The sequence below is a fragment of the Nerophis lumbriciformis genome, linkage group LG10 (assembly GCF_033978685.3).
Source record: "Nerophis lumbriciformis linkage group LG10, RoL_Nlum_v2.1, whole genome shotgun sequence".
NCBI classification, from domain to species: Eukaryota; Metazoa; Chordata; class Actinopteri; order Syngnathiformes; family Syngnathidae; genus Nerophis; species Nerophis lumbriciformis.
The window spans coordinates 26862311-27086924 of record NC_084557.2 but is presented as its reverse complement, the minus strand read 5'-3'; the positions used below and the strand labels follow the sequence as shown (position 1 = coordinate 27086924).

General features: G+C 39.1%; 9 protein-coding genes, 1 long non-coding RNA gene and 2 other non-coding genes across 17 annotated transcripts; 6 read left to right on the top strand and 6 right to left on the bottom strand.

Annotated features, from left to right (window-relative positions):
- Positions 1-8750: 8750 nt before the first annotated feature.
- On the bottom strand, positions 8751-8823 carry trnar-acg (transfer RNA arginine (anticodon ACG)). Its single transcript has one exon. It is a non-coding gene; the product is annotated as a tRNA-Arg (tRNA).
- A 394-nt stretch (positions 8824-9217) lies between these two features.
- On the top strand, positions 9218-32640 carry fanci (FA complementation group I). 4 transcript variants are annotated; one of them, XM_061969947.1, is made up of 38 exons: positions 9218-9268; positions 9351-9441; positions 9552-9621; positions 11084-11214; positions 11775-11928; positions 12931-12988; positions 13161-13202; positions 13286-13409; positions 13505-13590; positions 13678-13810; positions 13904-13981; positions 14065-14201; positions 15864-16044; positions 16121-16208; positions 16359-16489; positions 16566-16636; positions 16737-16851; positions 19742-19864; positions 20050-20118; positions 20271-20372; positions 22308-22499; positions 23870-23991; positions 24065-24226; positions 25989-26168; positions 26232-26398; positions 26491-26561; positions 26624-26740; positions 26814-26865; positions 26934-27061; positions 29230-29295; positions 29382-29478; positions 29592-29779; positions 29863-29919; positions 29991-30050; positions 30157-30228; positions 32114-32209; positions 32295-32396; positions 32494-32640. In XM_061969947.1, exons 2-38 carry the CDS (start codon positions 9361-9363, stop codon positions 32551-32553), a joined length of 3963 nt encoding a protein of 1320 aa, XP_061825931.1. In that variant the 5' UTR covers positions 9218-9268; positions 9351-9360; the 3' UTR covers positions 32554-32640. The 4 variants fall into 4 exon arrangements, with proteins under 4 accessions (XP_061825931.1, XP_061825932.1, XP_061825930.1 ...); XM_061969948.1 differs by having other exon boundaries at positions 9246-9441; positions 29595-29779; XM_061969946.1 differs by having other exon boundaries at positions 9246-9441.
- Positions 32266-49930, bottom strand: polg (polymerase (DNA directed), gamma). Its single transcript, XM_061969950.2, has 23 exons — positions 49624-49930; positions 48806-49408; positions 48166-48361; positions 45284-45451; positions 45067-45213; positions 44089-44168; positions 43807-43989; positions 42175-42317; positions 41979-42102; positions 41673-41894; positions 41494-41608; positions 41288-41353; positions 40674-40799; positions 40440-40600; positions 38957-39010; positions 38765-38882; positions 38554-38686; positions 36829-37075; positions 36633-36755; positions 36370-36538; positions 34319-34527; positions 34084-34244; positions 32266-32710 (listed from the first exon to the last, which is right to left on the bottom strand). The coding sequence occupies exons 2-23, from the start codon at positions 49375-49377 to the stop codon at positions 32622-32624; spliced, it is 3606 nt and encodes a 1201-aa protein (XP_061825934.1). The 5' UTR covers positions 49378-49408; positions 49624-49930; the 3' UTR covers positions 32266-32621.
- A 145-nt stretch (positions 49931-50075) lies between these two features.
- trnar-ucg (transfer RNA arginine (anticodon UCG)) lies at positions 50076-50148 on the top strand. The gene has a single exon. It is a non-coding gene; the product is annotated as a tRNA-Arg (tRNA).
- A 5761-nt stretch (positions 50149-55909) lies between these two features.
- Positions 55910-90887, top strand: LOC133612499 (uncharacterized). 2 transcript variants are annotated; one of them, XR_009816126.2, is made up of 8 exons: positions 55910-56062; positions 56861-57051; positions 58927-59148; positions 65975-66327; positions 87800-87852; positions 87959-88019; positions 90276-90399; positions 90511-90887. It is a non-coding gene; the product is annotated as an uncharacterized lncRNA (long non-coding RNA). The 2 variants fall into 2 exon arrangements; XR_012050638.1 differs by having other exon boundaries at positions 87959-88023; positions 90225-90399.
- rhcgb (Rh family, C glycoprotein b) lies at positions 87123-102730 on the bottom strand. Its single transcript, XM_061969951.2, has 11 exons — positions 102429-102730; positions 97007-97199; positions 96417-96567; positions 95468-95615; positions 95214-95380; positions 94992-95129; positions 90492-90628; positions 90287-90411; positions 90139-90212; positions 90005-90072; positions 87123-87346 (listed from the first exon to the last, which is right to left on the bottom strand). Exons 1-11 carry the CDS (start codon positions 102649-102651, stop codon positions 87313-87315), a joined length of 1458 nt encoding a protein of 485 aa, XP_061825935.1. The 5' UTR covers positions 102652-102730; the 3' UTR covers positions 87123-87312.
- A 1245-nt stretch (positions 102731-103975) lies between these two features.
- On the bottom strand, positions 103976-106637 carry gdpgp1 (GDP-D-glucose phosphorylase 1). The gene has a single exon (XM_061969952.2). It carries the CDS (start codon positions 106324-106326, stop codon positions 105244-105246), a length of 1083 nt encoding a protein of 360 aa, XP_061825936.1. The 5' UTR covers positions 106327-106637; the 3' UTR covers positions 103976-105243.
- Positions 106638-110547: 3910 nt separating this feature from the next.
- LOC133612130 (titin-like) lies at positions 110548-117883 on the top strand. The gene is made up of 4 exons (XM_061969299.1): positions 110548-110646; positions 111001-111100; positions 111225-117485; positions 117619-117883. The coding sequence occupies exons 1-4, from the start codon at positions 110626-110628 to the stop codon at positions 117639-117641; spliced, it is 6405 nt and encodes a 2134-aa protein (XP_061825283.1). The 5' UTR covers positions 110548-110625; the 3' UTR covers positions 117642-117883.
- A 6161-nt stretch (positions 117884-124044) lies between these two features.
- LOC133612502 (calcium and integrin-binding protein 1-like) lies at positions 124045-126163 on the top strand. The gene is made up of 7 exons (XM_061969955.2): positions 124045-124319; positions 124524-124558; positions 124631-124730; positions 124803-124956; positions 125040-125158; positions 125230-125318; positions 125955-126163. Exons 1-7 carry the CDS (start codon positions 124269-124271, stop codon positions 125974-125976), a joined length of 570 nt encoding a protein of 189 aa, XP_061825939.1. The 5' UTR covers positions 124045-124268; the 3' UTR covers positions 125977-126163.
- Positions 125952-137770, bottom strand: LOC133612501 (RCC1 domain-containing protein 1-like). Its single transcript, XM_061969954.1, has 8 exons — positions 137540-137770; positions 137259-137459; positions 134477-134642; positions 134285-134406; positions 134101-134208; positions 129459-129608; positions 126509-126538; positions 125952-126426 (listed from the first exon to the last, which is right to left on the bottom strand). Exons 1-8 carry the CDS (start codon positions 137736-137738, stop codon positions 126275-126277), a joined length of 1128 nt encoding a protein of 375 aa, XP_061825938.1. The 5' UTR covers positions 137739-137770; the 3' UTR covers positions 125952-126274.
- A 46-nt stretch (positions 137771-137816) lies between these two features.
- Positions 137817-148213, bottom strand: unc45a (unc-45 myosin chaperone A). Its single transcript, XM_061969953.2, has 19 exons — positions 148043-148213; positions 147775-147967; positions 145840-146015; positions 145663-145752; positions 145394-145561; positions 144862-145030; positions 144416-144586; positions 144070-144241; positions 142882-143182; positions 142708-142802; positions 142464-142605; positions 142244-142384; positions 141995-142122; positions 141854-141920; positions 141667-141780; positions 141473-141588; positions 139635-139752; positions 139415-139570; positions 137817-139333 (listed from the first exon to the last, which is right to left on the bottom strand). Exons 1-19 carry the CDS (start codon positions 148061-148063, stop codon positions 139067-139069), a joined length of 2805 nt encoding a protein of 934 aa, XP_061825937.1. The 5' UTR covers positions 148064-148213; the 3' UTR covers positions 137817-139066.
- Positions 148214-158937: 10724 nt separating this feature from the next.
- Positions 158938-209852, top strand: man2a2 (mannosidase, alpha, class 2A, member 2). 2 transcript variants are annotated; one of them, XM_061969957.1, is made up of 23 exons: positions 158938-159090; positions 160524-161279; positions 161376-161633; positions 161744-161888; positions 165227-165398; positions 165634-165761; positions 169112-169285; positions 170143-170329; positions 171846-172023; positions 172314-172516; positions 176643-176825; positions 177013-177127; positions 180697-180767; positions 180853-181018; positions 198605-198841; positions 198921-199043; positions 199123-199237; positions 199404-199537; positions 200039-200180; positions 200283-200416; positions 201981-202175; positions 207223-207333; positions 207408-209852. In XM_061969957.1, the coding sequence occupies exons 2-23, from the start codon at positions 161148-161150 to the stop codon at positions 207558-207560; spliced, it is 3456 nt and encodes a 1151-aa protein (XP_061825941.1). In that variant the 5' UTR covers positions 158938-159090; positions 160524-161147; the 3' UTR covers positions 207561-209852. The 2 variants fall into 2 exon arrangements, with proteins under 2 accessions (XP_061825941.1, XP_061825940.1); XM_061969956.1 differs by having other exon boundaries at positions 207220-207333.
- Positions 209853-224614: the final 14762 nt, after the last annotated feature.

Genomic DNA, 224614 nt, shown 5'->3' with positions numbered 1-224614 from the left:
TTTCGGTACTTTTCTAAATAAAGGGGATCACAAAAAATTGCATTGTTGGCTTTATTTTAACAAAAAATCTTACACACATTTTGAACTAAACTTTACATCAAATTATGCCGACAATTTCATTGAATAAAAATTTGTGAGCGAAATGTGTGTGTTTGTACGTTTGTACATTCAGTTTCGTGTTGTCCCGATACCAATGTTAAATTTGTAAATTAGTTTTGCTTACAATTTCATTGTACAATGTACAATGACAATAAAGATATATTCTATTCTATTCTATTCTATTGTGAGCGAAATGTGTGTTTGTAAATTCAGTTTAGTGTTGTCCCGATACCAATATTTCGATACTTTGCGGTACTTTTCCAAATAAAGGAAACCCCAAAAAATTGCATTGTTGGCTTTATTTTAACAAAAAATCTTACACACATTTTGAACTGAACTTTACATCAAATTATGCCGACAATTTCATTGAATAAAAATTTGTGGGCGAAATGTGTGTTTGTAAATTCAGTTTAGGGTTGTCCCGATACCAATGTTTTGGTACCGGTACCAGTACCAAAATTATTTTGATAGTTTTCGGTACTTTTCTAAATAAAGGGGACCACAACATTTTTTATTATTGGCTTTGTTTTAACAAAAAATCTTACACACATTTTGAACTGAACTTTACATCAAATTATGCAGACAATTTCATTGATTAAAAATTTGTGAGCGAAATGTGTGTGTTTGTAAATTTAGTTTAGTGTTGTCCCGATACCAAAATTATTTAGATACTTTTCGGTTATTTTCTAAATAAAAGGGACCACAAAAAATTGCATTATTGGCTTTATTTTAACAAAAAAACATAGGGTACATTAAAAATATGTTTCTTATCGCAAGTTTTTCCTTAAATAAAATAATGAACATACAAGACAATTTGTTTTTTATTAGTAAGTAAGCAAACAAAGGCTCCTAATTTAGCTGCTGACATATGCAGTAACATATTGTGTCATTTTCCATTCTATTATTTTGTCAATATTATTAAGGACAAGTGGTAGAAAATGAATTATTAATCTACTTGTTCATTTACTGTTAATATCTGCTTACTTTCTCTTTTAACATGTTCTATCTACACTTCTGTTAAAATGTAATATTCACTTATTCTTCTGCTGTTTGATACTTTACATTAGTTTTGGATGATACCACAAATTTGGGTATCAATCCGATACCAAGTCGTTACAGGATCATACACTGGTCATATTCAAAGTCCTCATGTGTCCAGGGCCATATTTTCTGAATATAATTTTTTTAAACGAAAGAAGATGTTGTGATGCCAAAAAATATCGATGTAATCATAGTAGTATCGACTAGATACGCAACTATAATTGGTATCATTACAGTAGATGTTAGGTGTAGATCCACCAATGGTGGGTGGGGAAATTTTATATACTGATTTTTTTTTACACTGAATTTTTCTGCACTGAATTTTGTTTACAAAATTTTATTCAATGAAATTGTCAGCATAATGTGATGTAAAAACATTCAATTCACAAAATTCAAACGCAAAAAAAAATCAGTTACCTTAAATTCAGTGTCCAAAAAAGCTTTCATAGTAAAGGCACAAATTAACCTCCATACCTCCATATTGTTGCTCTTGTTGACATTGAGTTTATTTTTAATAGACATAAAGACAAGTCACTTCAGAGGATATTTTCATATAAAATACTTTTTATATAAAAACTGATAACTGTACACAACTTTTACTGATATTCTATTTCAACTATGAGTATGATTATTTCCCTAAATCATGATCACAAGCAAATGAGACTAAGTACTAGTAAGTATACAAGTTGTAATCAAGATGTTATCTTTATAGCCTTCCAATTGTCATGACCTGGCGGCCCTGCTGCCGCCTATCTTCTTTTTGTTGCGGTGCCTGGTTTCTGTGTCACGGGGCGTACCCACCTGCGCACACACCTGATGCTCATCTCCTCCTAACGCCTTAAGCTCTCCAGTCCCTTTACCCTGCGCAAGTAGATTTCCTGATGGTTCACTTTTCCATTTGTGTACATCTCCTCTGCTTTGGCTCTACTCCTGCTGCTTGGTCCCATCGTTGCACTAACTGTTACTTCCCCACACATCTATGTGCTATTTCTGTTATTCACACCTTAAGTGGGCATCCTTTGGTATTTTTCCTCACTCCCTTTTGAGTGCTCTTTTTGTTTTTATTCCTATTTATTTTTGGCCATGCGTAGGGGTCCTACTTGGACAAAGTTGATCGTGTTATTATATGTCTATCAATGGCTGGCATATTCACAGCGCTTCACTTTTTCCACAATTTGTTATGTTACAGCCTTATTACGAAATATAACATCTTTCTTTTTGTCCTCAAAATTTGTTAGAATAATTATGTATAAGTTATCACACAACTCTTATGCTTAAAGGCCGTTGCTATAGTTATTATCAATTGTGCTGAAGTTGTACTTTTCTATCTGTGCAAAGGCACACAACGGGTAATCTTGCTTTGCGAGTTGTCTCGTGTCAGCAGTTTGTTTCCAGACCCTGCCTGCTGACAACCAAGGACGGACATCGAGTACCTCGGCGCGGACAGGACAGAGCCAGGGCGAGATCGCGAGTGTCAGCACATTTCCATTCTGAATAATTATGTATTGTATCTACTGGGGCTGCTTGCAGCCTCAGTGATGTTAACTAGGGACCTCCCGAATAAATAGAGGAGCTCGTGGGACTGTACCTTAGAGCGTAGGGGGAAACTATAACTGAGTGTACAGTCCAATACGTCTCTCCTCATGAGTAAAATTAAACTCTGTCTCTGTTTGATTCCTTCTTCTTGTCTTGTGTAATAGATAGTTCAGTGTTTGAACCTGACAAAATTCCACATGATGTGAAACTTTTTTTTTAACTTGCAAATTTATTACAAAGTAAAAACTAAAAAAATAATATATACATACGTATTCCCAACATTTGCTCAATACTTTGTTGAAGCACCTTTGGCAGCAATAAACATGATGCCATAAGCTTGGCACACCTATGTTTGGACAGTTTAGCCCAGGGGTAGGGAACCTTTTTGACTGAGAGAGCCATGAAAGCCAAATATTTCAAAATGTATTTCCGTAAGAGCCATATAATATTTTTTTAACACTGAATACAACTAAATGCGTGCATTTTTAAGTATGACCAACATTTTTAGAGTATAATAAGTCTATTTTTCTTTTTAATAACATTGTTATTCTGAAGCTAACCAATAATAGATCAAATACTTCTTACCATTAATGGGACTTATTGAAACAGGTGCGGTTTGAAAACGGATGGATGGATTAAAATGCATGAGAATGTTTTATATTTTGAACGTTATTTTTAACACTGTGATTACCAGCGGAATTATTCATTACTTATCGTGTTAAGCAATGTCAGCTAAGATTTATCTGAGAGCCAGATGCAGTCATCAAAAGAGCCACATCTGGCTCGAGAGCCATAGGTTCCCTACCCTTGGTTTAGGCCATTCCATTTTGCAGCAGCTCTCAATCTCCATCAGATTGGATGGGAAGTGTTGGTTTTCATCCAGAATGTGTCTGTACATTGCTGCATTCATCCCCGCTGAAAAACATGCCCACAGCATGATGCTGCCACCACCATGCTTCATTGTAGGGATGGTATTGGCCTGGTGATGAGCCGTGCCTGGTTTGTTCCAAACATGACGCCTGGCATTCACGTTAAAGAGTTCTATCTTCGTCTAATCAGACCAGAGAATTTTGTTTCTGATGGTCTAAGAGTCTCTCGGGTGCATTTTGGCAAAGGTTTTATTCAGAAATTACTTTTGTCTGGCCACTATATCATACAGGTATCACACAGATTGTTGTCCTTTTGTAAGGTTCTCCTCTCTCCAAAGAGGAATGCTGTAGCTCTGACAGAGTGACCATCGAGTTCCTGGTCACCTCTCTTACTAGACTAAGACGAATGCAGCAATGTACAGAGACATCTTGGATGATTCCCATCCAATCTGATGGAGCTTGAGCGCTGCTGCAAAGAAGAATGGACGAAACTGTCCAAACATAGCTTGTGGTATCGTATTCAAAAAGACTTCAGGTTGTAATTGCTGCCAAAGGTGCATCAACTTAGTATTGAGCAAATACTCTGAATGCTTATGTACATGTGTGTTTTTTAGATTTCTTAATTTTTAACACATTTTCAAAATAAAAAAATAAAAAAATGTTCACAGTCCTGGTTCGTCCTGGTCGTGGAACTGTGGACCAGCTCTATACTCTCGGCAGGGTCTTTGAGGGTGCATGGGAGTTTGCCCAACCAGTCTACATGTGCTTTGTGGACTTGGAGAAGGCATTCAATCGTGTCCCTCGGGAAGTCCTGTGGAGAGTGCTCAGAGAGTATGGGGTATCGGACTGTCTGATTGTGGCGGTCCGCTCCCTGTACGATCAGTGTCAGAGCTTGGTCCGCATTGCCGGCAGTAAGTCGGACACGTTTCCAGTGAGGGTTGAACTCCGCCAAGGCTGCCCTTTGTCACCGGTTCTGTTCATAACTTTCATGGACAGAATTTCTAGGCGCAGTCAAGGCGTTGAGGGGATCCAGTTTGGTGGCTGCAGGATTAGGTCTCTGCTTTTTGCAGATGATGTGGCCCTGATGGCTTCATCTGGCCAGGATCTTTAGCTCTCACTGGATCGGTTCGCAGCCGAGTGTGAAGCGACTGGGGTGAGAATCAGCACCTCCAAGTCCGAGTCCATGGTTCTCGCTCGGAAAAGGGTGGAATGCCATCTCCGGGTTGGGGCGGTAACCCTGCCCCAAGTGGAGGAGTTCAAGTACCTAGGAGTCTTGTTCACGAGTGAAGGAAGAGTGGATCGTGAGCTCGACAGGCGGATCGGTGCGGCGTTTTCAGTAATGTGGACGCTGTATCGATCCGTTGTGGTGAAGAAGGAGCTGAGCCGGAAGGCAAAACTCTCAATTTACCGGTCGATCTACGTTCCCATCCTCACCTATGGTCATGAGCTTTGGGTTATGACCGAAAGGACAAGATCACAGGTACAAGCGGCCGAAATGAGTTTCCTGGCGGGGCTCTCCCTTAGAGATAGGGTGAGAAGCTCTGCTATCCGGGAGGAGCTCAAAGTAAAGCCGCTGCTCCTCCACATCAAGAGGAGCCAGATGAGGCGGTTCGGGCATCTGGTCAGGATGCCACCCGAACGCCTCCCTAGGGAGGTGTTTAGGGCACGTCCAACCGGAAGGAGGCCACGGGTAAGACCCAGGACACGTTGGGAAGACTATGTCTCTCGGCTGGCCTGGGAACGCCTCGGGATACCCCGGGAAGAGCTGGACGAAGTGGCTGGGGAGAGGAAAGTCTGGGCTTCCCTGCTTAAGCTGCTGCCTCCGCAACCGACCTCGGATAAGCGGAAGAAGATGGATGGATGGATGGAATGTTCACTGTGTAATTAGGGGTATTTTGTGTAGAATTTTGAGGACGAAAATGAATTTATTCCATTTTGGAATAAGGCTGTAACATAACGAAATGTGGAAAAAGTGAAGCCCTGTGAAAATTTTCCGGATGCACTGTATTTGATTCAGGCTACGTCCATACTGTCTTCAGACAAGTTATTTCAACTTATACATTTATTATCGGGACCAGACTTCTTTTGTTTGAAGGACAAATGCATAAACATACACACATTTGAGCTTCAAAGTTCATATAAGCAAGAAATTGTTGACATTCTAGTATCCAGCAGTTCACTAAACTGTATAGCAACTATGAGGTTTAATTGTATTCCTGTAACCTCCTTGACTTTGTGGATTATGTCCATTCTTATTTTGAGTCATTTTGATTATGTCCTTTGTGCAAGGTGGTGGCTGACGTTATTTACTTGCGACAGGAGAGATCGCAATAGTTAAAATTAATAATTAACTCTGCCTTCTTCAGGTTTTAAGCGCTGAATGACATAAGGTTGTATGTTGTTTACTTATGATGGCAATTTGGCAAAGTCCAGTTACTAACGTTAGCTATCATTGAATGTATAGAGTTAGTATTATCACAATGACATGACTGCAGCTTGTTAGTTGCTTCTCTGGGCTTTTATGTACGTGCACACGGTCCCTTCGTGTAGGTCGGGGGTCAGCAAGCCGTGGCTCTTGAGCCGCATGCGGCTCTTTAGTGCCGCCCTAGTGGCATTTCTAAAAAAGGATTGAAAATGGAAAAAGATAGGGGAAAAATAGATGTTTTGTTTTAGTATGGTTTTTGTTTGAGGACAAACATGACACAAAACTTCCCAAGTGTTAGAAAGTCCACTGTTTAATTGTTTGTGTGTGAGAGTATTTGGTGAACATCGTTTTGTCCTCTTAATTTCGGCAGTTCTTGAACTCACCATAGTGTGGACTTTGATGCAACAGTTTGTTTACATGTAAAATCTTCCACTCCTTCTTTGTCTCATTTTGTCCACCAAAAGTTTCATGCTGTGCGTGAATGCACAAAAGGTGCACTTTGTTGATGTTATTGACTTGTTGGAGTGCTAATCAGGCATATTTGGTCAGTGCATGACTGCAAGCTAATCAATGCTAACATGCTATTTAGGCTAGCTGTACGTACATATTGCATCATTATGCCTCATTTGTAGGTATATTTGAGCTCATTTAATATCCTTTACTTTCATCCTCTTTGTATATAATTTAGTTTTGAATGTCTCATGACACATTATCTGTATGTAATATTGGCTGCATTTCAGATCGTTGTTTGTGTGTCACATTGTTCCAGACCACAGCAAACATTACCTAGCTTGCCATAGATTGGAAAAAATCTATTAGAAGAAGACAGCCTGCCGTTTCCTTTAACTTGGACACACACATCTATACCTTTGGCCATTAAAAGCCAGTAATTTCCAGGAGTTATCTCACCTTCCGAGTAGACTCTGATTTACTAATGGTTTCTAATATTGTAAAATGTGTAGAATAAATATTAAATGTGTAGAATAAATATACAAAATTTCAACATGCCTGTCAACGAAGATTTGCTTCAGCCTGCGACACATATTCATTTTGATAGTAGGCTATTATAGCTAATATAGACACTTGTCATGCGTTGCCTTTATTATAAGACTTATATACAGCTTTTAATTTTTAGCGGCTCCAGACAGATTTGTCTTTTGTATTTTTGGTCTAATATGGCTCTTTCAACGTTTTGGGTTGCCGACCCCTGGTTTAGGTGTACAAGATTGCAATGAGTGAGAAGCCAAAAATGTTATTCAATATAAGTAGTAGTTGGGAAAAATATAGACATTTTAAATATATATATATACATTCCGTTCTCTTTAACCACTACCCAGAATTAAAATCAGTTGGTAACATTAGATAGTTGGTGGTGTTCTTGCTATATCTTTTGTATAAAAAAAGGGATTTATGAGCACCGACCAGAAACTTGAGGGTTCCTGCTTTGAATCCAGTTTTTGCCATCCCAGTCACTGCCGTTGTGTCCTTGGGCAAGACACTTTACCCACTTTGCTCGCAGCTAGTGCCACCCAAACTGGTTTAAATGTAGCGTCAATGTAGATAATGGCCCTGGGTTTCTGAATGTTAACTGCTTTGAGTCACTAGAGCAGGGTTCAGGAACCTTTTTGACTGAGAGAGCCATGAAACCCAAATATTTTAAAATGTCTTTCCGTGGGAGCCATATAATATTTTTTTAAACACTGAATGCAACTAAATGCGTGCATTTTTAAGTAAGACCAACATTTTAGAGTATAATAAGTCTCTTATTACCTACTCAGTGGCCTAGTGGTTAGAGTGTCCGCCCTGAGATCGGTATGTTGTGAGTTCAAACCCCGGCTGAGTCATACCAAAGACTATAAAAAAATGGGACCCATTACCTCCCTGCTTGGCACTCAGCATCAAGGGTTGGAATTGGGGGTTAAATCACCAAAATGATTCCCGGGCGCGGCCACCGCTGCTGCCCACTGCTCCCCTCACCTCCCAGGGGGTGATCAAGGGTGATGGGTCAAATGCAGAGAATAATCTCGCCACACCTAGTGTGTGTGTGACAATCATTGGTACTTTAACTTTAACTTTTTATTATTTTTAATAACATTGTTATTCTGAAGCTAACCAATAATAAATAAAACACTTCTTACCATTAATGCGACTTTTTGAACAGGTGCGGTAGAAAACGGATGGATGGATTAAAATGCATGAGAATGTTTTATATTTTTAACATTATTTTTAACACTGTGATTACCAGCGGAGTTATTCATTACTTATCGTGTTAAGCAATGTCAGCTAAGATTTATCTGAGAGCCAGATGCAGTCATCAAAAGAGCCACATCTGACTCGAGAGCCATAGGTTCCCTACCCCTGCACCGGAGAAAAAGCGCAAAATAATTTACTTCACTTCACTTCAACGCACAGTTCAACGCATTTACCAATACCATCCATTTTCTACCGCTTGTCCCTTTTGGGGTCACGGGGGGTGCTGGAGCCTATCTCAGCTGCATTCGGGCGGAAGGCAGTGTACACCCTGGACAAGTCGCCACCTCATCACAGGGCCAACACAGATAGACAGACAACATTCACACTCACATTCACACACTAGGGCCAATTTAGTGTTGCCAATCAACCTATCCCCAGGTGCATGTATTTACCAATACGTTTGGATAAAATAGTATCTAATCTAAAAGTGAGCCATAGGGCAGTAAAAAACATAGTCAAGGGGCTTTTACACCTAAATATTTTCAGAAGACATTTTTTTGACAAAAAATTTGCTGAAACAAAAATATCGAGCTAGCCAGGAGTCGAACCTAGAATCTTCTGATCCGTAGTCAGACGCGTTATCCATTGCGCCACTAGCCCATGTAAACCACGGCGATTAAAATTGTTAATATACAAAAAAGACCGTTTTATGCGCGTTTTATACGTAAGTTACTATATAATACGCTTGCAGCATCAAGCAACAAGACCAACTCAATTATCAGGAGATGTACACTTTTAAAAGCAAGAGCCGTTCGTCAAACTTACTTGCCAGATTTGGAAAATTACATTTTCGCTTTCTGTGGCAATCATAGATATAAATGATTATTATATTAAATATACCGCCATTGTTTGACATAAAAGTAATTACCGGCATTATGACGATATATGAGCAACAATGAGAGTGTTTTTTTTAAACTCATTGTATTTAACGTGAATATGAAATGTTATCTTCGTAGGACACGATAAACTCAACCTGGCAACCCAAAAAGCACAACAGGAAGTACTCTCTGATGGCGGGAAATACGCTCGCGCTAATTTGCTGCTAGTACGTTGTCGGATGTCGTGCTTCTCTTTCGGGTACACGGTTTGATGTAAATGTGAAAATATATACACTTTCTTTCGATCAGGAAGGCTGAAATGGACAGAATAATTTCCCTGTCGGATGGCGACAGTTCTTTGGAACTTCAAAAATACTTGTCCTCCATTGGTGAAGAGAAGGTAACTGGTGTTGTTGACAGAATATGTCAGAGTATTTGTTTTCAACACTGCCACCAAACTTTGTAAATTATTTCTGAATGGTGTAAAACACTAACTTCTTTGTTTTCTAGTTGATCACGCTAATTACCCAAAGTGCATTGAAGGGCAAGATAGTTGGCGTTATTAAAGCCATATTCAAAGGTAAGGAATTCTTGTCAGTTGTGTATGATAACTATTGTTTATTAGTGGTGGGCGTCACTGCTAATTTTGGTATTTACCTGGTACCAAGTAAATACTGGCCGATACAGATAGTTGTTCATCATGGTTATAATCAGAATACAGCTAAAGGACAGAGATTTTAGGCAAACAAACTAAAATAGTTTTCAATCAACCAATAGCTTTTAAGTTAACCAGGTAAAAAACTCATTGGATTAAAGGTAAGTCTTTATTGTCATTGCACAAGTACAACGAAACATTGTTTTCAGCACAAACCCGTTCAAGATTAGACAAACAAACAGTGTACAGGGTTACAGAACAGGAACGCTGATGGGTCACCACAAGGCGCCCAGCAAAAGATGGGAAAAAGATCAACGCTGGGGGAGGATGAGTTAAAAAATACAGTCTAGGCCCAGTCTGGAGTGGGAAAAAACCTCCATAGCAAAGCACATATACATATTACAACATCTCGAGACTTGCAACAGAGGGGAGGGAGTGGAGGCCAAGGTGGCAGGCTGCAGCTCTTCAGGCGCTGCCCAATCCGTCCATCACCCCTAAGGGATTTGCATCAAGGGCGATGGATGGGGTGGTGGAGTATGTGTTTGTGACGTATATTTTTGTGGATGCATGTGTGTGTGTAAGCCTGCCGCGTGTCTCTATTCTGCGGCCTTGATGTCGTGCAATCGCTAGTCCAAAGTCAACAACAACAGGTGTGTGTCCATGAGAGACAAGATGGGAGTTTGTTGTGTCTTCGCTGCACTGTCCTTCGGGAGAGTCTCGAAGTCAGGGAAACAATCCAAGTTAGGATGTTTTGTATGCGAGTGAAAATAACATTTGCTTTTCACTCTAAATTGTCTTTGACTGATCCTCAAAATTCATCCTGTGGGGCAGACAGACCGATGTTATCCGCTCCGTCACGACAAGCAGGTTCCCACAAACCCAAGAGCTTGTCAATTTTGTTGAGGCCACTTAAATAGTTCCAATGTTTAGATTTGGAGAGCAGTGCAAAAAGAGGCAACAAGAAAGTTAAGTTAAGACAAGACAAGACAAAGAAGCAAGCAGGAGAGATAAGGGAGAAGAAAGGGGAGCGTCCGCCCTCGATGAGTGCCAGTGAGAAAAATCTATTTTCCAATACAATGTAGCAATATGAACAAGACTAAAACACACTTGCGTAAAAAACAAATAATTTTTATTAATACTTAATACATACTGTATAAATGTTTGAATGAATATGCTTACCCCTACATTTATTCTTGTTTTGTAAAAAGATATCATTTTCTGGACGCCAATTTGACCTTAACTAATTTCATTCCGCCCGATTGTAGCTGAGATAGGCTCCAGCGCCCCCCACGACCCCAAAGGGAATAAGCGGTAGAAAATGGATGGATGGATAATTTCAGGCAATGCTCGTTCATACAGTATATCATGGGTTCTTTTTGTACTGTAGGCTCTCCGCCGACTTCTACTGAAGGGTCAGAGCGCAGACTTCTACTTTACCAACATTGTATCCCCCTCTGTGAGTCTGGTGATGTCCACAGTGAAGTGGCAGCCGATGTCATTGGACTGCTCATGCTTGAGGTACAAAGTTTAACATGTATTATTTAGACTCTTATGGGTCTTCAGCAAAATGACAGCAAAACTTCTGATAAATTAAGGTATTTCGTATACCGTATTTTCCATACTATAAGGCGCACAGGATTGTAAGGCGCACCTTCAATGAATTGCCTATTTTAAAACTATGTTCATATATAAGGCGCACCTTCAATGAATGGCCTATTTTAAAACTTTGTTCATATATAAGGCGCACCGCATTATAAGGCGCATAGAATAGACGCTACAGTAGAAGCTGGGGTTGCGGGACCTGTTGTGGCTCAATATTGGTCCATATATAAAGCGCACCGGATTATAAGGCGCACTGTCAGCTTTTGAGAAAATTGGAGGTTTTTAGGTGCGCCTTATAGTGCGGAAAATACGGCAATTAGTCTTGACTATTGTTTCTCTCCAGAGCTTTACACGAGCCCTTTTTACAGTTCCTTTCCTTAAATTTTAACTTAGTCAATTAATGCTGTTTGACTCAGACATTATTTATTGTACAATTTTTTCTCATTACTCTTTGTATTATTTAATCTCATATGCAGACGCACATTCTGACTGGACCCTCTCTTGCAAAATTGGGTGAACTTTTTGTGAAAGAAATCAAAGGGGGAAAAATAACCAATGGGAAGTCCTTGGAACTATTTCCGACTGTGCTGACCGCCATGACGGCCTGTGAAAAATTGTCATATGGCAAAGGTTAGTACAAACAGTTGCTGCCATTAAATTCTAAGTTAATGATTATTTGCAAAAAAATAAAGTTTTTCAGTTCAAACAATAAATATTTTGTCTTTGCAGTGTATTCAATTGAATATAAGTTGAAAAGGATTTGCAAATCATTGAATTCTGTTTTTATTTACGATTTACACAACGTGCCAACTTCACTGGTTTTGGGTTTTGTAATAATGAAATGCTGGATCAGTCATTTATAAAGTATAAAAATGCAACCATTAAGCTTTTATGGTTTATACTCCGTCTGCTAAAACGTTGCAGCAGACGGAAGCCGAGAAAGTGAAGGAGCCAAGCTATGCCGACAGAAATGGAGTGCTTGCCCAAAATCCACTAGAAAAAATGTTTTCCCAGGCATAACTGTCCATCGAGTGAGTCACTATAATATTGATCATGATACATGCAGCACATCGTGCTTGTTAATACAACTATAGTACATATGCTTTCGAGCTAGCTGTGTACAAAGAAAACATGAAATGTCGGCTAATATTTTACAGCTACTGTAATATGAATGTTCATGTTTTTAATCAGTACAGATTGCAGGAAGTATTGCATTGTGTTGTGCGTTACAAACTCAAAAGTCATTCAGCTGTTGACGCAGTAGCTCGCTTACGGCTAATACCGTAAGTATGCCATTGCGAGGCGATGTGTTACAACGCTAGAAAAAGAGTTTCTCAGTGTTCGCTCTAACAGCTTGGTTAGTATACAGGTTACGGAACGTGCAACACAATTTTAAATATTTAAAGTTCCGGTCTGGATTTTATAAATTTTTATTAGTTAAACGATTAATCGAAGCAACAGAATATAAATCAATGCTTTTTCTAATCAATTGGTCGTTGCAGCCCTAAAATTAATACTATTTTGGCTGTATTATTTGTGAAGGCATCATTTTTAGTAAAGCTTTTTTATTTGCTCTGATTTGACAACACAAAGCTTTCCACTTAGAATGTTCTGCCTTTCTTTGAATTTCAGGTGAGCTCAGTGGTGAGGAATTCAAGAAGCAACTGATCAATAGCCTCTGCTCAAGCAGGTAACATAATGCAACACCTTTTGTTCTTGATTATGCTTAAAAAACATAAAACTTTATTTTAGATTCATTGTGCATTATGTTGGTATTGAATAACAAGCAATTTGATTCCCTTTGCTGAAAATTATTGAAGCCCATAGTTTATCAACACTAAGTACCTGTATTCCTGATGCAGATGGGACCCACAATGCGTTATCTACTTGACCACGATGTTCAGGTCACTTTTTTCACATCACTAATGCTGATTCATTTGCTCGAATATTATATTCGGCTGCATTTTGACTGTCTGTGTCAATTCAGGGATGTACCTTTGTCGTCAGATGAGCTGCACTTTCTGGTGGAGAAAGTGCTGCGGATGTTCAGCAAACTTGATCTGCAGGCAATCCCGCCGCTTGTTTATCAACTGCTCTTGTTATCGGCAAAGGTAAAAATTGTGTGACAGCATGTGCACAAGACAGGAAATCTTTCTTTCTTCCCCTGGTAATCTAATGATGGTATTAATCATGTTGCGCCTTGTAGGGTTGCAAAAAACAGGTCCTAGATGGAATCATCAGTTATTTTAAGCAGCAAGACATAAACCAACACGAGGAACAGTCACATGGAGAGTGGGTATTACGAGTGTTGCAAGTGGCACGTTCAATGTTCACTACATGAATTATCAACCCCAACTCCCACACTTTCGTTTTCCTTAGGAGCGTGGATCTAGAGGTTCAGTCCATTCCACAGGACCAATTACGGCATGTGGAGGGTACGGTTATCCTCCATATTGTCTTTGCTGTACGGTTAGACCACGAACTTGGGAGGGAATTCCTCAAAATCATTAAGGTAACAAAGGTTTCATTTGTCACTCACAGAAACTCTTCTAGAATCCGCTTAAACATATATTATTGATTCCACTCATACTTTCCTTTGCACCAGACATCTTATGGGGATCTTTGCCCATTCAGCGTTGCCTTATTGCTCTCCGTTGCACGCATCCAGCGCTACGAGGAACAGGTCACTACGCCGCTCTTTTTTTTTATTGTAACTTGACACTATCCTGCGAATGTATCATCTCCCTCATTCTCTTTATCTGATAGGTGTTTGACCTTTTGAAGGGGAGCATTATCAAGAGCTTCAAAGATGAGCAGATGCTGCAGGGGTCCAAGTTCTTGCAGGACCTCTTGCCTAAGCACTGTAGTGTTTCTCAGATGATTTTGGACACAGTGAAAAACAGGTATGAAAAATTACCTACTGTAAGTTTATCTCATACAGTAGTAGCTCCAGTTATGAGCTTATTGGTTCTATGACCGAGTTCAAAACTCAAAACTCAAATCAGTGTCGCTCATTGAAATTAATTTAATCTATGGGGAGTGGCTCGGGTTGGTGTAGCGGCCGTGCCAGCAACTTGAGGTTTACAGGTTTGATCTCCGCTTCCACCATCCTAGTCACTGCCGTTGTGTCCTTAGCAAGATACTTTACCCACCTGCTCCCAGTGCCACCCACACTGGTTTAAATGTAACTTAGATAATGGGTTTCACTATGTAAAGCGCTTTGTCATTAGTGAAAAGCGCTATATAAATATAATTCTCTTCACTTTTTAAAATGATAAACAAACTTTTAGATTAAAAATATTATATGAAGAACAATTCATTATAATGTACTACAAACTACTGCAGTAGTTTTATCAAGCAATTAAATAATAATGTACAGCATTTACTTTGGAGTGTCACCATGCGGAAATTGGTTTCACATTCATTTATTTGGATCTTTGCTGCTGTAGCTACAGCGGAAGCTAACTCTCAGTTTACAAAATGTAACTTCTAATTGGTCCCTTTTGCACTGCACACCAAATCAGATTTGTTTCCTTTAAGTGACACAGCTCGCATATTTTTTGCCAGTCTAATCGCTCCAAAGTGCTTGAAATCTGAACTTTTTGCGTCAGATTCAGGCCACATGAGGAGGTAGTCCAAATCCCATTGGAATCTGATTTATTCCAAATGAGACTTCAGTATAAAGGGAAATTGGACCTGAATGTGACTCTTTCATCATCTTTGGGAGAGCCACATCTATCGTGTGAGCGGGGGAAAGACGCAGCCCGCCAGCGGAACTACTTACACATCACAACATCCGCTTTCAGTGAGAAAAGTATTTTTTCGGCGGCTAAATTTTCGATGCATCACTAGTCAACAGTACACAAATATTAGGCTCTGTGTAATATATGAAGATATATACTTTGATTCTGAAGAAATAGCGATTGTTGGAAGACTGGAATTGACGTGTACGCTGTCCCGTATTTGCTTTTATGTTGCATACATTGCATACGTTTTTTACATAAGTCACTTGTAAAATAAAGCTAACCTAGATCCACGCTGATGTCTGTGACGCCTGTACTTAAGTCATGAAAAGATTGGAACACTGAGTCTCAAATATATTACACTACACAAATGAAGATAGGAGAACAAACGTTTACAGAGCTGAAAATATATTGTGACGTTCAGGCCACATTGGGGCCTGTACGAGTTTATACTGGAGTCTGATAAAGATCACATGTTACTTGCAGTGTAAAAAGTCAGCTGGAAAATCAGAATTAATCAATGTGACAAATGCAGTATTTGTACTCACTGTATTTATTTTACTATGTGGTGGCTATGGCACAAAGAAAGTGAAGGGATCAAATTTCAAAATATACAGACGTTTTATTTTGAACAAAATCACAATGTAATGCTCAGTTTTTGTAAAGATTTCCAATGAAATGTACCACATTCCAAGCTGCAGGTACTGTTTTGATCCCACCATACTGTGAGCACTCAAAGATGCCTACTGTCATCATATCTTGGCAAGTACTAGTAAAACTGGTATTCATGTTTCATGTTGGTTTGCATTATTTTTTGGGCAGTGTGTTTGGATGGGATCATGTCACCCAAGGTCTGGTGCAGCTGGGCTTCTTCCTGATGGACACATTTGGACCTAAACCCGGACCATTTGGCAAAACCACAGAAGTGTCTGCTACTGTGGCCAGGACCCCCACTCAGCTGGCATGTAAACTGGGAGGTCAGGTGCTCCTGCAGGGCTTTAAGGTAACATTTGGTTACCTGACCAAGACTATATATGTGTATTGTGTTGCTGTATGGTGATGTACATTTGTTCTCTTAGATGCATGAGGCAATCAGAGGCGAGATACTGGAGCAAGTTCTGAATCGACTGGTCACAAAGACTGCATCACCTGTCAATCATTTCTTAGGTATACAACCTCTTACCATCAAAAATCCTAACAGTGACATGACTTAGCATCTTTGTCATTGGATTGTGCTTGAAAATCTAACCTCTGCCGTTTAGTGAAACCTGTTAAGTGTACCTTGACTATAACAGACCTTTGTCTCTGTGTCGTCAGACCTGTTGTGTGACATTGTGACCTCTGCTCCTATGATACTACTGGAGTCATCATCCAAGGTTACAGAGACATTTGACCACCTGTCATACCTGCCCCTGGCCACAGTGCAGGGCTTGCTGAAAGCTGTCCAGGTGTCTAAAATATACCTGCACACAGACTCACAGACATACACACAGCTTTGTAAAATGTGTTCTCTCTGATATACAGCCTCTGCTGAAAGTCAGCATGTCCATGAAAGATGCATTGATTGTAGTTCTCCGAAAGGCCATGTTTTCCAGGTATATACTCTTGAAACATTTTGGGTTTGTAGCATTGCAGCAAGATTTGATGTAACAATACATTATGCTCAGTTTAACATATGTTTTAACTCTTTACCAGCCAATTGGATGGACGAAAGTCTGCTGTGGCTGGTTTCTTGTTGTTATTGAAGAATTTCAAAGTGTTAGGGAGCCTGGCCACCAGCCAGTGCAGCCAGGCGATCTCCTCCAGTCAGGTAAATTTACAGGCGTGCTTTCAACATTAGGGATCATACTGGTGCTTGAAATTCTTGAAATAGTATGGATTTTAATGTTATGTAAAAAGTACTGTACTTAGGGTTATCTTCAAATTGACGAAGATTCAACGATCCAATTGGGAGGAGTCGTATTTAACTATCAACATTAAACGTTGTTGGAGGCAGGCAAGTTAAAACCTGCTGAGGCTCCAGCGTACGGTGTGTTTGTTGGGAGGATAAATTGATTGCGTTCATCATGTTTTTCATAAATATTAGAACAGATCTTTGTGTGGAGACAAATAGTTTTTAGAGAGTAAGAGTAAATCTTACTTTGTTTCGGCTGTAACTTCAGCCTTCCTCAGAGCAGTCACTGCTTCCTGGTGTGACGTTACTCGTCTAAAAAACAGCTGACCCTGTTTTGGCCTCCCACATCTCTTATTACATAAAACAATTTGTTTGCACACAATATTATTTTACTAATAATGTTGGGGGGATATTTCTAAATGGCGGAGGCGATTGAGGTTCGTCGGAATACGCTTCTGACAGACACGGGGCGAGCCAAGCCTCGGGCATCTGGCCAGCTAAACTCCTGTCTTCGGCCTCGGTGGGACATACTGGAAATTAACCACGCTTTGGGCGCCATAACGCACCGCCTTTGCCCCGCGCCTCACCCGAGAGGTGTAGCTCTCCTCTTGAAAAAGGTAATGATCCTTCCGCTGGTTTACATACAGAAAACATTGTTGCAACTTTTACCTCCTTTTCACTAGAGCCCAGGACTTAACAAACTATGGTTAAGCCTTTTTGAAAATAGGCCATATTATGCAAAACCAACTTTTCCTACCTCTTGGTACATGTTTTTGTGTGTTCTGGGTCCCAATAAGTTCCAAAAATTTGAAAACAAACCAGGGAGTCATGGCGAAGATATTTTTCAAAACAATCTTGCCTTCTTCCAATCGAGCTATACGTATTTTGTCATGGTTACATCAGCAGATATCTCCATAAATGGTAGTGCAGTAGCTCTTAAACTACCTCAGAAAAGCCTTGGCTCTCCAAGTACCACCATAATGACCAACATTAAAATACAGTTGTGTAATAGGCCTATGTATTCATTTAAAACAAGGCAGAGGTTTTATTTAACAAGAATGTTTAATATATTTGGCCACTGTAACATTACACACAGTTTGAACAGTAACACTGTTTTTGAATATAGGAAAATACAACACTCTTCTTTAATCAAGTGATTTTTTTGGCGTAACCCTAGATTTGGGGCAGACTGTCTCGTACATGCACATGCATGCTAAAATCCTCAGCTATAGTGTATAGTAGCGTATAGTTCTAACGTATATCTGTCTGTAGACTCGATATGGAAACGCTAAAAACTACAACATGGCTGACGAGGTGGAGACGGAGTCAAAAAAGGGCTTGGCTAGGAGGAGGGCTTCGGCACGTTTTGAAGAGACAGGCAAAAAGCGCCTTGAAGATGATCTGTAACACAAAATGTATGCAAAATTTGGACCAAATCACCAATATTACATGGTACGTAGACCACAAGAAAGTGTTAAATGTAAAAAAGAAAATCATAATTTAAGCCCTTTCATGAAAAACTATTCCTTTCATAAGTAAAATGAATTAACATTGGAATAGTCACGTAGATGTGCTGGTGCACTTCAAAGTGACATTACTGACACTTAGTGAGCAGTCAGTAATACCATACCGTGAGCCTTTCCACAGGGCAGCACGGTGGAAGAGGGGTTAGTGCATCTGCCTCACAATACGAAGGTCCTGAGTAGTCTTGGGTTCAAGCCCGGGCTCGGGATCTTTCTGTGTGGAGTTTGCATGTCCTCCCCGTGACTGCGTGGGTTCCCTCCGGGTACTCCGGCTTCCTCCCACTTCCAAAGACATGCACCTGGGGATAGGTTGATTGGCAACACTAAATTGGCCCTAGTGTGTGAATGTGAGTGTGAATGTTGTCTGTCTATCTGTGTTGGCCCTGTGATGAGATGGCGACTTGTCCAGGGTGTACCCCGCCTTCCGCCCGATTGTAGCTGAGATAGGCTCCAGCGCCTCCCGTGACCCCAAAAGGGAATAAGCGGTAGAAAATGGATGGATGGATGGAGCTTTTCCACAATATCGCAATAAATATCGTATCGTGAAGTCAATTTCAAAATGTTATCATATTGTGAGATTTTGATATTGTTACATCCCTAGTCAGTATACACTACTACATATCACCATCTGTTTATTTTATTTTTTTTTAAACAACATAGATTCGGCTAATATTTGACGATGGGCAAAATCTTACCAATAAGATTCGACTATGAAAATTCTTAGTTGAAGATAGCCCACACTGTACTTAAATTGATCATTTTTGTTTAACAAAAACTATTTTAATTGTACTCCTGTTCTATCTAGATTGATAAATAAAAATACCGTGTATAAAACGCTACCTAATTTTTTATGATGTGATGGAAACTTCTTCTTTTTTTACAATGTTTAGATTTGACTCGATATGTCATTTCCTACTGATAGTGTGCTAGAAGAGCATGAAAACTGACCCTGAAATTGCTCAGTGCTGCGTGTAAATCCAGAGGTTTGTGGGTGTTGCGTTGTGTTTATTTTGGGTTCTCGCCCAAAGGCCTGACAATCCCAAGCCCATGTGAGTTGTGTGTACATACAACACAGGAAGTGAACACATTTATTGGTGATTTATGTGATATGTAGAAGGAGTAGGATTAAATAAGCTTTGCTTTTTCCTATCTTTTTTTCAGACATATTGAATTTTGTAAATGTGAAAGTGAGATTTAAGTCAGTGTAACCTTGTATGGATGTTCAAAATAAACTCCAACGCAACCCTGAACAACCTAACTAACCTTTTTGAATCCCCGACTAGATCCAAGTGGACGTTCATTCTCGTTACAATGCTGCTGCCAATGAAGCGTTCTGTCTGGAGATCTTGAGCAGCCTCCGTCGTTGCCTTGGCCAGCAGGCTGATGTGCGCCTTATGCTCTACGAGGTTTGTGCTCTTTTTTTTTTTTAAAGCCCTGTAATCATTTTCAGTTCCATTTGAATAATTTCTAGAATTCCATATTGCATTATGTTGGAAGTTGACTTTACCGTAGTTTAATATGAAATATGTGAATGAATATGTACATTTAGTTTCATCCATTTACATGAAGTGTTGATTGAGATGTTATGCAGGGCTTCTATGGTGTTGTAAGTCGGAACTCCCAGCTTGCAAGCTCCATCATGCAGACACTTCTATCACAGGTATGAATGTCTTTCCAGAATTAAAATCAATCAATCAAAGTTTATTTATATAGCTCTTAATCACAAGTGTCTAAAACGAAGTGTATATATGTTCATTATGACTTATTTATCATGCTTGAAGCATTTATACACCCGCTCTCTCCTCTCACTAGCTGAGGCGGTACTACGAACCTGAACAAGATCTCCTGCCCCCAGTGAAACTGCAGCCGTGCATCACTGCTCATGGAGAGCAAGTTCACATTCAGGAGCCTTTGGTACTATAAAACTCTAGTGATGCTGCTTTGTTTACATCTACTAAGTACTCATTGAATACACTGAGAGTTGGACTTAGCAGTCTAATTAAATGAAATGTGTTACATGCCAGTCAAGTTCTCTATGCTGTTTCATTGGCAGCTTGGGACAAAATGGATTCAGTAGCCAACACAGTATAGAAAGTCACAGACAGACATCCATCCATTCATTTTCTACAGCTTATCCCTCTTGGGGTCGCTGGGGGTGGGGAGCTTGAGCCTATCCCAGCTGCACTCAGGTGGAAGGCAGGAATCTTATGAAATGATTCCATAAATAGTACTTCAATGATTTTTATGCTCAGTTCTAAAGTTGAACTTCTACCACAGAGGTGTCAAACTTGTTTTCATTGGGGCGGCATGGCGTAGTGGGTAGAGCGGCCGTGCCAGAAACCTGAGGGTTGCAGGTTCGCTCCCCGCCTCTTACCATCCAAATCGCTGCCGTTGTGTCCTTGGGCAGGACACTTCACCCTTTCCCCCGGTGCCGCTCACACCGGTGAATGAATGATGAATGATAGGTGGTGGTCGGAGGGGCCGTAGGCGCAAACTGGCAGCCACGCTTCCGTCAGTCTACCCCAGGGCAGCTGTGGCTACGAAAGTAGCTTACCACCACTAGGTGTGAATGAATAATGGGTTTTCACTTCTCTGTGAAGCGCTTTGAGTGTCTAGAAAAGCGCTATATAAATCTAATCCATTATTATTATTATTATTGAGGGCCACATTGCATTTATGGCTGCCTTCAGAGGGCCGCTTGTAACCGTGAATAATTTATGAATATAAAAGAATGGGGACTCACCTCATGATATTATACAATTATTTGATTGTTATATATTTTTTGCATATACTGTATAAAAATATTTAGATTTCGCAGTAAAAAACTGGCAGCTCAGTTGCCACAACTTTATCGTAAAATGTACGGTGGTTTTTACACCATATTACTATAAATGGAAAAAATGTTACTATAGTTTTTTACGGTAAAATTCTGGCACCTGAGCTGCAAGTTTTTTATCGTAAAAGCTATTGTCATTTTTACAGTGTACAATTTAATGGATGAATTGCTTTGAAATCATAAGTCAAGCAGATATCTATTACCATTATTTTATTTTAACTAACAAAAAGTTTGAAATGTATGATAATATTATATTTGTTGCATTATTAGATCATGTTAAAGTTGAAAAGATATGCAATTACATGTAATACTTTTTTCTGTCAAAATGAGAGAGAAAAAACACATTTTGTAAGAAAAGATAAAGTACTTCATTGACACATATTATTTCAAGTCTCCCGCGGGCCACTTTAGATGATGTGGTGGACCAGACCTGGCTGGGAGTTTGACACCTGTGCTCTGCAATGTCAGACAAAATGGCACGTGTTTGTTACCACAGCACCATCTGCTGGATATGGTGTGAGTTAAAGTTCCCCCTAATGCGTCCATAGACATATGTATGTATTAGTAGATGCGCATTGAGAAATGTATCATATGTCGATGTCGCCGCCATGTTGGATGTGGCAAAAGTGAAGGGAGAAGATGCCTTATGTGCTGCGTAGAAATGCACCTCCAAAATCTCATTAGATTTACAAGTAAAACTAAATGCTTTGGTTTGTATTTGGCCATTATAACACAATTTTACAAACAGAATTTGCTGACTTTGTGCGTAACTAACCTCCAAACAACAAAAAAGGCTTTTTATAAAGCACAGTCCATTTCATTCGGTCCATTAGTTTACGAAGCAGATTTGACACATCCAATATGACGGACACGTTGGCATGTCGCAGCAACGGAACAACTGGTTGAGTGAGGTGTTTATGTGTATAAAGCATCTATGGTAGAGTCAGCAACCTGTTATATTTATCTTTTTGCTTAAGGTATTTCTGCCCCAAAAATGTTTGTTTACACCTCAGGCCCACCTGGTGAGCTGCACTGTACATTGCCTTTTGTGGCTTAAAAATATGCGCCGTTCCACCAACACCGATGATGATGATGATGATGATGATGAGGATGAAGATGAGGAGGGGTACCAGTCAGAGCTTCAGACAATTCTAGAGAGCATGACAAAGCGCATGATCAAAAGTGAAATGGAGGACTTTGAACTGGTAAGTGTGCAAGCATGACATTGTGGTATATTGTACAAACCCCGTTTCCATGAGTTGGGAAATTGTGTTAGATGTAAATATAAACGGAATACAATGATTTGCAAATCCTTTTCAACCCATATTCAGTTGAATGCACTACAAAGACAAGATATTTGATGTTCAAACTCATAAACTTTATTTTTTTTTTGCAAATAATAATTAACTTAGAATTTCATGGCTGCAACACGTGCCAAAGTAGTTGGGAAAGGGCATGTTCACCACTGTGTTACATGGCCTTTTCTTTTAACAACACTCAACAAACGATTGGGAACTGAGGAAACTAATTGTTGAAGCTTTGAAAGTGGAATTCTTTCCCATTCTTGTTTTATGTAGAGCTTCAGTTGTTCAACAGTCCGGGGTCTCCGCTGTCGTATTTTACGCTTCATAATGCGCCACACATTTTCGATGGGAGACAGGTCTGGACTGCAGGCGGGCCAGGAAAGTACCCGCACTCTTTTTTTACGAAGCCACGCTGTTGTAACACGTGCTGAATGTGGCTTGGCATTGTTTTGCTGAAATAAATGAAAAAGACAGCGCTTAGATGGCAGCATATGTTGTTCCAAAACCTGTATGTACCTTTCAGCATTAATGGTGCCTTCACAGATGTGTAAGTTACCAATTCCTTGGGCACTAATGCACCCCCATACCATCACAGATGCTGGCTTTTGAACTTTACGTCGATAACAGTCTGGATGGTTCGCTTCCCCTTTGGTCCGGATGACACGATGTCGAATATTTCCAAAAACAATTTGAATGTGGACTCGTCAGACCACAGAACACTTTTCCACTTTGCATGAGTCCATCTTAGATGAGCTCAGGCCCAGAGAAGCCTGCGACGTTTCTGGATGTTGTTGATAAATGGCTTAGTTTGACTATTTGCTCACGCAGTTGTGGACAAAGGGGTGTACCTCGCCCAATCCTTTCTTGTGAAAGACTTAGCATTTTTTGGGAAGCTGTTTTTAAACCCAATCATGGCACCCACCTGTTCCCAATTAGCCTGCACACCTGCGGGATGTTCCAAATAAGTGTTTGATGAGCATTCCTCAACTTTATCAGTATTTATTGTCACCTTTCCCAACTTCTTTGTCACGTGTTGCTGGCATCAAATTCTAAAGTTAATGATTATTTGCAAAAAAAAAATTTTTTTATCAGTTTGAACATCAAATATGTTGTCTTTGTAGCATATTCAACTGAATATGGGTTGAAAATGATTTGCAAATCATTGTATTCCGTTTATATTTCAATCTAACACAATTTCCCAACTCATATGGAAACGGGGTTTGTACTAGACGGGGGAAATATGATGGTAATACAGTACCCTCTTTTGCCAGGACAAGTCAGCAGAATTTTCCCATGTTTCCAGTGTCGGGGTGAAGAATAATATATTTGCTGTTCTGGTGATGGGATTGTATGAGGTCCTCATAGAGTACAACTTTGTCAATGCTAATTACAGGTAACAGCTCTTTTGTGTGCGCATGTGTGTCATTAACATGTGGGGAATTTAAACTTTTTAATGAAATCTTCAGTAAAATTCACTTTGAGGAGCTGATGGAGCTGTTTAACCGCTACTTCAAGCTGTGGGAGATCCAGAAAGACAAATCTGGAAAGGGCCGGCTCCCTTCTAATAAGACTCCTCGAAGTTTGCTTTCGATGGGCTTTATATCAACTCTCCTCACTGTGCTCTTCAGGTAAGTAAGCCATAGTACTGCTTTAGCCACTCATTGACACACACACAGAGAATAGTGTATTTTCACACAGATGCTGTAATAGATGGTGATTCGTAATGTAACAAATAAATACAGATACATTTGGGTTTTTTTTTGTCTTTTTGATATGCTTTCTGACATCTGACCTTAAGCCACATTCTAATGCCCTTTTCCTAGACAGTTTGGAAATGTCTCACAGTTTCCTAGAATGCAGCATTCTTCTCTAAACATTTCATTCCAATGCTTTTGAATCTAAGAAAATAATGTAATTCGATTTACATAATGTAGGCTGACCGTTTGTTTATTACTCTCTAAACATTGATAAACAAGTTCCTTTTTTAAAAATGTTTTTCTATTTTATAAGGAGTTGATGAAACGTCAACTAAAGTGGACATGCTAACTAATGTATTTTTTTACTTTAGACTTTGTGAACACTATGAAATGTGTTTTTTTCAAACAATGTGTTCATAAGTTTCACGTAAATTCTAAGAACATTAATTATTTGATTTGCATCAAGTATTTCCCAAATCAAAGTCACAACAATACTATAAATTGCTTTTAAAATATACCCAGCGGATGCATGATGTCCAATTTAGTGGACACATGACTAATCACAATTCCCTCAAATCATATTATAATCAATACTAATTAGTTGTTACTTGATATCCTCATGTCATGTTTACCTGCAAATGTTTCCTGGAATACAAGGTATAGATATTGATATTCCTACCCTACTCGGCACTTCCCTTGGCCATCTTGCTTTTGAATAGGGTTTTTTTGCACTTACATTGCCACCCACTGGACAGCCGTTGTATGGCAAGACTCACTAACGTCCACTGTAGTGACTGCACAGTCCATGAAAAGGTTTGCGGCTAAATCTAGATCAGTGGTTCTTAACTTTGTTGGAGGTACCGAACCCCACCAGTTTCATATGCGCATTCACCGAACCCTTCTTTAGTGAAAAATAAAATGTTAGTTTTTTTTTTCAAATTCAAGACAAAGTTATATGTTTTTGGTAACACTTTAGTATGGGGAACATATTCTAAGTAACAAAGACTTAATTTAGAGTTTTTTGGACACTAGGGGAACATATCCTAAGTACCAAAGACTTCATTTACAGTTATTTGGTTAGGGTTAGGGTTAGGGTTAGAGGGTTAGTGTTATAATAAGGCCATGCCGAATAAGGTATTAATAAGTACTTAATAATGACTAGTTAAGAGCCAATATGTTACTAATTTGCATGTTAATAAGCAACTCATTAATGGTGAATATGTTCCCCATACTAAAGTGTTACCATGTTTTTTTACTGGTGCACAAAATGAACCGTGCATGAACATCACCTTGTTCAAAGAACAAAACCAACACAGTGCATAAACTCACAACAAATTACACACCTGCAAATCAGTGTGACTTCTGCTGTTGCCGTATCCGTAATACGCCGATAGAGAGAAGTTTTTATTTACACGATGAGTCGGGTGTGTCTTGACCTCCGCCGAACTCCTGAGCCCGACTCACCGAACCCCTAGGGTTCGATCGAACCCAGGTTAAGAACCACTGATCTAGATCAAGTCCAAATAAGAAGTGTTTTTGACTTTACGCACATGGAATGTTTGAGTTTGAAGTATTTTAGAGGAATACCGATTCATTCTAAAGATCCAAATTGATGTGTTGAACCAGGAAAATTACACACACAAACACATACTGGTGGGAGGTACTTACAGTAGGATAATGTTATTGTTTTCAGAGACAGTTCTCAGAGCAGAGAGGAAGCTCTCTCTGTGCTGCGCTCCAACGGAGAATTTGTGCGTTACTCGCTTTCCATGGCCGTGCAGAAGATCCAGCAGCTGGAGGAAACCGGAGTGGCAGACGGCCCGGACGGGCAAAGATCAGACTTGACTTTCCGCTTCCTTTGTGAAATGACAAGGTTGGTTGATGAGCCGCATTCAGAGAAACATCTGTGTGTAATGTAGTGTACTTGTTCTTACAGTGTGCTGATGTGGCGGTATACCAACGTCCCGAGCGCAGTGGAGGATGCTGGAAAGAAGGATAAGCGGTCCAGTCTGTCCCATCTGTGCCTGGAAGGTCTTCTCAGGATATTCACAACATGCCAGCAGCGCTACCCCGACAAAATGCCCATGCTTCTTACGTCCATCGGTAGACTCACATTTTTAAACAGAAACAAAACACACAAACGAGATGCACTGTGGCACAAGTACGAAATATTTTCCAATTCTGGGCCTTTTCAGGAAACTCGGAAGATGTTGCTGAGCCAGAAGAGGGTGACGGGATGAGTTACTTTTACATCCGTCAATTTCAGGTATATCAGTTTAGTCATGTATAGTGTCACGTTCCCCTAATGATCATTTTCTTTGTCGACAGAGAGCATTATTTGCTCAGTTAAGTAGAGGAGAAGATGACTTTAACAGCAAAGAAGCTCAGCTATTGGTCAGCATTTTGAGTGTGCTTTCACTGCAGCTTAAGCCGTCATCTCAGCAGGTAAAAATGTGATGAATTGCTTGCCAGGCAAACTGATGCTCGGCCCGCTAACACGTCTTCATCAAATTAAAAGTTTGTTCAGATGATCACTTGGACGGTGAAAATCTGCAAGGAGACAAGCTTTGGTAAGTCAGTGCCAGCAAATGTTTTTGTTTTTTTAAAGTTTTTTAATCAAAGGTCTCTTTGTTTGTAGAGGACTCTGCTTTGTCCAAGGGGCTGCTCTCGCTTCTCTTCAGCCTGCATGTTCTCTTTAAGAGCCCCGCCAGCTTGTTGCTCGAACTCTGCCAGGACATCCACAGCCATCTCGGAGACATTGATCAGGTACATACAAGGTCCAAACTTGCTAGCTTTCGAAGCCAACTTGGTTGTCTGATGCAGCAAATTGGAACGACATCATCGCACGGCTGTTTTGACGTAAACCTGGTCCTCAATAATTTGAACATATTGCAAGCTACATAAAGCTACTATACAGGGCCCAGGCTAAATTGAGGCCTTAAGCAGAATTTTACTTTGAGGCCCCGCTGCACAATAAAAAAAATTTGCACATTTTTATTTAAGTCTTTTGTACCTATGCGAATACATGGGAAATAAATTATAGGTTTTTAGTGCAAAAAAACATTGAATGATAAAAAATGTTTGGTCCTAAATTAGGCATTTTCAAGCATAAAAATGGCTAAATAAACTAAAATATCAATACTACAGTAGAATTGGCCACTGGAGGAGACCAAACCAAACTGAGTGTGCTGTTCAGTATTGTGGCCACTGATTGGCCCCGCCTGAGGCAGCATTACTATATTGGAATTAGGGCTGGGCGATATATCGATATACTCGAACCTATTTCCTTATCACATTTATTTCTGTTTCCATAGCAGCGCACTTCTGACTTACAGCAACAAATGTGTGTTCCTACTTCCAGACACAAATGTAAGCATATTCTAATCATGGCAGATTTGGTAATAGACGACAAAGACGACTATTTTTGGACAAATGAGGATTCACCTTAAAATATCACGATATTAAAAAAAGGCCATATCGCCCAGCCCTAGTTGGAATACAAGAGTGAAAAGGTAACTGAAGAGTGTAATTTCATGTCTGGAGGGTTCAGAATGTTGAAAAATATATTTAGTATGTTGTTAACAGTTTTATTATGCTCTAGCTAAGAAAATATTTGATTAATAACTAATAATTCCTACTTCGGAGGAATTCATTAATCGCGGTCTTATCCGAAACCAATTAACAGTGATAAAGGAGGGAAAAGTGTACGTCAAATTACCACTGTGTGCCACGGGAGACAATAAAACTGTGTGGAGAAATCGGCCATTACGCTATCATTGATGGAGCGGGAAAGTGGCTAGAAATACGTTTGCAGTAAAATTTCATATGAAGCGCCCTGTCATTCAGTAATTGACATTTTAATGCGCTGCTCCAAGCAAAATGGGGACCTTACATAATAGTGTGTGTTGTTTGGCCCTGTGTATACAAAATGTACCATAGAAAATATAAAAGGTCCACATTACACTGTAGAGAAATGGCACATGGGCTGAGAAAGAAGCCATTCAACTTTGGCGCATATCTGGATAAAAAGTACTGTTTGCAGAATGTATTTTCACTTTTTAATTGTTAGTCTGCTTACATTCAGGATAGCAGTAAAAACAAAAAAAAAAGATTGCCGTGCATTGCAGTACTAGTACAATAAGCACATATTGGAATTACTGTATGCATTACTGCCACCTACAGGACTGTAATGAAATAGTGTAATATTTGTCAAACAAGGAGTGTTCAGCATTGACTGACGTGTTTGTGTCATTTATGTTGGCACATATTTTTCTTGAATGTTTCCAAGATAAAATGCTTCAGACAGTGACCAATAAGTTTTAAGGAATTGTACACTCAGCCTTCATCTAAATGGTAAATGGGTTATACTTGTATAGCGCTTTTCTACCTTCAAGGTACTCAAAGCGCTTTGACACTATTTCCACATTCACACACTGATGGCAGGAGCTGCCATGCAAGGCCCTAACCACGACCCATCAGGAGCAAGGGTGAAGTGTCTTGCTCAAGGACACAACGGACGTGACGAAGTTGGTAGAAGGTGGAGATTGAACCAGGAACCCTCAGGTTGCTGGCACGGCCACTTTCCCAACTGCGCCGTTTTTTTATGCGAAAACCAGACTATTCTTATTGAAAAATAAGATAATATCCGTCTCATTAAGTGAATCATTTAACTATTTGAGGAGAACTGATGTATTTGGAAGGGGTTGATGTAAATTGTGTACAAATTGAGAACAGGAAGTGAACATGTGTTAGTATTTGCTATGAAGTGGAAAAGGGGTAGGATTAAATAAGCCTTGTTTCTTCCTACTCCTTGTCGAACATGTTCTAAAGAAAAATGAAAATATGTCAAATATGTGATGTATCATAATAATATTGTATACATGTTCCAAAATAAACTTTGACCAATTAACCTCATGTTCTGTTTGTATTTCCAGGATGTGGAGGTAGAAAAACAGTCTCACTTTGCTATTGTCAACATTAAGACCGCAGCAACAGCAGCAGTAAGTGCTTGGGATTTTCCTCCCCAAGTTCTTGATTTGCTTTGTTCAATTTTCAATATACAGTATATATTTTCCTCTTGCTCCAGCTGCTGGTTTTCTCCCAAATTGACAAAGTGCTAGATGAAGTGGACTGGCTGATTGGTAGAAAGAAAAACCAGACAGCCTCTGACAAATCAAGCCCTGGTAAGGAGCCTTTTTTTACACTGATTGCTCACTTGTATGAACTGTGTGGGTTATGTAATCTTGTCCAGTACAGTGCAAATACGTGTTTTACGTTTTGTTATGTCGCTGACAAGTAGAAGAGGCCACACAGGCTGCAGGTCAGCAGGATCCTGTGGAGAAAGCAGTGACGCTACAGCTTGGGACCCTCCTGACAGCACTAAATGAGTTGGTCCAGACCACTCTGCAACTCGGGACTTGCACCATCACTCTGCTGAGAGAGCTGAGTCGCACTTACACCATCCTCACCACGCTGGTTAAATATGTATGGCGTTCTCTACTAATTGTTTTCTAGTTACATTTGAAATACCCACTATGATAAAAATGTATTTTTCAACACATTCACAGTACATCCAAGTATGTGCCACTCAAAGTGGAAAACTACCGGCGCGCTTTGAGAAGCTGGTGAGAACTTTTTTTTGGTCAAAGTCTTCTTCTTCATGCTTATTAAGTATTCCGTATGTGCTACTTTGCAGGTCAAACTGTCTGGTTCCCACCTAACGCCACAATGCTACTCCTTCATCACATACGTCCAGGTCAGAGTTGTCTGAACCAGGCCTTGCACATTCCAGGCTTAATGACAAGTTATCAGTTATTCCAAGTTACTAATGTTTGCAAATGACACATTTTTTTATCGTCCAGGGTGGAGATTTATGTGGAGGTGTGGACGACAAGAAGAAAAAGAAAAGGAATGAAGTGAACACTGTTGCTTCTGTAAGGATGATGACACAAATATGTATTTTATAATGAAGTATATACTAGTGCTGTCAAACAGTTACCATAAATTCCGGGCTGTAGAGCACACTCGATTATAAGCCCCACCCACCTCATTTTTGGACGGATTTTATTTTGTACATATATTGGCCACACACATTCATAATCCGCAAGTGTACACATTGAAACATGGAATATTTACACAGGCGCTTGTTCATTCACAAATGTAATCAAAGAAAGTGCTTGTAACGCGTCATACAGTATACAGTACCTACCGAAAAAGTACCGGTAAGTAAATGCTTTTTTCATCCTTCTCCTCCTGCCGCGTTCCAGCCTGTCGAGGCTCATTAGTGGTAGTCGACTTCCGTTCCGTGCGGCGGCACGTTTCCTTTTTCAAAGCACGGGTTGATCGTGTTCAGCTTTGGGGCTGCAGTGTATGCATTTTGTCGTTTCTTCTCCATGATGAGGGTGAGACCATAACGCGCTAAATGGCTGACTGAATGTTTGTGTGAGTGTGTGAAAAATGTCATTGGTCCACCTTGACCCTTTCGGCAATTTGATTGGTCTGATGTGTCGAGGCTACATTTATTGGTGGTATGTGAAGCTCATGAGGCCCTAAAAAGGAATAAATTAGCAGCCTCGTTGTATAAAGCGCAGGGTTCAAAACATTAACAAAAAAGTAGCAGCTTATAGTCTGAAAATTACGGTAATTTTTTAAATCTGATTATTGATTAATCGCAGTTATTACTTACTTGGATAGTTTGAATTAGCTTTGAAAAATACCTAAATATTATGCCACTAAAGTAATGTCAGTTGTACTTAAATACACACCAATTATTTGCTCAAAACTTGGCAACAGTGTAATATGAAGTGCACATTTTTAACAATTATGCAATAATATTGCAAAAAGGGTGCTTATTAGGCAAAATGTGTATGCGAGCACACCAGTTGGAGTGTCCTCACTCATCCTTGCACTGATGTATGCATTGACCTGATCACTGACCGTATAACATGTGCCACTTTTCAGGTAACCATCCGCGGTTAAAGTAAAGGAGAATGTGCGATCAAAATATATTGTGTGATTAAACTGCGTTTGCACAACATTAATGCAAAACCTATATTTGCAATTAATCCCAGGTGTTACCACTTTAACTTTGACAGCTCTAATATATACGTACATTAGACTTTAAACCTTTTTTCATCAAGTACCACCTCAAAAAACACTTTGATTGATTGAAACTTTTATTAGTAGATTGCACAGTACAGTACATATTCCGTCCAATTGACCCCTAAATGGTAACACCCAAATACGTTTTTCAACTTGTTTAAGTCGGGTCCACGTTAATCAAGTACCACCCTAATGACCAACATTAAAATAATGTAGCATAGTAGGCCTAAATATTCATTAAAAAACAAGACAGGTTTTAATCAGCCGAGTCATACCAAAGACTATAAAAATGGGACACATTACCTCCCTGCTTGACACTCAGCATCAGGGGTTGGAATTGGGGGTTAAATCACCAAAAATTATTCCCGGGCGCGGCCAACGCTGCTCCCCTCACCTCCCAGGGGGTGATCAAGGGTGATGGGTCAAGTGCAGAGAATAATTTCGCCACACCTAGTGTATGTGTGACAATCATTGGTACTTCATCTTCAACTTCATTTAACAAGTATATTTATTATTTTTGGCCACTGCAACATACTTGAATATTTAATTCAGTAATTCTTTGGCGTACCACTAGATGGAGCATTTAAGAATCACTTCATTCCACCATGTGAAATAAATAGCACACTTACATATGTACTGTATTTCCATCCATCCATCCATCCATTATTTTATTGTAAAAATAACATGTTTTTCCTCTTTTTTTTGCTTTCTGGGAAGTCAAAACTTATCCGTGAAACCAAAGCTATTCCCAACTTGATCTTCAGCATTGAACAGTATGAGAAATTCCTCATCACTCTTTCTAAGAAATCAAAGGTAGGCATGATGTGCAATGCAAACCAATTCTGTTTTTTTGGGTTGTTTTTTTAAAAAAAACCTAAAAAGCAAGAATGCCTTCCAGGTAAATCTGATGCAGTACATGAAACTGAGCACATCTCGAGATTTCCGCATCAATGCTGCAACTTTGGACGCAGCCCTGCAAGAGCAAGACGACAGTCAGGAGGTAAGAGTCACAGATTGATGATCAAACTCAATATGAGGGGGAGAAAAAGTGTTGCTTCCCTCTTTCAGTGTTTGCATTTGTCTCTATTCCATCTAAGGCTGTGTCCCAAGATGCCGAAGAGACTCAAGAACCCAAACGGAAGAAGAGGAAACAATGAGCCGAGCTCCTCTCGTTGGTTCGACACATCTCCAGCTTGCATGCTAATGAGCGTCCAGACATTTGTGTTCACTTGTTCTGTGTGTCCTTTACTTGACTTCCTTTATTGAGGGAGCCCTTAGTGATGTCACTGAGTTGGTAGATGTCCAAGGCTTCACCTAAAAGCACACATTGTTCATGTTTCCTGCAATATTTCTTTATTTTAAATGAGAAAAACACTTTACTTTTACACATCTTAATACAAAGTGCCACTTGTACTGGTTCTTCTACAGCTGACATTAAAACTGTAATATATCATAGGTTAAGTGATGAATTTCTTCTTCTAAGTTTTTGATTGGTTGATGCTTTTTGGCAGCTTTTATTGCTAAGAACTAACCTAAAGAGATCCATTACAATAGCTGTAACCAAAATCCTGCTTTTACACATCCAATAAGGCTGCTTTTGATTGCTGATCGATATGTTTATTAGCGTGGTTCTCAGTGGTGTACAACCGCATTGTATCACACTGACTGAATATCAGTCATCTTTTTTAGCTTTCTGACAGACATAATATTAGACATCCACTGTATCCTATGTGTCAAAGCCAGCAGGCCGAATGAATTATCTATGGCCCCCAGGATGATATTTGATTAGTATTAGAACCGTCCCGCAGGCCACAGCCGCCTGCTACTGTCTTGCATGCACCAATACTCCATCAGTGTTGGCGATAGGAATTTTCAAAATGGGGTCCCAGGGACCCCATCAAGTCATAAAAAAGGGGCCCCACAGTAAATTTTTGGGGTCACACTTTTTTGTAACCGTTTTGAAAACAAATGATAAATGTATGCATTATCCTGTTGTATCTCACATTACATATTGTGTTTTGGAAAAAGGTTACCTGATTCATTAAAAAAAAATAATACAAAAGAAAATAATTTTTTATGCAAATGTAAATGTATTCAGTTATAAACATGCATTCATTTTCTTCTTTCCTTCATGGATCTAAACTTTACCGCTGCCGGTATTTTTTTCTATATTTTTATTGTATTATTTTCAGAATGTGTTTGTTCTATTTTTGGCCAAAATAGGACAAAAGAAAACAATCTGAAGTTTTCTTTATTTTTCAGTTTTAATGCCATGATTTTAATAGTCCGGCCTGCGTGTGCAAAGATTTTCCTCCATGGGGCGCCTGAGCTAAAATGAGTTTGACACCCCTGCACTGTAGAGACTCTTATCAATAACGCTACATCTGTCGATTATTTCAGTACTCTATCAATTAGTTTGTTCAAGTAATCGGATAAAACACTTTATCGCCTCAATGCAATTATTGGGGAAACAGTCAAACTAAACAACAATTTTTCAGCACTTTTAACACGTGCACATTAATTTAAATTTGTATTAAAACTTTTTGACGCAACAGAATATGAATCAAACATTTTGTAGAATTCATTGTCACAGCCGTGTTGCAAATTTACACAATTTAGCAATTTTCTCTCTGCGCTCAACACTACACTGACTTTTTGCAAGCAAGTGTGTTTGGTTTTGGGCTCACCAGGGGGAAGTCCGTATCTTCGTTCCACACCTGTGGGGTTGGAGGGAGTCACGCAATCCATGGTGACTTCCTTTCTCAAACACGTGTCGATGTCGACGGCACTGAAGAAAGCGACAGACTGTGGAAGGTCCTGCATGCCTAACGCATGTGCAAACATACTCCTGGGGAGGTAAGGAAGAGCACTCATGACCATTGTTCATTTTGTGTTTTCATCCCAGATAGATTTTAAACAGACCGTGTAAGGAGGTTGGTGATCTGAAGTGCCAGTGCTGCTCGGTATCTGTCTTCGCTGCGGACAATGTACCGCACCTCATCGTGGATGCTAATGCAGAAGCGTCCGTCAATGTCATGTTCCTCAAAGAGCCACTTCATTGCCACCAGCATCAGATGAAGGTAATCCACTGCTGAGCTCTGGACCACCCAGTTCACTCTGCTGGTGATGAACTGACGCAACAGAACCCAGTAAGTTTAACACATAAGATCTCACAAATATGACTTTATTTAGTCCCTCCATTATTTCACTGGCTTTTTTTGTGGTTGTTGCAGCCTGAAATTCCTGAATTTGCGGCTGCGATGTTGGAGCCTAGCCCAGCTGCACTCAGGCGGAAAGCGAGGTACGCCCTGGACAAATCGCCACCTCATCGTAAGACCTCGTTATAACTAATAATAGTCATAATTAATTATAACTATAGAAAGAAACACAACCAATGGCGTTCTCATTGTCCGCTGTCTGCTCTGTGGTCAATAAGTTTAATTTGTGTTTAAAGTGTTTGTCCATCTCAAACATTCATTTATGTTTTAACACATTTACCCCCACGTGTTAGAGCCTTAGTGAACTGTTGAGTGGTCTATAGTGCACATTTTTGTTGGTAAATGAGTAGAGGTGGGAATCTTTTGGCACCTCACGATTTGATTACGATTCGATTAAAAATCGATTATTGATGCATCTTTAATTTATGTATATTGATGCAGTTTTACATTTATTTTCGTTTGACTAAACAAGCGTTTGTCACTTGCGACTTTTAAAAACAGTGTATTTGTAATAAGAAACAGTAAAATTAATTCCCATTACATTTATTAAATTAATGGAAATGTGTGCATAACTGGAACATAAGTGCCCTAAAATAAAGGAGCAGCTCGGATCTCTTGGTAAGGTGGCTCGCAGAAGTCAAATTTTAGAACTGTCTGCATTACTTTATGTACAATAAATATGCGATTTGTCCAGGGTGTACCCCGCCTTCCGCCCGAATGCAGCTGAGATAGGCTCCAGCGCCTCCCCACCGACCCCCACACCCTGCAATCCCGAAAGAGACAAGCGGTAGAAAATGGATGGATGGATATCGATTATAAAGTTAAAGTACCAATGATTGTCACACACACACACGAGGTGTGGTGAAATTTGTCGTCTGCATTTGACCCATCCCCTTGTTCACCCCCTGGGAGGTGAGGGGAGCAGTGAGCAGCAGCGGTGGCCGCGCCCAGGAATCATTTTGGTGATTTAACCCCCAATTCCAACCCTTGATGCTGAGTGCCAAGCAGGGAGGTAATGGATCCCATTTTTATAGTCTTTGGTATGACTTGGCCGGGGTTTGAACTCACAACCTACCGATCTCAGGGCGGACACTCTAACCACTAGGCCACTGAGTAGGTTGTTGACGTTTACTAATCGATTTTATGATCATCCCTGTTCGAATTGCGATGAATCTAAAAATCGATTATTACACCCACCTATATAAATGAGAGCCTATTAGAGATTATCGGTGCGCACCAACATCCGTCATGTAAAATGCTGCCTCTGTCCTACGTCAGCATTGCAAATGACAATCTGTTTGTAATTACTTTTCCCTGGATAAATAAAAATTAAATTATTAAAAGTGAATATTTTTATATTACCCAGAAGACTTGGTGCTGTAGACAGAAACAGGAAATAGGTCTGAGCTACAATTGTGTCGATGATCAATAAAGAGTTGAGATATTGTTACATGTTGCTGCTTTGTCTACACAAGAAACTGAGTTTTGATTGGACAGTTATTTAGACAGCTGATGTGCTTGTTTCAATGCCTCTGTGAGTCAAATTTGATTGGCAAAAATTAAGCTGATTGGGAAAGTGCCGACATTGGACAAAGTTGTTAATAATAATTCACTGGGATTGCTGGGATTTGTGTGAATTAGTGCGGTCGCGAATTCCTGGAGGAAATGTTTGATGCACAGGACTCAGGACCTGGTGATGGCTGGTTCCCCCAATGTTAAAGGTTATTTAAATGTAATAATCCAGTCTTGGCTCACCTCATCCTTTACTGCGAGGGGTTCCAAAGCTCTGCTAATCCTGCAGCCCAGCACAGGCGTCGCAGGGTGGGCTGAATGGGCAATGCACTCCAGTTTGTTAAACATGTCAGACTCTGTGCCTCCAGACCACAAGCGTTTGCCCACCAGGTCCCACCTTTTCCGTCGGGAACTTGCGGGTTTTAATGAGAAAATTGAACAGAGTATACACAAAAGCGGTTTTCATTTTTGTAGGAATTGAGTTATACTACATTTATTTTTCTTACTGCTGTGAAGCCAGTCTATTGATCTTCCGCAACTCCTGCAGGGATACACTTCCATCCTCCTCTCTTTCCACCTCAATTTCCAATTCGTTGACCAGCCACTCAGCTTCCTCTGCTAGTTGGTATCTGACAAAGAAACGCATGCAGCACATTGCTCAAGTTGCACAAACTGTCCAATAATTTAAATAGTTTTGTGTACCTTCGTAAACCCTTTGTTAAAGCATACATCTGTCTGGCCTTACTGGCAGCTTCCGTCTGACTAAGTCGATGGTTGAACTGCATCAGCAGCCTTTCGGCAAAGGGCTGTCCTGCTCCGTAGATGCGGCCATAGTTAAACACTTTGGCGTGCTCTCTGCTGATGCCCACAGTGTCGGCGGTGCGGCTGTGCAGGTCAGTGCCCTGGCTCTTCTTTCCTTGAAGGGTCATCCAGCCAAACGCTGTACACCCTGAACGCCACACACACGTTAGTCAGACTGGAATTGACGTACTTGGAGAGGGAGTGAAGGTTCGCATGTAAGTTTGAATATTGTCTCAGCTGTCTTAGACTTAGACTTCCTTTTTATTGTCATTCAAATTTGAACTTTACAGCACAGATAAGAACAAAATTTCGTTACATAAGCTCATGGTAGTGCAGAATAAAAAAAGCAATATGGTGCATATATAATTAAATAAATATATAAATATATAAATATATATATATAAAATAAATATATATATATATAAATAAATAGATAAATAGATTACCGGTACTGTACAGATAAATATATTGCACTTTTTCACATGCGTCCACGTTTATGGATGCATGTTATATTGTCTTTTTTCTCCGCTTTTATGTTCTCCCTCACCGTCCAAAACATGCATGACGGGTCCACCGGTGTCTTTAAAGTGGTCGTAATAGTTTTCAATATGTGCCCTGGGTGTAGCCCCACATTTCACCCCATCAGTTGGGATCAACGTTCCCTCTAAGGTGCGTGCCTGCGCAATTGCGCACTGCTCAAGCGTCCTCTGCGCACAGCAAATATATGCCGCGCACCAAATCAAATCCCATCTGAATTCTAAACAAAATAAACACATTTATTCTGTATAATTTTGCAATGCAACTCTGAGTGACAGTGACAACAAGCGGCCCTAATGGTGTTTGTCAACACCGTTCAATTGAACACCGTTCAATTATTGTAACGTCTATCGAGATACTTCGAGGACAGGAATTATATCGATCACTTTATTGAGCAAAACTGTTTATATTAGGCCATAACCACACCAAAAACATGAGTAAAAAACTTCTATCTCGAAAAACTAGTCATTTTCTGCCGTACAAACCAGGCCAAAACCAACTTGTCATCTGTCACCAACACTGATGCGTTTATGGCCACACAAAAAGTCGGACAACTCAAACACCACACAAAGTTACACTATGACTCCTTAGACATACGTGTGCTTATTCTACTGTCATTTATTATTAATCTTAATTTATTTATATTAATCATGGAATGCTTTTACTAGAGAAAGTTACAGGAATGCACACTTTATCCTATGCTTACATTTCATTGTGCAACATGAGAATGTTTAAGGGGAACTAAATGTGATCTCTGAAAGGGGTACAAATGATTTCCAAAGCAGGACCCCCACCCAGACATATTGTACAATACTAATCCATAGCTTATGAAAAACAAGATTTCTTTTATTTTCAAGTGGGCCAAATCACTAATATTACAAAATAATCTCATGAAAATGACTTCTCTCATTTGAGTGTTATTATAAAAGATTGGTTTGAGACAGGTGTGCTGCTGGTATTGCCACGTGTGATGTTGCTCACATGTGCTCCACTGAATGCTCAGGGAGTTTTTGTGTTTGCTCAGACACATGAACATTTAGAGGGAACATTGGTTGGGATAGACTCCAGCTTCCCTATGACAAATCTCACCATGCATGCCACTACTGGCCTCTCCGAGCACAGCTGCAATCCACAACTCTTGAGAATCCACGTCTGCTCCAACAAGATGGTAGCCAGGTGGCGTTTGCACCATTGCCTTGAGCTCACTGCCCACTCTGTCCCTCTGAAAACACGGAACATAGTCCGTCTTACAAAACAAAGCTTATGAATTGACTTACATTATGTATTCTGCGTGTCTTACACGTGCATTACTGGCAGTCAGCCACGTCGGCTCCACAGCACGCCTTGTTACCGTTCCAGCGGTGACAACCCGAGGTAATATAGCGCCGTACTGCCCCTCTTCATCAAAATCTTTGTGCCTTGAATATCATAGAAGGCATTTTTTTTCCCATTCACTTTTTCAGTTATTTAAGATCGCATACAGCATACGCACCTGCTCACAAAACGAGGAAGCTCTGCCTTCCGCAGCCACAGCACCATCTGGGAGCTACGACAAAAGTCACACTTCATTGATCTTTTAAACTCTTGCGTGTCGATTTTTTTAAAGCTTTTCCAGCACCATACAGTTCAGGCGAAAGATATTCTCTTAAAAATACAATTAGATTTTCGGATTCAGCAACGCATAAATAAATCAGACTTAACTAGAATTAACAGAAGTTAAACATTTCGTATCTGTCTTTGACCATTTGAAAAGTATCAGACTACTTGATGCGTCAATGAAGATGACAAAAAGACAGCGGGTACCAATGAATGAAAATAAAAAATTTTATGTGCACCTTTATCTGCACGGATAATTCATAGATGACCTTATTATATTAAAATAAAGGGCTTAAAATTCTAACAGTGTTGTATACATTTGAAACACCATTTGAAGGCACCACCCGTTCATAAACACATCATAATAGGACTGTCTGAATGCAGCTTGTCATTACAACTCTTTAATGGGACTGTCTGAATGCAACTTGTCATTGCAACTCTGCTTCTTAGCACACCTCATAAGCTTAGCTTTGTCTAAACAAGACCTGGGTAAATTAAGGCCCGGGGGCTTTTCAATCTCGCCCGCCTGACATTCCCAAATAATTTTTTGCAATATTTAAGATGGAAACTGTAGCTGCCATTATGATGTGCAGTGATGTTTTCAAATTACCGTAAGTCTTGAACTATACAAAGTATTTCAATGGTTGCAATCTGCACTTTTGCATGATATATTAGTTACTATGGTAATCTAAGTCACAGCAGCTCAGACGAGGCACCAAGCAGTGTGGGTGGGGAGCGTTTCCACAGAGTGTTTCCAGAGCGGCCAGCCTGAAATGTGGGTGACAGGGACAGACGCGGAAGGAGATTTTTAGAACAAAGTTCTAAAGCTTAGTGATATATCCGATTGTGGGTGTTTTTTGTTTTGTTTTTTTTACCTTTTAGTGTTCATATTTCGCTGTTTGTTGCATTTTTGTTGCGTTTCGCTTGATTATAAAATATGTCAATCGAGAGGGGGTGTGACGTTCACATGTTGTCAGTATTCCGTGTTTTATCGTTCCTAGTTAATATCGTAAATCCCAAATTCTTTATTTTCATGTACATTCTGGGTGTCTCATTCAGTAAAAACATTTTTTAATTCCATTCCGTTTTTTAAGGCGGTCTGTCTTAACGTTTTTTAGCATTCAATCAGACATTATTGTGAGGTTTTGTATTAATGTTCCTAAAAATCAGATATACCAGCCCCCAGATAAATTTTTTCTCTAAATTTGGCCCCCAAGTCAAAATAATTGCCCAGGCCTGGTCTAAACTGTTCTATATGTAGCAAGCATTAAAAAAGTGACAAATCTAGCGACACTTTTTGGTCTTTTTGGACACTTAACACTTCAACGGGTAGCAGATCCTGAGTCTGATGTGATCATATAGTTAGAAATGATACACACCTTATACGTTTATGAGCATTCCTCCAGAAGGACATCATTTTGTTGATCTCTAAGGCACGTGTGGCGTTGGTTCCTCCCCTCCCTGCCCTCAGAGTACCATCCTCCATCTTAGGCAGGAAGTCTTTGGAAAAAGGACTGCCAACGTTATTTTGATTGCCATCCTGAAAGACGTGCATTTCCCATGAGTGCTTTACGCGATGCTGGTTCTTGGAGTTACTCTCGCTGAAACATTACCTTATGTGGTAATTTGAAAAACCAACACCCGGGTATATCGACATCGTTGTAGGGTCCATTTCCTTGGTGATGAGGGCAGTGACTCCCTTCTGGGACATAACCAGAACGACGGCCACCTTGTTGTTTCTGCAACAAGAAATATAACTTTTTATTGGGTAATGTTTTGTGATGCATCACATGTTTACAGTTGCACAATTCAACATGTCCGAAAAGGAATATGAAAAAGCATAGCTCATTTAGTCCTACCCTTCAGAAACAACTGAGTTTGTTCACTTCCTGGGTTTAAAATATGCTTGGTTGGTAAAGTTAATTAAAATGATCACTTCTGTACATACAGTACATTTAGACAACACATAGGGCCTAATCTACTAAAGGTTTGTGTGTATTAAAACAAGTGCAAACTTGATAGTGCACACAAAGCTGAGCTACTAAGCTCATGCGCAGAGTATTGCGTCTCTTAAATTATAGAAATAGATAGATGGCACATCCCTAGTATTAAACGATACAATTCAAAACATACGCAGAGATGATAGTAACACATATATATATTGTTGTTATTAATAAGAAACATGTATCACAAAAGACACCAAAATAGCATGGAACTTATTGCATGCCTCATATGCCGCTCCATTCGCTCCATGTTCATCTGTCAATCTTTCCAAAGATCCATACTCCTCCACCTGATAATGAGTTAAACAAAAATCTCCATCATTGTGCTTGTATGGTGTGCAACATTGGTAAACACAAACATGTGACTACATATGATGACGTCAGAGTATCATATAGAATAATGTGTTAGTCACATTGCATCAAGTTGTACCTTTTCCCAAACTGTGCTGTCTGTCCACAGGAGATCACCTGATGGTGTGTACTCATATTTAGGCTGTTCCTTGCTGTTCTGCTCGCAGTACTCTCTATAAACACGCTCAATCTCTCTGAGGAGCATTAAATGCTTCAACACAACAAACTAAGCTTCATCAGCTATCAATCAGACTCTACCTGTGAGGGCAAGCTGGTGCTATATTTCCCTCCTGGGGATTCAAGTTATCCCTGCGTCCGGGTACAAGATACCCCCAGCCATGTTTCTCCATGTAATGCAAGGGAAAGCCATCCCATGTCAGACCCATCAGCTTAGGAGTTACTCTCATTTGAAGACTGATAAGACCAGCTCCAGGGGACCAGCCGTCCGCAGACATCTTCTCACACAGCTTACGGTACCACCTGACGGTGCAGCCAAGAGAGGACACGATGAGGAACAGCAGAAAGAACACAGGTTTGGTCTTAAGTGTCGTTTCGAAATCGGACCCAGGATGTCCAGGCAGGTGTTGTTTTCTTTTGGGAAGTCGACTGACTGTTTCCTTCAGTTTTTCAACAGCTGACCTGCTAGGGCAACCTGCTGCCACGTCCTTTTCAGATGGTGGACCTTCATCTTGTAGCAGAAAACATGCCATCTAAAATGAATGCCACTATACATTGGTTGTCCATACTTTTAAGGGTTTACCTTCCATCCAGTCTGGAAGTGGAGTAGCAGTTTGGGATTGTGCTGCTTTAATGGCCTGTTTCTTCTTGCTCGCCGGCGCCTTTTTCAGCTTAAACTCCTGCACGTCCCACTCAAGGTCCCAAAGCCAAGGGTCATCTTTAAATCTAGGGTCAATGACATCAAATACACAACATATGAAGTTGTTCATCTATACAACTGCCCTGACACCTGGAAAGATGTTTGACACAAGTGTGTTTGTAAAGCATTTGTGAGGTTAAATATAAATTATGTTAGACAAGAAGCCTGGCTCGTCTTCTAGTAGTTCCAAAAACTACTAAGGACTAGAAGCATTTAACTCATTCAACTGATCGTCAACCATGAGCAAAATCTTCGACTATGAAAATCTTTAATCGAAGACAGCCCTAATCACAAAATATTAAATGGTGTATAAATGATACAAAACGGGTTATAAAAACTCCCAATTAGGCTGCTAACATTGCCTCATTTCCGGTTTTATTATTTTGTGAAATCTATTATGAATCTACTTGCAAATTGTCTGTAAAACACTGGTTACTTTCTGTTGTAACATGGTATTATTTACACTTTGTAATGAACACATTATCTTCTATTTTTTGACTACATTACATTAATTTGGGGTGATACTACAAATTTGTAGTATGCAAAATTGCTGATACTGATATGTCAAATCTTTAAGATCATTGAATGATTCAATTTTCATTAAGAAAAACACAGGATGGCGTTGTAACAATATCAAAAAATTATTTAATGTATATCCTTGTTCCTTCTTATTGCATTCAATATTTTTTGCAAAATAAATTCAATAGTAAGGACAAAAAATACTATTGGCTCTGATGGTTTTGCCCCTTAAAACCTTCCTGTGACCAGGGACTTATTTTGTTGAGTTTATGAACCATAACAAAAATGATTTTGTGGTAGTAAATAAATATCCATCAAATAACTGTAGTATCGATTATATACTTGGTATCACTACTGCCGATTTTTGTGTCAATCCGCCCAACTCTCTTTGTATTCAAGATCTATTGCTTAGCGGTTAACATTGATTCTTGTATGCTCTTATGAAGTGTATTGTAGCATGTTTAGCTATTCCTTGTCCTCCAGTGATAATGCAACTTGTAAAAAAAATTAATTTATTTGCGGCCATGGAAGCGAGGATCGGTGACTAGCAAGGACTCAACATTGCTTTGCGCGGCTGTCAAATTAGCGTGACACAGCTAGAACAAGATGCATTATCATGATACTGAATGACGGTAGTGATAACATTTCTATCGTCTGCCAAATGTATATCATTTATATCATGTAACCCTAATCACACTATGTTTGAAGCATAGAATTGTCCAAGATGTCTCAGTAACATGAAGAAGGTCTTATACTTGTGTCCAAAGGTGTAGTCACTCATAAGGTATTTTTTGTGTCCCAAGTGCAGTACTGTTCTACCTAATACACCATGTCTTCCTTTAAGGCCTGCAGAAAGCCATTCAAATTAAATACCTTAGCTCATTTTACCTGTATTAATTTGTACCCTTTCTCAGACATCCCCCATTAGCGCAAGTCTACAGCAACCTGTTGTATAAATTTTGATTTTAGGTCCTAATAAAGGCTCTTTTCCCTCACCTCTCTTCCTCCAGGAGCTGGCATGCGTCATCAGCCAGAGTCATGAGTGACTTTTTCATCTCTCTCTGGAGCTCTTCATAAATGTCTTGGGAATCCTCCAGATATCTGCCCCAGTTTTGATTGACAGGAAGGTAGCTCACGCCCATCTCCAGCATGCCAGCGAATGTCACCGGGTGGGGACATCTTGGCAAAGATACATCAGTAAGTCAGCATTATCCTCTAGCGACAGTGACACACTATACTATTTAAATATTTCAAACAATAGTGAGAGAGTGTTCTTACCTTTCAATGAAGAGGGGTAGCTGTTCTATGAAGACTTCATGCGTGGCTTGAACATCCAGGGCGCAGTACTGCATTAGCTCCTGCAGGGGATAGCAGAGACAACGTTATGGTCTATGGTTTTAACTTCCAACAAATGCTGACAAATGGGTGAATAAACCGTTTTGAAATCATGCATCCAATGAAAAACGGTGACAATAAAGCAAATATTCAAGTGTAGTTGTAGAATTTAAAAGGTTTTGGTGACAAAAATATCTAAAATATGCAACTGCAGTTAAAAAAAACTGAACTATATGATTTGCCTGAGAAGCTGGACAGGACAAAACAAAAAAACTGAATGCAGTAAGGAAAATAATAAATTGGTGTGTTCATTTTGTATTTGGACTTCTGTTGGCCACATAAAATTACCTGACAGGCTAAATGTGACCAGCTGGCCAATAGTTAAGGGCTACAACAGTAATTTGATAAATTCAATTAGAAAAAATCTTAAATTAAAGCAACAGAACGTAAATTGATCGTTTAATGCAACCAATACAAATAATATACCGGTAATCCGGTCCACATGGCGTGCACAGGATTTTAAATATGGGGACAGAGTTTCCGCAGAGCCGCTGCAAAAGAGTGCACAGGTGGTGCGTGGGTGACATGATCTGTGTGGCGGCGTACATAATTTTGTGGGATTTTTTTTTTACATTTTTTTATTCATGCACACATGTTAAAAGTATAATTTCAATGTTGATCATGCCCATCTATTAGAAAAAAGAATGAAGGTTAAGAAAAGCAGAAAAATCATTTAAAAATACCTAAAATACGTCGAGGCTGTAAAGTGAATTTTATCAGATTACCGGTAATAGGACAAATTCATTAATAAATTACTCAATTATTAATATAATCAATAACTACAGCCCTACTTGGGTTTGACATCCGTGCTTTAATATAATATGAACTCAGGTGTTCAATGATATATAGTGAACCTCATACCTGGAAGTTGTTCCTGACATCCATCATGGTGCCTTTTACAAAGGTCTCCCTTGCTTCTTTCTGCAGTGGTGGCCCTCCCACATACAGAGCATGGACATCAGCTAAGTTGTTAATACTGCTAATATTCACCCAGTCCCAATAGCCAATCTGTGAACAAAAACACTTGTGAAAACGCTCGTCATTAAGCTAAAAATATCATGACTAAAAATATGCAAACCTTTGGGCCATCTTTTTTCTGTCCCACTTTCTTCAAGTGTTGGCTGACCTCCTGGAGGCCCTTTCTCTTGCCCAGCTTGTTGGCCATCCACAGTGTGCGTTGGAAGCCAGTCAGGCCTGAGATAGCCATGTGCAGACTCATAGTGTCTATGAAGCGCACCTTAGAGCCCTTGAGACAAGAACAAATTTGGATGTGAGTTACAAGTCAAACACAGGTGTGCTGCACTGCAACAGGGAATATCATAAAAACACACAAAACAAAACCTGCAGTGATTGCAATTAGGGATGTCCTTATACCGATAATGGGGCCGGTATTTCCATTTTTTAACTGAGCGTTGATCCACTGATGAGCTGCCGAGCTCATACTATCTTTACCACAGCTGTGTTTACACATGGCTCAAGGTTGTACACATTTCCATATTCCTTGTTACACACATGCAGGAAGTGTAAGAATTGCAGGAGGGTGTGTCTTGCCAGAACACCGGGTCTAGCTGCAGCATCCACAGTGTGAACCCGCTTCAAAGATACCAATTCTCACCACCATGGCGGTAAATAAATTAAGTTTCTGAAAAGTATTATTATCACTGGAGGACTAGAGGAAAAGGAATGGCTAAGCATGCTACACACACACACTACAAGCAGGATGACACAAGAAGCTAACCGCTAAGGCTTCAATGTAAAGTTGGGGTGATCGATCCAGATGCTGATACTATCGATACCTAGGAGTAGGAGTGTTTTCATGCATATTTGTACGTGCTATCGTAATGTAATCAAGCTAGCGTCGTTAGCATTAGCTAATATGCTGACACAATTACGCGTGTCTGTGTTAGTATTATTAACTTACAATGGCATTCTTTTTGTATAGTTCAAATTCCTCAGTAAATTCACCAAAACGTCACCATGGAGTTATTGAGTCTGTTTAGTGGATTGGAGAGCTAGCTTCCGCAGCTCGTGGGTCCATGACGATGACTTTTGTTTTGTTTGATCATCTGTTTTACTGCCGTGTTACAGACACAGTTTGGAAACAATTAAGGTATAAACATTCACAAAATCTTTGTGAAAAAAAAACTCATTTTACAACGAATATATCTGCAGCTTATTGTCCGATGCAGCTTATAGAGAACTATTTTTTTCTCCTAAAATTTAAGCGGGTGCGGCTTATAACCCAGTGCGCTCCATAGTCCGGGAAAATGATAGATCGATATTTTTTTCCCTTATATTTACAAAATCGTTTTTGGGTTTTTCTTGGTATTGTTTACAAAGCCAGGGAGTAAATGTTTTGGTTTCGTTACTGTGCACTAGCCACTTTATTTTGTTAAAGGGGAACATTATCACCAGACCTATGTAAGCGTCAATATATACCTTGATGTTGCAGAAAAAAGACCATATATTTTTTAAACCGATTTCCGAACTCTAAATGGGTGAATTTTGGCGAATTAAACGCCTTTCTAATATTCGCTCTCGGAGCGATGACGTCACAACGGGAAGCAATCCGCCATTTTCTCAAACACCGAGTCAAATCAGCTATGTTATTTTCCGTTTTTTCGACTGTTTTCCGTACCTTGGAGACATCATGCCTCGTCGGTGTGTTGTCGGAGGGTGTAACAACACGAACAGGGACGGATTCAAGTTGCACCAGTGGCCCAAATATGCGAAAGTGGCAAGAAATTGGACGTTTGTTCCGCACACTTTACCGACGAAAGCTATGCTACGACAGAAATGGCAAGAATGTGTGGATATCCTGCGACACTCAAAGCAGATGCATTTCCAACGATAAAGTCAAAGAAATCTGCCGCCAGACCCCCATTGAATCTGCCGGAGTGTGTGAGCAATTCAGGGAGACAAAGGACCTCGGTAGCACGACAAGCAATGGCGGCAGTTTGTTCACTCAGACGAGCGAGCTAAACCCCCTGGATGTCTTGGCTCACACCGTCCCTTATGCCACCGAAGATGATCAAGAGAAGAATATCGACCCTAGCTTCCCTGGCCTGCTGACATCAACTCCAAAACTGGACAGATCAGCTTTCAGGAAAAGAGCGCGGATGAGGGTATGTCTACAGAATATATTAATTGATGAAAATTGGGCTGTCTGCACTCTCAAAGTGCATGTTGTTGCCAAATGTATTGCATATGCTGTAAACCTAGTTCATAGTTGTTAGTTTCCTTTAATGCCAAACAAACACATATCAATTGTTGGTTAGAAGGCGATCGCCGAATTCGTCCTCGCTTTCTCCCGTGTCGCTGACTGTCGTGTCGTTTTCGCTTGCATACGGTTCAAACCGATATGGCTCAATAGCTTCAGTTTCTTCTTCAATTTCGTTTTCGCTACCTGCCTCCACACTACAACCATCCGTTTCAATACATTCGTAATCTGTTGAATCGCTTAAGCCGCTGAAATCCGAGTCTGAATCCGAGCTAATGTCGCTATAGCTTGCTGTTCTATGCGCCATGTTTGTTTGTATTGGCATCACTATGTGACGTCACAGGAAAATGGACGGGTGGTTTAAATCAGGCACTTTGAAGCTTTTTTTAGGGATATTGCGTGATGGGTAAAATTTTGAAAAAAACTTCGAAAAATATAATAAGCCACTGGGAACTGATTTTTAACGGTTTTAACTATTCTGAAATTGTGATAATGTTCCCCTTTAAAATACATTGTTTGTAGCATTCAATACCACAAATGTATTACATCAACTGATTTACAACAATATTAGCAACTTCTAAAAGTAATAAGATAATTTCATAAAAATGTGTTATTGTGTTTTACTTGCTATAAAACATCAGTTCATTTATCTATTGTCAAAGTATCGGATCAGGACTCAGGAGGCCAAAATTGTTGATAGGGACATCCCAAATTGCGATACCACGTCCCCAAACACTCACCTTCAACAAGTATTGCTCCTTTATGTAAGATCGGTCAAAACTGACATTATGTCCCACTATGAGACGCTCCTTCCACTGACCCCCTGGAGGACGGACTGAGTTCATCGGCGTCTCCAATGGGATGAGATCAGCCAGGGTCAGATGGTTTGACCAGGAGTAGCGCTCTTCAATCAGACGTTTGCTGCACCAGGAGTACCTTGCAACGAACACATTATTTTACTACCAATGATGACAACTTATTAACAGTGACACAAACAGTACAGGCCAAAAGTTTGGACAAACCTTCTCATTCAATGCATTTTCTTTATTTCCATGACTATTTACATAGTAGATTGTCACTGAAGGCATCGTGTGGAGTTATGTACTTAACAAAAAAAGGTGAAATAATTGAAAACATGTTTTATATTCTAGTTTCTTCAAAATAGCCACCCTTTGCTCTTATTACTGCTTTGCACACTCTTGGCATTCTCTCAATGAGCTTCAAGAGGTAGTCACCTGAAATGGTTTTACCTTCACAGGTGTCATAGTTTTGATGCCTTCAGTGACAATCTACAATGTAAATAGTCATGAGAAAAAAAAATCGCATTGAAATAAGAAGGTGTGTCCAAACTTTGGGCCTGTACTGTACATCCTTTCTCACCAGTTAGTAGGAGACAAAGCAACCGCTAGTGTGGGACACTGTCCCTCTGTCATGCAGACCTCCACGTCAAACACAAGTGCAGTCTCGTCCGGGAAATCGACCCTGTCACTCTCTCCTTTGGGCCCGTAGCGTGTCCAACCGACCTGAAATGTCCACTCCTGAGGCATGGGAGGAAGCTCTGCTTGCTGCAGCTCGGTGGCGGCTTCGAGGTAGGGAAGCGTTTGCTTCTGGGCCAAAGTGCGAAAATGCTCGTCGATATTGCGGCCGTACATTTTGGAAAGTTTTAGCTCCACGTCCGGTAACAGTGAGGTTTCCTTCCCCCACAGCTGATGCTTCTGCAAGTGCCTCACACTGCGGTCCACAGCCTCCTCCCGATACTCCGGCTGCAGACCCCGAAATATCTGCTCGTGGAGAGTTCTGGACAGCATCTGAATGTTAAGGGGGTTCCGCCGAGTCTCTGTGGCGTCCTCGCCCTGCAGAGAGTGGAGCTTTGTGGAGCAGAAGGTGCGAATCCATTGCCTTTTGATGGAGATGAGAGACCTCGGCAGGGGACAGCGAATCGCCTGCAGCATCACCCCCTTGATGCAATTCTAACTGAAGTCACTGAAAAAAACAACACCGGCACATTAATTCATATCACTTGGGGTCATACAAGTGTGATCATCATTGCAGTAATACTTCATCTAAAAACAAAAAACACACCAAACATATACGTGACATACATAGCCTTATATTATCATGATACATAATAACATTAAACTTAGTTAAATCAGTTAGAGAAAGTATCAGCAGTGTGTTGTGTTTTTTAACCAACTTACCTCAGTCAAATCATGATGGCTTTAGCATTGCTAACTGCTAACTCGGTTGTTGTTTTGACTTCGATAAGAAGGAACTTACTTATTTAAGACAGCTCACTGCTATATTCGCAATATTTTCCGACACAACTATGAGAGAAACATATCAAATTTGTTTAGACATACAGTCGAAAATATTGACCAAAACTCCCAAAACAATGCCTCAGCGTGGTTGTCCGAACAGGTCTTAGCGACAACTAGCGGCCTGGATGACCGCCTAATTTCCACAAAAAGCAGGAAGGAGTGTACAGTATATTGGCGCCTCTTAAAATATGTCCCAGCTATATAGACAGAGACACGGATACTTGTTTGACACTAATAGAGCCGAAGCCGAATGTTTTCACCGTGTAACCTGCATGTACCCGTTGTCTAGAGATTGATAAAAGTAATCTTAATTCCGGCTTCTGGACATCATCGGCCGTGTGGCCTAATGGATAAGGCATCTGACTTCGGATCAGGGGATTGCAGGTTCGAGTCCTGCCACGGTCGCATTTTTGTTTCACACAGACATTGAAATTACAGTATATAATAGTTTCAGGGATAGCGTAGCTCGGTTGGTAGAGTGGCCGTGCCAACAACTTGAGCGTTCCAGGTTAGATTCCCACTTCCACCATCCTAGTCACTGCTGTTGTGTCCTTGGGCAAGATACTTTACCCACCTGCTCCCAGTTCTACCTACGCTGGTTTAAATGTAACTTAAACTATATAGATCAGGGATGTCAAATATACGGCCCGCGGACCGGCTCAGGCCCGCGAACAGGTTTTATACCGCCCGCGGGATGCTTTTGCCAAGTATAAAAAGGAGCCAACATTTTTGAATGAGATAAACTGCTGTTCTAAATGTCTCCACTAGATGTCGCAATAGCATTTATTTTTTTCTTTGTAGATGATGCTACATATGTAAAAAAATAAAATAAACCACATGATGTTAATGCACCAGTCGAGGAAAATGATCAAACTACCTAAAGAACATCATGTAATTTGATTTTGATATTATTTTTTTATCTTGATAGATTGAAAAAAATTTTGCGATGAGCTGGCGACTTGTCCAGGGTGTACCCTGCCTTCCGCCCGAATGCAGCTGAGATAGGCTCCAGCACCCCCCACGACCCCGAAAGGGACAAGCAGTAGAAAATGGATGGATAGATTGAAAATTAACACCAATGAGTTGACTGATGAACATTATCACATTATTTATTCAGAAAGTATAAATAACGACAAATAAAGATAGAATACTATTAACCGCAACATCCATCCATCCATCCATTTTCTACCGCTTATGCCCTTCGGGGTCGCGGGGGACGCTGGAGCCTATCTCAGTTACAATCGGGCGGAAGGCGGGGTACACCCTGGACAAGTCGCCACCTCATCGCAGGGCCAACACAGATAGACAGACAACATTCACACTCACATTCACACACTAGGGCCAATTTATAGTGTAAGTGTAAAAAAAAAACCCAACATCATTATGATTTGTACATTTTCAGATTGTGCTTGTTCGATTTTTTTAACAAAGAAAACAATCTGAAGTTGTCTTTATTTTTAAGTTATCGTGCCGTGATTTTACCGGTGCGGCCCACTTGGAAGTACATTTTTCTCCATCTAAAATGAGTTTAACACCCCTGTTATAGATAATGAGTTTCACTATGTAAAGCGCTTTGAGTCACGAGAGAGAAGGCGCTATATAAATATAATTCACTTCACTTCACTTCAATTTCAAAAACTGCAACATTTATGTGCAATTGCAGTTTCTTGCCGAGAAACACAGATGCATCCTCAGGAAAAATGCCTCTTCTTATGAAGCCTTCAGGAATACCGCATTGTAAAAATTGTCAAAAATGTAAGCGGTTATTGTCATTTTACTGAAAATACTTTTTTTACACAGCAACGCGTCTTGCTTATTAATCTGATTGCATTGTTAGTAAACACATTAGTTGTAAAAAGTTTCATTGTAAACTCACAGATTACTGGTTAATGTATAGCCTGAGTTTATATCCTAAAATCACAAGGCCAAGCAGAATCTCAGGACACAGCGCCACACTAATTGATAATATTTCTACTAATGATTTTGATAACAATACCACAAGTGGCCTGCTAATATCCGACATCAGGGATCTGCCAGTTTTCATAATCTACGACGGAAACTCCAAGAAGACGTACATGGATGACAAAAAGACTTTTCGAAGAATATGTACAGAACAAAGTATGACAGCTCTCAAAAATGATCTGAGAAAACAGAGTTGGGACATGATGTAGATGATGCATATGGTATTTTTTTTAATACCTTTGAGATGCTTTATGACAAACTCTGTCCATTGAAACAACTTAGTAAGAAGCAAAAGAAAAATAATCAACCATGGATGACAAAAGGACTGAAAAATGATTGCAAATAGTAGAATACACTATATAGAACATTTATAACACAGAGATCTACAGAAGCAGAAAACAAGTACAAAACGTATAAGCACAAGCTAACCGGCATACTACGAACTTGTAGAAAATAATATTACAGTTAATTATTGGACCAGAACAAAAACAATATGAGAGCAACATGGGGCATCCTAAATAGCATTATTAAAAATGGTGCTAAAAAGGACTATCCTAAATACTTCTTAGATGGAAATGTAAAAAATGGCAATATGAACAAAGTAGTTGAAAGCTTCAATAAGTACTTTGTGAACATTGGACCAAATCTGGAGGAAAATATTCCAGATCCGAGTCAGTTGAGGATTTGAATGACACCATAGATGGAAACCCCAACTCTATGTTCCTAGAATGAGTGACAAAAGAGGAAATAATCAATATTGTGAAAAAAGGTAAATCCAAGACCTCAACTGATTGCAACGAAAATGATATGAAACGTTAAAAAAGTTATTGACGGGATCTCAGAACCTTTAACATATATCAGCAACCTATCATTTCAAACTCAAACTTCAAATTCCCAGATAAAATGAAAATAGCAAAAATCGTACCGATTTATAAGACTGGAGACGAACACCAGTTTACAAACTATAGGCCTGTTTATCTACTGCCACAATTTTCTAAAAAAGAAAATCTGTTTAACAACAGATTAGACAAATTCATAAATAAAAACAAAACACTCATAGACAACCAATACGAATACAGAGCCAACATCTCAACATCAATGGCATTAATCGAAATAACGGAAGAGATCATTAGATAGCTAAAAATGTGCTGCTGCAGTGTTTATGGATTTAACAAAAGCATTTGACACAATTAATCATGTCTTAATAAACAAATTAGAAAGATATAGCATCAGAGGGTTGGTATTGAACTGGGTGAGAAGCTGCTTAACCAACAGGAAGCAATACGTGAAGATAGGCGAACACACTTCCACAGAGCTGAAAATATCTTGTGGCGTACCTCAGGGATCAATACTTGGACCAAAATTGTTCAATCTCTATATAAACGACATTTGTAAAGTTACAAAGGACCTGATGTTAGTATTATTTGCAGATGATACAACCTTGTTTTGTTCAGGAGATAACACACAAAAGCTAATACAAATAATAACAGAAGAAATGTACAAATTAAAAAGATGGTTTGACAAAAACAGACTATCTTTGAATCTCAGTAAAACTAAAATAATGCTATTTGGTAACAGTAGAAGAGAAAGTCAAACACAATTACAAATAGACCTAGTAGACATTGAAAGGGTAAAATAAAACACATTTTTGGGTGTAATAATGGATGATAACATTAATTGGAAATCTCATGTAAAAAATATGCAACATTAAGTAGCAAGAAACATGTCAATAATAAAGCAAAACATGTTTTAGACCAAAAATCACTTCATATTCTTTACTGCTCACTAGTGTTACCATATCTGAGTTATTGTGTAGAAATATGGGGAACAACTACAATTGTGCCCTTCATTCACTAACTGTGTTACAAAAAAGATCAATTAGAATAATACATAATGTTGGATATGGAGAACATACAAACCTTTTATTTATTAAATCACAATTATTGAAATTCAATGATTTGGTGCATTTACAAACAGCTAAAATGATGTACAAAACTATAACCTGCTACCCAAGAATGTACAACAATTTTTCTCAACAAAAGAGAAGAATGTAATTTAAAACATTTGTATGCACGTACAACACTTAAGACCTTCAGGTAATCAGTATGTGGATTTAATTTATGGATTGGATTAAGCAAATAAGCCAAACATTATGATCCAGTTTAAGAAACTGTTCAAACTCAAAGTGAAGTGAGATGAAGAATCCTCAGAAACATTTTAGACTTTATTGAAAAATTAGATAATCTTATTCATCTCATTGTGTGATTTTCAACTTAATGATTTATTATGAACTTCTTAGTAGATTGGTGTAAATTGTGCATAAATGGAGAACAGGAAGCGAATAAACGTGTTAGTAATTACTTACTCTGAAACGTAAAAGGGGTGGGATTAAATAAATGATGCTTCTTCCTACTCCTTTTTGAACATGTTGTAATGAGAAACTGAACAAATGTGACAAGTAACATGTTTGAAATAAACTTAAACCACAAACCATAATATTAGAACGTAAATAAATACAAGATGGAATCCAAGTATCAATAATTGAGTACATACATGATATCATGTTACATTGTAAAGTAAACTAGTTCCATGATTTTAATCCGCATATCTGTTTTTATAGCTTTTAGTGTTGCACGTGTGTAATTTCCCTGTAAATTGTTGAGTTGAGTTTGAGTTTATTTGGAACATGCATGCATACAACATGATACATCACAATTTCCAGTTTTTCCATTCAACATGTTCGAAAGGGAGTAGGAAGAAGCAGAGCTTATTTAATCCTACCCGTGTTCCTTTACATAGCAGTTACTAAAACTTTTGTTCACTTCCTGTTCTCAATGTATTCATAATATACTCCATAAGTAATAACAATACAAATAAATAAGTAATAATTGGTGAAGTAAGTTGTATTTCATATGGTGAGATGAGTAAGATTATCTTGAAAATGAATGGATGGATGAGATAAATTCATGGTTATTCTTCTTTGTACTTTGTAAAGTTTGAAGAGTTTCTTGAAGTGGATCATATTAGTACATTGTTTGATTTCTTTGCTTAATAATTCCATAATTGAATTCCACATACTGATATACCGAAGGTCTTAAGTGTTGTACGTGCGTACAAATGTTTTAAATTACATTTTTCTTTAAGATTATATTTCTCCTCTTTTGTTGAGAAGAATTGTTGTATATTTTTGGGTAGCAGGCTATAGTTTGCATTGTGTATCATTTTAGCTGTTTGCAAATTCACTATGTCGTGTAATTTCAGTATTTTTGATTCAATAAATAAAGGGTTTGTATTAGGGATGTCCGATAATGGCTTTTTTTTGCCCATATCCGATATTCCGATATTGTCCAACTCTTAACTGCCGATACCGATATCAACCGATACCGATATATACAGTCGCAGAATTAACACATTATTATGCCTAATTTGGACAACCAGGTATGGTGAAGATAAGGTCCTTTTAAAAAAAAATAAAAAAATAAAATAAGATAAATAAAAAAATAAAAAAATTCTTGAATAAAAAATAAAGTAAAACAATATAAAAACAGTTACATAGAAACTAGTAATTAATGAAAATTAGTAAAATTAACTGTTAAAGGTTAGTACTATTAGTGGACCAGCAGCACGCACAATCATGTGTGCTTACGGACTGTATCCCTTGCAGACTGCATTGATATATATTGATATATAATGTAGGAACCAGAATATTAATAACAGAAAGAAACAACCCTTTTGTGTGAATGAGTGTAAATGGGGGAGGGAGGTTTTTTGGGTTGGTGCACTAATTGTAAGTGTATCTTGTGTTTTTTATGTTGATTTAATTAAAAAAAAACCTAAACAAAACAAAAAAACAAAAAAAAAGATACCGATAATAAAAAACAAATACCGATAATTTCCGATATTACATTTTAAAGCATTTATTGGACATCTCTAGTTTGTATGTTCTCTGTAGCCAGCAATATTGTTGTTTGTACATAATTTTAGCTTTTTGGAAATTAGTAAAAAATGAAAGGAAATAATACAAGGGGACAGTTCCGTAGCTGTGTGTTAATAAAAAACAACTAAAATCTCAATTTAGGAGGGAAACATCCTTCCCAGTTCCAACACGCTTTGGAGGCAGCGGAGCCCTCTGATTGGTCCGCTTGGGTAGAGGGTGTGACGTCATCACAGGAGCGGCTTGACTGACAGTTGGAGAAGCGCGTGAGGCTGGAGGAGAAGCAGAAGGTGGAGGAGCGACGGTGAGGATGGAAGTGGACTTCCATGGGAGCAATGACAACCTACAAAAAGGCCTCTCTTTCCTTCTGGGAAATTAAAGTCTCTGTCGATGAAGGACTTTACGGCGCGGACTCTAAAAAGGGTAAGAAAAGCAAGATTTCCCACTTCCGTGACGTTTTACCTGCTTCATACCATGTGGCTTACCGCCGTGGTGCATTCACGGAACACATGAAAAAAAAATCTTTATATAAAAACAATGGCAAAAATCATGCCTTGCTAATTACTATAAAAAGGAATAACTCACAATATTTGGGCTCCTGATGTTATTTTTTAAATCGTGTATATCGTGGAAATGCTATATAGTTAAGCAGAAGTAGGCCAGTGACATAAGTGCGATTAAAAGTATCAATAAAGGCGTCAAATGAAAGCATCTAACATGTTGAAAATGACGTGTTTAAAAAAAAATGTGTCATGTCACGTTCATGGTCATCTGACGTGTGTTCTATTCTTTATAGATGCAAACTGCACAGCGGTTATATTACAATATCATGTTACATACTACATGAAGCCTTAATTCTTATATTTTTGCCACACATTTGTATTTGCTGTTAACAAACAAGGTTATGTATTGTGTATTTTGTAGGTGTCTTTTCAATCCTATACTAATTTATAACAGGGCATGGGCCCATTTTGAGGGTGGGATATTTTCAGGTATGGTTTAAAACTATGTATGCAAACCTTTTAAATAAGAGTAAATTATACACTAATTAATACTGACCTAAATATTACATGATGTATTCTCCTCATGGAGTATATCTCAAATGTATGCCTTTTTTCTCCTTAATTTATCAATGGCCTCTTGTGTTACATGAAATAAACTACTAAATGATGTTTTTCATAATATATATACGCTAACACATGTTTTTTCCCTTCTCTATAGATATTATGTGGCATCATGACAAGTGTTGACGTCAACAGCATGGATAGGTGGTCTGTTCCTGTCTTTGGTTATCTAGCTGTATGAGTATTAAATACCTGTCATAAAGCTAGATAACCGAATGTAGGAATGACTTCCTTTAAAATTGAAGCGGGTGAAAAAAATGCAAAAATAAATGTGCTTTGGTGTCAAGGGTAAGTTTTGCATTACTTACACATGTATAATGCTAAATATTTCATACAGAACAATCTACCCGTATTTTTCGGAGTATAAGTCGCACCGGAGTATAAGTCGCACCTGCCGAAAATGCATAATAAAGAAGGAAAAAAACATGTATAAGTCACATTTTTGGGGGAAATTTATTTGATAAAACTCAACACCAAGAATAGACATTTGAAAGGCAATTTAAAATAAATAAAGAATAGTGAACAACAGGCTGAATAAGTCTACGTTATATGAGGCATAAATAACCAACTGAGAACGTGCCTGGTATGTTAACATAACATATTACAGTAAGAGTCATTCAAATAATTATAACATATAGAACATGCTCCCGATTGTAGCTGAGATAGGCTCCAGCGCCCCCCGCGACCCCAAAGGGAATAAGCGGTAGAAAATGGATGGATGGATGGAAGAACATGCTATACGTTTACCAAACAATCTGTCACTCCTAATCGCTAAATCCCATGAAATCTTATACGTCTAGTCTCTTACGTGAATGAGCTAAATAATATTATTTGATATTTTACGGTAATGTGTTAATTAATTTCACACATAAGTCGCTCCTGAGTATAAGTCGCACCCCCGGCCAAACTATGAAAAAAACTGCGACTTATAGTCCGAAACATACGGTAGTTATTTACAAGCAAATATGTATGCTTTTTTAAGTGAAATATTTTTTATCTGAATTTGTTTTTGCTCCAAAAGACCCAGCTTTCTTAGGTTTTATGCAACAACAAAATAGGGGATGATGCAAATAATATAGATAAGTAAACATACTTATAATATTGTAACCTATAAACTGGCTTTAAATATGTAATGTCAAATAAACAGCATATAATTATACTATTTGCTAGTGAGGTATGATGTGATAAAATCAGTATGATATGTTAATAATTACGGTTAGCGTATACCCTGTGCTTACAATGTGTATATAAAAGCATGCAAATATGACTTTTTGTGATTATGATCACATGTTATTTTGACTACTAATCAAATGAGTTTCAAGAAGGTGTGGGCCTTCTGCATCTTGGTGCATTTATACTGTACAAAAGTAACGTTAAATAACTAATACTGAATAAGTGAATCCACTCCCATCCTGGCCACCAGCATATGGGGTTGAATTAACAGTGAATCTTTTAATTTCCATTTAAATGTAAAACAACCGCGGGACGCTTTGTTAGCAGAATAAAGAAAGGGGAAACAGCTGCTTTGTGCTGGCACTAATGTCTCCAGGACTACTAATAATGCCATGGAGTGGTGTCGGACCCTCGATTTAAAAAAACACTTGGCATCTTGTGTTTAAAAGCTGTAACGAATCTTAAAGAGAGTCTTTGGGATACCTTGTAGCAGGCCTCAATGAGGGGGGGCGGCCTATCCTGTAGACGGGAGCTGAACTTTTCAACTTGCTACTTGAGTGTGATGCAGTCCATATCAGCCCTTAAAGCCTTAAGAGCGGCAGAGTGAGATGAGGTTTTCATTCAGTGCGTTAACTACCTATTGCGGGGGAACTGGCGGTCTAATTGCTTCGTTTCACTGCAGGATATTGGATATGTGGAAAAGGGGGCCGGGGGTCCGAGCCTCTTCCTGTTAGCCTGTGAACATGACGTGCTTCCTTAATGAATGGCCACACAAACACTATGAGTCCTTATTTATGGGATGCTCCAAGGCACCATTGTGTCTATCCTTTGTAGCACATGAAAGATTCCTTGCCTGCACTCCCGCTCTTGGTGATGAGCAGCTGAATCGCAAGCGCGGGTTTTAAGAAACGTTTAATGAACGAGGCCCCGGCGTACAAACACGGATTGTCTTTGTGTAGCTTCTCTCGTAATATTCTCTTCTCGTTCCAGATTTTCAATTAGCGCCATTCTTCCTGTAAAAGACAGAAGCATTGTTCGAGGGGGTAAAAACGAGGACGGGGTCGCCTGCTCTGGGATGCCATCTGCGCCGCCAGCGAGAGACGGCGTGCCCATGCCAGACGGCACACAAAGGCCTTGGCCCGTCGTCACGTTCTGGAGCCATCTTGGGAGATGTTGCTGGGATATCCAAAATGGCTGGTGCTGACATACAAGGTGGGTTGCATCATTTTTGCAGGGTATCAGCGGTTATGATGACTGTGTGTGTGTGTGTGTGTGTGTTCGTGTGTGTGTGCAAGATGGCCATTTCCTCCCCAGTCACATGCAGCCTCTCGCTTTTTTATCTGTCCTCTCCTCCTGCTAATTAGCAGTTAGTGGGTGATGTGAAGGAGGAGGGGGGGGGCGGGAGGTGGGGGGGGGGGGGGGGGGGGGGGGGGTTGATGGGGGGCTGGGTAGCAAACAAAATTAATGAGCTGGCACCGGTTGAAGGAAAGCTGCCACCCTCTCTTGTCACCCTCATGATGCACACATGGTGGACGCCATTGTTGTTGTCGTGCACCTGCAGTGCCGCCTCGAGGCTTTTAGTGTCCCCATTTCGCTCTTTAATATTACTAAGGTTTGATTTTATTCTAGTCAAATTGAGCCAAATGTCACTTATTGAAAATATAACACGTGCATCTAAATAGACTTGAGCGTAGTTGTGTGCCCCTGCCCCCTAGTGGTTGTGGCCATTAACAACAGCGTATAGTGTTTATGCCAGGAGCCGTCCCGGATTGAAAAAGTAACATTTTTTATAATGTACCTTTTTTTCTGTGTTTCTGGCAGTAAAGAGTCCTCGCTTTTTTACTCACAAAAGTAAATGCTTTTCTCTACAGACAATGAAGCCATTTTTTTTGTCATGCTATTTTATTTCAATCATCAGTTTTCTTGAAACATAAAATACTAATCAGCAAAACAAAGCGTTGTTTTATTACAGATAAAAAAAGCCATGTGCGTGTCTTTGTGTAGGTCACCTATAGGGAGTGCACTGAAAAACTAATTCTAAGCATTTCTTGGGTGAAGTAGCCAAGTAACCCAAATTATTGCTGAAACCATCACCTTCAAAATTTGACACACACATGCACACACACACACACACACACACACACACACACACACACACTGGTGATGGTATATTTTTACAATGGTATGTATATGTTTACAATTTCACAATTCAAAATGTCCAAAAAAAAAAGAAGTAGGAAAAAGCAGAGCTTATTTAATCCTCTAACTCTTTTCCATGTCTAAGCAATTACTAATCATTTGTTTCCTGTACCGTATTTTGTTATTTTACAATGTTGTTTCTTTATAAACATTCATTAAATTTTATTTTTCAACAAAAAAACAACAACACAGAAACAATAATTACTTTAGGGGTACTGGAAAATAAGGATAATCCCCTCAATTCCCCCCAAAAACGGATTAACTCGCTGGAATATAAAGACAATATAACATACATCCATAAACGTGGATGTCTATGCAAAAGTGCAATATATTTATCTGTACAGTAATCTATTTATATATGCACCTTATCCTGCAGTACAACGAGCAAATGCAACAAAATGCTGTTCTTATCTGTACTGTAAAGTTCAAATTTGAATGACAATAAAAGGAAGTCTAAGTCTAATCACATTGGAATTTATTATTTAAATAACGATTTAGAATTTTTGAATGTTTCATTTTTTTAGACCACCTTAGCTGCAGATATACGTCATGTCAGCAGCCAAGTGAAAATGAAAATGTTTTATTATAATTTATGTAACCTAAAGAAATATTGCGAGAATTGTGTTCAATGGAGAATTGATTCTGATTCCAATAGTCACCCCAAGAATCGTAATCTAATTGAACCGTGAGTTGTTTGTAAGATTCATATCCCTAATAATAACAAAAAATAATTATATTGTTGTTTTATTGTAAAAGTCGTTTTCTTTGAAGGAATACAATTTTATTTATTTTTATTTATTTTTTGTCCTGTCCAGCTTCTCAGGCAAATCAGATAGTTGATGTAGATGCCCATATCGGTTGTACAAATTTACTTTACAAAAGAGAAGTGTGGGATACTTCTCTTGTTGCCTTATTTGTATTTGACTTTATTAAATGGATTTATATTATTATTTGGTGCAGCCGGGCCGGAGCAGGAGGGAATAGAAAGAGAAAAAAAGGAAGATAGAGGGGGAAATTGTGGGGACAAGAGGGGGATAAGACAGAGAGACAACAACAACAACAGCAAACACAATAATAACAACAACAACAATAGAACAACATCAGCAAATACGATATGTACAAATATGATATGTATTTTGAAGGAAGAATGGACCTCCTGCCGGTTCTTGGTCTTCTTCTGAGGCACATTTTCACAATCTAATGAGATCTATTGCAAAATCTGTATCAATATATAATTGAGGTTAATGATGCTCAGTTGAGTTTATTATTGTGGTCGTTGTTGCCTCGTGAGCAACTATACACTGAAAGGTGTGTGAGTTATCGGCTCTCTCATTGAACCACACAAGTGAGTCCAAATATTCCAAGAAGCTAACAGTAAATGGTAACCATATGCATATCATAAATAGATCAGAGCAATGTTATCTCTGTAAAGGCAGGATTAGATCAAGTGTACCTAAAGCTGCGGTTGTGCCCTGGTGAGCAAGAAACACGTGAGCGTGTGTGTCCTCCGCCAACATGTGCAGCTGCTTTGCTTGCGTGTTAATGAAGAGCGTTGTGTATTTTCACATTATCATTCAAGTCCGCGCTCTCTCGCTCGCTCCCCTCTCAATAGCTGTTTATCCCCCCCCAACCCTACACCTGCCCCTCCCTCAAAAAAAAAAAAAAGGAGCGCTTTCCCACAATTGTGGGAGCTGGTGCTGCGGCGGGCCTTGGCTGGGGGGCAGGGTGGGAAAGGCCCTCCAGACTAGACATGAGCAGATGCCTGAGACATTAGACTGTCGTGCGGAGCACCGAGGTCGACTGAGGCGCTGAGTTTTAATGTGTTTGCAAGTGTATGTGTGCTTGATATGTGTGCGTCGGGAGGGGGCCCTGGAGTGCCACCTGACTGTTCATTAGTCTATTCAGGCCAACTCTGCATGTCTGAGAGGCATGGAGATGTGATGCTGTTTTTCTTTGCCAATTGGGAGGGCTTCACTGGCATTAGGCATGCACCAACCTACACTTTGTCTCACACAGTGCAGGTGGAACACAATTATAACCCACCGGCACCCGCGTTCCCAATCTGATCTTCACGTCGCAGTCAAACCTTTGACTTACAGTATCTCTGCTCAGCTTGACACCAGGATGCAATTATTTTAAGCAACATTGTCAAGCGGCATGGCCATAAGGCGCAAACGCATCAATGCCTGATGACAAGCTGAATGATCCAACTCCTGATTCGCAAGGAGTCTGGCTTTTACTGCGCTGCATACATCTACAGAGATTGTTGTCCTTCATATTTAATACACAGACCAAAATATGTTTGTCTGATAGAAGAGGAAGGTCAAATATGAATCATAAAGATATTGTAGTTGGCAGAAGTCAGCAAAACAAACAAAAGGAGACGTGATGAAAATGCACTTTCACGGTGGTGCAGAGCCACACTATCTTTTATCCAGATCTGCACCAAGCATCCATTTAACAGGCTTGATGGCTTCCATTGCAGAGGGTATGGGTTTGATTCCCGGGCAGTCAAACGTATTCATGCGATTGACTGACAGAAAAGTGCGAGAAAAAAAAAAGTGTTGTTTTGGGCTCATTCCTCCGCTTCTTCTCACATTTTATGGAAATTTGGCGGTTTTGGTGCAATGTTAACTAACAAATACCTCAACCGTGGAAGATGAGCCCTTGGTGTATGTCAGGGGGTGTCCAAAACTTTTTGAGGGATCACTTATTAGAAAAGTGAAGGATGCAGGTGGCATTTTGTAAAAAAAAAAAACATTTTAAAGGCTAAACCCAATACAATTATAGTTTAAAGCCTGCATGTCTGCTTTTTCTTTATAAATGTTGCTCTTTTTCCCCATTTTTGTTGTGTTTGTAATTTAATTTGAACTGCATCTCACGCCATTTCTACTTATGAAATAATGATATGCTGTACAAGTAGGATGAGTATGATTTTCTGTATGTAAATATGGGAGTATTTTTTTGTAGTTATCCCATTATTTATCTTTTATTCTCTACTGATTTTATTGTATAAGACATTCACTTCTTTAAAAAAAAAACAAGCGCTGTCAAAGGACAACATATTGCATTATTTTGTGAAACCATTGCAATAAAGTAAAAAAAAAAAAAAGTAGTGCTGCAAAAAGCCCCCCTCGGCACACTTTGGTAATCCCTGCTAGGTAACAAGAAGTGTGGGTGAGCTGAATGAACTGTGCTTATAGCAGGTCTGTGGTACAATCCTCTTGTAGAAAAGCGAGCGTGGATTGCGACACCCTCTTTCCTCTCTCAGTGGTTTGGTGTTATCCACTTATTTGAGCAGTATGGTGCCCCCCGAGCACATCCCCCCCATTCTTGTGGCGCCCCCAATAAAATGGGCAACTTCCCATGCGGCCCATATCTAAAACTGGCACTGATTTAGCTTATAACGCCATAGAGGAACATTATTTGTGTGCTTTTAGGAGGACATTTTGCAGGCCGTACACATACACTGAATAAACCAGAATCTGATGATTAAACGTCTTAAGCGTCTGTCTAATCTCGATACAAAAGGTGTTTCCAATTAGACGTACAATCATTGGCGTGAGGATTTAGAGCACCAGCGTGTGCATGAATTGTATTATTTAAATTATAGTGTGTACACAATTGTGTGTATGCGTGAGATATAATGTTTAATGTTCTATAGGGACTGTAAAAACTAGCAGAGTCTCTACTATCACCACTTAATTAAATACATAAACATTATAATATGATGAACTAAAAGTGTTTTTTTGGAAATGATTGCACAACTTATTTTTTTTCTTTTGAGTAGTCTTTCAACTCAATTTAGTTTTTGGTTGGACATCATTTTAGGAGTTGTATTTATTTTTTTTTTTATAAAGAGGGAACACTAAAAGACATTAAGGTCAGTTTGCATGTGTCATGTTTCTCCTATAGAGCTGCATAAATGTGTAACATGCTGTAACATCTCATGCTCATGCAAGAGTCCCCCCATGTGTGTCGAGCAAAACCTCATCATGCTCTTTCAATGCAACTTTGACCAAGAGCAATCTAACGCAACGTTAAGTATCTTAAAGTAAAGATAAGAGAGGCGTTATATGAGTGGAGGTCCCGCAGAGGAATTTGCTGAGTATGCTTATTGTTTGTAAGGAGGAGAATTAAGAGAAACTCTGTTTGATTCAGTTTAAGACAAAAAATCTTTGTCAAGTTCAAGTTCATGGCCACACTGGAGGGTACAGAAAAAATGGGGGTGGTATAGCAGGGCGGAGGGATGGTCGGTTGAAGGGAGGTTACATAACCTTTGACCTCTGTTGGGGTTGCTATGGGGAAGAAGCCAGCAGGCACAATCATGTACGAGTGAAAAGGCCAAACCGTCACACACACACACACACACACACACACACACACACACACACACACACACACACACACACACACACACACACACACACACACACACACACACACACACACACACACAAACACACACACATTCACACTAGTTGGAGAATGTTAGTTATAATTAATCAAATTCATGAGAACTCCCATTATTGTTATAGTGTATTATGAGCTTTTAAGATAGCAAATATAAAAAGTATACACTTCTTGTTAGAATTGTCCCAAAACCATCATACATAAAATACAAGTGAGAAATAACCCTTTCAGCGTACAGTAAGGTCCAGAAAGCGTTTTAATGATTTTAATTTGAGGTTTCACATTTACCGTTTAGGTGCCATCTTATGGAAAGTCAAAAGTATTCATTAATATTCATTAGGGCTGCAACAACTAATCGATTAAAATCGATTATAAAAATAGTTGCCGATTAATTTAGTCATCGATTCGTTGGATCTATGCTATGCGCATGTGCAAAGGCTTTTAAAAAAAAAAAAAAGTTTTTTTTTTTTTAAATAAACCTTTATCTATAAACTGCAACATTTACAAACAGCTGAGAAACAATCAAAATAAGTATGGTGCCAGTATGCTGTTTTTTCCCCCAATAAAATACTGGAAAGGATAGAAATGTAGTTTGTCTCTTTTATCCGATTATTAATCGATTAATCGAAGTAACAATCGACAGATGAATCGATTATCAAATTAATCGTTAGTTGCAACCCTAATATTCATTTGTCCTGTGAATCATAGTGTAATTACAATATACTTTCAAGCCTCTGAAAATTGAGGTGTTCCGTTTAAAATCACCAAGCAATATTTTTTGTGAAACCTTTGAATCAATGCTGAAATGCTACCCTTCAATCACATCTTGTTTTTTTTCTTCTTTTTTAAATCCACTGTCCTCTTTTTATGAATTTGACTATTTCTGTGTGCCTCAGTGATTGAAATAAGTGCACGTTTCCATGCCCCCTCTGTAAATATGTGTGCAAGTGTGGCCTCATTTAAGCTTGTATTCATTCAGGGGAGGGGGGCCAGAGAATAAAGCGGTGTGTATTTGCATACGCTGCATGCTGTCTGCAGAAAAAAGGAGCAGGCAAAAAAAGATATCAGGGGTGGACAATGAGAACAAGGACAAATCCTTCATTGTGGGCTTGGTGGGAGAAAAAGCTTGTCTGAATTGGGGAGTGGGTGAAAATTGACAGAGAAAGAGTCGGGGATGGTTCCCCGTGGGGATGAAAGCCTCAAGATCCCTCCATGCAAAGAGCCTGCAAATAGCAGAGAAAAACAACATGTAAAACACAGGCTTATTTTTTATAGGATAGCTACAGCATTGTCTTCATTATTGATTATATTCCCTGCCCCCTTTAGTAAGTTTTAAGATATAATAGTTCAAATATATTAGTGTTTATCTTGTTGTCTTTGTAAAGTTGGTAACTTACGAATACTTATTGTAATTATTTGTCCTCAGGATGGAGATGGCAAGCTGTGAAACTTCAGCCTGCAGACCTTGGACTAAACGCATCAAAAATCATCACACAATTAATTGTCCAATCAATGTCCACATTTTTTATTTTACATTTTAATAAACATGTTCCTTGTTTTTTTCCCTGCCTTTTATTTTGTCAGTTTCTGTTTTTGTTTCTGCTTTTGTTTCCGGTTCCTACTCCTGCTGGTGTTGGGCGGAGTCTCACCTGTTACTATTTGCAATTTGTTTTCAGCCGTGCCGTTTATATTTTTTTATAATTGCCAGCTGATGGAGTATTTCTTCAATTTTCCATTGGATTAATAGTTATTTTTGACTTCTACATTTTCATGCCTTATGTGAGTATTCCTGTTTGTATTATACTTCTATCTAAATTAGTGTTAGTTTTGTTAGTTACCATGGTGCCTTTTTGCAAGGTGTTTTTGTTAGCTTTAGCTTGGGTCATTTTAGCTCGCTACTGCGGACAACATTAGTTTTTCCTCGGCTGAGTAATTTATGTGAATGGACATTTTTCAGTTCTTTAAAGGAACCTGGGCTTTTTACCTCTGCTTTGAAGTCCAAACATACTCGAACGTATCAACTAGTGTATGGACCTGTTTTTCCTTGCGGAGTAATACCAATTACTGTCTGTGTGTGCTCAATGATATACAGAATGTGTGTTCAATATGGCCTCTTGTGTAAGATGTGTTCATTCAAAATATGCAAATAAAAGTCATAAACTTTAGTTTCTCATGGTTTCGTTTAAAAACTTTACATTGGTACTTAATTGCGCTCGAATCTGGGATAGGCTCCAACACTCCCCGCGACCCCTAGAGGGACAAGCGGTAGAAATGGATGGATAGTTTTTTACCATTCACTTATAAACATTCATATTCTAGAAACAAAAAATGAATGCATATTAGGAATACTGTCCTCTTAGAAGTATAAAACAATATTAAGGAATTTTATTTTGGTGGGTGAAGTACGATCCAGCCGTTAACTATTTGACGTTTTGATGTACCCATAAATAATACATTTTATTTTGAAGTAAAAACAAAAGCTCAATGGTATCAGAAATAATTGGGATGCCAGCAATTAATGCAATTCGTTCACTTTTACATTTAACATGGATGTTACATTAAATAGCTACACAAGCTGTCAAAAAATATATTGCATTATTAAATGTATAATTCCTTTATGGAATAATAAAGTATATCTAACTGGCGTGTCTATACTCATATTTATGTCGAATTATGAATACATATGCATACATATAAAATTATAAATATAGAAATGTAAATCAGATGCAAAAGAAACAATAAAATCAATCCATAAATATAGTTTTACGTAAATATATTGTCACAGGACTTTTAACAAGGTGGATCATAACATTAATATAAAGATGAATGTTAATTGGCAATTTTGCAATTTGAACCCAGCAGAAAAAAAAAAAAGTGAAATATTTTTCCAAAATTGCTAAATAGGAGGCACAGTATGCTTGCTAATATGCATCTAAATGCACAGTAGCAGCTCCTCCTTGGTTGGATGCAAATCAATTAGTGGAATCAGCCTCTGCTGCAGTGTTGAAATTAATAAATACTGCTCCACTGGAGTGATGTATAATCATCTAAAAGTTATTGTGTATATATATATATATATGTATGTATATATATATATATATATATATATATATATATATATATATATATATATATATATATATATATATATATATATATATATATGTGTGTGTATATGTATGTATATATGTATATATATATATATATATAGTAATTTTTTTAGGTTAGTTTTTTTTATTTGGCATAGATATGCCAGAGGCCTTCAAACTTTTGCATGAAACAAATTAAAGGTGTGGTTTGCGATTTTAGTTTTTATTGTACTAAACTTAAATGCAACATATAGATATGCTAAGATATCAGCTTTGTGTAATAGGTTACAACGATTAGCGCTATTGTTGTTCAAATGTACCGACCTTTTTTAATCATCTTTCTGAATGTGCCCCGGGCCAATAAGAAACAAGCACAGAGTCGCTGATTTAGGCTAAATAAACTTTTTGACCAGTGTTTTTTTGTCATTGCATGACTTGAAAAGGTCAGAGTTCATGGTCAGTATGATCCCCCTGAGGACAATAAGTACACCGGAGAGATTCTGAGGTCAGGAGCCGGAGTCAAAGGTCAAGAGCTGCTAATTAAGAGGCCATTTCCTTCCACTCCCCAGTGACCAGTGCACTGTTACACGTGTTACACTCCAAACAGGAAGCAAATAAAGAGAGGACTAAGTAGGAATAAATCCTCATCAACACGGTAAAACAGGAGCTTGTTTGTTAAAAGAGAAATTACTGACAAGACAATAAAGGAAGCGTTCAATAATGTGCTTTTCTAACACAACATTTTGGAGGGAAAGTTGCTGAGAAGTGTTGTGAATGAGTCTGGAAGCAAACCTTTAGCATAAGAAAGGAGAAGAGGTCTATGTGAACGCCACCTTCCTCACACTCGTTTCAATAGCAGACTATTCATTCCAACCCCAGCCTTCAGGGCTTTGGCATAAACTCCCAATCAGGCTGATTTAACACATCCAACAAGCCCTCGTTCACGGACTTTTTCCTAAAATAAAGTTTCTGCTCCAAATTTATTCCTGCCGTTTCAAAATATAGTATAATATAATGTATATATTAGCATTAGTAATGTTCATGCAATCTGTCAAAAAAAGAAAGGGGCATTCATTTAACAATATATTTTCATATTATACTTGCCCTATTTTGTATTTAACATATAAGCAAGGCAGCATATTCCAAAGAGCTAAATGTCAATTGGAAATATATTGATAACTTAACACCACTAACATCAATTAAAAGGGATTTTTTTTATAAGTTTCATGCACCGGGTGCTGTCTATACTGTGGCTAAGGGGACATTTCCTGCTGTTTTTCTATACGAAGAAAAACTATAACCTGAACATGCTAAAATAATACAAAGACAGTTTTTTCTTAAATGATATTAAAATGTTTGGCGTATCTTGGATTGTGTTGGTTTTTGTGTGCTTAATAAACAAAAGAAAAATAATATGGATGCCTCCATGCACAACCATCAAATTTTCTCTATTGAAAATGTAGCAGAGTACACTGGACTCAAAACTGTTCAAAAACGTGTCTAACTTGTTTATCTCCAATCAAGTTTGAAAGGTAAAGAAAATGGTTGCCAGCATTTGATTATGTATGTTAGGGGTCTCAAGATGAGGGACAGAGGGCCATTTGTGGCCTACTGCTGAAAGGGGAACTGCACTTTTTTTGGAATTTTGCCTATGGTTCTCAATCATTATGAAAGACATGACAACAGATTTTTTAACGCATTCCAAATATTAAATAAACGTAAATAAAAGTCTGCTTATAGCGGACCCAGTGGGAGCTCCTCTATTCCGCCCATAAAATCCGTTAAATAACCATCCAAAAAGCGTCAACAATACTCCATTTACATTTTGTGACTTGAATATGAACCAAGTATTAGTGATATCGTTATTAAGCGCTAACGCAGACAAACTATTTATTGCGGCACCATAATCACTTCTGGGTGTCCCTATGTTTACATCATCTAGTGGTCTGCTGTTTCCTCACTTCCCTGCTCCCTGTAAATGTATTTTAAATCATAAATCATGCATCTCATCTGGACAGAAGAAGTCGGAGTAAGTATTCCGACAAGTTGGGACACTTTGACTGCCATTTAGGACCCGAAACTGGCGAGGACGACATGAAAAGATGCTATAGGTCGCCCCTATACCCCACCCCGTTTCTTCACAAGGATTATTCTTCATCTAAATGGGAATATCCTATCAGTCGGCATCCTAATGAAAGCAGACCTTATACAGTACGTGATGTTTTATTATGTTTGTTGGCTCTCATGAAGTCTGCAGTGAGTAATAATCAGCGATGAAGAAAAAAAAGCAAACGTGATGCGTTTTTTAAATTAATGCGCCGTGTATGCTTGAAATGATCAAAATACGTAAATATTAAGTGTTATTATAAATGTGCCCGTTACTACATTAAATATATAATTACATCATGTATACAAACCTTAATGAAGGTGTTTGGATGTTTTTTTAAGGGCTTTATAGGCAGAATTGTGCGACTCCTATAGGCTCCATTGTAAGCAGACTTTTGATCACATTCATTTAATAGTTAGAATGCAAAAAATATACATATATATATATATATCCATCCATTGTCATGTCCTTCATAATGATTGTGAATGATAAGCAAAACTCCAAAAAAAGTACAGTTCCCCTTTAACGTCATACAGTTTAGTGTAATTGCGGCCTGTGCCCACTGGGCGTCTATTAGTTAAATACTGTATATTCTGGTCATTTTGTATCCCACTATACATTAACAGTGCAAAGACAAAAATAACAGCACAACAAACACAAAGTGGGCAACACAAAGAGCAAGATCCTGTAAGCAAGCTGAAGACCATCTCAACAATTATTGTAAAATTTTTACATCTATACTGACTTAAGGACAACCAAAGCTTATGCCGCTGGTCAAAATAGTGAACTAATTTAGTCACGTGGGTAAAACGTGATATTGAAATCAATACTTTGTGCGGGCCAGCATCACCCAGACTCTGTCTCTAGCGGCCCCCCAATTAAATTTAATTTGAGATCCCTGATGTATGCGTTATTACAAAGATAAGTGAAATATATATCTTTATCTTATATTTATATTGTGTACAAATTGAGAACAGGAAGGGAACAAATGTATTAGAAGTTGCGATGAAATGGAAAAAGGGTAGGCTTAAATAAGCTCTGCTTCTTCCTTCTCCTTTTCGGACATGACATGAGAAACTGGAAATATGTGATGTATCATGTTGTAACTGTATGCATATTTGAGTTTAGGGGCCGGGCTATATATATATATATATATATATATATATATATATATATATATATATATATATCTTTGCAGATTAGACAAACTGCCTTCTCCTTACACTGAACAAAAAAAAGTAATATGTCCAGTTGTCCACTGACGTTTAAAAACATTTTTTTCCCTCGTGCATTAATTAACTGAAAGAGTGCACACTTGCCCGACACTGCGGTGCAAGCATGATGATGTCACGTTATCGAAGGGAAAATGCATTTTTAAACAATATGATTTGCCTGAGCGGCTTAGAGACCCCAAGAGTAACAAGCAGTAAAACATGGATGATCTAGAAAAGACAGATTAATTAAAAAAAAAAATATATATATTTATATATATATTTTTTTTTACTCTGGATTTTCACGAGCCGGATTTTGGACGCTGGCGGGCCGTATCTGGCGCACGGGCCGTAGTTTGGGGACCACTGCTTTAAACAGTCAATATATTGAATTATTGTATTAAAGTGAACACGTATGGGGGGGAAATTGTTCATCACCAAATACCAACACTGATGATGCCAATGTTCAGGGTAATAGGACTGATTTCTTTTTAGTTTTCGTATATCACTGTTTTTGTTTCTGTGAATATCTGTCCTATTTTTCATTTGTTTACCTTTTTAAATAGTGTCCCGTAAATGTTCCGTATTTTAAGTTTCACTATAAACTTTAAAGGGCAATGAAGGCCAACCTTTTCAGTCCACTTTGCAACATACTGGCTGGCAACATCAGCATAATACATCCTGTAAAGGCCTTCAAAATAAAAGCATGCTAGCAAAATAACACAATGGCATTTTGTTTGCCTAAAATCTGTATGTCATGATCAAAAAATCAAAGCAAAATTAATAAATAATCTTGGAGAATGTCATGTATATGTATCAGTAATACTTGAAATCACTTGTTATCGGATTGACCCCAAAAGGTGCAGTATCGCCCATCCCGAGTTCGCACTAGGGATGGGCGTTTACGTTTCATTTACTGTATTGTTGGCCTGCAGGAAGTGGAAGAACATGAGAGCAGAGCTGATTTCCTTCTAAACCACATATCTGATGAACATGCTTTTATTGTGAAATTAAATGAGCCTTTTGAGACCCACCTTCCGCCCAAATGCAGCAGAGATAGGCTCCAGCACAACCCGTGACCCCGAAAGGGAGAAGCGGTAGAAAATGGATGGATGGATGGATGAGAAAAGTGTGCAAACTTGTTATGGCTTCAGCAGCATTGCAAACGTCTAAAGCTCCCAAATAGCTTAATCAATGCAATGTGTCAACGTGTTCTGTTAAAATCATAACATCAACCAAGGTATCATTTTTACCTTAAAATTTATATTTTTTAACGTGGCCTTTGAAAATGAGCCTCCACAGGAATTCCGAGGCACATTCCAACACGGTGCTTTTGGGTGATTTATCATTCAGCATTTATACGGACACAGGGGATTCGAACCGTGTCTGATGTGTGACTGCTGTGTTAGCCTTTGACCCCAGCCTGTCTGGAGGGGCCATGGTGACAGAGAGTCAAGGTCAAGGGAAAGGGGGCGGGGAGATGGTGATGGGTGCCATCTGACGAGTGGAAGGCTTCCCTGTCTGGGAGTGCAGAAGCCAGACAGTCTCAGGCACCTCTATGCGAGGCCAGGCGGGGTCCTTACGTGGACCCCCTCTTTATATCCCAACGCTGCATTCTGTCTGCTCCTGAGGCCTGCAGAGAGAATTCATGTCTGCTGGCAACACAAAGACTCACTAATCCCGGACATACAAATAAACACACAACTCACCGCTTTTGTGTCTCTCGGCCATGAAAGAAACACAAATACAATATATACACTTGTTAGATTTATTATTAAATACGTAGTTATTTGGCTGAAATTTCAGCTGCAGTTGCATAGATGAAATGTCAAAATGTCGGATAAAAACGCTTCGATGTTTGTATTGACAGTGTGTATTACAGTGTAGTTGGAATGAAGCGGTGTAAAAACAAATGCGTCTCTGAGTATTTCTAATATTTTGGGTATTCACGTATGTGAAATGTTCAAGGAAAAACACATTTATATTCGTATTTAGCACTTATTTTGTGAAATATTTCAAAATATATATCAAAAGTTATTGGTGGTATGTATTTTTCTTTCAAAAATTCTAAATATGTGAACAATAAAAAAAGTAATTTTTCTAAAACAATTATACACACATACATAAATACACATATGTCCATCCATCCACCCATTTTCTACTGCTTGTCCCGTTCGGGGTCGCGGAGGTGCTGGAGCCTATCTCAGCTGCATTCGGGCGGAAGGCGGCGTACACCCTGGACAAGTCGCCCATATGTATATATCTAAAAAAAGATTTTCATATAGCTAATAAATATAGTTTTACATATATCTCAAACAAAATGTAAATTAAATGATGTATAGAAAAAACAGATAAAGTATTTTTCTCAATGCACATGTGAACAATTAAACATTTTTCGAAAAAAATACATACATTTTTTTGTATTTTTTTTTAGAAACTTTTTTCCAAATACCAATAATTTTTATTTTAATGTATATATATATATATATATATATATATATATATATATATATATATTCTAAAATTAAAATAAAAATTATATATGTGTAAAAAATGTTTTTTTAAATCTAGAAAAAGTCTCAGATATTTTTTCCAAATAAACATTTCGAAAAAACTGAACTTTGAATATGTGAAATATATCTTGTTAGTTGAGAAAAATATAATGTCATATTTTTCCAAATATTTCAAATAAAAATGTGTATATATTTATCATTGATTGATTGTATGAAGGCTTTGCATGAGCAAAGTATGACTGTTAAATGTGATTTTAACTGTAAAATTCAATAAAAATATTTGCAAAAAAAAAAAAAAAAAAAAAAAAAAAAATATATATATATATATATATATATATATATATATAAAACTTTTTACAGCAGTTGTAATTACTTGCAGAGTTCCAATTTATCAGCAAACCTCTGCTTGGATAGATATTCATCAAAAAAGTCACAGTGATCATAGCACTTTGACTCAAATGATTGCCAACAGCATATTTGAAACATGTATCAGTATCAATGGTGCTACTTTTATATTTCCATATCTCCATCATATATACCGTTTGCTCACACTGCATAACTCACCGGAACTACACTTACACACACACACACACACACACACACACACACACACACACACACACACACACACACGTCTGAAATATAATGTCACCCCCCTCAGACCTCCCGGGTGATCCGCAGCGGAGCGTGTAGCCACCTGTCAATCACTTCTTCTCAGCCGCCTTAAGAGAGACATTTGGTCTGGGACAACAGCAGCCCGTCCCTCCCCATACATTCTGGCTCCCCTAGCAACCGTGGCTGGATGACTGAGAGGCTTTGTCCCCTCACAACAGGAGCGCACCATTGAACCCAGACGGCCGTAGCAACCAGAAATAGAGGGTGCCAAAAAGGGGTCTTTTCTGTGAAACCGGGGGGTGAAAGCTGTGTTCTTGTCCATACGTCTGAGATTCATATCACAGGTCTGAATGGAACCCCCCTCCCCCCACACATCCCACGCTCCCCTTTTTAAATGCTGGTGTAACGGAGCGTATGAAGGGGCTAGCGGCGATGGAATAGGATCATGCTTAATCTGCTGTTCCTCTCCTCTGTGGTCCGATAGGAGCACTTAAACAGCCTGTGTGTGTCGCTGCTGACAAGGGGAGATACCTGGGGCACGCTCAGGTGGGAGCTTCATTGATGGGGAACATAAGCTGCACATTATGTGTGCATGTCCCCTGTGGTGAGAGCAAAAAGGCCCTAAATAGTTTATGAACACTTTTATGGACTTGTGGATGCTTTCAGTCAGGCCTTTTACTGCTCACTTTATTGAGGTACAACACGGAGCCCTGAATGCATCGCTGCTGTTACTCCGTGTAACTGTAACGCCTATTCAGGGATGTTTCTCAAATCAAACAAAAGGGTTTTGCATGTTAATAAATACAGTGAAAGCTCCAAAGTACAGTGGGGCCTCGGTTTTCCATGAACACTTGCGTGAAAATTTGCCCCGGTTATTGTACGTCCAAACATTGTGCGTAACAAACTGGCCAGTGAGCCCCTGTAGCGATTACCCAACGGCATAATAAGCCTCCTTGGGGTCAAAGAAAGTTGCGAGTTATAGGACAGCGCTGTGGGGTTGCAAAGTCTCTTCTTGGTTATAATACGAGTGCAAGCACTTTGATAAATAAGGTGAGAAACACTGTTGAATTAAAGAAAATAATTGTATAAAAGTATGACGGTGGCTCTTTCTTCACCTCCTCCCTCTCTGCTGTTCAGTAAAGGCAAAAGTGATGTTAGATATTAATTGTACATTATTTCCTCATAAATGTTTTGTGTTCATATTTTTGCGTTTATGGGAAAAAGTACTTTGGATTTCCAACAATTCAGTCTTTGTCTGACCTTTTGGAACGGATTATATTGGAAGAAAACTCGAGGTACTGCTGTAATATCCCCCAATTCACATTTTAATACACATTTTTTTTGACAAAGACATCATTACAGTCACACTAAACTGATGCAACAGCCCAAACAAACATGAGAAGAAAAAGAGACTATTCAGAGGGAGTTATGTTCTATGTTCATATCAGGGCTGTCAAAGTTAACGCACATTTCTTTTAATGACACTATTTTGACCATCGGTCCATAGTGCAGTAGCGTTCCAGCTAATGTTAAGCCATGAACAAGAAGTAGAAATGGAGAAAGAAAAGTGTGCCCACAGATTTCCACTGGATACGAAACGGCCCCCGCACGGCTGCGGACTCTTCCTGTTTTTATTCAAGACAATGTGTCCTTTTCCACCGCCTGCGAAACATCGCCAACATGCCTTTGACGATCTTCATTCCAGCGCTAAATGTACTTAGTGCTTCTATATTTGCCGGACGCCACAACAAATCCATTAAATTTAGCTAAAATCTGCTCATGTTGGACAGAAAGTCATGCACCAACACAAAATAAATTATCCGGTTTACTTTCAAAATAAAATACTCAGTTTTAAAGGCGGATCGTATTTTACACTTTGAAACGTCCTAATGGGTGGCGCCGGACATGAAGTCAACTTGTAAAAAGTAATTTTACCTCGTTGACACAAACGGACGAGGACTTGCTGATTCTAGAGGTCCAAAATTAAAGAATAATCTACAGGCATATCCTGGGGCAGCTATATGGGGAGGTGGGGGCCTGTGTCATACCAGCTGATACGGGGACCAGGAAAGCAGAGGAGCGGTTTGTTGTGACACTCTCGCCAGGGACGATGTTACTGTTGTATTGTTGCTTGCTGCAAAAAAATAAGTTTTTTATCAAGGCAAAACTTTTGTCTGTGTTGTCGTTCAGCACCTGTTAGAAAAGGCAGCACCAAGTTTATTTGCTTCTGCTGCAGCAAGAGTCGTAGTTGGGGCAACATTAATGTTACGGCCGCAGAAGCATTGGTTATTGGTAGCTTGTTGACAATGAGTCAGAACTTCAAATTTTATAAGGCAGTGATCGGACATTACTTTAGTATACCGAAGTACCATAACTTTGGAGGTGGTGACACCCCGGACAAGGACTAGGTCTATCGTATTACCGTTGCGATGCGCGGGTTGATTTATTATTTGTGTAAGACCACAGCTATCAATTATAGTCTGGAGCGCCACGCACGAGGGTCTGACGGGATATTCATATGGATATTAAAATCCAACATTATAATTATATTATCTGCGTGCATCACTGGATCAGCAGCAAACTCTGAAAATTCACTGATAAAGTCCGAATAGGGCCCAGGTGGGGCAATCGATAACAGCCAGATGCAGAGGTAGCGGTGTGACAGACCTCATAGTAAGCACCTCAAATGATTTATATTCATTACTTAGGTTGGAGCTAAAGTTAAGGTTTTCATTGGATATTAGTGCGGCGACTCCACCCCTTTTAATGGGACGGGCAATATGTGCACTCGTAGTTAAGAGGAGATGCCTCTTTAAGTGGGAAAAATGTATCTGGTTTTAGCAAAGTCCCACTGAGACCAATGACGTTAGGATTGTTGTCGCTAATGACATCATTAACTAATAACATTTTGGGAGACAATGATCCGATGTTTAAAAAGCCCATATTATAGGTAGTGGGCTGTTTTGAGGCATTTTTGTTAATGGGATCCGTAGTACTGATATTAATAACGTTACGTCTATTTTGCGCAGTGCGCTTTAAATAATTTCGACCACATCTACAAATTGATATGATGGGGATCTTGATATTATTTGCTGCTTGGTGCTGCGAGAGATTTAACACGTCATAATTTGCCACCTCAGTAGAATGCATGTCCACCTCTGGCACAGTCACTGCAGGAAAAAACATTATGTGAGTTATGTATTATTCTATGATAAATGCTATGTGTGCAGGAATTGTCCAGCCTGGCGCTGGTCAGTTCTAGCTTAACTGACTCCTCACCCGGACTAACAGGCACTGTAATTGCCTTTGTCCGAGCTTGCTCTAGTGTAGTTAGCCAAGTGTGACTCAAATAGTAATCTATAATTTTGGAAAGAGTGATGGCGCCTTCCCGAGGAGGGTGAAGGCCGTCCCTCCTCAGCAAAAATGGTTTGCCCCAGAAAGAGGGCCAATTATCAATAAACCTTAGTCCTTGTTCTCTATTGCCTCTCGCAGGCAGGTTGATATACTGTGTATATATATATATATATATATATATGTATATATATATATATATATATATATGTATATATATATATATATATATATATATATATATATACTGTGTATATATATATATATATATATATGTGTATATATATATATATATATATATATATATATATACTGTATATATATATATACTGTATATATATATATATATATATACATATATATATATATATATATATATATATATATTAATACAGTGGTTCTTAACCATAGGGCATCCAAAAAATATCTATCTCAAATGTGGTGCGTATGGGCCGCAGCGGTACTCTGTTGTAATACACTTTTCCACCACTTGTGGCAGTAATGACAATCTCATACAAACAGAAGAAGTCTGGAACTAAAGTCTCAAGAAGTTTCTTGAGCACAAAAATTATGACTGAAGCGTTGAAGCTGTATTTTCATTTGCACTTAAATTTCCTTGACAGTTTAGTTAAGAAGCATATTCATTATTAATTTAGTTTATTTTAGCACAACGTAATTGTATGTAAATGTATTTTCATCAGTTAGTTATGAGTACCTTCTTATGCAGTATATTTGATTGGGACTTATTTTTCTAATTAGCCTGACCTAAGGCTAAGTTTTTAAAATAAATATTGGTGATTAACACGTTTTCATATCATTTGGCATGGTTGTAAACTGTAGGTAGGTTAGACATAATTATTGTATATGATTAAAATCAAGAGTAAGATGACTAATTCAGTCTCTTTGTAGTGGAAAAGCTTAAGAACCCCTGTATTAATATTAGAGATGTCCGATAATATCGGCCGATAAATGCTTTAAAATGTAATATCGGACATTATCGGTATCGTTTTTTTTATTATCGGTATCGTTTTTTGTTTTTTTTGTTTTTTTTTAATTTAATCAACATAAAAACACAAGATACACTTACAATTAGTGCACCAACCCAAAAAACCTTCCTCCCCCATTTACACTCATCCACACTCATTCACACAAAAGGGTTGTTTCTTTCTGTTATTAATATTCTGGTTCCTACATTATATATCAATATATATCAATACAGTCTGCAAGGGATACAGTCCGTAAGCACACATGATTGTGCGTGCTGCTGGTCCACTGGTACTAACCTTTAACAATTAATTTTACTCATTTTCATTAATTACTAGTTTCTATGTAACTGTTTTTATATTGTTTACTTTCTTTTTTATTCAAGAAAATGTTTTTAATTTATTTATCTTATTTTATTTTATTATTATTTTTAAAAAGGACCTTATCTTCACCATAACTGGTTGTCCAAATTAGGCATAATAATGTGTTAATTCCACGACTGTATATATCTGTTGATATCGGTATCGGTAATTAAGAGTTGGACAATATCGGAATATCGGATATCGGCAAAAAAGCCATTATCGTACATCCCTAATTTATATACTTAATACTTCCAAGTATCGGTGATTATATATTGATTGATTGATTACGAATCAGATGATCTGAGTGATGGGGCAGGACAATACAAGCTTTTGCTTCTTCCTGCTCCTTTTCGGACACACACACAGAGAGGTTGCACGGTGAATGATAGCGAAAGTAAAATTCCAAAGCAGGTGCCCTCCCACGATCCCCCATGTTGTATTTCAGCCTTTCCGTACATTTCATAGGATTAATGTGAACCTGCAGACGTAAACACTGTTCTTTCTCATTAATGAGCTGTGTGGCCCCGGCTCTGGAGTATGTTTTGTGCACTTCTCATTATGGAGTCCTTGTTCTGCACCCTCACCTTATCCAACCCCCCTGTCAATCAAACATCACGACTGAGCCTGCATGACCGCCAGGCAGCAATGAAAGCCAATAGTTCTCAGTGGCCCCTTTGCCTTCCTCACTCTTCTCGTTCTCACCTTCTCAGCTGCCCCAAAGCCACCAAAATCTGCTCAAGTCACATGTGTGCCCGTTTCACTTTCTGTCAATCAGGGCTGGTTTGCACCTGCACCTTTTAAGGAGGACTGCTATCATGCAAACATTGATTTAGTTCCGCATTTGTCCTTTCAGCAGGTGGGGAATAAACATGAGTCACGTTGGAGTGGGAAGTGACTGTCCAACAAGAAGGAGGCAATGTGTGTGGGTGGTATCCACAGCAATGTGGGAGTTGTTTCTCCCAGCAGGGCTGCGTCGCCTTTAATTGAAGTAGTTGTGGCATCATTACCTTATTTACTCAAACGTCCCTGTAGACAAAAAACGCAAGCATCAAGCGGGAAGTTTACTTTTGTTTAGCCGGCAAGTGAACGTGGAGATAAACTCCTCAAGGAAGCACCTGCAACTTGAGCCTTTTTAAAAACAAGCTAAACATTTTGCACGTGCTAGTGTGCCCGTGGCCGTCTAAACACGGAAATGTGCAACTCTTTCCAAACTGGAGGACGTGCAAAGGCATCGGAAAGTTGGGTCCTTTTGCACAATATACAAATGACATTGCATCGCACTTCCAATATTACAGCTTTTATATATTTTTTCTCACTTATTCTACAATTTTTTTTTGTCCAAAATTAAGTATTTTCAGTAAGGATGTAACGATACATTTGAACAATTATTCGATGTCGATACGATCTGAAAACGATTCAGTGAGTTGAAATTGATTCAGTAATTTTTCAACAACAAAATTCAACCGGTGTGACTGTGAAATAAATAGTGGACACTGTATCGTCATATTGGAATAAAGTGCAAACAACACTTTAGTTTGAATTAACGGGACCTAAATCAATAACGGAGCAGCATCTCCTCATCCGGAAACAACCACAAGGCCGGAAATGTGTCCCGTGAAAAAACGTCCGACCGGAACTCTTAATAACTAAAGTTCCTTGGGTGAATAATGTAAACTGAATACACCGATATGTTTTAGCGCTTTAATGGCGAGTTTACAGACAGATATAAGTCAGAACTTTACATACTTTATATTAGAAATGGCAACAGCAGAGGATGAATGTCACATAACAAGAAGATAGAGAAAAAGAAGAAGCTTATCGACTACGTCGTCGGTACGAACTACAAAGGCGGATGCGTGCAATTTTTCAGGATTTATCCAGATCCCAAATACAGATCAGCAAGTACCAGAAGGTAAGAAAAGTTGCTTTTGCATAGTATTGCGAAACAAAACGGCAGATATGTCTTATCTTATAAACACACCATAATAATACTTGTATGTTTAATGCGCCGACAATCCACCAAGCGGAGCGGCTTCATAGCTTACCAAAGTCGTACTAAAACATTTTGAAAGATTTTTGAGCGCCGTGTGTAATGTTCTATATTTTCAATGGAACATATAAAATGTTGGTGTTGTTTACTTGAGTCATATTGCCATCATACCTCTTACCACGTATCTCTTATGTTTGACATCTCCTGGTGGTCACACTTATCATTACACTATGTACCAAATAAAATTGCTTCGAGGTCAGTGAGCAAAACCAGAATTATTCCGTACATTAGGCGCATCTGGCTATAAGGCGCACTGTTGAGTTTTGAGGAAAAAAAAGATTTTAATTGCGCCTTAAAGTTTGAAATATACGGTAACAAGAGGAAACATTTTCTGCTCACATTTTCAACATTCAAGCAATTTGCTATAAAAGTACAGTAACCAACATTTCAAGAGTAAATTTACCTGTTAAGTGAAGTTTCCCGACCCGGTCATACAGTATCTGTTCTCCACTCTGGTGTCACCAATGACTGACAGTGTCCCAGGTGTGCTGAGCCATGTACGTCTCCTTATCCCTGTTGATGGTGTTGGCTCATCGCTTCCTAATTTCCATACCCTCCTTCATCCATCTTCTTTCTCATAAAATTGATTCTCCTTGTGTTCCAGAAGTCAGTATGTCAACGCAACTCGCTCTGCTGTCACTTCTGTTGTGTCGGCCACGTCTTTTGTGGCTTAAAGTTGTGTTGTGGCTTTATATTATGTTATGTTGTTTGTCTTTCTTGTGGCTTTTGAAAACGTGCTGTTGCTGAAAGTTTCTGTGTTTATAATTTATGATTTCGTCTCGTGGCGTTTGCGTTTGTTGTGACCACCGTAACTATCTGCCATTTTTGTTTTGATGACAACACAGGCGGGCAGACAGACTTAACGTTAAACGCCCTTATCATTAAAAGGGCTAAACATAATATAAAGTCTGGCGTTCTTAAATAAAATGTTTGCCTTTTTCTAGTATCGATAAAATCGATATGTTCCCTTTTAAAACGATCTTGGATCAATACCTATCTTCTGGAAGGCAAACTTGCCGAGCACAGATCGATATACTTGACATTTAGGAATATAAACCGATCTATAGCAGTGGTTCTCAAATTTTTTTCACCAAATACCACCTCAGAAAATACTTGACTCTCCAAACACCACCATAATGACAACATTAAAATACAGTAGTGTAATAGGCCTAAGTATTCATTAAAAACAAGTTGTTTTTTTTAACAAGTATATTTAATATTTTTGGCCACTGTGACATTAGACACAGTTGAATATGTGTTTGAATATAGGAAAATAAAACACTGTACTTTAATCAAGTGATTCTTTGGCGCACCAATAGTGGTACACTACCATAGTTTGAGAATCACTGATCTCGTTACACTCCTAAGTTTTCAGGCATAAAAATGGCTAAATAAACTAAAAATATCAATAGTACAGTATGATTAATCACTAGAGCAGGGTTTCTTAATCTTTTTGACGTCGGTGCCCAACTTTTACACTACAGAGGGGTCCGGGGCCTGCTCAAATATTAACACTGAATTAGTAATCTTACTCTTGATTTTATTCATGTTCAATAATAAATGCTAATTATTTATTTATCACTTAAGGTCAGGCTGATTACAAAAATAATAATTACACATAGTAAAAAAAACACGGTCATTTGCCAGTTAGAAACTACGCGACGAGTTGCAAATTAAAGCTTGGTGAGTCACGCCATGAGCTTCACTGACGCTATTATTGCAATTTATAGGAATATTAATCAACATTTAATAAAGTGTAAGCCATTTTTAAAAGTTTATTATTTTGTTAGCACAGTTGAATGTGACGCATAGCGCCATTATTATGAGCCCGGAAAGTATGTGACTGGTGGGAGAAAGGGAGCTCTTGATGGTGGCAGCTGTTTAAATGAGATGAGACTGTTGACTTTAAAAAAGTGCCTCTCGCATTCCTGTCTGCTGTCCTTCCTTCTTGTTACATTTGACCAAACCCTCGGTTTCGGTAAGTTACCTTTTTGAGTGATTTAAAACAGCGGCTCTTAACCTTTTGGGCCTCAAGGCCCAACTTTTCCACACAGCCTGCCCCCCGGCCAAATCCACTTTCCCACTCAAATAATAACCCTGAACTAGTAATTTTACTCTTGATTTTAATTGTATTCAATAATTATCGCTAACCTACATATTTATTTAACACAAACCGTAGGCTTAGGTCAGGCTGATTAGAAAAAGGAGTACAAACCAAATATACTCCATCCATCCATCCATCTTCTTCCGCTTATCCGAGGTCGGGTCGCGGGGGCAGCAGCCTAAGCAGGGAGGCCCAGACTTCCCTCTCCCCAGCCACTTCGTCCAAGCTCTTCCTGTGGGACCCCGAGGCGTTCCCAGGCCAGCCGGGAGACATAGTCTTCCCAACGTGTCCTGGGTCTTCCCCGCGGCCTCCTACCGGTCGGACGTGCCCTAAACACCTCCCTAGGGAGGCGTTCGGGTGGCATCCTGACCAGATGCCCGAACCACCTCATCTGGCTCCTCTCGATGTGGAGGAGCAGCGGCTTTACTTTGAGCTCCTCCCGGATGGCAGAGCTTCTCACCCTATCTCTAAGGGAGAGCCCCGCCACCCGGCGGAGGAAACTCATTTCAGCCGCTTGTACCCGTGATCTTGTCCTTTCGGTCATAACCCAAAGCTCATGACCATAGGTGAGGATGGGAACGTAGATCGACCGGTAAATTGAGAGCTTTGACTTCCGGCTCAGCTCCTTCTTCACCACAACGGATCGATACAGCGTCCGCATTACTGAAGACGCCGCGCCGATCCGTGCTAAAATAAATAAACTAAATGAAAATATAGCTTCACCACCTTAATCATAATTTTGCGCTTAAGAAACTTCTCTCTGACTGGAGATTGTCATTACTACCACAAGTGGTAGAAAAGTGTATTACAACTGAGTACCGCTGCGGCCCATATGGACCACAGCTGAGAAACTGATATTTTTGGCGGCCCTCTAGGGGTTAGGAAACACCCGCTAGAGGATGGATGGATGGATGGATGGATGGATGGATGGATGGAGACCAGACCAATTTGAGCACGTTGTTCAGTAATGTGGCGTGGCCACTGATTGGCTCAACCTCAGGCAGCATTACTATGTTGCAGTGGCCCTCAAACTTTTTTCCACCAAGTACCACCTCAGAAAATACTTGGGTCTCTAAGTACCACCACAATGACAACATTAAAATACAGTAGTGTAGTAAAATAAGGCAGAGGTTTTATTTAACAAGTATATATAATGTTTGGCCGCGTTAACATTACACACAGTTTAAACAGTAATACTGTGTTTGAATATAGGAAAATAAAACACTAATCACTTAATTAAGAGATTCTTTGGCGTACCACTAGTTGACTGCTGTATTGGATTAAAAGAGTTTAAAGCTGACTAATGTCTATAGCAGGGGTCCCCAAACTTTTTGACTCGGGGGCCGCATTGGGTTAAAAAAATTTGGCCGGGGGGCAGGCTGTGTGGGTATATATATATATATATATATGTATATATATATATATATATATATACATTGTCTTTATAATCCGTTTTGTCATTTAACATCAATTAACATTGATGTTCATCAACATTTAACATTGTCACGTTATCGATTGGAAAATTCATTTTTAGACAATATGATTTGCCTGAGTGGCTAGGAGACACCAAGAGTAACAAGCGGTAGAAAATGGATTAGAAAGGAAAGATTATAAAAAAATAAAAAAAACTTTTAACTTTGGACTTCCTGTGGGCTGGATGCAGGCTCATCCACATTTTGAAGTAAAAGTGGGTGTTCCAAAATGTGCTGAAACTTGTTGCAAAACAAGTCTAAAATTATTGCTGTGTCTGTTTGGGGGGATTTTTACCTGTAGACATCATTTTTAGGTCTAAAATGATTACATTACTGACATTTTTATGCAACAAAATAAATGACTCCGGTTGCACAAAATCCTTAAAATTGCCAGAAAAGTGCCAGGACTGAGGCCGATACACATTGGAGCCATTTTTAATTCCGTAAACACATTGCAGCGCATGCTAAGTTGTATTTCGTGCACATGCGGAAGTATTTAGTTATTGTAGGCGTCGCTTTTTTTTCTGGTAAGGTAAACGACATTTGCGAGTGGATTTTAACCACTAATCTGAATTGAGCTTCATACGCTGCAGTGTGAACATGGTCTATAGATAGATCATTTTTGTGTAAACTGATCATTTGCAGGAATGATCACGACTGGTCAATGCAATAAAGTAAAACACAACTTTGACTTTGACCACTTCCACTCACCAATGATGTTCTGACCTGGCGGCACAAAGCATAAGCCAGCGTGTGTTTGCTAACCACAAAGTCTCCTGGGATCAATAAGGGTGTGATGTGACCGTTCTTTACCTTTTGTCTGACCCGTGCAAAAAAAAGCTTGCTGGACGTCTTTTTAATGAGGGAAATATGATTTTTTTTGGTATACAGTGACAATATATATGTATTGTTTCAAGTTACTTCTTTAAGTAAGAATATAATAATGCTGACTTTCGGTTTAAGTTAATCTTGTGGTCAGAGTGCATTATGCATGTTATACAATGTGATACCTTACAAACATTTTATTTTCCAAAAACTATTCCTCTTCTAATTGACTCATGACAGCACACAAAACATATTTAGTCATGTTATCAATCATGCATCCATCAATGCCTTAAGGCGGGGGTCAGCAACCCGCGGCTCTCGAGCCGCATGCAGCTCTTTAGTGCCACCCTAGTGGCTCCCTGGAGCATTTTTAAAAAAGGATTGAAAATGGAAAAAGATGGGGGAAAAATATTTTTTTAGTTTTAGTATGTTTTTTGTTTGAGGACAAACATGACACAAACCTTCCCAATGGTTAGAAAGCCCACTGTTTAATATGTTTGTGTGTATGCTTCACTGATGAGAGTATTTGGTGAACATCGTTTTGTCCTACTAATTTTGGCGGTTCTTGAACTCACCATAGTGTGGACTGTGACGCAACAGTTAGTTTACATGTAAAATCCTCCACTGCTTCTTTGTCTCATTTTGTCCACCAAACGTTTTATACTGTGCATGAATGCACAAAGGTGAGCTTTGTTGACGTTATAGACTTGTTGGAGTGCTAATCAGGCATATTTGGTCAGTGCATGACTGCAAGATAATGATAATGATAAATGGGTTGTACTTGTATAGCGCTTTTCTACCTTCAAGGTACTCAAAGCGCTTTGACACTACTTCCACATTTACCCATTCACACACACATTCACACACTGATGGAGGGAGCTGCCATGCAAGGCGCTACCAGCACCCATCAGGAGCAAGGGTGAAGTGTCTTGCTCAGGACACAACGGACATGACGAGGTTGGTACTAGGTGGGGATTGAACCAGGGACCCTCGGGTCGCGCACGGCCACTCTTCCACTGCGCCACGATAATCAATGCTAACATGCTATTTAGGCTAGCTGTATCTACATATTGCATCATTATGCCTTGTCTGTAGGTATATTTAAGCACCTTTAATTTCCTTTACTTTTATCCTCTTTGTATATAATTTAGTTTTGCATGTATCATGACACATTATATTTATGTAATATTGACTGCATTTCTGATATTTGTGTGCCATGTTGTTCCAGACCACAGCAAAAATTACCTAGTGTGCCAACGAATGTAATAAATCTAACAAAAGAAGACAGCCTTAACTTGGACACAGAGATCTATACCGTTGGCCATTAAAAGCCAGTCATTTCCAGGAGTTATCTCACCTTCTGAGTAGCCTCTGATTTACTAATGGTTTCTAATGTTGTAAAAATGTGTTGAATTAATAATTAATTCCAACATTTCTGTCAACAAAGATATGCTTCAGCCTGTGACACATAGTCATTTTGATTGTAGGCTATTATAGCTAATATAGACACTTACCAAAGACTATAAAAATGGGACCCATTACCTCCCTGCTTGGCACTCAGCATCAAGGGTTGGAATTGGGGGTTGAATCACCAAAAATTATTCCCGGGCGCGGCCACCGCTGCTGCTCACTGCTCCCCTCACCTCCCGGGCGGTGATCAAGGGTGATGGGTCAAATGCAGAGAAACATTGCGACACACCTAGTGTGTGTGTAACACTCATTGGTATCTTAACTTAACTTACGTCATGTGTTGCCTTCATTATAACACTTATATACAGCTTTTCATTTTTTGCGGCTCCAGGCAGATCTGTTTTTTGTATTTTTGGTCCAATATGGATCTTTCAACGTTTTGGGTTGCCGACCCCTGCCTTAAGGAATAAAGTAGTCAATGTTGATTTTCGTACACACACGCATTTTATTAGGCAAATATGGGGAAAAAAATCCTCAAAAAAAGAAACTCTTTTGCTGGACAATAAATATTTGTAGAGGTGGGAAACATGATCGAATGAAATCTGTTTAGGAGGAGAATAAAAGAATACCAGCAGAGGACAGCAACCCTCCAAGTTCCAGATGATGCTGGGTCAGTTCTGCTCCATTGTGAAATTTGACTCTGTCCTGTAATCAAAAACATTTCACATAAAATGACACATTAAGTCTTTCATAAGATAATAAAGCGACCCCAAGAGGGACAAGCGGTAAAAATGGATGGATGGAATAAAGTATGGAAACCATAACTTATGTCTGACAGTGTGGTGACATTTTCAGGATTTAAGGTCACTTTAGAGTACATTATGTAGCTCACCCCCATAAACACATTAAACACATGTACAGTGTTGACATGACATTTTGCTGCCCCAACAGCACGTGTGTGTGTGTGTGTGTGTGTGTGTGTGTGTGTGTGTGTGTGTGTGTGTGTGTGTGTGTGTGTGTGTGTGTGTGTGTGTGTGTGTGTGTGCGTGCGTGTGTATGTGTGTGCATTAAACATCAAGCAGTAACTATTTACAACCCTGTTGGTGATCAGCAGCTTCAGTTTGAAACATTGAAATTCATGATTTTTTATGTGTTTAGTGAACCAGTACTGCCACCAAGAGGACAATAAATGCAACAACAATAGGCAGCAGGTACGTGTTGTCAGGGGAGGCAGACCATCATATTAGACGTCAATATTTTGTATTTTTCCTGTATTATTTCAATTGGTAATGTTTAAAGTATTTTTTTTATTCGCAGAATTTGCACATTTTCTGATCAAATACGTGGCAACACCTGAGATGAGGCTGATTGTAAGTAAGTAAGTAAGTAAATTTGATTTATAAAGCACTTTTCACAGATAAAATCACAAAGCGCTGTACAAAACATAGGTGAAGTAAAACAACAATTAAATTTAAAACAACAGGGGCAACATCATAAAAAGGATACAAAGTGGATTAGTTAAAAGGTGCATTAACTAAACGTTTTACTAAAAAGAAGTTTTCAAATCGTTCACAAATGCATGGCCCGTTTTTGTCAGTATGTCGTTAGTATGTTTGCAGAAACATTTATCATATATTACATACTATAACATATCATGTATTTATTGTAAGTATGACATCATTACTGCAGATACCATTGATTTTTTTTTTTTAAATGGTAAAGACACCTTTTTAATCATGCTTTTTATTGATTATTTTAAACCCTTCAAAAGGTTCTTAGTTGTTGTTCTATTTTATTCATCGTTATTATTACTACTATTATTATCAATAAGTTATGTATTCATTTAATTATTTATTAATTAAATATATATATTTACATATATTTAAAAATAATTGTATATATATTTTTTAGATTCCATACATGTTTAGTTATTCTCCAGTGTTTTTCTCTATCTCAGTGCCATGTCTTACTGTCAATAGTGCTCTGTGTGTGTGTGTGTGTGTGTGTGTGTGTGTGTGTGTGTGTGTGTGTGTGTGTGTGTGTGTGTGTGTGTGTGTGTGTGTGTGTGTGTGTGTGTGTGTGTGTGTGTGCGTGCGCATGTTCGTTTTACTGGTGTAAAGCACTTTGTGTTTCCTTTTGCATAAAAAGTGCTACATAAATCAAGTTTGGTTGATTATTTTTGTTCAATTACACACAGCACAGTAGTCTGGCTCAGTGTGAAAGGTCGTACAGTATGCAAGCTGGTAGGTGCTTATTGCTGCTGTCTTTCTACAGAAAGTCAAAGCGACATGGACTTTTTATAAGTTTTATAGAAAAATAATTTTCACCGACATTGAATGATTCTCTAATTTTCTCTTGTTATCCTTTTAATGAGCAACTTTTAATAACATAAATTAGAGCACAGACAGAAAAAAAAAAAAAAAAATCCAGATTATTAATAATTGAAATGCAATTATTCTAGAATATAAAGTAAAGGAAAAAATATTTGGACACTGACAGAATATTTATTTTGCCTTAATACACCACACTATTTTTAAAAATAAGTAATGTCATTAAAGCAGGTGTGTCAAACTCATTTTCACGGTGGGCAGTAACTTTAAACATAGATTAAGGGCCATCTTGATTAGCAAACATTCTCCATCTGTTCCTACCTTACAATGTAGCCCTATACTTCCTCACACACACCCACACCCACACCCACACCTAGACTCAATCCACAAAGGGTACTTATCTTATTTTTTCTATATACTATGTTTAATTTTGTTTGTTAATTTACTGCTTTAAGTGAGAACCTTGCATAAGACTTTTTGAGTTTCTTTTCTCACCTGCAATTATTTCTTGTTACGTATTTCTCATTACTTGTCTATTTTGTTTTGTTTGTGTTTGTTTTTTTACAATGTTATCTTTTGTACTGTTTATATTGTGTGAATAAATAAATAAATAAAATAAATAAAAAACGCATTGGCAAAAAAAAGGGTGATCAACAACACTGCTCCCACTGAAAGAGAACGTAAGTGTTAACCCTGTAAAAAGAAAGTCTAAGTCTAATACCATTTTTGTGTTTCTTTGAGGTTCTGGTATGATATTGTTGAAAATAGACGTATAGCCATGTTTGGGAAGTCTACTCTTAGTTTCAGCAGATACGATATGCTTTGAAATGCATCATGTATGCAGCCCGTCTGTCAAATTTCACAAGCCTTGTGGTCCTTGAGCCAAAAAGTTCGCCTACCCCTGTCATAAACATACAAAAACAGTATCAGGACTTGTCAATATTTTAATTTGGGTGGGGTGTAAAAATTGTATTTTCCTTTGGGCGGGGCGGAGGGGTACGCCAGCAAATAATTAAAGTAAGTAAAGACTTACACATCTTTGTTCAACATGTGGTTGTTGTACTGCAGTACTGGTGGAACACTTTCCTCATCATCAGGCACCTACAATTTAAATAATATAATGTTTGACTGCATCATAGAGGAAAGTCAGACATTTGGCTCACTAACCTCCCAGTAGACTTCATCGTCAAAGCAATTGTCATCAGCTGGATCGCCCCAGATAGGTAACCTTAAAATAAAACCTGCGCCGACAGCAAAGACATCCTAAACTTGGACCAAAACACCTTTGCCGCATTCGCCATCAGTGTCCACGTACCAACCATGATGCCTCCACCTACACCAAAGCAGACGGCCACACATATGCCCGCGGCCTGGTGACCCCCCTGCCTCGTCGGTGTCATGTCTTCAAAGTCACCATCAAAGTCAAAGGTGTTTTTCAGTCTTCAATGACAAATTCAATAAACACACGGTGACACACATTACTACTGCACTTGTGGACTGCCGTTTTCCTCTTCACTCACCCTTCTTTCCCATAAACAGACTCGGACGCGGCTGCAGCAGTAATGGCTCCCACAATGCCACCGATAAGACCAGGCATGGCGTGAAGGTTGTGGATTCCACACGTGTCCTGGATCTTTAGGTGCTTCTCCATGAAGGGCTACACAAGAAACATTACATCAGGACTAGACTATAAAACATTCCAAACAAGATGTAAAAAAAAAAAATAAAAAGCAGTGGTACTTCAAGTTCACAGGGATGTAACGATAGGAAATAACACAAATTAATAGGCACATTGTTAGAAAACCCACTAGTTTGGATATTTTTTGTTTTTTATGCTTCACTGATCATGTTTAAGTCTTATTATTTAATCAGTTTTTATGTAAAAAGTGAACAACAAATAAAATATATTATTATTATTTCTGGCGAGCATTGTGTCGTACTCTATTCAACAGTCCTTGAACGTAAAAAAACAAAACCTCTTTCTTTTCTTCTGAGTATAGAACGATCATACTAAGAGACACTAAGAGAGCACAGCCTGTAGGTTCAATGTGCACAATTGAATAGATTAGTTGCTCAGACAGCAATGTTTTTACATAAATTTAGATTAGGGTATGTTGTTTCTAAATGGGAAAATATGTTAATATCTCTTGTTTTCATGTTAGCATTTAAGCTAGCGAGCGGGTGCTGGTCAGTCTGTGAGTTTATCAAAGTGCAGTTATCAATCACGGTTTTTCGAGTTTTTCCTGCAATTATCATTAATACCATTAATATTTTGGGGCGGCGTGACTCAGATGGTAGAACAGCCGTACAGCAACTTGAGGGTTCCTAGTTTGAGTCCAGCTTACGCCATCCTAGTCACGGCCCTTGTGTCCTTGGACAAGACACTACACCCGCCTTGCTCCCGGTGCCGCTCACACGTGTATGAATGTGAATGAAGGGGCCAATGGAGGGGCCGTAAGCGCAAATTGGCATCCATGCTTCTGTCAGTCTACACCAGGGCAGCTGTGGCTACAAATGTAGCTTACCACCATCATAGTGTGAATGAATGATGGGTTCTCAGTTCTCTCTGTAAAGCGCTGAATGTCTACAAAATCCATTATTATTAGTAGTAGTACCTCTCTAGTACCTCTGTTAGTAATCTGTTCCAAAATATTAAACATTGTACAAAAACTGAGGATATTTTGCCTTATAGAATTTTTGTAAATCTATTTCTTTTCCAGACATACAATTTTAAATATCAACACAAAACACATTTTATAGAGAACTAAAAAGTACTCGGAGAGTGCAGACCTCCGCCAGGCCCTATATCCTAAAAGTAAAGAAGGCCTGAATTCAGAAAATCGTCACTATTTCTTATCCCATTTCCTGAAAGTTTCATCAAAATGTGTCCAATACTTGTTGAGCTATCTCAAGAGGAATTAAAGACATGGAGTGAACACAGTCATCAACTATCTTTGTCTCTACGGGGTCGTTGGCATACACACATTAAGAAACGTAAACATTAAGGTAACGCAGCAAAAATGGTCTGGATTAGCCCCAAACTCTAATCAGTTATTCTTTATAACACTTTGGACATTTTCTTAAAGTTTCATTAAAATCTGCCAATACCTTTTGGAGGTATTTAACATTACTAACGAACAAACCAAAGGCAATTATTACATAACCTCCTGGCAGACGTAATAATCGTAGTTTTACCTGCAGAAAACTACGTAAAATACACTTTTACCTCGATTGGAGACTCTTTAGATTACCTTTGCACTTTGCTAGGAGTTATTTTCTTGATTTCAATAGTGTTTAGCACCTTTTTTAACACGCACTACTGCCTTTGGCCTCATGATAGCTTATTTTGCATTTATACTCAATAAAAAACAACAGAGACAGAGTCGCCAACACTTGGGGTTCTTTGTTTGGGAACTCGATTCCACGGAATAATACATGGCACACAGACTAGTTTGCTTTGTTTTGTTTGCCCGTATGTTAAACGAGAGTGTGCAAAAACCGGGGCATAATTTTGGCAAAATTGTTTGTCAAAAACCAAATCATACGAAAAGTGGAGCATACAAAAAAACGAAGCGCTACTGTACAAATAGTTATACACTAATGTACAAAACAACATATATATAATGCACAGAGCTCTGACGAATGTACTTGTTTTGACTACTTCCTGGCTATAAAGACCAGTTATTTTGTATAGTGTAGACCAGGGGTGCCCAAACTTTTTGCCTCCAAGGGCCAAAGTGAAAATGTGCCAATCGGCTGCGGGCCAAACACAGCGATTTTAGTCGTGACATATAAACAGTCTAATGTAAATAATTCAGTTATTTTAATTAGTGCAAAAAATGAATGGATGGCAACTAGTTACCCTTGCGGACATGCCACCAATGATTGTGTGAGCTTGAGAGAGGTCAATTTGAACATGTATTACATTTCAGAAGCCAACCTTTTGCCAATGTTGGCTCGCGGGCCCCATTTTGTAACACTAATACTAGATCATTAAGTACATACTCTTGTTCTTGTGGTTCTCATTGGGCTAAATTTGGGACCCCGGGCACTATATTTGGTGTTGCTATTACAATAAGTTCCTTGAATCCTTAGTAAAATTAAGTTTGCATCTAAGTGTATGGTGCCTCTCTAAAACAATAAAAACAGGCACATTTAGACACATCTTCTCATATGTCAGTATCAACATATTTAGTCCTTACTTTTGCTACATCCCTCAGCCTCACATATAAATCCATTTGGTGGACAAAGGGTTGTTTATGCTTTTGTCAAACAACACTAAAGATGCTGTTTGTTGGGAGTCTTTTTTGTCAAGAGTCTTTTAAAGTGCAGAACAGGCAGAGTGTTCTCACACCACAGTTCCATTTTGTTGCAATCTAGCTGTCCGGAAACACAGGATACACATATTTTATCAACATGGTGAATTTGCTTGCAGAAGTAACTCGCTAATAAGTGTGCCTGCAGTTTGTAGGCGCTTGCATGCCGCATACCCACACAGACTAGACTGACACATTTTTCACACCAAAATGCCATGACAATCCGTAACAATTTACAGTACATCAATTGTTTGGATTAATGCAATTTATGATATATTTCCATTATTTTCCTCTGAGAAAATATTACTTCCCATTACTTAAATTGCATTTTAAAATGTCATTACTTTCCAGGTTTTTATGACCTGGAAAAGGAACTCTGTAGTAGGTAACACACCTGACTTTTGGTTTGCTGGTGCGGGATCAATTTAATTCAGTGACTTACCCACCAATTGACAATTTAGAGCAGGGTTCGGCAGCCCAAAATGTTTAAAGAGCCATTTTGGACCAAAAATACAAAACAAAAATCTGTCTGGAGCCGTAAAAAATTAAAAGCCTTACATAAGTGTTATAATAAAGGCAACATGATGTAAGCGTCTATATTAGCCTACTATCAAAGGCTGACGCTAATCTTCGTTGAGACACATTTTTTCAACATTGGAAATAATTAGTAAAATGGAGGTTTCTCACAGGATGAGATAACTTCTGGAAATTACTGGTTTAGAATGGCCAAAGGTATAGATGTGTGTATCCAAGTTTAAGGAAACTGCATGCTGTCTTCTTCTAATGGATTTATTACAATCTTTGCAAGCTGCGTAATGTTTGCTGTGGTCTGGAACAACATAGCACACAAAAAACTATGAGAAATTTAGCCAATATTGCATACAGATAGTGTCATGAGACATGCAAATATAGATTAGATACATACAGGACATAAGTAAAGGAAATTAAATGAGCTCAAATATACCTACAAATGAGGCATTATGATGCAATATGTAAATACAGCTAGCCTAAATAGCATGTTAGCATTAATTAGCTTGCAGTCATGGATTGACCAAATATGCCTGATTAGAACTCCAACAAATCAATAAAATCAACAAAGCTCTCCTTTGTGCATTCACGCACAACGTAAAACGTTTGGTGGACAAAATGAGACAAAGGAGTGGCATAAAACACGTTTTTCTGTGGCAGCGTCGGAAAAAGTTGTACATGTAAACTAACTACGGTGAGTTCAAGAACCGCCAAAATCAGTAGGACAAAACGGCGCTCGCCAAATGCTCTCATCAGTGAAGCATGTTTAGTATAAATAGTGGGATTTCTAACAATTAGGAAGGTTTATGTTATGTTTGTTCTCCTACAGAAAATATATTAAAACAAAAAAAAATGTTTTCTTCATCTTTTTCCATTTTTACACATCTCTGAAAGAGGTCCAGGGAGCCCCTAGGGCGGCGCTAAAGAGCCACATGCAGCTTTAGAGCCGCAGGTTGCTGACCCCCGATTTAGAGACTCCAATTAAACTAACATGTTTTATAACTTTGGAAAACAACACAAGTACCTCATAAAAACCACACAAACACAGGGAGACCATGCAAACTCAACACAGACATGTGAAGTTGAGAGTTTAAATTTGGAACCAAAAACATCCCTGATTAATTACTTTAAGATCTTAAGTCCTAAGACAGTTGATCAAAACAGAGTGAAGAATACCGTGAGGAAGATATATCCCAGCGTGGAGATGACACCACAGCAGAAGCCAACTATTAGAGAGCCGTAAGGCATCAGCATAAACTCTGCTGCAGTTCCAACTGCCACACCTCCAGCCAGAGTGGAGTTCTGGATGTGAACCTGTAAAGCAGAAGAAGAAACTTGCTTCATAAACACTTGATTATGGTACAAAAAATGGTTTTCATTCTTATCAGAGGATGTTACCATGTCCAGTTTGCCATGCTTCTCAAAGAGGCTTGAGATGGCCACAGTGGTGAGCACTGTTGCTGCCAAGGCCAGGTAGGTGTTAATGGCAGCCCTGTGCTGCCCATCCCCATGGTCAGTGATGGCTGAATTGAAACTGGGCCAGAAGATCCACAGAAAGATAGTTCCTACCCATAAGAACAGCGGGGCGGAAAATCACAAAGTCCCTCACAGAAGGAATACAGTAAAGTTGTGCAGCTTCATCTCATACCTACCAATCATAGCGAAGACATCTGAGTGGTAGACCGAGCCCTGCAGACGACTGCTCTGGTCTAAGTTTGGTCGATAGAGCATCCACGAGATGGCAAGGCCGTAATAAGCCCCGAATGTGTGGATCACCATGGAGCCTCCTGCATCACGGGCCTTTAGGGGATACCATGCACTATTTATTGTACATATTTTTAAGGGGTGAGAAATACTGCATGTATAGTAGTACCTCAATTTAAGAGATTGATTGGTACTGTGATAGAGCTCTTAACTCAAAACACTTGGATCTCAAATCAATGTCTACTACTGAAATGAATTTAATTATCATGTTTTAATATGTAACACACCTTTAAAAATAAGACAATATAATCTATTACAAACAACTACAGTAGTCTTATAGAGTAATGCAGTAATATTGTACAGCATTTACTTCAGAGAGTTGACTTCTAAGGTATCTCTTTTCAGTCAAACACACCATCGGCAGCGTTTCCATATTTGAATGGATAATTATTTGCATTAAGATATGATATGTACATTCATGGCTAGCGTTATTGACTCATTCTGCTTCAGTTTAGTGCAGACTAGCAGCAATACGCTTCAAGTGCTATGTCAAGTTGGCAGCATGCTCAATCATGTTTTTGTGTATTTTTTATTTTTTAATTCAAAGAATATAATCTGCTTCTTCTTCTCAGCACGGTCCTTTACACTCACTTTATTCCTTCCCATGGTTGGAAAAAGTTATGTTGATCACTCGCTAAAAGCTAATGCTAGCGAGTAAGACCGATGTTTTGGTCGGATCGTACATCTACGAGATGCTTTTAACAAAAGTGTTTGCTTGCAGAACAATTAACGGAGAGACAGCTCTTACCTCAAAACACTCTTTAATTTGGACACTCTTAAGTTGAGGTAGATCCATGCACAAAAAGAGACACTACTGTAAACATAAGTCCAACTTACATGTATGACACTGAGGATGATATATTCCTCCACGGCAAACAACGTGACGCCAAACAGAGTCAATACCATCAGCTGAACTGGACTGACTTTACCCAGCACGGCTCCATAAGCAATTAAGCAGCCCGCCACACAGAAATCTGCATTAATTAAGCTTTGAGAAGGATAAAAAAATAGAAATAGTTAATCACTGTTCATCTGAAAAGCACAAGCTGAGCATAATGCCACTACATTCCAATAGCATCATCATTTTTCTGAAGTGTGAAGTCTCTGTTTACGTTATCTGACCAGTCAACCGTTAAAAACCGCTATTAGAGCTAACGTATCCCTATGGGAACGTTGGACTGGTTTCTCCAGCATCACTTGTTTTCTTTGTGTGGAAACCATGCAGGTGGAAACATATTCCATCAGAGACTTTTTTGTAATAATACAAAACAACTATGTGTCACTTGACTGTATATTTACAAATAGCTTGACAAGGTTTATTAGTTTTAGACGTGTTTACCAAATTCAACATGTCCGAAAAGGAGTATAATGAAACACATCTTATTTAATCCTACAACGCTGTCTTAGCTGGAGGACGAAACACAGACCTCTCGATTCCTATTTTGATCTTTCCATCGGTCCAGTCCAGGGAGTGGAACCAGCCCTGCATGAGCAGCGCCCATTGGATGCCGAAAGCTGCGATGAGGAAGTTGAAACCCACGGCACCGAAGCTGTAGCGCTTGAGAAAAGTCATCAGGAAGCCAAATCCTACAAAGATCATCACATGGACATCCTGGAAACCTTAACCAGAGATTATGTTTGACGTTGAAGGGACAGAGAATAGCACAAAAAGATAAATTAGTGTGGTTTATTTACAAACAGCAAAGAACCGTATTGACCAGAATATATCACACCTCTTTTTTAATTATGAAATTAAGTAAAGAAGTTATTTATCTCATCATAAGTGACTTGCCTAGTTATGAAGAAAACGGTTGTATTACCACAATACTGATTGTAATGTGTAAAATGTGTAGATACGGAGTACAAGGAGTGAACATATGTGTTTTTAAATTGAAATTGTTATGAAATGGAAAATGGGTAGAATTAAATAAGCATTGCTTCTTCCTACCCTTTTTTGGACATGTTGTAAAGACATTCTAAACATTACAAAATGGATGCATGTGATGCATCATTTTGAAACTATTTTTGTTCAAATATTACTAATCTGAATCTTTTTTCAAGTCCTGTTTATATTATAGGGGGAAAGACTTGTTTAAAATGAAATATAGACAAAAAATGATAGGCCGCAATTGTTCTCACTTTTCACTGACTCTGCTTCATTGATCGCAATCATCTTAAAACGTGCATTATCATGCCTCCTCTGTTTGCTAACACTTTTTCCAGTGTCACGGTTGCATCTATTAGTCTCTACTGTGTGTGAGTGACAGAAAGAAAGGCTGTGCCTCGCTCAGGGGGAAATTGTTTGGCCCCATCGGTTGCAATGCATGTATAAATCTCTAGACTGAATAAAAGACACTGTTTTCTTTTCTACGGAAAACAACTTATATTTGGGTCAATACTGAAGTAGCCCCTTCTGTATCATGACACGGAGTTCTCTATTGTCATCATCCATCCAAATCTCAAGTAAATGAATGATCAAAATAAAGATTCAAAAGTCACATGGATTCAAACCAAATGCAATGAAACTTCAAACAAATGCCTTTAAAGTGGTGCAATTAACAATACAACCCATTTTGCCCCCAAAAGTCTTAACAGCTGGTATTGAGAATATATTGCTGTAATTTGTTAGTCAAAAATAAAAAAACTCACTTGCATTTTCATTTCCTTTGGATTTAATATAGAAGCTTTAATTTAAAAAAGATCCTGCTTACACAAAGAGTTAATAGGTGTACAGACTATATATTTACGGTAGTGTTGTAACGATACCAATATTTTGGTACAGGTACTAACATTTTTTCGGTACTTCTCTAAATAAAGGGGACCACAAAAAAATGGCATTATTGGCTTTATTTTAACAAAAAATCTTAGGGTACATTAAAGATATGTTTCTTATTGCAGTTAAGTCCCTAAATAAATCAGTGAACATACTAGACAACTTGTCTTTTAGTAGTAAGTAAACAAACAAAGGCTCCTAATTAGTCTGCTGACATACTGTATGTAGTAACATATTGTGTTATTTATTATTCGATTATTTTGTCAACATTATTAAGGACAAGTGGTAGAAAATGAATTATTAATCCACTTGTTCATTTACTGTTAATATCTGCTTACTTTCTCTTTTAACATGTTCTATCTACACTTCTGTTAAAATGTAATGATCACTTATTCTTCTGTTGTTTAATACTTTGCATTAGTTTTTGATGATGCCACAAATTTGGGTATCAATCCGATACCAAGTCATTACAGGATCATACATTGGTCATATTCAAAGTCCTCATGTGTCCAGAGACATATTTCCTGAGTTTATAAACATAATATAAATTAAAAAAAAACGAAAGATGTCGTGATGCCAAAAAATATCGACGTAATCATAGTAGTATTGACTCGATACGTGCTTGCACTTGATATCATTACAGTGGATGTTAGGTGTCGATCCACCAATGGCGTTTGTTTACATTGTGACGCCGGTGAGCTACAGTGTGTAGTGAAGCATATTTAGCTATTCCTCGTCCTGCAGGGATGATACTTGTAAGAAACTTACTTTATTTGTCGCCATGGAGACAAGGATTAGTGATTTAGAAATAGCTAAAACACTGCCGACGGCGGATGGACGTTAGCCGCTAGCTAGCTAGCCATGTCTTAAAGCACCTCTTCCTGAGGGCGTTTTAGTGTTATAACTTCACCTTTATCTTTAGTTTTTAAGCCAAAATGCGTCCATTCTCCCTTTTCTGTCTGCACACTGTGTCTGCTTGTAAGTACTCCGTGACTGTGTGCCGCCGAACATGCTCGTCTGCTCGTAAACCAGCAATGACACGACGTGACTTCGACGCAGGCGGTGCGGGACCAGTACTTTTCAGACACGGTATCGTACCGAAAGTGATTCATTAGTATCGTGGTCCTATACTAATACCGGTATACCGTAGAACCCTAATTTACGGTTGTTTATATTTTGAACAAAACACGGCCCTGCGATGAGGTGGCGACTTGTCCAGGGTGTACCCCGCCTTCCGCCCGATTGTAGCTGAGATAGGCTCCAGCGCCCCCCGCGACCCCGAAGGGAATAAGCGGTAGAAAATGGATGGATGGATGGATATATAAACACAGGCCTTGTGAAGCAATGGGAGCTGATAAAGAGTAAAACATCAATACAGTATATGTTTTGAAAACATATACAAAACATATGTGCAATAATAAAAAAAACAGGTTTGCTAATTAATCCACAAAATTAATAAAATCACAAGCTGATGCAATGTTATTGAAAAAAATAAGCTGCAACATTCTAAAAAAACTGCTGTGCATTCTGGCATGGTAGGAATTATTTTGAGTTTGAATAAGGGGCTGATGTATTCGTTAATTTATGGATCATTTTCTGCCGTGCCTTGCCTAGTAACTACAGTAACTCTCTCAGGTGGGCCCTGGTGTTACATAATCAAAGCTTATTGGCTTAATGGCCAGGCAGACCATTCTCTATCAACACAGACATGCTTTCAAAATAAAACACCTGTCTCTGGGTATATTTTCAAATATGGACATGCCGTTATGCACATCAATGGTGGGAGTTGGAACACTATCTGCCTTGTTTGCCAGTCTGAACCCTATTTTTGTCTCAGTCCACCTCATTTATGCAGAGGCAGTTTTTACGATGGGCAATGTGGGTGACCGCCCAGGGTGCAATCTCCCCACTCAAAAAAACTTGCCACTTCTCTTCTAGACTACCACTCTAATGAAACACGGTGCCTAATAAAAGACTGACATGGAGAATATAATTTTTTTCCACGTCAAGTTAGTTCAGTGGGCACTGGGGCATCCCATATCACTATGGTGTTTTTTCTTGTGCCTGAGGACGAGCTCAGAGTTCATAATGGACAAAAGTGTTTTCAGGCTAAAGCATATCAATACGTATAGCTGAGGTCCACTTTGTCACAGGAACGTCTTTCTGGACTTGCCATCATCAGCAACATCATGCGTTTGTACAACAGATTGTGTATGATGATGTAATGATTAGATTTTGCATCAAATAAGCTAGAAAAGTCAGGTTTTAGATTGCACTTTACGCCTGTACTATCTATTTCAAATTATATTTATTTTATTCATCTTTGTGTGACAAAGGTTTTGTACGATTTACATTTCTATTTACGTTGACATACTGTATTTACTTTATCTTTTTGTATTTAAGATTATAGATGATAATATATTGTGTTTGTCCGTTGCTGATTCTGGGTTGGGGGTTAGGGGGGGGCTCAGAGGGGTTCTCTTGCTCAGGGCGCCAAACAGGCTCGGACCGCGTCAGCTTTCATAAACCAATTCTCGAAACTAAACGGATACCAGCATAACCCAGTGTCATTTACAAAACATGTCAACAGCTATCTGAATGGTACAATATGTTTTCACTATAAAATATTTGACGAAATTGTGACAAACAGCAGAGTAAAAACTATTAAAACCCACATTTACAGAAGTCTTTCACTGCCTCACTTAACAAAATGACTCCAACTTGCAACTTGATTTAATAATATTGCTCTCAACACATTATTTATCAAAGGGATATGTTTTATTAATTGTTATAGTGTGGTTTATGTGAAACATGTTGCAACTGGATATTCACAGAAAACAAGCACCAGTGGATGGCACCCACATAGGTCATTATTATATCAATATGTATACACAAGTAGCTTGTTTTTATCTCATCCTGAACTGGTTTTAAATGCAGAAGGTGTGTTTATAAAATTGATACTTAAATAATTTAATCTAGAGCAGTTATTCCTTAACTTTTTCAACCAAGTACCAACTTAGAAAACACTTGGCTCTCCAAGTGCCACCATAGAGACCAACATTAAAATACAGTGGCATATTAGGCCTAAGTAATAATTAAAAACAAAACAGAGGTTTTATTGAATAACTATATTTAATATTTTGACTACTGTAACATTACACACGGTTTGAACAGTAACACTGTGTTTGTTATTAGAAAATAAAACACTGTACATTAATCAAGTGATTCTTTAGCATACCACTAGTGCACAGGTGTCAAACTACAGGCCCGTAGGCCAGATCGGGCCCGCCACATATTTTAATGTGGTCCGCAAAAGCCTAGAAATAATGTGCGTACTTTAATCTTTGTTATTAGTTTTATTCATTGTTTCCACTTTGACAGAAAAAAATGTATGTAATGCATGAAATTGTATATGTTTTAAACGTTTAGTATCTGCTCATAGACCAAATATTTATTATTAGAAGTGAGAATCTTTCTCACGATTTGATCCAATTCCGATTCTTGGGGTGACAATTTGATTCTGAATGAATTCTTGTTTCAAACCGATTGTCGCAATGTATTATTTTGTATAAATATTAATAAAACTTTTACAAAACTGGTTACAATTTTTTTAAATAGATTGTTAAAAAAAACTTTTAAGTAGACTTTTGAAAATTATTATTTAATTTAGAATGGAAATAAATAAGAATTGCGGTTCGAATGTGTATCGATTCTTGAGCACCCCTGATCATTATATACCGTATTTCAATTCCTTAGAAAAAATAAAAACTTAAATATCTGCTTGTCTCACCTTGACATATGATTTCAAAGCAAGCTATCCATCATTTTTTATGTACAAAAAATTAAATAATCAAATGCATAGGAAATTGTGTAATAGTATAATCTATATTGACACATTCACAGGTACAAGCGTCCCTCTGAAGGCAGTCTTAAATGCAACGTGGCTCTCAATGAAAACGAGTTTGACACCCCTGCACTAGTACTACATGTACCAAAGTTTTAAGAATCACTGATCTAGAGAGTGACCCAATCTGACAACCATGACATTGTTTAAAAAGAGCAAAGTCATCACTTACTTGGATATCTGAAGTAGAAGTCATTGTCAATGTCACTGGATATATTATGGGCTTTCTTGTAGTCTATCCAGTGTGGATCCGCCTCCTCGTTATAACGGATAAAAACTCCAAACAAGATGATCATGGCTGTTTGCCACACGATGCACACTGCTGGAAGACTTAAACGGATATTTGTATTTTTGGAGCGGTCACAAAACTCCCTGAAGCTTTGAACGCAGCCCATCTTGGAGGATAGCTTGGTCGTTATTCAGTATGTCCTTTGGAAAAGTACAGTACCTGCCTGAGTGAAAGTCACCAGCATCATCAGCTCGGTTGAGGGTAAGCCAAGATGAGGACACACCCACAGTTACTCCCTCTACTGTAGTTCTGCAAATCTCACGTGTTAATGCAACAGAACACACAAATTGATTATAACACATTCTCAATTTGTTGCTAGAATTCATCACTCACTACTGATGCTGAAATAACATAACTGGAAGTATCACCAAATATATAAAGTGATGAGGAATCTTTACAAGTATGCTCTAACTGGGACAAAAATCTGCAAGTTATAAACATGGAAAGAAGACATACTGTTAGGAAATAGTCTTGCAAACTCCTCGCCGTGCGGCAATGGAGGTTGCATGAGGGGGAGGTAGGGGTTCTCATGAGTTCTGCACGAGTCAGACCCTGTGAAGCATTCACTGTAAATAACATTTTCCACAAGGTATTAGAAAGGTGCTTGACAGGTTTGACTCAGTCATCCATTGCCGCACAGGGTTCAAGGTGAACACGAGTGTCCACTGGCTGGCACTTTTTGTGTGTCAGAGACAAAAGTTATCCCTTTAACCTTTTTTTTAAAATGAGTAAAATATGGAAAAACTAAAATTTAAACATCTGTATGCCTACACGACATTAAAAACTTTTAAGCGATAAGTATGCAGAGTTAAATTATGTAATGAGTAGGGCTGCAACAACTAATCGATTAAATCTATTAAAATCGATTATAAAAAATAGTTGGCAATTAATTTAGTCATCGATTTGTTGGATCTATGCTATGCGCATGCGCAGAGGCTAATTTTTTTTTTTTTTTTTAATTTTTTTTATCAATCAATCAATCAATCAATGTTTATTTATATAGCCCTAAATCACAAGTGTCTCAAAGGGCTGCACAAGCCACAACAACATCCTCGGTACAGAGCCCACATAAGGGCAAGGAAAAACTCACCCCAGTGGGACGTCGATGTGAATGACTATGAGAAACCTTGGAGAGGACCGCAGATGTGGGTGACCCCTCCCCTCTAGGGGAGACCGAATGCAATGGATGTCGAGTGGGTCTGACATAATATTGAGAGAGTTCAGTCCATAGTGGATCCAACATAATAGTGAGAGTCCAGTCCATAGTGGGGCCAGCAGGAACCCATCCCAAGCGTATAAACCTTTATTTATAAACTGCAACATTTACAAACAACTGAGAATCAATAATCAAAATAAGTATCAGAATCAGAAGAGTTTTTATTGCCATTGTTTGAGAACGGGTTCACAAACTAGGAATTTTACTTGGCGCAATCGTGCAACATAAAACACATATAACACAGAATACAATAACATGAGCTGTAACTGAGCTATCAGATCTTGTTATTGCTCATGTGTCTGATGGCCGAGGGGAAAAAACTGTTCAGGTGGCGGGAGGTGTGGGTCTGGATGGACCGTAATCTCCTGCCTGGTGCCAGTATGCTGTTTTTTTTTCTCCAATAAAATACTGGAAAGGATAGAAATGTAGTTTGTCTCTTTTATCCGGTTATTAATCGATTAATCGAAGTAATAATCGACAGATTAATCGATTATCAAATTAGTTGTTAGTTGCAGCCCTAGTAATGAACAAGGCACTCAATCTACTAATAGGAGTATGTTTAAGAAACTTTACAAGGTATATGGAAGAAGAATATAATTTGTCCTGATTTCATTCATTTATCATTATTTATTAAGTTACTGCTGGTGTTAGTCTATATCTTGTATTTACTTTACATTTACACTCTTTTCTGACAGTTTACTCCTGAATGTATTAATTAATTTACCTTTAATGTTTTTATTGTATTGTATATTTTAAATTAAATGTTTGTCCTATACTTTCGTCACTGCCTAAGCTATCTATTGTTACCAATTATCACGTTTACAAAATTCAACATGTCTGAAAACAAGTGGCAAGAAACAGAGCTTATTCAATTCTACCAAGTCTTTAGTCTTAAAATGAACTTATGTTTTTAATGCTACCATTTTCTAATAAGTACAGACAAAAGAGAGACTGTAGAAAAATAGCTAGCAAATATAAACCACACATTGTACATTACAACAAACTCGAGATGCCAAACACAAACTACAATTCCTGGTTTTTCAGCCACATGCCTTTGAATGTTGTTGTCAAGGCAGCACATGGATGCTGAGGTAAAATAAACCCGTCACACATCACTGCGCCGGTTGTGCATTCAACAATGAGGAACCTCATCATGAGTGAGCAAGAAAACATGCTCATCCTTTGAGTTGGCTTTGCTACCTTGGTGACGCCATTTGGGCAAATGATATTTTCCTTGGGGATTAATCAGAATTTTGATAACAATTATTTTACATATTTAATGGGGACTTTTCTTCACCTGATTACTGGCACATTTCGTCAAGTTGCAGGGTCATATTCGACCACAGGGGGATGAACAAGATTTAAAATATTATTGCACATATTTAGGGTTCAAGTACGAGTGAAATCCCTTTAAAAAAGTGTATATTTATTTCATTTATTTATCTTATAGGCACATCAGTTCACAAGGCTTTAATCCTAACACTACGGTGTTACTAGATGCTGAGTAAGCTGCTTTTCTAATTTAAGCATATCCTCATCTGGTAGAAGATATTGTTGAATGTTTTCTATTACATGTGATTCCGTAGAGTGCTCATAGTCCATCTTGTTCTTAAATGGCAGATGTCCAGCAAGCTCACAGAGAGCAATGTTCAATGCAGACTCTTCCTTGGTACCGAAGCAGGCTACTCTGGGCCAAACAGCAATCCGCACACCTTTCCTCAATAAGTTGTCGTCTCTTTCGCTCTGAGTCAGACCACAAGGCGGACAGCCCCTGGTCATGAACAGGTTATGAGCAACATTGGCCTCCACCAGGAAGTCGGTGACACGACAGATGGCGGTTGCGACGTCATCCACGCCCCCTGATTCGGTGTAGAACAAAAAACCTGCAGGAAATCCCATTAAAGTGTAAAATCCGATTTCAGGAAGAATTGGCCTGACTGGCATCGATTCGATATTGAGCTTGTGTTTCAGGTAATATCCATGGAGGTGTAAATGATTGACGGATGCAAAAGCCCCGAGACTGTTGAAGCCCACACGAAAGCCTGGGTCAGAGCTCAGCAGGACAGATTCAACGCCGACTTGAATGGCCGACTTTGTGAGCACCTGAGGATAGCAGCGTGACGGATCAGGGACAAAAAGACAATGTCCAAACTCCAAAGGACTGACATTGACCAACACAACTGTCTTGCGAGGTTGATGATTACTTCCATGTCCTTCTTCAGACGCCTTCATCATCTCAAATATGATCTCATCCTGATTGATCATGTTGAAATTAAACTGTTTGGCGTTGAACTCCTGCTGAATACTGAGTATCTTCTGTGGCTTTCTTCTTTCAGTTCCTCTCTCGACATTCAACTGGGCCACAAAACCACATGAACCAGGCAGGAGACGTGTTTGCAAGTCCCCTAAATGGTAGCGGAACAACCCCCTCGCCATCCTGTCTGCCCAGCCAGCTTGGACAGCTGCATCAAACCTTGATGCCGATACCATGCGGGATGTATTACCAATATTGGCATACACATCTTTAACAAAGTCCTGGTTCCCATAGACAAACTGGATCGGCATGGTTGATTACGGTTGCTAAGTTAAAAAAAACTAAACAAGAGGCGTAACTCTTACGCCATTTGCGTAAATAGAGAGGCTTGCGTAATTTTCACAGTCGTCTGGTGGGATCTCTTTTACTTCGTTCCGGTCGTCACAACAAAACATCAATGTAAACAATATCTTTAAAAAAAACAATATTAAACTAACGTATGAATTACATACCATATAGTTGTGGTCGTAGTCATACGCGTAATGGGAGTAATAATCACTACTATTTCTGTGCGAGTTACTTCCTGAATCATTGCGCCAGTTCTTCTTCGTTGGTAGTTGTATTTCCGGCTTCAGATTACAAAAATAAAATGCAGGCTTTCCGTCAATGTTTTGTTGTATCAGAACTAAACGGAGAAAATAAATGAATAGCATTTTATTATGTACATGGAGGGTACAGTTAAGCAATTTGCTACTGTTTTAGTGGTGTGGTTTGAATTAAGTCGACCCTGACAGGGATAAGCGGTAAAAAAAAATGACGTATGGATGATAGTGCTTATGTCGATCAGGGGTCACCAACGCGGTGCTCCCGGGCACCAGGTAGCCCGTAAGGACCAGATGAGTTGCCCGCTGGCCTGTTCTAAAAGTAGCTCAAATAGCAGCACTTACCAGTGAGCTGCCTCTATTTTTTAAATTTTATTTATTTACTAGCAAGCTGGTCTCGCTTTGCCCGACATTTTTAATTCTAACAGAGACAAAACTCAAATAGAATTTGAAAATCCAAGAAAATATTTTAAAGACTTGGTCTTAACTTGTTTAAATAAATTCATTTATTTTTTACTTTGCTTCTTATAACTTTCAGAAAGATAATTTTAGAGAAAAAAATACAACCTTAAAAATTATTTTAGGATTTTTAAACACATATACCTTTTTACCTTTTAAATTCCTTCCTCTTCTTTCCTGACAATTTAAGTCAATGTTCAAGTAATTTTTTTTTTTTTTGTAAAGAATAATAAATACATTTTAATTTAATTCTTCATTTAAGCTTCTGTTTTTTCGACGAAGAATCCATCCATCCATCCATCCATCTTCTTCCGCTTATCCGAGGTCGGGTCGCGGGGGCAGCAGCCTAAGCAGGGAAGCCCAGACTTCCCTCTCCCCAGCCACTTCGTCCAGCTCTTCCTGTGGGACCCCGAGGCGTTCCCAGGCCAGCCGGGAGACATAGTCTTCCCAACGTGTCCTGGGTCTTCCCCGCGGCCTCCTACCGGTCGGACGTGCCCTAAACACCTCCCTAGGGAGGCGTTCGGGTGGCATCCTGACCAGATGCCCGAGGAGTCTTTTTGTCTTTTTTTAGGATCCATATGCAGGGTTTTACAGGGTCACTAAGTTTTTAAGGTTGCAGACGAAGAATATTTGTGAAATATTTCTTCAAACTTATTATGATTAAAATTCAAAAAAAATATTCTGGCAAATCTAGAAAATCTGTATAATCAAATTTAAATCTTATTTCAAAGTCTTTTGAATTTCTTTTAAAATTTTTGTTCTGGAAAATCTAGAAGATATAATGATTTGTCTTTGTTAGAAATATAGCTTGGTCCAATTTGTTATATATTCTAACAAAGTGCAGATTGGATTTTAACCTATTTAAAACATATCATCAAAATTCTAAAATTAATCTTAATCAGGAAAAATTACTAATGATGTTCCATAAATTCTTTTTTGAATTTTTTCAAAAAGATTCGAATTAGCTAGTTTTTCTCTTCTTTTTTTCGGTTGAATTTTGAATTTTAAAGAGTCGAAATTGAAGATAAACTATGTTTCAAAATGTAATTTTCTTTTTTTTTTTCGTGTTTTCTCTTCTTTTAAACCGTTCAATTAAGTGTTTTTTTCATCATTTATTCTCTACAAAATTTGAAAAATGTGCACTTAGAGAAAATATAAAAATAAAGTGTTGCATATTGATATTTATCTGTTTCTATATATATTTATTGTGAGAAATCATTAAGATGATCAGTGTTTCCACAAAGATAAATATCATTAATTATTAATAATAACATAGAGTTAAAGGTAAATTGAGAAAATTGGCTATTTCTGGCAATTTATTTAAGTGTGTATCAAACTGGTAGCCCTTCGCATTAATCAGTACCCAAGAAGTAGCTCTTGGTTTCAAAAAGGTTGGTGACCCCTGATGTAGATTAAAATAATCAGTTTTCATTCATGTTGCCAGCAACTTGAGAGTTCTAGGTTCGATTACCGCTTTCGCCATGTAGTCTATAAAGAAAAAGTGCTATTTAAATGTACTTCACTATACTAAACCAAGATTACATCTGGTACGATGTGCTAATTATGTTGTATAATTTTTTTGTTATCTAAGGAAGGGATTCTCAATCCGTGGTACCCATCACCATCTAGTGGTGCACCAAAGAATCACTTAAAAAAAACGTGTCGTCTTTCAAAATGACTGTGAACTATAGGCAACATTTAAAAAGTGCAGTTCCTCTTTAAATTCACTTTTAAAAGTCCTTGATATTTTGACACAAATGCCATTTTATTTTCAGAATGTCATGTATTTATTTTTTATTTTTTAAATTTTATAAACCTTTATTTATAATATGAACATTTACATACAATCAAGACGGGACAAGCGGTAGAACATGGATGGATGGAAGAAATAATAAACAAAACAAGTACAGAAACAGTGCAAAACAGCGCCAGGGGGTTGTAAACTCAATAAAACAACTAAAATAGAATGCAATATATATATATATATATATATATATATATATATATATATATATATATATATATATATATATATATATATATATATATATATATATATACACGCCCCGCGACCCCAAAAGGGACAAGCGGTAGAAAATGGATGGATGGATGGATGGATGTAACAAAATGTCATGTATTTGTTTTACACCAGACAGAGTATGCAGATGACATAAGCATTGATCTGCTTGTATATTAACCTGCTGCACCTTTCAGGTAACCATGCGCGGTTAATGTAAAGGAGCGTGTGCAGGCAAAATAAATAGCACGATTAATCTGTGTTCATACATGACTGATGCCATAATGTTTTGTGATTAATCGTACGGGTTAAAGAATCAGGGCGTCAGGGGTCGGCAACTCAAAATGTTGAAAGAGCCACATTGGACCAAAAAAACAAACTAATTTGTCTCGAGTCGCAAAAAATTAAAAGCCTTATATAAGCCTTATAATGAAGGCAACACATGCTATAAGTGTCTATTTTAGCTATATTAGCCTACTATCAAAATTACTAAGTAGGCTACAAATACATATTGAGCATTCATGATTACATATTTATTTTCCCTGCGGCGCATCCTGGAGAGAATGACGCACCACGTGACTACTCTGCTGTACGACAGTGCTTTAAGTTCAACTTCCATTACCAAAAAATGGTAATGGCAAGTATCACAAAAATGATTCCCGAGCGCGGCCACCGCTGCTGCTCACTGCTCACCTCACCTCCCAGGGGGAACAAGGGGATGGGTCAAATGCAGAGGGTAATTTCACCACACCTAGTGTGTGTGCGACTATCAGTGGTACTTTAACTTTAATATTAATCTATTATGTTTCGTTGCATTGATGATTGATGATGTGTTACCGGGGCCCCCGGTAATACATTTATAACAAAATATATAAAGCTGTGCTTGGATGAGTTTGGTGTGGAAAACCCTTCCCAAAAACCTTTGGGAAGAACAAGAACAGGGACTGTGAGACAGAACCCCTATCAGGTACGATAGGGGGTCAAAAATATAAACAGTTAAATAAAACCTCTACCTTGTTTTTAATGAATATTTAGGCCTACTACACTGCAGTATTTTATTGGTGTTCATTGTGGTGGTACTTGGAGTACTTTTACTACAGGAGTTATCTTTTTAAACAATTTACTCTTGTACAATATTTGTATTCTATTTCTGGACTAGCATATTTAATTGGACTTTGCCTTAATATTGCCATAACAACACTTAACAATCCTGTTATCCTCTAAAAACAGGTGTCATCCATTTGAAACATTAAAAATATATTTACTCTATATGCAAGCAATTATTGTTATTTTGTATAGTTACATCTACTACTGTTTTGAAACACATGCAGGCTGAACTAACTTTAGAAGATGCAGCAGCTGGCCAGTCAGTCATGTGGTTATTTTAGTAGCTGCATACCTTCAGAGATAAAGCAGGCTGGACTGCTGGGGTTGTGTGTGTTTGGATACTTACGAGCACAGCTTCATCTTGTTATATCTCAAACTTCATTCAGTTAAAGTTCAGTTTTTCTTGGAATAATAACGCATTGACGATGGAAGCAAGCAGCAAAGAAGTGAGTACTTTTTTAAAACTACGACAGCAAGGTATACTAAGTACAATTATGTGTGTATTTTAATTTAGCCAACGATATATCTATTTTGTGAAACACTAATTTTGTGTATCTCTGATATTCAAATGTTTAATCTATTTTTGTCCTTGGGCGCTACTTTATACTGTATATATATTTAGTTTGAAAACCAGCATGACTATAACCAGTATATTGCACTCACTAGATAACATACAGTACGTTGCTCTGTTATCAAGGACTTTTGTCATACTTTCTCATAAACATTATCCCGTTTATTTGTTTTAGTATTTCCTGCTTTTAATACAATATACTGACAGGACAACTATAACTTATTTGTAGGCGGGAAGTAAAATGAAGGATCAATCTCAGCCAGTAAATCTGACACAAGATACTGATCTCACAGCAAGGAATATCCAGTCATCCACCTCTGCTGCTGAAGGTATGAAAAGCATTTATCTAGTCATAATGTAAACATAACCTTAAAATACATTTCTATTACAATGTGAAATTAACCAACTCACGTCCCTGCAATATTATATTTATTTGGTGTCATCTTTCTACAGCACAGTCCAGCACATCTGTTGGGAAGAGCAAACAGAATGCTAAAGACAAGTCTACTACTGATCCAGCAAAGGAAAAGGCTTTAAAACCAAAACTCCAGCTTAATTTTACCACATTCACGGTCAAAAACGGTGAAGAGTTGAAAGTAGAGATACCCGTGGTTGCAAATCCAGTTCCCAAGGTAGAATGGAAAATAGATGGACAAGCCATCAAAGAAACATCCAGGCTTGAGATCGCAACCACATCATCATTGACAGTCCTTCATATCAGACATGCTGCCAGAGAGCATGCTGGTCAGTACTCTATCACAGCGAGAAATAATGCTGGAGACGATACTAGGGAACTCACAGTAGTGGTTCTTGAAAAGCCCGACCCACCCTCAGGACCTGTGAAGGTTGATGAGGTCAGTTCTGACTATGTTTCTATCTCCTGGGAGCCCCCAGAATACACTGGAGGCTGTCAACTTGACAACTATATTGTGGAGAAACGTGAAATTACTAACATGGAGTGGCAAACTGTATCAGCCACAACAGTACGAACCACAATCAAAGTCACAAAGCTAAAGACAGGAAGTGAATATCAATTCCGTGTGTTTGCTGAAAATAGGTATGGCAAGAGTACATCGATAATATCTCCAATTGTAATTGCGCAGTATCCATTTAGTGCGCCTATGGCTCCTGGAACACCTTTTGTGTCCGTCGTGACAAAGTACAGTATGTTGGTTGAATGGACACCTCCAGTCAAGGATGGAGGTAGCTCTGTCACCGGCTATCACCTGGAACGTAAGGAGAAAAATAGCATTTTATGGACCAAGATGAACAAACTTGCCATACTTGACCCTCGCTTCAAAACAACAGGCCTGGAGGAAGGTATTGAGTATGAATTCAGAGTATTTGCTGAGAATATCGCTGGAATCAGTCCACCCAGCAAGATATCTGACTGCTATGTGGCAAGAGATCAATGTGAGCCACCTGGTAAACCCGACGCTGTTGTTATTACAAAGGAGAATATCACCCTCCAGTGGGCCAAACCAGAGTATGACGGTGGGAGCTCCATTACAGGATATGTTGTTGAAAAAAAAGAGCTTCCAGATGGTCGATGGATGAAAGCAAACTTCACAAATGTTATTGAAAATCAGTTCACAATTACAGGCCTGACAGGTGGACAAAGTTATGAGTTTAGAGTAACTGCCAAGAATGGTGCGGGTGTCTGGAGCAAACCCTCCGAAAGTATAACTATCTTTGCTGAGGATGTTATTGAAGGGCCTTCTGTATACATGGACCCCAAGTTTAAGAGTACAATTGTCATTCAGGCTGGCGACACATTCACAATTGAGGCTGATTACTTTGGAAAGCCCTTGCCTGATGTAAGGTGGCTAAAAGATGGTGAGGAAATCAACAAAGCTACACCAAGAATAGATGTTAAAAACACCCTCACTCACACCACATTGACAGTCCGGGACTGTATACGAGGAGATGCGGGACATTTTATCTTAAGTCTCACAAACATTGATGGAACAAAATCTATCCAAGTTAATGTAAAGATACTAGATAGACCTAGTCCCCCACAGGGACCTTTAAGGGTGAAAGTTGTCAGTGCGGAAAAAATCAATCTTTACTGGAACCCTCCTTCAAATGATGGCGGCGCCATTGTTTCCCATTACATTGTCGAGAAGAGAGAGACAAGCCGTGTCACATGGACAGGGGTTGATCCCAACGTGGAAGCCGTTGCTTACAAAGTGACAAAGTTAACACCAGGGAGAGAATACATATTCAGAGTTTGTGCTGTGAATAAATTTGGTGTTGGAGAATTTCTGGAATCAGACCCTATCATGGCAGAAAATCCTTTTAAAACACCGAGTGCACCTTCTACCCCAACAGCTAGTGCTGTGACTGGAGACTCTGTACTGTTGACATGGGAAAGACCTGAGGCCGATGGGGGCTCCGAGATTGATGGTTACATCTTGGAAAAACACGACAAAGACGGTGTCAGGTGGACTAAGTGCAACAAGAGAAGATTGAATGACCTACGCTTCCGATGCACAGGACTGACTGAGGGACATTATTATCAGTTTAGAGTATCGGCAGAGAATGCTGCTGGTGTTGGTTCAGCCAGTGAGCCAAGTGATTATATTAAAGTGTGCGAAGCGTCATATCCTCCAGGTCCTCCTAACAACCTCAAAATGACAGACTATTCCTTCAGCACTGTGTCTCTATCCTGGTCCAAGCCTATCTACGATGGCGGAACTGCCATTACTGAATTTGTTGTTGAGATGAAAGAAGCAGCAGATGATGAATGGATCACATGCATTCCAAACACAAAAGATACAAAGTACACCATAAAAGGGCTAAGACAAAACGCACAGTACAACTTCCGGGTGCGTGCAACGAATGCCAATGGAGTTGGAGAGCCTTTTGTCTTACCTGCGTCTGTGGTAGCAGCTGAAAAACTGGAGCTACCTGAAATTGAGTTGGACGCAGCTTTGCGAAAGACAGTTAGTGTTCGAGCCTGTTCAACATTACGTCTCCATGTCCCCATAAGAGGAAGCCCAGAACCTGAGGTCAAATGGTCAAAAGAAGGTGGTCCTCTCAGTGAGCGTGCACAAATAGAGGTAACAGGCTCGTACACAGTTTTGCTGATTGAAAATGTGAATAGAACTGACACTGGAAAGTATGAACTGAATGCTAAAAACTGCGAGGGCTCCAAATCAGCATTTATCAACGTCAGAGTGTTGGATACTCCCTCTGCACCAACAAACCTGCAAGTGAAAGATGTACAAAGAGATTATGTGACCATCTCCTGGGAGGCTCCGCTTATTGATGGGGGAGCAAACATTTTACACTACGTTGTGGAAAAGAGAGAGGAAGCCAGAAATGCATTCACAAGTGTTTGTAGCACATGTACGCGGAACTCGTTAAAGATTGACAACCTGCAGGAGGGATGTTTTTATTATTTCCGTGTCTTGGCTGTGAACGAGTATGGAACTGGATTAGCAGTGGAAACACAGGAGCGTGTTAAAGTGTCTGAAGCTCCTCTACCTCCTGGAAAAATCTCACTGAGGGATTTGACCCAAGAGAGTGTAAAACTTGCATGGGAAAAGCCAGATCATGACGGAGGGAGCAAAATTACATGTTACGTTATAGAAATGCAGGCTCAGGGATATGACACATGGATAGTCTGTTCCGAGAGTAAAGCTTTGGAAGCAGTCATCAGTGGACTGACAAAAGGAATGGAATATTTATTTAGAGTTAGGGCTGTAAATGAAAAAGGAAAGAGTGAACCAAAGCTCCTATTGACACCTGTTGCTTTAAAAGACACACGTGCTGAGCCTGTTATTAATTTGCTCTCCAGCACATTCAGTGTGAAGGCAGGGAATGATTTAAAGATTGAAGTGCCATTCAAGGGTGTACCACAGCCAATAGCTGCCTGGAAGAAGGATGGTAACACTATCAAGGAAACAAGCAGGGTAAATGTTAGCACATTCGATACATTATCTCAAATCGTTATTAAAGATGCAACTAAGCTAGACGTCGGCTTGTACGAGGTAACTGTGACCAATTCCGCTGGTGCTGCCTCTGCTGAAATTTATGTTAATGTTTTTGAAAGACCTGGACCACCATGCGACATTAGTGTGCAAGACGTGAGCGCTGACTATGTGTCTTTAATATGGCAACCCCCCCAATATAGTGGGGGATGTCAAATTTCGAATTATGTTGTTGAGAAGAGAGATACAGGCAGTACAATATGGCAGACTGTGTCAGCCACAGTTGCCAGGACCTCTATCAAAATAACCCGTCTGACACAGGGCACAGAGTATCAGTTTCGTGTTGCTGCAGAGAATCGCTATGGCAAGAGCTCTTTTGTTGAGTCTGAAACTATTGTTGCCCAATACCCCTTCAAAGTCCCTAGTCCACCACTCAATATTGCTGTTGTGAGTTCCTCAAAGTCTACCATGCTTATTAAATGGAGTCCACCAAGTAGTGACGGTGGCAGCCCAATTGTGGGCTATCATATTGAATGCAAGGATCAAAGTAGTATTCTGTGGACAAAGCTTAACAGGGGTCCAGTGATGGAGAGCAGATTCAAGGTTACAAGTATTGAAGAAGGCCTCATATATGAGTTTCGGGTTTATGCAGAGAATATTGCGGGTGTTGGACTTTGCAGTAAAGCATCTGAGCCTGTGGCAGCAAGAGACCATTGTGATCCCCCACACAATCTCACAGTCACTAACATAACCAACACTTCAGTATCCCTCTCATGGGACAAACCGCAATATGATGGTGGGGCTAAAATAACCAGTTACATTGTTGAGCGAAAAGAGCTTCCTGATAATTGCTGGTTGAAGTGTAACTTCACCAGCTTGCTTGACACCTTTTTGGAGGTGACTGGCCTCACAGAGGGTGAACAGTATGACTTCCGGGTCATTGCAAAGAATGCAGCAGAGCTCTTCAGTGCACCCTCTGAAACCACAGGACCTGTTACTGTGCAGCATGATGTGGAGCCACCTAAAATGATCTTAGAGGACAAATTTAGACAGGGTTTGGTTGTCAAAGTTGGCGACCTTCTAAGAATAGATGCTGACATCTCTGGCCGCCCCAGCCCTCAAGTGTTTTGGTCAAAGAATAGTTTAACTATTGGTACAAAGGGTAGGGTTGAGATTACCACAACAAAGACACATACTACTCTAATCATCAGGGAAAGTGTAAGGAAAGACTCCGGCCAATACATTCTGACCCTGCAGAATATTTGTGGTACAACATCTAACACTATTACATGCAAAGTCTTAGACAGGCCAGGCCCTCCAGCTGGCCCACTGGTAGTGTCTGGACTTTCAGCAGAGAAATGCACCTTGTCATGGGGACATCCTCAGGAGACAGGTGGTGCAGAGATAATGCATTACATTGTTGAGAAGTGTGAAACCAGCCGTGTAGCCTGGACACGTGTATATGATGAGTTAATAGCAACTACCTGCAAGATACCCAAGCTGCTCAGAGGCAATGAATACCTGTTTAGAGTGAGGGGTGTGAACAAATACGGAGAAGGGGAAACTTTGGAAAGTGATCCGATCAAGGCAGCTGATCCCTTCACCATCCCGTGTGCTCCAACGGATGTTCAGGTCACAAGTGCAACAAGTGACGCTATGACAATTTGCTGGAAGAGACCCATATCTGATGGCGGTAGTCGAATCAGTGGGTACATCGTGGAGAAGCGAGAGAAGCAGGGCGTTCGTTGGTTACGTGTCAATAAGAAAACTGTGTATGACCTGCGGTTTAAAGCCTCTGGCCTACACGAAGGATGTGAATATGAATTCAGGGTTTTTGCCGAGAATGCTGCAGGAATAAGTGAACCCAGTCTACCATGTCCACTCACCATGGCAGAAGATCCAAAGTTTCTGCCTTCCCCTCCTGCAAAGCCGATAATCATTGATTCTTCCAAGTCTTCAATCACCCTGTCATGGAACAAGCCACTGTTTGATGGTGGAGCACCAATCATTGGCTACAAAGTTGAATTCAGAAAATCCGGAGAAGAAAACTGGGTTGTTGCCGTTCAAAACACAGAAAAGACAGAGTTCAAAGTGGCGGGGCTTACCTCAGAAACAGAATATGTATTTGTTGTTAAATCTATGAATAAGGTAGGCATCAGTGAGCCAAGTCCTGAAACAGACCCTCAAATTGCTATTGAGAGAGAAGAGGGACCCAAGTTTGACATTAGCACTGAGATGAAGAAGACACTTCTCGTAAAAGAGGGCAGCTCCTTCACTTTCACTGTGCCGTTCACTGGCAAACCTGTACCCAGTGTGACATGGGAAAAGGCAGATGTGGATTTAAGAATGAGAGGACTTGTAAACACCACCAGCTCTGTCACATCCATCACGCTGGAAAAAGTGACTCGCGATGACTCTGGTAAATACATAGTCAAACTTCAAAATACTGTCGGGAACACCTCTTTGACTCTGAGTGTGAGGGTTCTGGATTCCCCTGGCCCCCCAACACATTTAGCTGTTAGAGACGTGACCATGAACTCTGCCACTATTACCTGGGACATTCCTGAGAATGAGGGAGGAGCACCTGTAAACAATTACCTTGTTGACATACTGGACATCAGCAGAAAAGGCTGGACAAGACTCACTGACAGATGCCACAGATTGTCCTACAAGGTGTCGGACTTAGAGGAGGGCGGGATCTACTACTTCAGAGTCACTGGCGAAAATGAGTTTGGCATCGGTGTTTCGGCTGAGACGAGGGAAGGAACGAAAATAACAGGTACAATGTACAGTAAACAAATGAACATTGTTGTGTTTTGTATTAGTCCAGTCAAATGACAAAACAATTATGTAATGTGTTTGAACCGTTTAATCATTTTGACCCACATTCTAATTCTCTATCTTTATTTTAGATCCAACAGACTGGGAAACCTAACCTGGAGCTTAATTTATCTCTCCAGAGTTGAACTCTCACTTGCAGGACATTCTTCTTGATAAACAGATTGCTGATTTATTAAAAAATAAATGTTTTTTGAATTCATATAATATTTTATTGTAGTCATGCAATATGTTTTGTGTGTATGGTTATGTGTGTATAGCAATGTGCATAGCATTCCTATAAAACAAAATAAAAATTGCTTTAATTTATAACATATTTTTTTTGTAGAAAGTACCAAGTGTGTGGGTAAACTGCAATAAAGCAAAGTGCAGTACTTCTATTTTTAAGAGTTGTCATTTAAAAAGACCACATTACATTAAAACAGAACCCGCTCAGGGGCACAAGCACAGCTCAGCCCTGCATACTCTCACTAACCATGTGTGCATGGACAAAATGTATTGAATCTGATCATCATTCGGATTAGAATGTTACTGTGTACATGGACCCTGGAAAAATGTATCTGCTTATGACGTGCATTTTCATGCATCACACCTTATATCGGAATACTTTAAGACGCGGAGGAGAAAAAGATTTGAAGTTGATTTCATTTTCCCAAAACAGCATCCTGCTGTAACTGAGAATTAAAGACGTGAGGAAACATGCAGCAGGTGATGTGTCAGGAACGTTGCCACAAATTGTTTATAAAGTCTTTAGTTTGTTTACTGGGATGGTCACTTGTACTTTAATAAACTGCTAACTTTGTTATTGTTCCAATAACATCAATACAAGCTGTGATTCTGTTGTCATCTCATCGAATTGAAGGCAGGCTGTGAAGTATCAATACGCTGAGGTACGAAGATTTTGCATTAGATGCAGGAGGTATCACTCCTGTTTAGATTTGTTGACCAATCTGTTGCACTGAACAACATGGTGTAGTTGGAGAAGAACAAAGCTTTTTATTAGACTTTATCTTCAATAGCTGTTGTGCCCGTTTGATTGTGGACTATTACTGACACCTTGTGGCGATGGGAAATGTTGCGCGTCATTAGTTTGGTCACTTCCGGTTCACGATGTTAGCCCAGTTCATAAAACAATGAGAAGTAGACGAGTTGTGTTAACTCTTACAAGCCTTGGAAAAGATAAGTCTGTAAGTAAACTGTTTAACTTGTTTATGTGGCTCAATATGAAGGCGGAAAGTGGCTAAATTTGATAGTAAGATGTGTATTGAAAAAACTATTTTTGTGCACTAATTTAATGGATGTTTGAGGACTTAAAATGGCTGCCAGTCGCATATTTCCACCATCGAAGTAGTTTCAACGCTCAGCAGTATTTGTTTGGTGATAATGCTGTATATTTGTGTAAAGCTAATGTTTACATATTGTGTATTACATTTCAGTATGTTGGTTGAATCATATAGCTTATACATTGTCATTGTGTGTATTTCAGTTTTACAAAAATAATAATAAAATAAAAGTCCAGTACAAGACAAAGCAAGATCAACAACAATAAAGAGCCTAAATGGATTCATCTGCTTTGGAACTTTATTAGAATGTCCTGGATTGGTTGTTAGCTGTCTGCCAAGCTGTACAACCTCAACACATATAGTGAGGGCAGAACAATAGCTAAACTGCATTGTGCTTTATATTGATATCAAAAAGTAAACACCATGTTTTTTCTACATTCCTTGTAGGTTTTTTTTTTCCATTTCACAATGTTATTACTTTAAAACCCATTAATGTGACATATTATTTTGTTTTTGTTAAGGTTTTATGGCCTATAGTGTATATCTGTTCTGATACAGCATGTACATGTACATACATTAGGAGATGTAAATTTACAGAACCTAAAAAAATATTTCTATCAAAATGTAAAAAAAAAAAAAAAAAAAAAATATAGAGAGAGAGAGAGAGAGAGAGAGAGAGAGAGAGAGAGACTTTTTAATTATATATTACAAATTACATGATGGTGTCACATTGACACCCCACTCCAACACTGTTTTCCCCAACATAATGAATAATTGTGATTAATAATTGTGATTTCAATATTGATTTAAAAAAATCTTAGTTATTATTTTAGCCATAATTGTATGTCTAAGACTAGATCTCATATATATGAACACTATTTACATCTATATGGACATACATTCTTACATTTGTTTGTATGTTTATCTCTTGAGAGAGAGAGAGAGAGAGAGAGAGAGAGAGAGAGAGAGAGAGAGAGAGAGAGAGAGAGAGAGAGAGAGAGAGAGAGAGAGAGAGAGAGAGAGACTTTTTAATTATATATTACAAATTACATGATGGTGTCACATTGACACCCCACTCCAACACTGTTTTCCCCAACATAATGAATAATTGTGATTAATAATTGTGATTTCAATATTGATTTAAAAAAATCTTAGTTATTATTTTAGCCATAATTGTATGTCTAAGACTAGATCTCATATATATGAACACTATTTACATCTATATGGACATACATTCTTACATTTGTTTGTATGTTTATCTCTTGAGAGAGAGAGAGAGAGAGAGAGAGAGAGAGAGAGAGAGAGAGAGAGAGAGAGAGAGAGAGAGAGAGAGAGAGAGAGAGAGAGAGAGAGAGACTTTTTAATTATATATTACAAATTACATGATGGTGTCACATTGACACCCCACTCCAACACTGTTTTCCCCAACATAATGAATAATTGTGATTAATAATTGTGATTTCAATATTGATTTAAAAAAATCTTAGTTATTATTTTAGCCATAATTGTATGTCTAAGACTAGATCTCATATATATGAACACTATTTACATCTATATGGACATACATTCTTACATTTGTTTGTATGTTTATCTCTTGAGAGAGAGAGAGAGAGAGAGAGAGAGAGAGAGAGAGAGAGAGAGAGAGAGAGAGAGAGAGAGAGAGAGAGAGAGAGAGAGAGAGAGAGAGAGAGAGAGAGAGAGAGAGAGAGAGAGAGACTTTTTAATTATATATTACAAATTACATGATGGTGTCACATTGACACCCCACTCCAACACTGTTTTCCCCAACATAATGAATAATTGTGATTAATAATTGTGATTTCAATATTGATTTAAAAAAATCTTAGTTATTATTTTAGCCATAATTGTATGTCTAAGACTAGATCTCATATATATGAACACTATTTACATCTATATGGACATACATTCTTACATTTGTTTGTATGTTTATCTCTTGAGAGAGAGAGAGAGAGAGAGAGAGAGAGAGAGAGAGAGAGAGAGAGAGAGAGAGAGAGAGAGAGAGAGAGAGAGAGAGACTTTTTAATTATATATTACAAATTACATGATGGTGTCACATTGACACCCCACTCCAACACTGTTTTCCCCAACATAATGAATAATTGTGATTAATAATTGTGATTTCAATATTGATTTAAAAAAATCTTAGTTATTATTTTAGCCATAATTGTATGTCTAAGACTAGATCTCATATATATGAACACTATTTACATCTATATGGACATACATTCTTACATTTGTTTGTATGTTTATCTCTTATGAGAGAGAGAGAGAGAGAGAGAGAGAGAGAGAGAGAGAGAGACTTTTTAATTATATATTACAAATTACATGATGGTGTCACATTGACACCCCACTCCAACACTGTTTTCCCCAACATAATGAATAATTGTGATTAATAATTGTGATTTCAATATTGATTTAAACAAATCTTAGTTATTATTTTAGCCATAATTGTATGTCTAAGACTAGATCTCATATATATGAACACTATTTACATCTATATGGACATACATTCTTACATTTGTTTGTATGTTTATCTCTTATGTCCATAAGGTGCCATCTTGCACAATTTTCACATTTATGTTTTTCATTTTGTTTCTACCATATTACTTTGTTTATAATGCTTGTGTTGTTTTCATATGCACATTCAATTTCTATTTGAGGTCCATGAAACACAGTGTTCTTATCGACAATAATGTTTTTTTTCTACGAAGGAAATCATGTTGAATTTGTTGTTGTTTTTCCAAAAAAAAACTTGGTTAAAAGATTATAGTATAAGTACTTTTTGAAAATACCGCAATAATGAGGTGCTGTGTCACCACATGATCCTTGACAGAATCGGGTCAGGGTCCAGTCAATCAATCAATGTTTATTTATATAGCCCTAAATCACAAGTGTCTCAAAGGGCTGCACAAGCCACAATGACATCCTCGGTTCAGAGCCCACATAAGGGCAAGGAAAAACTCACAACCCAGTGGGATGTCAATGTGAATGACTATGAGAAACCTTGGAGAGGACCGCAGATGTGGGTGACCCCTCCCCTCTAGGGGAGACCGGATGCAATGGATGTCGAGTGGGTCTGGCATAATATTGTGAAAGTCCAGTCCATAGTGGATCTAACATAATAGTCCAGTCCATAGTGGGGCCAGCAGGAGACCATCCCGAGCGTAGACGGGTCAGCAGAGCAGATATGTCCCCAACCGATACACAGGCGAGCGGTCCACCCCGGGTCCCGACTCTGGACAGCCAGCACTTCATCCATGGCCACCGGACCTGTGCCCCCCCCAACCCTCCACAAGGGAGAGGGGGGCAGAGGAGAAAATAAAATAAACGGCAGATCAATTGTCCAGTGGCATGGTGTCCAAGACGACTGGGGACCCTTTTCTGCTGCAGCCTTCTTCCACCATCGCAGCCGTTGTGGTAGTTCTTACATCTACCATCTTCCGCCTGCTCCGCCGTTGAGGTCTTCACCGTATCCCTGGCTAGGGGGCTGTCAGGTACTAGGCCTTTGCCAAGGGCCACCTGGGGTAACAGTAGTAAAGGGGTTAACATCCTAGTGCAGGGGTAGGGAACCTATGGCTCTGGAGCCAGATGTGGCTCTTTTGATGACTGCATCTGGCTCAGATAAATCTTAGCTGACATTACTTAACAGGATAAGTACTGAATAATTCCGTTGGTAATCACACTGTTAAAAATAATGTTCAAAATATAAAACATTTTCATGCATTTTAATCCATCCATCCGTTTTCTACCGCACCGGTTCAAGATGTTGCATTAACGGTAAGAAGTATTTTATTAATTATTGGTTAGCTTCAGAATAACAATGTTATTAAAAAGAATAAGAGACTTATTATACTCTAAAAATGTTGGTCTTACTTAAAAATGCACGCATTTAGTTGTATTCAGTGTTAAAAAAAATATTATATGGCTCTCACGGAAATACATTTTAAAATATTTGGCTTTCATGGCTCTCTCAGCCAAAAAGGTTCCCGACCCCTGTCCTAGTGCCTCAAGACCCCATAGAGGAGCTTCCACTGCCGGATGCACTACATCACATACTTGCCAACCTTGAGACCTCCGATTTCGGGAGGTTGGGGGGTGGGGGCGTGGTCGGGGGTGGGGCAGGTCGTGGTTGGGGGTGTGGTTAAGAGGGGAGGAGTATATTGACAGCTGGAATTCACCAAGTCTAGTATTTCATACATATATATATATATATATCTACATCCTGAAAATATGCAAACAAAACTGTGTTTAGATAATTGATACTTCAAACTTGCATAAATAAATATTAAGGAATATAACATAACTTGGCTTCTGAGAGCTTCAAAATGTAATGAATAAAATGCTAACGTTGTTGATAAACAAGCAATTATTTTTATAATTAAATATGGTCATTTTAAATGAATTATTATGACAATTTAAAATAAATTATTTCAAATATGTTTATTTTAATGTATAATTCTATGGCTGGATGTAATAAGGAGTCAGAAAAAATAAAAATAAAAATACAATTAATCTTGATGTTTTTAGCAAAATTTAGTAAAAATGTATTTAGTGTTTTTAAAAAAAATTAATAAATATATTTATTTTTAGGTAAGATAAACATAATAATACAATGTGTCTCTAGTCTGGATGATTTAGTTCTTGTCACCCTGTTGTCCTCCGTCGTGAAAAGAGGCTGTCCTCACTCAGGTCCGCATGGAGCTGGAGGGGGCGTGGCCTCCAGCTCCGGCTGAAAATCGGGAGATTTTCGGGAGAATATTTGTCCCGGGAGGGTTTCGGGAGAGGCGCTGAATTTCGGGAGTCTCCCGAAAATTCGGGAGGGTTGGCAAGTATGCTACATCATGATCATGCCCAGGACATAATAATGAGGATAAGCGTGATCATTTTGGTCACAAGGAGATGTTTTCATGAACAAAATTATTTTTTAAATGGTTGATATTTTTGTATTGTTGTTCTGTTGAGTGAAATCATGTTTTTTTTTTTTTTCTAACTGTGGGTGTAGGGGTTTTGAGATTGATGGGGAGTGGGTTGTTGAGCTTTTGGGGGCAAAAACCCCTCAGCCACAGCCCCCCTCATACCAATTCGGCCCTGCGTCTGGTACGATAATGTGTAATTTCACATCTGGCAACGCCAGTCACACATTCTACAGACCGTGACTGACATCGCCAGGTAAGTAAAGTTACGTACCTGGTAACATTTTACTGACTCGCTATGATATCACACCAGAATACTCCCCATCTTCTGTCACAGCATATTCATGTTAAGGTCACACTTTATTACCCTGCAACAAGATATTCACTGATAAATAAACTGCGTGTGTAGAAGCACGAACGGGTTAACGACATACCGGAAGTGGGACACCAGTTGACTATTTCGGAAAACTACAGGCGTTTTTAAAGTTATTCGTCGGACACGACAAGATGGGAACAACGGCGAGTCAACTTGGGAAAGATTTGCTCTCAGAATATCAAGTAAGTGACCAAATTGAAAGAAAAATAACTATAACGCTAAATGCCCCCCACGGCTGTGCTAGCTATGTTGGCTTAGCTGCTAACGAGAGCATTGTCAACAACATTGCCTGTCATGTTAAACTTAAGTTTAAACGCTATTAGAACGTTTGCAAATATCAAGCAGTCCGTGTTTCTCCATGGTGACCGTTATACTTCTGCTTCTAGGAGCTGACATTTTTAACAAAACAAGAAATTCTTCTGTAAGTAAACGTTCATACTAAGGTTCCTTTGGCTGTGTTTATGTAACACAAGATGTGATGGCTTTGTTATAGGGCGCATAAACGCTTCACTGAGCTGCTCAAGAAAGAAGAGCAAGATGTTCCAAACGCTAGAGTGCCCATGGAGAAGATTCTCACCCTTCCAGAACTAAAGGTGATAAGGACTCCTCCATATAGTGCCTTGGGTATTGATAAACAGCACTGACCTTTCTACCTCTTGTCCCAGTCCAACCCTTTCGGAACGAGAATCTGCCATGTCTTCTCCACATCAGAACTGAAAGATGGAAGCCTTTCCTTTGAGGATTTTTTAGATCTTTTGAGTGCCTTTAGCGACTCTGCTACACTGGAAATTAAGTCTCATTACGCATTCCGTATATTTGGTAAGCAATGTTAAACAACACGCACACCCATCTATTACAGTCAAAGTAAAAGTTATATATTCCTGCAACGTTCCTATCTTTAGATTTTGATGATGACGGAACTCTTGATTGTGGGGATCTGGAAAAACTGGTTAACTGCTTGACGGGAGAGACGGATGACACAAGATTAACCTCGGAGGAGATGAGGCAGCTCATCACCAATGTGAGTGAGCTTTGCACTGCAACACAGTGAATCACGATCCTCAAATCCTGTTCTTTCTTCTGTATGTTAAGATTCTTGACGAGTCCGACATCGACAAGGATGGAACCGTGAACCTTTCAGAGTTTCAGCATGTTATTTCCAGGTCCCCGGATTTTGTCAGGTGAGCATAAAGCTAATGAAAAGTAGGGATGGGTATCAATTACATTTTAACTGATAATTGAATCAAAGTTCAAGTTAAAGTACCACTAATAGTCACACACAGACTAGGTGTGGTGAAATGAACCTCTGCATTTGACCCATTCCCTTGTTCCACCCCCTGGGAGGCAAGGGGAGCAGTGAGCAGCAGCCGCGCTCGGGAATCATTTTGGTGATTCAACCCCCAATTCCAACCCTTGATGCTGAGTGCCAAGCAGGGAGGTAATGAGTCCCATTTTTATAGTCTTTGGTATGACGGGGGTTTGAACTCACAACCTACCGATCTCAATTGGTTCTATCAAAACAGTACATAAGAAGAGGAAGCTATCCATTTTTTGGTTAAAAAAAAGCCTTATGTTTATGACATTAAAGTTGGTTCAGTAATTGAAATGCCTAAATAAAAAATTAAATGACAATACATTAATGTAAGAAAAATCCACAACAAATTGCCATAATTGCAGCAAAACGGACCATAGGGAATGCGGAGAAAAGGACTTACTTGTGTGTTTGATGCTCATAACCGTGTTTCGATACCCATCCCTAATCAAGTATGTTTTATTAAACACGATTTTAGAATTTATTTCAACCCATTTCTCCACAGTTCCTTCAAAATTGTGCTGTGAAGACCTTCAGTCGACAACTGAAAAGGATCATCCACTTATTCCATTGTTTAATTAGTCATATAAACCTGATATTTGCCTTAAATTATATATGTATTTTATTGACTTCTCTGCTGTTAAATGTTAATCACCAGGCCAGTGATTTTTGAAAAAACTGTTCTTTATATTTCCATAAAAAAGTTGAACAAAATACACGATTTTCACTGTTTTTTGTACCAAGTAAATTACAAAATGCTGAGTTTGACTCTTAAAAGATTTGAACCATGAGCTCAAAAAGCAAAGTCCATGTTTATTAACTGTATCAGTCATCCACTTCCTCCTTGACGATAGCAGCAAAAGTGTTCCACCCTCCGCACGTCACGTCAACAACACGCATCTGTTTGTCCCTGAAGTAGTCCACACGCCGCGGCTCATCTGAACAGGACGTCTCATATCCGAGCTGACCATATTCGCCTAAGAAAAACAAGAAAGTTGTGCTTTGTTAAGTTAAAGTACATTTTTCTGTCACTATGTTCAGAGTCAAAGTCAAACTCACCCCAGCCCCATGTGTAGAGGTCACCAGTGGCTAAAAAAAATGAGGAAAAAAAACAAAGGTAATAAAAGCTTCACAGTTATGTTGACCAAGAAAACTTTTAAAACCCAAATCTTAGTAGTGATATAACAGAACAAAAACGTTGGTTTTTAAAGGTGTTTATTACTGTGTTGGTCTGCAATTTGTTTTCAGACTTGGTCTTACCCATCTCTAGCTATTCAACAAGGTTTGATCTGGAAGTAATCCATATTGCACTTTTGCCAGCAATTAAAATCAAACAAGATAATCCCATTTAAAGGGTCATATGATTTGCTTTCTACATTTAAAACACTACCTTGCGGTCTACATAAAACTAAAATGTTTGCATCGATTTTGTTTTACAGACTATCTTCAAGCCGCTTTCTGACAGTCTCTTCTCAATGCGCTGTTTTGTGAGCAATCTGTACGTACCGAAGCCCTGCAGGCCAAGCCCCCTTCAACTGCGTCAGTCATGTTGTCGTTTTTAGCACTTTCATATCGAGTCTACTTAGATAAATAAATTATACGTCATATATGTTACTTTTTATTAGAAATGGCAACAGCGTAGGATTTTAGCTTGCGTGTGCATGTACGTGACAGTCTGCTCCACAAGAGGATAGAGGAAAAATGTCAAACTTCAACTCGGGATTACAACCGAATCAGGGTTTACGCGGGTCATTAAAAAGCATTATGTCATTAAATGGAATTTGCGGTAATGAAGGCTTAAATAGCATTAAAAAAATCATTAAATATAATGTCCAGAAGTATTAAAAAATGTCATACAATTGTTGGCCTGGGCTTGGATTTACATGACGTCACGTCCGGCTCATCAAATATGTGTGGTGGTCAAGCCAGCGTCTGTTTCAATGAGTAGTAAGTGATTTAGCTTTTCTTGAAGAAAATTGCTCTTTGCTTGTGTTGTTTTGGGCTGTACGAACTGTTCAAATCGCTAAAAGGATAAACAATTCTTCAGAGTTCCTCGAGAGGTAATCAAGGAGGGCAGAAGAGTGCAAGATTTTAGGAAACGACGACGAGAAAAACGGCACGCACTCCACTCCAAGGGAGCAGAGTCAAAGAATGCACGAGTTTGCAGCGATCACTTTGTTAAAGGTTTGTTTGATATACTTTTAACGTTTAGTATTTCCCCATTTAAGTATTTATCTTGATAATATTTGTATTTCTTAAAACAGATTTTAGCTACAGGTGTTTTGTAAAGCACCAACTCAGAAAGTCTAAATAAAAGAGCAAATGTGAGCACAACCTAAAATAGTTAAGCTTTTACCAAAGGCAGCAATTATAAATGAAGCTTTCAGCACATACAAAATGTTCATTATATTTTGATAATGGAGAAAAACACGCATACTGGTAAACGGCACGTGCAACAGCACCAAAAAAAAACATAACTTTAGACACAGAGTTAAATCATGAAATGCAACCTTTACCCAAGCAAAAACGATGCTATCTATTAGATTATATATTCAATCTTATGATATCACCGCATTGGTGCTTAATGCCTGTGTGTGTGTGTGTGTGTGTGTGTGCTAATCGCGTTTATTGTGCCTTTTTTTATTGCATTGCAACTTGACCCTGCTTTAAAAAGTGCTTGAATTGATGGAGATAAAGTTTAGCTGGCTGACTTTGGCTAAAATGATAGTTATTTTTCACACAACTTTGTCTCACACTTGTTAGCTAGATAGCAAGGTACAAGCTCATACTCTTACCGAGGTTGAGACCTCATCCTCCCTCCAGACGTCTGACATCATGTCTCCGCTTTAAATGCTCGCGTATCACAGATGTACTGCCATAAAAAAAACAAGGTCCTCTTTGCAAAACGAGCAAGGTATTCAAGCAAATGTTCTCATACTTTTAAATGTTTTCACTGGCGATGTTTTTGCGAGTGGCGGTGCTGACTCGCGTCCTCCGGAAAAACACGAGTGCCACGACTTGTTAGCCACAAATTTTATTGTTGACAATGTCAACTAATCGTTGCACCCCTAAAATTCACAGGGCGAATGCAAACTTTTTTTGTCCAGCCTACACCCGTGACCTCCAGAGAGATACTGTACTTCTTTATTTGAAAGGTAAGAACATTTGTTTTTCGCCATATTTGGGGGCAACCCAATTGTTATTCTCCATAATTGTCTGGCCTCAGTTACACAATTGATGAAAAATACGTTGTTCATAATTTATTTTGATGAAATAAACATTTAATATTTTTGATTGGAAGGACAGAGTGATGATTTGACAGGGGGGAACCCTTTAATTGGCTATTGTCAACGGCCGATGCACAAAGTCAGAACACTAAATGCAACATCTTGTAAACGTGCTTTGGCGAAAGCGCGACAAGGAATACATGTCCGAAAACTACACATTTCAGCAGAAGTGGCTGGCTGAGGAAGTTTCAAAACATTAAAGCCCATCGAGAAACCTGCAGAGGCGTTTGACACTAAAGTCTCAAATTCCGAACAGCTTGTTTGGAGCAAGTTTAGAAGAATGAAATATTTATAAAACAAATGTTCTAACATTCTCCGCCATGCCTCCATGGTTTTATTTCAAATTTTCGGTACTGAGTGGTAGGAAAAGTTGATTTTTGCATTGTAGGACCCCTTTAATATATGTTTAGACACTCAAACAGATATCTGCCAAATCAGATCACTGTTAAAGCATGTAGCAACATGTGAATCTTATGGAACTTTTGGAAATAGAAAAATAAAAACGGTAAGTAGAATTTTACATATTTTAAAACCTTGGGAGTGACCTGTGCTCTTAAGTAATTTGGTTTGCCAATACTAAATGAACATTGACATTTCAATTAGACTATCACCAGCGTGAAGAACATTCACTAAGAATAGCTACATTTTCTTGCTAAAAAGAAAGTGGACAAGTTTGAGAAAAATCAACATTTTAATAATTAGAACAAGTGTAGCTGTCTTACATGTTACTGCTGCCGTGTGCCGGGAGCCACAGTCAACAGACGTCACCTCACAGGATGGAGTAATGTCCAAAAGAGCTGGGAATGCCTGGATGGATATAAACACTTCTTTGTCATTCTCTTCAGTCGGCAGCTCTTGACATGAAGGAGTTCCTGTAAGTTAAAACACATACATAGACTGATGTCAAACCCAGGGCCGGCCCGTGGCATAGGCCGTATAGGCAAATGCTAAGGGCGCCGTCCATCAGGGGGCGCCACGCCAGTGCCACAAATGGAGAGAAAAAAAGAAAAGAAAAAAAAGTTGGTACTATTATTTCTAAATACAAAAAATAATCCCACGTTAATTAAAATGCAAAGTAAAGCCTATTTAATAGAAATATTATTTGTTACAACATTACGCCCCCTCACCCGCTCCCTCTCCCTCCTCACGGTGCGCCCCCTCCCTTCCCGTATCATGACTCTTTTTGGACGTCACCACATCAAAAAATCAACACAAGATGTCAAAACGGCCAAAATTGTCAGGTGCCCAGGGAAGAAAAAAGAGAAAAGAAGAGGAGGAGAAACGAGAAAAGACAGAGGTAGCAGGTAGGTGAGCCGAACATGAAATTATTTGTCTGTTACAGAATGTGATAGTAACCCGGCTTTTTAGCATTAAGCTAATGTCACATGATTCGGCAATTGCTAATCAATAAATAGCTAGTTCTGTTTTAACGTCGGGTTAATATTGTGGAGGGGGCTAAATTGTTATGGAAAATAATAATGTAACGTTAGGTAATTACAGTACTCCCACCTTACATTTTTCAGGGACATTTGTATTAGATCTTTTAAGCAGCTGTTTTTTGTTTACATTGTTATTGCCTTCTGGTTAGCTATATTTGCCCTGCAGGTAATAGTCACTTTTCCACCCCTTTATATATTAGGTATAGTTGTTAGTAAAAAAAAAAAGGTCAAAGACAAAGCTATTCGGTTTCTTGTGAGTATATACACTTCACTGCCGATGTGGGGGGGCGCCACCTAAAATCTTGCCTAGGGCGCCAGATTGGTTAGGGCCGGGCCTGGTCAAACCTCATGACATTTGGATACTTTGGTTAAAGTTTCTTACTGTATTGTAACCGGTGTTTTACAGTAATCCATTAAGGCCAATGACAAGTGTGTAATGCTCAGTGCTATTTTTAGCTACCACTGTATCCTATACCATTCTATTGTAAAAATCATATAGGTTTGAAGTACAGTAACATTCTTCATGCGACCAAGATTGTAAGTACAAAAAACAAATCACAGCAAATCTAGAACCAGGAGCTAATGTTTATTGGGACTATATTTCTGAGATTTTTGAGAGTGGAGTAAATGCTTCTGTGTGATTTATTTTATTTTCCTATTTCAAGGTTTGAATAGTTTGCTTTTAAATGGAATACATATTAAGCTGCTTACTTTGTACTATTTTCACACTTAAATATGTACACTGTGTACTTAATTCTTAAGAGCACAAATTTTGACAATGTAGTGTCGTTCCAAAATAGGACTGCAGCTATCAAATATTTTAATAATCAAGTATTCTACTGTACATTCCCACATTTTTGCTTGGTTAAAGGAAAATTATAAATACAAAAGAGACAATCCATTATATTTATGGGGGCTGTTTGCAACTTGATCAAAGTTACATTTGTTATTTAATTTTTTTTTTAAACAAGAACACTATTAGCTGAAAACAGTTTCACAATATACTTGTTTTACTTTGGTTGATACAGATAATTATAGATATGTTTATGACCTATCAAAAATAACGACTGGGAGAAAAATATATTAAATATAAACATTTTTATTTAAAATATAACCTTCCTCTGATTATAATCCTCTCAGCTATCAAGGCGGAAAGGTAATGTCAACACAACCAATGTAAACAACATTTTAAAATTACGTTGAACGCTTCACAATAACCTCTTAAAATTAAGGTGAAAAAAAAAGGAATATGTAAGAAATTAATAAAGTGTAACAAAATGGTGCAAAGTGTGAAAATGTAAACCGAGAAACCTAAAAGGTATTATTTCAAGGGTGAGCACGGCTAAGGTTGTGTGCTATTACTGATTATGAGCGCCTTGGTCTGACTATGGTCCGTTTTTAAAAAAAATCCTAGAAACTGCCATACTGTCGAGATGACTACCGTATTTTTCGGACTATAAGTCGCAGTTTTTTTCATAGTTTGGCCGGGGGTGCGACTTATACTCAGGAGCGACTTATGTGTGAAATTATTAACACATTACCGTAAAATATCAAATAATATTATTTAGCTCATTCACGTAAGAGACTAGACGTATACGATTTCATGGGATTTAGCGATTAGGAGTGACAGATTGTTTGGTAAACGTATAGCATGTTCTATATGTTATAGTTATTTGAATGACTCTTACCATAATATGTTACGTTAACATACCAGGCACATTCTCAGTTGGTTATTTATGAGTCATATAACGCAGTATTCCCCAACCACCGGGCCGCGGCCCGGTTCCGGTCCATGGATCGATTGGTACCGGGCCGCACAAGAAATAAAAAAAATAAAAATAATTTTTTATTTTTTTATTAAATCAACATAAAAAACACAAGATACACTTACAATTAGTGCACCAACCCAAAAAACCTCCCTCCTCCATTTACCCTCATTCGCACAAAAGGGTTGTTTCTTTCTGTTATTAATATTCTGGTTCCTACATTATACATCAATATAGATCAATACAGTCTGCAGGGATACAGTCTGTAAGCACACAGGATTGTATTTTTTTATGACAAAAAAAAAAAAAATTTAATAAAAATTAAAATTAAATATTTCAGTATGTTCATGGCTGTGGTGTATTTATAAACCCTGAACTTAGACCTGACCGGCTGACTGAATTAGACAAATATTCTTTATTAGAGTTTACATTTTATTTCGTAGTGGAGCACACAAGACACAATTGATACTTGATATTTTATCACTTAACCAAAAGAGTGAGACACACAATTTCTTGTTCCATGTGCCCTCTCGTAGTTTTTATTTTATCCTTGCATTGAACAAAGAAAGCACAGTCTTCTATGTCAAATTCCTTGTGTGTCAAACATACTTGGCCAATTAAAATTATTCTTATTACACATAATTGTTTACTAGAAATCACAAGCTATGATAAGTGAGCTAAAATGTTTTTATTTTCTATTTCTTTAACTTCCAGCGCTGTCATGACGTCATGTAATTTGTAATTAAATAAACTAATAAAAAAGATAAATGGTATATATTTTAAGACAAATCTTTGGACATTTCATCTGTTTTTCCCCATTATATTATGCCTTTTTAATCTGTTTGTCCATTTTTGCTGGGTATTTATTTTATTTGTACAATGTGTCAGGAACACATAAAAAAAAGCCACATTCCAAAAATGGTCCCTGAGCCACATGTTGAACACCAAGAAGATAACGTGTTGGCAAACGACGCACGAGTGTATCAGAGCAAGGTTGTACTATGAAACTTATACGCTTCTTGAGGTTTTGTACACACATGCATGGTAGTAATGCACACTTCCTGGTCCTTTGGAGGCAGATCTCCTCTCTCGCGGCAAACCCTTCGCCTTTAGTGACCGCTTGTATTTAATTACAGAATGAATGCATGACATTACCCACTCCCCTCTTTCACTATTAATGTGTTCCTCAACTCACTAAATATAGAGACAAAGTCGAAAAAATGGAAGAACATATCCCATCTGATATGTCTCTGGCAAAGTTACGATGCATACTGCCACACTTCCAGTATAATTTGTCCATGAGCGAGAGCCAACCGGAGGTATTTGCGGCAGTAGAAATTTAATTTGTTTATAAATTTCCCCCTTAAATATGAGTAAATGGGAAACAATGCATCTGCTCCCTTTTTCCCTAAGGATTGGTAACATAAGCGCGTTGGACCACAATAAAAGTTGTCATGCTTTTAGCTTTACCATTATATTAGCCTTGAGGCAGAGGAAGTTCCTCGATCATTTTTTGTAATCAAGGTACCGGTACTCAAATTACTTGAGTAATTGTTTCACCTCACCACAATTACAATACGTATCTCTATATTCTTCTTTCCTTTTTAATTGTCAATAGCAACCACTAAACTGTGTTCTTCCCATTCTGCTAAGTCGCTAAAATGGCAATGATTAAGGGTGGTTATGGTCAATCACTGCCCACTTGCCACTTACTTATGCACTCAAAATCCATCCATCTATCCATTTTCTACTGCTTGTCCCTTTTGGGGTGCCAGGGGGTGCTGGAGCCTATCTCAGCTGCATTCGGGCAGAAGGCGGTGTACACCCTGGACAAGTCGCCACCTCATCACAGGGTCAACACAGATAGACAGACAACATTCACACACACTAAGGCAAATTTAGTGTTACCAATCAGCCTATCTCCAGGTGCAAAATCTAAAAGACTAAATTGAATGCACTACTTGACTGCAACAGAGGCACTTCTGATTCGGTCTCAATGAAGAAGAGCGTGCTTGAATTCTCCATGAAAACATGTATGATTTACCATATAATATGTGTAAGCACTAGCACTACATTGTGATGTGTTAGAGTAGATCTCACATCCTCAAATAAAATTACTAAAATACGAGTAAAAACCCAGTTTAAAAAGAAAGCTCAACCTGCTGCCTGTTGACTATTCAGATGCTGCCGAGTCTGCCTCACAGATTGCGAGGGTAGTCCAAGCTGGCCACTCTCATTCCAGCCCCACACATACAGGTCACCCCCATCTGTTAAACACATATATTTCAAACCATTTATGAAGAGTAACCTGAGCTGACATTGTTAATTAAGTGTTTCTGTTACCACTGATGCAAACAGTGTGCCAGCCTCCTGTGGCCACACAGCTCATAGTCATGCCCCAAAGGGCCTCCACTACCCTGGGTTCTTCTTCAGACGAGAGGCCCCCATGCCCAAGCTGGCCATGACTGTTAAGTAGCACAGAAAATGATTAAGGTCTTTTCCAGATTACTCATCATTGAAACATGTGGGATCTACCTGCCCAATCCCCAGGTGTACACCGCTCCAGCGGCGCTGAGCAGGATGGTGTGCTCTGCACCCAGTGCCAGCCTGGTGGCCTTCAGGAGAGGTGATAAAGGGTGGTAGAAAGGAGGTTTGGTGGCAATGTAACCATCATGGGTCAATGGCAGATTCAGTGACATACCTGGAAATTAGGAAAGTGATAGAGAAGATGGTGGTGCTGCTTGTTTTTCTTCTTTACATGATCATATTATTGCAACAATGTAATTTTTTTTAAATAGGTTAATATAAGATGTGAACAAATTGACATGAAGATGGGTTAAAAATTCATCCTCTTTCTACTCCTTTTCAGATGTGTTAAATTGTGCAAGTGTAAACTTATGATGTACTATACTTCAATGTATTCTCTTTAAGCATGTTAAAAATAAGCTCAGTATAGTAATAGTAATATTGTGTGTGTTTGTGTCATACTGCTAGCTAACTGATGAGGTTGGCAAAAAAAAAAAAAAAAACGGAAACAGTTTTTCCTCACTCTCTTTGGTTTTGTATATTATATATATATTTTTCCTTTTCCAAAAACACAATTGTGTTTTTTTATTGTTCTTAAAGGGGACCTACTATGCAAAACCTATCTATGGGTACCTGTTTTTGTGTATTTGGGATCTGCATAAGTCGCAAAAATGTGAAATCAAACAATGGAGACATGGCAGAAATATTTATAAAAAATGTTTTAAAAAAAAATACTTGCTCACACTTGCTCCAAACAAGCTGTTTGGAATGTGCCTCATTTGCAGTGTCAGTCATCTCACCTTAAAGTAATTGGTTATAGTTACTAATTACCACTCCCAAAAAGTAATTGAGTTAGTTACCTCATTGTAAGAGTAACTAGTTACTTAGCAAAGTAACTGAGGCGTTATTTTTCATTTTCTTATTTTATACACGTTATTTATATATATACATGTTTGATACCTTTAATGTCAAATACATTTATATTAACTGAACAAACAACACAAACACTGAATACAGTATTTTAGAACATTTGGCATTTATCTGAATCTGAATAGATTGTATGATATGCATGTGAATAAAATGTATTAAAACATATTCCGTATATTAACATTTAGTATTAAAAATACAAAACCCATACGGTACCAAAAATGTAAAATTGGGTAAAAGGACACAAAGGAGCCTATCCCAGCTGCATTCGGGCGGAAGGCGGGGTATTCAGTGAGGTAAGATGAATTAAATGCGCTGACAGTTCATTGCTCCTGCCAAATGAATTGCACTGAGTAGAGCGGATCACCACTCCAAGATGGCGGCCACGTGTCTCGTCAGCGCCAAGAGGCAGTAGCGGTTGATGCTACGTGTACTTATAAGATGTAGACGCAGCATCATTGACATCCTATACCAGAGACATCTTATAAGTAGACGCAGCATCGACCGCTACTGCCTACTGGCGCTGACGAGACGCGGGCCACCATCTTGGAGTGGTGATCCGGTCCACTCAGTGCAAGTCATTTGGCAGGAGCAATGAACTGTCAGCGCATTTAATTCATCTTACCTCACTGAATACCACTGATTTTCACAGTTTTTTGTCATACGTGTGGCTATGATAAAGGACACGTTTTGGCTTGTTTTATTATTCATAGTTTGCTTTACAGTAATAGAATATTCTTATATACTATAAGTGACCAGACGTACGAGATCAAAACTGGGAATATAATCCCAGAGAAGGGGGAAAAAAACTGTCAGCTATTTTTAAGTTCAAGAAACAATATGATTAGGTTATATATACACATGCGTATATCCTACATAAACAATGTATGAATACATTAGATATCTATATATCTTAGGAACCTATAGACTGTATCTCTGTTGCTGCAGCAGCAGAGTTTATTCTGTCTTGACACTTTGTATTACATTCTTCCCTTAATGATCATGTTTACAGTGATTGTTTTATATGTATTTTTTATGTATGTCGCTTTGGATAAAAGCGTCTGCCAAATACTTAAACAAACATATATAAAACACCTGAAAGTCTTTATATCAGCTAAAACCACCAATCTGTTTCACTGGATTCAGAATAAAACCAAATTCTGTTTTACCCAACAATGTTAGTATTTGAATATTGTTACTTGAAGACTTATTCCTGGTTACAATTATACTGTTAAGAAAGTATTGTTTTATATTTTGCCTAAAATGAGAATGCATCATTATCAGTGGCGGCTGGTGAATTTTGTTTTAGGTGGGGCTGAAAGTTTGTAAACCAAACCCCTGTGGGGGGAGGGGGGGGTCATCCTCCCCCAGAAGATTTCTTTGTGATTTTCACATAGAAATGAAGCATTCCGACAAAATAGAACATTTCATAGGTTTCTTTTCACAAAATACAACCAATAGTACGTTAATGTTAAATCTTACTTGTGAAAAGTAATTCGCCGATTCCTATTTTCAACAGTCCGCTCATTTGAGCAGGAAAACGCTGAACACCAGCCCGGCATCTTTGTTTTCTACCCGTCAACTGTCAGTTTAGGCTGCTGCTCGCCGGCTCCTCATCACCACTTCAAGATGGCGGCCGAATTTCTCACGTCACAGCAGCCAATGCTGCGTGTACTTATAAGATGTCTATGGGTAGCACCATAGACATCTTATGCTAGCACATGTTCGCTTAAAACACCGGAAGTGTTTTTTGTTGGCAGTCTGATTTCAATGGCTGTCGTCTTTATGTTAAGCTTTCAGTTTTATAAATATTTTAAGTTACAATTGTGATAGTCACTAGAATAGAAGTTGTGTAGAACATTACCAGCGTCCACAGGTGACGTTTTTGATTTCATGCTCCATGTTGGCGTCTCCTGGTTGTTATTCAAGTCCCATGACTCAATTCTGTCAGGAAAAGCGAGGATCAAAAAAGACTCTCCGATGGCGGCGTCCTCGCACCCGCGGCTCCGCGCCAAAAAAGTATCACCCGCCGCATTAAACCCTGCCAGGCACAAGCCTCCGTCACCTGACAAAAACGTAGATACATGACTCAGCTACAGGGTTGTTATATTTAAACAAGTGACGAATCGCATCTGTTCGACTCACCATCTAAGTGCAGGGATGCTAATCCACTCCAGCTTGCTCGGACTCTACTTATTTGTCTGCCGCAGCTTCCGTCCAAATGACATTTCAGCTCTGCTGGATTGATCACTTTGACTTCCTTTACAATGTTGCCGTTACTGACACTTTCACGCACATGATGCAGCTGTCCGAAGGCGTTAAAGCCGAATCCGAACCAGCGCATGGCACCGGAGTAACACTTGCATTACTGCGCATGCGTAGAATAACAACAAACTGCACTTTGGTGCACTTCACTCTTTAATAGTGTACTCCAAACACACAAAGTGGCAATGAAGAGGAGCAATAAAGGGGTAAGCACGCAGTTCAGCATTTATATAAAATATTTTGTGACAAAATGCATTAACAAAAAATGTTGTCCAATAAAAAGGGGAATGTGATTACTTGTGCATTTATATACATTACACACACATATATATATTATTCAGATACAGTAATTGTGATAAATACATTCATTAGAAAATCTAAATGAGGCAGGTATAAAAGTTTTAAACGAAAAACATGGTTTCGTTTCTATATACAGTCGTCCCTCACCACACTGCGTTTTTTTTGGGAATTGCAGTTTTTTAAAGCACATTCTACAAAATGTTTGGCCTGAATTAAGCATTTCCAAGCATAACAATGGCTAAGTGAACTAAAAATATCAATGTTATAATAGGAGATAAGACCAAACCAATCAGTATTGTGTCCACTGATTGACTGACTCATTATATTGGATTAAAAAAATTTAAGTGTTATTTCATGTCTTGTAGGGCTCTCATAATGTTGATAAACGTTATTTGAGGTTTCAAACTACTATGAAAATATTAGATTTACAATTAATGATTCCTAAGTGGAAATTTGCGGTCATGTTTGGAACTGTGGCCCAGCTCTATGCTCTCGGCAGGATGCTTGAAGGTGCACAGGAGTTTGCCCAAACAATTTTGGAGAAGGCATTCGACCGTGTCTACTGGGAGGTCCTCTGGGGAGTGCTCAGAGAGTATGGGGTTTCGGACCACCTGATTGTGGCGGTCTGCTCCATGTGTGATCATTGTCAGAGCTTGGTCCGCATTGCTGGCAGTAAGTTGTGCCCTAAACCCTCCGAGCAGTAGGAAGCCACGGAGAAGACCCAGAACATGTTGGGGGGACTATGTCTCCCAGCTGGCCAGGGAACACCTCAGAATCCCCCAGCACGAGCTGGACGATCGAAGTCTGGGCTTCTCTGCTTATGCTGCCCCCACCCCCACCACCCATGACTCGACCTTGGATAAACTGAAGAAGATTGATCGATGTTCGGAACCAATTTAAAAGCAATTAACGAGGAACGACTGTAATCACTTTTTGCTAATTATCTCATTTCCGCCATTTTTGGATGTAATCCATAAATACATTTCAAGATGAATTTCAGATTTAAAAAAAGTTGAAATGGTTTAAGTGTTCAGGTACGCTGCAAAGATTAAAAAAAATGTACACACCGTATGTGTTTCAAGATTTAACAATTTAAGTTCCCTCTGGCTATTCCTTTCCGACTCTGCTCATGATGATGCCATACTCCATCGCTTTATCAAGGCAGCTTTGAGCTATCTTGGAGACCGGCTGTGGTGTGCCCTCTCCTCCTTTTGCCAAAACGGAAAGAATTTCCAAGACTTCACTCTCAATGAGCGTCTCTGTCAGAACCTTATCGGCCTGCATCATGTTATAGACGATGACCACTGCGCGATGTCGCAAGTCGGTTATTTCACTGAGCAGGAGTGCCTGCAGTATCTCCAGCCAATGGGTTGTCTGTGGAAAAGAGAGGACCTTTGTAGTGAGGTTGTGTGCAACATGATGGAAGGGTTGAGGGACGTGGCCATCACAGCTCACCATTTCTGGGATGCGAGAACAAACACTAGGCTGCTCAGCAGTCAGCATGGCCAGTGTTCCCGCAGCGGCTTTTCTCAGCCTTTCGTCTTCCTCGCCACAGTAAAGCACAAGCAGTTTGAGGCGATCATTGCCAGTGGCGAGGTACAGCTTCTGCACCTAACAGCAATTCAACTTTACAGCACAATCTGTGTCACACAATTACTGCTATTGAACATCTAACCTCTGTGCTCAGGATGAGGTTGCACATGCACTCCGTGGCAGATGCTCGGACCAGGTCGTGCTCCTCAAACATGTAGCCTTCAATTTTTGGAACAGCCTTTTCTTTTATGATTTTTTGTCTGTCAAAGCAAAACATAAATAAACATCAACTCTTAAATCCTTAACTAATAAGTAAAAATGTCCCAATCAACATTTTTTTCCTTAAGATACCGATCCGATTTTTTGGCCTCAGACCTGATCTGATTTCAAGTCCCAATCTGATGCTTTGACGATAGATTGTAAAACTGAAAATGTTTTATAGTATGCAACCAAAGTAATGACAATAAACATTTTTATGAAGCATATCTTATTAAATTAAACATTTGCTAGTATTGTTGTATACCAGATGATGTATTAAATGTGTGCTATTGAATGTTTCAGACAATGTTTTAACAAAATAAAATGGCTAGTACACAATAACTAAACAAAAGCAAAAAACTCTATTGACTGCCATTTAAACATTTTGGGTTTTGCCTTCAAGTCTTCCTGTACCCTGAGAATTACTCCCTGACTTTGTAAACAATAAAAAACTTAAAAAAAAAAAAAGAAGTGTAATAATAAGAACAATAAAAAGAAAAATATCAATCTAATCACTTTAGAATCGTTTATATAATGATACAATACTAAGTATCAATATTATTGACTTCTGAGTCGGCCACCAGTTAGCGGTTAACTTATTGTGTCGTGTGTGTAGCATGCTTAGTCATTTTGTTTCCTGTAGTCCTCCAGTGATAATGCTACTTGGAAGAAACATAGGTATCTTAGAAGCAACTTTGCACTGTGGATAGATGACGTGTTCATTATAGCTTGTGCTCAAATTGGAGACAGCGTTTAGCAAGACATCTTGAAATTCATGCAACTCCTGCATGTGTTTAACAAGGAATCTGAAAGTGTAACTATGTCTCCCTGAGCGTGCATCCTTTTTGAAGGAATCTTTAATGTGAGTACAATCTTTAGCCAAGTAAATACAGACACAGCTGCGGTAAAGATCAGTATAAAAAAGGCAAATATTGGCCACGATCTGATACCATAACCGAGATCGGGGACATCTCTACTAATAAGTGTTGGCGTGATGTACACTATTCTTACAGAAAAAAAGGCAATTCAATTTAAATCATTAGAAGAAGACGAGTCTAAAATAGTAAATTACTTTAAAGAAGGCTTCCAAATACTGACAATCCCAGAGCTTCTTTTGCAAAATGAAAGTAGCTAAGAGGTGTGAATGTAAGCATGAATGGTTGGTTATTTATATGTGCCCTGTGATTGATTGGTGAGAAGTCCAGGGTGTACAGTCATCCTTCGCTACATGGCGCTTCAAATGTCGGTATTCACCACAATGTACATATTTTACAACATTCTTTACCTAAACTAAGCATTATCAAGCATAGAAGTGGCTAAATGAACTGAAACTATCACTATATAGTAGTATCGGCTACTAAAAGAGACTAAACCAATCCGAGCGTGCTGTTTAGTATCGTGGACTCTAATTGGCTCAGTTTCAGGCAGCATTACTACATTGGATTAAAAGAGTGTAAGTGATTAAAATGTGTTTTTTTCAATGTCCTTGGGGCACTCTAATGTTGAAAAACATATTTCAAAGGTTGTTTCATTGTTTTTTATGCTCTGATTATGAAACCAATTAATAATTGTACATCCTTAATTTATCGCTGTTACCTGCCTTTTGTCAACTGGGACAAGCTAAAATATGAATTGGCCCTTTTTAGTGAGCTACTCAGTCAGTAACTGGCAAGATATCATTTGAGACCATTTCTTGGGAGACACCGCCCCCTAGTGGCTAACCTGAGTCTTTCACTGATTCCAGCCAGGTTGGTCAAAGCCATGAGTGCCTCAAAGTTCTGCAGCTGAGTGCAATAAAGACTTAAAAGACTGAGAAGGGGGCGCACCACCTCATAAATCTGTAATAACAACACACAATGAGGTTAACCCAGGAAATATATTGTAACTTAAGTGGCGCATAGACATTGTTTCCTTACCCTTTCTCCTGGGAAGGCAAAACCTGGATTGGATGTGATCGTAATTTTGGCCAGTGCTTGTGCCGCTTTCACTTTTCCAACGTCAGTATTATCAGATGCCAGTGGGATAAGAGCCTATGAGGGAAAACAAACAATACAGGCTCAAATATTAAAGTGTGCGTCCCCAAATCAGTGATGAATGACCTACCTTTCCTCCACCCTGTGCCACTACTGTTCCTCTGTCTTCCTGTCGCTCCACTAAAGCCAAGAATACCCTACAAAAAAAGATTAGAATGGACGGATTGGATTGTAAAATAGGTTGAAAAAAAACTTCTTAGCTGCTTCCTACCTGGCAATACACTCTCTACAAGCCTCTGTGAGAGCAGGACTCTCATGTTTTACCATACACACTAATGCAGAAACCACTCCAGCCTCCAGCAGCTTCATCAGCCTCTTCTCCACATAGGAAGGGGCATCCTGATACATGAAAAAAAACATAAGCTTTGTTTCACACATAAAAGTAAACATTATACACTTTGAAACAGAATTATAGTTCCCCTGTGAGGTGTGTGAGTAATATTGTCATTAGGAGTGTTACCTTGGGGTGCACCTCTGGAACGTGCTGCTTTGCATACTTGGCCAGCTCCATCATCTGAGGGTCAGGCTTCTCCACCTCATAGCTGTTGGTGCAGTTCACCAGGGTGGAACCAACAGCAAAAAGTACGGTTTTGTCCTCAGACTACAACAAAAAAACGGCAACAATATGCATGTGGAGAAAAATAAAACGTACTTGTGTCATGCAATAAAAAAAATCCCACCTTTGCTAGTTCAAACATAGCCTGAAGAGCCTTCTTATCTTCTACTAAGTCCTCTTTCACATCTGCGTCAAAAGTGAGGTAAGCGAGACCTTCCACAGACCACCGACGAGATTTGGGGGGCAAAGACTCATTACAAAGCCACCTACAGTAAAAGGCAAGAGTCCAAGGCACCACCAGTTTAGCCGTTTTCCTGCACTATTCTCCTAAACTATATAAAATGTTTGAAAAAATCAGTCACACACACTTCCTGCATTGTTTGGACAGCTTTAGAGTCGATCCCTCGGCAAACTGCTTCATGCTGAAATCTGTCCCTCCTGCTGATCCAAGCTTGCACAAACCCTGCCAGAGACCATTGTTAGTTTTATCTATATTTAGACATGTTCACATCTCCAACTGTTTGCTTTGGAACTTGATTTACCACCAGAGCTCTCACGCGTATCCTGTCATTCTCACTCTTCTTGTAGAGGTCCTTTAGAAGTGCCACGCCGTTGGCTGTGATGAATGAGGCTCTCTTAGCTTTGCCTGCCGCATGAATAAGAGCCTCCACTGCTACTTGCTGGTGAGTTACATCGTCAGAGGCGCACAGGGATATCACTGCATCCATCATTCCTGACATCTCCAAGGTGCGATTGCCAACATCACTTGGCCCTTGGAGGAGCACAGAAACAGTGTGGATGGCTCGCAGCTTGGAATTGAGGCCTGATTGCCTAAAGTTTTGCCTGCAGCGGATATAAATAGCAGACCATTTGTAGGCAGGTTATAATATACATTTAGAAAAAAACAAATTTATACACATACAGTGGTACCTCAATTTAAGAATGTTTTGACATAAGAGCTGTTTCTCCGCTAATTGTTATGCTTTAATTTACAAGCAGGAATTCAAATTACAAGCATCGCCGCCATTAGTTGGCGTAGCAAATGTCATAGTGAACCCCATGAAATCCACACAAAACATCTGGTCTTACTCACTATCATTAGCTTACAGCTATAGATCGACATAACTTGGTTTCCAACCATGGGAACGATGAAAGTGGGTGTTAAGGAGAGTACTAGTAAGAAGCGGATAATATTAATTGAACAAAAAAAATAATGAAAAAGAGGATGTTGATGAAGCGATTCGAGCGTATCACTGCTAGTCTGCACCATACTAAAGTAAAATGAGTCTAACGCCAGCCAAAGATGTCAAAATAAAATCTAATCGGCTTACATTTTTCCATGAAATATATGGAAAAGCTGCAGATGTTGTGTTTGACGGAAAAGCCGCTGAAGTAAATGCCATAGAAGTCCACTTTCCAAGGTAAATGCTGTACATTATTATTACAATACTTCATAAAACTACTGTAGTTGTTAGTAGTACCGGTACTTTCTATTTTATTGTTTTTATACAACATTTATTTTCTCAAAGTTAGTTTTTCTTTTTAAATGTCATGTTACATGTTAAAATGGAGCTTTTAGGGTAGCAAGCACCGATTAAAATGATTTCTATTAATTTCAATGGGAGACGGTGATTTCAGATAAAAGTGCTTTAAGGTAAGAGCTCCGTCAAAGTTTATAAGTTAAGGTACTACGGTAATAATATTTGGAGAAACCTGGATGACCAACTCACTGAACATAGTCTTCACACAGCTTGTTGAAGTTCTCCCGCTCTTTGTCACTATTCAGATCATCATAGAGCTTGTTTAGCAAGACAGAGCAGCTCATGTGGGAATTATCTGTAAGTGGTGGCCCATTTGAGAGCTCGGGCAGTGTTGCAGCCACCTCCAAGATCTTCTTCAGCCCTGCAGAATGATTTCCATTGAGCTGTAAAAATATGTACTACAAAAAAGTAAACACTCTCAACAGACTCAAAAACGGCTGAGCATAACCCCATGCCTCTTTATCTCTTGCTAAAATTAACTCATAAAAGAAAAATGGTATAGAAAAGCAAATGTGTGTGTTTAGTAGTGACATACCCTGGTCTATCACCCACAATGTGAGAGAGTTGTCTGGGTTCTTTAAGGATTTGCGGGGTACTTGTTTGACCAGAAGGTTGATGGCGTTGTCTCTGCCAACTCCTGACACATTTGATGCAGGCATCATCTCTAGGAGGTGACGTAACATCGAGCGAAGCTCCTTGGATGGTTCTGTGTTAAAGGTATACAATAAGCCAACACTGACAGCACAAGTCAAAGTTTACATCAATTACAACCATTTTGATTTACAGTGAACCCTCAGATAATCTATTTAAGGAGACGGTGGAAATTGAACGTCTGCCATCCTAAAACATTTAAATACTGGTACTGTTTCTTATCTGGATTCTTGGCTGACTTTAACCTTCCCTAAAACGTCTAATTTGGAGATTGATGCCATGTTCTCCAAAAACCACAAGAGTTATCCAAGCCTGACTGTTCAAACTCACCAGGAAGTATGGCTTCTTCCTTTCCCCTGATCTCCCTCTTCATGCCATCTGTGAGAGCCTCAAACATCACCTGCAGCACGTGGCATGTGGCCAGGGAAACTGATGAGACTCCTGATCCCATTACTGCACACAGTTGCTCCATCCCCAGCTCATTCACTATTGCCATAGTCTAGGAATAGAAACAAAAATGACATCATTAAGAATGTAAGAACAAGGTGGATACTGCTTCTGAGTAGAGGTCCATCCTTTCATTAAACTCAAATTAGAAATGCATCCCTACACAAACAAAACGTGCCCTGGTGCAGAATTTTTGATTTCCTCATGTTTTGAATACCTAAATTCAAATTACAGTGCTGTTGCTCTATCTAGTGGGGATGTTGGTAAATTGATGTTTCTCAAAATATGTCCTAAATGATGCACTAACCTAATTATATCAAAATTGAGAAAAGAGACAACATAATAAATAGAATAAATACAGATAAAATGAGTAAACAACTATTACAATACATAAGATCAAATATTGGGGAATTACTCTGGACTGATGCTCTGTACACAAGCCAACCAGAGTCCTCAGAGCAGAAAGGACAACATCCTCTTGCTTGGACTGAAGAAGTTTGTGAATTAGCTTCACGCCATCGTTACGGAAGATCTGCTCAGCTCCTGCATCTTCCCGAGATAAGACCACTAGATTCTGGGCGGCCTGAAATCAGTCAATGATTACATTATTTGTGCAGAACTATACAATGCTAGAAGAAATACAACTGTGTTAGTTTTATATTATTTCCAGGGAAGAAACCTTACCTTTTGTCGGTCAGAATCTTTTACAGATGTATCTAAGAGGAGCGAGAACATCTGTTTCACACGGGCATCTGTGGAGTTCTGCTCTACTGACTACATGCATTAAGTGGGGAAAAAAGCAGAACAATACAGGTGTGTTTTTTTTCAAGTCATAAAATATTCACACAGGTTTCACGTCACCTTCTGTTGGATTTGTGTCCCCAGCTGTCTGAGCAGATCCTGGAATGCTTTGTTTTTAGGCTCAAGTTGGGCACACCTCTGAGCATCGAGAACAGCTTGGTCAAGGCGTCCAAGTTTCTGAAAAGCCTGGGCCCTCCTAAATCTGGCCTTCACATCACTTGGGTCAGTATCGAGAGCTGGGGGGGGGGAAACAATCACAGTTATCATGCACACTACTCACTGTGGACAGAACATTTGGTTCACCTGCAAAACTAATAAGATTTAATGTAAAAAAATCTGTCTTTACACAGATAATGGTCAGTTTTCCGTGTCAGAGATGTATAGTGCTAAACACAACTACAACACAAACATATACAGTACATTGTTTATTTATTCATTTTCACTTGGCTATCTAATTTTAGAGTCACAAGTGAGCGAGACACACCTGACTTAAGGCGATAGAGAAAACCCTTCAACTCACATCTACGCAATAGTTTCAAATGAACCTAACGTGTATGTTTTTTGATTGTGGGATGAAACTGGAATAGCTGGAGAAAATTCTCGCCAGCATGAGAACATGCAAACTCCACCCAGGTCAGGAACCCAGAACCTGCAATTGTTGAGCTGCGTTGAGTTGAGTATGTGTTTATTTCGAACATGCATGCATATAACATGATACATCACAATTTCCAGGTTCTGTATTCAACATGTGGCGACTTGTCCAGGGTGTACACCGCCTTCCGCCCGATTGTAGCTGAGATAGGCTCCAGCGCCCCCCATGACCCCGAAGGGAATAAGCGGTAGAAAATGGATGGATGGATGTATTCAACATGTTCGAAAAGGAGTAGGAAGAAGCAGAGCTTATTTAATCCTACCCCTTTTCCTTTACATAGCAGTTGCTAAAACTTTTGTTCACTTCCTGTTCTCAATTTATTCACAATATACTCCATAAGTAATAACAATAAAAATAAATAAATAATATTGAGTTAAGTAAGTTATATTTCATATGGTGAGATAAGTAAAATTATCCAGAAAATGAATGGATGGATTCAATAAATTCAGAATGTTTATCATGGTTCTTCTTTGTACTTTGTAAACACTTTGAGTTTGAAGAGTTTCTTGAAGTGGATCATATTAGTACATTGTTTGATTTCTTTGCTTAATCCATCCATTTTCTACCGCTTGTCCCTTTCGGGGTTATCCACATACTGATATACTGAAGGTCTTAAGTGTTGTACGTGAGTACAAATGTTTTAAATTAAATTTTTCTCTAAGATTATATTTCTTCTCTTTTGTTGAGAAGAATTGTTGTATATTATTGGGTAGCAGATTGTAGTGTGCTTTGTGTAGAATTTTAGCTGTTGTAAAGCAGACCCAGTTACCACATGTACTACAGTGCTGCCTTGTTTAATAACTTTGATATATCTTGTAGGGTGTGGAGATTGGCTGGTTAGAGTGTCCGCCCTGAGATTGATAGGTTGTGAGTTCAAACCCGGGCCGAGTCATACCAAAGACTATAAAAATGGGACCCATTACCTCCCTGCTTAGCACTCAGCATCAAGGGTTGGAATTGGGGGTTAAATCACCAAAAATGATTCCCGGGCATGGCCGCCGCTTCTGCTCACTGCTCCCCTCACCTCCCAGGGGTGAGGGTTATGGGTCAAATGCAGAGGATAATCTCACCACACCTAGTGTGTGTGTGACAATCATTGGTGCTTTAACTTTGTTATGCTTGTTGCATCACACGTACTGTAGTACTGAAAGAGTGGCTTGGTCTACCATGTGTGCAATAAATGTGTTTGTAATATTTCCCCCCATTTGTTAGTATGTTAACACATATTTTTTAACTTGGCATTTGCATTTACATAAAACTAATATTGGTAGCTCATTAAGGGAAAGTTATTTCCCTGTATATTTGTCTATCATTTGCAATACATAAAAATGCAGAATTATTACATTTGGAAGCGTCAGCCTCTGCTTTGCTGTAGTCCTCCAGTTTCAAGTAGCATGCAGAGCGGTTGCGATAAAGAACCGCACTCTCTTGTCGGTCGTCACTTAGCTTCAGTGCTTTGGTGTAAGAACACACAGCACCCTGGGGATCCCCGGCCTTGAAGAGGATGTTCCCCTCTTCCCTCAAGGCTGCAGCGTCCTGGGAAGAAGGGACGGTCAAAAGAATTTAAACGCGAGCTCACTGTCACGAATGTGATGCGAACTACATTTTTACCTTCTCTTTTGTCTCACTCATCTTCGCGTTGTTCCACAGTTCGGTGTTGTGTTATTATTATTTTTTTGTATCCAATGGTATTCACAAAAACTACTTAAATACGCCGAAAACTTACACTAAACATCTTCTGATAAAGACACTTCCGTGTGTGCGGCGCACAATGATGACGTAGCCAGTGACAACCACGGCACCGGCCACGCTACACTACCATATAAGGAGTGCCGGAGAACACAGCGTGCTCTTAACCTGCATTACTTGACTCAAATGTTCACCGGAGCCCCCCAAAGCTCACATTTTAAGTACCATGCATTGATTAACGTGGACCCCGACTTAAACAAGTTGAAAAAATTATTCGGGTGTTACCATTTAGTGGTCAATTGTACGGAATATGTACCGTACTGTGCAATCTACTAATAAAAGTTTCAATCAATCAATCAATTCACATTTGTTTAGAACCTCTCTAACGTGCATTGTGGACTACAAAGCCATAACCAGTTAGAAAAACAAATGTGTAATAAAGACATGTTAAAGCTGAATTAACATTAGCTGGTTACATGTGGGATGTAATCTCATAAAGTACATTATAATTTCATTTGTTGTGATTTTTAACCTTTTACTCTCCATCCATTTCCTTTTGAAAATCCTAATCAAGGTCATGGGGAAGCGCTGCAGACCATCCCTGCTGACTTAAAAGTTAAAGTTAAAGTACCACTGATTGTCACTCACATACTAGGTGTGGTGAAATTATCGTCTGCATTTGACCCAGCACCTTCACCCCCTGGGAGGTGAGGGGAGCAGTGAGCAGCAGCAGTGGCCGCGCCCGGGAATCATTTTTGGTGATTTAACCCCCAATTCCAAGCCTTGATGCTGAGTGCCAAGCAGGGAGGTAATGGGTCCCATTTTATAGTCTTTGGTATGGTTTGAACACACGATCACAGTTAGAATGGTTAGAGTGTCTGTCCTGAGATCGGTAGGTCGTGAGTTCAAATCCCGGCCGAGTCATACCAAAGACTATGAAAATGGGACCCATTACCTCCCAGCTTGACACCTAGTGTGTGTGTGTGACAATCATTGGTACTTTAACTTTAACTTGTGTACATAGTGACACACTGGGGAACTGAACAATCATTATGAGAGACATGATGATGAATGTTATTTTTTCTAATGCATTCTAAATAATAAATAAATGCGATCAAAAGTCCACCCACAATGGCGTCCATGGGAGCCATTCAATTCCGCCAATGGTTCAAAACCATCCAAACACCTCCATTAAGGATTTATATACATGATGTAAGTATGTATGTAATGTTGTGATAGGCTCATTAATAATAGCATTGAATATTTACGTATTTTGATCATTTTATAATTTTAATTTTTTTTATTTTAATTTTTTATTTTTTGTCCTTTCCAGCAACTCAGGCAAATCATATTGTTGATGTAGATGCCCATATTGGCTGTACAAATTTACTTTACAAAAGAGAAGTGTGGGAAACTTCTCTTGTTGCCTTATTTGTATTTGACTTTATTAAATGGGTTTATATTGTTATTTGGGGCAGCCGGGCCGCAGCAGGTGGGGATAGAAAGAGAAAAAAAGAATGACAGAGGGGGAAATTGTGGGGACAAGGGGGGATATGACAGAGAGACAACAACAACAGCAAACACAACAATAATAATAACATATTTTGATCAATTTAAGCATACACGGCGCATTAATTAAAAAAAACGCATTAAAACGTTTGCTTTTTTCCCCCTTCATCACTGATTTCTGGTCACTGCAGACTTTATGAGAGCCAACAAACATAATAAAACATAATTTACTATACAATGTCTGCTGTCATTAGGATGCCAACTGCTAGGATGTTCATATATTCCCATTTAGATGAAAAAATGTCTCATAATTCTTGTGAAGAAACGTGTCGTTCTCGCTATTTCCAAATCCTAAATGGCCGTCAAAGGGTCAAAACTTGTCGGATTATAACCTTAGCCATCTACTTTCCAGGCGAGATGTATGATTTATGATCTGCAATAAGCTTACAGAGAGCAGGGAAGCAAGGAAGCAGCAGACCACTCGATGATGTAAACATAGGGACACACGGATAAATAGTTTGCATGTGAACAATATTACTAATACTTGGTTAATAAGTCAGGAAATGTAAATGGAGTATTGTTTGTGCTTTTTGAATAGTTTTTTTATGGCATCTTAACTTACATTTATTTAATATTTATTATTTATTTATGTTTATAATGATTGTGAACAATATGCAAAATACCCAAAAAAGGACTGCATTTAATATTAGCAGATTTGTACAAAAGTGCAGTACAACGCGAATTGCCATGATCTACAGTGGGTATGCCAAGCGTTGTGTGCCATAAAGGAAACTGCATTTTGTGCAGGATTGTAGTTATCTTCAAATTCACTTATTTTTTTTCCCAAGATGGCGCTGCATCGTTGCTGCTGGTTGCAGGAACTTGTGCTCTTGTGTGTGGTCGCGTCAGTGTAGGGGTCAGTGGGTCGGTGTATGTTTTGGTATTTTAATATTATTTTCCTAAAGGGATATTAAGAAACAAAAAACAAAGGGTTTATTTGAATTTTGTTTTACATTACAAAAAAGAAAATTGTTTTTCTTTTTTGGTTTTGAAAAGAAAAATGAAGATCCACGGTAAACAAAAATGGAAACAGACCAAAACGGATGCATTTTCATAACCTAACACTGGAAGTCTTTAAAAAAAAAAAAAAAAGGGGGTTACTACAGTACCCGTGTGCCTGGCTAAAGTTCATTTAGAGATCTACATAGAAAATAATTTAGACATGGCACAACGAGTTCTGACGTCTACAGATATCTATATGCACATATCATATGAAAGTGGAGCCAAAAAGGGATTTGATCATACGCCAAAGTACAGATTTTCTTACAGGACAGTCCACTGTCCACAAAATCGCTACTTCCGGTTCCAGTGTTGGAATATTTTTGGTGTGTTTTAGTGCATAGATATTTCTCTAGAAGTCTTGTAACTTTGTGCCATGTCTAAAATATTTTCTTAACATTTTAGCCAGCGTCTCAGGCACAAGTACCTTAGTAATTATCTCCGCTTTTTAAACACAAATTCCTCCAAGGCCGCGCCAATCATAACAACATAAGGCTGTCATGGACAGTGAATACAGGGATTTAATTACACATGGTGGTCTCTCTTCTTGGACTTTAATAAAGCGTTTGAGTCACTTGAACATTAATTTTTCTAATGCTGGAACCCATTGGATTTGGTATTAAGTTTTGGGAGATACTTAGAGGACTTTATGATAATATTAATGTGTCTTACTACTAGTCTTAGGCACAACTCCAAGTTCCCCAATCAAGATGGGCATTCCTCGAGGATGTCTGTTGTCACCATATTTGAACCTGATGGCGTTGAAATAACAGTCAATTAGCAGATGAAACAACTCTTTTCCTAAAAAAAAGTAATAACAGATTCCATCTGTTATTGAAAATATTGAATCATTCTCTAATGATTCACTGCTGTTTGCAGATGATGTGGTCCTGATGGCAACTTCAGTTCGTGACCTTCAGCTCTCACTGGATCGGTTCGCAGCCGAATGTTCAGCGGTTGGAATGAGGATCAGCATCTCCAAATCTGAGGCCATGGTTCTCAGCAGGAAACCGGTGGTTTGTACAGTCCAGGTAGGGGACGAGACTCTGTCCCAGGTGGAGGAGTTTAAGTATCTCGGGGTCTATTGCAGTCTCTCTGCCGCACTGTTGTGACGAAACGAGAGCTGAGCCAGAAGGCAAAGCTCTCGGTCTACCGAGCTATCTACATTCCTACTCTCACCTATGGTCATGAAGTGTGGGTAATGACCGAAAGAATAAGATCGCGGATACAAGCGGCCGAAAGTAGTGGCTGGCATCTCCCTTAGAGATAGGGTGAGAAGTTCAGTCACCCGAGAGAGACTCGGAGTAGAGCCGCTGCTCCTTCGCTAAAGGAACAATCTAATCTGCGGGAAAGAATTTCTCTGATATTGTCAATTTTTTTTTTTTTTTTTTGAGTCGTCAGCTTGAGTCGTCCCTCTGTCTCCGACTCCCTTGTCGTCATGTGACATGAGTGCGTGACTGTTACGATTTTGCTTAATAGTTTAGTTAACCCGCCTTATCTTGCCTCTGATGGGCCAGTCTGTAATGTTTCGCCCTAACCTTAGCCAATTGTGACTCATCATACAAACATTAACCAATCATCATGGATTTTCTCCGTATGTATGGGTGTTCTCATTCATCTAGGTCAGTGTTTTTCAACCACTGTGCTGCGGCACACTAGTGTGCCGTGAGATACAGTCTGGTGTGCCGTGGGACATTATCTAATTTCACCTAATTGGGTTAAAAATATTTTTTGCAAACCAGTAATTATAATCCGTAAATGTGACGACGTTGAGTGTCTGTACTGTCTAGAGCTCGGCAGAGTAACCGTGTAATATTCTTCCATAAGAGTAGTTGGCAGCAGGTAGCTAATTGCTTTGTAGATGTCGGGAACGACGACAATGGTTTGCAGGTAAAAAGGTATCTAATGCTTAAACCAAAAATAAACTAAAGGCAAATGCCGCTAAGAAAAGGCATTGAAGCTTAGGGAAGGTTATGCAAAACTAAAACTGAACTGGCTGCAAAGTAAACAAAAACAGAATGCTGGATGACAGCAAAGACTTACAGCGTGTGGAGCAGACGGCGTCCACAAAGTACATCCGTAAATGACATGACAATCAACAACAAAATAGGAGCGCAAGACAAGAACTAAAACACTACACACAGGAAAACACCAAAAAACTCAAAATAATGTGACAGTACACCTACTTTGAGACGAGCTATAGTGATGCATGGTTGGTCATGGTTTGAATTCATATCAAACAATTGCGAGAACGACTTTTTATTGTCAATATCAACTGCTGAGTTTCATTTTTTAATGTTTTTTTGCTGGTGGCGTGCCTCAGAATTTTTTCAATGAAAAAAATGTGCCTCGGCTCAGAAAAGGTTGAAAAACACTGATCTAGGTCATTGTATTTTCTCCACATTTTTTTTGGTCCTAGATTCACAATCGATTTTCTCCCTTTGTAGCTTGTAGCTTTGATGTAAGCTACATAATTACATGGTTCTGAAAGTAGCTAAGGTACAGAAAAAGCTACTTGTTAAAAAAGTAACTAAGCTACCACCAAGCTACTGGAAAATGTAATTAAGCTAAGTAGCTTAGCTACATGTATCTTGTTACTGACAATCACTGCTTATATGTTTGGTAAACAATGCCATTCTAATTACACTTATAACCTAAAATACACATAATATACTACGTACCGGATGTGGAAAAATACTAATGTTATGTCGTACTGGCTCTATTTGCAGTACTGTATTTAAATTTTCATGAAAGTATTTTGTGTTGTATGGAAATGTCACACCATAAATATTATACCTATTGATGAGGAATTCATGTTTCAATTATGTTTACATATACAGTACCACAGTTTGAACACACTATATGACGCATTGTAATGTTGCATCACATTGTCACTACCCTTTCCTCGCCCAGGTTAATTCATTTAGCTGAGAGTGATGTTTTCCAGACTAGTGTCCTGAAGATGAATCTATCTGAACATCCATCTACCATTGTTGTGAACCCTCTGTTGCCATGGGAACATGCTGGCCCCCTTAGGACTTTGTGCTCAAGTTTACCTGTTAGATTCTCACATTACAACAAACTTCTTTGTGCGATTGTTCTCCAAGATGAAGAGTCGGTGCATGTCTCCCAGGGCCAGGGTTTGCTTTGAGACCTCATATAACACCAGCACCAGGCAAGACCCGGCGAGCTGCTTACTTAAATCAGAATGTCAAGCAACTGTTAAAGCGTTGGCGTCTACCAAATGTTGTTTAAAGCAGCCAGACTTGTGCTGTTCCTGGCACTGCTCTGACACCAAAGATTTTCAAATGATAACCATTTTTATACATGATGCACTTAAAAATAATTTTCACTCTAATTAGATAACAAATACAGTATTATTGGCGTGTCAGCTAACTATACTCGGCATTGTGTTCATCTGTAATTTTGTTTTGTAAAAGTTATTGTTAATAATGCCCTCGGCCATTATGTGACCTGTATTTAAAATGTGTTAATACCACAAAATATGCTGTTTTTAGTGTAGGATATTACAAATAAGCCTGAAATCAGCTGGGATAGACTCCAGCTTACCCCTAATGAGGGGAAGGGTTATAGAAAATGGATGGCTGGATGGACAATACAAATAAGGCCAATCAAGAAAAAATAGCTACTGTTCGTTTCTTTGTGTAATGATCTTTTTCACACAGAAAAACAGTAAATAGAAAGATAGAGACAATTAGCAGGACAGTACTAACAATACAAAAACTTTTTCACCAACATTTTTAGAGCCGTGACCCTTGGACCAAGGAAGAAAATGCTTTACATTTTGTTGAGGATTTTAATTACCGTATTTTCCGCACTTTAAGGCGCACCTAAAAACCTCAAATGTTCTCAAAAGCTGACAGTGCGCCTTATATATGGACCAATATTGAGAGCCACAACAAACCTAAACTTCATTTTCATAAAGTTTAGGTCTCGCAACTACGGTAAGAAGCCGCCAACTTAATTTTCCCCCGTAGAAGAAGAAGTTCTTCTTCTATGGTAAGCAGCCGCCGAGTTCATTTTCCCCCGTAGAAGAAGAAGCGCTTCTAACCCAAAAATGGCTCCTATTAAGAGACACGCTTACGACGCTGAGTTTACACTCAAGGCGATCAGTCACGCAGTAGAACACAGGAATAGAGCAGCAGCGAGAGAATTTAACATAAACGAATCAATGGTGTTTAATTCGGACACTGAAGAAGAAGAATTCGAGGGATTCGTGGATGAGGAATAACTTCATAAAGTGAGCTTTACATGTTTATTTTGTGTGTTGTGTTGTGTGACATTAACGTTTGAGCAACGTTGAGTTATTGATGTATTGTTATTGCTCTGCACTATTCCGAGTGTTACTATATTGTGATTGCACTAACGTTTGATTTACCGTAACAGTGTCACTGTTTTTTACGTGTTTATTGAACCAGGGAAAAGTTCCCCTCCACTATGTGATATAAATGTTGCACTACATGTTATACCTTGCTGTTGTTAAAAGATAAACAAAACACCACGTCACTGACTTTACCTCGGGGAAAATAATAAAACTGCTGTTTATTCATTTTGGGAGTGAACAGAGTTGTCAGAACGCTGGTTTGTAATCTATTAATAAAGTTTTGACTGCCCTATCTGACTGTTTTGTTGACATTCCCTTTAGCGCAGCTCCATCTAATGGATGCATAGGTGCACCTTATAATCCGGTGCGCCTTATATATGAACAAAGTTTTGAAATATGCCATTCATTGAAGGTGCGCCTTATAATCCGGTGCGCTTTATAGTGCGGAAAATACGGTATTAAGTGAATAATACAGGAATTTATTATTACAGTTTGAGTGACTATATATGGAAGGTATGGTCCAGCTAAATAACTTGACGTTTGAAAGTGTCTATTGGGGTAGCAATTCTCCAGTGTAGGGGTGCTTAATTTTTTTTGCTGAGTGCTGTTTACAGAAAAATTACTCGATCATGTTTATAATGATATCTTTCATTAAATCAATGAATATCGTCCACTATCTGCCCTGTCCTTCACACCCACTTCCTTCCTTCCTATGGTTGGAAAACACAGTTTTGTCGATCTGTGGCTATAAGCTAATACTAGCGAATAAGACCTGATGTTTTTGGCGGATCTTACGGGGTTCACTGTGACATTTCTTACACCAACTACTGTCGAAGATGCTTGTAACAAAATGTTTTGTTTTCAATTTAAAGCATAACAATTAGCCAAGAGACAGCTGTTATGTCAAAACACTCTTAAGTTGAGATACCACTATTTATAAAAAAAAAAAAGAGAAAACAAAGAAATCTTTCAAAACATGTTTAAAACCAAAACAAAACGTTGGTTATTTATTTGGCAAATAAACGAAAACAAACAAAAGTCGTTTTTCAACAAATAATAACCAAAATATGTATAATTTTTACAGCTTGAGATGCTCTTTATGTTAATGATGTCAAGTAAATAATTATTGTAAGCTACCTTAATAAAGAATTAATAATGTACATTGCTAGTTTTTCCTGTTTTTTCTTCTCGCGTAGAATTAATTTAAAAATTCATGGATAATTTGTGTGGTGGTTTCATATATTTTAAGCAGGTCAGCATGTGCTGTTTACCATGACCCTTTTCGTTCCCGACTCCCCTTGAAATTGCTTGATGCAATCTTATGTATTGAACTGTATTCTTTAAGTATGCTGCAGGCCAAAATAAGCAAAAACAGCTATTTGCCGCGAATGCCCCGTATGCCGCACATTGGACACCATGTACGGCTATAGTATGGTTCATATCTTAGACTTAGACAAACTTAGACTTAGACAAACTTTATTGATCCACAAGGGAAATTGTTCCACACAGTAGCTCAGTTACAAAGGATGGAAAGGATAAGGCTGGAAAGGATAATGCACACACGGGCACAAAAAGAGGGCGAAAACAAAAGGTATAAAGAAGACGAAAAATGTACCATAGTAGCAATATAAAATATAACATATATGTAATATTTACATGTTATATATACAGTATATAAAATATACTGATATATTATATTATTATATTATATTATATTTGTATATAATATATACATCCATCCATGCATTTTCTACCGCTTGACCCTTATACAATATATAACAAATCCCAATTACCATGTACAATATATGTAACAGCTGCAGCAAAAAAAAAAAGAAGGGCAGCATAAAATAGAGAGTAGATCTAGAATGTCGAGAACAATGGATATTTAAAGATTATTGGACCATGATTTATGCTGCTGTTTGTTTGCAACAGTTCATGCTTTGTACAGTAGACCTATTAGATATAATATAATCATAAATATATAGGTATACAGTATGTATCCATTAATCCATCCATTTATTACCTGCACCTCTCCCTCTTATATCTATCATATATATATATATATATATATATATATATATATATATATATATATATATATATATATATACAGAATTCCCTGCAGCACCAACTCTTCCGGGATGCTACTATATATATATATATATATATATATATATATATATATATATATATATATATATATATATATATATATATATATATATATATATATATATATATATATATATATATATATAGGCGCCGATCTACATTTCTGCCAGTGGGTGCTCGGTGTGTGTGTATTAAAAAAAAAAAAAGATGTTCAGTGAAGTTAATATCCCATATAATTTGTGGCTTTATTATTTTGTAAAACGGACCAAACTCGCCAGATTGATTTTGCAAAAATTATTTCAAAGATTGAAAGCTGCCATCAATCCCACGTAGGTGCTCGGCCCCGAAGCACCTATGGGATTGGCGCCTATGTATATATTAGGGGTGTGGGAAAACATCTATTCGAATTTGAATCGCGATTCTCACGTTGTGCGATTCAGAATCGATTCTCATTTTTAAAAAATCGATTTTTTAAATTTTTTATAATTTTTTTGATTTAATTTTTATTTTTTTAAATGAATCAATCCAACAAAACAATACACAGCTATACCATAACAATGCAATCCAATTCCAAAACCAAACCCGACCCAGCAACACTCAGAACTGCAATAAACAGAGCAATTGAGAGGAGACACAAACACGACACAGAACAAACCAAAAGTAGTGAAACAAAAATGAATATTATCAACAACAGTATCAATATTAGTTACAATTTCAACATAGCAGTGATTAAAAATCCCTCATTGACATTATCATTAGACATTTCTAAAAAAAATAAAATAAAAGAACAATAGTGTCACAGTGGCTTACACTTGCATCGCATCTCATAAGCTTGACAACACACTGTGTCCAATATTTTCACAAAGATAAAATAAGTCATATTTTTGGTTCATTTAATACTTAAAACAAATGTACATTATTGCAATCAGTTGATAAAATATAGTCCTTTACAATTATAAAAGCTTTTTACAAAAATCTACTACTCTGCTTGCATGTCAGCAGACCGGGTAGATCCTGCTGAAATCCTATGTATTGAATGAACAGTGAATGGTTTTGAATCGGGAAAAAAATCGTTTTTGAATCGAGAATCGTGTTGAATTGAAAAAGAAAATCGATTGTATATATATATATATATATATATATATATATAGTAGCATCCCGGAAGAGTTGGTGCTGCAGGGAATTCTGGGAATTGTTTCTGTTGTGTTTATGTTAAGTTTGTTGGTGTGTTGCGGTGCATATATTCTCCCGAAATGTGTTGTCATTGTTGTTTAGTGTGGTTTCACTATATGACACATATTTATGACAGTGTTGCCGTTGTTCATATGGCCACCCTTCGTGTGACATGTATGCCTGTTGACTAAGTATGCCCTACATTCATTTGAAAAAAAATTCACATGACCATTAAAGTGTAGTTATAATCAATTTGTGTGACAGCTTTACTTGACATCGTCTACCAAAGAATATTATAATCAAACTCTACACTTATAATTACATAAAAATAGGTATGAAAAGTTATTGTTTCATTCGTCGGTCCTATACGTCTGCCCAACTACTTCGTGTTAATGGGGTTGTCATAAATTAAAATATAACAATATTAAAAATAAATGCAACACAGTCCTTCTAATGCTCCAGTTGCATATTCCCTGTTGATCCACCCAATTGCTAAGCATTACAGTCGTTTAATGATTACTAGACGTGATTACGTGGCTTTCAGAATATTCAATAATCAGGCTTGGTTTTTTTTCCTGGTACAGTTGAAGCTCTTGGCCAATCAGCGCTGGCTCCTCCCATAAGCCTTTGCGGCGGTCTGAAAAACGCGAACTAGCTGCAATGCTAACTGCTATGCTAATCGGCTTCTCCAGGCAGGTGACAGTCAGCCGTCAGCCCCGTCAAAGGCAGCCCGAGGCAGACATACACAAGCACGAGGAAGCACCATTGACAGGTAACGTCAGAATTCTAAATCAGTCCGAAAATGTCCCACAACAACGTCCGTGTTGTACGACTAAAACATTAGCCTTGGCTATTTTTTTGTCATGTAAGGTTATTGTCCAAACGTTCCAAGGTACCCACTTAAACGTTGCCTTAAATGTTATGTGTTTACTATAAATACTACATGGGGGAAAGCGTGTAATCCAGCAGACGGATGTAATGACTGCAGGTCACCAGCGTTAGCTTGTTAAGACTGAAATAGATTGCTGAATTTTGGATTGTTGGTTTTTTTTTCGCCCGCCTCTGTACTTTTAGAGCTTGACTGCTTATTAGGCTAAAGCGTGCGTAGTTTCGGTCAAATTTCGGTTCAAATATGTGTATTTTTAACAAAGTCCTGTCCAAATAGTAGCTGTCCCGTCAAGTTAAACCTTAACAGGAGTCGAGCTCATTGTCAATAAAGCCAACATGGATGTTCATAGGTTGTCCTTGTTTACACAAACGACAGGGGCACTTTGCCTACACTGTCCCAAAACAATATGTCTGATCATTAAATGGCCTAGGGTCAATTATTTCGTCTGCGTTTTGTACGTATCATGACATGTTGCTCTATTTTTGGACGATACATTTTTTTTCAATCTAATACTGTATGTCAGTTTGCAAATGCACCTCTGTGGTTATGTTTAAATAGTGACAGCGCTGACTTGTGAGCGGATTATGCCTCTGTTGGATTTGTTCACAGTAGAGAAACATGAACACATTAGGAGCTTAAAGGAAATACCCAACCCCCCCTGCTTCCCGATTGTTTTCTCTTTCTTATTGTATCTCTTATTTTTACCATGCTGTCCCTGTCACATGTGGTTAACTGCAAATTGTTAACCAAAAAAAGCAAAACCAGCTATTTGCTGTGAATGCCCCCGTATGCCGCACATTGGACACCATGTACGGCTATAGTATGGTTCATGTCTTAGACTTAGACAAACTTAGACAAACTTTATTGATCCACAAGGGAAATTGTTCCACACAGTAGCTCAGTTACAAAAGATGGAAAGGATTTTGCTGGAAAGGATAATGCACACACGGGCACAAAAAGAGGGCGAAAACAAAAGGTATAAAGAAGACGAAAAATGTACCATAGTAGCAATATAAAATATAACATATATGTAATATTTACATGTTATATATACAGTATATAAAATATACTGATATATTACATTATTATATTATATTATATTTGTATATAATATATATATCCATCCATGCATTTTCTACCGCTTGACCCTTATACAATGTATAACAAATCCCAATTACCATGTACAATATATGTAACAGCTGCAGAAAAAAAAAGAAAAGGGCAGCATAAAATAGAGAGTAGATGCCATCCCTGTCACATGTGGTTAACTGCAAATTGTTCCTTGCTTCTCTCATCTTTTGATGCTTTTTTAACAGCTAAAGAAGACTCTCAGATGTGATGTCATTGTGGCGGCTGTCATCAAGCAAAAAGATCTGCCTATGCTGCTGTCGTCCTGATTTTCTGGATCTACTATTTGGGAGTGTACTTTTTATTTTCTTGGATAATCATGGAACTGGAAGGAGCATAACAGGACAACATTGAAAAATCACTCGATGCTGTTAGAGTGAGGACTAAACCAAAAAAAAAAATGCAGGCCCACTGAGAGGCACCGCGTGCTACAGGGACACCAAGCTTCCTGTCTGGGCGGTGCTTGTTTGCTCTTTTCCTGTTTTCTCATAGTTTTGGAGGATTGAGCACAAGGGCTACTTTGAAGCAGCACACCGGTGTCTGTAGCCTGGCCGAAGCCCACAGACCGCTTGCCAGCTCACTTAATTCACGTCATTTGGTGCCACTGCTCACTGAAGTGTGGTCACCAGTGCCATGAATGGGGGCTGGAGGACGCACCCGTGAGGAACTGAACCCTTGCAATTGACAACACTGATCACATTTCTAATACTTTGCTCAGTGAAGAGTTGTTTTCAATTTTGAGCTCTGTTTTTCATTGTGTTGGGGAAATAAGAGACCGGACCTACTTTTACAAACTGGACAGAAGCTTCAGGATGAAGCTAAGGAAACAGGTGACAGTGTGTGGCGGGGCCATCTTTTGTGTGGCTGTATTCTCACTTTATCTCATGTTGGACCGTGTCCAGCATGAACCTGCTAGGCGACAAAACGGTGGAAATTTTCCAAGGGTAAGATAACCGTGAAGGTTATACTGTGATCTCATTTTGTTTTTCTGGCATCTTATATTGTTCAGTTTATTACCTTGCTTTTTGTATGTGTTGTAGAGCCAAATTTCTGTCCTGCAGAATCGGATAGAACAGCTGGAGCAGCTCCTTGAAGAAAACCACCAAATCATCAGCCACATAAAAGACTCTGTCATGGAGCTCACAGACACAGGAGCTGTGTCTCCCAGCGGCCATCTGCCCTTCAGAAGTGCCAATGGCTCCTGGGTCCTTCCCTTTGACGGCCACCCTACTTTTCTTGCTGTAAAGCCCCAGGACTGCCAGTTCGCTGCAGGCAGCCAAAGTCAGGCAGATGTTCAGGTGAGCCTCCAGTATGTTTGGCGCTTTGATGGTCAAATGCTAGTCGCTGTGTTCAGTTTATGTGAAATACAAGATAATATTTTTTAATAATAGTTTTTTCCTGTCTACAGATGTTGGATGTAAACTCCCTGCTAAAGTTTGACAACCCCGATGGTGGTGTGTGGAAACAGGGCTTTGACATCACTTATGATGCTGATGAGTGGGACAAAGAACCCTTGCAAGTGTTTGTGGTTCCACACTCACACAATGATCCAGGTAATGCTTGTTATAATGTAACCCAGTGTTTACATAGGTAGTAGACATTTATTGAGTTTGCTTGATTTGTTATATCATATTTTTCCAACCTCATGCCACAACCAACGTCTTTTAGAATGAGGGTGACCTCACTCTTTACCTTAAGAAACTGTTTGCTACTGACTTACTGTAAAGTAACCTGTAAATGGTGCAAATGCAGATAATTAACTTCATTCCAAGATATACAGTAGAGATGCGCGGTTTGCGGGCACAACCGCGGAGTCTGCGGATTATTCGCGGATCGGGCGGATGAAATTAAAAAAAATTAGATTTTATCCGCGGGTCGGGTCGGGCGGTTAAAATAAAAAAAAATTAGATTTTAAATAGATTCAGGTGGGTGGCAGTTAAACCAATTCGGAAATATATATACATAGTTAAATGTTGTTACCCACATACGAAAAACGAGCAGGCACCTGCTGCATATGCCACAACAGAAGAAAAAAAAAAAAGAGATGGACACTTTTACGGAGCGGAGAAGGGACGCCTCGCCGGGGTCCGGGACCGAGGCCCCTTCCCCCGAGAGGGCCCCACCAGGAGCCGTAGCTGAGGCGATCCGCGAGAAGGGCCCGACGCACGTCCAGGGTCACCACCGCGCCCACCGCACCGACACCCCGCCTCGTCCGCCTTCGCCGCAACCGGCGTCACGCGCAGCAGGTAAGCAGCTTACCTGCCCGCCACCCCCGTGGCCGGGGGCTCGTAACAGGGGTCACTCCGCGCGCTCCGCCCGCGCAGCTTACCTGCCCGCCACCCCTGTTGCCGGGGGCGCGTAACAGGGGTCACTCCGCGCGCAGTGCGCTCACGAAAGGGGTGGGGCTCACCCTGGTTGATATAGACAGCAGGACGGTGGCCATGGAAGTCGGAACCCGCTAAGGAGTGTGTAACAACCCACCTGCCGAATCAACTAGCCCTGAAAATGGATGGCGCTGGAGCGTCGGGCCCATACCCGGCCGTCGCCGGCAGCGAGACGCGCTTGGAGGTGCGCTCAGCGCGGCTCCCATATGATTGCGCACTGGTGTGCGTCTGGGTCGTGACAGCGTGGCACGCGAATGTCTGTGCTGCATTGGATCAGTCTCCTTTCCTTAACAGGCAAAAGCTTTATAACCTCACTAATGCCTTGCATCGTCTATATTAGATTAATAACAACGGGCGGGTGCGGACGGGTGCGGTTCTGATCAAATGTTAGGTCGGGTGGATGGCGGATGGTTGACGACTTTCTGATGCGGTTGCGGATGAAATAATTGCCTATCCGCGCATCTCTAATATACAGTGCTGTGTAGAATGTTCGGCCTCCACAGCCTTGTTACTTTAAAGAGGACCTATGATGATTTTAATCTAAATTGAAAACACTTTCTTGTGGTGTACATGATAGCTTTGGTGTAGATTATGCGTAAATTTTGCTCTACAGTCACTTTTGTAACCTGTTGATTGAGTCTGTGTGATTGTGGAGATGTTCCTACACTGGTAAACTTGATAAACATAATTAAAGATTTACCCGGTCACTCAATGATCGAGTCAGAGTGTGCTAAAAAAAAAAAGCTATCGTCAGTGTTATGTGAATGCTAAGATTAGTTGAAAATAATACTTTATCCTATCTTTCTTGTGTTTCCTCATAGCCTGAAACATTTGACATAATGTCCAAATAAGAATGCCCACCTCGCTGTGACAACTTTGAATATAGTTTAAAAAACTTGGATACAAATAATGAATAAATAATTATAATGAATAAACCACGAGTAAAACAACATGTAAATAACAGTTGCAACATAAACATTTAGTTTTTCCATTTTACGGGTTTTTAATTCAGTTTTTGACCTTTTACACTTATTTTACCACTAGATTGTGTGCATTTTGTGTAAAAAAGAAAAGAAAAAAAAGCCAAAATTCTCACATTTTTTGGTGCAATACATCTTGGGATAATGTTGACCAGATTAACAGACAAAGCATAATTGTATAAATGTATCAATAAGTGCTTTAAATACATTATTCTTTTGTAAAGTACTTTTTTGAAACATTTATTTTGTTTGTGCAGTCAGACCACATGTGGCGCACTGCGCTACTATTTTGAAGGGAGCAAGTGTGCTGTGCGGTTTTTCTCAACTTGACGAGTAAAGAGGTGACTTAAGGCTGTTAAAAAAATACCATACCATACCAACTTTATTTATAAAGCCCTTTAAAAACCAGCACAGTTGAAAAACAAAGGGCTGTACACCACAAAGAAATAGAGGCAAAGGACAGACTAAAAAATAACATTTAAAACAGAAATAAAAATACACATTTCAAATGTAAATAAAGAGAGCCTCTCAATTCACGACTGCTGCCTTGTTTGTACATTGATGTTCCATTGATGATGTTGTTCACAACACCACAAGCAGATGAGATGTGTTGTGGGTGTATAGATTGTTCTTGTTAGCTTTAGCCTTGTAGTTTTAGTCACTGTTTCTAGTGACCGTCCAGACATTGTTTAGTTCAGCACGGGGCATTTGAGTGTTTCAGGGATAAATAAGCTCTAGCGGACACATTTTTTCTCCAAACAAATGTTTCATCTCCTCACAATGACAACATTTCAGTCACATTTCTGTCAATCTCCCTGATATTATTTTGCGTTCAACAGCGGATTCCGTTGCATTGGCAACCGTCCGCGGTTATGTAAATGCGGAAATCATATGCCTTCTATTGAGTTTAGTGATTATTGATTAGGCATAGTAGCGCTGTGTCAAATAAAAAGTAACTTCTAGTAGACATGCTCTTCTTTTCACATATTCGCCCTTCATCTGTTTTACCGTCACAAGCTCTCAAATTTGCATGCACGTTGTGCGGCCCGGTAATCGGTTTTTATTAGTATTATATTTTCATAATCATAAAAAGCCATAATCTAAATTTGAAATTAAAATTGTATTAATTGTCCAGGCGTAGTATCCAACATTGTAACAACATTTATAAATGAGAAAAGATGACATTCATTGCTGGTATCTATGAGGAATTCATAGATACCAGCTTCAAACAGCCCACATTAAGTCATCTTACAGGTTGAAAAAAAGTCATTGCTTTATAACTTAAATGTGAGACAGGTTATTTATAGACATGAGACAGTACATCTTTGCAAAATATTGAACTCCGAGTGCATAGAAAGCCTGGCTCTGCTAAATGACTTTCTGGCAAGAACTCGACTTAAATAAAACATGAGGCTTATTTTTGATCGTTTGCAGAAGTTTTCCCCTCTGTGAGTTTCATAACTGCTTTTTTGTCTTGGTAGCAGAGAGGTCGGGACTTCAATCTGACAACAACAATTTTCTTTTTAGGTTGGGTTAAAACTTTTGACAAGTACTTCACAGACCAGACACAGCAGATATTAAACAACATGGTGGTAAAGCTTGCTGAGGATCCTCGCAGGAAGTTCATCTGGTCAGAGATTTCCTTCTTCGCAAAGTGGTGGGAGAGCGCGGACGCACAAAAGCAGGAGGCTGCGCGCAAGTAAGTCACAGTTCAATAGAGCGCACAATTTTTCAATCCTGTCAGCCAAATCCGAGAACAAGCCAAAATGGCTGTGCTGCTTTGTGACTGCGGTACAGTGTTTTACACAATGGCTCATATGCACGAGTAAATTGTGGACGCTCTGGAAATAGCGTGTTGTCTCAAGATAATGAAAGTCTTGCACTTTAAGGTGGGATTATTCTCACCTTCTTTTCTTAATCCTCCCTGACAACAGGTTGATCCTCGGAGGACAGCTAGAGATTGTGACAGGAGGCTGGGTGATGACTGATGAAGCCAATGTTCACTACTTCGCCATGATAGACCAACTCATTGAGGGACACCAGTGGCTTGAAAGAAACCTAGGTACCCAGTAGATGAGGAATTATTTATTTGATGCTTTCTATAGGGATTTCTGGGAGAATATGTCTGCTGTGTCACTAAGGATGGGAATTGATAAGATTTTTCCGGTTAACGACTCGGTTCTTTATCGGATCTCTTATTGATTCTTATTTGGAAAAAATAACAAAAAGGTGGATTAGCATCAATTTTGTTTAGTTTAGCACTAACATGTCCTTGCCAAGACAACAGTGAGGTCTTGAGAGGCACATAGACAAAAACTAATACATTTTGAAAATGAATATAGGAAATATTGTTCTGTAGAATTTAACAAAATACAATGTGTGGAAATTACGCAAGAATGTAACATTTAGTCAAACATTTTCAAAACTTTTAGGAATCTTTTATTTCCCTAGAAAAATATACTGGTGAAACTCAAAATATTAGAATGATTTGTTTAGATTTACAAGGTGAAACTATCATATACATCACATGCAACTCAAGATATTTCAAGCCTTCTTTTGATATAATTTTTCTGATTATGGCTTACAGTTTATGGTAACCTTGATTTGAAAATCTCATAAAATGTGGGATCTTCAAAAACTGTAAACTCGGATCATCAAAATAATAATAAATAAAAGCTTGACATATCTCACTTTGCATGAGTTAATATTACATATTGGTTTTAAGTTGAATTGCTGACATGAATGGAAGTTAACTCAATATTTTAATTATAAGTTTCACCTGAATATTGGAACTGACTAAGTGAAAATGTGGTTGCAGGCAAACATGCAACTTTTCTTCGACTACTATTGAACATTCTCCTCTTGAAATTCAGGAGCACGGTGGCTAAGACTTGCAAGTTTTTGGCCACAAACTGCTGCTGCTGGGATGAAATCGGCGCCGTTCAAAAACGCAACTTTCATTTATAGTTATTGCATGCTGTGTGTTCAAATGTTTTAGCATATTGCTCTTATGTCTTACTCTTGATGAAATAGAAATCTTGCAATTATTCCAAGTAGCGCTGTTGTAATCCATCCATCCATCCATTTTCTATTGCTTGTCCCTTTTTGGGGTCGCGGGGGGTGCTGGAGCCTATCTCAGCTGCATTCGGGCGGAAGGCGAGGTACACCCTGGACAAGTCGCCACCTCATCACAGGGTCAACACGGATAGACAGACAACATTCACACTCACATTCACACACTAGGGCCAATTTAGTGTTGCCAATCAACCTATCCCCAGGTGCATGTCTTTGGAGGTGGGAGGAAGCCGGAGTACCCGGAGGGAACCCACGCAGTCACGGGGAGAACATGCAAACTCCACACAGAAAGATCCCGAGCCCGGGATTGAACTCACGACCTTCGTATTGTGAGGCACATGCACTAACCCCTTCTCCATCGTGCTGCCCGCTGTTGTAATCATTTCTTGAAAAATATAGCCAGACTTTAAAGCGTTTGTTCCGTCCGGGCGCCGGCATTTTGCTGTCTGCCGTCACTACACACTATGCGTAATATCATTCCCAACCACTTGCTTTGATAAGGGAATCTCGCTTGAAAAATAGGAATTGATACACCGGGAACCGTTTCTGAACAAGAACCAGTTTTTGATTCCCATCCATGTATGTCACTAACTAGTAAGACTAATGAACATTCTAATGCCCCAAACTAACTCATTGCTGCATGCCCGAGTCTTTGAGGAGATGTAAGTCCACATTCAGAGTTTAGCTCAGGGGTGTCAAACTCATTTTAGCTCAAGGGCCGCATGAAGGAAAATATATTCCCACGCGGGGCGGACTGGTAAAATTATAGCATAATAAGTTAAAAATAAAGACAACTTCAGATTATTTACTTAGTCTCACTATGGCCCAAAATCGAGCAAGTACATTCTGAAAATGTACATACTACAAATAATCATCTTGGCAAAACACTTGACGTAAGTTGAAAACTCTGAGGAAAAAATTGGTGCAGTTTCAAAAACACCGTTAAGAACACACTGAACTTAGACTTTGTCTCAGTGTTTTTACAAAGCCATTAAACTTTAAGCGCTTCTTGTTCAGCATTCTAACGTTGGTAGTTTATTAAAAATGTTAGGAAAAGCAACCGATTGTTTCCACAAACCGCCACATTGGTGAAATCCGCAAACTGCTACAACACATTCATTTATCATCAATCAAATATTACAATTATAAAAAACATGGTGTCAGTTATCAAAATGACTCCATAACTTTGTGATGTGGCTTTTGTTAACAGAGCCTGCCGGAACTTAAGACCTCGTTTTAATTATTCCACCTTCTGTAACCTTTGTTCCGTGTCCATATTCTTGTCTTTGTCTTTGTTTTTCCTAGATGTTTAATAGTGGCTTTTTAGATTATATTCTTTCATTACAGCCACACTTTCTCCGCACAGAAGACACGCAGGTTTGCCTTTTACCTCCGTGAATATGTACTCTGCCTCCCACCTAACTTGAAAGCCCCTGTTCTCACGTCCACCTTCGGTTTAGCCATTATTGGGGAGAGAGGTTGCTGAAAGTTGACATCTGCCCTGAATGCTGATGAAAAATGAAGCCGAGGCCCACTTGCGTCGCTGCAGTGAGTTCTCAGGCTACCTTTGCACTGTGGGGAATGGAGTATTGGTGCATGCAAAACAGCAGCAGGCAGCTGTGGCCTGCGGGCCGGCCCAGTTCTAGTACTAATCAAATATCATCACAGGGGCCATAAATACCGTATTTTTCGGAGTATAAGTCGCTCCGGAGTATAAGTTGCACCGGCCGAAAATGCATAATAAAGAAGGAAAAAAAACATATAAGTCGCACTGGAGTATAAGTCACATTTTTTGGGGAAATTTATTTGATAAAACCCAACACCAAGAATAGACATTTGAAAGGCAATTTAAAATAAATAAAGAATAGTGAACAACAGGCTGAATAAGTGTACGTTGTATGACGCATAAATAACCAACTGAGAACGTGCCTGGTATGTTAACGTAACATATTATGGTAAGAGTCATTCAAATAACTATAACATATAGAACATGCTATATGTTTACCAAACAATCTGTCACTCCTAATCGCTAAATCCCATGAAATCTTATACGTCTAGTCTCTTACGTGAATGAGCTAAATAATATTATTTGATATTTTACGGTAATGTGTTAATAATTTCACAGATATGTCGCTCCTGAGTATAAGTCGCACCAAACTATGAAAAAAAACTGCGACTTATAGTCCGAAAAATACGGTAATTCATTTGCGGGCCGTACGTGGCCCGCGGACTTTGACACCTAGGGCTTAGCTCCTCAACAGGCAGGGATGCCTATGCAACATTTCTGACAGGAACAGTATTTTCATCCTAAAATATTTTACCCTTGTTCTATTATAGGTACAACTCCACGCAGTGGGTGGGCAATAGATCCTTTTGGTCACAGCTCCACTATGGCCTATGTGTTGAAAAAGGCCAACCTGACAAGTATGCTCATACAGAGGGTCCACTACTCAGTCAAAAAGCATTTTGCTGCCACTCGCAATCTGGAGTTTATGTGGCGGCAGAACTGGGGTAAGTAAAAAGCAGCCAGCTCACCTGCTGCAAGAGGTTGTCTACCTATCTTGCCATTGTAATAGCCTTTAACATTTCAGGGATTGTCAGTTCAGTAGCTGATTATAAACATGCTCTGCTAGTGTTTGCCTGTTCTACTTTGATGGACTGAATTGCCTCGCGGTTAGCAGGTTTTTTTAAACTTCTAGCCAGTGGTGAGTCAACATGTCCTTTTGTAATTGTTTTAGTCCAGTTTAACCAGATTTAATGTCGTCATGTTGACAGAGTTACTGCCCTATTTCTAAAGCGACCACACTATTTAAGTTTATATTGTAGCCAAACATTTTCCCCTAAGATATGTCTAAAGAACATTTGTTCTTTTCAGAATTTTTGCCCATTTGTTTTGTTTACTTTTTCAATAAATGCTGAAGCGTTTTGAATTGGCTTCACTGCAGTAGGAGATATTGAACACTTTTCCTTTCTCCTTAGACCTATCAACCAATTTTTTTACCTTTTTATGTATCGAAATATGTTGTTTTTTTTACATAAAAAAGCCCTCTCGACATAAAAAAAAACACCTACATAGTCACATTTACAAGTAGCAAACTTCAAAGTGCGATGTGGTGAGGGACGACTGCATTACAACACTCACTTGGCTGCAATAGATCAATTAGCCCCTAGCGTGTTTTACGCAAGTAATAATTAAAGGCTGAAATGCTGCCTAAAACAAAATTTTGTTAAGGTCCACAAAAATATTAGGTAAAATGTAATCCTGGTAATCTGTTTAATATGTGCTTGTCACAAACCTTTTGCTTCTGCTTGGGAGGTTTTTGTACTCTTCTGCCTAGCTAATCTCTTAATGTGTACCATGTTTACAGACACTGGATCCAGTTCAGACATATTTTGCCACATGATGCCCTTCTACAGCTATGACGTCCCTCATACCTGCGGGCCTGACCCAAAGATCTGCTGCCAGTTTGACTTCAAGAGGCTACCAGGAGGACGGATCAATTGTCCATGGAAAATCCCACCTAAAGCTGTGGTGGAAGCAAATTTAGCAGAACGGTAAGATGCTAGAAAAAAATACAACATGGGGGATTGATGATTAAGGAACAAAATAATTGTTTGTTTTATGACATTTGCCTTGTTTGATAATATATTTGTTTTGCCTACTTTGTAGGGGTGTAACGGTACACAAAAAATTCGGTTCGGTACGTACCTCGGTTTAGAGGTCACTGTTCGGTTCATTTTCGGTACAGTAAGAACACAGCAAAATATACATTTTTGGGTTATTTATTTACCAAATTTGCAAAATCTTCCACCAAAAATATTTTTCTTAGTGGAATATTTGATGTGAAGTAATCGGAACCTTGGATAGCTCAATAATTCATAATAACATTGATTTTGATTCAATATTAGGTTTTGAGCAATGACAGTTTGAAAGAAAAAAAAAACAGCTTTGTTTTATTAGTCCACATTGCAAATTTGTCTAAATTACATTTAACCTTTAAGCTTTTTTATTTCACTTTTGTTATGTTTTTGTTTATTTTAATATAATTTTTAGAATGTGCCGTGGGCCTTTAAAACATTAGCTGTGGGCCACAAAAGGCCTCCGGGGCAGACTTTTGACACCCCTGCTATAGATAATAAAAAATTAAATCTGATAAATCTATGGATAAAAAGCAGAGTCTGGCGACGCATGCGCTTGTATCATAACTCTCTCGCTCTCTCTGTCTCTGCCCCTCCCTCACGAATGCTGCTGCGCGCACAATTTGTTTTGTTTTTAACCCCTTCTGAACCCTGAACGTACATTGAAAATACACGCAACCCTAACTCAAAATGCCGGACATTTGAGACATTTAAGAAACTCCGCCCTGACAGCTCCGCAAAAGAGGACATGTCCGGTGAAAAGAGGACGTATGGTCAGTCTATCGTAGCCCGTTAGCTGCTAGCATGCCGTGTGTTGTGCCTTGGTGTGCATTGTTTACACAACGTGCGTTACGCTACTTGATATGTCCGTGTGGAAGCTCGTTCGGTACACCTCTGAACCGAACCGGAACCCCTGTACCGAAACGGTTCAATACAAATACACGTACCGCTACACCCCTACTACTTTGAATATCAAAGCGCATTCAACATTTTAGTTAATGTGACCTTTATTATCTAAATCAAAGGTAAGAAATGCTTCATTTCAGAGAAAAATGGATTATGTTAATTTCCCGGACTGTTGCGGTCTGCATTAACACATGCCCATTATCCAAGTTTTTACTTTCACTAAGGATAGCAGGCAGAAAGAGAGCGTACAGGGTGAATACAGATTTATATTAAGCAGATTTTAGCAGACATGGATAGATTTTTAGAGTACACGCAGCTTAATAAATTACAATATCTTTCAAAAGTTTTATAATTTCAGGAGTTCACTTCAGACTAGAGGTGGTACCTCTAAAACCGAGGTACCACCGTATTAAAACAGGTGCTACCTATTGTTATCTTGCTCTTTCAAGGTTATAGTTATTTCCTAAAAAGCTGTTGTTGAATGCTGGGCATGGCATCTGCTTGAATTAGTTTTTCTCTAATCCAGGGCACAACTAATCCTCGATCAATATCGGAAAAAGTCCAAACTTTTCCGAAGCAAGGTGCTTCTCATCCCCCTGGGGGATGACTTCCGCTACGACAAGGCCTTGGAGTGGGACCAGCAGTACACCAACTATCAAAACCTCTTTGACTACATGAATTCTCACACTGAGATGCACGTCAAGGTGAGAAGTTGAATTGTCGCCGACATTTATATATATTTATTATTTTGCATGCTTCCTAACTTTAGCTGAATATTTGTGCGTGCAATCTTTTTTGGTGGGTAATCTGATCATGCAGAAGTATTACTGTAGGTTCACTGAGGGAACAAATAATCTGTCAAAGTTTTGTGCTCCATCCTATGCAAGGATAATTTTTTTTTATCCATACTCATTTTCCTTTTATTCTATTCTGTGACTGCTTAAGGTATTTTCCTTTGTTTTAACTTTAATTTCATTTCTGCCTGCTCCTCCAGGCTCAGTTTGGTACTCTCACAGACTACTTTAGTGCGCTCTACAAATCATATGGGTTGGCGCATGGATCACGACCTGCAGACTTCCCAGTGCTTAGTGGAGATTTCTTTGCCTATGCGGACCGTGAAGACCATTACTGGACTGGCTATTTTACATCCCGCCCCTTTTATAAGAGTTTGGACCGTGTTATTGAGTCCCACCTCAGGTAGGGCAGCTTTATGCACACTTCACTCATTACTGTCACTCACATAGTCTGCTGTGTGTGGTAGTTGGCTTTCCAACAGGAACTTTAGCTTTCTTTGTGTGAAATGCAAACAACCTGTAGGTGTGGCATTCATATTTCTTTGGTTAGACAGAGGTTCATACATACATACATTCTTGCATAATACATACATGCAGTACATACACTGGTAGATCGTATAACCCAGATGTTTTCTAATGTTCAATCCACCAACTGTTTGGTTATAATATGTAAAGAAAAGATTTCTTGCCTAGCCAGGCTCCTCATGTTAACCATTTGCTTGTGGAATCCCCAGGTGTTTGTAGATGCCCTTATCTTATCTTATCTTATTTTATCATGTTGCCCTCCGGTAGTTTAATCCCTTCAGTTGTGATCATCTTCTTTCGTCTAGATTTTATTGATTCACACTTCTATTCCAAATGACATTCATGTGAGGTGAGTCAGGAAGTGTATTTGCTCTTTTACACAGAAAGACACAGTTGGCTGGTTGACTGCTAGTCAGACAGGAAGGAGTCAGATATTGAGTTGAATTCACATTATAAATGTAGGTACAGTATGTACTAGGGCTGTGAATATTTGGGCAGCACACGAATCGGGTGGATTCGATTCTTGGGGGTGACTATTCGATTCAAAATCGATTCTGAATTCAAAATCGATTCTTGATTAAAAAGCAATACTTTTTAGTAACATTGGGTGGCAGTTCTATGATTACTTAAAAGAAAACTTGAAAAAAAAATCATACCAAAGCATTTAATAAAGTCAAATACAAATAAGGCAACAATAGAAAAATCCTACGCTTCCATTTTCTAAAGTAAATCTTTACAGCAGATATGGGCACCTACATTACCAATATTATTTGCCTGAGTGGCAGGACAGGACAGAGTTAAAGAAGAAAAAAAAAGATACATTTTTTAAAATCCATCCATCCATTTTCTACCGCTTGTCACGTTAAAATAGATTTTCTAATTAACCGCGATTCTTAATCGATTTTGTTTTTTTACACCACTGTGCTCACAAACCGGTATTTTTTGGTGCACATTCCTATTTGGGTTGGTCCAGGAAGACTGTTATGATTCTGGACTAATGACACTGCAATTGGTATTTTTTTTATATATCCAAGTGACCGTCGTTATTATGACATACTGTCACAATTTGGGGGGCAGCGTGGCAGCAACTTGAGGCTTCCAGGATGGATTTCCGCTTCCGCCATCCAAGTCACTGCCGTTGTGTCTTTGGGCAAGATACTTTACCCACCTGCTCCCAGTGCCACCCACACTGGTATAATTTTTGTAGCTTAAAAGATATAGATAATGGGTTTCACTATGTAAAGCGCTTTAAGTCTTTAGAGAAAAAGCGCTACGTAAATGTAATTCACTTCACTTTCACTTCACATTCGTTTCAAATGCACGGGTAGAGGATAATCAGTTTGGAATAATCACAATTAAGAAAGCAACACCACACAAAAGTTTGTAACATAACAATACTTCTACCTCGTCCCCAAAGTCACACACAAATAAAAATTGCTATTACAAAATGCACACCCACCTTACATGCTCAGTGTTCATTATATATTTAATATGATATACCATGTTAAAGGTTTGTGACTGAACATGAACACATTGATATAATTTTACTTTATTATTTAATTACTAATTTTAAATTTTATTATAGAGACAAGCGGTACAAAATTAATGGAGGTATATGCTAAGTATAATTGTAATGAATAGAAACACAGTGATGGATATGTGTGGTCTTTATAAGATTATGACATAACAACTAAATTGCACATTGCACATGCACACATAGTTGACTTGATAAGACTGGTGTTGGTGTTGATAATTATTTCCCTGCTGTGAGGTGTTATATCATGATGTTGCAGGTGCACAACCTCTTGTGCTAATAAACATTGTAATATATAAAATACATTTTTCACATCTTTTATGCAAATTACATAATGTACCGATAAGTAGTGATGTATATAGTTATAATTTAATTGATACGATACAGTTATCAATATTTTTTTATCGATACTGGTATTTATCGGTACTCTTATCTGTACTATATGTAATTGCTATAACTAAAGAGATTAAAACATGCATTTTTATTACATTTATTATTGGCACAGAGGTTAACATTATTTTACATCTCACAGCAGGGAAGTCTTTTTATCAACCCCTGCTTTTTAAGTCTTCCATACATCCATCCATTTTCTACCGCTTGTCCCTTTTGGGTCCCAGCTGAACTTGGGCGGAAGGCAGGGTACTCCCTGGACAAGTCGCCACATCATCTCAAGGCCAACACAGATAGACAGACAACCAATCACACTCACATACACACACTAGGGCCAATTGTTTGTGTTTTATTCAACCTATTCCCAGGTGCATGTCTTTGGGAACCCACGCAGTCTTGAGGAGGACATGAAAACTCCACATAGAAAGACCTCGAGTCGGGGAATTGAGGACCAGGACCTTCTTATTGTGAGGCACAAGCACTAACCGCTGCTTCACCGTGCTGCCTTTTTTAAGTCCTAAACAAGTCAAATATGTTTGTAGTGCAAGGTGCAATGCTGTTATATCATCTTGTAAACACCACACAGATCCATCACTGTTTTTCTATTCATTACAATTACACTCAGCTGGAAATAATATTTATGTAGGCAGAGCACAAACTTTTTACATGGTACTGTATATCATATCATATCATTTGTATCATATCAAATAAATCAATACAATCAATTAGCATATTAAGTGGGTGTGCAGTTAAGCAAGGTGTGTTTTGATGCCACACAAATGCGGTACGATGGAGTGACGTTGCCTGTCAGCGGATGCTATCTTGCTTCTTAGCAACTTTATGGATTAGTTTGTTCCTTATTATTGGCCTGTGGATTGCTGGACACTGGACTTTGAGGGTCTTTTGAGAAGGAAATGTTGGTGTTGTAAACATTTGTGTTGCGTTGCTTCCTTATTTGTGACTATTCCAAGCTGATTATCACATCCTCGGGATGGGCGATAATGGCAAAAAAACAAAACAAATCAGATCTCCATTAATATCAAATTTTTTTACATTGTTTTTAACCTGCCAGTTTTATATCATCTGTACTAAAAACAAATTAAGTAGGAATGAGTTCAAAATTGTATTAACATTCTAAGTGGGAAAAAATAAAAATAAAAATATTAAATAAGAAAAAGCACAATAACAATGTACCAAAACATTTGAGTTCACATGTCTCCAAGTAAAATAAAGCACACACAAAGATGCATCAGTTATTATTTCAACACTGGTGGTCTAACTATAGTGTTAGAAATTTACAAGTTATCATTAACTTACCGATGAAGCTGTTAGATCGGTAGTCGCGTCCACAACTGACTGCAGTAAGAGCAGGTGTTTTTCCACACAGCTTTATGGTGGCAAGTACTCATCATATTTGCAAAAGAAACATATCACCTACCTAACACATAGAAGTCATTTGGGAAATGTTTGGCTCTGTATATTAGTTAGTTTGGTAGTTTGAGGTGGCAATGTGTCCCGGGGGCAGGCACATAAAGATGGCCCGAGAATAGTGCACCATGCAGGGCTGTCGTGTATAGAGAGCCGGCTCCTGGTTGGCACGGCTCCATGGAGGTGAGTTTGTCAAGTGCACGGTAAACACTATTTTCCCTTTTCCTCTCAATGACCGCATCTCAATCACAATACAGCAATGTCCGTGACTTTCCGCATTTAGATTTTGTTTTTAGCAAACATTGATTCCATCCGCGATTCCGTTGACACGTAAATCTATGATTGTTCACTAACGCGTAACCGGTAGTAAGGCATTAAAAGTTAAACTTTAATTGGCTGTCCCGCCGTGTCTTTTTTTATGCTATGCAGCGGCACCTGAAGGAAAGTGACAGCGCACACGCTTGTCATAATTACAATGGTCAACTGGACAAAAAAACTACCAATAGCAGTATCATTAGTTCAGAATTTTAGCGGTCTGCTTGGACCAACCCAAACAGGAACCGCTTACCTAAAAATACCGGTAAGACTATCGATGTATACCGATATCGATATTGGTATCGATAAAATCTTAACGATATACATCCATATTTAGGGGTGCAGAGATCCTTTACAGCTTGGCGGTTGCCAATGCTCGCCACATGTCCATGGAGGGACGCTACCCAGTCTCGGATTACGCTCTGCTTGTGGATGCCAGGCGTTCTGTGGGGCTCTTCCAGCATCATGATGCCATCACTGGCACTGCGAAGGAGAATGTTGTCATTGACTATGGCACTAGGTAAGGATGTGCACGCGAGCAAGAAATAACAGTGACTTTGATAGATTACTAATTTATTTTACAGTATAATTTTACCTTCTGTCTGTTTGGCATCAATTTACTAGTGTGATGAACTGGAGTAAAATAATAAGACGTATGCTGTGACTGCTTGCTGAGCCATTGATTGTCTGCTGTCCTCCTACCATAGATTGCTGCGGTCACTCATTGGCCTGAAAAGAGTAATCATCAATGCTGCTCATTTCCTGGTAATGAAGAACAAAGAGTTTTATCGCTTCTACCAGACAGAGCCTTTCCTGGAGACGGTAAGAAGAACCCCCTGACACTACTAGAAATGTTTTGCCACTCTGCGCTCTCTCGTGGTTGTTGCGTTTTTCTTTATTTTTGCAGTTTTGCGATTTTACCAGAGAGAAACTATTAAACATTGTACAGATCTCTGTTGAACTCTTTTCACTAGTTCCCATTAAACCAGAAAGTGACGCTTCCACCCGTTGACCTGGTGAATGTCCTCTCCCTGGCTAATAAAATTAACAAATTGCTGCTCTTAAACAAGAAAAACACAGATTTTTGAAGATACGCCGCCCTGTGATTTAATGAAACCTGGCACAGTGAACACATCCCGAATAGCTCACTACACCTAACGTACTTTCAGCTCCTCAGAGCTGGCTGCGTAAGAGCTCTCTGGAAAAATGAGGCATGCTGAAATAGGCTTTTACATAAACAAAGGTGTTAAAGCAGACAAGGAGCCCACATCTGGAGAGTTTTTTCTTACAATCTGTAAATCGATTTATTCACTGTGGTTGGTGTTTACATTCCACTTCAGGCCTCTATAACAGAAGCGTTATATATTATAGACGTGGAGAAAAAACATCCTGACTCCCTGCTCATCTTTCTGGGGGATTTTAACATAGCAAATTTAACCCACAAACCCCCCAAATACAGACAGCATATTAGATGCCCCACCAGAGGAGCTACCACACTTGACCACAGCTACACAGAAACAAAGGACTCATCGCTCTGTTCCCCATGCAGCTTTAGGACTCTCTGATCACCGTATAATTCACCTCATCCCGATTTACACGCCGTAGAAGTTCTGATCACCGTCTAATTCACCTCATCCCGATGTACACGCCGTAGAAGTTTTACAAACTGCTAAGCCTGTAGTAAGGACTATAAAGAGAGAGTCAAATGAATCAAAGCTACAGGTCTGCTTTGAGTGTACTGATTGGAGTGTCTTTGAAGTTACATCAGAAAATCTTGACAAACACACTGAACCTTTGACATCATACAGTGCATCTGGAAAGTATTTAGAGCGCTTCCCTTTTCCACATTTTGTTATGTTACACTCTTAATCCAAAAAGAATTCATTCATTTGTGTCTTTGAAATTTTACACACAATATGCTATGTCAATAATCTGAAAACTATTTTTTTTGTTTTTTTGTAGAATTTTTTGCAAATGTATATAAAAAAAACAACTAATAATTCACATGTACTGTACATAAGTATTCACAGTAGGGCTGGGCGATATGGCCTTTTTTTAATATTGCGATATTTTAAGGCCATATCGCGATACACAATATATATCTCGATATTTTGCCTTAGCCTTGAATGAACACTTGATGCATATAATCACAGCAGTATGATGATTCTATGTGTCTACATTAAAACATTCTTCTTCATACTGCATTAATATATGCTCGTTTTAAACTTTCATGCAGAGAAGGAAATCACAACTAAAAAAATTACTATTTTTTTCATACGGTGTTGATCTGGAAATGTTTGCCTCGGTATTTTGATGGTGTGGGCATGTGGCACCGAACGGATATGTTGACGTGCAGAGTAAGCACTGTTCATCTTCTAGCTAGTGTGTGTGTGACAATCATTGGTACTTTAACTTTAACAGTTGACTTTTCAAATGATGCTACTTTTTATAGCAACGCTTTCGCCCCACACTTGACAAATTACGGTTGTCTGTTCGACATATTCCCACTTGAAGTCAAACCACCGCCAGACGATGGACCCCCTGCTGTTTTTTGGGGGAATTAATCATTCCTTAATTTGTTACCAGATTCGCACCTTCTTTCGCTCGTATTACCGCTAGCATCACAGCTAACGTTACCCACGCTGCTACCTCTCCGCTCAGCGAGGGCGTATACGTATGTGACGTATGACGTGACAGTATGTGACGTGTGTAAGAAAGTGCGCTTGCTGTATGTGAGAAGGAGAGACAGGAAAGAGCGAGTAGAGCATATAGTTTAATGCCCGCAGCTGAAAGCAACTGTGTGAGAACGCATACTCGAATATCATGATGGTCATTTTCTATATCGCACAGAGACAAACCCGCGATACATCGTACATATCGATACATCGCCCAGCCCTAATTCACAGCCTTTGCCATAATGCTCAAAAGTGAGCTCAGGAGCATCCTGTTTCAACTGATCCTCCTTGAGATGTTTGTACAGCTTAATTTGTTGGTTGGTTGGACATGATTTGGAAAGGCACAATTCTCTCTCCTATATACACTTGACAGTGCATGGCAGAGCACAAACCAGGAATTAAGTCAAGGGAAGTGCCTGTAAACCTCCAAGACAGGATTGTCTTGAGGCACATATTTGGGAAAGGTCACAGAAAAATATCTGCTGCCTTGAAGATCCCAATTAGCACACTGGCCTCCATCATTCGTAAATGGAAGAAGTTTGGAACCACCAGGACTCTTCCGAGAACTGTCATCGAAACTGAGCCATTGGGGAGAAGGGCCCAAGGATGCAGTCAACATGGGGCTGAACCACATCCTACAATACCTCGACTCCCCACGGACCTACGCTAGAATCCTGTTCGTGGACTTCAGCTCTGCATTTAACACCATCATTTAACACCATCATATTCTTCACCGTAAACCCACCCAGCTCACAGTGCCGGCCTCCACCTGTCAGTGAATCACTAAGTTCCTGACTGACAGGAAGCAGCAGGTAAGGCTGGGGAGCATAACTTCCAGTACCAGGACAATCAGTACCGGTGCCCCACAGCCAATCAGAAACAAGGCACAGCATTCCACCTGCCCCGGGAACTGCTTATCATGTTTTACACCTCCATCATTCAGTCTGTTCTGTGCACCTCCATCACTGTCTGGTTTGGATCTGCAACCAAGCTGGACAGACAGACTGCAACGGACAATCAGGACTGCAGAAAAGGTCATTGCTTTCGACCTGCCCCCCCACCCGTCCATTGTCATGATACGGGCAGGTAGCATCACAGCAGACGCCTCATGCCCTGGTCACAAACTGTTCAAACTCCTCCCCTCCGGCAGGCATTGCAAATCACTGTACGTCAAAACAACTAGTCATAGGAAACAGTTTCATCCTTCAGGCTATCCCTCTGATGAACGCTAAACAGTCACATTGTCAGACCTGTTGCTCTGAAATAACCCTGGAACTAATTTGTCGCTGTAAATGTAGTACCTCATGTTCCTTTCATCATCCTCTTGCTCTATTCACCACTGCACTATTATGTTATTAGTCTTCACATATTTGTCATTTAAGTACTTGTTCATATTTTAGTTAATTGTTGATATTTACCGTTTCCATTGTACAAAGAGAGCACAGTCTACTGAGGCAAATCCCTTGTGTGTTAAACATACCTGGTCAATAAATCTGATCCTAAATAGTTTAAGGCTTAAATCTGGGTTTTGGTCTTTCTGTGTTGGGTTGTAGGCTTTTTTCCTAGGTATTCCAGCATTCACTAACGGTTCAAAAACATGAATTTGAGGTTCATTGAGCACCATAAATATGTTTGGATCTAAATAGTTGTTGCTTACCAGTCTTGTGATTGACTGGTAATCAGTCCAGGTGACGAATAAGTGTTGTTTTGTTTTAGGATGATAGACGCGCTACTCAAGACTCTTTACCAGAGCGCACTTTAATCGAGCTGGACCCAGCAGGGCCAAGGTAGGACTTGCATCATATTCCCGGTAACACTACCTTCCCCACATCTCTATCCCAAAATCTGATACATTTTTCTTGTCGCGGTCAGGTACCTGGTGCTGTTCAACCCATTCGAGCAAGAGCGACTGTGTGCTGTGACCGTGTTGGTCAACACAGTCAAGGTGAGGGTCCTCACTGAAGACGGACAGACTGTGCCTGTGCAGTTGAGCGCTCAATGGAGCTCAGCGAGTCAAATGAGTGGAGAGGTGTTTGAGGTGCGTGGTCACTTTTCTTAGATCTCACTGATTGCAGTCCTTCTATGCTCTCTGCCTTTTACTGTCCGTCAGGTCTGCAGAATCAGTGCTCTGTCATGTCTTTGCAGCATTGCTTCACTTTCATTCTGTCAGAACGCTGTCCAATAACAGTATGTGCTAAATCAGGCTAAACGAGTCTTATTTGATCCACTAATCTAATGACCAGTTTTAGAAAAATTACTGAAAACTAAAATAATTAATTAACGTTACTTGTTACTTTCCCCAAAAAGTAACTGAAGTGCTAACACGGAAGTGTTCTTTAATAGATGCATTTAATTACTAGGGGAAGTAATTAATGTTTTTTTAACGTATATACTGTATGTCTGGTGTCTGCAGTTGAGAGGTGTTACATGAGAGAAGAGTGCGTGAGTGTGTGCCTTTTTAAAAGGCGGTACCTGGTGCTAAGTGAAGCGTGATATTAGCGGGGGAATGCTCTTTGGCTCTTTTAGCTCAACATTGATAGTCTGTGGACTGGAAACAGAATGTTGACGGTAGCGCTAGTGGAATGTTTTTAGTGATAGTTAATAAAGCGAATGAACGTGCATCAATGGCTGTCGCTCCCCTTGTCCACCAACGGCGTGATATAAGATTATTTTTGTTGAGAATTGTCATTTTATTGAACGTTCATTATTCCGTAGTTGTAGTAGTAATAGTACAAGCTGAGACATCCGACCTTAACCCAGACCAACGGATTTGTTGAAACAAGCAAATTGGAAGCACCGTTGGTGGCTAGTGCAAGCGGTTGCATAGCAACCTGAAGCCTTCCGGAGCTCCGATTGGACAGATTTAAAGCGTCTCTAATCACGCAGAGTGATCACAAAAACATGGTTACTTTGTTAACACCTCCAACTTGAGCCCTGTCCAACGTAAGGTTCTGATTTGTTGACATAAACAAGTTATACAGTAAGTGCTGCTAGCCGCTCAAAAGCGAACCAGCGTCAACCGTTTTTCGAAGTGTTTGCAAAGCAACAATGCAATGTAAGGGGCAAAACTTCACTCCACTGAACGAGTCTCTGGAAACCGATACCCAGAAAATAATGATGAAAAAAAAAAAAAAAATCCGAGTATTACCTTTTGTAAAGTCTGCAATCTTATATAGAAAGTTTAGAATATCTTCTTGAAAAGGGAGATTTGTGATGACATAAGGAATCTCAGATGAAATGAAGAATTTTCGAGAGAAAAACACAGCACTGCGCCATAATATAAACGTCCGGCAAGAAGACCAAACCACTCTAAATAGAAGAGATGGACGAGAATACACGAATGAATGTAACTGGACAATTTTGAAGTTTGGCACCTAGACTCAATGTTATAATGAGCACATTTAGAGGGTGGTGAAGAGTCCTTGTACATTTGATTTTAAAAGAGATAAAATCTATTCATCAATCACCAGCAATTACGTTGACATAAAAGGCTACTGCAAGGAGTTTCATGGTCACGTCCATTTAACATGTGACAGAAAGCCTGCAATTAACAGCCCAATGGTTTTCAAATGCTGCATCACGAACCAAGATGACTCCCTACACATTGGCAATTTTTTTTTAATCTGTAGATTTGCCTTTGCAGTTAGCCACAGAACTGTGCAAGCGCAGGATGCAACCCAATGTCTGAAGGGCATCACAGTCACATAAGCTCATAAACTGGAGATCCAGAGCCAACTCATCTGCCCAATTTCACCACTCTGTGCGACGCAAAACAAGAAAAGAATGATTTTAGATCTAGGTGACAAAAAATCCTTTTTATTCCTTGCAGTGATAGCATCACAGCCATTAAACCGGACAAGTTTTTCTGTCACTACTGGAGTCAAACACGAATGCATGTGACCTTTACAAAGAAAACTCACCAGACAGTATGTTTTGATGCAACTGGATCAGTTGTAAGAAAACTGATAAGGCCAAATGTCTCATCTGACCATGTCTCATCTGGCCATATATTCTTGTATCAGTGTGTTCTGACAGGGCATACCAGTCTCCCTGTGGTGCAATTTCTGTCAGAGAAACATGATGTTAATACCATCGCACATTGGCTGACAGAATGGATTTGTGAAGGTGCGTGCACCTGTTACAAAACAAGTGAGAGACTTTTCTCTGGCCATTCTAGGAGCTCTGGTGAAGGCTTTTACTCCTCATATTGAACGGAAAACTTAGATCAATTAATACTTTAACATTTTATTGGGGAAACGATGCAAAACGATCATTTTGTTTTCTCAGGGTTGATGTTGCACACTGCACGCATCAATATGATCTGCAACTGGGGTTGCCAAAACATTTCTAAAAAATGTTCTATGAGGATCTTAGCCCAGCTTTTTAAATCACAATATGTGGAGCATGCAAAAGAACTATTACATTAGCATTAGTAAGTATTGTGGCATTGATTGAAGTTGAAGATAGTGATAGTTCTGCAATTCCTTTATCAGAAAGGTGCAAGAAATACCTGAAAGCACACATTGCACAGGAGTGGACGACATGAAAAGCGCTTGTTCTTCCTACACAACCACCCGTTTCTTTGCAAGGATTATGAGACATTTTTCATCTAAATGGGAATATATGAACATCCCAGCAGTCTGCATCCTAATGACAGCAGACATTGTACAATAAGTAATGTTTTATTATGTTTGTCGGCTCTCATTAAGTCTGCAGAAATCAGTGATGATGAAAAAAAACGGCAAAAGTTATGATGCATTTTTTTAATTAATGCGCTGCATATGCTTAAAATGTTCAAAATACGTGAATATAAATGTTATTATAAATGTGCTTGTTGCTACATTACATATATACGTACATCATGTACTGTGTATAAAACCCTAATGGAGGTGTTTTTTGGGGCTTTATAGGCAGAATTTAGGCTCCATTGTAAGCTGACTTTTGATCGAATTTAGTTAATATTTGGAATGCTTTAAAAAAATCCATTAGTCATGTATTTAGTAATGATTGTGCACAATAGGTAAAATTCCCCCAAAACTGCAGTTCCTCTTTAACTGTCAATGCGTCCACAGACACACACAAGTCCCGTTTGGTGCATTTCAAAGTGTTATCTCTCTCTCTCTCTCTCTCTCTCTCTCTCTAGCTCTATATATATATATATATATATATATATATATATATATATATATATATATATATACATACAGTGGGGCAAAAAAGTATTTAGTCAGCCACCGATTGTGCAAGTTCTCCCACTTAAAATGATGACAGAGGTCTGTAATTTTCATCATAGGTACACTTCAACTGTGAGAGACAGAATGTGAAAAAAAATCCAGGAATTCACATTGTAGGAATTTTAAAGAATTTATTTGTAAATTATGGTGGAAAATAAATATTTGGTCACTTCAAACAAGGAAAATCTCTGGCTCTCACAGACCTGTAACTTCTTCTTTAAGAAGCTATTCTGTCCTCCACTTGTTACCTGTGTTAATGGCACCTGTTTGAACTCGTTATCTGTATAAAAGACACCTGTCCACAGCCTCAAACAGTCAGACTCCAAACTCCACTATGGCCAAGACCAAAGAGCTGTCGAAGGACACCAGGAAAAGAATTGTAGACCTGCACCAGACTGTGAAGAGTGAATCTACAATAGGCAAGCAGCTTGGTGTGAAAAAATCAACTGTGGGAGCAATTATCAGAAAATGGAAGACATACAAGACCACTGATAATCTCCCTCGATCTGGGGCTCCACGCAAGATCTCCTCCCGTGGGGTCAAAATGATCATGAGAACGGTGAGCAAAAATCCCAGAACCACACGGGGGGACCTGGTGAATGACCTGCAGAGAGCTGGGACCAAAGTAACAAAGGTTACCATCAGTAACACACTACGCCGACAGGGAATCAAATCCTGCAGTGCCAGACGTGTCCCCCTGCTTAAGCCAGTGCATGTCCAGGCCCGTCTGAAGTTTGCCAGAGAGCACGTGGATGATACAGCAGAGGATTGGGAAAATGTCATGTGGTCAGATGAAACCAAAATAGAACTTTTTGGTATGAACTCAACTCGTCGTGTTTGGAGGAGGAAGAATACTGAGTTGCATCCCAAGAACACCATACCTACTGTGAAGCATGGGGGTGGAAACATTATGCTTTGGGGCTGTTTTTCTGCCAAGGGGACAGGCCGACTGATCCGTGTTAAGGAAAGAATGAATGGGGCCATGTATCGTGAGATTTTGAGCCAAAACCTCCTTCCATCAGTGAGAGCTTTGAAGATGAAACGTGGCTGGGTCTTCCAGCATGACAATGATCCCAAACACACCGCCCGGGCAACGAAGGAGTGGCTCCGTAAGAAGCATTTGAAAGTCTTGGAGTGGCCTAGCCAGTCTCCAGACCTCAACCCCATAGAAAATCTGTGGTGGGAGTTGAAAGTCCGTGTTGCTCGGCGACAGCCCCAAAACATCACTGCTCTCGAGAAGATCTGCATGGAGGAATGGGCCAAAATACCAGCTACTGTGTGTGCAAACCTGGTAAAGACCTATAGTAATCGTTTGACCTCTGTTATTGCCAACAAAGGTTATATTACAAAGTATTGAGTTGAATTTTTGTTATTGACCAAATACTTATTTTCCACCATAATCTACAAATAAATTCTTTAAAAATCCTACAATGTGAATTCCTGGATTTTTTTTTCACATTCTGTCTTTCACAGTTGAAGTGTACCTATGATGAAAATTACAGACCTATGTCATCATTTTAAGTGGGAGAACTTGCACAATTGGTGGCTGACTAAATACTTTTTTGCCCCACTGTATATATATATATATATATATATATATATATATATATATATATATATATATATATACACACACACAAAAAAATAAATACTTGAATTTCAGTGTTCATTTATTTACACATATACACACATAACACTCCTCTACATGTGGTTGTATTTGAAGGTGCAATGCTTCGCAGCCAGTAGCACAGCCCTTGAAGCCTTCAAGGGCCCATACCTATGCTCCTTCAAGGTGAAGGAGTATAGGTATGGGCAGCACCTGTGAAATTTAATTAGCAGGATAGGAGTGAGTTAAGGGTTGTCCATCTTCGTTCTATTCTCTGTCACTATCTTTCTAACCATGCTGAACACCCTCTCTGATGACGCATTGCTGTGTGGCACGCACAAAAGTGCCTTCATCAAATGCACCAGAGTCTGGAATCTTCCATCTCTACCCAGCATGGCCCAAAACCTGTCAATCCTTGCTTCCTGAGGAAGATCTTCCCTGCCAAGCACTTGGTACTCCACTACTTCTTCCCTAAGGCTATCCAGGTCCAACCGCAGCTACGGCAGACTTTTCCCTAACTCTATAACTGCAAATGAAAATGAGCAAATTAAGCACAAGTGAGCTGGGGATGTAATTGCTTTCTCTGGTCTTTTCCTCTATAAATTCTGAAGTTGAATATTAAACAACTACCGCCATCAATTAAAAAAGGGGACGCACCTGAGTTTGGGGAAAATTGATGCCGTGACTCTGGGTCCAACACGGTCAGGTTTTGGAGGATGATGGTGTCGAGGGGGAATGCAGTCATCATCTTTGTGGTCACAGCTACAAAGAAGTCTCTCACTGCCCTGTGACACATGATCAGATAAAAAATTACAGCCATTGTATGATGGGATATCAGTTAGTTAGCTCATAGGAGGTAAGCTGATTTGGATAACACAATAATCATATTGTTTACTTGATCATCATTGGGACAGAGGAGGAAAGTTAATCATGTTGTCCTCCAAGAGGCTTTGTGCAGCTGCTTCAAGAAAGAGTTTGCTGTCTGGCAACTGTAGGCTGGCATCCTTGAACTTGATGTTCTTCAGTGACACATTAGCAATAAGGCTGGCAGGGAGAAATCTTCCCATTAATCTTCTCACCAGGCTGGTCATCTCCTGGTGCAGCCTATGAACCATCGCTCCTTCAGCCTAGAAATACATGATGGATTATCAGTTATAAAAAAATGATGATAACAGCATTATTTATTATCATAATTATTTAAGTTTATCTTTTGATAGGCTGGCTGACCTGAAACCTAACATTGAACTCTGCCAGTGGTTTCAGAGCCTGGGAGAGGAAGAGGAAGAATAACTTTGTCTTCTTGCTGGTTAAATGCTCTGTCAGCATCTTCACCTTGCCAGGCTTCTCCACATCCTCATGACTAGCAAAATATGCCTGCAGTGCATCCCACTGGTTTATGCAAGCCAGCAAGCTGAGCCACCTGGTTGCACAGTATCGGAGTATCTTCAGAGTTTCTGAGTCTGTGAATTCCACAAACTCTTTGAAGATTTCACAATGTTTGGCACTAAAGTTGAGAAAGGTTTAAAAAAAATAAATAAATAAATAAAATAGGAAAGAAATTGTTAAATAATGAAAAGCCAGGGAACCAAAATGACATCCAATACCTAACTGTCAAGTTGTGGCACAGAGGCTCTCTTTTAACTTATGTGAAAGTGTAACATGCGGCATATCAATATGCTTACCTGATGTCAAAGTGAGCATATATACTGCTGAGGATGTCTTCAATAGGCTGGTGAAGTGCCCTAATGCCACAGCCTGTGGCCAGCTGGACCAGATGACAGATGCATCCCATGTCAATTAGGGATGGCTGCATGTCTTTGATTCTGCTGACAACAGAATTGTGCTTCCCTTTCATGACACTGGCATTATCATTATTAAATGCCACAACGTTTCTCCAGTCAATTTTTCTGTCACTAGGAATAAACAAAGTACAACATTACTTATTAGTGGTCTGTCTCCTAGCATATTGTAATGTATTTACATTTAAACATTAGGGACTTTACTTAGCGCTGTGTTCAGTGACTCAAAGAGGTTCTGTGCTGTGCCAATGTTGCACACTGGCATGTGCAGAAACCTCGTCACCACCTCCTGAGTTTTCGGATCGCAAACCCTGGCCAATATCACAAACTCCTTTAAAAAAAAAAAAAAAAAAAATATATATATATATTTTTTTCTCCCCCCAAACAATGTGTCGTTCAGTCTTCTAGCCATCCATAGCGTTTTTACTTTTATGGATTCTTCATTCATCTCTCCAAGCAACATTTGTAAGTTTTACAGTATTGCAAGTATTACAGTATAACTAAAACTGTTTATATTTACTAAACTGTCCCATGTGTCATGTCTGTAGGACTGTTTTCACACATATTTATACAGGCTATCCTAATGTAATCAAGCTGGTGTTCATAACTTGCTTTGAAATCATAAGTCAAGCAGACATTTAAGTATTTATTTTGCCAAAAGATAGTTTTAAAAGTATGATAATATTATTAAAGTTTAAAAGGTATGCAATTTCATGCAGTGCATATGTTTTTTCTTTCAAAATAATTAATAATTAATATTTTTACTAGGCCTTTGCGGACCATATAAAATAATGTGGAAGGCCAGATCTGGCCCCTGGGCCTTGAGTTTGATACTTGCGCCATAGAACAATAAATCCCAGCTGGATATTCTTCACTGATGAGATAGAAGAGGAAATTATGAAAATTGTGAATAAATGTAAATACAAAACTTTAATTGACTAACAGAATTGGGATTCAAACAAAAATGTAAGTTGATGGCATTAGGGCTGGGCGATATATACCAAAACTCGTATCCCGATATGATATTTGTGGCTGAATACCGATATACGATACATATCATGATATTTTTTAATCTAAAAGTGAATTTAGACAAAGTCAAACCCAAATACGTGTGTCAAGTTGTTTTATTGGAACCAATTCTTAACAAAAGTAAATTTAGGGAAATGTTTAAGCTTCATTTGTAGATGGATGCACATAAAAAATATTAAAAAGCCTTAGTATGGTAAAGTATAATCTTAAATTTTCATTAAAACAAACTTTTAGCTATGCTCAAATCCTCAGCTAATAAGAAAAACACAAAAGAACAAAATATAAAATTAAGTCCTTTAATTAAATTCCCTTAAAAATTAAAGCCAGAAACACCAAGATGTCAATTGCAGGATGCTGTGTTGTAGGTGACATTATTGCCACTGCAGCTAAACACGCTTTCAGATTGTGTGTACATTTGTTGTGGCAGTGCTTCTTGTGCAAAGTAGTTGTGACTGGGAAGCTCATACGAGTTAATTATTTTTGGGAGCTTTTTTAATCTTTTCTTTTTTCATATCGTTGAAACTAGAAACACATTTATTTACAAAGTTTATATTTTTAAATGTCTTCTCCATTGTTTTGAAGTGCATCCATCTCGCTTGTGCTGTTGAATTGATAGAATAGGGCGGTATAGCTCGGTTGGTAGAGTGGACGTGCCAGCAACTTGAGGGTTTCAGGTTCGATCCCCGCTTCCGCCATCCTAGTCACTGCCGTTGTGTCCTTGGGCAAGACACTTTACACACCTGCTCCCAGTGCCACCCACACTGGTTTAAATGTAACTTAGATATTGGGTTTCACTATGTAAAAGCGCTTTGAGTCACTAGAGAAAAGCGCTATATAAATAAAATTCACTTCATTTCACATAAATTGCGACTCGCGCTGCTGTCCTGTATGCGTGTTGCCCCGAGTGATGCCGAGGCTTAAATCAAATGGATGTGATTGCTGGCAACAATACTGCTTAGGTTTTTTTTTCTTGAGAGTAAAATCAGGGGAAAAACGGGATCGGCAAGACGCCGGGAACATAGGACAAAACACATGATTTCTCGGCAAAATGGAAAGGTTGACAGATAAGCGTCACACACTCCTCGTACTTGACTTTGTGTCAAGTGAGCACGGATTTTCCTCACTCTGTGGGACAACACCCAGCGCAGACAGCATGAGCAGAAAGACGTCCGTGTCAACACATCAAGGAGTAGATACAGTATACAGAAGTTAATTTGTCTTTATTACGAAAGCTTTTTTTTTTTGACACTGAATTTATGTAGGTAAATTTTTTGCGTTTGAATTTTTTGAACTGAAATTATGTCAGCATAAATATGAAATTATGCTGACAATTTCATCGAAAGAAAATTGTTAGCAAAAGCGTGTTTAAAAATTCAGTGTTTTAAAATTCAGTGTAGGGTTGTACGGTATACCGGTACCAATAAAGTACCGCGGTACTAATGAATCAAAAACGGGTCCATCCCTTCCGGGTGCCCGTCTTGGTTGGGGCCTGTTGGGCCTAGTCCCTGCGTCTATTGTGGTAGCTTGGTTCTGCAAGGTATTCCGAGGTGCTGCGAGTCGGCCAGTTGCTGGGGTAGTGACCTTGTTTGTCAGCATGTCTGTGATCTTCTTTTAATTCTTTTTTTAAATTAATTAATTAATTAATTTATTTATTTTTTAATATATTTTATTAATATTATTTTTAAATTTTTCCCCTCCCTCAGGGGGGGGGCTTGGCGGGGCGGTTGCTGGTTGTTCCATCTCCATCGTTGGGGTCCCTGCGGGTGGGATGGGTGGTTCCCGTGGCCCTGTGCCTGGGTGGTCCTGCGGCGGCCGATTTGGGTGGGGTGGCCGGGGGCTGGCCTCGCCGCGCTCTCCGGGGGTGGGCTCGTGGGGGCCCGGTTGCCGGTGGGGCGGGGGCGGTCTTCCCGTCCGGTTGCGGGGAGTCTCTGGGTCCCTCGGGCGGGGCGTCTCGCCTTTCTGCCCGTGTGGGGTGTGGTCTCTCGCTGGCTTGGGGTCTGGCTGTCCCCTGCTTTTCTCGTGCCCTGTCCTCTGCCGGGTGCGTCTGTCTGCGGCCTGCTGCTGGCCCTTGTGGGCGGTACGGTGGGTCGGGCTCTGGGGTTCCTGTCGCTGGCCGGCTTGGCTGCGTGGGGGCGGTGGTCCCTGGTTCCCTGGGCACCACGCCTCCTGTTTGTGGGTTGGGCTCTCGGGGGTGATGGGGCCGTGCTCTGGCTCCCACGCACTCTGGGAGTCGAATGTATTGTACATGCAAATTCACATATGCTCACATACGTACATAGGTACCTACGCTCCCACATACATACACAAATACAGTACATATTTACCTACCTAATGTTCGTACATCCACACGCACATTCATTATACAAACATACACATACACATACTGTACATATACATTCACTGTACAAACACATATACACATTCTGTACATATACATTCATTGTACAAACACATATACACATTCTGTACATATACAAGTACATATGCATACTTACACTCATGCACATAATCACGTTTCATCAAACATATATTAACGTTGTTGCCCTAGGGTAAACTGGGTGTAACACATGGCACACTGACAAAGCTTAACCTATTGTGACTATAACAATCTACAAGGTTAATGTAGGTTGCTTCTCTTTCTCCCTCTCCATTTTTCTGCATTCTTTCGTATCTCAAGTTATCATTACGTATATGTATTGTTGCATTTAAACAACTGTATTGTTGATAATAAAGGTAAATTATTGGTATTGTTCATTATCAATAGCGCTATTTCTATTGGTATTTGTATTGATCCATTTGTAGTGTAATAATGCTCATTGTCATTTCTGTATTATTTTTTATTTTTCGCTAACTGCTTATTTGCTATTACTTTTACCATCATATTTGTACATGTCATATTTGCTGATGTTGCTCTATTGTTGTTGTTGTTGTTGTTTGCTGTTGTTGTTTTTGTCTCTCTGTCTAATCCCCCTCTTGTCCCCACAATTTCCCCCTCTGTCTTCTTTTTTTTTTCTCTTTCTATCCCCTCCTGCTCCGGCCCGGCTGCACTAAATGATAATATAAATACATTTAATAAAGTCAAATACAAATAAGGCAACAAGAGAAGTATCCTACACTTCTCTTTTGTAAAGTAAATCTGAACAGCCGACATGGGCATCTACATCAACTATATGATTTGCCTGAGAAGCTGGACAGGACACAAAAAAAACAAAAAAACAAAAAAACGGGTCCTATACTGTCTCTGAAAAATACTGGTACCTTTTTATTCTTCTTTTTCCGGACATGAGGGCACGGCGTTGTCGTCACGTTGGACATTGCTGGTAAAACAAGCAGGGGCGCTTGTTAGGCAATGCACACGCACGGCATACTTACAAGCAGAAACAGTATTAAGATAGAAGAGAGAGAATGGACGCGGACGCATTTTGGCATAAAACTAACGATAAAGATGAAGCTATAAACTAGGGCTGCACAATTAATCGACATCGAATCGACATCAAGGTTTAATTAGAGTGATAAATAATCGCAAGAGGCTGAGGGTTTTTTTTTTTTTTTTTCCCGCCGTCACCGGCATTTGAGTGACAAACATTTTGCCAATCAGAGGTGTTGAGCCCTGCATTCGATTGTCTCTTGCTTCAAATAGAGAAAAAGAGGTCTCACTCTTTGCATCCAAGCACCTGAGCGCGTTTATTCAACACTATAGATAACTAAGATCGGTAGGTTGGGAGTTCAAACCCCGGCCGAGTCATACCAAAGACTATAAAAATGGGACCCATTGCCTCCCTGCTTGGCACTCAGCATCAAGGGTGGGAATTGGGGGTTAAATCACCAAAAATGATTCCCGGGCGCGGCCACCGCTGCTGCCCACTGCTCCCCTCACCTCCCAGGGGGTGATCAAGGGTGATGGGTCAAATGCAGAGAATAATTTCGCCACACCTAGTGTGTGTGTGACAATCATTGGTACTTTAACTTTAACTTTTTAAATGCAGTGAGCCCTCTCTTCAGTCATTCACAATCTTTGTCTTAGTGGGCAGAGTACGGGGCGCCAGTTTTACAAACAAAGGAAGCACGTACAAGGAGCCTCGCCACTTGCGACATGCCAGTGAATAGTGCCGCAAAGTAACACAAGTTAGGAGGAAAAAAATATGCTTACAAAACCAAATATCCTTTTGTGGTTATATTGAAGGATTTCTTTTTTCAATTAAATTGTTCGCATAGTTCTCAAAATTCAAGTTACATAAATTAAGTAATAATAAAAAAAGCTTTTGTAATAAAGACACAAATTACCTCTATATATATATATATATATATATATATATATATATATATATATATATATATATATATATATATATGTGTATATATATATATATATATATATATATATATATATATATATATATATATATATATCAGTAAGCTGAATTGTCTCTAATATATACCTCTTTAAAATATACCGGTATACCGCCCAGCCTTACATGGCGTAGACATTGACAGGGTAAAAGGATTTAACATTTGTATGTGTAACAATAGATGACAAAATGCACTGGAAATTTCATATAAAAAATATAAAACATAAGGTGGCAAGAAACACTGCAATGTTCTGGACCAAAAATCACTCCATATTCTCTACTGTTCGTTAGTGTTAATGTATCTGAGTTGTATAGAAATATAGGGTAAACATGGGGAAACAACGACAATAGTATGCTCAATTCACTAACTGTGTTACAAAAAAGGTCAGTTAGAATAATGCAAAATGTTAGTTATAGACAACATACAAACACTTAATTGAATCAAAATACCATCCATCCACCCATTTCCTACCGATTGTCCCTTTCAGGATCGCGGGGGGTGCTGGAACCTTTCTCAGCTGCATTCAATATAAAAATACAATTATTTGGTACATTAGCAAACAGCAAAACATATGCACAATAACCTGCTCCTGCAATTCTACTCAACAAAGACGAGAAATACTACCTTAGGGAAAATTCAACTTAAAACGTGTATGCACATAAATTAAATGATGGAATGGATGAAGCAAATAAGTCAAACTGATTCTGCTGACTGTGTGACCTATAAGCTAACCACAAGGCCTGATAAACATCCATCCATCCATTTTTCTACTGCTTGTCTCTTACGGGGTCGCAGGGAGCTGTGGAGCTCTAACCTAATTGATAACTGAGACAAAATAATTCAATCATTAATTACTCATTTAGCAAATTTTGTGAATCACAATTTAAGAACAATATAGTCCTGTGAACTTTATTGTTTGTTTGTGTTACAGACTGAGTACAGCAATGTTTTTCAGCCACTGCCGCGGCACACGAGCCGTGAGATACAGTGTGGTATGCCGTGGGAGATTATATCATTTCACCTAATTGGGTTAAAAATATTTTTTGCTAATTATAATCTGCAAATAATGTGCCGTTGTTGAGTGTCTTTGCTGTCTAGAGCTCGGCGGCGTAACCATGTTATACTCTTCCATATCGGTAGGTGACAGCAGGTAGCTAATTGCTTTGTAGATGTCGGGAACATGGTTTGTCGTGATCACAATATGCAGACGACAGCAGGAGGCAGAGCGCAGGTAAAAATGTATCTAACGCTTTAACCAAAAATAAACACTGAATGCCCCTAAGAAAAAGCATTGAATCTTAGGGAAGGCTATGCAGAACGAAACTAAAACTGAACTGGCTACAAAGTTAACAAAAACAGAATGCTGGACGACAGCAAAGACTTACGTTACAGCGTGTGGAGCAGACTCTGTCCACAAAGTACATCCGTACATGACATGACAATCAACAATGTCCCCACAAAGAAGGATAGCAACAACTTAAATAGTCTAGATTGCTAAAAACAAAGCTGGTTCGGGGAATAGTGCTCAAGGAAGACATGAAACTTCTACAGGAAAATACCAACAAAACAGGAAAAAACTGAATGGGAGCGCAAGACAAGAACGAAAACACTACACAGGAAAACACCAAAAAACTCAAAACAAGTCACGATGTGATGTGACAGGTCGTGACAGTACACCTACTTTGAGACGAGAGCTATAGTGATGCATGGTTGGTTATGGTTTAAAGTCATATCCAACAATTGCGAGAAAGGCTTTTTACTGTAAATATCGGCTGCTTAGTTTAATTTTTTAATGATTTCTGCTAGTGGTGTGCCTCTGCATTTTTTCAATGAAAAAAATGTGCCTTGCCTGAAAAAAGGTTTGAAAACACCGGAGTACAGGAAGTGAAAAAATGTGTGAGTAATTGCTATGAAACGGAAAAGTAGTATGATTAAAAAGCTCTGCTTCTTTTTACTCCTTATCGAACATGTTGAAATGTGAAAATGTTAATATGTGACATAGCACATTGTAACTGTATGCATGTTCGAAATAAACTACCTTTATTACCATAACCAAACAAATATTAGCTTGTGTGTAAAATACTAAAATCCAGTCTAATGTGAATTTGCATAGATGAATGCAAAATACTGCATTATGCATAATGCTTATGTATGACTAAATATATTGCAAAGCGTCTTGTGAATGTAGCACAAAAACAGAAGTGCAAAGTTTTAGACCGGCTCCTCCTTGATACATTTCCCCTGAGTGCTAACTGCAACCACTTGCTGTGTACTAAATGAAATGACCTGAATGTGCGATTACATCCCAATGTTGCAAATGGAACAGGCTTTTTCCCTCCTGAGACCATACTCAACAGGAGGAATACATTTGAAGAAGCCTAATAGATCATGCAGACATGCATTAATCATTAAGCTGACTTTCATTTTTAGATTAAAGAGCAACTCTGGGTGAAATACATATTTATTTTAATCATAATATTTGAGTGTTTCTTACACGCTGTAAAGATTGTCCCTGATCCATGGGGTCTCAGTAAGAAAACTTCAAGGCTAAGAACATGAGAAGAACATGAGTAAACTAGACTTTGTGCGTTATGAATCATAACTGGCATACAGTGACTATTACATGCTTGGCAAGTGGCACTTTTTATTTTGTTATATATATTTTGTATGTATAAACTCCAGATCCTTGTAGGTCTGTCGTTGGATGGGAAAATGATGTTTAATTCTTAGTCCCCTGACTGCTGCCTTGTCATTGTTTAGGTTTTTGCTTTCAACACAGGTCAGTGTTATTTGTATTCGCTACAAATGTTGTAAATTAGTACTTGAGATTTCTCGTTCTTTAGTTTTGATGAAATGATCCTATTTTTCCCTCTGTTTTTGTAATTTAAAATAGAAGTAGTCCTCGGTTTACGATGTTACACTTTATGTTTCGTGGTTACATACACGATCCCATAAATTTATTAAAACCGTAAAAACATGAGATTTAGTCAATGTGCACCGCTGAAAGAATAAGTGCCATGCGCAGCACAACATTGCAGTGTGTGCCCGCATGGCACACTGAGGAAGAATAACATCTGTTATTACTAAACGTTTTGGACTTTATTATGTATATATATATGATTTCATTTAGATTAAGTGGCAGGGCTCCAAAGAAAGGGAAAGTCATCACCGTAAAGGTAAAAATTAACACCATAAAAAGCACAGCAAGAATAGACACGTCACCCAAGAATATACACTTTTGGTCCTAACCAATCCACTCTTGTGACCATCATTAAGGATAATGATTATTGAATGCTAATGAATGCTAGAGGGGTCATGAATGTTGTGCATGTCACTAGGGCTGGGTGATATGGCCTTTTTTAATATCTCAATATTTTTAGGCCATATCGCGATACACGATATATATCTCGATATTTTGCCTTAGCCTTGAATGAACACTTGATACATATAACCACAGCAGTATGATGATTCTATGTGTCTACATTAAAACATTCTTGTTCATACTGCATTATTATATGCTCATTTTAAACTTTCATGCAGAGAGGGAAATCACAACTAAGTCAATTTAGCAAAACTGTATTTATTAAACAGTTATTAAGCAGTGGCCCACACATTCATGTCATTTCCAAAACAGAAAGTGCAAGATTGTCAGGGACATTTTAAAACAAGCTATAAGTGCACTTTTGTGCATGATGTCACATAAGATATTTCAATAAGTGTCACATAAAAATGAGCTGCATATCAAATAGTATATGTCCTACGGTGTTGATGTGGAAATAGTTGCTTCGGCATTTAGTTGGTGTGGCACCAAACGGAGATGTTGACATGTGAAGACATATTCCCGCTTGAAGCCAAACCACCGTCAGACGATGGACCCCGTGCTGTTTTTCTTGGGAATTAATTATTCCTCCATTTGTTACCAGATTTGCACCTTCTTTCTCTCATATTACCACTCAAACCACATCGTTAGCTGTTAACATCACAGCTAACGTTACCATGTCTCTACCTCTCGCTCCGCGGTAGCGTGTGACGTTGCTCACGTGACAGTATGTGACGTATGTAAGAAGGTGCGCTTGTTTTAAAGTCTCTGTGAGAAGGAGAGACAGGAAAGAGTGAGAAACGCATGCAGTTTAATGCCCCGCAGCTAAAAGCAACTGCGTGAGAACGTATACTCGAATATCACGATATGGTCATTTTCTATATCGCACAGAGACAAACCTGCGATATATCGAGTATATTGATATATCACCCAGCCCTACATGTCACCCACTTTAAATATTTGCTGGGTTGAAATTCTTAGATGTGTTTGAAACAATGTTGAAAGACCTTAAGACTGATGCCATGTCCATTGCGTTGGATGAGTCTAGTCCACAGACAGAAATTATACTGTGTAATTGCGAATATACTGTCTATCCGTTTTTTGACAGAAAAATAATTACTCTGGAATGGAACGTTATTGTCATTACACCAAAAAGTACAACAAATGAGGAGAAGAAAAAGCAACTCCCGAACTAAGCTCCTGTCGTACCACGTGAGGTGAAGCGACAAACACGTGGGATGTGGGGGGCTGGGTCCGTGTGTGTGTTTTCCGTGGATGTGTAAGCTTGAAAAGTGGCTTTGTTCTTTAAATCTCTGTGATATAGCGATACCGAAGCAAGTCAGTCCAACAAAAGTCAACACCAAGCATGAAAGACAGAGAAGGAATACTGGACTGTCCTCTAGGGAAATCTCGAAACAACTACCATGCCACGTCGTTCTAACCAGGAAAACAATCCAGATTAGAATGTTTCTGTTTGAACGAGTGAAAACTAATTTAAACATTTCACTCTTAATTGTCTATTTCTGGTCCTCAAATTCTTCATATTTTGCAGATCAAACAGCTTCTCCAAAAATGTTTATCCAGTGTGCGATTTAGTCCAGAAATCACTGAAGTCTGAGTGCCCACAGCTCTGCCCAACCTTCAATCATTTGTGGCAGTTTTGGGTTACTTTGAACGGTTGCCAGCATCTTCCAATTTGTCGATGCGCCAGGGCTCTGCTTACTCCAACCAGCAGATGTCCTGATTCCGAATAGATAAATGTCTTCAACGTCCTCAACTGAAAGAATCACAAGGTGCTCTCAAGAGTCCACTGTGTGTCCAGCCACAACGTTCTGTCAAGACAGGCAGGTTCTCCCCAACCCAAGCTTCTCATCAAGAAGACCTTGTCAATTTCGTTGAGTGAAAAGTTGATCAATTACATTGTTTAGAAATTAAAGAGCCGTGCAAAAAGAGGCTCTAAAAAAGTTAAGACAAGACAAAAGAAGTAAAAGTAGAAGAGATAAAGGAGAGGGAAGAGAAGCGTCTGTTTTCGGGAGAACCAGAGAGAAAATGCTTACTGCGTTTAGAAGGCACTGGCAAATGTTTGAACACATTAGTCAAATGTAATCAGATTTAAAGGGGAGGTAAAAAAACAAAAAACTAACTTTTTTTCCATCCATCAGAATTCCTTTTTTTATTTTTATTTTTTTTATTTTTTTAACAATACATAGCATTATTTTATTTGTCATTACTGCCTGGTTGACAGTTTAAAAAGTCTGTTTTTGTCCCTTAACCTTTCTCTTCACAGGTTACATTCATGGTGCGCCTGCCTCCACTGGGTCTCGCCATCTTCCACCTCTACAATTCTCCAGACTCACCAATGACACTGTTCTCTGACACCTTGCTTCGGCTGCCGGGTAACTCACTGCCACCCCACGCCTCAGATCCACTTCCTGTTCGGTCTCAGCAGACTGACACTAAGACCTTCTACGTCAGCAGCCAGTTTCTGACCCTGGGCTTCTCCGGCACCACGGGTCTGCTGGAGGTTTGAGTCTGATTTTCTCATCTGTACTTCAAATAAACCCAATAAAATAGACTTTATTCAATTCTGTCTTCATCTACAGAGTATCAAACGGAAAGATGATCCTGAGAAAGTGAAGGTGGAGATGCATTTCTTGGTGTACGGAACTCGCATCTCCAAGGACAAAAGTGGTGCTTATCTGTTCCTCCCTGATAAAAAAGCAACGGTACTGAAGCACAGGGTTTATTTGTGGGTGCCACACTTTGTTCTTTTTTATCACATTATTGCACTTTCTCTCTCTTCAGCCATACGAGTACAAGGAACCGCCCGCAGTGCGTGTAGTTGAGGGACCTCTTTTCTCTGAAGTGGTGGCATACTACCAACATTTTCAGCAGACTATTCGCATCCACAATGTGCCAGGTAACTAAAGTGTGATTTGGAATCTGTTCAAATAGCAACTGTGTTTATTTCATAGCACCAGAAGGGACGATGGATCCAATCAATGTGTAATTTATATTCCATTAAAAATACATATTCACACGCACGGTTTTTAGTTTTTAATTTCACTTCCTCCTTGTGTTTCTAGGTGTGGATGGCCTGTCTGTGGACATCACCACCTCGGTGGACATCAGAGATCAGGCAAATAAGGAGTTGGCCATGCGACTGGTCACCAACATACAGAATGGAGACGTCTTCTACACAGACCTCAATGGCTTCCAGGTCAGTCCCCGCCTAGAAACTAAAGGTTGACAGATGCTGTTATTAATAGGGGTGTCCTAATCCAATATTGATATTGGATATTGGTTCGAGCCACTAACAAATGTGTTTGAATCATTCAAATTAAAGCGTCGTGAGAGTCATGCGCTTAACTTAATGAACTATTTTGATCACTCGGTAATCCCAAAAACAAATTACGACTTCACTTCAATTTAAATAAAGACATCTTACGTTCATTCCAGTTAATACATGTGCTTTTCATACTTACCATCATTTTCTGAGTAATGCCTCTTGATTACGGTAGGCCTTTTCTAAAATTCCACACTACAAAATATTTAAAGTGTGTGCTATGATTCACGCTGATATCGGTATCTGCCAATACTCAAGGCTCCAATACAAGCATTGTATCGAAAATGAAAAAGTTGTATTGGGAAACCCTTAGTTATTACAATAAAACAATCTCAATGTTCTTATTGAGAAGCTGACAGCTGCATCCTTTTGTAGATGCAGCTTCGTCAGCGACACCTGAAGCTCCCGTTACAGGCCAACTTCTACCCAATGCCAAGTCAGGCGTACATCCAGGACAGCAATCACAGACTGACGCTGCACACTGCTCAGTCTCTGGGTGTCAGCAGCCTGAGAAATGGTCTGCCTCTTATTTCGCTTTCGCTTTTTCCACTTTCTCAATGTCATGTGACTCTTAGAGGTTAGAATGTTTAAGCTTGACTTTTTTATGAATCACCCCCAGGCGAACTCGAAGTTATTTTGGACCGCCGACTGATGCAGGATGATAATCGTGGGCTGGGTCAAGGCGTTAAGGACAACAAGAGGACCGTCAACCGCTTCCGACTGCTTCTAGAAAGGAGATCCACAGGCAACAAGGTCAGTTCAGACTGCCAACACAAGCTGTGAAATTCCCTCCTCAATAACTACTTGGATAAAGGTACTGGTACACCTGACCAAGAAGAAAGAAGGTAAGAAAATATGAGGTTCCACTCTTAGAAAATCATTGTCACAATTTGTGTAATCTGTTGTAGTTCATCCCAAAAGTGTTTGATGGTTAGGGCTCCTAACCAAACTTCCAACCGTGCCTGTATGGACCTATAGCAGTAAAGGGTCTTTCTCAAACGATTCACACAAATTAGAAGCAGAGAACAATCTAGAAATATCTTAGATTGCTGAACACTTAGGGAGTCTGAAGGGCCAGCAGAGCAATTGATTAATTAATTGTATCCCATTAAAGGACACTGTTGAGTTCTTTGGTACTTTAAACCGGCTAAACTTTAAAAGGCTGAGAAGATGGTAGATACTTTTTCTGGATACATTTAAGTTGATAACCTTAAAGAGTTATATTATCACTAGTATTTCCATCCATCAGGATACTTTCTTTTACTAAATTGACAACTCTTTCTGCTCAAGTACCTTCTTCTGTATCATCATTAACTTATTGGTATGAGTTTTGTCATGTGATTTTTAGATTTCACAGCATATTTTCAAATAAGTCAGTTTTGATCTAACAGATACACAGTATTCATAGATGTCATGATCTGTTTTGGGCAGGACTTTTTTTTTGGCTTCTATGTAATTTGTTAGTTTGTAAGCATGTGAGATTTCAATTTGTGTCTAATTTGGAGTAAATTATGACCCTTTTCTCTTAAATTTAAGTTTGATATGAACAGCAGGTGGCAGTAGTGTGCAGCGATGGGCCAGCTTGCATGTTACTATTTTAAAGCAAATCACCAGATTTTATTGATAAGTGTCAAAGTAAAAGGAAAGTAAATCATCACATGATAATTGGAGAATACCCAGTGTGATACAATATGGTCTTCTGCGAGCATGCCTTTCTAGTTTATTCGTTAGGTGTGCGCTAAGTTTTCTGTGCATATTATGTATGTGTGAAAGCTCTGCTTCCTCATTTTTCTTCATTATGCTCTTCATAAACACCTAATTATCATATTTGTAATCCGTCCTCATTTCACGTGTTTGTTTTTCATCTCTCCCTTCTGTTGCCTTCAGCCTGATGGCTTCTTTGCCAAAGTCTCCTCCTTGTTTCACTCTCTCCTCTCCAAAATGTTGAGTGACAGGGTTCAAGAGGTAACATCGTCATGGCAACAGCAATGATGCTTGCACAAGTAGTCTGTGCCGTAGCTCAGATTTCTTCCCCCTCCCCATCACATAGGTCCTCTTAGCCAACAGTAACAAATGGTATAATTGATCAAACAAATGAGAATGAAGGACATTGATTGCTCTCCAGAACTGCTCATTATTTTTTAGGATAAAGTGTCTCACAGAGTCAAACATAGAGCAAGTTAATATTGTGTTTGTGTTTAAAACATAAACCAAACCCAGTGTGTATTGATAGTTCTGTGTTGTAAGTGCAGTAGGCTGTGAAATATACAAAAAAACACGACTGTCAATCACGTTATTTATCTGTTCTCTTGTCTAGATGACAGATAGCGCCACCACAAGCTTCCCCTCTGTGCTCAGTCACATGACCAACAGCATCCTGAATCACAACGTTTTGGCACTGCCTGTCCTGCCCAAACGGCGCGGCATCCCCCCCCTCCAAACCTTTGCACCGCTCAAGTCCAGCCTTCCCTGCGACTTCCACCTGCTCAACCTGCGCAGCATCCAAAGCCAAGTAAGAGGGCAAAAAAAAGGAATAATGCACACAGGTGGTCTTTGGGTGACAAACACATTTCAGTAATTCAGTCCTACGACACGTTGTTAGTTTAATTTAAGTGTAAATCGGAAGTCATACCTAAATTAACACTGAAGTCACACACTCCGTACAGAAACACATGAAGAACAGAACATACAGTAATAAAAACACTAAATGCAATAATTACATAAAACTAAAGATGTAACCGTATTGTAGATACCGTGGTATAGCAGTTTCAGAATCCTTACAATAATGCCATGACGTGTCATGGTGTCAAACAAATACTTGGTGAGTAGTTTTTTCTGGCATTTTCGCATTGGCCAGTGTGAAAATACACTACATCTCCCAGAATTCTCTGCACAGCGTGGGGGCGTGGAACGCAGTAAAGGGAGAAAAGGAGGTAACATGAGGGTGAATTGTGTTCGCAGTCGATCACAGTAATTGTTTTTTGTGGACATTTCCTGAACATTTCATCAAAATCCATCCATGGATGGATGGATGCATGGATGGATGGATGGCTAACAAACAGACAAGCAAACCCTGGCCAACACATAACCTCATTGGCGGAGGTAATTAAAGTACCAGTAGAGTAGAAAAACGAGTTGACTTTATATATTTTATTGCGTTTAATTGTAGCCATTAAACCATTTTCAATTGTATTTACAAACTGCAAAGTGGGTATGTGGAAAATACCGCTAAACATCACAAAATGCCACAATTTCAGACGGCCATTTTTTATTCTGCTCCGAATATCTTCAGCAATTTCTGTAGATTGACGTCACGATGTGAACGCTTCTGCACTTTGACCATATCAACAGATCAGTCATACTGGAAATACGCAAAATAGAAAGAGATGTGCTGTCTGTCATTCACAATCCTTATGTAAGATATGAACAGTTATGTTTTTATTTTTTTATGCATTTTAAGTCTGCTAACAATGGAGTCAATGGGGGCTCTCCATTCCGCCCGCAAAACTCTCTGAATAATCATCCAAAATCCGAAAACAATACTCTTTATACAGATCGTGACCTGAATGTTAACCAAATATTAGCGATGTTGTTATTATAAGCGCTGACGCAGACAAACTATGCATTGTCTATGCTGCACTGGACTCAAGGAAAGACTCATGTAATTATAAAATGAAACTGAAGATGGCAGTAATGAAACATATGCCGTAAAACTGTAAAGAAGAAGATGCTGTTGCAGCACCGCCGCATTGAGCCACCTGCTGCTGCTGCTGCATCGCATCTTGGCTTGTCAAAGTTTTTCTAGAGTATAAATCATGCCTCTCATCTGAATAATAGGAAGATTTAGCCATAAATCTATAAATTGTTCATCTGTGACGTTCAATCTATACCCGAAAATGGAGACAAACACACACAACCAAAGACAGTGTCTGCAGCAACTTTTTTAACCTTTCGGCATGTGGATTCAAATTAATTATTCATGTTAATGGGAAGATATGGACATCCTATCAGTCATCATCGCAGTGAGAGCAGACATTGTACAGTAAGCTATCGTTTTATTATGTTTGTAGTTTGTATTTCTGGTTTAGCACGTAGCAATAGACCTGCCGCTATCGAATATTTTAGTAATCGAGTATTCTATCGAATATCCCGATCGAATAATCGAATAAATAATATTTTTGCTTAATTAAGGTTTAATTATTACATGTTAATATGCCCTCAATTTTTGTGTTTGGCCTAATTGTCTTTTATTTCCTAAACGGCTGTTTTCATTATTGAAGGCTGACACGCACAGCTAAAATGCGTCCGTGGTTGATTGTGCCAATTTGTGTGTGCTAATAAAAACAGGTGCGCTCACAGCCCTATGTGCTGTGTGGTGTGACCGGATAAACAAAGTTCTTGTCTCTCGTGCGTTTTTGATGATTTTTATACGGTGCCGTTTAAACATTGGTTTCTCCACGCAAATCCGCTGAACTGTTTTTAACCTGCCAACAATACATAAACAATATAAAAAGACAAACCATTTAATGACAACAGTTTTAATGCAATACAGTTCACTGTATTCATTGCATGCAAAATAGTAATCAATGTTAATTTTGCCGTCATAACATGTTTGAGATGAATTTTTTTTTATATAAAATTAGTTAAAAATGTATATTTGCTGAGAAAGTTAAAATAAAAATATTCTTAGTATTAAAAACAAAACAATAAGAACAGTTTTCATTATATCAAACATAAAAAGTGGATTAGGTAGTGCCTTTAATACTGCATTTGAAATGTGCAACTTCATATTCAGAACCAATATGGCTGACAAGAACTTGGCACACAAGTGCTACCTCTGTGAACAAGGACTATAGTGGGTGCAAGCTATTCAAGTAGCATGTGGTTGCATGACTTGAATAACTTTGCACGACTATTTTCACGTGGTTACTAATGAAAGGCTAATTGAACACGACAGCTCGGATAGCATTGTTTGTTTTCAACACCTTTTGGCGGCATTTGATGACTTTACGGGAGTGAGAGAACAGATCCTGGTTATCATAATGAATAACATATATTTTACTAACACAACTTTTGCTTTGACATTTGATAATAAATGACTTACCTCACCTTCGGACGTTCCTCAATCGGATGCTTTCTCGACAGGTGCTGCAGCATCGAATTTGTGCTATTGTGGTATGCGAGCTCCACTTTGCAATGTTGAACGTTTTCCTTCCATTTTAGTGTGAAGTGTTCCCACATCTTAGACAACTTTTGTCGCTTCTTATTTGCCTCGTTTTGCTATGGCTCTTGTCCACTGCTTTCTGCGGCGTCTGCCATTGGGAGTTATGTCGGCGAAAAGGTTTTCTAAACTCAAGCGTATTTAAAAGAGCGATGTTGTGCAGTGCAGCCCCGTATGATCTGTGACGTAAACACGCTGTGCAATACCTAAACAGTCCGTGCGAAACGTGACTACTGTTTATTAAACGAGACAAAATGCTGTAAAAAAATTTAATTTACGACGCCTCGAGGCAGCTAAAATTCCTCGAATATATTTTGTAATCGAATTACTCAAGGAATCGTTTCAGCTCTACTTAGCAATACTGATACATTATGCTTAGTGTTTCACTAAGGCTGGATCTGTTGAGCACACAGCTTCTTAAACTTGTAGCTCACCCTCTTTATATTCGGGAGCAAAAATATAAGGTTCTGGATCATAATTTGTCCCAAAGTAATCGTTGTTGGCTCTCAAAGTCTGCATGATTTGCATTGTTGTTGGTGATGAAGGGATCTGTGGTTCCTACGTGAATACTGTATTTTAATGTCGATCCCCTCTGGCTGACACTGTATTCATTTTTAGTCCCCCGGCTGACGAGTGGCTAGCAGCTAATTATGTGTATCCATACACAGTGTGGAGCTGCTCTGCTCCCCTAAATTACAGTAATAATAATCTCATCCACTGCGGCAAATAAACTACATTTCTTAGTATCGTAAGTATCATTGTCATGTATTATCACTGCAGGAACAGGCTAAACTTGTTACACACTGAGAGCAAGCCAGTAGCAGGTATGCTAATAGCTAAGCTAACTTCTAAGCTAGTTTTGAACAACACCAAGAATAAAGTGTCGATGGAATTGCGTTGCAGCAAAAAGTAAGCAATTTTTAACAAGAAATTAACAAGCAGATTAATAAGATTAATATAAAAACTGTTGGTGTGTCAACATTGTTACAGTCGGTGCACAATTTGTAACAGGAAGGTGGATCGATCAACAAATTGGTGGCGTCATTACCAAAGGTAATATCAGTATATGATCACTACAAGAGTGATAAGACTAATATTTTTATTTTCTCCAAATAAATTATTTTTAAACATTAACAAAAACAACACATTTAGGGAATTATTCCCCAGACACAGGAGGACGTTTGAGGGCAAAAACCAATAAGTAGCAGATCGTTACTTTTGTTTAGTTATTGTGTGCAAAAGATTTTGTTTTTGCTCAAACAATTGTTAAAAAAAAGAGAATAATGGGTGCATGTAACATTCGAACAACAAAGCATATTTTTATTCGGTGCTTTTGTAAATTAAAGCAAGTTTGTAGAATAAATGGAGGCTCCAGAATGTTAATATGATACTTTTGAATATACACTGCAACCACATACTATATTTATCCCACAAAGGGGAAATTATTTCCTATTTTATCCTAGAATATTGCTTTTACAGTAATCACTTAGAATCGGGACCAGTTGGAAGTCAACCAGAATAAATTGTGTTCGACTCTGGAGTTTGCAGTGCACCATAATCAAAATGAATTGGGACTATTATCAAAGGCAAATATAAATGATAAATGGGTTATACTTGTATAGCGCTTTTCTACCTACACGGTACTCAAAGCGCTTTGACAGTATTTCCACATTCACCCATTCACACACTGATGGCGGGAGCTGCCATGCAAGACGCTAACCAGCAGCCATCAGGAGCAAGGGGTGAAGTGTCTTGCCCAAGGACACAACGGACGTGACTAGGATGGTAGAAGGTGGGGATTGAACCCCAGTAACCAGCAACCCTCCGATTGCTGGCACGGCCACTCTACCAACTTCGCCACGCCGTATAATGTAATGTATTATTCCCCAGACACAGTTGTTATATCAATCTTATTAATGTATAATGTAAGTTTATGTAAGTATAATTATTAGTATAAAAACATGATGTACTCATCACTCTTGTGTTTATTGATGTGTGCCTTAAAAGTAAGTATTGACCGCACATGTCTTTGAAATTTATTCAGTTGATATTGAGTTGCACCTACTTTTGCTGTCATCATAAGCTGAAATGTGTGTACTGCTTTCATTGCTAGGTTGCAACATCCTCACTTCTGGTTCTATGTTTATCACAAAAACCAAGGCAAAACACGTAAAAGTATCATGTGAGGATCACCTCTTTATACATTTTTGTGCGACTTTAGAGGCATTTCTCTACATGTCTGTTTAGTTTCCACGTTATACAACTTTATGTTCTGTCTTGTTCATGTTAAAGTTGTACTGCATGATGTACTTTGTATTTGTGTGTACTAAAACAGCAGGACCCCAACGCTCCGTCACCATATGCAGCTTTAATTCTTCACCGTTTGGGTTTTGACTGTGGATTGGACGCGCCAAACTTGGGCTTCAACTGCACCACCACCCAAGGACAGGTGAGGAGACACCCAAGCTTTCCTTATTCATGACCGTGTTCTCATGCTGGCTTGCATTCTTGTTTTCTCTGCAGCTAAACATTTCCAGCCTCTTTAAGGATGTGGAACTGCAGCTTCTCCAGCCTACATCTTTGACCTTTATGTATTCAAGTCCTCCATTGGCCAACCATTCCATAGTCAGTCTGAATCCGATGGACATCTCTGCCTTCAAGCTCAAATTGCGCTAAGCTGCCCGAATCCAACGGGCTAAGACTCTTCAGGCCCAGAACTGGACCTCCACTGGCTGCAGACTGTGACAGAGGGTCGGGGCTTTGTCAAACCCATTATGCAGAACCACAGGCGAGTCGGAGAACGTTGGTCCATTGCGACGCGGGAGAGATTGCTGTTTTGAACCACAGGAAATTGAACATCTGACTGAGTTCTGCTATGTAAGAATGTTTTCTATCCTGAGACTGAACTACTGAATGTAAATATTCTGATGATGTGCGACTGGAAGGATGGGATCGAGGATTCATCACGACACAGTGCAATTGACAAAGCTTGTTCTTCTTTCAGGTTTATTGTTTTTAAATGGTCTATGTGCACAATCATTTTAGTTTCCATATATTTTCAATTTAATGTCACTTTTCTTTTCTTTTTTTTTTGTCTCAATGCAGCAAAGAGATTGTGTGATGTGGACATTTGGAAACACAGGTGGTCTCATTTCACTGCCGCCACAATGTGATCATGACTCATGAAAGCTCCATAGTCACTGTCACTGTTTAGCTTCTTTACGCTCATCATCATCAGTCGTCTCTGGAGAACATTTGTCTTCATTCTCATGTCACGTTACTACATATTTTGTTGTGCTGAACACATTTCATGCACCTGGCTTGTGCAAAATTCACAAATACGGAATTTCAATTAAATTAATTTCAATTGAAATAGCTCCACCCTACAGAATGTTTAATTGGAATGACAGGAATTATAATTAAATTAATTGCGTATCAGATGAAGTCATTAAAGGCAAGTAAAAGAAAACAGTTGTCACATTAGTTTTGACCTAAATACTTTACAACTAAATAATTTACAAACACTCAAAATAAATGTTTTTTTTTTTAATAATTGCATTCTGGTAAATTAAGTATTTTTACACCATTTTCCATAATTTCAAGGTAACAATAGTAACAATGTATTTTCATTTTATACCCACATTATTAAGTGTTGGCATTCTAGCAAGATAGCGCCAAGTGACTTTTTAGTTTCTTACCTACATTTGGTAACATGCTAACTTTTGGCATGCCAGCGAGTAACAAAAATGGCAGCACTAAGGACAGAAAGTGTAAATGTCCTTAATGAGTTGAGCCTTTTGACTTCATAACAGTGTGAATCGGTCAAGAAATGTAGGAGTAGTTAATTCTGGAATACAACAAAATGATCTATTGGAATTTCAATTTTGCGTCCTTTGATTGTAATTTGTCAATCTAAATTCAATTATTCTTCCTGTTTGCAACCCAAATTGAAATTGATGGAATTGGAATTTGGGAGATATTCTCAATTTAATGTGGACTTTTGCATAAGTCCAGTGTGCTCAGCTGACGCTATACACCACAAAAATGTGCAGAAGTCACAGGCCACCACCTTATGTTGTTTTAATGATCTTTTTCACAGCGTTCATGTCAATACAGTAAAATATAATTTTGCAGCAAATAACACATGTAAGGGTGACCTAAAGCTTTTGCACAATCCCGATACATACGCAACTCACAGAAAGTTGGGGGTTAATGGGTGAAATGTAACATTTACATGCAAATTTAACAATGAACACTAGGTTCATCCTGAAATGTTTAGTGACTTAGTGCAGAGTGAGCAAATGCTGTAAAGTGGGAATGCAAGTTAGTCTTCGGTTGTGGGAAGTTCCTATATTCAAATCACTGATCGAGTTCACAGCCGCAATGAGATTATTCAATTCCAGTGCTCCATCAGTGACATTCCAGCAAGTCTTGCAACCATGAGGAAACCTTTTTATGCACTTAATGTGTCTGCTGTTTTTCTAGAAGTTTAAATTGATGTTTTTGATTTGAATGTGATTTGTTGTTGCAAAGTACATTCTCGGCACACACGAGCTGCAGCAGCCTAATAAGCATAAAATGTGTGTGGAGTGACCACTTACAACTAAATTCAATCTCCACAGATATTTCTGCACAATGCATGACTGCCTTCAATGGGACTGTGAACACTGTCACCCTTAAAAAAATATCATTACTTAACATGACCAAATTGCTGGGTTCCCTCTGGAGGTCTTGTCACACATGAACATGTTCTGCCCTGGCTTCCATTAGCACTTCATTGATTGTCACTTCCGTCCTTTTCCATCATCTTTTTTCATCGTGCGTCTCGTCTGTCTGTAAAACTGTCCTTCATAAAAACGAGGGTGAAAAGGAGCTGTGGTAAGGTAATAAAAAGGAGGCAATTAAGCTATCTTCTGTATTCCATTGTGTATAAAATGCAAAGGAAGATAATAAAGATGAATAACTGATTGGGCGGTTGACACACATGCTAGTTTGGTCCTCAAGCTTTATTCCAACAATGTTTATTTAATGATTTAGTTTTTGTACAATAGGGATCCATCCATTCATTTTCTACCGCTTGTCCCTTTCGGGGTCAAGGGGGTTGCTGCATTCGGGCGGAAGTTGGGGTACACCCTGGACAAGTCGCCACCTCATCGCAGGGCCAACACAGATAGACAACATTCACACACTAGGGCCGATTTTAGTGTTGCCAATCAACCTATCCCCAGGTGCATGTCTTTGGAGGTGGGAGGAAGCCGGAGTACCCGAAGGGAACCCACGCAGTCACGGGGAGAACATGCAAACTCCACACAGAAAGATCCCGAGCCCGGAATTGAACTCAGGACCTTCGATATTTAACTAAATTGTTTTGGGGACCACATTTCCATAAAGTTAAAGACGTCTCCCTTCACTATTTTTGTATATTCTGCAGAAACAGCGTCCTCTGCAGAAGATGTTTTGATTTATTTTTGTCAGAATTAGAGGAGCGCTCGGCTGTTTTTAAGAATCTGCTGCAAAAATGTGAGTCATAAGTTCTTAGAACTGACCTCGCAGCCACCTGTTGAATAACCCAAATGATGAAAGAGAGAGGACCTAAAAAGGAACCTTGAGGAACACCACTTGTATAACTAAAGAAGCAAAACAAATGACTACTCTCAAATAAACAATCTAAATCACATTACGAAAAAAAAACAAAAAACTGCCAAAATGAGAGGCCTGAAGAACGCCTCAGTTATGTAAATCACAAGTTTGGCCCCCGTCACCTAAGTGTTCTATGTTTGTGAGCAAGGTTAAAAAATGTCTAAGTATCTTTCAATGTGTTTCCAGTGGTCCAACTTCCTCTACACAACAGGACCACTCTAGTTTTCTAGGAATTTGCTGCAATTAGTATCGCAAGTTTTGATCTGACCTTGAGTTGAATAGCCCTGTTGTATGTCAGTGATGTCCGACTTCAGTGATTACCTCTCAAAATACCATCATTGATGTCACCACATGACCATTGCCGGCGAAATACTATACAGAAACACATTTACGCACTACTGGGCATTGTACAAAACGGGTTATTTTCTGGCGCATTTACCATCAGCAATTAAAACATATTTTATGTTGTACTGTCAAAATTTAAATAGCAAAAAAACATATTAAACATGAAAAAATAAAGAAATAAAATATCTGAACTCACATTTCATCGCCGGGACAGCTGAGCTAGCTTCCGGGGTTGGCCGACATCGTCTCACAAAATGTAGTTTCTCTTTAAATATCCTTCTTGAAAATGGCCTTGCAAATATATGTGTTGTCTTGTCTAATCATAAAAGATTCAGACGAGGCGTGTTGGCTAAGTTCTTAAAGTTTACTCCACATCGTGCTCATCAAAACATCCTACAAACCCTGTTTCCATATGAGTTGGGAAATTGTGTTAGATGTAAATATAAACGGAATACAATGATTTGCAAATCCTTTTCAACCCATATTCAGTTGAATGCACTACAAAGACAAGATATTTGATGTTCAAACTCATAAACTTTATTTTTTTTTTTGCAAATAATAATTAACTTAGAATTTCATGGCTGCAACACGTGCCAAAGTAGTTGGGAAAGGGCATGTTCACCACTGTGTTACATCACCTTTTCTTTTAACAACACTCAATAAACAATTGGGAAATGAGGAAACATTGTTAAAGCTTTGAAAGTGGAATTCTTTCCCATTCTTGTTTTATGTAGAGTTTCAGTCGTTCAACAGTCCGGGGTCTCCGCTGTCGTATTTTACGCTTCATAATGGGCCACACATTTTCGATGGGAGACAGGTCTGGACTGCAGGCAGGCCAGGAAAGTACCTGCACTCTTTTTTTACGAAGCCACGCTGTTGTAACACGTGCTGAATGTGGCTTGGCATTGTCTTGCTGAAATAAGCAGGGGCATCCATGAAAAAGACGGCGCTTAGATGGCAGCATATGTTGTTCCAAAACCTGTATGTATCTTTCAGCATTAATGGTGCCTTCACAGATGTGTAAGTTACCCATGTCTTGGGCACTAATGCACCCCCATACCATCACAGATGCTGGCTTTTGAACTTTGTGTCGATAACAGACTGGGTGGTTCGCTTCCCCTTTGGTCCGGATGACACGATGTCGAATATTTCCAAAAACAATTTGAAATGTGGACTCGTCAGACCACAGAACACTTTTCCACTTTGCATGAGTCCATCTTAGATGATCTCGGGCCCAGAGAAGCCGGCGGCGTTTCTGGATGTTGTTGATAAATGGCTTTCGCTTTGCATAGGAGCTTTAACTTGCACTTACAGATGTAGCGACCAACTGTATTTAGTGACAGTGGTTTACTGAAGTGTTCCTGAGCCATTTGGTGATATTCTTTAGAGATTGATGTCGGTTTTTGATACAGTGCCGTCTGAGCGATTGAAGGTCACGGTCATTCAATGTTGGTTTCCGGCCATGCCGCTTACGTGGAGTGATTTCTCCAGATTCTCTGAACCTTTTGATGATATTATGGACCGTAGATGTTGAAATCCCTAAATTTCTTGCAATTGCATTTTGAGAAAGGTTGTTCTTAAACTGTTTGACTATTTGCTCATGCAGTTGTGGACAAAGGGGTGTACCTCGCCCCATCCTTTCTTGTGAAAGACTGAGCATTTTTTGGGAAGCTGTTTTTATACCCAATCATGGCACCCACCTGTTCCCAATTAGCCTGCACACCTGTGGGATGTTCCAAATAAGTGTTTGATGAGCATTCCTCAACTTTATCAGTATTTATTGCCACCTTTCCCAACTTCTTTGTCACGTGTTGCTGGCATCAAATTCTAAAGTTAATGATTATTTGCAAAAAAACATCAAATATGTTGTCTTTGTAGCATATTCAACTGAATATGGGTTAAAAATTATTTGCAAATCATTGTATTCCGTTTATATTTACATTTAACACAATTTCCCAACTCATATGGAAACGGGGTTTGTACGTTCCCATCCTCACCTATGGTCATGAGCTTTGGGTTATGACCGAAAGGACAAGATCACGGGTACAAGCGGCCGAAATGAGTTTCCTCCGCAGGGTGGCGGGACTCTCCCTTAGAGATAGGGTGAGAAGCTCTGTCATCCGGAGAGGGAAGTCTGGGCTTCTCTGCTTAGGCTGCTGCCCCCGCGACCCGATCTCAGATATGCGGAGGGAAATGGATGGATGGATGGTGTGATCAACTAAATTTCACAACATTTTAGTTTGCTAAAATGACAGTAAGTTGACTAAAATACAAAGTATAAAAGATAGGACATCTTTAAAGTTTTCTTGAAAACATCTTGAATTTAGGTTACCTGTAAAGCATTTATTTAACTCGAAAGCCAATAAACAATAGACAAACATTTAGTTTTTTGGAACGGTCAGTTTTCTATGCAGTGTTTCTATCATTCAAATAAAGTCCTCATCTTTAACTTATTGGCATGGTTTTCCCTTATTCGTACCTTTTTGTCCATTGTCGTGGTCTGAGCTACTCTGTAACATTATTTAGTTTCGGTCATCATTTTCGCTTGTTTTTTTAAAGGGGAACATTATCACCAGACCTATGTAAGCGTCAATATATACCTTGATGTTGCAGAAAAAAGACCATATATTTTTTTAACCGATTTCCGAACTCTAAATAGGTGAATTTTGGCGAATTAAACGCCTTTCTATTATTCGCTCTCGGAGCGATGACGTCACGTTGTGACGTCACATCGGGAAGCAATCCGCCATTTTCTCAAACACATTACAAACACCGAGTCAAATCAGCTCTGTTATTTTCCGTTTTTTCGACTGTTTTCCGTACCTTGGAGACATCATGCCTCGTCGGTGTGTTGTCGGAGGGTGTAACAACACGAACAGGGACGGATTCAAGTTGCACCAGTGGCCCAAAGATGCAAAAGTGGCAAGAAATTGGATGTTTGTTCCGCACATTTTACCGACGAAAGCTATGCTACGACAGAGATGGCAAGAATGTGTGGATATCCTGCGACACTCAAAGCAGATGCATTTCCAACTGGACTGGGCAGATCAGCTTTCAGGAAAAGAGCGCGGATGAGGGTATGTCTACAGAATATATTAATTGATGAAAACTGGGCTGTTTGCACTCTCAAAGTGCATGTTGTTGCCAAATGTATTTCATATGCTGTAAACGTAGTTCATAGTTGTTAGTTTCCTTTAATGCCAAACAAGCACATACCAATCGTTGGTTAGAAGGCGATCGGCGAATTCGTCCTCGCTTTCTCCCGTGTCGCTGGCTGTCATGTTGTTTTCGTCGGTTTCGCTTGCATACGGTTCAAACCGATATGGCTCAATAGCTTCAGTTTCTTCTTCAATTTCGTTTTCGCTACCTGCCTCCACACTACAACCATCCGTTTCAATACATGCCTAATCTGTTGAATCGCTTAAACCGCTGAAATCCGAGGCTGAATCCGAGCTAATGTCGCTATAAACTTGCTGTTCACCCCGCCATGTTTGTTTGTATCGGCATCACTGTGTGACGTCACAGGAAAATGGACGGGTGTATATAACGATGGTTAAAATCAGGCACTTTGAAGCTTTTTTTAGGGATATTGCGTGATGGGTAAAATTTTGAAAAAAACTTTGAAAAATAAAATAAGCCACTGGGAACTGATTTTTAATGGTTTTAACCCTTCTGAAATTGTGATAATGTTCCCCTTTAAGTGACTAAAAGACATGAACACTGGTTCAAAGTTCAACAGATTGATTCTTCACAACACTTCCTCCAGCGTTCTAATTCCCTCCTGCAAGCGTTTTATGTCCTTTAGTTTGAGTTTACACGATCTGCATTCCTGCTGTTTATTGCTGTTGTTCATGGGGGCTCCATCACCCTCCTGACTGATGATGTGTTGTGCTGCTGCGTCTGATTATTCTGCTTCCATCTCAGTGTTGTCTGAGGGGAATGAGGGGAAAACTGAAGTCATGTCATAGTTTGCTCTACACAAACAACCGTAATAAAATATTTGGGAAAAAAGATTCATCGGATTTCGCAAGGCAGCATTTGAATGAAATTCTTCACATGTTATTCACACATTCTTTACATGTTTAACTAATTTTCTTCACGTTTTTCACACATTCTTCACATGTTTTCTACACATTCTTCACATGTACTTCAATGTTTATTTATATAGCCCTAAATCACAAGTGTCTCAAAGGGCTGCACAAGCCACAACGACATCCTCGGTCCAGAGCCCACATAAGGGCAAGGAAAAACTCACAACCCAGTGGGACGTCAATGTGAATGACTATGAGAAACCTTGGAGAGGACCCCTCTCCCCCCCCCTATAGGGGAGACCGGATGCAATGGACATCAAGTGGGTCTAGCATAATATTGTGAAAGTCCAGTCCATAATGGATCTAACGTAATAGTGAGAGTCCAGTCCATAGTGGGGCCAGCAGGAAACCATCCCGAGCCGAGACGGGTCAGCAGTGCAGAGATGTCCCCAACCGATGCACAGGCGAGCGGTCCACCCCGGGTCCCGACTCTGGACAGCCAGCACTTCATCCATGGTCACCGGACCTGTCCCCCCCCACCCCCCCCACCCCCCCCCCCCCCCCACAAGGGAGAGGGCGGCAGAGAAGAAAAGAAAAGAAACGGCAGATCAACTGGTCAAAAAACGTACTTCATACATTCTTCACATGTTCTCAACATGTTCTTCACACGTTCCTCACACATTCATTATTTGTTTTTATAATGTTCTTGACATGTTCTTCACACATTGTTCACATTTGCTTTACACGTTCTTCATGTTTTCTTCACATGGACCAAAAAGCATGACCAACATTGCCCACTTGACTAATGTCCTCCTTTGGGAAAAGAGCACCTTTAACCTCAGTATGTCCAAGGTACAAAGAAGCTGCCCAATCTGGATCACACTCCAGCAATTCATTGGCTGAAAAACTCAAGAAACGCAAACATAATTGATTAGTAGATTCCTTCATTTGTCATTTTCAGAGCACACTCAAGACAATGAAACACTGTTCTCAACTTAGTTAGCCAACAGTTAACTTGAACGCCAACACTATCACGTGTCTTTCACCAATCAAGTCACGACAGATGTAACCACACAACAATGTATTTACTAGAGTCATTTATAACTTATCTTTGTGAAAAAATGCTGCTCACCTCTATGTTGGAAAACGATAAACTTAGTTTTTTTGTTTTTTTAAAGGGGAACATTATCACAATTTCAGAAGGGATAAAACCATTAAAAATCAGTTCCCAGTGGCTTATTATATTTTTTGAAGTTTTTTTCAAAATTTTACCCATCACGCAATATCCCTAAAAAAAGCTTCAAAGTGCCTGATTTTAACCATCGTTATATACACCTGTCCATTTTCCTGTGACGTCACATAGTGATGCCAATACAAACAAACATGGCGGATAGAACAGCAAGGTATAGCGACATTAGCTCGGATTCAGACTCGGATTTCAGCGGCTTAAGCGATTCAACAGATTACGCATGTATTGAAACGGATGGTTGTAGTGTGGAGGCAGGTAGCGAAAACGAAATTGAAGAAGAAACTGAAGCTATTGAGCCATATCGGTTTGAACCGTATGCAAGCGAAACCGACGAAAACGACACGACAGCCAGCGACACGGGAGAAAGCGAGGACGAATTCGGCGATCGCCTTCTAACCAACGATTGGTATGTGTTTGTTTGGCATTAAAGGAAACTAACAACTATGAACTAGGTTTACAGCATATGAAATACATTTGGCAACAACATGCACTTTGAGGGTGCAGACAGCCCAGTTTTCATCAATTAATATATTCTGTAGACATACCCTCATCCGCGCTCTTTTCCTGAAAGCTGATCTGTCCAGTCCAGTGGGAAATGCATCTGCTTTGAGTGTCGCAGGATATCCACACATTCTTGCCATCTCTGTCGTAGCATAGCTTTCGTCGGTAAAGTGTGCGGAACAAACGCCCAATTTCTTGCCACTTTTGAATCTTTGGGCCACTGGTGCAACTTCAATCCGTCCCTGTTCGTGTTGTTACACCCTCCGACAACACACCGACGAGGCATGATGTCTCCAAGGTACGGAAAACAGTCGAAAAAACGGAAAATAACAGAGCTGATTTGACTCGGTGTTTGAGAAAATGGCGGATTGCTTCCCGATGTGACGTCACGTTGTGACGTCATCGCTCCGAGAGCGAATAATAGAAAGGCGTTTAATTCGCCAAAATTCACCCATTTAGAGTTCGGAAATCGGTTAAAAAAATATATGGTCTTTTTTCTGCAACATCAAGGTATATATTGACGCTTACATAGGTCTGGTGATAATGTTCCCCTTTAACTTTCAAGCTCGGTACCGGAAGACACAATCGATTTACGCATGCGCAAAATGTACGTCTTCATCATTGGTGTCAAACTCTGGCCCATGTAATTTCATTTGGCCCTTGAGGCAATATCAAATTAACACTAGAGCTAGCCCGCCAATTATATACAGTGGCGGTGCCGTGGTAACACCTCATTCACCGCTATTTCTCATACTTGCCAACTCTTCCGGGAAACTCCCAAATTTCATTGCCCCTCCCGAAAATATGCCCCGAGCTGTCGTCACGTCCGCTTTTCATCCAGTCCAACGACGTGCTGGCCCAGTTACATAATATGTTCGGCTTCTGCACGCGCCAACAAAAGTGAATGCAATGCATACTTGATCAACAGCCATACAGGTCACACTGAGGGTGGCCGTATAAACAACTTTAACACTGTTACAAATATGCGCCACACTGTGAACCCACACCAAACAAGAATGACAAACACATTTCGGGAGAACATCCGCACCGTAACACAACATATACACAACAGAGCAAATGCCCAGAACCCTTTGCAGCACTAACTCTTCCGGTATTTTAGAATTCATAATGCACCACACATTTTCAATGGGAGACAGGTCTGGACTACAGGCAGGCCAGTCTAGTACCCGCACTCTTTTACTATGAAGCCACGTTGATGTAACACGTGGCTTGGCATTGTCTTGCTGAAATAAGCAGGGGCGTCTATGGTAACGTTGCTTGGATGGCAACATATGTTGCTCCAAAACCTGTATGTACCTTTCAGCATTAATGGCGCCTTCACAGATGTGTAAGTTACCCATGTCTTGGGCACTAATACACCCCCATACCATCACAGATGCTGGCTTTTCAACTTTGCGCCTATAACAATCCGAATGGTTCTTTTCCTCTTTGGTCCGGAAGACACGACGTCCACAGTTTCCCAAAAAATTTTGAAATGTGTACTCGTCAGACCACAGAACACTTGTTCACTTTGTATCAGTCCATCTTAGATGAGCTCAGGCCCAGCGAAGCCGACGGCGTTTCTGGGTGTTGTTGATAAACGGTTTTCGCCTTGCATAGGAAAGTTTTAACTTGCACTTACAGATATAGCGACCAACTGTAGTTACTGACAGTGGGTTTCTGAAGTGTTCCTGAGCCCATGTGGTAATATCCTTTACACACTGAAGTCGCTTGTTGATGCAGTACAGCCTAAGGGATCGAAGGTCACGGGCTTAGCTGCTTACGTGCAGTGATTTCTCCAGATTCTCTGAACCCTTTGATGATATTACGGACCGTGGATGGTGAAATCTCTAAATTCCTTGCAATAGCTGGTTGAGAAAGGTTTTTCTTAAACTGTTCAACAATTTGCTCACGCATTTGTTGACCAAGTGGTGACCCTCGCCCCATCCTTGTTTGTGAATGACTGAGCATTTCATGGAATCTACTTTTATACCCAATCATGGCACCCACCTGCTCCCAATTTACCTGTTCACCTGTAGGCTGTTCCAAATAAGTGTTTGATGAGCATTCCTCAACTTTAGCAGTATTTATTGCCACCTTTCCCAACTTCTTTGTCACGTGTTGCTGGCATCAAATTCTAAAGTTAATGATTATTTGCAAAAAAAAAAAAAGTTTTATCAGTTTGAACATCAAATATGTTGTCTTTGTAGCATAATCAACTGAATATGGGTTGAAAATGATTTGCAAATCATTGTATTCTGTTTATATTTACATCTAACACAATTTCCCAACTCATATGGAAACGGGGTTTGTATAAGTTGTTCATCTGTGACATTCAATTTATACCCGGAGATGGAGACAAACACACACAACCGAAGACAAGTGTCTGCAGGCAGCCACCTTTTTAAACCTTTGTGTGGATTATGAATAATTCTTCATCTTAACGGGAAGATATGGACATCCTATCAGCCGTGAGTAAAGTAAAAGCAGACATCGTACAGTAAGCGATCATTTTATTATGTTTGTAGTTTGTACTTCTTGTTTAGCACTTAGCAATACTGCTACATGATGTTTAGTGTTCCACGTAAGCTGGATCTGTTTAGCAGAGCTTATAAAACTTGGAGATCATCCTCCTTAAACTCAGGATCAACAATATAAGGTTCTGGATCATCATTTGTCCCAAAGTAATCGTTGTTAGCTCTCACAAAGTCTGCATGATTAGTACCGTTGTTGATGGGGAAGGGATCTGCGGTCCCTACCTTTACGTCACAGATCACGTGACTGGCTTGCTCATTATCTCTCAAAATGGCTTGGGAATCTCCTTGCCTATTTACTCGCAATCTTTGGAAGTCTGTAGGTGTCGTACATCCGATATATATGATAACAGCTTCAATGTAGACGCAACTTGTTTTTCCACTCTACTGCTACTTGAATTACACTTTTCAGTTGTGCTTTGCTGATGTTTACTTGCATTTCCATTCTGTCTGCCTTCAGCGTCCTCTTCGCCGACTTGTCTGCCCTCTCATTCCCTACCACCCCCACAAGTACTGGCAACCAAAGGAATGTGACCCTGCCCCACTGTTATTTATTTTTGTCACTGTGTGTGAGATCTTATATAAAATGTCTAAGTGAAAGTGAAGTGATGTGATACTCTCTGGAACTGATGCTGAGTCTGAGCATTGCTCAGTGGGTAGAATGGCCATCTTGTAAACGGTGGATTACTAGTTCGATCCCAGCCTGGAGAGCTCATGTTGGGGTGTCCCTGAGCTCTAGCTGCTCCTCATAGGTCTTGGTTAGAGCCTTGCATGGCAGATTCCCCTATCAGTATCACCATTTGTTCTTGAATATGCAATGACAATGAAAGCCCATTCTATAACGCTCTTGTCTTGTGGTGCTATTCCAACCCATTTTAATGCCACCATCTCCATTGTGTACACCCTAGGGTTGTCCCGATACCAATATGTTGGTGGCTTTATTTTAACAAAAAATCTTACGTTACATTAAACATATGTTTCTTATTGCAATTTTGTCCTTAAATAAAATAGTGAAAATACGAGACAACTTTTCTTTTATTTAGAGATGTCCGATATTATCGACCGATAAATACGTTAAAATGTAATATCGGAAATTATCGGTATCGTTGTTGTTTTTTATCGGTATCGTTTTTTTTTAGTTTTTTTTTATTAAATCAACATAAAAAACACAAGATACACTTACAATTCGTGCACCAACCCAAAAAACCTTCCTCCCCCATTCACACTCATTCACACAAAAGGGTTGTTGCTTTCTGTTATTAATATTCTGGTTCCTACATTATATATCAATATATATCAATACAGTCTGCAAGGGATACAGTCCGTAAGCACACATGATTGTGCGTGCTGCTGGTCCACTAATAGTACTAACCTTTAACAGTTAATTTTACTCATTTTCATTAATTACTAGTTTCTATGTAGCTGTTTTTATATTGTTTTACTTTCTTTTTTATTCAAGAAAATGTTTTTAATTTATTTATCTTATTTTGTTAATTTTTTTGAAAAAGTACCTTATCTTCACCATACCTGGTTGCCCAAATTAGGCATAATAATGTGTTAATTCCACGACTGCATATATCGGTTGATATCGGTATCGGTAATTAAAGAGTTGGACAATATCGGAATATCGGATATCGGCAAAAAGCCATTATCTGACATCCCTACTTTTATTAGTAAGTAAGCAAACAAAGGCTCCTAATTTAGGTGCTGACGTATGCACTGCATACGTTGGACTCGAGTCAGACTCGAGTCATGAATTTGATGACTTTAGACTCGACTTGACAAAATGTAAAGAGACTCGCATCTCGACTTAGACTTTAACATCAATGACCTGTGACTTCACTTGGTGTTAGAATAATTATGTATAAGTTATCACACAACTCTTATGCTTAAAGGCCGTTGCTATAGTTGTTATCTATTGTGCTCAAATTTTACTTTTCTATCTGTGCAAGGGCACACAACTTGTAATCTTCCACGGCATATGAGGGGTGGCCTCGCCGCAGATGTTATCTTTGTTTTAGCCCGCTACCAGCCAAGGACTTCAAGTACCTCACCGAAGATAAGACGACAGCACGCAGACGAAGCAGAGACAAGGCGAAATCACAAGACCCCAGCACATTCCGTCACGTATTGTGCGCACTGGAGCTGCTTTGCATGATATGTGTGACCACTCCCTTTGGAGGCAGCCTCAGTGATGTTAACTAGGGAACTCCTGAATAAATAGAGGAGCGTGGGAGCTGTGCCTTAGAGCATAGGGTGAGACTGTGACTGAGTGTGCAGGACCATGCATTCTCCACATGAGCTAAATTGAACTCTGACTCTGCCTGATTCCTTGCTTCTTGTCTTGTTTAATAGATAGTTCGGTGTTTGAACCTGACACTTGGACTTCAGCCTTTTGACTTGACAAGACTTGCTACATTCCCCAAAACCCAAAGATTAAAAAGCTATTCAGGAGCGCTCCGTATCTTTCATTGTGTACGTGTGTGTCTGTCAGCGTGTGTGCTGTCGGTACAACATCTAATCAAATTAGATCCAATTTGTTTTCATCCGACAGCATTCATCCAATCAAATTGCAGGACAACCAACGAAGAAGAGCTGTCAACGCGGCAGTGAGAAAAAATTATACTAAAGATAGTTTTGTTTGGGTATAAAAACTACGAGGTGGTCAACAAAAAATGAATTGCAGTATGCAAAACATGCGAAGATTACAGACGGAGACGCAACAACTCCCAACTTCGTTCGACATTTGAAGTTGCACAAAGAAGGGTACGTTTTGAATGTAAGCTAACGTTTATTGGCTAAGTAACGTAACTTTTATTTGCTATGTAGTTAAATCAGTGAGACTGTAAACTCACTGCTAACGTTAAAACTTTATTGCAAACACGGCAATCTGTTGCGTCCACTGCAGTTCACTACCTTATTCATTTTTTGTTAAGTGATTTATTTTTAAGCAGGGTTGCATGAGGTACCTATAAATAACGTTACGTTAGTCAATGTATCACACACAGTAACGTGTGTATTTTAACCACCTACAAAAAGACAAACATAGTAAAATAAAGTTCAGTTAAAATGTACACTATATTAAGAATATGTGTACCGTTTTAGATAGCTTTCCGACATACTGCTGGTTGTTTGCCTCACAACACACGTGAGTTGCAGGGCTGGAGACGATGAATTAACAAGCGATATAAATTCCGTTTCTTTACAGAATGAGCTGTCTTGACGGCGAGATAAAGCAATGAAAATATTCTTTGTATGGCTTACACTTAAACTGACATTGATTTGATTAAGTTTGCCTCTTTGAGGTGGCTTAAAGGGGAACATTATCACAATTTCAGAATTGTTAAAACCATTAAAAATCAGTTCCCAGTGGCTTATTATATTTTTCGAAGTTTTTTTCAAAATTTTACCCATCACGCAATATCCCTAAAAAAAGCTTCAAAGTGCCTGATTTTAATCACCCGTCCATTTTCCTGTGAGGTCACATAGTGAAGCCAACACAAACAAACATGGCGGAAAGAACAGCAAGCTATAGCGACATTAGCTCGGATTCAGACTCGGATTTCAGCGGCTTAAGCGATTCAACAGATTACGAATGTATTGAAACGGATGGTTGTAGTGTGGAGGCAGGTAGCGAAAACGAAATTGAAGAAGAAACTGAAGCTATTGAGCCATATCGGTTTGAACCGTATGCAAGCGAAACCGACGAAAACGACACGACAGCCAGCGGCGCGGGAGAAAGCGAGGACGAATTCGGCGATCGCCTTCTAACCAACGATTGGTATGTGTTTGTTTGGCATTAAAGGAAACTAACAACTATGAACTAGGTTTACAAAAAAGCTGATCTGTCCAGTTTTGGAGTTGATGTGAGCCAAGACATCCAGGGGGTTTAGCTCGCTCGTCTGCGGGAACAAACTGCCGCCATTGCTTGCCGTGCTACCAAGGTCCTTTGTCCCTGAATTGCTCACACACTCCGGCAGATTCAATGGGGGTCTGGCGGCAGATTTCTTTGACTTTATCGTTGGAAATGCATCTGCTTTGAGTGTCGCAGGATATCCACACATTCTTGCCATCTCTGTCGTAGCATAGCTTTCGTCGGTAAAGTGTGCGGAACAAACGTCCAATTTCTTGCCACTTTCGCATCTTTGGGCCACTGGTGCAACTTGAATCCGTCCCTGTTCGTGTTGTTACACCCTCCGACAACACACCGACGAGGCATGATGTCTCCAAGGTACGGAAAACAGTCGAAAAAAACGGAAAATAACAGAGCTGTTTTGACCCGGTTTTTGAGAAAATGGCGGATTGCTTCCTGATGTGACGTCACGTTGTGATGTCATCGCTCCGAGAGCGAATATTTAATTCGCCAAAATCTCTGTCACTATTTTTCTAACCATGCTGAACACCCTCTCTGATGATGCATTCTGCTTCGTCTCCTTGTTGTGTGCGCAGTTGTGCACTGCCCTCTCTAAAAGCCCTAGATGTTAATGTCACATATGCATGTACAGTAGATGGCAGTATTGCCCTGTTTAAGAGTGTCACAACATTGCTGTTTACGGCAGACAAACTGCTTTACGGTAGACGAAAACGTGACTGCTGTTGTTGTTTGTTGTTGCCGCGCTGGGAGGACGTTAATGAAACTGCCTAACAATAAACCCACATAAGAAACTAAGAACTCGCCCTCGATCATTCTACAGTTATAATGTGATTGGGCAGGCACGCTGTTTATATTGTGGGAAAGCGGACGTGAAAACAGGCTGTCGACACGTCACTCAGGTCCGCCTGAATCTCGGGAGATTTTCGGGAGAAAATTTGTCCCGGGAGGTTTTCGGGAGAAGCGCTGAATTTCGGGAGTCTCCCGGAAAATCCGGGAGGGTTGGCAAGTATTGTGGTGGGAGATGGTTTTGAAAGAAACAAAAGTGGTATCTCCTTCTCTTTCAAAGTTATCAAAACTCAGCTGACTGCTGCACACAAGCACAACATTCAAAGGTGTGTTTGATGCTGAATTTGGGGAACAGAAAGGCCTCCCTGCTGCAGTCAACACAAGATGGAACTCAACACTGAGGCAAGGGAAGGCTGTTCTCCAGTGCAATCATGTAACTGACTGCAGCAGTGACTAAGTATTTCAGTCTAACACGGCATCACCAACACAAATCGTAATGACAAAGTCTCTTTTGTTTCTGCTATTGTTTTTACATGTTTACCAGAATTGATCCTGCAAGATGCTGCAGAGACTGAGCAACCTGCGCCTCTTGTTGATGAAGAAGAGCAAGGGGATCTTGGAGAAGGAGCAGGGCTGTTTGCTGCTTACCATAAGAGACAGAAGAAGGATGTTGGGACTACTCCAGCACTACAGCTACTGTAAATCACTACCTTGACATAGCTGAAGGACAGAATGCCCTTTTGTTCTGGGCATTGAATGGGTTGGGTTAT

Coding starts and splice junctions, on each gene's coding strand:
- LOC133612130 (XM_061969299.1), top strand. CDS start 110,626: ATGGAAGCAAGCAGCAAAGAA. Junction 111,101..111,224: donor ATCCACCTCTGCTGCTGAAG/GTATGAAAAGCA, acceptor ATCTTTCTACAG/CACAGTCCAGCACATCTGTT. Junction 117,486..117,618: donor GGAAGGAACGAAAATAACAG/GTACAATGTACA, acceptor TCTTTATTTTAG/ATCCAACAGACTGGGAAACC.
- unc45a (XM_061969953.2), bottom strand. CDS start 148,063: ATGAGTGAGACAAAAGAGAAG. Junction 144,587..144,861: donor GGAAGAAGCCATACTTCCTG/GTGAGTTTGAAC, acceptor CCTTTAACACAG/AACCATCCAAGGAGCTTCGC. Junction 141,781..141,853: donor TGGCACAGGGTGGAGGAAAG/GTAGGTCATTCA, acceptor TTTCCCTCATAG/GCTCTTATCCCACTGGCATC.
- LOC133612501 (XM_061969954.1), bottom strand. CDS start 137,738: ATGCGCTGGTTCGGATTCGGCTTTAACGCCTTCGGACAGCTGCATCAT. Junction 137,460..137,539: donor AGCATCCCTGCACTTAGATG/GTGAGTCGAACA, acceptor CGTTTTTGTCAG/GTGACGGAGGCTTGTGCCTG. Junction 134,407..134,476: donor TACACCTGGGGATTGGGCAG/GTAGATCCCACA, acceptor GCTACTTAACAG/TCATGGCCAGCTTGGGCATG.
- gdpgp1 (XM_061969952.2), bottom strand. CDS start 106,326: ATGCCGATCCAGTTTGTCTATGGGAACCAGGACTTTGTTAAAGATGTG.
- fanci (XM_061969947.1), top strand. CDS start 9,361: ATGGACAGAATAATTTCCCTGTCGGATGGCGACAGTTCTTTGGAACTT. Junction 16,209..16,358: donor ACCTGTCAATCATTTCTTAG/GTATACAACCTC, acceptor CTGTGTCGTCAG/ACCTGTTGTGTGACATTGTG. Junction 16,490..16,565: donor GCTTGCTGAAAGCTGTCCAG/GTGTCTAAAATA, acceptor TCTGATATACAG/CCTCTGCTGAAAGTCAGCAT.
- polg (XM_061969950.2), bottom strand. CDS start 49,377: ATGCTGCAGGCGATTCGCTGTCCCCTGCCGAGGTCTCTCATCTCCATC. Junction 48,362..48,805: donor GCTTTGTCTCCTACTAACTG/GTGAGAAAGGAT, acceptor GTTCGTTGCAAG/GTACTCCTGGTGCAGCAAAC. Junction 44,169..45,066: donor ATGTCAGGAACAACTTCCAG/GTATGAGGTTCA, acceptor TATCCCCTGCAG/GAGCTAATGCAGTACTGCGC.
- man2a2 (XM_061969956.1), top strand. CDS start 161,148: ATGAAGCTAAGGAAACAGGTGACAGTGTGTGGCGGGGCCATCTTTTGT. Junction 176,826..177,012: donor GTCATTGACTATGGCACTAG/GTAAGGATGTGC, acceptor CTCCTACCATAG/ATTGCTGCGGTCACTCATTG. Junction 198,842..198,920: donor GCACCACGGGTCTGCTGGAG/GTTTGAGTCTGA, acceptor CTTCATCTACAG/AGTATCAAACGGAAAGATGA.
- rhcgb (XM_061969951.2), bottom strand. CDS start 102,651: ATGGGCTGCGTTCAAAGCTTCAGGGAGTTTTGTGACCGCTCCAAAAAT. Junction 95,381..95,467: donor AGATGTCTTCGCTATGATTG/GTAGGTATGAGA, acceptor TCTTATGGGTAG/GAACTATCTTTCTGTGGATC. Junction 95,130..95,213: donor AGCATGGCAAACTGGACATG/GTAACATCCTCT, acceptor TCTGCTTTACAG/GTTCACATCCAGAACTCCAC.
- LOC133612502 (XM_061969955.2), top strand. CDS start 124,269: ATGGGAACAACGGCGAGTCAACTTGGGAAAGATTTGCTCTCAGAATAT. Junction 124,731..124,802: donor TCACCCTTCCAGAACTAAAG/GTGATAAGGACT, acceptor CTCTTGTCCCAG/TCCAACCCTTTCGGAACGAG. Junction 125,159..125,229: donor TGAGGCAGCTCATCACCAAT/GTGAGTGAGCTT, acceptor CTGTATGTTAAG/ATTCTTGACGAGTCCGACAT.